Source organism: Pogona vitticeps, chromosome 3 (assembly GCF_051106095.1).
Source record: "Pogona vitticeps strain Pit_001003342236 chromosome 3, PviZW2.1, whole genome shotgun sequence".
NCBI lineage: Eukaryota > Metazoa > Chordata > Lepidosauria > Squamata > Agamidae > Pogona > Pogona vitticeps.
Window position 1 is genome coordinate 54510571 of NC_135785.1, and position 262774 is coordinate 54773344.

A 262774-nucleotide genomic window follows, 5' to 3' on the forward strand; every position below is an offset into this window, starting at 1 on the left:
AGATAGATGATGTCCAGGTTAATTTTTCCTCTTCATCCATTACCAGGGAAGCAGCTGAATTAGTGTCTCAAAGGGAAAAATGGACTGAATAAGGACTCAGAAATTCAAGCTGAATCTTCAAAAGATTGTTAATGTTCCTGGTCAGGAGATAAATGGATTCTGGAATAGAAATGCAAATTGTTTTGGATGTACTGTACAGTGTTAAGCCCCTTGAAGAAGGAAGTTTGCATTTTGGACATGTCTCAGGATGTGGCATTGCACTTAGAAGATCAGGTACTAGCTATAACCAAGAGCATATTTGCCCAGCCTAGATCAAAGCATGGCTTAGTTATACCTATATCCGATGGCTGGTGTGTACTCCAGATGAAACTACCTTTGATCCACAATACAGAAACAACAATTTTAGTGCTCTGTCACCTAACAGAATCACATTGCTGCTGTTGTGCAGTGTTTGGAAACTTAAATTAAGGCTTGTTCCTTTGTAATGTGAAAACTTTCATTCATGTTCAGGTAGGTCTTCATGGCTTTTCTGATGTCACCAGTGAGGAGGTGGTAACTGCCAAAGAAATGTATGAGAAAATATTAGGAGCGGCAGCACCCAGTTCCTCAAAGTTAAGGAATGACTAATCACAAGATAACCACAAACAGAAAGTCCCTTTGTGCAAGAAGGACAATGGACTAGACTACGGATGGACCAAGGGCATAAACAATATTGTATGGGGCTTATAGAATATTGTATCAAGATAATACTTTTTACCTTTGCCATACAGGAGAACATTTGACTCCTGTTGCTCTGTATTTCTGTGTTAGAGGAGCATTTTCTTTCTTTTTTTTTCTTCGAAACCATTTTTGCACAAATGGTGGCATGGATCAGAAGAAGCTTCAGAGTGGGGGAATCATTAAATGCATTTTTTAAAAATGCATCTTATGCTTATTGATTATACTTAGAATTAGGTGAGCGACAGTGATAATTTGCTATTACCATAATAATGTTATAATAATATATGCCAAAAGAGATAAAGATATCAGAATCATATATATTTGGTAAACTTTAGCTGCTCTCGATATATAAAGCAAAAGAAAACAATGTAGGAAAGAGGAAAATAGCTGAAAACTGGCATGTTTCAAAGAAAGGGTTTCCCCTGAGATGAGGCTCTGAAAAAAACATTTTGATTAGCCATATCTAGAGATAAACAAATCTGTTAACTTTTATCTCTCTTTTTCTAATCTTCAGTTCATCTCAAATTTTGAGAATTTTTCAGTTGTAAATTGAATTAATCTGAACATTGAGAATAAGTTTCTAAACCTCCTATGGAAATTTGTAAACATTTGTGCATTTCATAGAATGACAAAATAATGGAGTTGGAAGGGGTCTATAAGACCATCAAGTCCAACTTCCTGCTCAGTGCTTTAATCCAAATTAAACTATATCTGACAGATGGCTGTCTAATTTTCACTTGAATGCCTCCAGTGTTGGAGCGTTCACTATTTCCCAAGATAATTGGTTCAATTGCCGTACTGCTCTAACAGTAAGAAACTTTTTCCTGATATTCAACCAAAATCCAGTTTTCTGTAACTTGAGCCCTGTATTACATGTCCTACAGTCTGGGATGATTGAAAACAGATCCTGCCCCTTCTTTATATAATAACCATTCAAGTACGTGATGAGTGCTATCATATTTCCCCTCAGGGGGTTAGATTTAAATGAGCATGAGCAGAGGCTCTGGGCCCTTTTCTTGAAGAGGAATCTGAGGCAAGAGGTAAGCTCTGTTTTGGGAGCACATTTTATTTGGGGAGGGTTTTTTTCTAGGCTGACCTTTGCTCTCACTGACCGCATAGTCTGAGATTTAAATGAGCGTGAGCAGAAGCACGCGTCTAATGGCGTGCGAAATTCCTTGACTCAATTTTTTACTCTAATCTGGTAAATAGGAAAGCGAAATAGCATTGCATACACCTGGGGGGCAGGAAAGTCTTAGGGGGCAGACCATATGTCTGCACTATTAGGGAGCAGGTTGGGTAGGTGAGGCCCGTCAGCCTTGGAAGGCAGCCCATCTAGGAAAAGGAAAACTCTGATTTCAAACCTCCACTGCCTTGTGGCTATATCCACTGATGGAAAAGGCTTCAGGAGTTAACCTCGAGGCAAAATCCGTACCCGGAGTCCCAGAGGCAGTTCGTGTCATTCTGGCAACTCCTGCAACGTCTCTGGTACCAGTTGTATTGGCTCTTGCTTTTCCATTGGACTATTTCAGTGATGTGGAGAGGGGGGATTTGCTGCTTGGGTAACAGCCTATCCTCCATATTACTTTACCCAGGCTTCATGCTCTGGAGAGGACAATCCAGCTTCACATACAGCATCAAAACAACACAGGAAGTAGCAATTACCAGTTATAAATCTTTGCTCAATTGGCACAGAGCATGACGGCAGGAGCTACTTCTGACAGTTGGAGAGGTCATTGCATCTCATTAGGTAGCTACCGCCCGCCTTAAGCTGGGCAGCCCCCAGCCAGTAAGGTGCTACCTCGTCACAGTCTGTTAACCTCACGGGGTCGGTGGGGTTTAGGGAGAAAGCTGACAATCAGATCGATAACCCTGCACCATGCAATAATCATAAAGAAAACTTCTGCTCTAAAGCTGGGCACCTGGAATGTATGGACAATGACCCCTGGCTTTTCTGACTTTCTTTTCTGACGACCTGCAGGAAATAGATGACATTCGCAAGACAGCTATCATTGACATGGAACTGAGTAGACTGCATATGGACATCATTGCCCTGCAAGAGACAAGATTGCCAGACTCAGGATTTGTCAAAGAAAAAAACTTCTCTTTCTTCTGGCAGGGAAAACCATTGAATGAGACCTGGGAATATGGCGCTGGCTTTGCAGTCTGAAATACTCTGCTGAGATCCATTGTTCACCTACTATGGGGAGTGAAAGAATCCTGTCTCTGCAGCTCCACTCATCAGTGGGACCGGTCACCCTCATTAGTGCATATGCAACAACACTGTCATCCACAAAAGAAATGAAAGACAAATTCCACGACGATCTGGCAGGTACTATCAAAAAAAGTCCCTGAAAGAGAGGCACTGTTCATTCTTGGAGACTTTAACGCTAGAGTTGGTGACAACCCCAGACCTACTGGAGTGTGCCACACTTTAACTATGCTGCCACCAACCATTCCCTATAAGGAGTCACACAGACCAGGAATGGATTTAACAAACAAAAGAACAAGGTTTATTGAAATAACAAACAGGGTAAATAAAAAGATCAGGTAAACAGGATAATGTAACGTGGCATAGTCCCAACCATATACATATAATAGTTTGGTTCACACAGAACACTTTAAAGTAAAGCACAGACCCTGAACCTATCAGTTCTGGCTACCTATAAAGAAACCTGAACCTATCAGGTATGTACTAACTGACACACAGTTGTACTCAGTCTGACACACAGACTCCAACTCCTCACTCCTCACACCAGCTCCAAATATATATACAGTACAGCTCCTCCCCCCTGATGTCCCGCCTTCCACTCCCCATAGGATGGAACTTTCCCTCCAAACCCATGACAGACAGGTACCATCAGTGCTGTATGTAACACCTCCCCTCTTTATAAGTTGTTTTGCAGGGGAAAAGCTAAAGTGCTTTTCTCCAAAAAACAACCAGGATCAAACACATAAAATAGTTATACATTATAACACACAATCCCATACTTACACTCTAGGTTAAACATAACACTTCTGCATTTAAACATTAACATTTACCATACATTAAGTTACCTTTATTAATACAACCCAAGCCTGTTCAACAAACAGGTACATTTAACTTTTGGTCACCAAAATATACATAGTCCATGGTTTCTTCGCCGTCTTCACTCGTCGGGTCTTCTTGACAAGGCGTCAGCGACACAGTTCATTGACCCTCTGACCACCTTCACTTCAAAGTCATAATCTTGCAGGTTTAAAGCCCACCTCATAAGTTTACTATTATGGGTTTTCATTGTCTTTAACCACTGCAGTGGTGAGTGGTCAGTGCACAGAACAAAATGTCTTCCCCAGATGTAAGGTTTGGCCTTCTGAATTGCGTATACAATGGCCAGGCACTCCTTTTCCACGGTTGCCAAATGTCTCTCACCTTTCTGGAGTTTCCTACTCAGGTAGGACACTGGATGCTGGTCACCATTTTCATCCTCCTGGCAAAGTACTGCTCCTACCCCGCTGTTAGACGCATCGGTGTAGATGATGAACTCCCGGTCGAAGTCTGGAGCACGCAGCACTGGATAATTGATGAGCGCCTCCTTCAACCTCCGGAACGCCTCCTCACAGTCGCTGGTCCACGGGATGCGGTCATCAGTCTTCTTCCGCGTCACATCGGTCAGCGGAGCCGCCATCTCGCTAAACCTCGGGATGAACTTTCTGTAGTAGCCCACCAACCCAAGAAATGATTTGACTTTTTTCTTGGTGTTGGGTCTGGGCCAATCACAAACGGCTTCTATCTTGGCCTCTAGGGGTTTGATCACTCCTCCCCCTACTATGTGACCCAAGTATTTTATTTCTGGGCTACCCAGCTGCAGTTTGTTCTCTTTGCAGGGCCTAGGCCAAAGCACTTCCTCCCCTGGGTTAAAGTGCCTCTCCCTGGCTTTCTGGTCATACCAGGTTTTCCGTCTAACCTTCTGAGCTTGCAGGTTCTCTGCTGCTAGCTCTAGGTTTCTCTTTAGGTCATTCATTAAAGAGTCTATATATGTCACAACGTCTTGTGGGTCATCCTGGGTGATCTGCTCCCAATTTTGTTTGATTAAATCAAGTGGACCTTTCACTTTTCTCCCAAACAAAAGTTCAAACGGACTGAACCCGGTACTGGCTTGTGGCACTGATCGATAAGCAAACAAAAGGTATTGCAGCTTCTGGTCCCAATTGTTTGGATTCTCTGCCAAGTAAGCCCTAATCATGCGCATCAGAGTCCCATTGAACTTCTCCGTTAACCCATTACTTTCGGGGTGATAGGCAGTGGTTTCCTTGTGTTTAATTCCACAGATTTGCCATAACCGTTTCATGAGCTTCGATGTAAACGATGCGCCCAAATCTGTGATTATTTCTGAGGCAAATCCCATCCTGGACATATACCCCACCAAGGCATCTGCCACTGTGTTAGTTTCGATGTTAGTCAAGGGAATGGCTTCGGGGTACCTCGTGGCATGGTCCACAATGGTGAGGATGAACCGGTTCCCCCTCTTTGTGGCCTTGGGCAAAGGTCCCACAATATCCACTCCTATACATTTGAACGGGGTGTCAATCACAGGCAAAGGGCACAACTTCACTTTGGTCCTGTCACGGTTATTCCCCTGCCTCTGACACACATCACATTGTTTACAGAACTCCTTGATCTGCTTCCCTATTTCAGGCCAGTAAAAATTCTGTGTGATTCTCTGCTGTGTTTTGTTCACCCCTAAGTGCGCAGCAAACATGTCAGAGTGCCCCCTTTGTAAGATCATGGGGCGATACTTTTCAGGTACCACCAGCTGACTTCTGATCCCATCTCCCCCTTTTGAGATATTCCTCAGGGTCTCTCTATATAAAATTCCCTTTTCCTCGCGAAATCTCGCTGGGGTTTCAGGTGTTAACTGGGTGTCTGTCACCTTTTCAAAACACTTTCGGAGAGTGGCGTCTGCCTTTTGCTCTTGGCCAAATTTGCTGTCTGTGGTTAAGGTTTCTACCACAGCTTCGGAACTACCCTCATCTGCTTCAGCCTCGGGCTCTTCAGTACCCCCCTGAACTGTCCCCGTGGTGGCTTGTGAGCGTGTAATCACTAGCACCCATTTCACATGTTCAGCCAGGTCATTTCCCACGAGCACGGCTGCTGGCAGAGTCGATGAAATCGCTAGCCGCCAAACTCCCCTCCAGCCTTGAAAGCTCACAGGTACCTCAGCCACTGGCAGTGAGATCACCTGCCCCTCAATCCCTGCCACCTTCAAGCTCTCATTTGGGATTATATACTTCCTAGGAATAATATCTGGATGGCACAGGGTCACCTGGGAACAAGTATCCCTTAGCCCCCTATACTGATGGTCAAGTATTCCTACATCCACCCCTGCGGTCTCAAACAATTGTGAATCTGTTCTCACTAGTAAGCAGCGCTTGACCTCCACAAGAGGACCATTTCCCCCAGCCTGATCAGCAGATGTAACTGTTCCAGATTGAGTAGCCATGGCAACAGGCTCCCTCAGTGGCAAGGAGCTTTGCTCTGTCTGGATACAGAACACAGCTTTTGGCTTGGTTCCACTCAAATCATGAGGCAAATTTCCCTTTAGCTGCTTTAATTTCTCACACTCTGAGATTAGATGGCCCTTTCCTTGACAGAAATAACATTTTCTGCTGTACTTGGAGTCTTTCTCATCTGATTTTGGTTTTCCCTCCAAAATCTGAGGTCTTGGTGGTTTCATGTCTGAGGGCTTCCCTTCAACATGGGCCCCTCCCCCTTGCTGGTTTTTCCCTGGTCCCTGAGAATACTTGCTGTAGGTTTCTTTGGGTTTACCTACAGATTTCCCCTCAGCACCTAAGGGCTTTCTTATTTGGTAAATAAAATCTGCGATCTCTGCCGCTTCTGCCACAGATTTAGGTTTCCTTTCCCTCACATGGAACTTTAGTTCCCCATGCAGGACTGAATAAAATTGTTCCAGCGCTATCAGGTCTTTGAGCTGCTGGAAGGTCTCTGTCCCCTCCTGAGACAGCCATCTCTCTAGCAGCCTCACCAGTTGGGCCCCCACTTGGGTAAAAGTCTGCTCTGGTTTTTTGTGAGTGACCTGAATCTTTGCCTCAGCTGTTCCGCATTTATCCCATGTCGGGCAAACACCAGTTTTTTAAACTCAGCGAAGTCTTTCAGCAGTTCCACTGGCATCTCTGCATAGACTTCTGCCAGGCTGCCACTGATCAACGATCGCATAATAGTCATCTTCTCAGTTTCCCTTACTGAGAAGTCCACAAACGCTCTTTCCACGAGGGAAAAGAACACCTCAGGGCAATCTCCCTTGTTGTACACAGGGAATTTCTTCAGGTCAGTTTTAGACAATTGGCCCACCTCAGAATCTCTATTGTTATTATTGTTCTGGTTCATCATTTCCAATTTTCTTAACTCAAATGCCATCCTCTCTCTCTCCAATCTTTCTTCTCTTTCCATTCTCTCTCTCTCTAATTCGAATTGTCTCTGTTTCTCCCTTTCCCTTTCCCTTTCCTCCATCTCCCTCACCCTCAGTTCATGCCGTTGGGCTAGGAGCATTTTTCTGAGTTCTGGGTTCTGTTCTCCCGTGCTCTCATCCTGCACTGAGCCAAATTCCTCCTCAGAACCTTGGTCTACCTGTGGGTCTCTTACTTCCCCCATTTCTGCCATTTGGCTTCGAGTCAAGGGCATAATCCCCCCCAGAACAGGCTGCCTTCAAAAGTCAAGCCTCAAAATAAAACGACGACTTTTTCCCTTTTGCCTCAGAACAGCCTTCTATAGATTGCTGCTGTTCCTTCAGCACTAACTTGCAACTGTTGCCAGGCAGAATCCACCCCCTCTGCTAGGCCTCTCAGCAGACAGGCTAGATCACTGTTACTTTACACAGCTTTGCCTCAGCCCTTTCCCGCCAAAACGGGTTGCCTCAGAGCTCCCTAATCTAGTCTCCCCAATCTGAGTTGGCACGTTCTTCCACTAGCGTACCTCCCCGTGAGGTAAGCCTAGAAGATTACCTACGTGCTCTCAGATTGTCCCTGACTAGACCCCCCTTGCTCTGGGCACACTTGCCAAGGCTTTGCTGGACCACTGGACAACTGGACCAGTCGTATCCCACACGCTGGACACCAATCAATGTGACAACCCCAGACCTACTGGAGTGTGCCACACTTTAACTATGCTGCCACCAACCATTCCCTATAAGGAGTCACACAGACCAGGAATGGATTTAACAAACAAAAGAACAAGGTTTATTGAAATAACAAACAGGGTAAATAAAAAGATCAGGTAAACAGGATAATGTAACGTGGCATAGTCCCAACCATATACATATAATAGTTTGGTTCACACAGAACACTTTAAAGTAAAGCACAGACCCTGAACCTATCAGTTCTGGCTACCTATAAAGAAACCTGAACCTATCAGGTATGTACTAACTGACACACAGTTGTACTCAGTCTGACACACAGACTCCAACTCCTCACTCCTCACACCAGCTCCAAATATATATACAGTACAGCTCCTCCCCCCTGATGTCCCGCCTTCCACTCCCCATAGGATGGAACTTTCCCTCCAAACCCATGACAGACAGGTACCATCAGTGCTGTATGTAACAGATGACATTCGCAAGACAGCTATCATTGACATGGAACTGAGTAGACTGCATATGGACATCATTGCCCTGCAAGAGACAAGATTGCCAGACTCAGGATTTGTCAAAGAAAAAAACTTCTCTTTCTTCTGGCAGGGAAAACCATTGAATGAGACCTGGGAATATGGCGCTGGCTTTGCAGTCTGAAATACTCTGCTGAGATCCATTGTTCACCTACTATGGGGAGTGAAAGAATCCTGTCTCTGCAGCTCCACTCATCAGTGGGACCGGTCACCCTCATTAGTGCATATGCAACAACACTGTCATCCACAAAAGAAATGAAAGACAAATTCCACGACGATCTGGCAGGTACTATCAAAAAAAGTCCCTGAAAGAGAGGCACTGTTCATTCTTGGAGACTTTAACGCTAGAGTTGGTGCTGATCACAATTCTTGGCCCACTTGTCTAGGCCGTTTTGGCATTGGAAAGATGAATGAAAATGGCCAACGCTTGCTGGAGTTTTGCTGTTATTATGGTCTTTGTGTCAGCAACATGTTCTTCAATATGAAGCTTCAACACAGAGTTTCCTGGAGACATCCAAGATCCAAGCATTGGCATCAGCTCAATTTGATCCTCACTAGACGTTCTAGCCTTCCTAGTATTATGACCAAACGCAGTTACCAGAGTGCTGATTGAGATACTGATCACTCCCTGGTGTGTAGTAGAGTAAAATTGCAAAAAAAAAAAAAAAAAGAGATTGTCACATGAAAAAGGAAGGAAGACCACGTATTGACATCAGCAAGACTCGTGATCAAAGAAAAGTGGAGGAATTTGCCCAAGTGCTTGAGGAAACCCTTCCAAGCCCGGCTGATGCAAATGCACCTGAACAATGGGAATATTTCAAGAACGCTGTGTATAACACCACCTTATCCACATTTGGCAAGAAGACCAAAAAGACAGCTGACTGGTTCGAAGCCCATTCGGAGGAGCTGATTCCAGTCATCGATGATAAGAGGAGAGCTCTGCAGCATACAAAGCCTGTCCTAGTGAGTACAACTTGCAATCCCTTCGTGCTGCTCGTAGCCAAGTCCAACAGGCTACCAGGAGATGTTCCAACAATTATTGGCTTCAGCTCTGCTCTCAGATACAGATAACAGCAGACACAGGTAACATCAAAGGAATGTATGACGGTATCAAGCAGGCTTTAGGTCCAATACAGAAGAAATCTGCTCCCTTGAAGTGTGCTACAGGCGTGATCATCCAGGACCGAGCACAACAGATGGAATGCTGGGTGCAGCACTACTCTGAGCTATATTCCAGAAAGGGAAGCATTAAATAACATTGAGTGCTTGCCTGTCTTGGAAGAGTTGGACAGCAAACCAACCTTAGCAGAAATAAAAGCGGCCTTGGATTCCCTCGCCTCCGGCAAGGCACCTAGAAAGGATAACATCCCTGTTGAAGTGCTGAAATGCTGTAAAGAGACCATCACCACTGAACTGTATGAAGTATTTCATCTTTGCTGGAACGAAGGTGGAATACCACAGGACATGTAGGATGCAAACATCATCACATTGTACAAGAACAAAGGAGACAGATGCGACTGCAATAACTACCGTGGCATCTCTCTTCTCAGTGTTGTAGGGAAGCTGCTTGCCCATGTTGTGCTGAAGAAGCTCCAGGTGCTTGCAGACAGAGTCTATCCAGAATTACAGTGTGGATTTCAAGCTAATAGAGCCACAGTATTCTCCCTCAGACAGTTGCAGGAGAAATGCAGGGAATAACAACAGCCACTCTTTGTGGCCTTCATAGACCTTACAAAAGCATTTGACTTAGTTAGCAGGGATGGCTTTTTTTAAAATATTTCCCAAGATTGGATGTCCACCTCGGCTCCTTAATATCATCAGGATCTTTCATGAGGGAATGAAGAGCACTGTAGTTTTTGATGGCTCAACATCAGATCCCTTTGACATCTGAAGCAGAGTGAAACAGGGCTGTGTCCTCACGCTGACCCTGTTTGGGATGTTTTTTGCTGTCATGCTGAAATACGCCTTTGGAACTCCAACAGAAGGTGTCTATCTCCGGACTAGATCAGACGGAAACCTCTTTAATCTCTCTAGATTGAGAGCAAAGACCAAAGTCCAACTGAAATGCATAAGGGACTTCCTCTTCGTCGATGCAGCCATTGTTGCCCACTCTGCTGAAGACCTCCAACAACTCACGAATCATTTTAGCAAGGTCTGCCAAGACTTTGGACTAACAATCAGCATGAAGAAAACACAAGTCATGGGCCAGGGCATGGACTCACCTCCCTCTATTACCATCTCCACGCAAGAATTGGAGGTTGTTCATGAATTTGTTTAGCTTGACTCAACGATCTCTGACATTCTCGGCCTAGATGTCGAGCTGGATAAACGCATTGGCAAAGCAGCTACCATGTTCTCTAGACTCACGAAGAGAGTATGGCTCAGTAAGAAGCTGACAACATATACCAAGATTCAGGTCTATAGAGCCTGTGTTCTGAGCATGCTCCTGTACTGCAGTGAGTCCTGGACCCTTTGTGCACGGCAGGAGAGGAAGCTGAACACCTTCCATAAGCGTTGTTTCTGACAGATTTTTGGTATCACCTGGCAGGACAAATTTCCAAATAGAGTAGTCCTAGATCAAGCTGGAATTTTTAGCATGTATACATTACTGAAACAGCGACATCTAGGTTGGCTTGGGCATGTTGTGAGAATGGCTGATGGTTGGATTCCAAAAGATCTCCTGGATGGAGAATTAGTGCAGGGAAATCGCCCCAGAGGGAGACCACAGCTGTATACAAGGTAATCTGCAAGCAGGATCTGAAGTCCTTGGAAATGGACCTCAACAGATGGGAAACTTTGACATCTGAGCGTTCAGCCTGGAGGCATGCGGTGCATCATGGCCTCTTCCAATTTGAAGAGAGCCTTGTCCAGCAGGCCGAGGCAAAGAGGCAGTCACAAAAGCAGCAAAATCAGGGAGCTAGACAGGGTACAGATTGTTTTTGTCTTCAGTGTGGAAGGGATGGTCACTCTCGAATTGGCCTTCTCAGCCACACTAGACGCTGTTCCAAGTCCTCCATACAGAGCACAATACCATAGTCTCTCAAGACTGAGGGATGCCTAATCTAACACTTTTGCAAGTTATTCCTCTTATACAAGTGCATTTTAATGGCAGTTACATGAATATGCACAGTTTTGTTTATGTGTTTTCCAAATAGTCACATTTGCCTATCCTTTTTTGGTTGAAAGACTCCACTAGCAAGTTGACAGAAGTGCATTTTCACTCTTTGTATTGGATTGGCAGTGCAAATGTATAGACATCCACATTAAAATGTGAGCCAAACAATTATCTTCTCTATCCCATCCCTAAAAATGAGATAGCTGAGTAACAGGAAATGCTGAGAAGTCTCTTTTCTCTGGGGTCCACACAAGATGGAACAACAGTTGAACCTCTTCAAAGGTTAGCTAGATGATATGATTAGGATGAGATGTGGTGCTTCCTAAATTGCTAAAAGATATCTGATCGTTATAGCACATGCTTTCAATCAGCTATTGCATGCCAGCAAACTTTGTTTTGTGATTAGTAACTGGAAAATAAAGATGTTTCATTTTCAAGTTTCCTTGTGAGAAAAGCATGCTGAGGGAAAAGATACAGACTAATTGAAGGTAATAGGTACTTTGTTTAATGCCTAATTTGGCCCTCACGCTTAATTCTCTTGTGTAGATATCTTTTGCTCAAGCTCAGGATGGTCCCTGCTGTTCTCAGAACATCATTGCCTCTTGCCAACAAGAACCAGGCTGAGTGATTGCTCTCATCTCACTTAGCAACACATTTTCCTCATCTGTACTCTCTGCAGAAGCTGCAAGCAAGAGGCCTTTGGCTTGCTGCCTTTCTCTGGGTACTCTCTGAGCCGACTTCCCAGTGAAAATTCCCCTCTCAGCAAATTCTTTCAGAAACCATTCTGCCTGCTGCCGCCAACCACACCAAATTTCCCAGGCTTCCTGTCAGAGGAGTAAGGAGAGCTGCCAATATTCAAAAGCTGGTTAGGATTGGCCAGCCTTAATCCTTCACAATTCCACCCTTTTTCATACCAAGAAACCTGCGTTTCAGACATTTTCCATTTCCAAGCTAATGCCTGATTTTTATCCAGGTCAATATATTTTCATCAGCCTCTTACGCCATCAGTGCAGGAGACAATGTACTTTGCATCAAAGGTAACCAAGCTAACATTGGCAGCAGCCTCCCCTCAGCCTTTCTGTGTGTTTGAAGGGCCTCTATTCTATGGAAACTCTATTTTATTTCCCAATGTTTGCAATTGTGGGATTAACAGAGACTCTGTTCTAGGTGAAGAGGAGTTGAGAACATCACAGGGAGCACTGAGCAATCCAAGCCACTGCATCCTGCTGCGAACTGCGACTTCAGTGGCACCTGTCTCAGGACATACCAGGGCACAAGAAGAAAGGGTACTGCGGGGGACGGCCTGTTTTTTGTTCTTACACACAGAAAACAGGGAGCCCTAAAGTCCTGTATACATCTCTGTGTGTAAGAGGACTGGAGGCAGAATCATACTTGAAAATGCAGGCCTGTGCTGAACACCACTGGAAGGAAAGGCATATCTCATGTTACCTCTGTGGGAGTCTGCACTGGCAAAAACACAAGGTAATCAAGACATAACTTAGAGACCCTCCATCCATACCTTAAATTCTACTATGCCACAAAAGCAAAAGAAATTAGATTATTCATGTAACTTGAATAAAGCTGGTCTGCCTTGAGAAAAATAACTCTTTCTAATACTCAGTGGGAGAGAAGGTGTACACAGGCAGACAAACCCATGTGCATTTATTTCCCATTTCTTATTCTGTCTACAAAACTTTCCTTAAGGAAGAGTGGGAACATTAGGCCCACAATGAGATGTAGTCTATGGAGGTGTTAGGTACGATACAATCTCCCCTCTTTCATTACACCACAATTAAAGTAACCCCACAAAAGCTCTCACTCAATTGAACATGCAGGTCCGTCCTCCAGTGGGCAGGATAAGACAAGCAATGGCCAGCACTGATCCCTCCATGCTGCTGAGCATTCCGAATTTGAATGTATGCATCTGAAAGTGGGAGACCAAGACAGAATAAGGATTCTGTTGATGTACTGCCCATCCCATGAGTCCAGTCTCCCTTCCTGAGCTAACTGAGCTGGTCTCAGGGGTGGTGTTGGAGTCCCCTCAACTTGTTGTGCAGGGGGATGTCCAAGGTAGCTCTGGCAGGAGTGGCTCAGGACTTCATGTCTTCCAGGGCAACTATGGGCCTCGCCCAAATGGTATCTGCCCCTACCCAGGCTGCAGGGTACACTATAGACCTGTTTTTGTGCACTGGAGTAGATGCTGGTGATCTGGGTGTGCAGGAACTTTCTGCAGTGCCATTGTCACAGACTGACCATTATCTGTTGAGTTTAGACTCACAGGAGATCAGAGTCTTTGCAAGCACAGAGGACAGACTAAGATGGTCCATCCCAGAAGGCTGATGGATCCAAATGGTTTCTTGACAGCTCTTGGAGAATTGGCAGGGGTTTCTGTTGAAGTCCTGGGTGATCTCTGGAATAGGAAAATAGCAAACCCCATTGATACGGTTACTCCTAAACATTTCCTCCCACAAAGGGGAACCAAACTGACTGCCTGGTTTACCAGGTGCAAGAGCCTTCTCTGCTGCTGCTGCTCCCAGACTCTGGATCTCCCTCCCATAGGAGGCTAGACTAGCCTCATCTTTGCAGTCCTTCCACAAGCAGGCAAAGACCTTTCTCTTCTGGCACATTCTCCTTGAGTAAATGGATATCAAGTGGTTTTTTAAAAAATGGATTGTTGTACCTTATTGCATTTAATGTATTTTGGTGTCGCTTATATTTTCTGGCACTGTATCCATTGATCCTGATAGTATTATATCCTCATTGTTACTAACTTAAGTACTGTCTCTTAATTGCTGTAAACTGCCTTGGGTCGTTTTTAAGGAGAAATGTGGGTTGAAAATATTTTAAATCAATCAATCTGCTACCTGAGATAACTGCCCCACTCTGCCCAAAGGTTAGATTGGCCCTGTTTGGATGTAGCAAAGAAACCTGTTGCCAAAATTACAAGAGCCTTTCATATATTGCTTCGAAAGCAGAGATGAGGAGTAGAAAGGGGGTCATTCCTGCTCTCCTCGATATAAACCATATCCAGCAGTCACAAAAACAACTATTACCATTTCAGAGGTAGAGAACTATGACAAAATTGTACTGCTTTCCCTGAATCTGTAAATTGAGTTGACATATTTCAAAATAAGGTTTCATGTCCAGCTGCCCCACTCCACCCCATAGACCCTCATTTCATTGTTCCCTCACCCACTGACACTTTCCTTCTCTTTCTCCTTCTATTCCCTGTCCTGGAAGCTTCCATATTGTAGCAACCACTTTCTTCATACTGTACATGTAGTGAAGTTGGCCTGATACACTAGATCTTGTTCCAGTAACGTTATGTTATTCTTCACTTTGAGTTAAATCAGAGGAAGTGGGAATCTGAAGGCTCCAGACTAAACAGGGGAGCACCTGGTGTTTTACTTCCCCCTCCTCACACAACTTTCCAAGGTTCCCTGAGGCATCCAGTTACAATACATGTTTTCTCCATTATACATCCTGTTTGAGTAGTATTCTCACCTTCGAGAAGCAGCTCCAAAAGCATTAAGGGAAATGGAGGGAGCTCAGCTTCACGTAATGTCTGGCTGGGAAAGGCAGCCTGGCCTTGATTGTAAATGCTATAGGCAGCTGAGGCATTGCTGACACACAGATGCTGTTTGAAATGAACAGACCACATCAGGAACTGTTTGTGAGCATGGAAAAACAATGAGAAGGTTTGCCATGCATTTCTACCCTGGTGACTACCTCTGCAGCATACAGAGTAGGCAGGGGGCCTGCAAGCAAATGTGGTCGGATCCATGTCCCACTGCTATTTTCAGTATAAAGAGAGAACACATGGAGGCCCCAAGAACCCTCTCAGGGTAGACAGTAAATGTGCACATACTGAGAGGCCCCTCTTTGCCAAAGGGTGTACAACTGAATTAGATGCCTGAACAGAGAGACAGGGAGGTTTAGGCACATCAAGTGATTTAGTCATGGGACAAACCTAAAGTAAAAAGGTGCAAAGCCTGGGAAAGTGACTCTTATGAACTATATTTCCCATAATCCTAAGCAATTGGCCTTGCTGACTGGACATTATAGGAGTTGTATTCCAAACAAAAAGCAACTTTTGTAAGCTATAAATGGATATCAGTACCAGAATTCATTTTATTTGAATTTCTGGCTAGCGTCCTCAGCCACAGTTAGTGGCAGTGGAATAAATGGGATCATACGGCTTATCATCCAAGAGCACTGACAAGAAGTACTGATATGATGGTAGCTCGTATAATATTCCTTCATGAACAGCCTTCATGAGTAGTGAACATGCAAACTGTTGATAACATCAACATTGTGGCAACTCTGTCAATAGGACGTTAAATGACGTGAGGTTTCAGGGCTAACATTTTAGGACTTAAGTTTTCAGGAAGAGCAGATTGTGTCAAATTCAGGAGAATCCCAATGTTCACCACCTGTATTTACAAGAGAACTGCTGAGTGGTTTAGGTCTCTGGCTGCAGCGGTTAGGAGACTCTGTGCCTCCTTGACAAGATGATCTGGACTTGGTGATCCATAGGGTCCCTTTCAGCCTTGCAAGTTCTAAGATGATGATGACTGTTACCTTGGAAACTCATTACCTGATATTATTGTCATTCCATCTGATCCCAGAATTGTCAAGGGGAACCTTTAAGCACTATTATTTGTATTTTTGTATTTATTTTCTGTTTTAAAAATAATAAAAACATAAATTTAAACAAAAACAAAGGAGAGGGAGTCGTCATTCAGTCATGCCTCTTAGAGAGACAGATCCTATATGTTACTTGCAAATACTTACTTGAATATTCTGATGTATATCTGTCACGTTTAAGTGCTGTACCATGACCCATAGGGTTGCAAACAGTTGGAATGCTGCTCAGAGCTTTTCTCCAATAAATACATTCTACAATCAGATATGTTGCATCAAAAGCTAGTGCTACCCAAGGAAGGAGTTAGAAAACCACAACCCACACCCCAAAATTGTGAGATTACATGATCCATGAGGATAAATGGCACAAGTAGAGCTGTCAGGTTTTGAGTAGGTATGAGTAGAATTGGAGCATCAATAGTTAATAGCTTTAATAGGAAGGATGCCAAGAGGAAATTCAGGATAATGCCAATATTCACCACCTATGTTTACACATTATTCCCACCATTCATTTCTGTGAGAGAGAGATAACACATAAAAGAATCTCTTATCAACCATAATTACCCAATGCCCAGAGCCACACAATAATATGTATATTATTTGTACGAATAAAATACTTGGTAAGCTGAACTACACAAGAAATACTTGCAAGAATAGTGCATCTTTAACACCAGGAAGGAAGAGTTTTCCATGTGGTAGGTGCCACCATGCTAAATACTCTACCCCCAAACTACTGCAGTAGACTTCCAGAGCATGTGGCACCATCTGTCCTGATGACATAAAGGAATTAACGAGTCTACATAGGAGCAGGCTGCTGTTCAGTTATGGTACAATGATATCCTTACAAAAACTGGAGGTCTTCGAAGGATTTGCTCTGCATGAATTCTGATGCAAACTATCCTGGACAACAATTCCCAGCCTAATGTGTGGCTCAGAATCCTTTGGATTTCATACATCTCTGGATTTTACCCTGCAGCTCTTAGCTCAGTTAGTGTACTAAGTCCAAAATACGATACACTTTAAAAGAAATACAGTCATACACATGTCGTTTACTGACAAAGCATGTATTTATACATTAATTTTCCTAAAGATGGATAAAAAAAATAAGGCAAACGGATTTATGTGTATACACACATGAAACTGACAAAGACAGGAAACAGATCCATCTACTCATCCCTACCCCAAGTCCACTGACAGTAGATAAAGCTGAACGTAGGTAAGCACCTTTGTCTTGAAAGAGTTTAGAACAGTTCTTTTTTCACAACTCCAAGAATCCCATGGCCATTGGCTGGAAAGTTAACACATCTACTACTACTCCAATCATTGATGGACCATAGACTGTTGAAGAAAAGCCTTTGGGGCTGGAGGAGGAGTGACTTGGAACTGGACAGTTTCTTCCTTCCGCAAGCCTTGGAATGGCTTCATGTTCTCAGCCCTATCATCTTCCATGTGCAGTTTCCATATCTCAGGTGCCTTTTATCTCATTTCCACCTTCTCATTAAAGATGTGAAAATGTCTCAGTTTCACTGTGTTTCTCCAAATCCCACTAGCATTACCTCCTTTATCTGGTTTTGCATTGGGCTGCAAGGCTTTTGAGTTTTTTCCCTTCCTCCACTAAAATTCTGATGCAGTGTGGACATCCAGGAATGTTTTGAGTATATAATAAGTGGACCATAACCAGAGCTTTGAATGTTACATTTTAAAATGGAATTCTCTACTTATTACCATTTAACTCATGACATCTCTTACCATATTCATTGCTCTGATCATCCAAGTAATTCATGCCAGTACATATTCTGAGTGTGTTGCACCATCAATGATTATAATACTTATGTACCCTCAAGTCAGTTATGACTTATGGCAACTCAAGGCAAGATTTCCTGTGTCTTAAGTACAGTAGTCAGAGATGTTTTATCAGTTCCTTCTTCTGGCATCACTCTAGGACTCTTCAGCATGCCCAAAGCGACACTGGCTGGCTGTAGGGAAGGTACATTGAGGAATTAAACTCCCACCACCAAGTAGTTCCACTCACTGAGATGTCCATCCCAGAAAAATATAGAGAAATGCTCTCTCGTTCTCTCTACCACAGAAGGACAAAATCAAAAGGATTCTTCCCTTGTTATTTAGGATTAATAAGTGATTGGCATAAAAGTGGGGGGGAGAGATGTGCAAAATGCCCTTTAAAATAACTTTGGAAAGTAACAAAAAGGTACTCATTTCATCTTAGTAATTTAGATGTTAACATGTTACACCTAAAAAAGGAACTAAGGGACTAGTTATATTACTTATTATCCAAAATGTAACTGGATAGATTACATTAGTTACTTCCAAGCTTTCCATAGGACCACGTATTGCAGCTCCACAAATAGGGCAAAAGAAGTTGATTAAATTGCCAGCAGAAGTTTTTCTCTTTAAATGGCTCATCTTTTTTTTCAATATCCTTGATAAATGTAGGATGTATTCATAATATCTTGGGAATTCTTGTGGCCTCTTCCTGTCCCTACTGCTCTGCAGTTCTATAAAAGTTTATTGAAAACCCAGCCATCTGAGCCGCAGCTTCATCTAAGAGCTGGGAAAGTCCAGTCTGCTGGGATGAATGAGTTAAACCTGTTCCACTTGTGAAATGACTGAATGGAACTTTGTTTTCATTGCAAGGGCTTTTTGCTGAGAAGGGAATGTCATTGAAGTGGAGGAGGCAGGGAGGGAAGAGACAGAGGCAGCAAACCCCTGAGGGAAGGGCATTAATCCATCCAGTGCAACGGGCTGGGAATTGTGCACAACAGGAAAGCTATTGAGATATGAGGAATGTATTCACAGTGGAGCTTTGCAGACTTTCACCACACGCTGCTGAGGAGAGGTATGCTCTTTCTCTAGGCAGGGTCTAGACAAAACATCCGTGCAGTGCCCTGTGCAGTCCTACAGCTCAGTTCTCCAATGGGCTGCCTGCTTTGATTTTATTTAAAGAAATCATACAGTCATACAAACATCAATACATGTGGACTGCCTGTTAACTCGCTTGCAGGATCCCACACCCACCTTGTAAAATTAAAGCATGGACCACACTGTTGCTCCATTTGTGGCCTAGAGAACTAGCCTTTACTTTTTGTTCCCTGGTTTTGGTGGCTTCCAGCATCTTCTTCATAAGAACACATTTCCATTATTTCAATGTTTCTCTTGGCACAATTTCATTATTTGTCTATTACGATGTTCACTCATTGGTCACTTATTTCATCTTTCAGGCTCAAAGAATTTTTTTAAATCCAAAACAAACAAACAAACAAACCAGATACAAATGACAGCTAACAAGTGCGCAACAACAACACATTATACAAATTCCTTTGTTGTTATTTTGAAAGTCCACTTCAGTTTTGTTGGTTTTTTTTTTTAAAAAAAAGACAGACTGGCATTTCATCTTTTTTGAACTCTAGACTTCTAAAAAAAACCTGTCATATGTGGGGGTGGTTGGGTGTTCTGTTATCTTGTTTGCTGTTTTTGTTTGCAGCAGTCAGACCTGTCCAAAAACATCAAGCCTCTTTCCTCTGTTGCTGTCTAAGGCAATGCCCTCCCTTGCCCACCCCAAAAGCTGGCCTTGTATCAACCTTTTTTGGCATCTGGGCTCTTCAGGAGACTTGCTGACGGATGGGGAACTGAACCCAGCATTTCCATTTCCTTGGCTTACACTTTTTGCCCTGGACCATCCTTCTTGCTTCATAAAGGGCAATGCACCCCAAGGGTATAACTGATCCTTAAGTGGCACATGGTCTCTTGAAGAACATATTGGCTTCTTTGGGGCTGTCAGAGCTGTAGGTTCCCTTGAGAATGGAACAGAAAGCTAGGACAGAGATGCAGAAAATTCTGGGTTGTGTATCCTGCTACTTTTTAAGTAGTATGCCTATTTTTAGCACTTGCATAATTGCTGGTTTAAAGCCACATTCTGCATATGGACATCCTTGAGTGGAGTCTTACTCTGTCATTATGAAGGAAGCCTATTCCTGACTTTTTTTTCCCTTTGCCAGCTGAATAAGAGTCCTACTCTCATTTGTTTATTTATATTGTAGTGCTTTCAGTGTGACATTTCCCTCAGAATCCTTGCCTATTCAATTTCCCTCACAGTCTTGGGAGAATAATAATTTTTTTCTTCCCATTTCACAGCCTAGGCATTGATTTAGGCCAGGCTTCTGCCCTCCAGAATTTTTTAACTATAATTCCCATCATCCTGCCATGCCAATGGAGGATAAGAGGAGTTGTAGCCCAATGCATCTGGAAGGCATCAGCTTGTAGAAGGCTGAATGAGGGATGCTAAAAGATTGGGATGTCCAAGGCTAAAGGATATAGACACCTGAAGGACCGCCTCCTTCCATACGAACCTACCCACCTACCTGGCAACTGAGATCTAGCCAGAAGGCCTTCCTGAAAGAGCCATCCCTCAGTGAGTTGAGAGGGATGGCCTGTAGGCGGAGGGCCTTTTCAGCAGCTGCATTCTTTGGAAAACCCTCCTAAAGGACATCCGACTGGCACTGACGTTGCTGACATTTCGGTGCCAGGTTAAAAGCTTCCTGCTCCGGAAGTTTTTTAATTCAAGTATTTTAACTGAAGGTTTTAATTTTAATTGATAGAGTCATGGATCTAGATTGTTTTTTAATAGATTGTTTTTGTTTTTGCTTTTGTAGCATTATGTGGCCACATTTGGTTTTTAGTGTCTGTTTTTAACTGAACTGTTTTAATTGATGTTGGAAGCCGCCCGGAGTATCTTGCAGAGTGTGGGTGGCATACAAGTCAAATAAATAAATAAATAAATAAATAAATAAATAAATAAATAAATAAATAAATAAATAAACAAACAAGCAAGCAAGCAAGCAAGCAAGCAAACAAGCAAGCAAACAAGCAAACAAGCAAACAAACAGAGATTCAAATTTCCAGATCCAGAACATGCCTGCCACTGGGCTGTCTTTTCTCCAAATGAACTTGATATCAAGAAACAAACAAAAAGAACTCTAGCAATAAATAAATAAATCATAACCTATGTAACAGTAAGAAGAGTTGTTAAAAGCAAAAGCATCCTACACATTTGAATTGCCAGATGTTCCTAATTTGAATGATTCCTTATTATTATAGAATATTACAGCCCTACAGAACATTAAGTTCAGGAAAAAAATATTAGTGGCATATGCTGTTCAGTGCCCCCTGGAGGTGACTTGATTGCTTACTTATGAAAGAAGCAATCAAGTGCCAAAGGGCACTTCTAAGTCCCAACCATTTGTTTCTATCCTTAGCCTCATCCTGCTAATAAAAGTAGATTCTGTTTGTTTTAAAATGCTTCTCCTCCACCAACTCTTCATTCTTTAGTTTTACATCTTTTTAGAGACTAACTATTACATTCTGCACTTAATTACACTGTATTTCCTTTAACCAGTTTACGAGATGGTTAATTATGATATTTTTTTAACCAGAACAAATAGATATGTTTCAAACTGCAAAATCCAGTGGTAACCAGAAAAGCTCATTTATATGGTTGTAACAGCAGCTGGGGTAGAGTGCTCAGATTCTGTTTTTCTACTGAAACTCTTCCTTAAAAGGTAGTCACCATTAAAATGAGGAATTTTTTAAAAAAAAATTGAAGTCATGAAAACTAGCTATGAAAGACAAAAAGGCCCGTCCACTTTCCAGTGTTGGCAGGGTGTGTGTCTATAAGCAACCTAGCCATTTAAAAAAATTACTACTATTGATTTAAACTCCACATGATATTCCACTGCCAGAGCCTGGATTTTTCCACAGGCTCTTTCCAAAAGCATTCACATAAAACTTGTACAGGAAGTGAAAAAAGAGTGGTGCTGAGAAATATGCTGTTTGAGCAGAGACATATTTTTGCAAATTCTAAAAAGAAGAGGTCCTGGTGATCTCATCAGATTTCCATTTTTTAACATGAACTCCCACACTCTATCCTATCCTGACATGTCATTATAACACACTGTATTAAAATGTTTTAAATAAGAACTACAGTACTTCCTTTTGGCACCACCACTATTTTTTGAACCAATATTATTTTGATTTGACCACAGAATACTAAAAAAAAATTTTTCCTCAGATTTGTGGCACCAGGGGTGTTGGACTCCCAGAAGCCCCGAGAACTGGCTGTATTACTTAGAGCTTTTAGGAGGAGTCGTCCAACAAAATCTGCAGTCCAAAATCTGGGATTCACAAAAATATCCTGTATAGGGCCTGCAATGCGTTCTATCGCCAACAGAAAGGGAGTTTTGTTTGTTTCTTTGCTTGCTTGCTTGCTTGCTTGCTTGCTTGCTTGCTTGCTTGCTTGCTTGCTTGCTTGTTTGTTTGTTTGTTTGTTTGTTTGTTTGTTTGTTAAGCTTCTAGACTGCCACACTTGATGAAATAACATTCAGGGTGGTTTACATCATTAAGCAAAACATGTTGTTGTTTAGTCATTAAGTCATGTCCAACTCTTCATGACCGCATGGACCAGAGCATGCCAGGCCCTCCTGTCGTCCACTGCTTCCCGGAGTTAGGTCAAATTCATATTGGTTGCTTCAGTGACACTGTCCAACCATCTCGTCCTCTGTCATTCCTTCTCCTCTTGCCTTCACACTTTCCTAACATCAGAGTCTTTTCCAGGGAGCCTTCTCTCCTCATGAGATGGCCAAAGTACTGGAGCCTCAGCTTCAGGATCTGTCCTTCCAGTGAGCACTCAGGGTTGATTTCCTTCAAAATGGATAGGTTTGTTCTCTTTGCAGTCCAGGGGACTCTCAGGAGTCTCCTCCAGCACCACAATTCAAAAGCATCAATTCTTCAGCAATCAGCTTTCTTTATGGTCCAGCTCTCGCTTCCATACATCACTACAGGAAAAACCATAGCTTTTACTATTCGGACTTTTGTTGCCAAGGTGATGTCTCTGCTTTTTAAGATGCTGTCAAGGTTTGTCATCGCTTTCCTCCCAAGAAGCAGGCGTCTTTTAATTTCGGGGCTGCTGTCACCATCTGCAGTGATCACGGAGCCCAGGAAAGCAAAATCTGTCACTGCCTCCATATTTTCCCCTTCTATTTGCCAGGAGGTGATAGGACCAGTGGCCATGATCTTCTAAAGGTCTGTAGGGTAGAGCCCTGTCTAATTTTTGGTGGAGGTGTATTCCACAGTGAGAGTGCCACTACAGAAAAAGCCTGCAGACTAGTATTGTTTTGGCTTATTTGCCCTGGCATAGGAGCCTTCAATAGTGTAGCCTGAGAAGAGTGGGTTGGATGGGTTGGCAGGAACAAGGGAAAGAGACTTCTCCTTGGCAGTATCAATATTATTGAATACATTCCCTTTCCCTAAGAGGTTCACCTGACTCCTTCTCAAATGTATTTCACCGCCAGTGAGGACTATTCAGATATTTGAGCCTAGCTGGTTCTTGATTTATCCCCAGCTTGTATTAAATATCTAGTTTTGCAGGGATAGTTAGAACAGGTTCATTAAAACTCAAGTTCGTATTCTCATTTGGCTGTGAAACTAATGGTTTACTCCCAAGGCTAGGCAACCTTACAAGGTTCTTGTGACTGTACAAAACTGAGAAGGACAATGTATGCTGCCTGGCAATTGCCAGAGGAAAAGTGTAATGTAAATATTATTAATAAATATTAATATAAATAAATCTCACAAATCTAGTATAAAATCTGGGGATGAATCCTTCTGAACTCACTATTAAATGGGATAGTCACCACAGTGACTGTGAAGAAACTGAGAAATTAGACTGGGAACATTTCTGGAAAATACAGGCTTTCTCAGTGCCTGGGAGCAGCTGGCTGAGAGAAAGGTGGGGGCAGCTTTGCCCACATAAGAATGGAAGTACCACCTATGGGTTATCTTTTGGGCAAAGACTTCAAAACCAACTCAGCTTGTTTCCTGGTACTGTGATAATTAGGATATTATTTCAGCTATGTATGAAGGGAGGTATGCTGATACTACTTTTCTTCTCAGAACATTTGAGAAAACTTGAAGCCTGATTGGCAAATCATCTTGAAAGGTCTAGAAGCCAATGAAGAGTATAAAAAGAAGTTCAGAAGTTACTTTAGTTGGCTTAGTTATCTCTTTTGAGACACTATGCTCAGTTGCTGTCCTGCAGGGAAGGATGCACTCTGCATGCTCTGAGACTATGCTGATGCAACACTAGTGTGTAATTAAAGAGTTTAGTTAGCTTATTTTCTTGTGGTTTTGCTCTGTATTGCTCCTGCCTTAGACTTTAATTGATTGGTTGCTACAGAATAGTTTGATGCCTTTTCGAAACCCTTCAAAATGTTTGCCTTTTCCACTGTCTTTAATAAAATATTGTTTGTTTGTTTGTTTGTTAGTTAGTTTGTTCGATCGATTTATATCCCACCCATCTGGAAATTCTACCACTCTGGGCGGCTTACAGCATAAAATAATACAAGAACATTTCCGTACAAAAATAACAAAAATAACAAATTGTGTGCAGAAATATAGTAAATAATAGATAGAAAGGAAAAGAAAGAGTCAGTACAGTTTACTGGATTTTTGGCTCAGAGGGCTTGTGGTGCTTGAAAGCAGGTCTTGTCTCACCCAACTGTTAGAGGAAAGCAGCAACTGCCCTAGGGGTACCCCTCAAATTTGCAGAATGCCATTTAGGGTGTTGGGGAGAACCTCTCAATAATGATTTAAGTATGCTCAGTGGCCCAATAGATACTAGCTCCCCTACTAGTGAAAGGAGAGGAACCAGAAAGGAAGGCTGAATGGGATGACATTTTTTGACAATAGCATTGCTGACTGAGTGAAACACTGAACAGTAATGTTTCTCTCTGTCATCCACTTGTTTCGAGTAGAGGTCATTGTTAATCCCTCACAGACATTAAACATTAAATGGCCTGATTCTAATACATTCATACTCTATCTTGAATGCTGGGGTTGGGCGAGCCATGAATGCGCAAATCTAAACCCCTTCACATGTGCTATGAGCCTCATGTAAGTCATGGAGGCCTAGTTTCGGAGACATGCATATGATTATATTGCAAGTGCCACAAATATTGTACACAAATACACTTATATAACACACATTATCATTTACAAGAGGGAAACTGAAATCATTTTGGGCCTCTTGCTTACTATATATACACGATACATGTTTTTGACACAGTTAGCAGAGCACAGCAGACACGCTGATTCCCCAGCAGACTACAGCAGTGATGCTGATTCCTCAGTCCCACCATGGCTGCTGTTAAAAACATTATCACTTGGGGGCCAGGGGCCAGACAGGGGAGCTGCCATAAGGTCCTCTTTCCCCTCTTTAGCCCCTACATCTCCATCAGAATAAAATGAGTAACAAAAATATTGAAAAGGCACTGTTTCTAAACATTGAAGAGCTAAAAACCCTGGGAGAATTTTCATCTCACACTGAAAAGACCATTGCATAGATGTCAGGACTTGGTCAACACCAGTGAAAAGTCATTCCCACCCCAGTAGATCCCTTCAACACCTCTTTCAGTGGGGTCCTTAGAGAAGAAGTTTAAAAGATGACCTGAGAATCGAAGGTCCAGGTAGTAATTACTCCAATCATAGACTTATCAACCTAAAAAATTAGCTTGATCTACCCAGAGCATCTTGTAACTTTTACTATCAGTGGCCTAGAATACCACAGAGGCTGAATTTGTCATATGCTCCCAAAGCCCTTACACTACTTCTTTTTAAAAGCATCTGGATCTTTCTAACAGCATAAAGAGGAATTAGCTGCATCTAGCTCTGGATTAGGAAGCAACACTGCACAGGTGGACATTCTTCGGCGACCAGTGGACCAACCCCAATTTGGCCCTCACTACAGCAGCTAAGGATGCGGTGGTGCTGCAGGTTAAACCACAGAAGCCTCTGTGCTGTAAGGTCTGTAGATCTTCAGCTGTAAGATCGAATCCACGTGACAGAGTGAGCGCCCATCGCTTGTCCCAGCTCCCGCCAACCTAGCGGTTCGAAAGCATGCAAATGCGAGTAGATAAATAGGGACCACCTCGGTGGGAAGGTAACAACGTTCCCTGTCTTAGTCACGCTGGCCATGTGACCATGGAAGATTGTCTTCGGACAAACGCTGACTCTATGGCTTGGAAACGGGGATGAGCACACACACACCCCTAGAGTCGAATGCGACTGCACAAAAATTGTCAAGAGGAACCTTTACCTTACAGCAGCATGGCAAGAGTGGTGATAACACCAGCCTTGGGACCAACTTCAGTTGTCTTGGTCTCCCATATGCAGCCTGTAGGAATTTGGGAATAAGAGTTACAGAAGGATAGGCTAATGGTGCCAGAAAATGGAGGACCATGGCTTCTGCCCATAGGGGTCAGCATCATCACCTTCAGGCTGGGAGGGGGGGAAGAGGCAAGAGTACAATAGCCATATGTTCTAGTCAGAGCTTAGAGAAGTTACTTTTTGAACTATAATGCCCAGGGTAAATGGGAGCTGAAATCCAGAGAGCAACTTTTCCAAGTTCTGGTCCCAGCTTATGTTGTGAAAATATTTTAATGCTGTTTTTCCTCTGTCACCTTCCAGACAACCAAATGTCTCTTTAAAAAAGAAGAAATTAGGGGAGAACATTGACCCAACACACAAAATAATTTGGTAAATATGGAAAACAAGTTGATTAAAGAAATAGAGCACCTCGCAAGACAGAGAGCCTGGGATCCAACCCTGATCAAAGAATCTCAAAGGATACAGAGATACATGCATATGCTTTACAGGAATTAACTCACAATAAAACTAAACAATAGTGCTTTGTTCCCTGCATTTCTCCTGCAACTGTCAGCAGAACAATGAATAGGCAACTTGACCTGCAAGCCACACACATGTCCTGATGTTAGTATTTCCATGATACTTTAAAGTTAGCCTTGATGCATTTTAGTCACCTTCCAGACAATGATGACCAGATAGAGACAAAAAGCATATTGTATAAACATGATCATATAGCTCTCACATGATGCATTTAATGTTGCAATCCATATAGGGCAACGTTCAGGATGGGATGCTGACAAGGTGTTAGCTTGTTTATCCTTTGTGTATTCCACTTCAGCTGGACAGACTCTAATGTAAGGGGATTTCGATGTGAGCTATGGCCCTTATCTGCTGTGGAGGTGAAAAGGGGGACTTTCCAAAGCAACTGTGTCCCATGAAGGTTGACCTTCTGTAATGTTAGCTTCAGGCCTTATGCTCTGAAGGTGGTGATGAGAAATAAAGTGAAAATTGTACATTGAATACATGTTGGAATGAAAGGGGGGGGGTCAATGTATTTTTCTAACCCTTACACAAGACAGTCCTCTATTTGAAAGACTGTCAGGGCAATCCTCTGATTGAAGGAGTCCTCAATTTGCAGGGCTATTTGTCCATTCCAAGCCTAGTTTTAAATTTGAAGAAGGAAGTAGAGATACTGTGAGGTTGCCCATGAATGGGACTGAGATAACAGGCAAAGGAAACACATGTCATCGTTTTTAGCACAAGGAGATGTATTGCAGGTCTACATGGATTATAGAAGCTATTTCTATATCTGCACCAAGAGATATAAAACTATATTTGCTTTTTGTTGTTGTTGTTGTTGTTGCAAATCATGTCCTCTTTTAGTTTTTAGTGTGACAGGTTTTCTTTCTTTTGGGCAACCACAGGCAGGAGAGAATCAGAACTTTTTGGATGACCATCTACCACTGACTGGCATGAAAAACAAACCCAGGCTAACACACACACACGAGTTCAATAGTAACTATAGCTGTTATCTCCCCTTGCCTCATTCTACCTGGAATTCTCTTTAATCTGTCACTGTAATATGTGATAATAGGTTACTTTGAAATCAGGGTTTTGTCAACTATGGCAGCTGCAACAGCAAATGGTTGATGGTCAAGAAGCAAGGATGTTGCAGACGAACAACGTCCATAGGGCCACAGTTTACTCATGCATTAAAATATCTCTAGTTTTAAACAGCTTTGTTACCTAAATCAAAGCAAAGATAGTTTGGTGAGTGGAAATATCAGAGGGGCCTCAAACAGGCAGGAGCAGCTCTGGAATCTCATTTCCTGCCCCTCTTGGTCCCTTAAATGCCTGGAACTGAGTATAAGGGATGAAGAGCTATCCTTGTTTTGCATCTGCTGTGCATATTAGCAGCTTCTCCAGAGTTACAAAATACCTACTTAGTGAAAAGAGAGACATGAAAAGCTCATAAAAAAGCTTGAGCCCAGATTCTCTCCTGAGATATGTGGTTGCATTGTGGTTAGTGCTTTTCCATCCTGCTCAGCAGTGTCTGGGAAGAAATTGCCAAGAGCAATACATAGGATCTTGTGAGGTCCATCATTCTTACACAGCCAGAGCACCTGAATATCCTGGAAAGCAACAGCACTTCTGCTGACCCAGGCTTCCTCCTAGGACCTGCAAAACTGTTTGGGGTTCGCCTGATTTTGTGGGAAACATGTTTAGACAGCAGGGAAGTTCATCTGTGCTTTACTCTGTTCAAAGAAGGTAGCTCTGTTGCAATGAGCAGTAGCTCTGCCCTTGACAATCCATATCTTCACTGATATTCAGCGTCAGCATCCTGTCCTGTATTAGCACCACATCCACAAGCAGGCTAGTCCAAATGTTACTATCCCCTGTCTAATTCTAAGATTAAATGTTAAATAATTACATAAACAAGTGGGGAGACCCCTCTCAAAGAGATGTTTCAACCTGATAGGAGACAGCACAGCTTGCAAAGTTGCTTTTTAAAGATAAAGAGTTATAATTATAGTTCCCCAGAAGTAGTTAATTACTATTATGAATATCATTGTTAATCTATGTTGTGGTTCTCAAAAGCGACTATTTTGAATGCTTCAAGTCACAGGCCGGTAGTACAGAATGAATTCCCTTCCCATCCATCCATCCAGTTGCTACATCAATACTCACAATGGAGCGTGAGGGAATAGCATGAGGTAATAACAGGCCAGTAGTTGAGCCATGTGATTTCCTCCTCTACCATCTAATGAGCAACACCCTCATAATTAAACAGTAACTAAAAACTAGTTTATGCCACCAAAAGAGTGACATTATCTTTCCTCAAGTTATGATTATAATATAATTTAGTTCTACCTTTGTTATTAGGCAGGGATGTGGTGGCGCTGCGGGTTAAACCACGGAAGCCTCTGTGCTGCAAGGTCAGAAGACCAGCCATCGTAAGATCAAATCCACGTGATGGAGTGAGCTCCCGTCACTTGTTCCAGCTCCTGCCAACTTAGCAGTTCGAAAGCATGTAAAAATGCAAATAGATAGATAGGTACCACCATGGTGGGAAGGTAACAGCATTCCATGTCTAGTCGTGCTGGCCACGTGACCACAGAAACTGTCTTCAGACAAATGCTGGCTCTACGGCTTGGAGACGGGGATGAGCACCGCACCCTAGAGGCGGACACGACTGGACTAAATGTCAAGGGGAACCTTTACCTTTGTTCTTAGGAAAGGAAAATCATAATCATCATCATAACAACAGAAATAAAAACACACTTCGGTGGTTCCTATGGTTCTTGGGGCTTTCGGAACAATATCAAGAAATTTCACACAGTACTACAAGCAGTGGCAGATCTCAGAAATCACACCATCAGAGCTACAAAAACAGCAATATTAGGGACAGCATACATACTGAATTGATATTCAACAGATACTTGGGGTTTTGGTTAAAACTTGTATCTGTTACATGATACCAGTCAATGTTTTTATAATTTTGATTGACTGTATCTGGTTGTTGTTGTTGAAGGAGGAGGAGGCGGAGGAAAAGAAGGAGAAGAAATTTTAGAACTGCAAAACTGGAAGGGGCCCTATGAATCATTGAGTCCAGCTTCTTTCAGGGAGGCACAGTGGAGAATCAAACTCCCAACTTCTCCTAAGCCAGTTCAGATAATAAACAATTATAATAATTAGTCACATCTAAGCTTCAGGTCATCCCTATTTCCGAGCAGTTTAGCTGATCAGAGGCTGTCACAGAGCTTCACCAGACACTTATTTCACTGCAAAAAAAGAAAAACAGAAACAGAAACAGAAAACAACAACCAAAAAACCTCAATGATTAACCAGATCAGAAATGCACCCGCCAGAATCATCCAGAACATAAAGCCATCAGACTTGGACTCAGCCCCAGCATCTGGTAGAGCTGTGTGCTTGACTCCCATGGAAAACTGCTGCAGGGTCTCTGATAATCAAACATCTGGTTTCCAAACACGAACAAGGACGCAAAGCCTACTCTGTAGCTTAGTGGAAGAAGGACGGGGTGTGAGGAGGAGGTCCCTCACTATTCCTGTTGTTAATTATTTCTCTGAAATGCTAGTTGCACTGAGGTAGAAACAGCCCACTCTGACAAAGGAGAGGAGGCGATGCACTCTTGTACTCTGGCCTCAAAGACCAGTCAGGAAACCTGACTGGTCTTTGAGTCAACTGGTCTTTGACTCAACTCAGCTAACTTCAAGGCAACTATTCCTGCAATAATGTTGCTTTAGGACTTGCATATTTGTCCTGTGAAATCCGCTTTAATTCTAGTTCTTTGGGGTCAGGCTTACATATTGACTCTGAGATGTTACAGTGGGGTCTTGACTTAAGAACGGCTTGAGTTAAGAACATTTTGACTTAAGAACCGCTCTCATAGGAAAATATTGACTTGACTTACATACTTAGATTTGAGTTAAGAACTGAAAAAAAACCACGTGGGAGGCAGGGAAAGTGCAAAATTTGAACTTTCAGTTAACTGTTGGCCAGTGAAAAGGGTGCCTGTCTGCTTCCTCACTCCTCCCAGCGTTTAGAGAGTGGATTGGGAAACAGTCTTCGGACTGCCTGGTACTGTACTGCCTGGACTGTATTTTCCCTGCCTTCCCTGAACCTTTCTTGACCTAAGAAAAAAAGAAACAAAATATCCCCCTCCAGTGGTCGAAGGTGGAATAGCAGCTTCCCATTAGTTTCTATGGACGGAAAAAAGCAGATACGGATCAAATGGTTTTCAATGCATTCCTATGGGAAATGCAGATTTGACTTGAGAACATTTTGACTTGAGAACCGCCTTCCAATACGGATTAAGTTCTCGAGTCAAGACCCCACTGTATGAGTCTCTAATGAAATTCATTTGATTCATCCTCCTGTACAAGCACATTTGTTACAGACCAAAGCCTGGAAGTGTTAAAAGTAGCACTATTATTCATTAATTGGTACCTCTTTTTTAGTAACATCCAAAGTCATTACTTTTAATTGTTCTAACAATATTATGCATAACAACATTATTGTCAGAATTTTTGCACAATGAGTAAGATTTATTCAGTCATTTTTAAAAACTTTTTGGGACTTCTTTAGTGATCTGGGGAGTTAAAACACATTTTAGAAATGTGTTATGCTACTCACTACATATGAGTAAGAAATAATGGATTACTCTTGGAAAATCAATGACTAATGAGCATTGCAATTTGGGTGGGGTGGGGAGCAATGACTCCAAGGCCCATTACATCTGCCAGAATGCTTTTGGTTATTTGTTGACATAATTGCAATGGCATCAATCACAGTGGCAAATTGTTCATGAGTCGCTGCTTGCATTTTTTGTTTTTGTTTTTGTTTTTGGTATTCTGCCATTGGAAAGGGTTGTGCTGCAGTTTCATTTAAGAATGTGGAAACACTGGGTTCTTGGCTCCAGTCACAAACTTCCGTGGAGGCAAAAGCTCCACTTGATTTTTCAAGGATCCTCCATTGTTTTGGTTTTCCCACTGCATGTAGAAATTTCAAAGATGAGGAGGGGCTGATTATATATTTATTTAAAATATTTTTACCCCACCTTTCTCCTCAAAAAGGACCCCACGTGACTTATATCATTTTTTAAAAAGCAATATTTAAAAGCTAAAAACAGTAAGTGTATAAAAATATTTTAAAAGGATAAAACAAATATATACCTTGAATTCTGAAATGACAACATTAACAACCCCTTCCAATTTGGTACTATCTGTGGATGTAACCAGCATTCCCTCTACTCCTTCATCCATGCCATTTCTAAAGACATTGAAGAACACCAGATCTGGGACAGAATCTTGAGGTACCCCCACTTCTCACTTCTTCCTAGAACGCTGGGAAACTGTTGGTGAGCTTTCTGTAATATAAACATCATAAACACTTCCCAAGTGGGCATGCAGAAGATTGTAGTACTTTGCAGACTGGGAAATAGGCATGAAGGTTGCTACAACTGTTTCCTGTTCATCAAGGATTCTAGGAAATGTAATGGTTTCAGAAGACCTTAGTACTCCTCAATATAAATAACATAAACCCTGGAAATTACATATCCCAGAATTTCTTGAACTTGAGAAAGTGATAACGCATACAGGTACGAGATCAACCAAATCCAATACTGGAAACACAAACAGGAAAGAATTCAAGCCAATCTTTACATAGCTTTAGAAGTATAATGTATAAGTCTTCTGCTTAAATATTAATTGAATATTTATATCTAGAATCAACTATTTGCAAGCTGATAAGTTACTTCTTTAATTTAAAGAGAGGAAGTATAATAAAAATCCAAAAAATAAAATGCAGGGACCCCTAAATTCTCTTTCAATCTTCGCATAACTCTCAGCATCATTCTCTAAAGTATGTGATATGATGGCCCCCATGGTGGCTAAAGCCTTTTCTGTCATAACTGGAGGGGTTTGAAATTCCATTTTATTCAATCCACTTCACATCAGATTAACGAAAGCCATCACGGAAGTTCAGTATTTGAAGCAATCATGAAAACACGTACCCTCTACTGCCATCTAGAGGACAAATGTTCCTTTTCTCATTTATCTCCTGACCTATGGGATATCAATTCTGACTTTAGATTAAGCAAGTCTAAACAATAAAATATTGGAAAAAGGAGAGTTGTTTGGCTTTAAAAGCATAGTGAAAGGTTTAGATGCAACATAATATCACTGTGAAATGTGTCAAACCATAATATCAGGTTTTTTTAAGGGCAAGTCCCCAATTCAAGGCAACGGGAAAGCAGGAAAATCAAATATGATTTGGATTGACTCCATAAAGGACAACACAGACAAGAGCTGAGCAGGACTGTTGAGGACAAGGCATTATGGAGATCCCTTATTCATTGAGTCACCATAAGCCAGAGGTGACTTGACAGTGCAGAACAACAATACCTGTTCAAGCCACTGTAAGCGTTTTAAAGGAGGGCTGGGTCTGAAGTGTACCAAATGAACTAACAAAATGTTTCAGAGTTTTGAATTTCTGATAAAATTCCTTTTTGTTATGGAGTAAAAGTACAGAGACCCACAGAGGAGAACAGCTACAAGTTCTCCAGAATCCACCACTTTCCCATTAACTGGCACAAAGTCTCAATAAGTCACTCTGAGATGTTTGCAGAAGAGAGAATTAAAAAAACATTTCTTTACTTACAGTTCCTTGAAGTTACAGAGTTGTGTGTGCTGCTTCTTTAGTGCATACATACTTAGCAACCAACTGAGCAGATCAACAGCAAAAGAAAAAAAAACAATTGCCACCAAACAAGGAAAGAGAGGGAAAGGAACACGCAGCAGAGAGGCAGGGCTTTCTCTGAATTCAGAGGCAGGGAGGAAATATTGGTTAATGCTAGATAGACAATCACTCCAGTCCAATCACTCAATCCAGTCACTCAAACCACAGATTACATACAATGGTCTCCTTATTGGGAGAAAGGTGGTCTATAAATGAAACAAATAAAACAAAATAAAATAGTTACAACACAAAATGTGCACATCATCATTGTGCCATTTTCATCAAGGTATTCTAAATAAATTGCAGTTTGAGGGTGTTTTGCGTGACCCCAACTGAAAGATCCTTACAGATTTCAGCACCAATGGCTCACAGGAACCAAAAGTAAGCTACACAAGGTGGGGTTGCCAGGTCTCAAACTTTGGACCTGAGATACAGGTTTTATAGTCTATTCTCCAGCTCACAAGGTCTGGGCTATAATTTTCAGGGAATGGAATGATGCTCGCACAGCAGCCCTAAATTTAGGGTTTCATTCTCCTGTTCAGACATGCTATTTAGGCATGCTCAAAAGCAATCTTGCCTTTTTCATTATCTCACACGACCTATCGCTGCTGCTGATAGGATTCACACACAGGCTTTTAAATTCATCATAAAGTCTCTACATTTTTGCATGGAGACACATATATAGCATTTTCCTTATCCCATGTTGCATCACAAGGACCATCCACTGTATGACTCACAAAGACTTGCTCTCAGATCTCCAGCTTTGGCTTTGAAACTTTCGGGAATGGCATGCTGCTGAACTGCCAGCAATCAACTAAGATTATGTCTTGCCTGGATGGGGCACAAGCTTTACTTGCTAGGGCAGCATTTGCTGAATCAAAGAAGCAGATCAGGTCAGATTCTTTATTTAGTGATGTGTGGTCTACAAGGCTTGGAAATCATGGGGATACACAGAAGAAACTCATGTTGGCTTATGACATAAAGTCCAAACCCAGCTAATCATCCACCATCCAGTAGAGTATCTCTTCAGCCAAAGACAGGAGGAGATGAAAGGCAAGAGAGAAAACACATCAGCTCCCAGTGCTGGCAAGGGACCCTACTGCCTTCTTTTGATTATAACTGGGGGTGGGGCGGATAGGAGAATTTACCTTCCTCCCATGACAACTTTAACCCAAACCATCTCCCCCCCCCATGCACTCACAGGAGACTGGCCATTATCAGGCGTCGTTAAAGAGCAATTAGATGGAAATTAAGCTGAGAACAAGTATTGATTAGCTCATTAAGGGCGGCGGAGCCGACTCTGTCGATAGGAATTACCAGAGCTAACCCCATTATCTGCAAGGTTAAAGTCTGCGGTTGGGGGCTCCTCATTAAATATCCTAGAGATTAATCGATCCATGCCCCTCCCCTTCCTGGCCCATGGGGTCTTTCAGTAATTGAGCTAAAACGTTAGAATGGGAGAGTTTTCTTGGCTCTCTCTTTGCTTTCCCTCCACCCAACCAGCTGCCACCAGGTTTATGGTTGTGCAAAACTCCGCAAGACTCCACTAGGAGAAGCCACAGCTTCTTCCACATGGGAAACAAAGCAGTCCCTCAAAGTGGTTCCTCCGCCAGCTCAAATTTTGACCATGTCCTGATCTGCTCTGAAGTGAGTCAATCGATGCATAGGGTCCAGCGCTGGATACAAACCATGGTTATCTGAAAGCTGAAGCTGATTCTAAGTCTAATCTATATCCCACCCAATATACATTTTATGACAGCAAATGAAACTCCACCCTCATGTTATAGGGATCTATACAACCCAGGCTCAACTTTTAATAGGAATTTAGTCTCAAATCCGACTCTATTTTATAAATATTATGTGGATTTATGTACCCATACTAATTGTATTGTGCAATATGCTCTTTGATTTCAAAATGGATGCTATTGAAAGCTACAATTAGCTTCCACTTGCTTCTGTTACTGAGAGTATATAGATACATATTGTCAAACTGATCTTTTGATTTTTACTGAATGTGATGATTTTAATATTTTGATTAATTATGCCCAATTTTTTCTTTTCCAATTTCATTTTTAATTATGGTTGTTATGTTCCATGAGCACTATTCTCAAAGCATGATAGATACAATATTATAAATGTATTACAGTAATACAACAATAATAAAAGAACTGAGAATTACGCTTATTTTCTTTAATCAGTCAGCAGTGCCTATATTACCTATATGATTATGTCAAAGTTTATTTAGAGCCAATTACATATATTTTAGTGGATTTGAGGGGAAATCATTTTATATATGTCTCTACTCCATTTTTTGTGGCAGACATTATGAGCTAAATTTAGTTATTTGTCCCACCCATTGAATCAATGAAACATACATAAGTACTGGCTTAACCAAGTTCAGTTTACTCAGTCAGTCAACTTCTGTTGGTTATAAGAATTCAATTTAATTCTGTATGTTTCCCCATATCTAAAAACATAATAAGATAGCCTTCACTCAGTTTGGTGTCTGTTGGACTAGAAGCTACGGGTATTGTACAAATCACTGTATCTTTGGGTAAAATGATAGAGTATTTCTATTTAACTATTAAGATGAGAACCAGGTTTGCCCCTTGTACACACACACACACACACACACACACACACACACACACACACACTCCACAGAGGGAAGATGACAGAGGGGCAAAGTACTTCCAACTGCTGTTTGCAGGTATTAGCAACACTAGGTTAAGAAAAGGGGAAATGAAGTGGTCTCAGGCAGTACTTCATGAAGCCAACTGAGCCCTGACAGAGTTTCTGCTGGCTCCTGGAAGTGTCCACTCTGAGAGGGAAAGGTAGTTTTGGCTGTCACTAGTCACTGATCAGAGACAACAGATGTTTGTCTCCCTCTGCTGGCCAGAAAAGGAACAGAATATTCTGTTTGCTGATTATGGAGCCTTTTGTTGGCTGGATTCACCCTGGAACCTGGAGGTCCCTCCTGCTTGCCGGTCCTACGTGATTTACTATGTTTACAACATTTATTTAATTTTATCACTGTTTCAGGAGCTTATGTGAATAATAGTAAGATACCAGAAGAGGGCATGACATATCTGAAAAATCTGCACTATACCTTAGTACCATATGGATTCATGTAAGACCAGTAGAGCTACAAACAATGTATGATTCTTTTTTTTTTTTAACATAGCTACCTTGGTTGCCAGTTGTTTATTGGATCAGTTCATGTTGTGATAAGCAAAGGCCTAAATGGTCCAGATCCAGTTTATCTTAGGGATATTCTTCCTGGTGCATCCATGGGACCAGCATTACACAGGGGAGTCCTCTGTTTTATGACATCCTGTCTTTGAAGAGTTGTCTATCCAAGTTTGTTTTACAAATAAAGAACTGAAAGAAGAGAAGTCTCAAAGCTTCTCAGCAGTGAATGATATTGAACAGGTCCATAGGCTACCCAGTTACAATCTCCTTCTCTATGACAAGTGTAGTATTTCTATTTAAATCATAACTGTTATTTCTACTTCCCTACACATAAAGCATGAATGTACAGTGTGCAAATTTTGCACAAATTTGTAATCCTTTTTGCCCAAGAGGTAGCTGGTCACCCACCTTCTCCTATATGAACCAGAACTGTCGTAGCTCTGAGGTCAGTCAAAGAGGCTTCTCAGTCACTTGAGCAGAAGCCTATAGAGTGCCTTTTCTGTGGAAGCCCATGATTTTTAAAATACTCTTCAACAGAGCTGACCCTACCGCTAGGTACAATAAATCAGTTCCTTCAGGCAGTACTTGCTGAGAAATGGCAACAAGGTATTGGAGAGGAAAACTTTGTGCCACAAAGAGCCTCCCCTTTTGCCCATTAAGTTACACTGCTTCCTCCAGGAGGGAAAGATGCTGCCCCCTTGTTAGGGCTGAATCAAAATCCACCTGCTAGTTCAGATGTCTTTTATACAAGGAACTGTGTGTCGTCCTCTTTTTTACCTCAGAGGTAGTGGAATGTCTCAGGCCAGGCAAGCTCATTTAGCTCACTTTTTTAAATGTTACATCAGGCATAGAATTGGAGGTTAATAAGCAGCTTCCTCTTAGTGCGTTTTCATAGAGTTAAGGCGGATTGGGGTGGAAGGAATGCTTACTAAATTCCTCTTTCTCACCCGATTAGGCTGCCTCAACAGGGCCAGACACCTTGACAAGGAATTTTAAAGGCAGGCAAAAGCAAGACAAAGAGCAATTTTCCTCCCTCAAGGTCCATATGATTTGTGTAAAGCATCTCTTGTTCTTTCAGTTTGGGACACAAAGCATTTATACACATACAGCAAGCACAGAAGGACTCCCACCTAGTTAAGAAAGATGGGCACCACCCATCTAAGGCTTAACATTCATCCCAATTTGGGGCAGTTTGTACAATTCACTGAATTTATGAATTTTGCCAACCACACAGTTTTAGGGGGGAATTGGACAACTTTTGCACAAAATACTATTTTTGCTGTTGCTAGAATTCTACTGAATGTGCAAGGAAATTCCACGCTTTCCTGACCTCATTGAGGATACATCAAATGAGGATTTATGTCCCTGGAGACGGTAAATACAGTTTCCCTCATGTCTTAGTTGTAATTCAATCTTTTTAATGATATTCTTCAAGGTACAATAAATCTTTGTATGGTTTTTCCACCCTAGCCTGAAATGGAGGTTTAGCTGGGTTAGCTTTTTAAAATAAAAGAAATAGCATAATATTCATAAACAGATTTGTTTGATTGTTTGTTTGTTTGTTTATGTGGAAATCTTCCCCCAGCAAGGGAATATCAGTTGGCTCAAATTCCTAGAAGTTGTTTTCCCTTCCTGATTGTTCTCTACTCTCAAATGTTCATCTCCCATAAACCAAGAAGTTCTTGGGCCCTTTCTGCACTGATTCTAGCTTGCCAAACCTGAACCCTTTGCTCATTCTGGCAGGTGCTTACTTCCATGCTAGCCATATTTCTGCCAGTTGCAACTCGCCTTTCCCAGTCTTCATTTACCCTGTCCTGGAGCAATGCAACTATTAATCTTGGTTGACGTTTTCCAAAATACTAATTGAGAAATAAGATAACAGACAATCCAGCCCTAAAGGTAAAAACACTCTTCACTTAATGGCCTGCTTAATCATAACCATGTGCTGGGATTCCTGAGAGATGTGAGGAAAAGGAGGTAATAGATTACAGCAGGTGAGAGAGATAACCCACTAATGAGGCTAGAAAATGGGGAAAACAGAAAATGGTAATATGTTAGTCAGAGGGTGGGGTGGTGGGGCAAGCAGGAAGAAAAGATTGGTATGTTTTTCCCCCTGCAGTAACACTAGGTGTACACAAGAAGAATTTTGGGTGATTCCTAGGGAATTTGTGGAATTCTCACCTTCAAAATATACTTAGGGTGCTTGTGGAACTACCCTACACTGTCTTTAAACTCCTTAGCATGTAAATATGCTGGGTGTGCTGTGCCACTTAATTTCATGTGTGTGTGTTTGACTTAAGCATTCTTTTAGTCTCTGAACATGTGGTTTCTTGTTTTTCTTCACAGATGTTCCTCGTGGGCTCATACAGTTGCAGTATTGTATGCTTCCATTTGGTGCACTTTAATTCATCTCTTGAGCTTTGGTTTAAGTTTTTCACTTTACAGTAATAATATTGTGTTTATGTCTTGTCTGATTGGACAGTTGAAACTCTTCTTCCTTAGAATCCACTTGCCCAGTTTGATTTAATAACAAAAGAGGAAGAGAGGAAGGCTGAGTCATGTCTAGCGCCATTCAGCTGGACAATGTTCTCCCCTTATTAGAAGCATTTAGTTTTTGTGACTTCTGAGAAATCATAGTGTTACCTTTTATAAAATATTCAAATATTATAATACTTTGAAACTGTATTTATGACTACTTTAAAACAGTGTCCATCTCTCTCCTTTTGGGGGACATGGAAGAAGACTCCCTGAAGGGTGGGAAAGCATTGAGAGTACATTGGGGCATCCCCAGGACCATGGTAAACTTGCTTCTGATAAGAATAAAGGAAGGAAGGAAGCTCTCCTCCTAAGCAGGCGCAGTGTATCAGACCTTCTTCCTAGGACAGCTTTATCAGCTTCATACTTCAGAGAGGCTTTCCAAATTCTCCCAAAAGAAAACAGGTCTGAATACCAGTTGCTTCAAAAAGGATTCTTCAGGAACATCTTGAATGCGATAAGCATCCCAGATGCAAGTTCTCTCACCTTCTTAGGTGGAAGAAGCAGCAGCAGCAGCAGCACTGCCCTCACCTGTCATCTCGTGCCTTTGCCACCAACACCCTGGTTTTTGAGAGCCAGCCCTTAGGCAAACAACTGGCCATGCAGTGGCCATGCTCTCAATGTGACCATTCAAAACAACTTGCCACTGCGGGCACTGACCTCTTCTTCTTCTTCACCCTGCCTCCCCAATAACTGTTCCTGAATCACAGGGAGGGGGGCTTTAGCAGCAGGGGACCCAGCCAAGGTGACAGGATGACAGTAACATTTAAAGTGCTCAAAGTGACCATCTTACTCTAGCAAATAGTCCATCTGATGCTGCATAGCAGAACACCGGAGATGGATCTTTGTGTCCAAAAGGGACATATTGAAACCTTTGCTTCTTTCAATGCAGGCAACTATCCTGTTCATAAAGGATGGAGGAAGAGATGTGCAACAACAAAGAAGAAAAGGCTTCCTTTAGCATTGGGAAGAAATGTCTAAGGCGAGGGAGTAAGCAGGCATATTTTACTAGAACATTGGGCATTACAATTGCTCACTGGGTGCAAGGCACCTTCAGTGTTAATTATCAGTTATTACAAAAAGTTTTATTCATAATGTGCAATGCATCTTCTTCAGATTTTTTTAAAATCTGAATGCTCTAAGTTGCAATGGGTTTTGCAACTCACTGCAACCATGGGTTTGCTCTCGCCTCCCAGAGCAGGTTTCCCTATTTCTGAACCTTCCGCACCATACACTCTGATAGTTAATGCGCAGAAGAAAATCTATGTGTGTATTTCTCCCTCTGCTCAGCTGCATTAGAAATGCATTGCACTCTCCACTAATCCTGTTCATTACAGCATAATAAAACATATAATAAAAAAGTAATTCATTTTTCCTGTATATTCCATCTTGCAACATCTTGGCAAGCTATTAAAAACTTGTCTTTGTTTTTCTGGCAAGAGTCTTGTTCTTTTTCATCTTTAATGTATGAAGGCAGAATTGCAAGTGACAAGTCTTATTGCACCGTGGACTCCTACATTATTTATCAGCCATTGATTGATGGTGAATCCCGGATCCCTCCATGAAATATGCTAAGCTGGAGACGCTGGGAGAGGATGCTCGCATGGCAAGCAGATGGGGACAACAAGCACACTTGGGCACCACCTTCTCTCTCTGCCCTTAATTGTGGGCTTGGTTCTTTTTCCACTCAAGCCACAGTACATTGCCTATGAATTAAAGTTTTATTCGCCAGATAAACTATTAAGCTACTTTAACAATTAAAGCTTCAGTTTCTTTGAATAACAACAGAAACTTAAGGAAGAGAAACTTTTGGGAAACTCCAAGAAAAAGTGCAATGGAGGTTTCCGCATTTCAAAAGGAAATGGCAACATTTTATTATTATTTTTTGTAGAGGTGACCATGGTGGATGCTGGGAGACACTGAGTGCCACAAAAGGGCTTGGAGCTGCATGCCATGCATGAGCCACACTGTACCGATGCCAAGAGGAAGCCCATTGGAATCAATGTGACTGACAAGTCATGAGTCACCAAGGCTGCATTGACCTCAACAGGTCACTAAATATTATGGAACCTCAATCCTTTATATTTAGTTTAACATTTCTACAGCACCAGTTGCTGTACAACATGTTTCACAATAATGCATCTTATCAGAAGAGAACTTCAATGCAGAAGCAGAAATAACAGAAGGTGACATTGAATAACCTATTAGACAAGGAAGGGTGTTAACCAGTTTTGCCCATGCATTTTGCAATTTTTGGCAAAAGAACAATCAAGGGGGACAGCTTCCTCTTATTCCTGACTTATTACTCTGTAAGCCAAGAAAACAAAACACACTACAAATGTTTCTATTCCGATATACAGTATTTGTGAATGTAAATGTGAATGAGCACCTCAATAGCTTCAGTGGGATAGTGTGGGATATCACCCATTTCTTTAGCAAAAACCTGTTAACAACTCCATTTGTGAAGATCACCAGAGGCACAGCCATGCAGCCAAAGTAACAGACTCAGTTCTGCCATAAGCTTTCAGGACCACAGCTCGCTTCATCAGAAGTAGGACATCATGGGCTACAATTCATAAAAGCTTAGGTGTAATAAAACCTTAAGGTGCTACAAGTGTCTTTGTTCCACTTAACAAATATTAGACTGGGGTGGGGGTGGGGAGTAGCGGTAAAACAGACCCAGGTACAGAAAATACTTGGGTTCCCAGAATGCCACAAACAACATAGCCAATAGCAATGTTAGTTATGCCTTCTTAGAGTTGTAGTCCAAACCCAAATATACCCAATATCTAGGTAGGCCAGAAAAGGTGAACCCTTTCCTAATCCTTCCTTGAAAATACTTACCTTCTTATGGCTGCTCCCATTCCTCCCCAACACACACACCTATGGCCTACTTTTTAAAGACCGTGATGGTCTGGTTGTACACCTCTTTGTGTAGCCTCTTCTCAAACAGAGATGGTTCCTTACAGTATATTATGGGTTGGGTTGAAAATATATGCATAAAAGAAGAGAATCTTCATACAACAGGTTAAACTGCATTCTCAAACAAACAAAAAACAAAAGCATTTAAAAGAAATGAACCTCTGAAAAATACCTGTGGGATACATGGGACACCCAACAGGATGTATCTTCCAACGCCTTTTGCCATTACCACCTGCAAGGAAGTGATCTGCCACAAGGCACATTTGTTCAAGACATCAGGAGAGCCTGTCAGTTTTACCAGAGGAATGTGCAGAAATCACTATCCAAAGTGCTAGACAAAGCTCTAATCTCAGAGGCTGACCCAGCCACCCCATCCAGCCACCTTCTTAGCTACCATGGAGATTCCACCATGGTCACCTCTACAAAACCAGAACTTCAAACTCATAAAAGGAGGGACAGGTGTCTTGGGGTGTGTGGCAGTGAGTGGGAAAGGAGAGGTGCTCAGTCCTGAGCCCTCTTCCAGTTTCCCCACACAAACCTCGGGGTAGGGGAAGACAAGAGATTTAGACCAGTTTTATATCTCCAATTTAGGCCAACCATGAAATTGTGGCTCTTCAGATTTTTTCTGAACTGCAGCCCCCATAATCTCAAATCACAGATGCTGGGCAGGATTGTTGGGAGTTGCAGGCCAAAAATCTCAGCAGGGCCGGTCACCTACCACAATCTAAAAGAATTCTCTTCCATTATTTGAGAAGCAGAAAAGACCAAGAAACAATTTCATCATTACTTCCACCTTGCTACCAAAAGCATGAGCCTGTGAATAGGTTGGAGGCACTGTTATCTGCTCCAGTATTATGGCTCCTTCCCTTTAAGGCTTGCCACCTAAAGGAAGATTTAAGCCTGCTGTATTTGAAGAAGCAACATGGAAATAAATTCATTGGCTCTATCCAGTTCTATCACCCCAAGAAAGCAGCAAGAGACAGAGAGTATATTCTTTATTTCAAAACAGTCGTCTTATTTAAAGCTATACAGGAGGCAAGACACAAATCCATATGGAACAATAATTGTTTCAGGTTTGGTAAAACAAGCTTCAAACATGAACCAGAATAATAAAAGAAAAAGCATGATCCAACAATTCTTTGCATGATTATATGAGGTTTCATTAGGAGTACACACAATAAAAAGCACAAAGCAACCTCAGACAGAAGAACCTCCAGCAGCAATGACATTTATAAAGAGCCAAATAAACAACCCCTGGCTATTCTGTTCAGATTAAAATAAGTGATTTGCTCCACGAATGAAAAGAGCAGAAAACTGGATTATGCCACTGACCTTCAAGCACTTTGGCTGACGGTCTGTGGCAATTCCAGCCATTTACATTCTTTATCCCACCGTGCAAGCAAAAAGTGTGTCACTACACACATCACTTCCAATTTCATCTTTTCTGTGTGATGCTAAAACTAACTAATTCCTTTAGACTCTGATGATGATGAAGTCAATGGCAAACATGGCCTTCAATGAAAGGTTCTGGTCTTTAGCAACAATTAAGTCATTTGATGCTAGTCTGTACAGAACACAGAACTGAATGAATCAAAGAAATAGGTATGGCTTTAGCTTAAGAGATTTATCCCACTGAGCCATCAGCAGAGGGGATTCTTTGTCTACCCTCTTTTGATTTTTCAAAACCCCTAAAGTACATGCTGTGAGACACATCCACCCAAAGATTCTAACAGGGTAAAGATGCACTGATTCAGTGCATCCGATCACCACATGCAGATCTCCTGACCCTTCCATTCACTCATTAAAGTCTACACAGCAGACAGAAAGAACTGGGGGTTATAATGCAATTGTTTAATCAATGCAGAGATTTTTTTCCACCAAAACCAAACAAAAAAACTTTTTGTGTGCATATTATCTCCTTTAGTAAGTACTTACTGCTGGTTTTGCAGTAAGGCTTCAAACCAGTTCCAAATCAGATACGCTATTCCCTTCCTAGCAGAGATGTCTCAGCAGTGCAGACACCACGAGTTGACTGCAACTACATGTATCAAAGCTTGTCCTTTACAGTACACTCTAAGCTAGAAGTGAAACACATTGCACATGATATACAGATATCTGGGATCAGGTTTGCCCCAGGAAATTTTGACTTTGGATTAGAAAAGGATCTATGATCAGAAAGATTAGGGGCAATGAAAGGGGAAGGAAACATGATGTAGAACACAGGGTTTTTTGTTGTCATTTTGAGAGGAGGGCACTGTGCAGTCTGGCCTTTTGGGGGCTGCCATCATAAGACTTGCCTCATCAAATGAAAAGGCAAAGGAACATGGTAAGCCAACAGCAGAGATCCTGCCACCCCTGCTACCTGTCCCTTGACCTTCCCCCCCCTTTTAAAAAAAGCATCACTAACCTAGTATACAAATGATGCCACAAATATGCAAATATAGCTAAGCAGAAGAGGTGGGAATGAGACCATAATATAGTGCTAGGACAACATGCTGTGCATAGAGAAGGTCCGAAATTCAATCAGGGCTGAAAGATCTCATGCCTCAAAAGTGCTGCCAGCCAGAATTGACAACATTGAACTAGATGGACCAGTAGTCTGACTGAATACAAAGTAGTTTCATGTGTTCTTATGAGGCTGTTACAAAGCTAGACTAGATCCTTTCCTGCTTGACATCTTGAAATGTTACAGTCTCCAAGAGGCAGATTCAGTGTATATTTACAACTACTGATATCCATGTGCTTTTGTGATGCCCACATGTAGGGGAGAGGCAAAGCAAGGCAGCCACCTCAGACAGCAGGTTTTCAGGTGTCATGAAAGGGCAGCAAATTGATCATTATTTAATTTAAGAGCATTGTTTTTCATCACCAAGGATAGGAAGACTGCTTAGCTGGCTTTGAATACTCTGCCTTGGCCAACGACATGATTTGGTTTGGTTCTGCCTACAGAACAGAATTATGCAAATTTCAAACTTTTCTTCCTCTTCTAAGCAACCCTAAAGAGCAGATCTGGTGGAAAACCCAGACTTCTTCAACTGTTTACTTTTAACTGCTTTTCTATTTGCACAGACATTCTCACAATACGGTCAATTACTTGCTTCCATTAAAGGCTTTGGATATTCTCTTCTCTGCATATCAGGCTGATGATGATTGATTTTGTAGTTTTAAGGCTGCATAAACTGTCACTGTTTTTTCTTTCTCACTTTTCTTCCAAAATAACAAACACAGCAAGAGAATACAGACATTCTTATGCAAATATGTTTTGCTTGCAAAAATAGACATTTTACTATCTCAATAACATAGATACTGCAAAAAAAATTACACATAGTTCACTCACGAAAGCATAGTATTTCTCCTTAGCACTAAATTCATGAAACGTAAACTGAAACGCAAAGCAAGAGGCCTTCCTCAATGGAATTGAAAGGATTCAAGGTGTTTGTTTCTCCTGTTCTCCAAATGATCCCAAGATTACTATCGTTTTTTAACAACATTTCACAGGGATTATACACATACATCAACACATCACACACACACACACATACCACTGTGGAATTATGCCTAATACATGGAGTCAGGCTCGCTTAAGGAAGCTTGAATCCTTTGGTTCCGACATATAACTGCGCCCAGAATGGAATGTTTCTACTTTGTTCACACATTACAATCTAACCCAAGGGTTCAACTGATTCAGGAAGGTTTTTTTTTAATAAATGTAAAACTGCCAAAACTTGGCAGCCAATAAGAAAGCAGCATTTAAAAGGGATTTATACTATTACAAAATGTAACTTCCTCCTTGTGAGCACCAGATCCCTGGTTCCTCTTCTGTCCATTCCACCACACACCAGGGTCAGCACGAGGAAATCTCTCTTTCTTTCTCGCTCTCTCTCAAAGCCCCTTATTAAAATAGACAACCTCAACGTTGGGGTTCTTCTCTCTGATCGCAGCTTGGACCTCAGATTCCAGGCGACTCACTCGCATTGAGCTGTAGAGGTAGATAACATGTTTAAAAAAACAAAGCAAAACCCTAAGGCTCGTCAGCAGCACAATTTTTGCAGAAGCAGCCTTGAGGGGACGGTAGAAAATTTGGGTTCAGATTGCCAGGAGGAAGAGGAAGGGAAGGATTGTCAGTCATAGTGTGTGATGTGAAGGCTTACTGGATAATGACCTTATAGGACCGGGATCGTTTAGAGTAGCTTCCCCCAACCCAATGCCCACTAAATGTTCTGGGATAGCACTTCCGCCATTGGGTATGCTTGCTGGGGATGGTGACAGGAGGCTGGTTTAAAGTTTTCTACCAAACATCTGCATCAGTAGCAGTCTGATCCTAAGCACACCCCACCAGCACCACCATTATCATTTTCCCCTCACTTGTTCTGTTTTACAGATTTCCACCCCCCAGGTGCTTACAGTCTAAAATGTGAGGTCGAAAGAGAACAGACCGAAGAAAAAGATAGAAGACTAAAGGCTAACAAAGCACAGGTGAATAAATACCATTATATATAATCAAGTCAAAATCAAGAGAAATGATTTGGATCCCATTGGTACCACTTTTTACAGAATTCATACAGCCCAGATTTGGGCTTCACCTTCTAAGCATATTTACAGCCCTGAATAGATCTGATAAAAATACACACACCTACTGCCCATCCTCACAGTAGATCAAAATCTACTTGAAACCCTCACATGACATAAGAACACAACTGAATGACACAGTAGCACTTACCTTTTCTGTGGGAACAATGCACAGCACAAGGGTGTAGCAAACACCAAGCTGCGGGAGGAAAGACAGAGACAACAGAGGTGATTCCAGTTATTATGTCTATCTTCAGTGGCTCATGATTCTCTCAAGGAAAGTGTCAAGCCTTCCCACAAATCAAGAGAGAAACAAATCCAAGGTATACACCATATATATCTGTGCTTTTCTGAATATAGGGCTGCTTTCTTGTATTCACTCAGAATGCTGAGTGAGCAGCAATGGAACCAATTACCTCAGGAGGTGGTGAGCATGCCAGCACTGGAAGCATTCAAGAGAAATTTGGACAACCATCTGTCAGATTTGCTTTGATTTGGATTCCTGCACTAAGCAAGGAGTTGGGTTCAATGGCTTTATAGGCCCCTTCCAACAAAATTATTCTATGATTCTATAATAACACATCCTGGATACATATCTCATTCACAAGTATACAACTGTGGAGGGGCTGGCTGCCCTGCCCTGTTCCATTTCCCACCAAATTCAAGGCTACGGATAGGCGTGAACCTCAGTTTGGAAGTTTGTGCCAGTTCATAAGTGCAGCAAGTTCCTTTCTCCCACCTCCCTGGCTAGATTCCCCCACTCAACAGCCAACACACACTCCTCTCCTTCTCCTCTTTGGCTAGTGGACCAGACCCTGGCAGGAGCACGGGCTTCCCTGCTCCTCCTCCTTGGCTGGTTGCATATTCAGCTAAGGAGGCAGAACAGGCAAGCCTGTGCTCCTGCCAGGGTCTGGTCGAACAGCCAAAGAGGAGGAGGAGGAGGAGAGGAAAGCACTCCCAACTGGTGAGTGGGACATTGCCTGGGAAGACAGGGGAACAGAATATGTGGGACCTGTCGTGCTACGTGTACGAACCTTCACAAACCTCCAAACTGAGGTTCATGCCCATTTCCACTCCAGACCAAGAAGGGTGGCACCAATCCTTTTTTTAAAAAAAACCAAGTGGCCAGAAGGCAACCTCTGGCTGGCAGGATGCAGGGGGAGGAGGTTATTTAGGGCCCAAAAAGTTGCAGCAGGGAAAGAACATTAAAATGGAGTGTTGTACCCCAAGAGGCTTCGGGGTGCCTAACACCCTGTTTTAAGGCCTAATTCTTTTTATTAATGATGGAGAGGGGTTGGAGCAATTAAATGGCTGCAGAATTCCCATCACTCCAATTTCTTTAAAAGGGAACGGATAAAATTCATATAGCATGGAAAACTGCACCCATCCTTCTCCAAACTGGTGCTCTCTAGATGTTTCTGACTACGTCCCAGCAACATCACTGGTATTACCAAAGGTTATACAGTGGTGCCTCGCTTAACGAGCGCACCGTATAACGATTAAATCGCATAGCGATCCGTTTTTTCGGATCGCTAATGCGATCGCACAACGTTGTTCCCATAGGGAAAAATTCGCTTTGCGAAGACCGGTAAGCGTTTCGCTTACCGATCTTCGCAAAACGACCCCCGCCGATCAGCTGTTCGGTGGCCAAAATGGCCGCCGGAAGCCGGGAAATGGCCTAAAATGGCCGCGCGCAGCGTTTTCGCGCCCTCGTTAAGCGAGGCGAGGACGCGAAAATGGCTGCCGGCCATCCTGAAGCTTCGCTGAACGGTGAGTATTTGGCCTATTTGGAACGCATTAAACGATGTTTAATGCGTTCCAATGGAAATCGCTGCCCCGTTCAGCGATGCTTCAGCATAGCGAAGGTTAATCCGGAACAGATTAACCTCGCTATGCGAGGCACCACTGTAGTTCAAAACATCTGGAGGGCTTCAGACTGGAGAAGCACTGGTGCAGTTACCCCTAGCTGACATAATGCTATTCTGTCTCTCCCATTAAAAAAGGCTGGGGTGGGAATTCCATGACCTGCCAAAGCCCCATTCCTCCAGTCAAAGAAAGAAAGAAAAAGGGCCCAGAAATGGAAGGGTATAGAAACAGTATGTCATTTTAATTACAATAAGTCATTTGGGATCATCACATAAAATGCATTTGGCTGATCATACAGAAGAGCTGTATGCCAAGGTATAAAAAAATGGAACAGGCAAGATCAGAATGCAACATGACAAATCCAGTGTCTCCAAACGAGACAGACAGATGTAGCCTCTTTTGTTAAAAATCGGTGCCAGTTTTAAAGGTCAACTCAAAGTACTGCAGTCTCAGTACAGAAATTCCAGAATCTCTGCAGAATATGTGCATCTTCATGTGTGTATGCATCCTGGCGTGTAGGATGATTCCCACATTCTTTCCACCACTACAGAATATCATTTTGTCAGCTTCCGCAAGCTGAGTATTATTTGGTGCTACTCAAAAAAAAACCTCAATCCATGCTGAATTATTACTCATATCCTGCCTTTTCTCCAACATGTTCATTTTTTTTTAAATTTTATTTTAATTAAAAAGTACAAAAAATAATTAAAAAAAAAACAAAAAATACAAAATACCTACTACAACAAAAAAACAAACTGTAAATTACGAGACTATAAATTACAAAACATAACAGTGAACCCATCACCCTCAGGACTAGCATTACACTTCTTTCCATCCATTTTCATTCCAAAATTTCAATGTTTCTTCATTCGGTATATACCCCCTCCCTCTCCGAAATACATGTTCTAAAAATACGTTCCATATTTTTTTAAAGTCATTATTTTTCATTTGGCCCCTGCTTATTTTCATATCGCATGCCAGTTTATCATTAATAGCCATATCCCACAATTCTCTATACCATTCCTCAAGGTTAAATTGATTTTCATTTCTCCAATTCCTTGCCATAATTATCCTTGCAGCCGCAATCATTATTATTATTAAATCCTTATTTTCATTCACCAATTGCTCTTTACTCAAATTCAATAAGGCTGTTATTGGGGACATTGAAATATTCAACCCCATAATTTCAGTTATTTCCCTAAATATTACTTTCCATTCTTTCTTTCTTTTTTCACATAGCCACCACATATGTAAATACGTCCCCTTCTCTTTTTTACAACTCCAACATAATGATGACACAGTTTTATCCATCATATTCATTTTGACCTCTCCAACATGTTCAAAATGGTGTACATGTTCATGGTTCTTTCCTTTTTTGCATTTCACCCTCCTAACAACCCTGCAAGAGAGAGAGAGAGAGGAACTGGCCCTCAGTTACTTATTAAAATTTTCATGGCTGAGGTGGAACTGTACCTGCATTTTGCCAGCTCTGGTCTACCGCTAACTGTACCACACTGCTCTGTAGTGGCCAGGGCTTTGAAACGTGCCTTTTTTGGACACGAACTTCCTGAAATCTCCACTGAGCAGGCCAATGGTTGGCTGGGTGATTCTGAGAACTATACCGCGCGCCCCACCCCCAGTAACCTCTGATATTGGTAGTCTTCTCAGTCAACTGTAGGTGCTATGGAGAGAAACACTAACAGCCTCTTCTTTCTGTGTGACAAAGAGCCAACAGTTCTATCTACACAAAGCTCACTTACCACAGGCCTACCAGTCCAACCTGCAGAGGGGCATTCATCCAGGGGTACCGCTGAAGAGAGGAGAAAAAAGGATATTATGCTCAGTTACCTTCATTATTGTTCAAGTAACTGTTCTCATTTGCAATTTACAAAGAGGCCCTTCTCTTCTCAGAAAGAGTTCTGTGGGATATTACCTAAGCCTCATCTATAGCACAGGTCAACAAAGGGACAGCAGCCAGAATTCTGTTAGTATCCCTGCAAGTTTTGCAAAACTTACTGCAGCAAATTGCAGCTGGTAAGGCATGTCCTGATTGTGTGCCAGGCCATATAGCCAACTGGATCACCAAGATGTGACCTGGTACCTTATCAATTAACTGGAAACATTTGTGTCAAGTTACACAAATCCTATCAGTAGGATTCTAGCCAATGTGAATCATCAACCAGAGGCTGGGTCTTCTCAGCAGTGGCCACTCCAGTCTGGAACTCCCTCCCTGTGGAGGTACGATTGGCCTCCACCCTCCTGCGCTTCCATAAGCAACTGAAAACCTAATTTTTTACCCAGGCCTTTACAAACCTCACCCCTTTGTACCATTAATTTTGTACTGTGTTTATGCTGGCCCTTGTTGTATTGTACACTTTTCTTATTTCCTGGAAGCCGCCCTTGTCCACTAAAGGGGCAAGGTATACGTTTAAACCAATAAAATTAAAAATAATAGCCTCAGGGTTTGAGATCAAGTGATATGAGTTCAGTTCCCTCATCCGCCACAGACAAACTGCATGATGGAATCACCTATTCTTGCATTTGGAATTACATTTGCATGATAAGGGGAAATCTTGCCAGTTCTAAACTTATACACCAGATAGGGGGAAATAGCACCTATGGGCTTCATGCAGCCCACAAGCCTTTCTTTGCAACTCCTCACCATCTCAGGAAAAAAAAATCATGTAAACATTCACAGCACCCAAAATCACTGGCAAATAATTAGTCTCACTCCAAGCTCCTTTTTTTGTACAATGAAAACTTTTACTGTTAGCTGTAAAAATGAAGACCCTTGTTCTAATCATTGTCAGCATGTTCTAGTGTCCTGCTGCTTGTATAGCTTCCTGGTAGACCTTCCTAAGGGACCCTGTACACGGTGTCCTCCCTGCCTTTATGATTCTGGAGACCATCAGTCCTCAAGGAAGCCCTGAATTCCATCCCCTGCAACTGCCTGGCTAAGAGACTGCACAAAACTTTTCATGCTGGAACTGCAAATTAATCCTAAGTGAAGCCCTAATAAATTAATCCAAATAAAAACTGATGTACTTGAATATACATGTTTTTTAAATTATTGGGTGAAATTAAAGAAAATGAACAACAATTAATGTTTATGCATAATGAATTTTAAATAAAATTTAAAATTCGATTGAACTCTTTCCAAGTTCTAATTAACTGACTGTGATGAGATGATTTTTACAACAACAAAGGTAAATTTAAAATATGAAATGAAATAATACAGACAGACACACAGACACACAAGCAAGACAGTGGAGAAATGGATTCGGCCATTTTTTTCTTTTGAAATTTTTATAATCTGCTTTCCTTCAAGCATGCAGTCAGCCAACTTGAGAAACTGCTCCACCAAACACCTCTTCTGTACACACTTAAACTAGATGTAGGTTTTGCTGAAGCAGAAATAAATCACTTCCCAGTCAACACTCATAGGCCTTTAGGACTGAAGAATTACATATTTTCAGATGTCACTGATGTGGCAAACTACATACTCTTAAATTGCCTTATGTTATTCCCAAAACCTATGTGTCCTTTGTTTAGTTGCTCAGATGTTCTTTAATTAGGGGGTCCATGTTGCAGTGCTGTGCTATTTCAGATGATTTTGTTAGTCAGCTTTCTCCAACCTGGTGCTCTCCAGTACTGGTGGACCACAACCCACCTATCAGTTTCAACCAGTGTGCTATTTTGGCTGAGAATGATGGGGATTCCGATCCTACAGTTCTGGAGAGCAGTAGGTTGGGAAAACCTGCCTACAGAGGAGGAGAGTAAATGATGAAGACCAATGGCTAGAACCCAGGAAAGGTTAAAGGGCATTACAAGTTCATACATGAAGTACTGGAATCTGAGGAAGATATGCCCCACTAGTGGTCCACAGGAAACTGAAATGTAATGGAAGACTGTTCACGAAAATATTTCTCAGGGTGAAAATCACAATGACAAAATGATAAAATAATGGCCAGAATCCTATGGGTTATTTGTGCGCCTGTAAGGGCAATGGTAGAAATCACAGCAGCAAATCATGCTAGTTAACAAGTAACCACTTCTATTCCTCACTGCATGCCCGCCACCTTCTGTATAACACATTTTTTCAAATGTGGGAGTGGGGTGTTCCCATGTAAAGAAATGAAGCACATCCTTCTCCACATGGAGACCTGTGAAATCAAGCAAGATACACAAAAACTTACCTTTAAAAATGCTCTCTTCTCTAGTGCATTCATGATCACAGGAGGAATCGCTATGATGAGAAAAAACAAAATAGAAAGATGGAAGTTACACCTACCCAACTGGAAGTCTCCCAAAGGAAGGAATGCAGGGAACTCTTCCAAATGGTTGGCTTACTCCAACAGCCTTCCCCAAGTTGGTACCCTCCAGATGTTTTGGACAACACCCTCCATTAGTCCCAAACAGCACAGACAATTGTAAAGGATACTAAGAGTTGTAGTCCAAAATACATTGAGGACACCATGTTGGGGAAAGTTGTTCTAAGATCTCCTAGAATTGGCTGAAGTTAATCTGACCTAATATTACAGTGAGATTTGCAGCTCTCTTTTAGCTAGCAAAGAGTAACCTAGAATTTCCAGGACACAATGACAAAAGTTTCTATTGTTTCAGGTTCAAAAGCAGAGCTGAAGTAAGCACATTCCTCAAAATTCTGCTTTGCAAACTCTGATACTAAATAAACTCCGTGTTCTCCCAGCATGCAGATCTTCCCTAAGTATTGAGACCACAAATAAAAGAAAAATAAAAAATAAAGACAAAACTATATCCAAAATATAGACACAATACCTGACACAGTCAAATCGCATTTCACCATCTACCTGTAATTTTTTCAAAAATTACAGGATTTGGCATGCTATAATAACCCAACAATGCTCGGCTAACAAGATTTCACATCAAAACCTCCCAGACACAAAACAGCTGAAAAGCACCAAGCCTAAAGCACTGTGATTCCCAATACCAAGTTAACACATTAATACTGAGTTATCATTCCCTCCCCACAGCAGCCACAAATATTTCACAGCCACAAAAACAAAACAAAGACACAATTGGTGGAACTGCATTTCAGATGTTTCTTCCCATCCTTGAAACAAATAGCTATCCATGGAGTACTACTTACCCATAGCAGGTGCAGCCATGCCAATGCGAGACACCACCACCTGAGCGATTGCTTGCTCAGCTGCCTTTTTTGACTCACCCAGCCGATTCCCTTTCTCGTCTGTAATGGGGATACCAAACTTGAGCTCCCTGCAGAGAAAAAAAATATGTGTACAATGTATAGCAATTTGCAATCTTTCTGTTGCCATCAGAAGTGCTGTGATTCTGCTATGTACACCCACCCTTCCCACATTAGGGACAGAAATAGTAGATGATGTCTGCCCTTTCGGTTCTCAGGAAGAAGATAACTGAGAATGAAGTGGCATAGGATGACCTGACAAGGTAGTGCAGCTTCGTTCCATTTCACCTTCTCCACACTTCCCTATCCTGTTTTTCTCCCCGCTACCCACTTGATTAGTGCTAGAAACAATTACGAGAAACTACAAGAGTGCCAGAATGAGATGCAATGTGTGTGTGGTACAGGGAGGAAGGAGTGGCGTGTGATGGGGGTTGCACGTGAATCATGGTTTCATCCAAAACTGGCATACAGTGCTCTGCCTGCTCCCCATCACTACCTGCAATCCTTGGGTCATGACCCTCACACATTGACCTTAGCTTCTGATCTGAGGACAAATGGTGCAGCAATCTTGCTGAACCTAAGCAGGCCTAGTTCTGGTCACTATCTGGGTGGGAGACTGTATGGTCACCTGAAATATGTTGCCTTGATGGCTGTGGGAAAACAAAGGCAAAATATAAGCAAACTAACTTTTTAAAAAATTACTATTACAAAAGCATCAAAGAAAGCAGAAGTATCTCTATTTAAAGAGTTTGAATAAGAAGTGATCTTTTATTCCCACTCACCCCACCCCCGTTCTATACTTATTCGCTCTTGGCAGCTCTGGAATGCTAAAGTGTTTTCCAAGGTTGTTAACTAAGCACCTATTATTACAGATCATTTGGATTGTGTCTGCTACACTGACAAGGACAGGAGGGTAAAGAAAGACACCCAACAGTACGGGTGATTGGAATACACAAAGGCTGTAATAAATGACCAGGAGTTGGACTTCAAAAACAATACCCCCAGTATCCTCTCCACTTAACACACACCAGACCATCTTACCTTTGTCTCATTAATGGGATGTTGATGCAGTTTGCAGCCGCCACAGCCGCAAAAGGCACATAGCGTCCGATGATGGGTGGCAAATGCTACCAAAGAGAAGAGACAAGATTGATTAATTTTGTAACAGGATAAATATTCCACAACACAAAGGCCCAGGTCATGAAAAATGAAGTTTTATCTTTGCCACTAATTCCCTGTGTATCCCTGGATGGGTCTCATCACCGTTTTTTGACTATAGTTTCCCCCACAGGCATAACGAAATGCCGCGGCCCTGTGTCAATGGGTTCATCCGTGCAAAAGCTTAGATGCAGGACAAAAGGGTAGACAGCCTGGATTGTGAAAATACACAACTCACCTTTTTTAAAAAAACCACAGCATGATTCTATATGGTATCTGCACACACTGACTGTTCAAAAATAAAATGTGTTCAATAGGCTCCATCTATGCCTATTGAAACTCGCAGATTGTGCACTAATCAAAGAGAAAGAGAAGCTCCCTATAATGGAGGCCATATTAGTAATATACAAGTTTGACAACCTAAGCTAGGTTTCTCCAGCCTAATACCTAATACCTTGCAGAGGTACTGGATGACAGCTACTGTCATTTCCCACCAGCAGAAGCTTGGGTTAATGTCAGAGAGCAGGAATTCCCTCCCAGCTATAAGGAGTTCCTCTCTAGCCTGCAGTGGGATCTTCCTCTGGGAGCAACTCCCCTCTGTGGCAAGACAGACAAAACCAGCTCCTTCCTTACCTTAGTCAGAGACTTGAGTCCCAGTGCCGTCACTACAGCTCCAGTGGTGGCACTGATGTAGGCTGCACCCAGCTGGCTGCAAAGGAAGGAAGCAACCTCTGTGAGGTGGAGAAACTCTCAATTTCTTCCTGTTTAATCACAGTTGTGACTGTTAACATAAGGAACAGCACTTGGTAAGTGAGGCATGGAGGAAGCATGCCTGTCACTCAGATCTGCCACAATAAAGGAAATGAGGAACAATATCTAGATCTCTTCTCACCATTCCTAGGCCAGCCAACAGTTGCTCTTTCCTCTTTGCTTCCTGCTTCTATACATCGGGTCTCAGCTGCAGCCCTGCTGCTGCCGCACCTCTCCCTCCCTTGCTTCCCCTCTAGGATGCCCAACAACTTCTGCAATTCTCTACTATCCACCATGCCATTTACAGGCAAGGCTAAGCCATTCCTTCTTTGACCACGCTCTTAAAATATCATCTTTGTTTAGGACTCAGATCTGGAAACCATTACCTTGTTGGCTTATCAAGCATCTTGCTATAGCAAGAATCTATTTTCAGTACCATGATTTGGCCTTGTAATATTTCATCCTCTGTTTGAATTAGAGGCCGCAACGTTCCTCTGTAAGTCCTACTAGGAACACCATTGTTAAGATGCCCCTCAGCCTATCAGGAATATTTGCAGCTCACATTCATAGCCTTCTAAAAACAGAACTTTCTAGGTCTGAATGGCAGGTTTGAATCCTAAAACATGACTTCTTAGAAACTGCTGAGGCTTTCTGCTGGGGTGACACCAGCCAAACACGTGGACTCTGCTGCAGTTCATCAGAGTGGATCACACGGTGCCTCCTTACTTGACGGTGATGGGAGCGTCCCCACTGCGGTTGGTGTAGTTGACAATGGCATTGAATGACTGGTTCACCCACTGCCAGAATAGCACGGCAGGGGTTGTCCTGCAGGAAGAGAGACTGTCAGAATTCCAACAGACCACTGAGCAGACAAAATAAAAAGCAAACATCATGGAAACCAGAGTGCCATGGTAATTCTCAAAGGGGTAGCAAGAGACACCTATTCGTCCACTCACTGTGCACACATTCACTCAATGAGGCATTCTTGTGATTTCCCCAGATTCACTTCAGTTACAGACACTCTTAACCACATCCTTTCAGGCACGCTGCCATGTACAGTCTTGCCTATACTTGCATGTGGTCATTGTCCCACACATAATTCATGCACTCAGTTTAGAGGATTTTGCATGCTCTATAGGTGACATTCGTGTACTTAAAAATATGCAAGCAGCTTCACATGCATGCTTATTGTTACAGACACTCAGAACTTTGTTGACTTTTGCACAGACATATATCCGCAGTTTTGAATATATGCAGCAATTCACATTCAAAAATGCCATATTACAATTCTGCATATGAAGAATCATTGTTCATGTCACTGTTGGCCACAATTCTACTCCTGTGCTTGCAAATACCATACACACAAAGTCACTGCTCCATAGTTTACACAATAATCCAGACCTAATTACATAGACGTGCACCCAAAGGGAATGTGGCAACATAGACGTGCACCCAAAGGGAATGTGGCAACATTTAAAATCCTACAACCTAAGCAGGCTTTTCCATGGATGCCAAGGTAAATGACCAGATACCACCCAGCTTCCCAGGAGGAACAACAGGGAAGTTTGGCCTTGGAGTTCAGAACGAAGCAGGACAAAGGCTAATAGAGTTTTGTCAAGAGAATAAACTGGTCATCACAAACACTCTTTTCCAACAACACAAGAGGCGACTCTATACATGGAAATCACCAGATGGGCAATATCGAAATCAGATTGATTATATTCTCTGCACCCAAAGATGGAGAAGCTCTATACAGTCAGCAAAAACAAGACCTGGAGCTGACTGCAGTTCTGATCATCAGCTTCTCATAGAAAAATTCAAGCTTAGACTGAAGAGATTAGGAAAAACCACTGGGCCACTCAGGTATAATCTAAACCAAATCCCTTATGAATACACAGTGGAAGTAAAGAACAGATTTAAGGAACTAGATTTGGTGGACAGAGTGCCTGAAGAACTTTGGATAGAGGCTCGTAACATTGTCCAGGAGGCAGCAACGAAAACCATCCCAAAGAAAAGGAAATGCAAGAAAGCAAAGTGGCTGTCCAACGAGGCCTTAGAAATAGCAGAGAGGAGAAGGGAAGCAAAATGCAAGGGAGATAGGGAAAGTTACAGAAACTTGAATTCAGACTTCCAAAGAATAGCAAGGAGAGACAAGAGGGCCTTCTTAAATGAACAATGCAAAGAAATAGAGGAAGATAACAGAAAAGGAAAGACCAGAGATCTGTTCAGGAAAATTGGACATATTAGAGGAACATTTTGCGCAAAGATGAACATGATAAAAGACAAAAATGGGAGGGACCTAACAGAAGCAGAAGACGTCAAGAAGAGGTGGCAAGAATACACAGAGGAATTATATCAGAAAGATGTGGATATCCCGGACAACCCAGACAATGTAGTTGCTGACCTTGAGCCACACATCCTGGAGAGCGAAGTCAAGTGGGCCTTAGAAAGCCTGGCTAACAACAAGGCCAGTGGAGGTGATGGCATTCCAGTTGAACTATTTAAAATCTTGAAAGATGATGCTGTTAAGGTGCTACATTCAATATGCCAGCAAGTTTGGAAAACTCAACAGTGGCCAGAGGATTGGAAAAGATCAGTCTACATCCCAATCCCAAAGAAAGGCAGTGCCAAAGAATGCTCCAACTACCGTACAATTGCACTCATTTCGCACGCTAGCAAGGTTATGCTCAAAATCCTACAAGGTAGGCTTCAGCAGTATGTGGACCGAGAACTCCCAGAAGTACAAGCTGGATTCCGAAGAGGCAGAGGAACTCGAGACCAAATTGCTAACTTGCGCTGGATTATGGAGAAAGCCAGAGAGTTCCAGAAAAATATCTACTTCTGCTTCATTGACTATGCGAAAGCCTTTGACTGTGTGGACCACAGCAAACTATGGCAAGTTCTTAAAGAAATGGGAGTGCCTGACCACTTTATCTGTCTCCTGAGAAACCTATATGTGGGACAGGAAGCAACGGTTAGAACTGGTCATGGAACAACTGAGTGGTTCAAAATTGGGAAAGGAGTACGGCAAGGCTGTATATTGTCCCCCAGCTTATTTAACTTATATGCAGAATACATCATGCGGAAGGCTGGACTGGAAGAAACCCAAGCCGGAATTAAGATTGCCGGAAGAAATATCAACAACCTCCGATATGCAGATGATACCACTCTGATGGCAGAAAGTGAGGAGGAATTAAAGAACCTTGTAATGAGAGTGAAAGAGGAGAGTGCAAAAAACGGTCTGAAACTCAACATCAAAAAAACTAAGATCATGGCCACTGGTCCCATCACCTCCTGGGAAATAGAAGGGGAAGATATGGAGGCAGTGTCAAATTTTATCTTCCTGGGCTCCATGATCACTGCAGATGGAGACAGCAGCCCTGAAATTAAAAGGCGCCTTCTTCTTGGGAGGAAAGCGATGACAAATCTGGACAGCATCTTGAAAAGCAGAGACATCACCTTGCCAACAAAAGTCCGAATAGTCAAAGCTATGGTTTTTCCTGTCGTGATGTATGGAAGTGAGAGCTGGACCATAAAGAAAGCAGACCGCCGAAGAATTGATGCCTTTGAATTGTGGTGCTGGAGGAGGCTCTTGAGAATCCCCTGGACTGCAAGGAGAACAAACCTATCAGTTCTAAAGGAAATCAACCCTGAGTGCTCACTGGAAGGACAGATCCTGAAGCTGAGGCTCCAGTACTTTGGCCATCTAATGAGAAGAAAAGACTCCCTGGAAAAGACCCTGATGTTGGGAAAGTGTGATGGCAAGAGGAGAAGGGGACGACCGAGGATGAGATGGCTGGACAGTGTCTGCGAAGCAACCAACATGAACCTGACACAACTCCGGGAGGCAGTAGAAGACAGGAGGGCCTGGCGTGCTCTGGTCCATGGGGTCACGAAGAGTCGGACACGACTAAACGACTAAACACACTCCCACCCACTATAGAGCAATCTTCTGCATCTCTCGACATAGAGAGAACTGGTCTTCCAACATATATTTTCCCTCTCTTTAAAACTAGCCATGCTTCAGGAGTGGAAATCTGGGTCAGATTTATGGGTCTTTTCATTACCCACATAGTTTATCTGACTTAAAATCAACTCTGAAGTCATTATGTTGCTCAGAGTGGGACAGGTATCCATATAGTATTTATTATGTATTTCCCTACCACTGCTTTATCTCATAGCATCTTGGACATGCCACAGGGGAGGCAGACAGAATGTTATCCACCATCCTCCAGCACTGCTGTCTGATCAAAATCAGATCAAAATTTGTAACAGCCTTTTTTTTCTCTCATTAAAGAAAAAGAAAAGAATGCCTAAAAATCCATGAATAAAACTGATGCATGTATGTGAGTCCCCCAGGAATCAGCTGTCTCACCTGCCTGACCCTCCCCATGCAAGACAGCCCTTGCAACAGAGTGCAACTTCAGAGTTCTGTGCATACCTGTAGAAGGTGAGCATGCATCCGGTGATGGTCATATTCATAGGCACCTGAGCAGACATTCGCCCAATCAGAATCATCTTCTCACCAGTATCTGGATGAAAAGCTGAGTCATAGATGTATTTTGCTTGCCATAGCTTGTCCTCAGTCAATCCTGGTGACACCTTTCCCATCCTGGAATGAGTACCAAGAGAAACAAAAATTGGAAGCAGCTCCAGGAAAAGAACTATGAAGTTGTGAAGCTCACCAGAGGAGAAGGATCAAATCATTGCACCAAAGAATACAGTCTGGAAGACAGGGTGACTTGCATTTACAGCTTCCTCAGATACAGAGAGGAACAAGATAACCCAAAAGCTGGACAGCTTGGGCCGCAGCCACATTGTCAGGAGAACCAGACTGAATATGCAGCAACTCCTGTCATTGTGCATGACGTCCAGCCCTTCTGGAGTTCAAAACAGCACTCAATAGCACTCAGAAACGAAAACATTCCTTTCTGTTCCAGACAAATATTCTGTAGTTCCAGGCAGGCCAAGACTGCCCTTTTCCTGCCAGACACCTGATCACCCCTTCCCCATATCTCCCATTTGCAGCCCTTTCGCTCATGTCTGTTTTTTTTGGGGGGGGGGGGTATTTTTAATGTGGGTGGTTCCTTAAGATAAAACAGAAGGAGCCCTTTGCTGTTTGGGAGGCAGCCTGCAGACATTCCAGGGACCTCAGATCCAAGGTTATGAATTTACCCATAAATGCCCCTTCCCCATCTCCCCTGTTTGCTACCACTGCATTCTTTTTTTAAAATCTGTAATTAAATTGCACATCTGAAGATGGACATAAAAATATTTTTCTTTAAAAAATAAAAAGGGCTGGGAGTGGGGCATGACATCCACATCACGTGATGTCACACCCAGCCCCTGGCCATGTTCACAGCAGCAAAGCACCTCCCCACTCAGGCCAGATTAAAGGTGTGCACCTGTTAAAGGTGACAGCACACCTGTTTGCAGCTAACCCAGAGCAGATACCGTTTTATCCAGATCTTGGTGAAGGTGTAGTTCCAGCCTTTGTGTGCTTCATTGCTCTTTAAATACACATATTCATCGACTGTCCTGAGGCTCTGTTATGGACAGAATAGGTTCCTTGTGCATGTCCTGATTAAATCAAAGCATCTGATTTGGAACCAGATGTGCAACACTCTTGAGCTATGCCCAAACTCACATTGGAAGAATTCAGCCTTCCTCCAGCCTTCTGCAAGCTTCAGTTTCCCAGCTTATCTGAATGACCAACTTCCTCTAGGAATTGATTTCCCCACCCTACTGGCTTCAGTGTGAATATTCCAAATAACACAGCAACTATACCAGAAAACCATTTTTAAAAAGCCCAGAGAACCAATAAAGACAAGGATTTTTCTCTTCCAGAAATTGGGCAAGAGATGTGATACTTGGGGAGTCACAGTTATACCAGATGCCTGAAATATTTCACCATGATAAATTATCTCTTTTGGGGTCAGCTACGGCTAAATCTCCCTCAGCATTGCCACTACCCCCTCCCTGAAGGACCAACGCAATCCCCAGACTAACAAGAGAACCTGTAATCCTCAATCACCCTCCGTGCATCTTCCAGAGTCTTGCTTGAGAGCAGAAGGTTGCGAGGATCTGTCACTGTGAAGAAATGCTTTGCTCTCCCCATAAAGGTGCCCTGATCCCATCGTGGCTCCTTGATGTTGATGTGCAAGGGCACTTCCCCTGACATTCTCTGAAACATATGGAGAGAAAGCAAAACAATCAAGGCACTGAAAGCGAGTGCAAGAATGCATACCTCTATCTGTGACTGAGAAGGATGCTGAAATGCCATGTTCCCTTGCCCATCAGCTACAAATCTGGATTCTCATGCAGGTCTAGAGATTTCCAAGGAAAGCAACAAATAGCCCTGCCTCTAACACAACAAAAGGAAAACGTATTTTTCTAATTTTCTCTAGGTGAAGCAGATGGTAACATTGTACTTACCATGCAACTTAGATCAGTTGATACATAGAAAAAGAGAGAGACAACAAAGTGCCTGTGGAAAATACAGTGGTGCCTCGCTAGACAATTGCCTCGTGGGACGAAAAACCCACAAGACGATTGTTTTTTTGTGATCACTATGGTGCCTCGCAAGACTTTTTTACTATGACCGTGTTTCACAAGACTTTTTTTTTTGAGACCAATGCTTCACAAGAGGTTTTTTTTTTTTAGACCGATGCTTCGCAAGACTTTTTTTTTTGAGACCAATGCATAGGGAACCTCGCAAGACAATTTTTTCACAAGATGACAATTTTCGCAGAACAAATTAAAATCGTCTTGTGAGGCACCACTGTATACTGTATGTCCTTCATCATTAGATCCGGCAGAATTTACTAGGTGACCCAAAGGCTGAATGTAGCTCAAGACAGCTTTGCTTGTAGCCCTCTCCACCTCCTTAAGTCAGCAGGACAGGATGTTTGGCTTTCCAGATTGTTTGCAATTCAATTCCTAGAAGCCCTGGCCTGGCATGGCCAATGGCCAGAGATCACAGAGTTGTTCTGCATCCCTATCCTTAGGTCTACCAGTGTCCAACCAGCCAACCTCTGACTTACGTGAAGCAGCATCACTCAAGTATGTTATGATGTTCTCACGACAGCTGTGGAAACTCATGGGATGATAGTGGGACTGGTGAAACCAAGCTTGAACATTTTGCTTACCTCAAAAATTGTTAGACTCGCCAGATGTCAAAAAGTGACTTAATAGCACATAATAACAGCAATGCAAAACAACTGTGTCTGTGTATAACAATGGCTACAGCATTTAATAAAACTAACAAAACTAAGCTTTATTTCCTTCTTGCGCTGAATTCTGCCCTTTCAGCAATTTTCCATATCTTAGCTAACTGTGGGAGTTGCCCATTGCCAGCCATGTGCATGAGAAATTAATTTTTGCTGCTGCGGAGACTCCAAATTAGATTTTAATATTCTTATTAGAGCTTATTTCTTTTCAAATGATTAAGACCGACAAGGATTATATTGGCATGAAAGAACATTTCCTTCAGTGGTCTTTTCACTTTCTAGAGAAGCATTGCTTGCCCTTTAAATCCCATTTTCCATGTCCAGACCGTTACCCTGGCAATAAGAAAAAATATATAAACATCCTCCTTCCTGCACTGAAGTAAAATGCCAACCGCCAATATGCCTCCAAACCAAAACCCTGAGAGAATCAGCAAAAAAAGGAAGGAAGAAACAAAAAGAAGAAACAAAAAGCCAATAAAGATTTTATCTGCAGTATTATTAGAACAAATACTCAGAGGCTTTCCTCTAGAGAAGCTATGTAGAGATAAAGAGTGAAACTAATGAAATTCTGAATATTTAAATTTCTTCTCATTAGTGAACAGAAATAGTATGAACTGGGAAATTAGTCAGTTTATGGTAAGAGGAGGGAAGAAAAGTTCAGCAAGGCACTAAAAAGTGACCTCCTCTATCCTTGATGGATCATTTCTACACCTTTTCCTGATCCAGACTAAAGGAACAGACTGGGGGAGAGGAAAGAGATTGAGTTCCATGTAAAAATGCAGTATGTTAGAACTTTGCCACTATATTAGTGGCAAATTTCAGAGTGAGAAGTCTATACATTCTGTACTTCTTCCCTAGAACTTCTGGGCCTAAGGTGACGGAGCTGCTTAAATGAATTTAATTTAATCATGTGTTACAATTTAATCATGTGTTACAGTCATAGCTTGACTTTCTTCTTTAGAACTCAAGACAATATAATATGCCTGCTTCTCCTCCCTCTTTTATCTTCACAACAAGCTTGTGAGGAAGGTCAAGCTGAGAGTGTGATTGGCGCAGGCTCACCCAATTATGTTCATGACAGACTGGAAGTTTGAACCTACATCTTCTAGGTCCAAGTCCAGCACTTTATCCGCTACACCACACCAGCTTAGACAATCACCACAGTTTCTGAATTAGGACCATGCATGTTAATTTGGATTGGAGTAAGAATCTACAGCTGCTTCCATGTCAATATTATTGAGATATCCTTTTAGTAACTTCCCAACCTGGCACTGCACAACTGAAGTATATGAGGTCTATTTCACCAGCAGCTACTTTTCTCCACGGACTTGGTGAGACTTTGGCGATCTCTACAATTCTACTAGCTCTATCCAACATGGCCACTAAGAAGGAATAGGAATGTGGACAAATGTGTGAAAAGGGATCCTATCAAGAATAGGTGTGAAATTTGGGGCTGGAACAAGTAGACCTCCACTACCCACTCCCACCCCATGGACTGTTCATGTTTAACCCAGCATCTGTGGGACTAATTTTCAGTTATGAAGAAGCTGTGCAGAGATTCCAAGCAAAGAAGGGGAAATTAGAAGCAATAACAAGGTATCCAAGAAAACTCAGTCCAAAGGAGGAGAGTGACAGTTGAACCCACAATAAAGTCTGAGATCTCTCCTGGCCACTCTTGCTACTGAAGCACTTAGAGAGGGCTAAGTGAGGTCACCAAGTAGTAAGTATCACTGTGCAAGGGCTACCCATTTACTATAGTGAGGATTTGAACCCTAGAATTTTCTCTCTTTTTTCTTTTTTAAAAAATTTACACTACTAGCCGCCTAGAGTGGCCTTATAGGCCAGATGGGCAGGGTATAAATCAAATAAATAAAATAAATAAATACTAGGATTGGGAGTGTGTGTGAGTGTCTATGGATGAATACCTACTTTCTTCCTATATAGGCTTTGAGTGGCTAGATCAGAATCAGTGCATTAGGTTCTGTCTTTCTCTTCCCTCCCTCCTTTTTTTAACAACAAAAATCCCTTCTTTTTATATGATGGTGCAAACAGACTGTCTGATAGCCTTTACACCATTGCCAGAAGGTTGGCTTGGGGGGGTGCAGAAGTACAATCCTCCTACATACCTCTTCCCACATATTTATGGTCCACCTTATCCTCAACACTGAAGGCACTGAGCAACCCCACTTCCACTCCAGGTTACAGCTATCTGCATTTCCCCATTAGTGGGAATGGGTTTTTAAATCTGGGAATGCACAAATACCACCATGGGTGGCAAGTTGGATAACCGTCTGCTTGCCCTTGTTCAGGCATGGGACAGCATGCATATCCCTTCCAAGCAACCACAGGACTAAAACATCGGAACAACCTGAGAATTCAGTTAGCCAATAGTGGTCTAGGATGGACAGCGAGCAGCATCCACCGTGAGTATAAGGCATGTAGCAAGCATCACGTGAACTCCCATAAATGCATCAGAAGGTTGGGATATGAATGTAAGAAATAAAATTAAAACATATCTCATAGGATTGTTGTGAAAATAAAAAAAAGTTTGGTGATCCCCTTTGAGTGAGGGCAGGGGAAAGCCTAACACATACATACATTGTTTCAATAACTAGAAGACCTGAAATCTACACGGACCTGGAAAGAAGATTAACATCTCTTCCCAAAAATGTACAACGGATCTTTGCTGAAAGAACAGCACCTGTTTTATGGATCTGTTGTGGTACAGGTCACAGCCTTCAAACAAAGCAGGGACCTCTCTTAAATAAACAGGGCTTACCAAAATCGAACTGGCATTCTGTTTGGCATCTCTTACAACCAACCCTTCATTCTGTGGGGAGGAAAGAATTAAAAGGAAAGGCAGGGCCATATGCCTCATTCTAATTTAATCTGTCGCCTTGTATAGCACACCTCTCTCCCAGGAGCTCCAGGTGGCATGCGTTGCCCTATTCATCCCCCTCACAACAACCTAGCGAAGTAGGCCAACTATAGAGACCTAGCGCCATCCCTAGGAGGCTCTGGGCATCATGAACGGGCATCCAATACATCCTAAGCCACCATCTTCCCCATCCACAAGTTATGAGGACAAGACAACTGCCACAAACTCAGGCAGGTCAAGAATGGGGGTCGGGGGTGGGGATCCCGTTATGTGCTGCCGCGACTACAGCTGATGGGGCACCTCGCACCTGCTTCCTCTTCCCCCCCCCCTCCCGGCGCCTCGGAGGACTCGAACCCGGGGCTCGAGAGCACCACGCGCTTGGAAGTGGCTCGCGGGCAAAGGGAGGCCCCCGCCGGCGCATGCCGAAGCTCGTGACGCGCGATTGGCCCCTACCCAAAAGCACTGACTCAGACGAGAAAGGATGAAGAATGTCAGCGGGCGGGCGAGCGGGCGGGATGGATCGGGACGAAGACTGAGGAACCCCCAAGCAAGCAAGCAGGGCGGGCAGTGGCGAAACCGCGCGGAGGTCGCGGGATCCCCTACGAAGCACGCTGTCACGTGAAGGAGGGAGGGGGGGGAGAGACGGGATCGCGGGATCCGCGGGTGCCTCCATCCGTTCCCGCCTTTGGGAAGGGAAAAGCGGGCGCGATCCCTCCGGAGTTCGCGACTCACTTGTCTGGAGGAGGAGCGGCGGCGGCGGCGGCGGCGGCAGGACCCACCCGATCGATCGCCCGGCAGCGGCTGTCGGCAGTCCCGCTCCGTTCCCCTACTCGGTCCCGGCAAGCGAGCGCACCGGCCTGTGGCCCAGCGGGAGCCAATCCGAGGGAGCGGGAGCCGATCGGCCGAGGCAGGGCGGCGGCCTAGCAAGTTGCTGTGAGCGGTGGGAGGAGGGCGGGCGGCTCGGCGCTGGGTGGAGCCTCGGCGGTGATGGGCCGCCTGTCCTCAGCAGCCCTTGGCCGGCGGCTGCCGCCCGCGCTCCCCTCCGGGGCCGGCCTGGATCCGATTAAGCTGGCCTCCGGGCAGGCCTCCTCCTCCTCCGCGGGGGGCTTACGGGCGCCGCTCCTCTCGTGGCCAGGCCCAGAAGGGCGCTCCTCCCGTAACCATCAGCCGGGCTACGTGCCGGCAGACACACAGAGCGAGCGGGCAGGCGAGTGGGCGAGCCCCGATGATGCTCCGGCCGCGATAATCCGCCGCAGCGATTCGGAGCCTGCGGTAGAAGCTCTTCGGCTACAGGGCTGGGCTTTCACGCCGTGGTTTCAGCCCGGCCGAGATGTATTTGCCTGTAGGTCAGCAGCAGCTTCTGCTTGGGATGCGCGAGATCCTTAGGAAAAAGTCCTGTTGAGCATGCATAGAGTGCCCCACGCTGCTCAGTCTGATCAGGAAGAGCGCCCGTAGCCAGAGAATGCAGAGTTCTCCCAGCAGCAGAGTTTGGAAAGGTTAACCTTTGGGACGACAACTCCCAGAATCCCCAACTGGCACGTCCAGTGGCTTTTTAAAACGAGAGTTAGATGCCACTACGGACATTGCAGCAGAAGGAATGAGAACAAAGCTCCGGCTTCGGGAACTCAAGCATCTTCTCCCCCACCCCAGAGGAAGGAAAGCAGGGAGGTGATCATTATGAAGCCATTCTGGCTGGTGGATTCTGCGAGTTGCAGTCCGGAGTTGTAACTTTTTCAAGCTCTGGTCAGCTGTAGAATGCAGCCCTTAGAATCTAGTCAGTTACATTCAATCAATTGTAATGGTACTGTACTTCTGTTGTGCTTTTAATAGCATATGCAGTTTAAAGGACACTGAAAAGATGCCAACAAGCCCTTGTTCTAGAATCCTGGGAGAGCTTTCTTAAGTGATGGACTGATCTCTGGAAAAATAATCCTACATGCACATAGAAATGAAATGGTTTCATATAGAAAGTATTTTGTTGGGGTGACCCAGTGGAACAAAATGCGGGCTGCCAGCTCTTGCTGTCTACTTAAATGTGTGTAATGCTGGAGCATTTCTTCTATGTTCTTCTTGAACTGATTCAGTGCTTTCTACCCATTTGGGAAAATATCTCATTTCATGCTATATTATGACAATAAATTTATGAAAACATTTGTACTTAAATGCAGAGCTTAAAGATGTTATGTGACAAAAAATGTATGCATTTGTTATATTTGCCTGTTAATTTTTTTGTATTTATCAGAATGTTTTGTGAGAGTGAAACTCTGTACACATCTACCCAAGAATACTTCATGCTTTACTTCTGAACAGAAATTTGAATGTCACTGTTGGTATCTGAAATATGAATTACTTTAAAACATAAGATAGTGATTGTATGGATTATTATTGCATTTAAAGTAGAGCACATTTTTATTAACATTTCATTTTAGTAAATGGTTTATTTTTCTGCAGATATTATAGTCTAATATGATTGAGAATGCAGTCCTGAATAACATGTTGGATAATTACATTATTTTTGGAATATTACTTTTGTTTTAAAAATCAGTTAAAATGTTTACATTTTTTCCTCTTGAGTGTTAATAAGTAAATGTTTTAAATGCAACATTTCTTTCTTGAGGCATAGTCACCACACCTCCCAGAAATTGCTTACATGTTCAAAAAACATTCAGTCGCTAGTCCCTAAAGTAAGCACACTGAATCAATTGCTGAATGGTAAGTTAACAATATGTAAATTCCATTGATTCAGTGGATCTCCTCTAGTTGGAACCAACAGTTGTATTTAGTCCCTTTCTATAAAACAAGTGCACCAATTTCTAGTCTTGGGAGATATGCATTATTAAAGCTCCAGTAATGCCCTATAGCAGCGGTGTTGCCAGAATCCCATCATTTCTGAAGGAGACTCTTGAGAACTAGGCAGGGTGTAGGAAAGGTTGAGAAAAGGTATGTGTGGAGGTCCTGCTCTCTCTCCCTCCCCCCCAATTTTGGTGGTGGGAGTGGTCATGAGTTGGCTCCCTGGGGCCATTAGCCTTGCTATATTAATCCCTCATTCTGCCATTTCCAAGAGAGAGAGGGGGGCCACCACTGCCTCTGCTCAGAACGACTGTGAGAAATGGAGTTTCAGCAATAGCAGTGTGACAGCACCAGGTGAGTGTGTTTTTGCAAGTACTTGGAGCAACAGAGTGTAGGCTTCGAGATCCAGTCTTATTATAAGTACTGTATGTAATTTACAAGGACTATGGAGTGATCAGTGTTATTCTGCTCAATGAAAGACACTGGCACTGTGTCCCAAAATTTACATGGGGTGATTGTGACTTTCCCAGCGTTTCTCTCCAGGGTCTTATTCAGAATTTTTTTTTACTCCAGGAATATCTGTATAGTAGTTCAAAATATATTTTTGGAAGTTGAGTGGCAAGCAGCATTTGTGACGTTATAGCATCACTTACCTATTCCTACTGCAGTTTGGGTTTCTACCATCAGCCTAAATAAAATAAAATAAATTCTAAATAAAAACAGTCTTTTGAATCTATTATTAGTAGATCTAGATCAGTAGACTAGATTGCTTGGAACTGTGTGACTCACACTAGACTTTGAACATGCTCCCCAAAATAAACTAGTGTGGTAGGATGCAAGGTTTTTGGATCATGAGGCTCCACTGTAATTTTGAAATACCAGTTCCCCCACCTCTTTGATCCAGCTCTTGCAGGTAACCAGTGTGTTCTGCAGCATTTTCTGTTCCTTGTCCCAAATGCAGAAACGAGCTTGCTGCTTTGTGCATAGAATGTGTGGATAAGAAAATCCCATACAGACTGGAAATACAAAGGAGATCAGTCTTCTAGGGAGCAGGAGATTTGAACCCCGTAACATGCCATGAAGGAAAGCAGAGGGGACACATGGAAGGATTGAAAAAAAGAAGAAAACTGTCCTCCCAGTATTTACTAATAGTTGTGTGCTTCTCATTCTGCATTTTGGACATATATAAGACTATAAGGGTGAAGCTGGGGGAGAGTAGTGGCTGATAATGCAACAAATGCCCTCTTCTTTATATATAACTGTATAGATATCATCAGTTCCTTATACTGTAATTATTTCTATGAAATAATGCATGCTTAGAAATTGACTTTTTCTACAGAAAATTACAGTGGAAAGTACATTTTCTGTCAAGTTTTTTGCCCCAGTTTTACCAGTGGGAAAAGACATTGACTGAAATGTTGAGTGAGATCAGACAGCATTTGTCCCGCTGGTTTATCCACTGTGGGGACAGGCTGGTTCCCTCCTTTTTCTGGTGATCAGATGGTGTAATTGCTAGAGCAAACCAGCATGTCCCCACAGTGTTCCTATCTGCAAATTTCTAATCGGGAGCCACTAGTTTTGGGTTTTGGGGTTTTTTGTTTTGTTTGTTTTTGATTTTGTGTGTGTGTGCAGGTAGGACTACTCTGTTTTGGTTAATTTTCAACATATGTGATCATTGAATAAGAACCGAAGTGCAGCTTGTGGCTTTAAATTTGCCTTCCGCTTTCAGTTTTCCGATAATTATTGTTAAGTGGCTTACGACAACAGCTTAGCTTTCATAGAGAGGTTCATAGCTTCATAGAGAGGCAGGTAGCAAAAAAAAAGTTTTTAAGTCTACAACAGTGTTGATACAACTTAGAAAAAAATTTAAAAGTTTCCCAAAAGCAAGGAGAGTGGGGAGGGGACAAGGAGGGGGGGTTGTTGTTTTGTTTTCAACAGGGAGGTGGACCAAGTAAGGTCACTTGAGTTGCATATGCCCTTTGAATGCAAGGATAGCCGCAACTGGCATACTGGACCTCTACCCAGCCTTAAGTGACCCTAGTCAGCCCGCTCCAACTGCGCCCATATAGACAAGCCTCCTATTGCTCAATTGGGGTAAGTTGCAACTTGAGTAGGCCCATTAAATCAGTGGGAATTTGGTGAGTAATTTCTGCTGTAAATTCCATTGATTCAATGGGCCTACTCTAGTTGTGACTTACTGTGCTAAAGTGCAACTTATTAAATGGCTACCATAAGGATGGTGACTTATAGAAACATCTACGTCAGACCTGGGCAAAGTGCAGCCCGAGGGCCACATACGGCCCGCGAGCTGCTCCTGTCCGGCCTGCAGACAGTTTTGAATATCAAAACCATTTATAGCTTTTTGTCTAAAGTTGATCAGTTGCTTATCTTTAACATACCACCAAAAAAACTCTTTAGTATTTGTGAAGATTAACAAGTTTAAAATAAAAGCAATCATAACATCACTGTTTCATTTTATTTTTAAGTAAAGTTGGTTCGGCCGCCAAACACAGTTCAGATTTTTCATGTGGCCCCCCTATAGAAATTAATTGCCCACCCCAATCTACGTGTTCAATATGGAATAAGAAGCAGGTAATATTTTCTCCCCTGTGTGTGTGTGTGTGTGTGTGTATCCACTTCTTCAATGTGTTGTACATTCTGTCTCATATATATATGAGACACTCACATTGAAGAAGTGGATTTTGACCCATGAGAGCTCACACTGAAATAAATATGTTAGTCTTTGAGATGCCACAATATTTTGCCTCTCCATCTCTCCGTCTCTTTCTGTTCTGTTCTTTTCTTTTCCCCATTTCATTTTGCAAAGGTGCTGAGACAGACTAACATGGCCACTTCTTTAAACTTAACATTACATGGTGTAAACTTTTTCAGAACTGGGTAAGGTGGTTTGTTTGGGGCCCCCAGATTCCCCCAACCAGCATGGTCGTTGGAAGCTGGATGGGGGGACCTGGGGGGGGGGTTTGGAGTCTAAACACTGGAAGCCAAAATAAAAGTTTCTTTTCAAAGCTCTGGGATTATATAAACAGCAGCTGACACGTGCCCACATAGCTGATCTTCTGCTGCCTGGCTGCTTCTGTCCACAGAGCTGAACGTTACCAGACTGCATATGCCTAAGAGACAGCTCGTGCACGCTCATGGCATCCACCACACGGTCCAGTTCACTACTCTCCCTGCTCTATCTGGCCCTGCTGACATTTGTGGGCAGTGCTGTGCTCCTCGCTGAGATGCCCCAACACAACTTGCTGAATTACAACATCCATGCTTTCCTGGCAGTGCTCATGATTTCTTCCTGCATCTGGATGCTCTGGTTTAGCTGGCGGTCTGCTGGCAACAAGCAGCTGAAAACGCATCAGGATCACCAGGCAGGAGCAAGCTGGCTCAAAGGTTAAAAAATGAATTTATTTATTTATTTGATGTGTTTTTTAACTCCTATTAGAAGTGGGTCCCAAAGTGGATGACAATATTGGAACTAATGTACCAAATTAAAAAATTGAAAATATGGTTAGATCAGATAGAACATTAAAATGCAGAGACTTGAGAGAGAGAGACTATACATGATGTGTTGCAATACATGGGAGGGAAATCTGGTTACCCAGGTATTAAGGAACTGTAATTCCCATCATGCCTCACAATTGACCAGGATGGTTAGGACTGATCAAAATTGGAGTTCAACAACATGTGAGAAGCTGTAGATTCCCCATACTTGCAATATAATGATGTTTTGGTTCTCACACTGAAGAATGTCACTAACCATAACAACCTTCTCTTCTTCCAAAATCCAAGCATTTTTATAAATGGGAAATCAGAGAGAGAGAGAGAGAGGTTAAATGGGCTTTAACAGACCATACAATATTCCAGTTCAATTGTGCAGAGAAAATGTTGGGCTCTGATCTATCAGATTCAGTGCAAAGATGTTTGGTCATTTTAAGCTTGAGCCCTCCAGGTCTACTAAAATGGCTCCCACTTCTGCACACATGACCTGAGAGCCTGTTATGTAAGTCCAACCAACAGATGACTAGTATTTGATGGTGTTGTATATTCTGCAAGTAGACTAGAGCTGCAGGTATGCATGAATCAAAACTTACACAGAGTATGTCAAATGGGCTTCCAGAGCTCCCTTTGAATTACTTATCAACCATATTAAGTCTATTTCTGTCAAAAGGTCTAAGGCAGAAGTAAAGCCAGCCTTGAAGTTAACAAACAAAACCAGAACAAGTCCAGATTCCAGGAGTTGAAAACCCAAGCTGAAAGAAGTTCAGAAGTGAATTGCTTTTAAAGTCAAAGTAAGCAAGAATATATTATAACAAATTTATCAAAATCACAGAAGCTGGTTACAGACATCAGAGAAGGATGAGGCCTGTGCCTTTAGTTTCCTGTAGCATAAACAGGGAAATTCAAACTGACCCATCAATAGCTTAGGAAGATTTGAAGCTGCAACCTCTGGGTGATATCTGTAAGAGTGCATGAGCCTACAATGTGCCATGAAATGCAAATTCAGATCACCAGCTGCACACTTGTTCTTCAGGGAGGTAAAGAAAGGGACTCAGCTGTGCTCTCACCAGCCTGTTGTCCTCCAGTTGCCTCAACAGACCTCAACTCCAGCAATGGATGATGACTGGAGGAACACATCAGGAGTACAACATACTGGGGAAGACAGTCTGGGGAAGGTTAGATTTCACTTGGATGGGTATCAGGAGGCAACCTCTTCTTCTGCAAAAATGTTGTGTCCACTTCTGTTTTAGAAAACAGCTACTCTCCAGATGGATGGTAGCCTGGGGCTACACCCCGACAAAATATATAAGAAAAGGAATCAAGTGACTTTGACTTGTGCAAGGTTTGGGCTGACCATGCTCTCTTCTTGTGACAGGTGGTCTGTCTCTCTTTGCACTAGCCACACTGGTTCTCGACTGCCTCTCCTTGGGGTATTACTATGAGCTGCAGCACTGTGTCTCCATGCTCATCACCACCTTCCCTGTTGTGCAAGCTGTTTTCACCATCATACAGGTGAGGTTATATTGGTTTCTGATATGTAGGGGGGACCCATGGAAACCTCCTGTACTGCCTGACTCTGCCTCAGAGAAATTAGTGTTTCTGTATTTCCTTCTGCCTGCCTCTACTCCATGTTTGAGCCCACTCTGCTTCCCTCTACTATGTGATTCCTTCTGGAATTCTGAAAGGCTACTTTTTAGCTCTACAGCTACCAGAATCCCGCAGCTAACATGGCCACTGCTCGTATGAGTTCAGAGAGTCCGTTCCAGAAAGACTGAAAAAAGATTTGACAATGGTGTGTAAAAACAGGAGGCTTGGATACAGTAAAAGGCCTCCTTGCCTGGCCCACAGACTCCATCTTCTTGCAGAAAGAACCTAGAATGTGCACTGGAAATATTTATTCAAGTCCAATAGCAGGTTGAAATAATAATAAGGGTTGTAGCTGAGAGAGAAAACGTTAGCCCTTTATGAGTGTATTGAACCCCTCCTTAAACTCCCCCCTGCTACCACTGGGGCCATAAAGAAGCTTTTGAAAAAAAATTATTGTGGAGGAAGACAAATATGGGTCACAGCTACAGGAGGGTCTGTTAACCCTCCCTAAGTACTGCAAACCCTTATCATACAGAGAGAGAGAGAGAGAGAGAGAGATTATTAGGCTTGAAAAAGCTTCCTGCTGACTTAAATGTATATGATGAATGGTAAACAGTGATGTAGTATTACTTTTAATTTCAAATCTGCCTCTTCACTTTCCCTTCTTACAGGTCTCTTTGCTGTTGTTTAATGCTAAGGTTTGCATCCAGGAATACCAACATCTAAACAGGTAGGACTATTCAACTGAGTCATGCAATGAAGACAAATCAGCCATCTGTTGGGAATGCACAGTGGCTTAATATCAAGTCCTGAAAGCAGTGCAATTTCCTGTAATGCAAATAATGAACAAATTTTCTTTTTTTCTTCAAGCTTCCCTCCAAAAGCACACACCTCTGTCCTGTAAAAGAGGGGGAATGTGAGGATGTCCAGCAGGAACAGCCTGACGGCCATCACTGCTGCAGTCCATTATTTGCTCCCTGAGACAATTACCTTCTTTTGCCTTGTGGCAGAACTGCCATTGCTAACAGGATGGCAGTGCATGTAAAGGACATGAAAATCCTCAGAATAGCTAAGAGAATAGTAATATAGCTGAGCTGGTTGATTGGAAGTGGAAAACAGCAAACTGTAATGATCTCACAAATGATTCCAGGAACTCTTTCATCTTCTTTTTAGGTTTGGGCTGATGCACACACTGGCAACTAATGTGCTTCTGTGGATGAGTGTGGTGCTGGATGAGTCCATGAAGCAGCTGGAGGAATTTTATGATGCTCACAGGGGAGAGAGCACCCAGACTCCACATGGTACAAATGTTGCCTTTGGACATGGGGTGGGGTCAGAGGTAACAAACAAAGTGAGGATCTCTGTAAATGACTTGGATACAACCATAAGGCTGGATGAGTTTTTTAAAAATGACTAAAGCCAGGAATCAAACCCAATGTCCAGCATGCATACAATATGTCCAGCAGGCATGCTCCCTATCAGCCATCTAATTAGCTGCGCTACTTAGCCACCCTGCTTACGTTCCTGACATTGGGTGAAAAGGATTAATTGCTGAATCTTACACCAGGTTTCCTGCTAGAAGTTTATAGGAAACAGTTTTACTCTGCACACCAGGAAGAAACATGGCCTTACACCTATGACAATACACACTCCAGTTACAGTAGGCATTGCCCCTTGCCTGCATCCCCTTCATGTTGTTAGTCTCTGATATACTACTGCTTCTGCACTGCCCCTGAATTTAACCTGCTTTCCACTCTTGCTTTATGCACACATATTCCTTCTCACACATGCAAACTGATCGTCATCAGGCCTCTTGCCCCTTCTGTGCCCTTTCTTATCATTCCTCTGTCCCCAACTTTCAAAAATGGTAATTTGAAGTTCATCACATCTCCAGCTTTGCAACTACACTTGGCATGCAGTTCCCTCTCTCATCAATTTTAAAAAGTAAAAAAAAAAATATTTAAAGGCACAGGGAGAGTGCTTAGAAGCAGAAGCCAAAAAGAACTGGGTGCACCCTACAAAGTTAATACGATAAAATTAATAGGATTTTGAGCTAGATGTCTAGAAGCCATGTTGCTGTTTTTGCTACTGTTGTTATTGTGCCAAAAGCCAGCACACCGGCCAACACACTGTTCTTGCTTTTCCTACAGGTAGTTCATACACTAACAGCTGCAGTTGCATGACCAGTCTTTGCCACATCTTTTCAGAAGGTGCTGCATACCTGCATCCTTTCAATATTGAGTTCAGTCTCTTCTCCTCCACAATGTTATATATCATCTGGAAGAATACTGGGCGGGAAGGTGATCACCAGAAGCCTCACTTCACTCACAGGGCACACTTCCACCTCAGTGGAGCATTTGTAGGTCTGGTACTAGGATCGTTGGCCATTTCAGCAACTTTTGGGGTGATGATTTCCTTTGGAGTGCTTGCCAAGTTGCCTGAAACTATTCCTGAAGCCCTTAGAACATATTACATCTTTAACTCTGTTTTATTATCTGTGATGTTCTTGGCAACTTTGATTGGCGTTGCCACCTATAGGATGAAGAAGAAGAAAACAGCAATTTTTTCTTCTGGCAAAAGTGTGGTAAGAAGTTTAGATGTTACTTTGCTGCTGGGCAGCTCCTGTGGTCCCCTCATGGTATCCATCTTCTCCTTGGTTGCCATCTTCTTTCTTCATGCCAGTGGCAGTCTCCACCTCCTGGACTTCTGCTTCTCCCTTTGTAAGACCATCCAAATTCTGGGCCAGAATCTGTTTATTACAGAAGCATTGTACTCCAGCTCTTCTCATAAGGCAAATGCTCACAATAGTATGAACCTTGCTGGTTCCAGCTGGGTCTTTTCAATTTCCAGAGGTCCTGTGGAGCAAGGTAGCAACAGATCTTTCTCCAAAACCCACACATTGAACAATGTCATGGCCAATCTAGAGAATCAGACACCTAGACAATTGGCAGACTACGGCAGTGACCCATCCCTCTTCCATGAAACTCATGAAGAACCTAAAAGACCAAGCATTAGAAGAAAGATCCTACAGAACGTCTCGATTCTCCTTATCTTCTACAACATCTCGGTGAGTGAACTGAGTTGCACTCAGGTATAGAAAGAATATCAAGATGTGGAAATGGGTTCCATTCACTTCAGAGGACAGCACTTTGTGCTCTGGTGTAGTTGGCTTGGGAGTGCAGTATTTATGGTTGTGAGATAGGCTTTTGTCTTTTTCAACAAAACTTGGCTCCCAGCTCTCAAAAATACAGCGTGCAAAAGGTCAATGAACTCTACTCAGCCACAAGGACTGGGGATCACTACACACAAAAGACCAGCTAATGACACCCATCAATCACAGTGACATATAATCTCTCCTCCTTATCACAACAATACACCCACAACAAGACACACTAATCACCCATCTACAGAAAAAGACAAAAGCCTATCTCACAGCCATAAATACTGCATTTCCAAGCCAACTACACCAGAGAACAGAGTGCTGTCCTCTGAAGATGCTGGCCACAGAGACTGGCAAAACATTAGGAAGAACAACCTTCAGAACACAGCCAAAGAGCCCCAAAAACCCACGACAACCAGTGGTCAGGACTGTTGAGGACAGTTCATTTTGGAGAACTCTCATTCATAGGGATGCCATAAGCCAAAGGCAATACGATAGCATGCAACAACATCTGCAAAAGTATGTTCCAACAGAGGAAAAACTAGTGACCAGTAGAGGGCGGAAGTGACCCAATGGTAGGAAGTAGCCAATTTTATATTTTATTTTGTTACTTAAGTTTTGACATTACTTACCTTATAAAGTACAGTTGGTACTTTGAGATACAGTACTGAGAATCTCAGTATCTACTTTTCACTTTAGTCCCAGCTACATTAGACTCACTCAGGTCTTCACTAAATTATCCCATTTATTTTAATACCCAAAGGCGAGCTTTGTTGTGACTAAATGCTCTTTTTTCCTGGATCTGATTAGTGGCAAATGTGCTACGTATGAGACTTCTATCATGCTGTTGGCCTAATTCATTCACTAAATTTTTCGGCCACTGTAGCCTTAGTGTAACTCTCTTATTTTTCCCCTAGTTTTTCCATCATTTTCCTTCCAATGGATAACTTAAAAGATATAATAGCTATATAGCACCTTCTAAATGCTTACATGAGGAAGCACTTTGTCTAAATTGGTCTCCACTCCCCACACACACACTCTGTTTGTTGCCCTGGATTCACACAGTTGTGTCCATTTTGGAACTCTGCTGGCTGGACATAGTTATCAGGATTATTGATGCTTGCCTGCTAACCACACAAAGTGAACAAATGAAGCTTCCCTTTCTCTTAAAGCAGTGGTCCCCAACCTTGGGTCTCCAGATGTTCTTGGACTTCAACTCCCAAAATCATAGCCAGCAGAAGTGGTGGTGAAGGCTTCTGGGAGCTGTAGTCCAGAAACATCTGGAGGCCCAAGATTGGGGACCTCTGTCTTAAAGAACATATCAGCAGTTGTAGAATGAGTATTATAAAATGTAAAACAATTGACTTAAAGCAATTGGAGATTGTTTGATTCCATTACTCTGACTCCTTTGTTTGTGTAGGTATGGATTCTGTACGCCTATGGGACTCGCCCACACCTGGTCAGTCAGATCGAGCAGTCTTTCTACGGCTTCACACTCTGGGCCATCGTAGTCAAGATCTCCCTGCCACTGGGCATCTTTTACCGCATGCACTCAGTGGCCAGTCTCTTTGAAGTCTATTGTAAGACTTGCTGAATGAGCATGGCCCTTGGGGCAACTGAGAAACCACAGCACCCTAGAGAGGAGAGCATGAGTGGACCTATAAGGGAAACCCAAAGGACCTCTTCTTTCTAAAGAGAAACCTGCTTTAGTATTTAACTGTACACCAGCAAATCAAGCAAAGAGTATATTGTCTAACCCATACCTCTATGAGAACGCAGTGTTGCTTATGGGGTACTTTTGAAATATGCTATTTGGGAAGATCAACTTGAACAGCACTGATTGAACCTGCCCCCCCCCCAAATATACCTCTCATGTCTGAGAGGTATCGGTGTCATCAACTGTGAAAGCCCATTCTGTCACAGCTGGCAACTAGCAATCTACACGCAAGATATATGGCACATGAACTAATTTTATCTGGCCTGTCATAGCCCTGGCAGACCTTAGTCAATCATTTATAAAATTTGTTTTTAAGAACTCTCAAATTGCTGCTCTATACTCGGGGGTTGCTTCTCTTTTTTAATCTTGTATTGACTATCCTACCCGGTAGCTAGTAGGGCAAAGGTAGGAAAACCTCCAAATTCTGTCACAGGAGTTCTTGAGGACCACATACCAGGGATGGGAGGGTCCAAAGAGAAAGGGTAGGATATAAAATGCCAATGCATTTTAACTTAAAGATTTCATTGCCAATAATTAAGCTTTAGAAGATCCACTGCAACCATTTATAAGGGGAAACCTAACAAATGCTGGCAAACTACACTATGTCATGAGAAAGGGAGGATAGCCATCTGGGGAAACCTAGAAGGCCAGATTCAACCCCTCAGGAGAGCTGGATTCAACCCCAAAGCCTCAAGGGATTCGTGCCATAATAGGGGAAGCAATGAAGCTTTATATGTTCATCCAGTTCTAGGTTTATCTACAGGCTAAGTAAACCACAGTGGAGAGTCTCAGATGATGAAACCACCCTCAACACCAGAACTATTTATCTCAACACTGACAGTATGGAAGCCATTTTACTGAACAAGTAGAGGCCGAATCATTAAGCCAAGTGCAGCACAACCCCACATCAGGCTCACGGCTAACTCCAGCGAGTACGCTCCCACCTCCCCCCTACTAGAGGCAACAAGTCCCTTCCTGCTCAATTCTGTGAAAATTTATTTATGTCTGTGTGTAGGGAAAATAAGAGCTGCAGTTGGGATCGTTTTTTTATTCAAGGCTATATTTTTCTGCTCCGTAGCTGAATTGCAGCATGAGTGAATGGGTTGCAGCACATCTGAGTGAACAGCTGCCTGTGTGAGGGAGTAAATTCCTGCATGTGTGAATGCTCACTTTTATTCCAGGCTTTGTCCGTCACTCTTTGTGCCAACCTGTACTGGTTCCTTTGCTTCCTTCTCTACCAAACACAAAAGGAGCCAGCAAGTGCGGCTCTTAAGGCAAAAACAACATAAGGCCAGAACCTAATTATTAGGCACATTTGTTAATTATTGGTACAAGTTGCAGTGCTTTAGGGTGTTGGGTGCAGAGCTGTGATTACCATCTCCTGCTTTCTGCTCTGGCGTTCTTTGTCTTCAGTATTCCTGGATCTGCTCTGCTTCATCCAAGAATGAGCTGTGTGATTCTTAACTTTTCCAGTCATTTAGAGCCAGAGTGTCTCAATTTTCTTAAATCTTTGATTTTACAGCTTCTCTTTATTAAAGATTTTTCCTAGTCTTTAAGAGGTGCTGAGGCCTGTAAAGAAAATTATGGATCTGTTCAAGAATTAAGAGAATGTAATGCTAGCATGTTCACTGTAGAATTACACGATCTATAAATGTTACCACTAACGAGCAGCACGTCATGTGGGATCACCAATGTCTATAACTTGGTGGTTTTTTAAATTTCCACTTTTTAAAAAATAGTGTTGATTGGCCTTGAGTTCCAGTTTTGAGGGAAAAGCTGGACATAAATCTAATAAATAAGCTAGCATAAGAATTCCAGCTTTCACTTACCTTACCAGATCACTGATTCCCCCATGTAGTGACTGGTTCTTTTTTATAAAGTGGAATATGCTCTGACTGACAAAAGCTTTGAAAGTGCTAAGTACAGAAAGTATGGTAAAGTCTAGAATTTGTAATTATATGTTACTTGTGTTTGTGTATGCATACACTCTCCTTATCCATGCATAGATTTGAGATTATTTTGCTGAACCTTTGAACCAAATAATATAGCTCTTTTTAAATTTTTCATAAATATATAATACATATGAGTGGGATACAATGTCAGCAATATGATCAAAATATAGAAAATAATCTCAGTCAAGTATTTTGATATTTAAATAAGGAGTTCAAGGAATTAACAAAAATAGCCATGGCATATGAACACACATACCGTTTGGCTCATAGTGCCTTTGCCTGCTGTATTTGACTTCAGAACATATATGACTAAACAAGTGATCCAACTTTAAGAGTAAACAGCACATAAAATTACCTGTGTTCATCTCAATATTATCTGCTTGCTAGAATTTCCACTTCAAACACTCACCTGCCAGGCTGTCTTCCTTTCATGTACAACAGATACAATGAGGAAGTACTAAGAATAACTGACATCCATTCTGACCTATGAGGATTCTTGTTCCTGCTTTGCCCAGCCAATTCATGTGACATGAATTGACTGGTGGGAGATGCCTTCTGCAACCACCAGGTTTGCAGGCACAATTGTGTGTCTGTCCAGGTGAGGAAGTTTGCAGAGCAACATGGAGACAGGTGAGAGGGCTTGGAAGGGGTTGACAAATTAAGGATTATGTAAGGTTCTTTGATGGTTCATCCTACCCTTTCTCTCTCTCTCTCTCTCTCTCTCTTAAGTACCTGTAGATTTCTTTGTGCTTTATCATGAAAAATTGTCAGGTTTAACAGGAGAGCAACGCAAGAGAAAGTTTACCTGCAATTTTATTCAGGTGCTTTCCGGAGAGCTCTCCAGGGTGCTGAAAATTCCTGCTTTTCTAAGACGGGACAATTGCTAAGTTCTCTACCAATGGCCTCCCATCTTTCAGTGGGACATGCTACATATCTCGTCCTCAGTCACAAGTGTTTGTAAGTTCTCCGCCCCCGTGCTGTATCTCTAATGGAACGGATGACATCACTTATTTATTAAGGTCAGGTCACTCAGTAAGCAGGCTGCATTCCAGCTAATGTGCAAGAAAGGAGACAGAGGAGGGGAAATGAGGATTGCGTATCATTGATGCTGAATAGCTTGGAAAATCCCCCATGTCTCCCCCCCTGCTTCACTGTGTGATTACACAGCAGAACAAGAGAGCTCTCCAGGACTTTCCAGAGCTCTCCAGATTCTCATATGCAGCACCCTTGTCAATTTTATCACGCAGAAGGAAGCAACATCGATGCTCCTTGTTTAGAATATAATAGCACTTAAAATTGTCATTGCATTTTGTAGTAGCTATTGTTTATACTGCCAGCCCAGATCATCTGGAATTTAATGGAAGATGAGACAATGGAAAATATTGAGAGATCACAGTGTATTCTCTATTATTCAAAAGCAGGAATGCAAATAAATCCTAGATTGATACAGAGTGAGATCCAACTGGAAAATAAACTTGCAGAGAAATCAGTGGAAGTAAGATCAGACTCATTTCTCAGTATTTCTTGGGTAAATGAGAAGTAACTACTGTACTGAATATAATAACTTTAAAGAGACATTTCAAAAGTGAGACTCATTCTATTAAGTATGCTGCATTTAGGGAGTTGTTATGTTCTCATTGTATGCCTGCAAGTTCTATTGTTATGTTTTTGTAGGTTTCTGACTCCGAGTTGCTTAGTGTCTATGTGCCCCTGTCAGATGTTCAGAGTTTTAGAAGAGCTATAGTCCAATAAAAGAGTTGTGTAGGAGAGATTTTCTTGCCAGCCATATTTCTAGATTATCTCATGTAAAATAATATCTTAGGATAAACTCACTATTGTATATATTCTATCATAAGATAGCACAACTGCATGGATTTATATAAACTGAACAATTTTTAAAATATGTAACTTTTATTTTATCCTTTGTTATCTGTAATCTATCTCCTAGTATGATATAAATAGATAAATCTGTATTATTTATCTATTTTACCCTATTTTCATTATCTATATTGGTGTATAGAAGTGCAACCTTAACCACTGCAGCAGCCATTCTCAACCTTTCTTCTCTTTTTCTGCCATGAACATGTGTGCAATACAAAAGAAACATAGGCCGAATCAGAATTTTGTAAGTCACATAACAAATATTATAAACTGGTGTGTGAAGGATTGTATCCAGTCTGTGGCCCCCTTCAGATGTTCCAGGGCCCGCAAGGGAGTCATATGGCCCCTGTTGGGAATGGCTGCTCTGAAGTGCTTAATTTCACTGAACCACACACAGCCTTTGTATTGTTTTGTTTTGCTGTTTCCACAAAGTATTATCATTTTTTTAAAAATATATTCCTGATGTCTAGTGTCTATGTATATCCTGGAGTATAATTTCCAAATAAAAAAGGAAGACTAGAGAACAGCCCTTTTCTTATTGTTTCTACATCCTTTCACCATGGCACTGAACATAGTAAACTAACATAGACAACTGAAGCCAATATAATGCAATTCTTGAGAAATTCAAGCATTTCACTTTAGAATTTGCTTCTTGTTTCAGTGTATTCTATCCTATCATTCTGTACAAAGCAGAAAAACTTGACCGTACAGCTATAAGCCTTGAGATAGGCCACTAAATTCAATAGATGTTTCGAGCCATAAACTCCTCATACATACTCACACTGTGACATTAGAAAGTCAGACCCACTCTCAGTGTACCTTCTTATTTTGCTAAGTCAGCTAATTCAAAGTAAAAAAAAAAGAAAAGAAAAGAAATCTGCTTTTTGTTCCATATAAATTCCATGGTGTTTTATAGTTCCACCAAGGTGATAATGCCTGCCTGTCAAATACATTTACTCCTAACAGTGTGAAAATATAGTCTCTCATCATATTGCTTAAGATAACAGAAAATGCCCCAAGGTCTAAAACTACTGGATTAGACATTAGATCCCCTAACATCAAAGAAGGACCCAACAAACAGTGTGGCAGGTGTTAGTCATTTTGTTAAAATTCTGACAGGCACAATTTTCATTTTCGCAAGCTTGTGAATGGAAAAATACAGTTTAGAATATTAATGCAGGATTTATTTTTAGCTGAAGTTTCATTTTCACTGCCAAGGCCACATTCATATACCCAGGCCCTGTTTCAGATGGCTTCCTGCAGCCCCCATCCCACAGGGAAACACCAGACTCATGGTTTCCTACCATTCACACAATTAACTGCCACCAGAGATACCTTACAGCTAGAAATGCATTTGGTTTACTCAGATGACATAAAGAAAAATGTAAACAATAGCTACTATGACTTTGTGGCAAAATGCAAAACAGAAACAGAAATAAGACATCCACATTTAAGAGAAGAACTCATAGATTCTACAAATAGAAGGTTAGGACCCGTAGAATCGCCCACACTCAGGGTGACTGATGCTCCAAACGGTCCTGTGAAAACTAGTACCAATTTTGGTTATTTCAGAAATTCTGGGTCCTTGATGGACAGCCTCCCTTAGTAGGTTTCATTTTTGCACCTGCTGTCCACTTTTTTTTTTACAAGCGATTCTTGTGCTTCTTAACTGCCTTGGCACTGCCTGGCCAGAGAAAACCTGACATTTCCATCTTCCAGTGTTCATAGGTATCATGTACCTTCCATTTTAATCTCCATCCCTCTTATCTATGTTTCTTGCCATAGAGTCACAATTCTTATTTTCATATCTCTGCTATTATGGTGCATGTACTTGAGACTTTTCTTTTTGTAAAGACCTCAAACTACTGTCAAGCTAAATTTGCCTCTTAGACCAGACTATTTTAATATGGAATTGAATCTCTCTACTATATAAATGTAAATGTTTTCATGCATATAAACATTCTGTATTATGACTTTCCTAGCAGTTCAAAATCAGAGGAAGGAGCGGCAAGAGATTTCAGGAGTTGTATAAGAAGAAAGTAAATTTGTGTTCTACCACAAACTCAGAAGGGATTTGTCATCCAACATCTTGTGCTCATAGAACTCTGACTGAAGGCTGCATGGTTTAATTTGGGAATAGTATTTATTGTCATTGTTATTGTTGTTGATCTAGCACACCATTCTGGATGTAAGAGAAAGAATATGCATCTGATTCCATGAAAAGTAAGATGTTTTCACCAAGTTCTGCATTTTAGACACAGGGGTGTTTTGCTGATTTTCCTGAGGATAAACCTCAGTGCTAATATCATGAACAAAATCAGTCCACAAAAGGTTACACTATGATACATTGGAATATGTCCAGCAACTCTTTCCATTGGTGGGAAGCAACCTAAGGGGCCAAAATGTAACACACTTCGCCAATCTTCCTGAAAGGAACTGGACATCTCCACCGTCCAGAACAGAATACTCCAAACGATCTATAGACACCATCCATCTGTGGAAGTCTCTCCATGAGCAGCCAGCATCCTCACCTGCCATGGCCCACGCTCCTGATTCATTCCCAAAAGATGCTGTTTACCCTACTCACTCTCGGGGCTCCAGCAGTGAAATCAGCACTGCTAACCGTTTCCTACTAAGTAGACAGAACCGGCTGATGAATGGAAATCATCGAGGCTTTCGTACTTCATCCCCTATGGGAAGAGTTATCCTCATCAACACACCACTTGAAGGTACAGTTGGGGTGAAAAGGGACAGCATAGAGTATCCCATTCTCCATACAAAAGTTGATTGGAATGGCAGTTCAGTCTTAAGCACTCACGACAGAGAATCATCCTCCAATGTCTGGGATGGGTTGCAGGACAAGTTGCAGGGAACAGACAAATTTGTTCTCTAACATCTTGTTGCTGCCACCTAGCATTTGCAATCTGAAGTACAGAATCTGGAAAGGTATTTTTTAAGAAAAATCATGATGATCTGTTAAAGTCCTCCATAAAAGAGTTTTGGAAAGATGATGGTCTGAAGCCCTAAATGTCACTGAACAACCATTCAATTGTGAGGGACTTCAGCATCTCATTATATTCACTTTTCTTGAAAGTTGACTTGCCAAGCTGTGCTAGGTGGCATACTCTGCCTGTTGACGCTGCTTGCCCTAGATGTATTTGCATGATGTGCAATCTTAGCTGATTTTTATTAATTAACAATGTAATTAGGAGGGGTAGTGATTTTCATGAAGACTGCAAGAGGAAGATTTAAACGTAACCTTCCAACAAATTCCACAATTCCAACAAAAACCTTTGCATGCACACACACACACAAGCACAATGCTTCAATTAACATTAAAGGAGAGGAATTCTGTTGGCATCAGTCCTTTCACTTTATTATGATTGCTACCGCAGACCATCATTATATGGTGGTTTTTAACCAGGCATTGAAGATAATGTCTAGTTTGGTCCTGAGAACAAAAGCCTGCCTGGTGCCTCTGTATCCCACTAGTGCCTCATTTGTCTTCAGCTGCATCTGACATTACTTTTTTCACTCTAAATTCAACATGGCTGCTTCAAGCCTGCTCCTAGATTTAGCAGCTGTATTGTGAATAAAGCCCTTTGCCTTTCCCATATTGTTGAAGACACCATTGTTTTCATTCAAGATTTGCGCCAGGGCTTGAAGCAAGGCTGCCATATACCTTTTGTTATGAGAATATTTGCTAGCATTTTTGGCAGAGGGAGTAATGACGCAAGAGCCAGTATAATCTGCCTGACAGCCCAGCAGTGTTGACATTCCAGTAAAGCAGGCTTAAAACATTCTACAATAAGAAATCATTGGCTTTCTTCATTTGTAACCTGTAAAACTTCAGTAGGCAGCAGTTGTTTTATCAAATTAAAAATAGATTAGGGGGGATATGGAAGTGATTGGTGAAAAAAATTGAGATTCTAGGGCAGAAACAAGAAAATAAGGGCAAAGGTGGCTGAAAAAACTCTTGGCATTTCTTACCACCATAGAATCTGAAGAGTCTCAAAAAAAATTCTGGTCAGAAGCTACAGCCAACTTCAAGCATGGGATCTATAGAAACAAAAATTTTGCACTTCTTGAAAAAATCCATTTAATTTCATAGTTCTCAGCTTTGCTGTATCTCTGTCATAGCTAACAGCGATGAAAGCGATGCGATCCATGCCATTACGGTGGAAAAGAGCACAGCTGGTAAGCTGGGCTTCAGCGTACGCGGGGGGTCAGAGCATGGCCTTGGTATCTTTGTCAGCAAGGTGGAGGAAGGCAGCAGTGCAGGTAAGAAAAAAAAACATTATTCCTGTCCCCACAACCTGAAGAACAAACAAGTTCCTCATAATTTCTAGGCATAAGACATTCTACTAGATGTGGCATTCACAGGATCTTCCAGATTTACTCTTTTCTTGTAAAGGGGCATCTAGAACCATTACTTATCTCTTTCCCTGCAAAATATAGCCAATGTCTTGGGGAAATAATATGATCAAAACTTTTCTGTATGCATGCTGTTTTGTTCAATAGCTTTGGGAAAAATATCAATGAACTGTGTCACAAAATGCCAGATGCTCAGAGAACTTTTCATGTGTTTACTTAGTGCTGCAGTGAAGAAGCAGCATTTTAATCATGGCCTTAGAAATCACTATGCATCATCCTGAAAGATTTTCAGAAACTCTTGACTTACCAGATGCACACACGTATATGAACATCAAACACTTTGATATTTCACCTGCCTTGACGGTAACAAATAGAGATGGAAGGTGTTCCGTTAGCCAAATGTTGCTGCCTTGCGTTGTCAAGTCACCTGATTTATGGGAATTACAGATGGGCAAGAAATGCACTTGGATGGTGTGTCTGCACAGCTGTTCTGTGCAGCTTCCCTTGCCCCCAGCAACTCCAGCATTTTTTTCCTTGTTGGGTTTTTTCTCGGCTTCTTGTTCAATGAATCCAGAGTTTTGACAGTTTCAATATTACTAATAAATACATAAGTGTGCCTGTAAAAGTCAAGGGCTTCCAAAACAACATTTTATTGTAATAAAAAATGATAAGGCAAAGGAAAAGCTCACTGGTCTCTAGAGCACGTTAAGGTATCTATATTTTATACCAACAGAACAGGCTGGGCTGTGTGTTGGAGACAAAATCACAGAAGTGAACAGTGTGAGCTTGGAGAACATTACAATGGGAAGTGCAGTCAAAGTCCTGACAGGGAATAACCGGCTACGGATGGTCGTGAGACGCATGGGCAAAGTGCCAGGGATAAAGTTCTCCAAAGAAAAGACCACATGGTAAGCGGAACTGCCTACTACGGTGACACCCTATTGTCAGCAGGCCTTGGGTAACCAAAAATCACAATGTGTTGTTTGTATGGACCCAAGGCAATGTGCTGGGCTCAGTGGAGCAGAGACAGGATGATCAGGTTTCGTGAGATGCAAGGCGATGGTATCAGAGTGAACTCTGACCAGGGAACAGGGGAGGGAGGAGGGAGGGCAACATGGGGTTACTGGGCTAAACTCTTTTCTCCAACTTAAATTATATGGGAACTCTGATTGGAAACAGGCTTCATTTACATAATATGCTGATTGAACATGAATAGTGGTAAGCAACAGGAATAAACATCTGTTTTGATAAAATGAAGGGCAGGAAGGAGGAGGTCTAAAAGGGAACAAACAGGGCTCATTAGGGGTCCCAGAGCAAATTTAAAAAAAAAACATACACAGCTGATTTGTATCCCACTTGCCTCCCTCAGGAAACTCAAGACTGCATGCATGAAGCTTCATATAGTCACCCAGCTAGGCATTCACCAGCTCCAGTAGTTAGCAATATCATGTTCCTAAAGACCACACTCCAAGAAATTATAAGATTCTGTTGAGGAACCCATAGCTGAACTAGGGAGTGACACAGCAAAAATTCCAAGCCAGAGAGAACATACTGTGCTGTCAATGTAAAGATGAAATGAAGTTACTTCCACAAACACACCTCAGTATGAATAGGAGCATGAATATTCCTCAGTATTTGACATCAAGACATGGTACACCATGGCCAAACTACTATTGTTTAGCATAGTAAATTGCACAAGAGTAGGCCCATTGAACCAATGGAGAATCGGTGGGTCAACTCCTCTGTAACTTCAGTTGCTTCAATTGGCCTACTCTAGTGCAGTTTACTATGCTAAGCAACAGGATTTGGGCCCATAGTTTCAATGTCTGATAGCTGACTATCTTTGCCATTGTTCGATAGCTGATCATAATAGTGTCAATGCAGAAATCAAATAAAAATTATCACCCAGTTTTCAGATTTCTTATCTTCTGGTGATACTTTCTTTTATCAATACTTATAGCTGCAATTAGACATGGGGTGTTCGTATTCATATTTTGGCACCACAGGTGCTGTGGAAATCCAGTCCCTCCCCCCCCTCCAAACCAGCCAGTCCACTCATGGTCATGTGTGGCACATGTGGCCATTGTCCTTGGCATCATGCCAATTGCAGAAGCAAACCAGAAGTTCTTCCCTGCCTCCCTGTGCAGCCAACCACTCCAGTGGGGAATCTCCTCACTCAGTTCTTGAGCAGTTGGCTGCATAGGGAGGTGGGGAAGAGCCAGCGAGGGTACTTCTGCAATTGATGCAATGATGAGGACACCGTGTGGCAACCCATGAGTGGACTGGTCAGTTTGGGGGACGGAACTGGATTTCCGCAGCATCTGTGATGCCAATATTCATATTACTATCCACAGGGATACAAATACCAATATCCCATGTCTACCTGCAAGCTATGTAAATTACATAGTGTTCTGGATCATGTAATCTAGATTCTAGATTACAGACTCAGCTTGCAAAATGGTAACTGGGCAACCCTTTTTCCCACTGTAAACTCAGAGTATGCCTTAAATTCAAATATATAACATGACTGTACTGTGTCACAATGCTTTTTGTGAGACTGCTCTTGACAGATATTTAGTATGCAGCAGCATTTCATAGGTAACATGGTATGAAACATGGAATGATCTTCAATATCTGACTGTTCACAATTTCTGAAATTGCATACCTGAAGTTTTCAAACAATGAAGAAATCTAAAGCATATATAAAAACTAGAATTTAAGATCTGAGGGGGAAATTGTATTAAAGATGTGAACTCACACTTGAATTCAAAAAAATTTTATTTGCAATTTGACTGACAATGTGAGAAAAATGTCTGAAAATTGAAAATTTACATACATTCATTTGTACTGGACTGAAATAATTTAAACTTTAATCACTTTACACTTGGATTACTTAATACATTATATGTGGAGCTGGATCTTGAGAGTTCGATTCCGCACTACGCCTTCTCTGATAAAAGCAGTCTGTGTAGTCATTAGGCAAGCTTCACAGTCCCACGGTGCCCCACAGAAGACGGGAATGGTAAACCCCTTCTGTGTATTCTGTCTCTCGAAAAGCCTGGAAAGGGTCACTATAAATCAAAATCAATTTGTTGGCACATAGTACACACATAATACATAAATATGTAGGGACAGTCCTTAAGGATAGTTGAACATTTTCAGTTAGCATATTTAGATAACTCCTTGGGACTGGGCATCCAGAACATTACTTATGAGAACTGCAAAGCTCTTCTTCTGTTTCCAGGCTCAGTTCCAAGTGCTTCCTTTAACTCTCAACACCATGAAATATTTGGGGTCAGGGTAGTTTAAGCAACATCTTCTCCCACAAAAAAAATCTGTTCATTTACCTGAATTGGCTTCAGAGATCTTTATGTTCCTTAGCTTCGGAGGTGAGGCAAATGATGACCTACAACAGTGTGATCATCATTCATAGTATGATCCCCAGATTTTGCAATGCAAAATCTGCAGGAAGATCTGTCTTTCTGGCACTAGGTGAAGATCTTTGTGTTTGCCAAGCAAATTATTTTTCTTATTTTTGCTACAAAGGAAAGACACTCATAGGACTTTGTGCTCAGGGGCCAGATTAACAGGATAGCTACATTTGGCTCACTGTCTGTTTCATCCAATGCAAGGATGGGCTGTTTCACTATTTTTGCTTATTTGCTAGAGCAAACCAGCCCGCGCCCAAAGTGCTCCTACTCACATCATTCTGGGTCCCTGTCATGGGCTACTCTTTTAAAAGTGCTGGTAGGATCACTCCATTTTGGTTCCTCTCCAGTGTGTGCAATCACAGAGATCAAACCAATTTGCCAGCTAGTTTCAATTTCCCCAAATCAAAAGTGGCTTAAATAGACAGCTTAACCAGCTAATGATTTGAGGACATTGGAAAATTAAAAATTCTACTCTGTAGAAAATTCCTCTTCAGAGGAGAGTTATAAAGCAAAAAATAATAATAATTTTAAGCCAATTTAGGGCAGTCCGGATATGCCATAGTTTTTAAAGAATTTAAAAAAAAAACAGAAATCTTCCTCTTAGGAACAGGAGGATACAGGAAGAGGCAAGCAAGGTCAGGACTGGAGGCTACAGGAAGAGGCTGGAACAGCAATTCAGGAAGGAAAGGAGAAAAACAAAAGATGTGACACAGAGACTGGCCTGACAGTCCCCTCAATTTGCAGTGTCTACAGAGTCTAACAGCGCTAGCAGCTCTGTAGTATAGTTCACTTTGCTTTGCTTTGCTTTGTTTTGCCAAGGAGGACCAAGTAAGGTCGCTTGAGGTGTATGTGGATGCAAATATAGCCCCAAATGGCATATACTGGATCTCTACCTGACCGTAAATGACAATATTTAGCCTGCACCAGCCTCCTCTAGCCAGCCTACATAGCCAAGCCCTATGTTTCTGGCATACTTTAAAGAACCCTAATAGGTGTATACATAAGCTATTAAAGAAGGCACTAGCATCCAAAAAACCAAGGAATTTATAGTGGACTATAGGAAAAAAAGAGCAGACATTCAGCCACTGTATATAGATGGAGTTTGTGTGGAACAGGTGGTTGAATGTAAGTTTCTTGGGACCATCATAACAAATGACCTGACTTGGAGTGCAAACACCGCTGCGTTAATCAGGAAGGCGCAACAACGGTTGTATTTTCTAAGGATTCTTAGAAAACAACAAATGACTGAGAGTTTGTTAACCACCTTCTATCAGAGTTTGATTGAGAGCATATTATCCTACTGTCTCTGTGTATGGTTCACGAGCTGCATAGTAGCAGAGAAAAAGGCAATTCAAAGGGTGATTAAGACGGCTCAAAACATCATTGGCTGTTCACTCCTCTCTTTGGAAGAATTGTATAAGAACAGATGTAAGAGGAAGGTATCTAACATACTGAAAGACTCCTCTCATCCGGGACATCAGCTCTTTAAACTATTACCATCGAGAAGGAGATTCAGGGTATTGAAAGCAAGGACAAGCAAATTCAAGAACAGCTTTTACCCAAGTGCAGTATTGAGTTTAAATGCGGGGTCATAAGTTTTTGGTAGAATTTTAATTGCTGGGAGAAACGGGGTATCTATATCTGTATGGTGAGTGTTGTGTATATTTTAACTTTTTTTTGTAGTGGTGTTGTCCAGTTTTACCTTGGGGAAGAGCACCTCATTTCGTTGCACCCACTTGTGAGTGCAATGACAAATAAATTTCTTATGTCTTATGTCTTATGTCATTTGCTTTCCCACCATAGGTAACAAAATACTGTATCTTGGGTTGACTATTTTTGGAGCAGGGATATCATATATGACTGGAAGTGTCTGGTTTTAAAGCATAATATCACATGTAGACAGCTGGGTTGTGATAACATAAAGTTGAGGAGAAGAAAGACCACATTTTCAACCAATCTTTTATAAGCAAGTTCTGAGGCTATGTTATGTGATGACTATCTGTTGCCTTCAGTATCTGAAGAACAGATACTGCTTTTGCACTCCTGTCCAGCTTGTGGGCTTCCTGTAGGCAATGGGTTAGCCACTGTGGGAATGGAAAACTGGACTAGATAGACCTTCAGTCTGATCTAGCAGGTCACTTTTTATAATGTCTCAGCCCCAGTGATGAGTTTGGACTCAATGAGCTCTATTACTGCAAGCCAGCCTGCAAAACATGGCTGTCCATGATATTCCACTATTCTTGAGGCAGACTGGAGACCCATTGAAAAATATAGCAGCCATTTTTCAGCGATAGATGGATGGACCGGATGAGATTCTTAATTAATTTTGTCCCAGGGTTGATGTGGTCAACAGACGCCTGGTTGTGGAGAAGAGTGGTTCTACTCCATCAGACACCAGTTCTGAGATAGGAAGACGGCGGATAGTCCACCTCTACACCACATCTGATGACTACTGCTTGGGTTTCAATATCCGGGGTGGAAAGGAGTATGGCCTTGGGATCTATGTCTCCAAGTAAGTCTTGCTCAGCCTAAAGCTCTGTGCTCTTCCCTAATTTGGACATGATGGCACATCAGCCTAGGGTCAAACCAAATGTGTTGTTACTCATATAGTTTTCTCCCGATGCAAATTTTTTATTTCACAAAAAGACCAACATAGTCGACCAGATACAACTCAGGGCCATGATGGGAGGGGCCTGAGGGTATTAATCCTTTACTCCAGGGGTCCCCAGCCTTGGGCCTCCAGATGTTCTTGGACCACAATTCCCAGAAGCCTTCACCATCACTTCTGCTGGCCAGGATTTCTGGGAGTTGAAGTCCAAAAACATCTGGAGGCCCATGGTTGGGGACCCCTGCTTTACTCTATGGAGGAGGGGGAGTACCTACCGTGTTTCCCCAAAAATAAGACAACGTCTTATATTAATTTTCACTCCAAAAAATGCATTAGGCCTTATTTTCAGGGGATTTTTTTTACAGTCATGTCATCTTCTTCTGGTTGCTGCATAATGCTGCACAGTGGTGGAGAGCGGGGTTTAACTTAACTAGGGCTTACTTGCAGACTAGGGTGTATATTACGAGCATCCTGAAAAATCATACTAGGGCTTATTTTCAGGTTAGGTCTTATTTTCGGGAAAACGGTACTATTTGCCTTAGGTGAGGGTTCTCATTAGCTTCAGTGGGAGCTCTTTTCCCATGCATACAGCAACCATGAAGGAAGGGAGTCAGCCACTTGCAGTCACAGTGGGAGCAAAGCATTAAAAAAATCCTGCCCCACACAGTATGGACCTAATTCGGATCAGGTCACTCAGGGCTAAACTACATGCAAGCATGCTGCTAAGCCTTATTTTCTTTCTTGCACCCAAGGCATGTGAAGTCCAGGTCTAGGCAGTACCACTGTGAGCAGGTAGCAAACACTAAAATTTGCCCTCTGAAGCCTTCCCCCCCCCTTTAAATATACCTCCCAACTTGCAGGGGCTGAAAACAAAAACAAAATCTCCATTGGAGCAAATGGAAGAAAAATTTGAGAAACTAATGTGGGAAGATTAGGGGGGGCAGATATCTATAATTAGAGCTTCTGTCTGAAATGGGGACTCTGAATCATAATACCCTCAGAGCCAATTTGTGCTCTTAATTTGATGAAATCTGAAATATGGAACGCCTGAAAGCAAAGGAATGTTGGTGGGAAAAGAATATGACAACCCCAAAAAGAGAGTAAGCAACAACAGAATATACCAGTAACTGTCAGCTAACTATGCCAAATTCAACTTATGCACCATTTTGTGACCAGCTCCACCCCTGATTGGAGATGGGCACCAACTGAACTATGAACTGGGGGGGGGGGGAATACGAACTAGGCTGGTTCATGGCTCGGTTTGTGCAAACTATTTTGCTGAAACAAAATGAAGTGCTGAACTTTTTTTCTGCTCAGCATTTCATTTTGATTCGGCAAAATGGATGCCTGCCCACTTCCTGCATGCTGCCCTCATCATCTCCCTTCCTAGTCCCTGCCACCTCCACCATGTCCATTGCCACCTTCAGAGACATCAGCCCAACCTCCCTTGCAGGTCTGTGCTGAGACAGTAGGCCTGGAAAGGAGGCCAGGCCGCTGTCTCTGAAGATGGCGGTGGCACAGGAGGAGGGGGGGGTGGCAGAGGCAACAGGACCAGGGAGGGGGGGGATGGGGGCAGTGGGGAGGGGGGGACAGGCTGCAGAGGGGGCAGAGGTGGTAGGTTCCCCTCCCCCCAGGACAAACCAGAAAAACAAATTGCGAATTAGTTCATTTTTCTGGCAGTTCGTGATGGTTTGTGGTTCGTTCTTAGCCACAAACCATGAACCAACTCAATTGGTCAATTTGTGCCCATCTCTAATCTTGATCCTTCTTTGAAGTATTAGAGTAAAATTGTATTATTTTTCATCACAATATAGCATTACATTCCCCTTTTATTTATTTGGGGCTGTTTCAACTATACTAGTCTCCCATGGGAGGAGCTTCTTTCAATCCCATCTGTTCTATCCAAAACTACCAACTCAGAAAAGACAAATGCCCACTGGGAGATGCTGTCTATGCCTTTTGTAGATTGACTATATTCTTTTCAAGGTTGTGAGGGTGTATATTTGTACCTAGGCATAAGACATTTGCATTTCTTTGACTTTAACCCCCCAAAATTCCTCCAGTCAGAATTCTTGGGGCTTTAATCAAGAAATTAAAGTCCTAACAGGTATTTTCAAGTTCTTACAGCTGGTGAATTGACCCTCCAGCAGGCATGTTCATCCTGTGAAGAAGATAGAAGAAATGGCTAAGCTCCATAGAAGCTACAAAGAATTAGGGGTCTGGTAGTCTCTTCCTATTAGCCTATGTAAATAGTTCCTCTCAAAAACCTATTAGACCCCTAATTCCTTGTGGCTCCCATGGAGCTTTGCCCCACCCACCTACCATCTCCACAGGTATATACCGTATTTTTCCGTTTATAAGATGCCCTCGTTTATAAGACGCCCTCCCCCCACTTCTCTAAATCAAAAATTAAGAAATCTTAACTTAGCTTTGAGTATTCAGCCTCTGGGCTCAGAACACTCAGACATTACGCGTCCCTGTTGTATCTGAGCCTACAGGCTCCACCTCCAATGAGGTGTGTTCCAACTGGTTTGTTCAGCATCAGCTGACATCAATTCCATAAGGCTCATGATTGGAGGGAACTAAGTCTCCTGACCGTAGGAAACTAAGCCTAAACTAAACTGAAGGAAGCCTGTTTGCAGAGGCAAGGTATGGGCTGTTTTTTTCTCTCCTTGGTTTACTTCCGTGTATAAGATGCCCCTCAATTTTTAATGTAATGATTTTAGGGAAAAAGTACTGTCTCATACATGGAAAAAGACAGTAGTTGCCAAAGCCTTAATTCACCAGCTGTAAAAACTGGAAAACACCTGTCAAGACTTTGACTTCTTGATTAAAGCTCCAAGAATTCTGCCTGTTAAAACTTCTGGAGAATTGTGTGGGGTGAAGTTCAAGAAATATAAAAGTCCCACTACAACATATTTTGCCCAAGAAAACAGATTTTCTGATCCTCCTTCACTTGTTCTAGAAAGCCAGTTTCTCTGCTAAAGCTCCATATTATGCTAGTTTGGAAAAAAAATGCCCTTGTTATATCATTTCCAGAGTAGATCGTGGTGGGCTGGCTGAGCAACATGGGATCAAGGTTGGCGACCAAGTCCTTGCAGCCAATGGAGTCCAGTTTGATGACATCAGCCATAGCAAGGCAGTCGAAGTGCTAAAAGGGCAAACCCATATCATGCTGACCATCAAGGTGAGGCATGTGCACCTTGCCAAGTATGGGGCAGAGACAGAGAAAGGAACTGTTGTTTACTGTGGGAGAGAATGATATAATAGCCCCATCATGACAGGAGGTTAGAGCCATGAGAGGCACTGATATGCAGACTGCAGAATCTTTTCAGGCCATCAGAATTCTTTCAACTTCCCATAATCAGCCTTATTATAGGTCCAATCCATTTCCCTAATGCCTCCCTCCATGTAAAATCCTATCTACAACTGGGCAGAGCAAGACACATTGGTCTGAGAAAGTGAGACTTTATCAATGAAAAGGCACAGCACGGAAATCTTACCTTTTTAGACAACCTGAGGCCAGCATGGCCAGTGCTCTTGACAGCTGGAGGATTCTGATATAGTCTGAGAAAAATTACTTTTCTCTCCATCATCCAAGTGCCCAGTAATTTCATTCCCCCAAGATACCATGGGACCTAGACTCTTGAGACTTAGGAGATACAGTTTCAGCTGGGAAGAGACCTGGCGGTGGGGGATGCATTATTTATCAAAGTGTTTCTCCGCCTGGGATCAGATTAGTCTCTGAAGACACAGCACAATACTGGGTAGGCAGCAAACAATCCTTGACATGTTGTCTCTTCTGTCACCTTCCGTCTAGGAAACAGGGAGGTTCCCAGCTTACAAGGAAATGGTGGCCGAGTACTGCTGGCTCAACAGAAGTAAGACGCTCCTGAATATTTTTCATCTTCTGCTGGTATGCTAGATACCGCTTTACTGAAGAGCAATCAGAAATACTAGAGCATGATTCTAAAGCAAGCATCTTATCATCAAAGGCATGTATGACCTTTGATGCTAATGAGTCCACTCTGGGCTTTACTTCAAACTTTGCAGGAGGTATCCAAGGATCTGTACCCTTTCTCCGAAACAGATTTACACTTTGGATAGCTTTCATAAAGTTTCAACCAAAACCCACAGCAGATTCACTGTCCTACTGATACAGGATCCAAAACATGTATGTTCACAAATACACACAGTAGCTTGAGAGCAGATGCTATGCTACACAGACAAATATTGATGGAACGTGGACTCTTGTGTACAATAGATCAAACCACTACATTCCCCGGTGGGTGATCAGATGCCTCTGGGAAGCTCACAAGGATGACATGAATGTGGTGGCATTTTTTCACTTGTGTTGCCCAACCACTAATACTTAGAAGCAAACTGCGTCTGATAGTGGAGGTTGTATGGGGTCATCCTCACTAGCAGCCATTGATAACCACATCCTCCATCAATTAGTCTAATTGTCTTTTAATGTTTTCCAATTTGATAGGTATCAATACACTGGTCTGTAGCAAAGCTCAATAGTGTGTTAAGATCTATTTCCTTTTGTTATTTAGAATCTCCCAGTATTTGGCTTTATTAGATGGTTATAAGTACTAATTAGGGCCATGTACCAGATTCAGACAAATTTCAAATGCTGAACTGAATAGGCCTGATACAGAGTGACTTATATGGCCACATTCCTTTCTGGGACACAGCAAATATACATGCTGATTTAGATCCAGGGTGCAAATCACTTTAGCCTGCTGGATTTTTAAGAGCAAACTTTAAAGGTGACTATTGTGCAAACCGATAAAGCTTGCTCTCTGAAATCCTAAGGTTTACTCCCCTCTTTAGGAGGGGAGTATCAAGTATCCAAATTCCATGTCCACCACCACAAAACTAAAACCAGTGTAGCCAATTCAGTTTTCCAATGCATTGACTTCATAAGTTTACAATTGACTCAAATCAAGGGCATAAATCTAATCAAATGAAGCACAAAGAACTCCAGACCAAACTGGGATACATTCTGAAGCCTCCATATCTTCCCTTTCTATTTGCCAGGAGGTGATGGGACCAGCAGCCATAATCTTGTGTTTTTTTTTAAGTTGAACTTCAGACCATTTTTGCACTCTCCTCTTTCACCTTCATTAAGAGGTTCTTTAATTCCTCCTCACTTTCTGCCATCAAAGTGGTATCATCTGCATATCAGAGGTTGTTGAAATTTCTTCCGGCATTCTTAATTCCATTTTGGGATTCTTCCAATCTGGCCTTTCGCATGATGTATTCTGCATATAAATAAGCAGGGGGACAATATACAGTCTTGTCGTACTCCTTCCCCAGTTTTGAACCAATCAATTGTTCCATATCCAGTTCTAACCGTTGCTTCCTGTCCCATGTATAGATTTCTCAGGAGATAGATAAGGTGGTGAGGCACTCCCATTTCTTTAAGGATTTGCCATAGTTTGCTGTGGTCCACACAGTCGAAGGATTTTGCATAGTCAATGAAGCAGAAGTACATGTTTTTCTGGAACTCTCTGGTTTTCTCCATAATGCAACGCAAGTTAGCAATTTGGTCTATAGTTCCTCTGCCCCTTCGAAATCCAGCTTGTACTTCTGGGAGATCTTGGTCCACATATTCCTGAAGCCTACCTTGTAGGATTTTGAGCATAACCTTGCTAGCGTGTGAAATGAGTGCAATTGTACAGTAGTTGGAGCATTCTTTGGCACTGCCTTTCTTTGGGATTGGGATGTAGACTGATCTTTTCCAGTCCTCTGGCCACTGTTGAGTTTTCCAGACTTGCTGGCATATTGAATGTAGCACCTTAACAGCATCATCTTTCAAGATTTTAAATAGTTCAACTGGAATGCCATCACCTCCACTGGCCTTGTTGTTAGCCAGGCTTTCTAAGGCCCACTTGACTTCACTCTCCAGGATGTCTGGCTCAAAGTCAGCAACCACACTATCTGGGTTGTCCGGGATATCCAAATCTTTCTGGTATAATTCCTCTGTGTATTCTTGCCACCTGTTCTTGATGTCTTCTGTTTCTGTGAGGTCCCTACCAATTTTGTCTTTTATCATGTCTATGTTTGCACAAAATGTTCCTTTAATATCTCCAATTTTCTTGAACAGATCTCTAATTTTCCCTTTCTATTATTTTCCTCTATACCTTTGCACTGTTCATTTAAGAAGGCCCTCTTGTCTCTCCTTGCTATTCTTTAGAAGTTTGCATTAAATTTTCTGTAACTTTCCCTATCTCCCTTGCATTTTGTTTCTCTTCTGTTCTCTGCTATTTTTAAGGCTTTGTTGGACAGCCACTTTGCTTTCTTACATTTCCTTTTCTTTGGAATGGTTTTTGTTGCTGCCTCCTGTACAATGTTACGAGTCATCCCTAGTTCTTCAGGCAATCTGTCCATGAAATCCAGTTCCCTAAATCTGTTCTTCACTTCCACTGTGTATTTATAAGGGATTTTGTTTAGATTATACCTGACAAGCCCAGTGGATTTTCCTACTTTCTTTAGTTTGAGCTTGAGTTTTGCTAAAAGAAGCTGATGATCAGAGCCACAATCAGCTCCAGGTCTTGTTTTTGCTGACTGTATAGAGCTTCATCTTTGGCTGCAGAGAAAATATTCAATCTGATTTTGGTATTGCCCATCTGGTGATGTCCATGTGTAAAGTCGCCTCCTGTTTTGTTGGAAAAGAATGTTTGTGATAACCAGCTTGTTCTCTTCACAAAACGCTATTAGCCTTTGCCCTGCTTCATTTTGAACTCCAAGGCCAAATGTACCTGTTTTTCCTTGACTCCCTACTTTAGCATTCCAGTCCCCTAAAATGAGAAGAACATCTTTCTTTGGTGTCAGTTCTAGAAGGTGTTGTAAGTCTTCATAGAACTGGTCACTTTCAGCCTCTTCACCATCTGTGGTTGGTGCATAAATGGATTACTTTGATGTTGAAAGGTCTGCCTTGGATTCGTATTGAAATCATTCTATCATTTTTGAGATTGTATCCCAGTACAGCTTTTCCCACTCTTTTGTTGACTCTGAGGGCTACTCCATTCCTTCTGTGGGATTCTTGCCCACAATAGTAGATATGATAATCCTCTGAATTGAATTCACCCATTCCTGTCCATTTTAGTTCACTGACACCCAGTATGTCAATGTTTATTCTTGCCATCCAATATCGCTGTTATCTATAAAGGAAATAGCCCAATAAGCAGGTAGCATCTAAAAATGCAGAGCAAATAGAATAAATCACACACATAAAATGCTTTCCGATATCATACAGATGTTCATGCCATATACACAGCCTCATTAAACAAAGCAAAACCTGTACTAGCTGAGACAGCTGTGGAAGATATTTGGTCTTCCAGCTGTTTTGACCTACAACTCCCAGAACCGCTTGGCTTATTGGGGTTGTCGGTCCAAACATTTGTTTTTATTTATTTATTTAAACTATTTTTAATGTACACTCCTCCTTAAAAAGGACCCTGGGTGGCTTACAACAATTAAAAGAAAGTATTTAAGCTAATAACAGCATGTATACAATACTAAAAGGATCAATGAATACATACCAAAATACAATACCAACATCTGGAGGACCAAACATTTCCCATATCAGCTCTTTTCTTACTTGCAGGCAGCACATGGAAGGGTTAGGTTTTTTTGTTTGTTTGTTTTACTGCAACTCTCACAATCCCTCAGTCATCATGGCTGTTGAGCCATACTGACTAGGAGATTTTAAGGGTTTTTGTTCAAAAAAGTACATTTTACAAGCTCTGGTTACAAAATATAACACACTGAGCACTGGGAAAATTCAATGACCTCAGAACAAAAGTAGAGTCCAGGGAAGACATCTGGACAGTGCAGCAATGAACAGCCTTTGTGCATTTATGGTGCTAATGGTCTGGAAATTCCTAAAAGGCTGTTTTTCTCTTTCTGTGCAGTGACCAATGGCCAGTTGCAGCAGCTGTCTCAAAACTCTGAATCCAGCTCTTCCTCCGTGTCATCCTACTCCTCAGGGACCCCCTACAGTTCCATGAATGGTCTGTTCATGGCTCCAATCCCCAGCTTACCTTCAAGTGGCATGGTAGATGTTGGCATTTCCACTGAGATGCCAGTCCGGAGTCACCCCTTAGAGAAAGCAGAGGCTGCTATGCAGACTGATCCTTTGCCTGACGGAGCCTCCTTTTCAGGGAGCCTGGTAACGGAGACCCTTCGAATTGTGCGACCTATGGAAATCCTAAAAGACACAGCCATACGCACTGAGAGCTTCAAAGACTCATTCCACCTGAGGAAGAGCCAGCCATCAGCTACCAAGGAAACAACAGGGCCCTCCCCCAAAACTGCTCTCCTTCTGGCACTCAGCCGACCACGACAGCCCATCAAAAGATCACAAAGTTATCTGACCATCTGTGGTAAGTTCTGAGACATTACTAGAGTTAGTATTATCCGCTCATATCTCATAAAGTTACAATTGTGGTACAATGTAGTAAAATCTTAATTATAAGCAGCTACCTTGCTTCTAGGCTCTTGATAAATCTTCTTTGCAAGAACACTTGCTTCGCAAAGTGAAAGCTATTATCTGTCCCCATACAAAACCATGTGTACTCCTAGGCTAAAAGAGAACCTGTACATCTGTGATGACTCCTACTGACTAAATACTGTAATCTCAGCTTTTTGTATACAGTACTTTGATTAATACGCCATCCTTATTTTCCCCATCCATGAAAATAGTTCTGGCCTCTCTTGCCCAGGGCTCATATAGCATTCAACCCTCAAGAATGCTCTGCTGTCGCTGGAGCTTTTAAACACAACAGGTCCTAGCAAAGAAAGGGACCAAGGGGTGCTCTCCACCGATAAGCAAAATGAGGATGCATACAGTGAAAGAGGACATTTTCCTACTAGATGGGACTACCTTATTTCAGAACAACCATAATATCATTGTGGACACCTGGTTCAGGCAAAATCTTATGATTTTCTATTAATAATAATTATGAGCTGTCAAGTCACTTATGGCAACCCTTTTCAGGGTTTTCCAGTAAGACAATACTCATAAGTGGTTTACCATTCCCTTCTTCTGGGGGCGCCCTGGACTGTACAGCTTGCCCAAGGCCACACAAGCTGACTATATATACTCAAAAGAGACGCAGTGGGGAATTAAACTCCCAACCTCTGACTGCAAAGCCAGATACCTAAACCACTGGGCTATTCAGTCAGCTCACATAACTTTCTATCAGATATTATTATTTCATTTCAAGAAATACAGAACTTTCTCTTGCCTTCCTCCATCCCCTTCCCCCACTTGCCTTTATTTGTACTTCATGCAGAGGACTTTCAGCCCTCATTTGAAAGATAGAATCAAAGAGCTGTAACCAAAGACCTTCCTGCTCCCTTTTCTAGGCAGAGTGACATAACTACCTCAGGTGGCAGATGCTGAGGGGCAGCAGTGGTAGCCTGCAGCCATTCCCCTTCCTAGGCAGACAGAGGTGTGTATGCCACATAGCCTAACCCAGTGGTTCTTAACCTTTGTTACTCAGATGCTTTCGAACTGCAACTCCCAGAAACCCCAGTCAACACAGCTTGTGGTGAAGGCTTCTGGGAGTTGCAGTCCAAAACTCCTGAGTAACCCAAGGTTAAGAACCAGTGGCCTAACCTACACTTCCTAAACCAGCCCATTGCTCTCAGGTGTACTAAAGGCCGACATTCTGTTGCCAGCTGTGAAATAAGATTCAGATGCTAGCCCAGTCATTTCTAGGTGCAGTCCTTTGCCCTGGGCAGGAATACATCTTGGACCAACTCTATACTTTCTAAAATGGTATCCACAACCAGTTCAGGAACAGTAGCTTTGCAGAAAAGACCATGTTATCCTGTAATTGTGATCTCTTGACATGACTTCTTGAATTCTTGCTCCAGAAGAGAAAAAGCAGAGGAAGAAGGAGAAGCCAATATCCTCAGAGAAGAAGGTCACTCTCCAGCGTTCCAAAACTCTCATGAATCTGTTTTTCAAGAGTTCCCGATCAGGGAAGCCGAGCTCAGCCGTGGGGTCACCAGAGACACAGAAGCGGTCCAAGTCACCAGCACATTCTGAGGGGGAGAAAGGTATCCAGACATGACTTCTTTCCGGCACCTGTAGAACAGGGCTAGGTGGCTTTGGAGAAGAGGAATGTTCCACTACCCAGACCCACCTATATTCTGACACTCATCATCAGAGACCCTCTTCCCAATGAAATTAGAAGCAGCCAAAAGTCCACTTCCAGTTCCAAAATACCTCATTTATTATTTATTTTATTTTATTTGTATCCAGCTTATCTCCCAAAACAGCCCAAAATTAAACAAACTTAATTTTTTTTAAATTAAATTAAGCTTCTTTGTAAATGTTTATTTCAATCCAAAGCACATGGGAGCCATGCGCTTTAAGATAAGTGTGCTTCCTTATTTTCTGTCTTTTCCTATTAAAACTTGGGAATGGGAGTAGGGATTAGAGATGGGCATAAACCAATGGTTTGGTGGTTTGTGCCAGTTTTTTAATCAGCTGAACAAGTGTTTGGAACCTCAAAGCCCCACCTCCTCTGACTAGCACCCACTCAGAGACAGCATCCAGAGGAGGCGGGTCAGTGAAGCCGGGCCACTGCCTCTGAGTGGGTCCCTACCAGAAGAGGTTGGACTTTGAAGTGTCAAACACCTGTTTGGCCACTAAATGAACTGGCATAAACCACTGTACTGGCAGTGCATGCTGATCTCTAGTAGGGATCTAAGGGGCCCAAATATTTAAAAACAAGTAGACTATAAATTGTATGTTGCCAGTCTTGCATCTAGATCTAGAACCAGGTGTGGCAACAGGCTGGTAGTCAGATTCCAGGGGTTTGAAGAATGGGGCAAACTAAGCGTAGGATACACACACCCCTATTTTTGGCAGTAACACAGAGAAGACAAATTGTGCTTTCATGGTCAATGGCACTGCAGCAAATTTAGAGGGGTGGGAAGGAAGCCTTAAAACACTGGGTCCCTGATGTGGAGTGTCAGAAACAAATGTTTTAGATTTGCAGGAGTTATGTCCATAAAGAGACGCTTGCCAAAAAAGGCTAATGGCAGGTACGCCTTTTTCCTTTTGTACTTTTCCACCAGAGTGAACAACCAGCCTAGAGGCCAGTCTAAAATGGCTGCCATTTTCCTCTCATCCATCCTGCTTCACAGCAGATTCCTAATTATTTCATCTTTGTGCTGTCTCCCCTCCCCACCCCCCATATCTGCAGTCAATGTTGTACAGAGGTTTGTCAGCCGGACTCTGAAATGGGGTAACTGAGTTGGAATGTAGGCTGGGCCTTTCCCAGCAGAGTGTAGCTTGACGTGAGCCTGTTTCAGACATTGTGCATGTCTGGCATGTCTGTGTGTATAGTTGTATCATAATGCCAATGACTACTTCTTCCAAACATTGCCTTCTTTTCTGTGAACTTAGAACATTCTAGAAGGAAAAGTTGTCTAGCATGCCTCCAATTATGTTGAACAACCACTGTAGTAAAAGACATAACATGAAAGATGGATTTGGACTACAAGTCCCATCAGTCTTAGGCAGCATAGTAAACAGAATCATGGGAGTTGCCCATGGCTGGATAAAGCAGGGCAGGAAAGGATGTTATTCCAAACCTAAACCCCACTTAATCATCATACTTACTGTTGATGCCAGGGAAAAGTCAGTGACTCACATTTCTAACCACCAAGCCAACTTGCTGTGATTTTATTGGAATGCACCCTGGTGTAGAGTACAATATAAATTGTTGTTGTTGTTGTTGTTAAGGCGGAATGAACTGTGAGGTAATTTTGCCACAGAAGCCTGATCCTCACTCTCCTGGGGACCAATGCAGGCCTTGTGACTCATGAGGGGAAAAGGAGAATGGGGGAACCCTCTCTTAGACCATAGCAGCCAATTTTGACTACTGGTGTAACATTAAAAGAAGGGCCCACTTTGGACAACCAGCACTGCATCTTCCATGAGCCCTAGGCAGTGTTGTTTACACTGAAAAAGGATAGGAACTGAAAGGAAAGTAACATCTAGAGGACCATATGTTATACCCAACTTGTTCTACACAATTGAATCCCGGCTCAGTTGATGCCTAGTATTTAAGCTGGGGCAGGTTTCTTAAAGTAACATAGCTTAGGAAAGTGAAATGAGGCAGGTAACAGGGTTATACTCTTCCACAAGTTCTCCTCCCCTTCAAGTAAATACAGACACATGCATGCATTGTAGGTTAGTGGACTGGGCAGACACACAGATATCTGCTCTGTTGTGTCCAGCCTAGCCTGACTCAATGTGAGAAGCTGAATACTCCATGCCATGGTGTTCAAGAGGAGGACATGTACCAACATGTATTGTTGTAACCTAATGTTCAAGGAGGTTCATTGAACAAAAACGTCCATATGCCAAAGACTCTCCTGTCCCCTTAAGACTAGCACATTGATTGTGCCACAACAAGTGTGACTGCAGTTCACTTAAAGGTTTGTGCCATGGTAAATATATTCGTCTTTAAGATGCCACAAGTCTGTTGGCTGGTTTTGTGGTAACAAGTTTTCATAAAAGGCTGCCCCTTCAGATATTTGATGATTATCAGGGTTTGGAAAGGTTATTCTTTGGGGTTAAAATTCCTAGAAATCCCAGAGTTTTATAGTACAAAAATGTAACTTCCCCAAGCTTTATTTATTATATTTGTGATTTCTTGAATACAAGGAATGTGGCCTTCTTTTCCTGAATTATGAGCCAAATAAGGTGATTCATGCAGATGAAGTGGTCACTGTACCAAGACAGTCTCCACAGGAATTTGGAGGGAGGAGCTCAAAGCTAGCACAGTAATATGTTAAGACAGTTTGCCTACAATGTGCCTTCCATTAAAAGGCAATGTGTCTGTCTTTGTACCTCAAAACAATAAACATATTTGGGATTTGGGGGAGCAACTCCCTACTTGCTCCCCCAAGGATATCAATAGATTGTGCAATCACTTTGCTTCCTTTATTCATTGAATTTTGCTAAAGGGACAGATAGGCCATCTGAAGTCCCCCCCCCACCAATTGCTGCTTCTTTTCTTTAATCAGAAAAATACGTTGGAAGGAAGAACAAAACACTCTGCATTAGGCTGTGCAAAGGGTGCCTTTCTCACCCTTCTCCAAACTGTGTGAGAGAATTCTCCACATCTTACCACTGTGCCATATTGGATTTCTCAGGGCTCAAAGGACCTACTAGTAATTGTGGTCCAAAAAAGTACCTTTTCCAAACTCAGACTGTATTTTTGTTTTTAAAAAATTGTGAGAGGAACATTTGTAGATAGAGAATGTTTGTGCGTACAATTCTGGGAGCAGGGCTCAGGTGTGTATTACTGCATGTGCATGTGTTGCAGAATTGTGGTTCTGGGTTGCAGATGCTCTCCTCCTCACTTTGTTACTCCGTGATGTAAGTTGTGTGTGCTGACTTTCTTTGGTGGTTGTTCCCCAGAAAAAGGCCGCCCATTCACCTCCCTAAGCTCGAAGGCTTCTGTACTCTCGTCTCCACAGCACAATGGTAGTGAACATAGCAAAGTCCTTGAGAGTCATCTGTTGCTGATTGAGGACATGGCCAGGAAGCTCTTGATGGAGGATGAAGTAGCTGCAGTGCTGAGACACTGCAACCGGGTAAGTAGACTACTTCTGCCTGCCACCAAGTCTTAATAAGTTGACTTTTCTCCAAGCAACGTCTTTAAAAAAATTAAAATTGCCTCCATTCTCTCATAAGTTCTATTTGCACACCTCTGCACCACTTTTGTGGTCTAAACTTTTCTCTCCCCTCCCGCAACGAGGAATTTGATAGGCCACCGTGTGAGATGGGGAGCCCACAGCCTTGCAGGTGTCATTGAAATACAACTCCCATCATCTCTAAGTGCTGACCATGGTTTTCCTTATTTTGTTTCTTGCTAGCTTTTTGGTTTGATAAAAACAAAGCGCCTGCAGCTCCCTTAAAGACGAAAAATTACATTAATATGTATGCCTAACCTGATTACATTTTATATATGTTAATATATACTGAATGCTTTGCTCTTGCTTTTATATACTTCCTGATTCTTTTCTTTTTCTTTTTTGTTCTTCCTGCACATTTTTTGCTTTTGTCCTTCTCTGGACACGGGGGATTATAGTACCTAGTAGTTTACAGTATAATACATTTATTAGTTTTTAGCCACAGAATTCTGTGTTGGTTTTGCTCTAATCTGACTTCCCCTTTGGAAACTGGTTTGGTAAATCTCTATAACCATGTCTGATACGCTCTGTATATTTTCTTAACAGCAAAGTATTGGTCTGTTGGCTTGCCTTTATTTGCAGTATGCCCTTATACCAGTGGTTTAAGGTAGCAGAAAATAGGGTAGTGTAGAGCAATGATTTGCCTCAGACTAGTTTAGACCAGCATGCCCCACAGTCTGACAGTCATTGCAGCATTGTTATTTATCCCCACTCCCTCCCCTTTAAGCTGCCTCTTCTCGCCATGAATGCCACTTTTTAGTGCCTCCCTACTGCCCACCAGAGGGTGCTCTGAACCAACACTTGACTGGACCACCAGCCATCATTGCCAAGAATGCTACTGAGAAGAACAGAGAGGGGGCACTAATCTTGAGATGCTTTTACTAGTGAATGAGAGGGAGGGTTTTGTGGATAGTCAAATAAAACTAGGACATAGGGAGGGTGACACTACCAGGAGCCCAGAGTCTGGTTCCTTTTCATTTAAAGCGTTTCATTTTCTATGAGAGCTGGATTTAACCATCTTTGTGCTCATATGCCTGGAATTTAAAATCATCATGTACCCTAATATAAGAGTTCCCCTTGTAAATTCACAATGTATGTCTTATATGTATAATTACATATAATTAAGTCCTATTGTGGAGCAGTGCAGCATACTCTCTGGGAAGTAAATGGTTTAGAATCGGTACTTTTAAATCCTTGCTTGAATTTTCTTTTAGTTTTCATGCATAATATTCCAAATTTAATTTCTCAGCCTTTGATGGAGTCACAATAACTCATTGTCTCCATCTCATTAACTAAACCTTCCCCCCACCTGTTTCCCTCAGGTTTAGTTGGACTACAACCCCCATCATTCCATAACTGGCCATTTGAGCATGGCCAAATTGTAGTCCAACATATTTGGAGAGAAACAGATGTTCTCCAGTTCTTGAGGAAGGCTGCCTTAGATTCTGAAGCCAAAGCCACACTGCTGAAAGATGGCAAGACTTGAGCAGCAAGAGATATAGCAACTGTGCTCATAAGTGACTGTTTGGGCACAGTAATAGTAGCAGTATAGTAATGGGAGTCAAGGCCAGCCCTACCATTATATAAAATGAGGCAGAATGAGATATAGAGTTCTCAGATGTTTCTCCTCAGTCCACCAGACAGGCCCCTCTCCTAGATGAAGGAGCAGTGTGTGCTCTAGATACTGTCTAGTTAGTTGCCCTTAAATATGCTAATGTTGAAGGAAGGTTCTACAGCCAGTTCACTTGGCCTCTGTATGCGAAACATACCCTTGCCCTTTGCCTCAGGTAACATGTTTTCGGTTGGGTAGGAATTCAATAGGCAAGCTGTCCAAACTGGATAACAGAATGTGGCTCCCATTTGATATCTGCTGATGATTACTTTCCCCTGCCGACAGTACATCCAAGAAGGTGGTGTGGAAGATTTGGTGAGACCATTGCTGGCAATTCTCGACCGCCCTGAGAAGTTACTTCTTCTCAGAGATGTCAGGTAGGAACAAGAAGCAAGAGAAATGATATGTGTATTTGGGACAGAAGCATTACTGGGACTCTGTGTGGTATAGTATAGCTTTATCCCACTAGGGAAATGCTACTGTAGACTAGGAAGCTGTCACACATGGCTCATGATCACAGAAGGACGTTTACTGTTTCTGCTGGAGTAAGATATTTATTTATTTATTTATTTATTCTATTTGTACCCCGCCTATCTGGTCAAAACGACCACTCTAGGCAGACCACTCTATTCTTCCTGTTCAGTCCATGAATCAGCAATGTTTGGAAACTCTACCCAAAAGTGTGGCCATTGTCACTTGTTCATTTTGCCATCTTTCTTATGAGGGGAAAATGAAGAAGGAAAGCCAGTAAATGAATCCATTCTATCTTCAATCAGTCATTAGGAATATTGGGAACTTCTTTCAGGGTTGTCTTCAGGGTCAGGTAGGGCAAATTTTGTGTCCTAGGATGACGGTTCTCTAAACATATGTTGTCTGCATTTTTTGCCATTAGCTGAATATTTAGCTTTATAAAATCCCAATTTCCTAAGTGCCACCATACTGAAACTTACAAATGCTTTTATCAAAGTATAGGCACACAATAAGATATACAAAGAGCCTTGTGTCCCCTTATTGGGAGAAAGCCAGCCTTTAAATCAAACAAACAAACAAACAAATGAATCAATCAATCAATCTAAGACCAGGCTTAGCTTTGTTTCTTTACTATAAAATGTTTTGCAAAATAGAGCAAGAGTCAAAAGGTTCTCATTTCCTAGTATATATTGGCTGATCTTGAGTAGCAGAATTTCTGCTACCTAAGGTTTATGATGTCATCAACTGCAGTGGCTTTTAATAAATTCAAATTTCCATTCCTTCCTCCCACTCGCTTCATCCTGAGGCTCCCAAAGGATCCCTTTTGTCAAAGTGAAGCAACTGCAGGCTGCAGGGCAAAGGGGAGTCTTCAATTTTCAAAAACTGCTACCACCAGGATGATTTTACTGCCATCAGTGATTTTCAGACATTAAAAATTCACCACCACCCCCAATGGCCTTCTTGATTAAAGAGATCTCAAGGAGCCTCAGGACTTTTGGGGGTGCAATTGGAAGTTTTTAATTTATGAAAAGTTGCCATGGCTGACATGTACTATTACATTATAGGACCAGTTAAGTGGCACTGATCATATCCTCTTACACTTTTTGTAGGAGTGTGATTGCCTCCACAGATCTAGGCCGATTTGACAGTATGGTTGTGCCTGTGGAACTAGAAGCCTATGATGCACTGAAAAGCAGAACAGGTAAGAAAGGAATCAGTACCAATTGCAGATGAAGGGCAATTCTATGTTCCATTACCTAGCCTACAGTTTCCTTATGGATTTGCAGATCTTGTCAATAACCTCTTTCTTTAAAACTAGATGTTCTATACAGCTGAGAGGGAACAAATCCTATCCAAAGGAATCACCATCAAGAAAAGAATATTTCTATCAGTTCCTTATCCAGAAAAGAAAAATCTGGACAAATTTCAAAAAAAAAAAAATCAGCTAAATCAATATTTATTATCAAATGTTGGAATATCGACATTGAAGTGAAACACGTAAATTACATGTTTATATTTATATTTGGTGCTTGCTAGCAGACAAATTAAGGCCCTAACTATACAAACTAGACATGATTAATTGTGAGAACAAGTGTAAGGATTTCATTCAGTATTGTCTTGATCTAGAAGGCCTGGGAAATGGAAGTATAGAAACGCAAGGTGGCTTCTGTGGGGATAGGATTTCAGCAGGGAAGGAGGCATATGGTGATCATGTCGCCTTGCCTCTCAGGAACTGTTTTTTGCTCAAGAAATGAAGCAAAGCTTGGATACGTTTTGTGAGGTGCTGTCCAGAAATAACAATTGTAAGACCTACAATTGAACACTGAAAGGAAAAGGTTGTTGTAGGACTGCCGCAAATCAGTGCATAAATGACAATGTAGGATAGATACCACTTACTGTTCCCCTTGTTCACAGTGAGGTCACCTGCTCTCCGCCCAGCACAGCATGACACACCTCCAAAGAGACATCTTATCACCCCCGTGCCTGGTGAGTCATTGTATCTGAATGGGATTTACCACCGCCACACTTTAATCTAGCAAGCTCTGCCTTTTTTAAAAAAATTGAAACATTTTTAGCATTTTGGGGCAGATGTCACAGAAGACTTTGAATTTCTGTTCTGAGGTTAGTTATACTGATTCTGGAATACTTTGCTGAGCAAACCTGTTCAGGACTAAAGGAGAAAGGTAGACCTGTGTAAGTCTAGTACTTCCAGGTGAAAGAACTGTGTTGGTAGGACAGTATTGTAGAGCAGTGGTCTCCAACCTTGGGCCTCCAGATGTTCTTGGACTACAACTCCCAGAAGCCTACACCACCACCTCTGCTGGCCAGGAATTCTGGGAGTTGAAGTCCAAGAACATCCGGAGGCCCAAGGTTGAGGACCACTGCTGTATAAGATCTCTGCTTAACGTCCTGGAAAGCCACCATTCTTGAAGGGAGTCATGCTGAGTAGAGGACCACTGGGCTGACTTGCAGGAAGTGGCTCCTCCTGATATTAGAGACCAAGAACAGCACAGACTACTAATGACTGGTGGCCAGTGGAGAAGGATGTATGGGCAGAATGAATAAACATACCCACACATGCCATAGCCATATTAGCTGTAGGATTCTGGCAGCTGTAACCCAAAAAAATAACTATTCCAATCTCTGCAAAACCTTACATGTTCAGCCATTACTTCAAGTTAAGGGTACAAACATTTTGGGCATATTTTTAATGGTTAGTTTCCCCCACTTCTGAGGAGAGCTAGGACAGGTCTGGGGAGAAGAGGGTAGGATGATAACCCTCAAATCCTGTGGACTTTGGTTACAGATTTTAGAGGCAGCTTCCTTCTCAAGCCGGTGACCAATGAGAAGGGGGAGCAAGAGGAGGCAGAGACGGCGCTGAAGGATGGGATGAAAGGGCTGCAGGTCTCTGCCAGCCCCAGGCGGACTCACCCCAGAAACTACACTCCTCTCCCTGATGTGCCAGTGGATGCCTACATGACCTCCCCCAGCATCTCCTCCCCAGCTGCTGATGGCAGGGAACCCCGCTGGTTTCTCAGTAAGCCCACAAGAATGTCTGGGAGTTCCCAACATACTGCAGGCACTCTGGAAGCCTCAGGGAAACCAACAAAGCAAGGGGATGGACAATCTGGCAGAGGGAGGCCACGTACACCCAAGTCAACCCACAGCAAAGCCACTGCATGGAGTCCGGATGGAGAAGCCCACACAGCCAAGAATACCTTGTACTCTGTCATCAATAGGCCTCGCAGGGCTAGGCCCCAGCTCTCCCAGCTCTTCCAGGAGGTCCCAGGGACTAGCAGGACTGCACAAGGAGAGACAGGGGATGGAGTCTTGGATGGTCTGCTCCCCAATGGTCCCAGTGATGTGAAGAAAGAGGAATATGAGCTGTTGACTGTCAGTCTGCCTAAGAATAAACAGTCTTTAGGTAAGTACAGGTTGCAACAGGACTTTGACCCGAGTAGGAATATGCATGCACTGAAAATTGGAGGGAGGGCCTCTCCTTATATTATTAAGACTGGGGTGGGTGAGTATGCAGTATGTGGTATCATATTGCTTTGAATGTGTTTTGGTGTTGATTATGATTTTTGTATGGTATTTGTTTGATCCTTTTAAATTATTTGTATACATACTGTGAGCTTTTATACTGTGTTTTATTAATGTAAACTGCCTTGGGTCCTTTTAAGGAGAAAAGTGAGGTAAACATATTTTAAATAATTAAACGAGGAGAGAAGCAGAAGGCAGCTTTCTGTGATGCAGCACCCAGTTATGGAAGGCCTTTCCCTTGGAGATCTAACTTTCTGCTGATATTGTTCTTATTTAGGTGGCAACTAAAAGCCTGGTTATTTACGCTAGTATCTGAGATCTGTTGAAGTCAGTCAAGGCTTGCTTTCTGATCTGTTGGTTTGCAAGTTTTATTCTGTTTAAGTTGTTCCAAATTATTTTAATTGTTTAACATTATTTAAATGGTTTCAGATTGTTTAAAGTGACCTCACTAATTGTACTGTGCCTTGAGACCAGCAGATATAAGATGGGTTAGAAACTTTTTAATATACAGTAAATAAAAACATATTTGTGAATGACATCAAATATCTTGAAAATGGAGACAATGACAATGATTACACCGGCTTCACTATTTTTCCTACTGGTTTGCAAGCAGTCACAATAAGAATGGAGGCCAAATTATTTTGCTCAGCATTTTAGTATGAAATAACTAATCCATGCTTCATAGACTAACAGGCAAAATGAAATACACTTGCCCTTTTATCTTTAGATTCTCCAATCCTTATCATCCCAATATGTGCAAATTAACAAATTAATGTAAAAAGGTATATATTAGAAAGTACCTACAAATATATATTTATCAAAAAAGCATACATAATTGCATATAAATGCTTTCCCATTCGTTACAAAATGCTGATGCAGAAATTGGAAAGGATAAAACATGCACCTAAAAAGAGTGCCAAGTGTGGTTTGTGTGTGTGTTTTTAGCCTTATGTAAGTGAAAGCAAAGCCAATAGATTTGTCCATCACAGTACCATTTTGTTTTCCAGGGATCAGTATTTCAGGTGGAATAGAATCCAAACTGCAGCCAATGGTGAAGATTGAGAAGATCTTTCCGGGGGGAGCAGCATCTCTAAGTGGAAAGCTGGAGGTAGTTGCAGCAGCACAGAGGGGAAGCAGGACAATGTTCACCAGTAACTGCCCCATACTGTTAGTGAAGATGCGAAATCAGGGTTTCTCCATGAGACTGAAATACACACACACACACACACACACACACACACACACACACACACATTCTTTCTATGTTGATGCCCCTTTCCTTTCTGAGTGCACACAATAGCAGAGGGTAGGGAAAGCTTGTGAAATTCAGGGCAGCTGCAGTTGCTGAGCCTTTCCTTTTTCCCTCCCCCTCTTCTATCCCACCCACCCCCTCCTTCCAAGCTCTGCAAAACACATACACACAAGGGGAGTTGGGTGAGAGAGAAGGAGAAGTGGCTTTTCCAAGCAGCCCAACCAGGCAGTTGCAGAATGGCTCCTTGCATACACATAGAGTCAAAGACTGGGGCACAGCAAGCCAAGCAGCACTCAAGCCATCCGAAGCAGGCAGCCAGGCAAGGAAAAGGATGAGCTGGCTCCCTCCACCTTGGACAGAGCACAAGACTCCTCCCCTACCCAGAGAGGAAATTGGGGGGCGGGAGACGGAGAGACTCCTATGAGACCCAAAGGCAGACAGCGGCTGCTTGAGGGGAGGGGATACAGGGAGAGAACCAACAAAGCCAATAGGAAGAGACCCTGCAAGATCCTGAGTTCAGGAGACATGCTGGTGCTTCAAGCCCTTAGCAGGGTTGCAGGACTACATCAGTGGCTGCCATAGGGGCCAAACCCTCCTCCCCACCCAACATTTTTTCTCCCAGTTCAGCCTTTGAAGGAAAAGACAGTCTGAAATTAAATGGTCCATATTATATTTATATTTTCATTTTTGCATAATAATGCTGTCTCGTTTCTCAATTTGCTTGCAGCTGCCTACAAAGCTTTTGCAGAAGAAAGCAAACAATATTGCACCATTTGCTCTATCCTCTTTCAGAAGGATTTGTGACAGCTAAAGCATAAAGCAATTGCTTCTGAAGGACCATTGGGATTTGCACAGCTGGATCCACACATACGCACACATACACACACTAGAATAGGGCAGCATCCTAAAACCTTTTCCCCATCCTGGCAGGAAAGCAACTTGTCCAAGGTCACACGGGGAGCTTGCATTAGAGCAGACAACAATCCTTCTGCTCTCTCCTAATCCCCTCATTCTTGTTTGGCTTTCCAGAGCCTGCTCCTCCCCTCTCCTCCTGTCAAAACAATCTGGTTCTGTGCACCACTGTTTGAGTGGCCTAATCCTGTACAAGTGTACATAGAAGGGAGCCCTACTTAATTAGTGGGAGCTCCCACTCAGATAACACATGCGCAAGATTCCAGCCCACACTTGAAATTATGCAACAGAACGTTATTGTCCACTAAATCTCCAATTGCATTCCCGTCACCATAACATACAGCCTTCATTGCACTTGTGATTTTACTACACAAATTAAAATTTAATCACATGAAACTGTTGCAATTTGAAGGATATTCCTTTATCTTTACACATATAAGTAAGAGATACTGGTTTTCCTTGGGGAAGAAAAATTGTTTTATTTTGGAGCAAAGAGAATGAAGAGGGAAAGGGAGACTTCAGCTGGTTAAATCTGTGCTCAGGAAAGTACCATGTTAACCCTGCAAGCATATGACGATTTCTCCTTCTACCTAGAGGACAGGGCTTCACTAGCACAGTCTGAATCTGCTTATTCATTTCAAAACATTTTCCTTCTGCCTGCCAGCCTGCCCATTTATTTGCTCACAATATTAGCCATCCTAAAATGCTGTTAAGTACTATCAAGTCAGTTCTGATGTCCGTGATCCTATGAATTACTTTCTTCTAAAAGGGCCTGGCATTAACAGCCCTGCTCAAGTCTTGCAAACTTTATTGGGTCAACCCATATCATGCTCCATCTTCCTCTTTTCTTGCTGCCTTTACCTTTTCCTAGCACTATTGTCCTTTCCATTACCGTGGTGCCTCGCTTGAGCGCACCGTATAACGACGAAATCGCATAGCGATCCTTTTTTTGGATCGCTAATGCGATCGCTCAACGTTTTTTTAACAGGGCAAAATTCGCTTTGCGAAGACCGGTAAGCATTTCACTTACCGATCTTCGCAAAACGAAGCCCGACGATCAGCTGTTTGGCAGCCAAAATGGGCGCCGGAAGCCCGGAAATGGCCCAAAATGGACGCGGGCTATGCGAGGCACCACTGTATTAAATGGAGACCCAGAGTATTTGGGGCAATTTTTGAGAAGACAAAATACAGTGGTGCCTCCAGATTAACCTTCGCTGTGCTGAAGCATTGTTGAACGGGGCAGGGAATTCCATTGGAACGCATTAAACATGGTTTAATGCGTTCCAAATGGGCCGAATACTCACTGCTCAGCGATGCTTCTTAATGGCCGGCAGCCATTTTCGCGCCCTCCCCTCGCTTAACGAGGGCACGAAAACGCTGTGCGCGTCCATTTTGGGCCATTTCCGGGCTTCCGGCGGCCATTTTGGCCACTGAACAGCTGATCGTCAGGCTTCATTTTGCGAAGATCGGTAAGCGAAACGCTTACCGGTCTTCGCAAAGCGAATTTTGCCCTGTTAAAAAAAGTTGAGCGATCGCATTAGCAATCCAAAAAAACGGATCGCTATGCGATTTCGTCGTTATATGGTGTGCTCGTTAAGCGAGGCACCACTGTATTTAGAAGCTCAATTGTAGTTGTGTTTTAAAGGATGGGTAAGGAAAGTGTGCCCTTCAAATACTGTTGAACTCTGGCTCCCATCAGTCCTCAACCTTGTCTCTGCTCGCCAGGGCATCTGGGTATTGGACACTTTGTACACTTTGCCCATCCCTTTTTTAGAAAGGAAAGTAACCTTTTCTTCCATTTTGGAATATGAGTGGTAGCAATGCCAGATGGAATGATTATTGCACTTTTGAGCAACTCTACATGCAGGCAGAAATTAATGCAACTCTACAATACACAGCTATTTGGTTTGCTACTTCTCATACTACGTTGTGAGAAAGGGGGGTCACTAGACTAGCATGAGGACATGGTGCAGGATTACTCACACTGATCATCACACTTACAAATCAGCAATCAGAATGTTCTACACAATCACAGAGACACAAAAAGCAAGCTAACACAGCAGGCGCCAAGTCAGGAATCCTTTCTCCTTTCCTTTCTGAATGGGATAAGCACAGCTGCATCATTTCTGCCACTATGGAAATGTCACATCGCCCATTTGACACCAGACAAGCCTCCCTCTGTAGTGCTACTCTTTTAAAATGATTGCACATACTCCCATCACAAACACACATACACATACAACCAATCTTATTGTGCTATAATGAGGCCATACAGAGAGAGAGAGAGAGAGAGAGAGAGATCATGCCATTCAGGATCCCCCATGGCTTGGGGCACTGTGCAGCATTTCACAAAGGCTCTGTAATGAGGCTGGGCATTGACAAAGAGCCATTGTAGGCCTTGGCCAGCCTGCCTGCTCACCATGCAACTTTTCATCTGTCCCCAGGAGCAGCTGTAATTAGATTTCCCCTTTGGTGGCCTCTTCCTGTAGGAGGCTGCATGGGCCCATTTTGCCAGGTGGCTCAATTTAAAAAAAACAACAACCCCACATAATTGTCCCATGTTGGAGTGGCTGAAAGAAATGAGACAGGGATGGTTCAAGCTACAGGTGAGGGAAAACCTCTCCTCTCACATCAGCAAAGAAAGGCCTGGCCTAAAGGCTACTCCATGCCCAGTAGCTATGACAAAGGGAAAGGATGGATCAGGGGAAAAATGGAGATGGGAAATATTTTAATGCTTGGGCTTTTTACTACAATTCCCCGAATCCCAGCTGGATGAGGAACTCTAGGAGATGGAGCCCAAAAACCAAATATTTCCCATGCCTGTTCTTGCCATCTCCTTCATGTCAGAACCTGGAACATCATTTGCTAAAAGTAATTTGTTACTTGCTATCTCTTGGTTCACCAGTATTCCATTAGCATTATTTTAGAAACATGTTTTAGCTATTTTGCTTTTCTAAAAGAAAGAAAAATTCACCCATTGGCCCTAAGGAATACAGTAGGAATAAACCTTATGTTTTACACCCCCACCCCCAAAACCAGTTGTTGGTACATTGTTTGGGGTTTTGTTTTGTTTTAAATCTTGATGTGATCTCTTTATGCCCAAATATACACAACTCATTACTTACAAGTTCCATACTCTCTCCCCCTCATTTGGCTTTTGCTTTACTCTGGTTTAAAACCAGTTAGAAGTTCGGTGTCTTTTGTGCTCATGAAAGATGCCTCTGCTTGATTTTTAAGGATCCACCTACACACCACAGCTGACCCCTGCCTTCACACTCACAGCTGTATAGTATTTTCAAGAGGCCAAAAGGGCTGTTGAGAGGGAGAAGCCTGCTTCCATAGGTCAGCTGTATATCTAGATGCAAACTACTGTGCATAGCAATTCTATGACTGGAAAATACTCACATGGAGAATGGGCCTAAGCTGAGCAACGGCCACGGCTCGTATGGAACAAAGGAGTCCATTGCCAGCCACTGGAAAACGTTAAGAGCTATAAGCATCTACCAAGGGGCTAATATCATTTGAGGAAAATATACTATGACAGTGTAAAATTGCTTGTTGTCAGTATTGTACACTTGGTATACCTGGCTACAGCTTCCTAACTCATAATTTTCTTGGTCTCTGCTAGGCTGGCTATGAGCTAGTTGCTGTGGAGGGAGAAAGCCTACAGAATGTAACACACCAGCGAGCCGTGGACATAATCCGCCAGGCCTACCGCAACAAAGCCAAGGAGCCCATGGAAATTGTGGTGAAAGTGCCGAAGAAAACCAAGTAAATGCTGCAGATGAAGCAACCTGGCCTGAAGAACATGACCTGCTGAGACATGAGAAGAAGCTCCAGGGGGTCAGCAAAGGGCCCACTTACTATGCCTACTTATCACTCAGAAAGGTAGTAGTGTACCATGAAGCAAACCGCTGGCTAGGTTGATAAAATGACAGCCACCCAGCAAGCTGGGGGCTCCGTGGAGGAAGTTGCAGCTTCCCAGTTTTAGGAAGGTATGTTTGAGGCAGCCATGAGAAAGTGCAGGCCAATGTGCCGTAGCCCAAGTATCACGTGTTGTCTTCAGAAAGCACAACAGATATGAATGAAAAGCTAGCTGTACATGGTCAGCTGTTACCAAGACCAGCTGTTTCACAACAGACTGCCAAGGTGAGCATGTCCGTAAACACAGCAGAGAGAAAAACATTGTTCTTGACATGTTGTTCTTGAAATGACTCTCCTATTAATGGAAGTTTTGGTAGTAACAAGGTCACCTCCAACTGTAAGGAGCCAGAAGGAAAGGGTAGCTCAGAGGTATCAGTACATAGAACTGGCACGTGGCCAGGTTTAAACTAGCCTGATCACTTTTTTGACATATGATTAACTCAGGTTCTGTGGCAGGCACCAGCACGTTTTTAAAAGTTTAAAGCACAAAACGAGAAGTGGCATGGTTTCAGACTCAAAGATACACATCTGCAAATGGGTCTCTTTCCAAGAGACAATAATCCAAAGTCTCAGAAGATCATAAATGCAGGAAACTGGGCTTAATATTTTCACAACACTTTCTTTGACTGAAACTCTTGAATGATAAATCCAGTCCATGACGAACAAACTGGCAGCAATCCTGGAAGTGACATACAGAAAAACAAAGCAGGCTTTTTCCATCCAGCCTCAGGAGCCACTTCACTATGTTCATGATGATACAAGTCATGAGGGAGCATAGCTAGAACAGAAGGACGGGCCTGCAATGTGGTCTTCTCTGAACTCAAGCTGATGATGGATCTGTTACCTGGCACCACCAGTGTGTTAGTAATTGCTTCCAAGCATGTGTCAGCTCTCACTTAAAAAGAGAAGCTCTGCTTAAGGAAAGAAACCATTCTGTCTTGAACTGCAGCAGTTTTGGACCAGAAGTCATCCATTTCCTAAAGGGCAATTCAATATCTTCACCTCCGAAACCATTCATAGGCATTGTACAAGATGCTACCTGTGGGTGAAGGAGGCAGCATGGATATAAGATGCATCTGGACACTTTTCATACAGCATTGAGAAGTGGGGGTGGGGTGGCGTTTAAATGCAAAGGGTCCTTCATTGTGGAGCAGGCACTGAGCCTCCCTGCCTCTCATCATCCACCATCAATTCCACCTCTCTTCCACTCTCTGCTGTCCCCACCCGTCAAACCTCCATGTGGCTTTTCTTAAAAACACAGACGTGTCTTCATGTTTTTTTTTATTCACACTTTTCTTTTAGTCTGTACAAGAAATTTACACAGCTTGGAAAATATATCATTTCAGAAATAAAAGTAAAAAAGAAAATAAAATAAAAACACAAAGCAGTGCTAAGGGAGAGAAGGGTAAAGAAAGAGGGGCTGGTTAGCAACAGTCAAGAAAATGACATGCACCAAGTTTTCCTTTGGTTTAGTGATGTACGTCCCTCATCCCACCCATCCCATCCACTCCCACAGCCAGGAGCAGTATGGCAACTAAGAATGATTACAGGTGGGTGGACAATCCTTCTTTTCTTGGGACACAGAATCTCAAAAGTGAGAATGGAAACGATAAACTCCCTGCTGCCAGCTAGACAGTTGGAATGCATCTTGAACCAGAATATCAAATCCAAACTTTTTTTGCATGCTGAAAAATAGGAGAAACTGATGCTAAGGTTAGTCGAGACTGGTAAGTGATGCCGATTCTAGCAACGGAGCAGTCATTCCCCGAGTGGCCTAAACAGGATGTCAGAGTGTATTGGACTTCGGCTACAACTTGAGATGTTTCCTTGTTCTGAGCTTACACAGCCAGGGGGAATGGGCATCTACCCTCGTGGCACAGTGGGTGCATCATGTTGTAACTATACATTGGGAAATGGGTGGTGGTGCACAGTAAGATCGCATGGACAACAAAGCTAAGACTGCTGAGTGAGTAAGTTTATCTTGCATTAGCTGGATTAAAAACTCAATTCTGCAGCCCCATAGTTTATCCATTTGTGACTCAGGGCAACTCTGCCCTTAGCCTTTTGGCAACCACAGGAATATGCATGCACTCTCCTCATTTAAAGCCCAGATAGAATAGAATTGTAGCAGTTTGATACTGCTTAATGACTCCATCCTATAAAATTGTGGGATTTGTAGTTTGGTGAGGCAATTTAGAAATTTCTGCTAGAGATGGAAGAGATGCATAAGGGCTTTCAGAATTCTAAATACCTCAATAAGCTGCAAATCTCAGGATTCCATAGGACGGAGCTGTGACAAATCATGTAGTAGCAAAACAGCTGTATTGTGCAGGCTGAACAGAAGGGCCACATCTCTTCAAAAGATAATGCTTTCCTCCTTTGAAGGGAGATGGCTGGTTATCCAGCCAATAAGGTTTCTCTGGAGCTGGCTATTCTGCTCTCCAGAAAACTACTACTAGAAAGACCTTTGGCTTGCTCACCTTTTCTCTCCTTAGGCACAGACTGTGCAGCAGAAAGAGGAATACTGGCATGGATGCTCTTATTTGAGATACATCAGCTCTGACATGCATCAGGAAGCTAATGGGCACCATAGGCCATCATCATTCCCACAGCAAGAGAGAAGGCAGAACAGAAAAATTACCTTTTTGGACTACAGTTCTCAGTCAGCATGTCTGCTGAACTCTGAGAGGAGGGCAAAGATTAGCACCATTCTCCTGCCCTTTGGAGAGGAGCCTTCTGGATAGGAGCCCATCTGCAGAGCGCTTTAATGGCCACTTGAAGGTGAGGGAAGGAGATGAGTCATTGGACTGAACCAGGAACCTCCTGGGTTTTTCTCACTTCTGAAATGAGACGTAAAGCCTCCTCAGAAATGGCCTGCTTTTAAGCAGGTAGGGTTATGGCGAGTGCACGGGATGAGAGGACTCTGGTGTTAAACTATCTCTGAGCCAATAACACACAGGCAAAGGTATACAGTGAGGCATGGTGACCTCTAAAGCTGGATTGAAAAGAAGGAGATGCTATTCAAAAGCATGACGTTTCAAACTAAATCTAATCTGGCAAGGAATTTATTGGAGGGAATGGGGGGAAAGTGCCTGGAGAATGAGGATTCCTAGAGTTAATGAACAAAAACTATGGGAGAAGGAAGGCCACACCCCCACTTGGCAGAGGCTTTCACTAGACAGGCCTGAAAGGAATACAATGGGGAGATCAATGGCTGAGGGTGCTGCAAGCAAACCTGAAGTGAGATACACCATGTCACCGGTAGGAGATGGATACCGTTGGGCCAAAAAGCACATCCTGGTGGAGAAACCATCAGACCCAGGCATTAAAGCCAAGGAAAAGGCACTCTCAATTCAGAAGGGTCCCCACCAGGAGTGGTCAAGGCAAGTAAGGAAGGTGCATCCCAGATCCTCTTGTAACAGGGCATCCTCAGGGTAGGGGCAGAGGTGGGGCTGGCCCTCAGACCCCTGCTACTGATTCAGCAATCTCTATAGCAAGGATTGGGTAACCTTTGGACTGCCAAATGTTTCAGCATAAACTCTCTTATGAGCCCCACCAGCCTGGCCAATGGTAAGGGGCTGCAGGCCTTGTGATCCAAAACATCTGGAGAGCCAAAGGTTCCCACCACCTGCCTTAATGAATAGGTAGGTCCTGGCAGTTTCCCAAGGTCAAAGATTCTTCAGACTCTAGGAAAATAAGGGGAATGTGTGGGAAGACCCTATAACAATGACCACTGAGGTATCATGGAAATTAGTGGGGGGCCAGATCCCAAGCACCCCATGTATGCAGAGATGCTATCGAACAGTTGCCACTGGACACAACCTCTTCAGCAGGATGTGTAGGGCCCTTAAAATAAGAATACTTCACAATGATATCCTACAGTCAACACAGATGCCTGGACAGGTTTACTTCTGTAAGACTAGATTGGAAAAAGTTGCTTTAGAGGGTTTAGCATACCACCCCCTCACAACATTTTAGGTGAGACTGAGCCAGGACTGCACATACTCTGTAATTCCACACAAGCACAACAACAAGAAAAAACACCACAGAATTTGGGGACTAGCCGTATCCTGAGAATTAATTTTGGTCTTGTTACTATATATTATTATATCTTGCCCTTTCTTGGCCACAAAAAATAAATGGCTATGCCAAAGGTCAAACATCTCTTCTGTCAGGCATAGTGCAGGGAAGCGCCTGACTATGGGAAACAGTAATATTATTCAAAGTAAGCAAACATATGCCCATTTATTTTTTTCCACAATTTAGTTTTTCTTGGTACCATAGACTAGATATATGTTATTTTAAAAAGATATACTTAATGCAGAGTACACACGGCACAGGACTCTGATAAAGGTCAGAGAAGAGCATCCCAAATCTTTTTTTAAAGCTTCTCCAGACAGCCTATAAACAGGTGGTGCTGATGCCCTCCCACTGTCTAAGTGGATCAGCAGCTAACTGGCTGTAAATGTAGCCAGCTCAACCTAATTTCCACCTAATAGTGGCCGAGAGCCAATCAGGTCACTTTGCAAAGGTAGTGACAGAAAACAGTACTAACACAAGCTCCCCTAAAGGCCAGAGCTTAGGAAAACAAAAAATCCATTTTGGGACTACAACTCCCACAATCTCTCAGCCAATAGAGCCACTGGCTAGGCTGGCTGGGCACCTCTGGAAGCTGTAGTCTAAAGTTTAGACTCTAAACAAGAAACTTTCCAAGCTCTGGCAGAACAAAGCAGCAGCTGCTGCTGCAGACTTTCCAAATAAAGGTTTAGGAGAGGTTGGCTCCTCCTTCCTCTAAGGCAGGTTTGGGAGGCATTGGTGGAAATCCTCAGTAGCTCTTACACCCCCCCCCCAAGAAACAAACTCCACTTCAGGTCCTTATCTAATCTCAATGGCAGTGAAATCTGTTGAGCTGGTGGCACTGGAATCCTCCCCCCTCCCGGGTCTCCAGTCATATTAATGGGAGATGCAAGTGCTACCCGCTGGGATTCATGAGTTTGCTCTACAGTAGGTGGCTCCTTTCATCACCGGTCCAGGGCTCACTCCATTTGCATCCCTTGAAGTCAGAGGGAGTCCTGAGTGCGCATGCACCAGCCACTGTGCCCACAACATCTTTTAAGTGGCAGTGTGGCCCATTCATCGGACATGCTCAGATCTCAGTGGCTGCTATCTCCTCAAAGCAGATGCCTTCCCCACCATGCATCTCATAGTCATCTATGTCCCGGGCCTCGAGTTCAAGGCTGAGGTGGCGCGGCTGGCACTCCAAGTCACGATTGTGCCGGTACATTTGGATATAATTGTGCTGCAGCTGCTTCTGGTAACGGATGACTCTGTCCTTCTCACTCTGCCAGGTGATACGTTCAGCATGGAAGGCCTCCCGCTGCTCTTCACCACGGCGCCGCTCACACAGAAGCTCCGCACGCAGCCTTTCCGCCTGGGCCCGCAAGCCCTGCAGAGTATCGGCCGCCTGGCGCTGGGCTTTTGCCTCATCGCACTCAGCCAGGAGGGGGCAGAAATCCTCACTTGTGCTACGCAGTCCTTCTAACTCACGCTCCAAGCGCCCCACCTTCTCACGCAGCAGCTCTGCTTCACTCTTGCGTCTGGCCAACTCATTGGCACACACTTCTAGCTCCAAGGCCTTAGTACGAGCCACTTCCTGCAAGCTCAGGGCCTGCTCTTCACTGCCTTGCAGCTCAGCCCGGGCTTCCCTCAACTGGGCCCTCAACAGGACCAGCTCATTCCCCCGCTGAACCACCTCTGCCTGGGACTCCTTCAGCTGCTGTTTTAGTAGCGAGATCTCACCGGACTTCTGGCACACCTGACAGGAAAAAAAAACAGATGCATCAGTTGAGTGGGAAGGTGCCAGGGAGGTCCATTTCTAATCTGGCAGCGCTAAGACCCAGATATCTTACAAGACACATGGTATTGCTGTTCACTATTGTCTAGGCCAGGGAAAAGGGGGGGATGCAGGACTGGAGCCAGAGAAATCACAACAGACAAGCGCAAGGTAAAGGTGGACAAGTCTGAAATGGGCATTTAGACGTCCCAAAATCTCAGCAAGATGAGTCCTGATCCCACTGTATACTACACAGATTTATGGGGCACCAAAGAAAGATCGCCCCCTCTTTTAAAAAGACCACAATACCCTTCTAGCCTTACCATCATTCCCCCATAAAACATTCTAACGCACAAGCATGTATTTCAAAGATTTTCAATAAGTTTAGAACAGCCTGGCAGAGATCTGGAAAAATACAGTTCCACCCAATAAACCAGCCTCTCCCTGCCCTGGGATTGAGCCCACCCACACACTACTACATTTTGGGCTACAACTTCCACTAACTTCAACCATCATTCCCAATGGGTGGAGTGATGGGAGACATCATCCAAAACATGGGAAGGGGCAAGTTAGAGAAGACTATTTTAGACTGCCGACCGGTATATCCAGAAAACAGATAGATCATAATGGAGACAGACAAAGTGCTAGAGGCAGATTAAGGTCATGTGTAAGATACACTCACAAATACTCAAAGGGGGAAAAACGCAAAAGGGAAAAGACAAGACGAGTGATAACACCCCAGTCTAACTATGTGACTTTTAAACCTGAGGGAAGGAAGGAGGGGAGTCCACAAGCTGCTGCATTCCTGGGTCAGACTCACCTCCCACTTGGTCTCCTCCAGCCGGGGCCCCAACTCCGTGTGCTCCCGCTCGAAGGAGGCACAGCGCTTCTCCAGAAGCTCACGCTCAGCCAGCAGCTGTGCAAAATCCTCCTGTAGTTTCTTCTTCTCCTGTTGCAGCTGGAAGATCTGGAGTTGCAGCACCTGTTGGCTGCGCTGGGCCTTCTGTGCTGACTGCTGCAGCTTGGCCGTATAGCCCTGTCGCAGCCCTTCCATCTCCTCCTCACAGCGCCGCTGCTTCTCCTCATACACCTGAAGGGAGCAGAAAACAACCTGTTGGGAAACATCTCCCCAGACCTCTGGTCGTTAGTGACCATTATACAGCTGGTTGCAGAGACCCTGTGAGCCGTCTGAGCCCGACACGGGCGCTCTGACCCAGAACTGTGCTTTCTGCCTTGCAGAGGAGAGGCACGGAAGATGTCAACCTTCTTCCCTCCAGGATGCTTCATTTCAGGAAGCTGCCTTAAGATGGGAGGGCAACCCCATCTTTCTGTGACCCAGGGTGTTTCTGCTCCTAGGTTTCCACAGCATGGCATTTGGAAAAGATAAGGAGCCACAAGAAAACTCTCAGAAGAAAAGCTAGAGGGTGGGCTTGGGGGGGAGTGGGGGAGCTAAAGCAGGAGCAGGAGGCAAAGAGCTCATTTCTGAAAGTGCGACACTTCCCGGGGATGACAGATGGCATATGTGGAGAAGCTGAATGGCACAAGCTGCAGCTGGAAAAGGTGCAGAGTGGGGTAAAACCATATTGAGTCGGAGGAAGGAACACCTGTGCTACAAAGACCATGTTTTAGGTTATTTCAGTTTAGAAGAAAAATAAAAGAGGAGTAACACGACAAAGATGTATAGAGAAAACCAGAAACTAGGGCCATCTGATGAAACAATGGTAGGAGATTCGGAATGAGTGGAAGGAAAACGTTTCTTTATGCAGCACATAGTTTAGCCTACGTAACTGACTTCTATTGCCTACCAACTCAGATGAGTTTAAATGAGGATAAAACAAATTAACAGAGGAGAAAACTACTAAAGACTTCTAGTATGGAAAATTATATAGTACCTCCAGACCATGCCCTAGTCTTTAGGAGAAAGCTATAGCACACATGTCCTGCTTGTGGTTTTTTCCGAGGAATCTTACCAGGCCATTGTGTGAAACAGGATGCCAGATTACAAAGACTTTTGACTGGATCCACCCAGGGTATTCTAAGCAGCAACAGATTTATTAGTCAGAGTGGCTGGGGATATAAGCTGCTATATCAAGCCTCAAAAGGACAATTCTAATGATAGTAATTTCTGAGTATCCAAACTGTTGCTACATCACTGAGATTCCATGCGTGCGTCACTATTCTGAGGGAAGAGCAAGGCAACAGGCTGGAAACATTCATGTAATGATAGCTATGGTGACAACATGTGCAACAATGCTCTTTTATTAGCTCTGTGTAATTTCTAATTATTATTCCTTTTTATACAAGACGGCAGGTAATAGAGGGAAGTTGAATGAAGCAGTTGTGAGATTTATGAGTAATAAGTAAAACATGGATGCTGCCAAAAACAGAATAGCCAATATGAAGAATAGCCAATATGAAAACTAAATACAGTACAAAGTTAATGATGCTAATGTTTACAAGAACTATGGTTCTCAGCATGCAGTGTCATCAGCCTAATCAACATCCACAGTATACTTTGGATAAGCAGTTCACTCCTTTCTGCCCTGATGGGATGGGGCACAGAGAAGAATGACAATGTGTCTTAGAACAATGGTTCCCACCCTTGGGTAACACAGGTAGTGGTGTTGGACTGGAACGTCCAGAAAACTTGGCCAACGCAGCTGGTGATGAATTGCAGTCCCAGAACACCTGGGTTGGAAACCACTATTTTAGAACATGGAAGAGTTATATTTCAGATTACAGCTTTCAGAATTTCCCCGCTCCAACTTTAGCCTACCTGGGCCTAAAAGGAGATCAGAGTTGTGGTATGTTATCAGTCATCAATCTACCAAATTCTGTCCCACAACACCCGCCATGGAAAACTAGCTAGCGAGTGGAACAAAAAGCTACTGCTGCCTTAAGCATCAAAAGTGTGGTGACAAAGACCAGAAACACCACAAAAGAGACAGAAACACAAGTGTCTTCCATGCTCTGCTCAACCCTCCTGCGTTCAGAGCCCAAAAAGCCTCCCCATGCTTCTCACCTGGCAAATGGCCACCTCGTTCTCATCCAAGCTCTCCCTCAGGTGCTGCAGCTCAGCTTCTCGCTCCCGCAGCTTCTCCTCCAGTTCGTGAACAAGCAAGGCTTCCTCAGCGCCGCCACCATGGACAGGTGAGTGCCCACCGCAGGAGCCACTGTCAGAGGAATGATGCCCACGGCCGCTCAGGGAGCCTGTGCTCTTGCTCGATGACGAGCGCCCGCTATCAGAGTTGGAAGGGCCCGTGAGGCCCCGGGAACTGCTACTGCCATGGCTGTCAAGGTTGATGTGGCCCATGGAGATGCTGACTGGCTCCATCTGCTGGCTGCAACCTGTACTGTACGTGGGTAGACTGGAGAGGGAGTTGCGCCCCGAATCAGACATTGTTCCCGAGTGAGAACTGGTACGGCAGCTCATGGAATTGTGCTTCTCTGGGTTGCCTGCAGGAGTGCCGCCAAAAAGCTGGGCAAGACTAGCTTGGCTTTCAGAAAGCACAGAGGTACCTGGACGCAGTGCCAAGTGCCCCTGCAGTGGGGGGTTACGATTCTTGGGCATGACGGGTTTGAAGGCTGTGGGGCGGATTAACGTCTTCTCCACGTTCTAAAAAACAACACAGAGGAACTAGATTGTAGGAGCAGGTTTGAACAGCAGAGAAAGAAATCAGAGAAGCAGAAACCCCTTTAATACACATTTGATTATATTCCAGCTAACACATTTTCTATGGTCAACAGATGAGGAACTGGGGGGTTTCCATCCCAGAACTTGGAATTAACAAGTTAAAAGCAATGTATTTGTTTGACAGGTAGATGAGAAGGGCATAATGAACTGACATTTCAAAATAACAGAATGAATGGTGTGTGTGTTAAATCCCTCTTTGAACTGTTGAATATCTCTGACCTTCCCTACAGAACACAGCCCGCCCAAGCTCACCCTCCCTGATCAGGGTGCAAAATTTCATGAGCAACCGTGGATCCAATTTTAATACTGTTCACTACTGTTGAAGAAAGCAACAGGCATGGTCCCTACTCTCTACAGTCCTTTTCTCTTAATTGACTACTTCCTTTATCCACCAGCATAAACTAGCAAGGCAGCATCATTCAACACCAAGTGAAATAACATTTCTCAGGAGAGATTCATCCCAACTCAAACTGCTGGAGACTTTTACCTCTCCCCCCAACCCTACCATCAAGAAATATTTAGCAATACCTGCACTTGGCATGGCCCTCGCTGGACAAATTCTGCCATGCCTTGCCACCCTGGATGCTTAAGGATCCAGGAGTCTGAACCCCTAGATGACTGCATTTCTGTGTCCAATCCTGGAGACTGGATCCCTGGATGAAGGTGGGTCTGCAATGAAGGAAGAGGCTGGGCCCCTCCTAGACTATGAGAATGCTGCAAAATAAGGGCACAAGCCCAGCTAAAATCCCTCATGTGAAATATTCAACTGCAGAAAAAGATGCCTCGGAAGAAGAGACTTCCTCAGGAGTTGGTGGTCTTCCTGTCAAAAAGCTCTTCCTCTCAGTGAGAGCAGTAGGCCAAACCCTACAGCTGAGCTCGAAGAAATCATAGAGGAGTACAGCTGGAAGGAACTAGAGAGGTCACTGAGTTCAGCCCCCTGCCAAAGCAGGAAACCCTCACATAAGGCTTCCCTGACAGATGGTTATCCAACAACAGTTCAAACATCCTTAGTGTTGAAGAATTCACCACCCTCATAGTCAGTCCATTCCACCGTCAAACAGCTTTCACTGTTAGAACACTTTTTCCTAACACGGAGTCCAAATCAACTTTCCTATAAATTTAAATCCTACCCTCTGTAGTTGCAGAAAACAAGCTAGTCCCTTCTTCCAAACTGAAGACAATCAAATATTTGAAGCTGGCTATCATATTGACTCTTAGTCCTCTTCTCCAGACTAAACATGCCCAACGCCTTCAACTGTTCCTTGAAGTTTGATTCCCAAATCTTTTACCATTCTCGTTTCTCTGTCCATGTTCCAGCTTTTCAACGTCCTTCTTAGACTGTGATGCCCAGAAGTGGATACAGTTTATCTGACTCTCTAGGACTCTGTTTGTCAGACTTACACTTTATACCTATCAGTCCTGATTCTGCACTTCCAAGGCACAGTATGCCACTGGTATGTGTTAATCTGCTCCTAGGAAGAGCCCTCCTTAAAGCAGAACCCCTATATATATATATCTCTACAGACAGAATGAAGAATTTGAGCTCTAAAGTCAATCTAAAGTATAATCAGGAAACAGCTGAACAACAGGGCAACCAAGTTACTGGTGAAGGAAGGAGTGGTGTTCTTTGCATTCCTTGTCTATATCACTTGTAACTCTCAAGATGTTACTAGAATGCAACTCAGTTTGTTCCTAGCAAGTCCAGTGAATACTGAGATAATAAGAAGAATAGTAACCCAACAACATCCAGCAAGTCATAAGTGGCCCATCTAAACAGATGAATATACAGTGGTGCCCTGCATAGCGACGTTAATCCATTCCAGGATTAACGTCGCTATCCGGATTCGTCGCTATGCGGGGGGGGACCTCATAGGAATGCATTAAACTCTGTTTAATGCGTTCCTATGGGGGGAAACTCACCGGTAAGCGAAGATTCCCCCATCCGGCCGCCATTTTCACTGCCCTGTAAGCGAGGGCAGGGCGCGAAAACACTGTGGGCGGCCATTTTGCTGATCCGGCGGCCATTTTGGAACCGCCGATCAGCTGTTTTCTAAACATCGCAATGCGGAGATCGGTAAGCTAAACATCGCAATGCAATCGCATTAGCGATCGCAAAAAACGCGTCGCTATGCGGATTCATCATTAAACGGTGCACTTGTTATGCGAGGCACCACTGTATGTGCAAGTCGTTCTGTACAGGTACCACCTCTTCTTACCTTCTCAAGTTTTCCCGAGACAGGAACCAACTTGGGGGGTGGCCCACGGATAGTGCCAACACGGGGCTTGTCATCTTGCAGCTCCTCTGTATCACTGCAGGGGCTGATGGGAGATACAGCTTCAGCCCAGTCTTCTTCTCTAGCATAAGCGTAGCTATTCTTCTTGGTGGGAAGTCCGTGGCACAGGGGCTCTTGGGAACCTGCCCCACCTGGCAGACGGAAAGGGCCGAACTCAGTTGTGGCCTTGTGGCAAGGCCGGCCTGAAATGAGACTGCTGACACTGCCCATGGTTGCAGGGGAGGAGCAGGCACTGTTGTGAAGCTGAGCAGCTCCTTCCGAGGCAGACTCAATGGAAACTGGTAGGGTCTGCACTATGGCCATGATGTTCCCAGTAGAAGTGCTGCAAATGGTCTGGAAAAGAGAAAGGATAACAACTGAAAATCTGAAGGCAAATCCTGACTTTTGTTTGGGGGCTACATTTATGTACTGCATGCAACTTTCTATTCCAGTGAAGTAAAATCAAGATGCCAAGTTCTGGAATGCTTATGTGGGACAGATTATTCACAGCTTTGCAATGAGGTGCCACCAATAAGCTAATGACACCCAGCTCTTAATGCTCCTTGTCCTCCAACACTGAGAAAGCAGTCAGGACTCCTGAACGTTGCCTGAGCTTGATGATGGGATTGATGATGGTAAACAAGCTGAAACTAGATCCTGACAAGACAGAGGTGCTGGTCAGTACAAAGTCAGGTTCAGGAATTAAAATCCAACTTGTTCTAGAAGGAGTTTCACTGCCCCTAACATTTCAGGTTTGTAGTCCGGGAGTGCTCCCTGACTTTGCACTGTTGCCGGATTCCCAGGTGGCAGTGGTGATGAAGTGGGCCTTTGCACAACTCCACCTAGCATGCCAGCTATGACCTTTCCTGAGTCATCTTGTCTTAGCTACAATCATCCATGCCTTCGTTACATGCTCTGCTTGGGGGACCCTTGAAGAAGGGCTGGGATCTTCAGTCGGTACAACATGCAGCAGCTAGGCTGCTAATTTGTACACTCCCGTAGTTGTAGTTTTAGAAGAGGTAGCAGTGTTAGTCTGTGCTAGCATAGAAGGAAAAAACAAAACAAAATAAAATAAAGGAGACAAAAATGTGGCATCTTAAAGACTTACTGCTACCTACACAAGTTACCAGACCTGCCTTCAGTGCTATTTTTGTAATGGAAAGGCATTTTATTCCATCCCTAATAAATAAATATATCAAAATATATTTGAGACAGGCAATGTCAACTGTGGTACTGTTTATCTTGCTGAAAGGTGCTCTGGAACTAGTGAAGACACAAATGTTTAATTCATTAAGTCTAGTAAGAGGTCAGACTGCAGCTCAACAAAAAAAATGCTAACTGTGACTGAAACCAGCACCCTTACTTTTCTTGTCAATTTTATTTCTCATGAAAAAAAAAACCTGTAGACTGATACCTAAAGTACTGCTATAGAAAAAGGAGGAGCAAAAGGCTAAACTCACTGAATATATTTTTTACTATCTGGTGTATAAACTTTACATTGCTATGCGTTTAGGAGAAATTGATCTGGTAAATCACGTTTTCCAAGTTTAATGCTGCAATCCTATGAGCAAGAAATTTATTCAAGAAGAAATAGGGAACATCAGACTTGTCTTGCTAACTACTGCAATTGGGCAACTTCTCTCTCTCTCTCTCTCACACACACACACACACACACACACACACACACACGCAAACACACAAACACACACACACACAAATTACTTAGCAGAAACCAACTGTTTCCATATCCGTTCACATAACTAATTCAGTTCCATGCCTAATAAACAGTACATGACTCACAAACACACATTTTCTTTTAAGAGACATGGTGACTGCAGAGAGAGGTGTCCTATTTGCAAAGACCCACACTAGGGCTCTCCTGCAGAAAAATGGGACGTTCAGACAGCAAGGCCTTGGCCAACCCAACTACAATAGACAACATAAGCAGCCTTTCTCTTGTATTAATAATATCCAAACCTCAAAGACAAGTCTTTCATGAGATAACAGAATCCTGGTCTTGGCGTGATACTGCTGACTAACAAAGGAGCCCACCAGTTCCGAACTCCATCCTCTACCAGGCCAGAGGTCAAAAGAAGGGTGTTGTGATGTTCTCAGTGGAGGCAATGAACACAAGCAGCTTAGAGAGACAGAGATGCCTCAGCAGTGCAAAGGGGTAAGCAGAAAACAAGCAAGGAAGCAAAAGGCTGGTCTTCCACATTTATGCTAGAAAAGCTAAACAAGTCTCTTGCTTTCTCCCTTTTGACAGAGAAATAATAGTTTCCAACCACAGAATCCCTGTCTAAGCTCCCAATTAATAGAGCAAAGGAATGAGATTGGAACTTAGTGTTTTCCAACCACAGAAGCGGGAAGATCTCTCTAGAAGAGCATGAGCAGAGTTTGTCTTCCATTTGTTATATAAAGCAGAGAAGGTTTTGTTCCATTGAATCCACCAACCTGGGCAGGCACACTAAATAAGGCAGTGGGAACAAGAACAGTGTTTACAAATCCTCACATGCCTCTCTCAACAGTAACTTGAACAGTGCATTTGCACGGAGAGCTTCAGTTGATTTTATTGCAGAGTTTTCTGCTGGGAATGCTCCCAAGGTCCTTGTGTTTGGCCATATGTCTAGACTGATATTGGACAGAATCCTGTTGGCCTAGTTCTGTGTGCATAAGCCTGATGATGTTGTCAGCCATTGACCTTTTACCTTTAATTAAAAGTTTCCTACTACTCCACCCTTAGGTTCTAAGGCTCACAAGAGATCCCTTTTGACCTTGTGAAGCCTAAGGACCAGCACCAGCAATTTTTAAACATTAAAGGCTCATTCCCCCATCCCAAGGCCCCAAAGAGCTTAGCGATAAAAGGCCATAGCTGAGCCATCAGGATTCCAGGCAGTTCACTAACTACTAGTTCTGGAAGAGTCATTACTACAACCTCCTTATTGCTATTATGTGCCATCAACCCACACCTGACTTATGTCAACCCTAACAAGGTTTTCAAGGTATGTGCAATATTTAATAGAACAACTCCTCAATGAATTTCTATGGCTGTGCAAGGATTTGAACCCAGGTCTCCCAAATTCTAGTCTGCCATTCTATCCAATACACCACACTGGCTCTCACATTAGCATCTTACTCACCCCAAGTACTTGCATACAACCAAACAAGTTTAATACATGTGAGGCAAGAACCAACATATCCCATATTTTAGAACAGGGCTTCTACTCTGTGAATCAGCATTTGCTATGATGGCTTAGAGATTCTGGGTGTTGTCATCTCGACAAATAATTTTCTGAACTCTGGCTTACAGTTCCCCCTCAAGATACCTAACCCCATAGAAATAGGAATTTTTCCCTGCTTGTGAGTTCATATGCCCAATGGGAGGAGGAAATTGGCTAAAGCAGGGAGAGACCCTCCCCCTGCCCAGCACAGCTTGCCTCCTTTCCTTTCCTATGGAGCATGTGAAACCCAGAATTAATTAATGCTGAAAGGAGCTAACAAACGACAGAAGTGATCAGAGTTCTGGGAACATCCCTGACACACGGCCTTCTCATGTCACAGCAATGTGAAAATAACCACATCCATTTGAAAGGCATTATCGGGCTGTGTTCAGAGTCTCTCACGGAGCCATAAATCTGGGAGGGAACTTGAGGGAGCACCAACTATTTCCTTAGGCATTCGTACTCCCAGGCTTTATTTCAGAGGTGCAATGTGTTCGGTCCTCCATGGAAGTCACAAGGGCCAAGGACATGCTCCTGCTCTTGCACAGCTGGAAAGAGGTAGTCTCGGAAGGGTACTTGGGATGACTTTAACTCCCATCAGGAGGGATATCCTGGCTACTTTCCTTTGCTTTAAAAAGGCAGGACGGGAAGCTGGGACAATGGTTAGCGATGCCCCCACAACACTCTTTTAAGAGGCCTGTTGTCCAGCTTGTTTTGACATATGGCAAGCCCTTTTCCTTTCTGCAGCTGCAGCCCAGAACTCGAAGCAAACAAGAAACCATATTATGCTGTGCGAACAGAAATGATTGCCCTGTCTTTATTATACACTGCTTCTGCTAATCCCCTCTTGGAATGGCTGCTTCCTCCTTCTGAAGAGCATCACACTGTTAATTCCTGTTCAGATTAGGAAGCTCTCAAACCACAGAGGAGCTGCTGATACTGGGCTACGGGTGGGAAGCCAAAATGTTCCAGGAGGCTTTTTTTTTCTCTGCCCTGCCACCAACAGAGAAAACAATGGGGGAGGGGAGGCCCAAACAGCAGCAAAATTCCCCCACCCACCCCATCCTGAAGCTTGCTTCCCTCTCCATTTACTGCTGTCCACAGAGCAGATTTCCTTTTTATAACCTGCCCTCTGTGCTGTGCTTTAAATAGAAAATGCCTGTGTCTCCCGCTCCTGCCAGCAGTTCAGGATCACTGAGTGGAACTAACTTGCATTTTATTCCATCCCTAAGCATTAGAACCAGTCTCTGCTCAGCTTCCATCTTGGCCAGTGCAAAATGCAACAAGGAGAGCACAAAACAGAGGTGGGGATTCACACAGGCCCTGGCTATGCAACAGGGTGCCAGCTATGGGGCAGAGAGAGCTGGGGAGATTAACATTTAGAGTCTCGGAAGTAATGTCCTGGATCTGCTTCTTTCATCTTGAAAACAAGTTTCCCTTGTACCAGTGCTTGTGTGTCTAATGAAACATACAGTAGCTCCCCTGTTACTTCTTAGAGTCAAGGGGATTTACACTTCATTGAACTGTTTCTAAGACTATCGAAGTGAGAGAAACCCTTGGTTCATGAATTTAGAAGGGACTGCTGAGAAGAACCCCTAGGTTGGGATTCTAAATCTAAAATCTGCAAATACATTGAAAATACCAAAAGGCCAAAAAACAATCATGAACAGCTGGGGGGAAGAGTAGGACACATACTTCCACTGAAGCATATCTGACATAGAAAAACTTCTGAAATGGTTAAGTTGGGTATGAAAGGGGACAGAGAGTGCCCTGGAAGCAGTGTTGTAACTTTTGTTCTCCTTGAATACTGCTAACACAAGAAAAAGGAGAGAGAATGAATGAATGGTGGCTGCAGGTGCTCTTGACTGACAAGTGAAAACCACACCGTCATGTTACTCATAGTTCCTCACAACAGAAAACAACAAGAAATTGCCATGACAATATCCAGAATATGATTTATTTAGGACTCTGATGCAGTATGGAATCGTATCAGATTAATGGTCTCTAACTTTAAAAAGAATCAAATAAATACTACACTAAAAACAGTAAACAAAATCAAGACTCAAAAAATAACAACACACATTCAAAGCAACAAAACACAACAATCCCTTTTTTAAAAAGCCTCCTAGACAGCCAGACTGGCCTCTCATGGAAGGGAATTCCAGAGTCTTCATACTACTATGATTTAAGTTATTTGTTAACTAGAGATGGGCATGAACTGAGCGAGGGCCAGGCACTCATGTCAGTTCACAAGCACGGCGCCTGTGCATTCCGTTCCCCCACTGGAATCCCCCACTCAGCAGCTGGCACACGCTCCTCTCCTCCTCCTCCTCTTTGGCTGTTCAGCCAGTCTCTGGCAAGAACAAGGGGTTCGCTGCTCCTCTTTCTTGGCTGATTGCCCACTCAGACAAGGAGGTGGGAAAGGCAAGCCCATGCTCTTACCAGGGACTGGCTGAACAGTTGAAGAGGAGCGCACTCCAGCTGGTGAGTGGGGCATTGGCCAGGGAGGTGTAGGAAGGGAGGTTTGTGCTCATTTCAGGTGACTTGGGACAGGTCTGCTGCGGAAAAACAGTGGTGACATAAATAATAGTGAGATCAAAGCAGGAGAATGGCCATTCTCATAAAATCTTTCCAAAGAGCAAACTTCATTTCTAGTATGTGTCATTCAAGTGAGCTTCCTAACCATTTCTATGATTGTAAAAGACATTATACTGAATCATGAGATGTTACTTTGATTCTCAAACTACAAATTCCAGATCCAGTTTCTGCCGACAATGTGAACATGAAATGGATTATATAAGACTTTAGCATTCAGAGAATGTGGATGTTTGGACAAAAGCAAAGATACGGGAAACAGAGGTCAGAAATACAGAATTTATATTACTCAACATTTTTCCATAACAATGAAGTCTGGAAACATGTTCAGGGAGGGAGGGAGGGAGCAAGGGAGTGAGAGAGAGAAAGAGATTGAGAGAGAGAGAGAGAGAGAGAGAAGGAGGGAGGGAGGGAGAGGGAGAGAAAGAAAGACCCTTGAAATGATGACCAAAAAAACTCAACAACCCCCCCTCCAAAAAAAAAAAAAACTCTTCTCAAAACCAAGGACAAGTTTGAAATTCAGCAATTTTATTGTTTCAGAGCACACATATTTCTAAAAACAAGATTTATAGTTTTGAAAATGGAAATGCAAAATAGACCGAGACTGAAAACAAGATAAAACAAAACTGAGATTGGCTAGTTCCCTTACACCAAATAGGAAATTATATCAATGAAAAAAACTGCACTCGAGGCCTACACTATATTATTAAGAGGCTAAGTCTCAATGATTTCATGTAATCTTTTCCCTGTGAAGGGGAGAATCCTATTAGTTTTTTAAGCACGCAGAAGACAAACTGCAGAAGTCATTGAGACTAACTGACAAGTTGTCAAATATGAGTTGGGCATGTAACCAGGTGTGTGACGAAGTACACAACTGACAGGAGACTGGTACCTTGTTAATTAATAGCTGCAGCTTCTGTGACTCCTCTTGTGTGCATGTGAAAACTCAGCAGTGCTGTGCCCTATATAAGCTCAATACTGTAATATTAAACAATCAAGTTGTAATCCTGTGCTCACTACTTGGAACTAAATTCTATTTAGTAGGGCATTTCCAAGCAAAAAGGCATCAGCTCAGGCTGTGAACTGTACTGTTATTGACAGTGAAAATGAGAGGGCTTCATACTTAAATCCAACGAATAACAAATCCCTGTGATGCAACCCTAGTTAATTCCTGACATGGTTGGTCCAGCATCCTCTCATGCAGCACACATACATACCGTCCTGGAATTCCCAGGATTTTACTGAAGGCTAGGAGAAATAAGTCATAAGGGAACATAAAGAGAATATTTTACAGACAGAACAGGTTATTTAAATACATGAAAAATCATATTTTCTATAAGAGTAGGTTACACAGTGTATAATTAACAGTCTGAGGTTAAAAAGTTGACATTTTGCTTCTAACCTATACAGTATTAAGATAGGTTGTACATGTAGCTTACATTTGGCATACAGCTAAAAACAGCATCGCTGATAGAACTTCTATGAAAAGAGAAGTACTTATAGCCTTAAGATTTATATTAATGCTATTCTGACAACAGAAACCCCCCTGCTTTTATAATGAACAATGAAATTCAAAAAGGTCAAGAAGCAAAGGTTAGGTATTGATGGAACATTCACTCCTCAATCTATCTGCATTCATCAACTTTTGAAGCTTGCTAGGCCAATGGACTGGAGGTTTGCTAAAGACTAACATGTGATTGGATGGAGAGTAAAGATGGGCATGAGCCATCAGTTTGTGCTGATTCATTTAGCAGTATTTGGCATTTCAAAGCCCTGCCTCCACTGGCAGGCGCCCACTCAGAGCAGCATCCAGAAGAGGCAGGGCAGGAAAGCCAGACTGCTATCTCCTAGTGGGTACCTGGCTGAGGAGGTGGGGCTTTGAAGTGCCAAACATCTAACCAACATCTCTAATGGAGAGTTCTGCCTGGAGGAAATAGAAGGCCAGTCTCGGTCTTAGCAGAATAGATCTGAAGTTAGGTGTACTGGGGCCAGAAACAGCTGGGAAAAGATGGTGAAAACTGAAAGAAGCTAGAGCTAAAATGTCAGACACAGCAGCAGCAAACACTGGCTTTCCAAGGGAAGAAAGCACACAAAGAAAAACAAATCTGAAGGTAGAGGTTAAGCAGTCCTACCAAAGGACTGAAAACAGTTTCACCAGATAAACATTTGAGCAGCTTGTGAGTCATCAGGTAGTAAAAACTCACAACCTTCTCTAATGAAGACTAGTAAGACAAAGATCCTTCCATTCTGCACCCTTGCCACTGATTCTTGAATGAGACAGAAGACTTCACAATTAAAACTCTTGACACAATCTATGAGTGCTAAGTGGAAATAAGTTAGGATCAGAGTAGTTTTATAACAAGATTGGTTTGGGAAGGGAATTAATCTTTGTAGGTGGTTATATCTTTAAAATACAGTGGTGCCTCACATAGCGAGGTTAATCCGTTCCGGATTAACCTTCACTATAGCGAAACATCGCTGAACGGGACAGGGAAAGCCATTGGAATGCATTAAACATCGTTTAATGCGTTCCAAAAGGCTCCTCTACTCACCGTTCAGCGAGGTTTCCTATGGCCGGCAGCCATTTTCGTGCCCTCGTTAAGCGAGGGGAGGGCGCGAAAACGGTCCGCGCGGCCATTTTGAGGCTTCCAGCGGCCATTTTGTCCGCCAAACAGCTGATCGTCGGAGCTTCGTTTTGCGAAGATCGGTAAGCCAAACGCTTACCGATCTTCGCAAAGCGAAATTCTCCCTATCTGAAGCTCGTTGAGCGATCGCATTAGCAATCCAAAAAAACGGATCACTATGCTATTTCATCGTTATACGGTGCGCTCGTTAAGCGAGGCACCACTGTACAGCAATAATTTTAAGCCAGCACTCAAAAGGGACGTGGTGGCACTGTGGGCTAAACTGCAGAAGCCTGTGCTGCAGGGTCAGAAGACCAGCAGTCGTAAGATCGAATCCACACGATGGAGTGAGCTCCCGTCGCTTTGTCCCAGCTCCTCGCCAACCTAGCAGTTCAAAACCATGCAAATGCGAGTAGATAAATAGGTATCATCTAAGTGGGAAGGTAAAATGGTGTTCCCTAGTCACGCTGGCCACGTGGCAATGGAAACTGTCTTCGGACAAGCGCTGGCTCTACGGCTTGAAAACGGGATGAGCACCGCCCCCTAGAGTTGGACACGACTGGACTAAAAATGTCAAGGGGAACCTTTATCTTTACCTTAAAAAGTACTGAGTTTTAACATCCAATCTGCTAAGTAATTTATATTATCTTGTAAAATGGTTTTAAATAAATCCTACTTTTTTTGTTTGAATTCAAAAAAAATTTTTGTCTGTGCCTTACCTTACCTTCAGTCTAATCCAGTTACTGTATAATAAAGGATTGTACCAGAAATCTTTGGTGACAGGGAAAAACAGGGTATAAGGTAAGCAATTGCTTTCAAAACACAGGGTCATATACTGGTAAACACCTTCTTTAAAAGTACAGTACAACTCCTAATTTCAGTTGCAAGAAAGCAGTCAGGAACTCTGAAGTTTTTGGACTACAATTCCCAGAATTCCCCAGCCATTATGACCATGGCAGGATTCAGGTAACTATAATCAAAAAGTAATACTGACCAAATACCTGTCAAAATGAATTGGCAAAGCTCAGAGGATGGCAGAAACCTGATCAGTCATCAGGAGAAGTTAACTGCCCCAGGAATCACAGTTTTTATGTTAAAATAGGCAAATTCACACCTATTTCAGTGTACTCTCTCCCCCTCAATGTGAATAAAGGAATATTGAGGGGTACAGAGTACACTGACATGTGAAAATGCCTGTTCTTCTCCACACTCATCAAGGATTATATTGGAGAAAAACCAGTATTCTCCTAGGTCAGTGATGGCGAACCTATGGCACACATGCCACATCTGGCACGCAAGGCCCTTTCTATGGGCACACGCTATAAGTCGCCATCGAGAAATACTTATCTGTCCTCCAATCCTGGATGCTGGCATTCCCCTCTGCTAGTGCAGTGGTCCAGTGGAGAGGTGCAATGTCTACCATTACCGGTCTAGCCCAATGGGGGACTGGAGGACCGGTAAGTATTTCTTTGTTGATACTGCCCATAGGAAAAACACAAGCATTTAACCCTTTCAGTGCAGGGGCAGTTGTTTTTTTCTAAACGAAAACCTCAGTATTCAATTTTAATTGCAGTTTTGGCACTTTGAAACAAATAAGTTGGGTTATTCCAAGTACAGTGGTGCCTCGCATAGCGAGGTTAATCCGTTCCGGATTAACCTTCGCTATGCTGAAGCATTGTTGAACGGGGCAGGGATTTCAATTGGAACGCATTAAACATGGTTTAATGCGTTCCAAATGAGCCAAATACTCACCGTTCAACGAAGCTTTCTAATGGCCGGCAGCCATTTTCGCGCCCTCGCCTCGCTTAACGAGGGCGCGAAAACGCTGCGCGCGGCCATTTTAGGCCATTTCCCGGCTTCCGGCGGCCATTTTGGCCGCCGAACAGCTGATCGGCGGGGGTCGTTTTGCGAAGATCATAAAGGTGCAAGGCAGCATGCTGTTCCATTCTGGGAGTTCATTCCTCTCATCAAATTTGCAATTGCTGTCTTTATTTATTTATTATTTCAACTTATCAGCACAAAACAGTAAACCAGAGAATCACAACCATGAATCTAGACTATAGTCACTTATCACATGTCCCCATCAGCTGCTGAAATCATCATGACCCACAAAGGCAAACTGCAGAACAGCTGTTGTTGTTTAGTCATTAAGTCGTGTCCGACTCTTTGTGACCCCCACGGACCAGAGCATGCCAGGCTCTCCTCTCTTCCACTGCCTCCTGGAGTTTGGTCAAATTCATGTTGGTAGCTTCAATGACACTGTCCAACCATCTTGTCCTCTGTCATCCCCTTCTCCTCTTGCCCTCACACTTTCCCAACATCAGGGTCTTTTCCAGGGAGTCTTCTCTTCTCATGAGATGGCCAAAATATTGGAGCTCAGCTTCAGAATCTGTCCTTCCAGTGAGCACTCAGGGTTGATTTCCTTCAAAATGGATAGGTTTGTTCTCTTTGCAGTCCAGAGGACTCTCAAGAGTCTCCTCCAGCACCACAATTCAAAAGCATCAATTCTTTGGCGGTCAGCTTTCTTTATGGTCCAGCTCTCACTTCCATACAACACTACTGGAAAAACCATAGCTTTGGCTATGCAGACCCTTGTCAGCAAGGTGATTTCTCTGCTTTTTAAGATGCTGTCATCGCTTTCCTCGCAAGAAGCAGGTGTCTTATAATTTCGTGGCTGCTGCCACCATCTGCAGTGATCAGGGAGCCCAAGAAAGTAAAATCTGTCACTACCTCCATATCCTCCTCTTCTATTTGCCAGAGGTGATGGGACCAGTGGCCATAATCTTAGTTTTTTGATGTTGAGTTTCGGACCATTTTTTGCACTCTCCTCTTTCACCCTCATTACAAGGTTCCTTAATTCCTCCTCACTTTCTGCCATCAGAGTGGTATCATCTGCATATCTGAGGTTGTTGATATTTCCTCCGGCAATCTTAATTCCAGCTTCGGATTCCATTACCAGTTCTAACTGTTGCTTCCTGTCCCACATATAGATTTCTCAGGAGATAGATAAAGTGGTCAGGCACCCCCAGTTCTTTAAGAACTTGCCATGGTTTGCTATGGTCCACACAGTCAAAGGTTTTTGCATAGTGAATGAAGCAGAAGTATATGTTTTTCTGGAACTCTCTGGCTTTCTCCATAACCTCCATGTTAGCAATTTGGTCTCTAGTTCCTCTGCCCCATCGAAATCCAGCTTGTATCTCTGGGAGGTCTTGTTCCACATACTGCTGAAGCCTACCTTGTAGGATTTTGAGCATAACCTTGCTAGCGTGTGAAATGAGTGCAATTGTACGGTAGTTGGAGCATTCTTTGGCACTGCCCTTCTTTGGGATTGGGATGTAGACTGATCTTTTATTTATTTTATTTATTTATTTATTCAATTTATATGCCGCCCACACTACCCAGAGGTCTCTGGGTGGCTTACAATCCTCTGGCCACTGTGGATCTCTTTTGTGATCGCAAAAACTCCGTCGCTAAGCGACTTCGTCGCTCAACAGAGCGATCGCTATACGAGGCACCACTGTAGTTCCACTGGAATACCATCACCTCCATTGGTCTTATTGTTAGCCATGCTTTCTAAGGCCCACTTGACTTTACTCTCCAGGATATCTGGTTCAAGGTCAGCAGCATTGAAATCATTCTATCATTTTTGAGATTGTATGCCAGTACAGCTTTTCCCACTCTTTTGTTGACTATGAGAGCTACTCCATTTCTTCTACAAGATTCTTGCTCACAATAGTAGATATGATAATCGTCTGAATTGAATTTGCCTATTCCCATCCACATTTTAGTTCACTGATGCCCAGGATGTCAATGTTCATTCTTGCCATCTCCTCTTTGACCACATCCAGCTTCCCAAGGTTCATAGATCTTACATTCCAGGTTCCTATGCAGTACTTTTCTTTGCAGCATTGGACTTTCCTTTCACTTCCAGGCACATCCGCAGTTGAGCGTTCTTTTGACATTGGCCCAACCACTTCATGAGCTCTGGAGCTATTTGTACTTGTCCTCCATTCTTCCTCAATAGCATATTGGACACCTTCCGACCTGAGGAGCTCATCTTCCAGAGTCATATCTTTAAGCTTTTTGTTTCTGTCCATGGAATTTTCTTGGCAAAGATATTGGAGTGGCTTTCCTGTTCCTGCTCCAGGTGGTTCGCGTTTAGTCAGAACTGTCCACTATGACCTGTCCGTCTTGTGTGTCCCTGCATGGCATAGTGTGGGGAAAATTTATGCTGTTATGCTGTTACAATGTATATGTCTGTGGCAGTAGCAAATGTATATCTATGACAATGGCAGGCCTCATGCTAAAACTGCAAGTCACTAGTTTCCAGTAAGGATGATCATTAACCTGCTGTCTATTGTCTCTGGATAATGTAGTTAAAGTGTTCGTGTATTCAGGAACTTGTCTGTGTATTTGGATGGTATCTGTGCCTGTTTACTATTAACTGTTTACCAGCCTGTCTGTTTGCTAATCACTCTGTTTACTGATGCCTGTGTATTCAGGAAATTAGTTACCTCTGTATTGATTAACTAGAGCAAATGTAGTAGGGGGATACAATAAAAGAAGAGGAGGCGGGGGAACGAGAGATTCCGCCTCTGAACAGCTGCCATACACTCGAGTGTCCCGTCTTTTCTTTTCCTGTCTCCTTGCTGGTTGAGGAGAAAGATCCCTGCCCTGAGGCTTCATCTGCAAGATCCCTACTTCCTCTCATCTTGCAGATCCCGACAAAATGGTGCCCTCTCTGAGGAAATTCACCTCTCTGAGGTCCATTCTTGAAGACCACCTACTCATCACGCCCGGTATGGAAGGGCTACAGCGCGCGCACGCATCCTCTGGATCCCGATGAGTAGGACTGAGGTCAATTTTCGACAATTCGCACTCATCTCGCCTGGCACAGGCCCCAAGACGCGTCAATCATCCGCAAGGATCCCTCGGGTGAGTGGAATTTGTCAAGTAAGACACCTACACTTCTAAGAAATATGGGGACTTTGTTATCAAGTCTTCAGGAACAATTTGTAGTGTGTACTTGCCTTCAAGACACACGTAACATCCTTTCCGATCCAGAATTCGAGGCTAATCTAATCAAACAACTCCCTCAAATTCTGCCTCCCCTCCCTTCAGCCTCTTTGGCTTCCCTGCTGCACCCTTCGTCTCATTCTGACCAGCCTGATGAATTAAAAGCACTGCCACCTCAAGCAACTGAGATTGATAACCATCCTTCAATGGATACAACAGATGCTTGTGCAGAAACTGGTGTCATTTCTGCCCCTCCTGTCATTGAGGGAGCAGCAGAAACACAGAGAGATGTGCCAGCTGTTTCTGCTAGTTGTGAATTGTTCCCATCTCAAGGCATCCGCAAACTGCAAAGCAGTAACCAGGACAATGGGATGGACTCTTTATCTGCCCCATGGCTTAATGACTGCAAGGCCTTGACAAAAGATTCCTTTCCTCCAGCAGAGGTACTCACTTGCCTTCAAGAATGGCAGGATTTAGCATTTAAGCGAGCAAAAATTAATGCTGGTGCATCCCCTGATGGTCCTCTAATGTTTATGGGAGGAGCTGCATTTGCTACTGCTGTTCAGCAAAGCTTCATGACAACAGCTTTAACTCAAGCAGCAGAAGTATCTATAAACGCATTCCAATCAGCAAATCAAACTGCATGCCTGACTCCCTTCCTTGCTGGTCTGAAAGAATCAGCAGCTACCTCAGTATCTCCGCCGGTTCAGCCAAAGTTGCATTATGTCCCAGCGAATTGGGACCCAGGCCCAGATTTCTTTGATATCATAGACTGGGGGTACAAAAGCAGCTTTACAAGCATTTGATGGATCATATAAGGAAGGGGAGGAAGAAGAGAATCTAAGGGGGGTAACTGCTACACCCCAACATGAAGCTTGTTTTGGACTTCTTTTTCCATATGCTAGTCCTGTTTGGGTGAAAAATCTTACTCAGCCGGACATGGCAATTATATAGATCACCAAAGAATGCCTCCCACCTGGACAGTAGAGAGACTAATGCTGCATATTGGGGTGGGAGGAGGCGAACCAGAAAGTTTTCCCCCATCACCTTCCAATCTGGAAAAGCATTGTTTACACTCAACCCACTTGTAAGGATCCAAATGATGTCCTGCACACTCTAGGTTCTATGTTCTTAGAACTACAAATCCTATCATACTTTGCATTGCTGTGAGCATATGGGACTTCATACAAGCCTGCATTCCTGTCTCTGCCTTCCAGGAGTAACAGTGTCACATCCCTAAGAAAATGTTTGTTCCAAATGCTGTAAATTGTCAAAAATGTATGTTTTTCTTTCTGCAGGATAAGAGTGCGTGACTTGTGTTTCCTCTGTTAGCCAGATCTTAAAGTATTGAATTTTAGAGAAGCAATTCTTAGTTTTATACTCAGAATTAACTGCAGTTTTAGCCTTTGAGCTTTTCTCTAATGCTGAATTTAATTTTGTTGTAGACACTGTATGTTTATTCTTTTACATGTCACAGTTTTCCTTGAAAATTATTTTCTAATGTAATATGAAAACTTTGTCTGTTTATCCCTGAGACAGAGAAGCATATTATTCCCTACAAGTAGGCCCCACAGTAGGCAATTTTGTACACTGTGATGTATCCATCTGACATGCTTGCCTGTAGAAACGCATTTTCAGTCCAGGGGAAATTTAAGGGCACTAGCAGGCAACTTTTTAAGTCAGTCAGTTGTACAGTTTAAGAACTTTGCCCCGGAGCCAGGCAGATGCATACAAGCACCATTTTTTACTACTCATCCCTCAAAATAAGTTGCTGTTCTTTTGCCAAGCTCTATATGTATCTCTCCAGTCAAGTGTCATACAAGAAATCCATGGTGTGTGTGTCTTCAGTGGGGAAGTTGTCTGTGTCACATATTTCTATGCAAAAGTTCTGTATACCTTAAAACTTTTTGCTTTTTTCTATTAGCAGTATGTTGTGCTTATATATCTGAATAATATGTTTTCAATATGTTTTCTTTTCCTGAAAATTGTTAAGTACTATTATTATGCAAACATTATTGTAATTGTAATTTTAGTTATCCAATATTGTGTTTTCTTTAATGTACACTGTAATGTTGATGTCATCAGACTATGCCATCTAATTCTCTTGCCAGATTCCAGGTTTCATTCCATCTGAACAATGTTTTAAAGTTGTAAAGAATGAGTTTTGCCTCTCAGTGCAACAAGGAAGCAGGTTTGGCTATTTGAATGCTTATTGCAGTGGCCTGGAACATGCTATTCCGCCCTCTGCTGAAGATGAGCCTGACTTCATGCCATCATACCTGCACCGGAACCCCCTGGATTAAGAATTTTCAAGAGTCTACAACAGCCTTTGTCTTCAACAAAATAAATAAAAAACGGTTGGGATGTGGGGAAAATTTATGCTGTTATGCTGTTACAATGTATATGTCTGTGGCAGTAGCAAATGTATATCTATGACAATGGCAGGCCTCATGCTAAAACTGCAAGTCACTAGTTTCCAGTAAGGATGATCATTAACCTGCTGTCTATTGTCTCTGGATAATGTAGTTAAAGTGTTCGTGTATTCAGGAACTTGTCTGTGTATTTGGATGGTATCTGTGCCTGTTTACTATTAACTGTTTACCAGCCTGTCTGTTTGCTAATCACTCTGTTTACTGATGCCTGTGTATTCAGGAAATTAGTTACCTCTGTATTGATTAACTAGAGCAAATGTAGTAGGGGGATACAATAAAAGAAGAGGAGGCGGGGGAACGAGAGATTCCGCCTCTGAACAGCTGCCATACACTCGAGTGTCCCGTCTTTTCTTTTCCTGTCTCCTTGCTGGTTGAGGAGAAAGATCCCTGCCCTGAGGCTTCATCTGCAAGATCCCTACTTCCTCTCATCTTGCAGATCCCGACAGCATAGCCCATAGCTTCTCTGAATTACTCATGCCCCTTCGCCACAACAAGGCAGCAATCAGTGAAGGGAAACAGTACTATATACCATATTGTAATAGACTCAGCACAGATGTATGTTAATATAGAAATATATTTTCAAGAACAAAAACAGTCAAGCTATTGACTGTTCCACAGCTTGGGCCCTGAATACCTGAAGGACCGCCTCCTTCCATACGAACCTACCCAGCAACTGAGATCTAGCCAGAAGGCCCTCCTGAAAGAGCTGTCCCTCAGTGAGGTGAGAGGGATGGCCTGTAGGCAAAGGGCCTTTTTGGCAGCAGTCTTTGGAATGCCCTCACAAACGACATCCGACTGGCGTCGACATTACTGACATTTTGGTGCCAGGTTAAAACCTTCCTGTTCTTGAATTTTTTAATTGAAGTTTTTAATAGAAGGTTTTGATTTTAATTGGTAGAGTCATGGATCTAGATTGTTTTTATAGATCGTTTTTTGTTTTGCTTTTGTAGAGGAGATGTAACTGCTTTTGTTTTTAGTGTCTGTATTTAACTGAACTGTTTTAATTGATGTTGGAAGCCACCCAGAGACTCTTCAGAGTGTGGGCGGCATAGAAGTTGAATGAATGAATGAATGAATGAATGAATGAATGAATGAATGAATGAACAAACAAACAAACATTATACAGTCTGTTACACACTGCAGTCTAGTTGAGAAACTTTATTAGAGAAATGTCAAGTTTTAGGTTCATGTACAGGGAGTTTGAACCAATGTAAATCAAACTGTACACAGAGTTTGAACAAAGCTTAAAATCAGACTATATATGTTGTTCCTATCAAAGTGTATTAATAGTAATCACTTACAGTATTCACTTTATTTAAATCTCCACAAGAAGTTTTTTGGTCAGTCTAGAACTTGTCAACACAACACACAAACCCTCAACAATCAGCAACACTCCCAATTTTTCCCACCCAGATACCTCTCATTTTCATTTATTAAGTTTTATAAACTGTCTTTCACAAGGAAATTAACAAAATAATAATTATGCAGAAAAGTATCAATCAAAACAAAAGCAGCAAGTATAAATCCTCATTACATCTCTTAATGTGAGCAGTGAGCAATGAAATTTAATCAAAACATATACATTAAAAAGCAAGTTAAAAACATTTGAAGAGTTTGTTTCAAAATCACCAGCTTTAAGACCATATATGCTTCCTAGGGAGGACATTCCACAAAGGGAGAGTCACCATCAAGGCAGGATCCACCTCTAGTGTCCATCAACATGGCATCTTTTGTCACCAGAGTCAGAAATCAAGGCCCAGAGGGTGACTGAAGACTTGGAGATTCATACCTTTGCAGGTGGTTCCTGGAACAGTTTTGTTTCAATCCATCTAATGCTTTGAATTGAGCCAAAGGCAAATAAGCAGCCCAACATTTAAGACGAAATATATTCTAGTCATTTGGTTTCCACAACATTCTTGCCACCACGTTCTGTCCCAACTGAAGTTTCTAAACAGTCTCTAAGGATAGGTCCAGGCAGATAAAACCAGCATTAATAGCTACATGTTAGAGACTGACACATACAGTACATCCAAAAAAAGGGACCACAATTTCCAGCACTCATCCTTCTGGGAGAACCCTGCCTTCATTGCCCTCTCACATTTGCTGCTCCTCTTTATCCAGGATAGGCATCTGCCTGGAAACCCGATCTTTGTTTCCAAGCAAGTTCCTGCTGCTTTAGGCCCTGTTTGATGTCATGGTCCTCTTGTCTGTAGTATAATCAACCTCTCCCAGCAACTGACAGGCAAAGGGATTATGGGAGAAATAATCCACCAGCAGTAGAAATTGATGCAGGGAGAACAAAAGCTCCCATTTTAATGCAAATATAGGCCTGAACCAATGAGCTTGGAACTCCAGGGAGGTCCTGAGTTTGACCTCACAGCTGGGCCATTCTTACAGACCACAGCCTCTGAAAGTTGCAGATTGTGCCACTCAGGCCTGACACCTGGGAAACCCATTATCCAAGAAAGAAAAGCACCACAAGCAGTTAATTCAGAGGAAACAAGGATTTTGAGGGAGTATTTCTCTCTCTCTCTCTCTCTCTCTTTTTTTTTTTTTTGCCATGGAGGGAGTCAGTAATATTTCAGTGAGCAAACTTCAAAATGTTACAAAAACAAACCTGAAACCCAAAAACTGACAATCCAGAAGAGGCATGTTTCTAGTTTAGAAACCATAGCTAAAGACATGGCCTGGGTTGCATTTCATCATGAGAGATACAAATATTACCTTATAAATAAAGTCAATTCCAAGTGTTTGGTGGCCTTTGCAGTCACTATGCTATATTGTATGTGGTTCTACTTTATATAATTCATCCTTTTAGAAAATGACATAATCTTTCCACTTCAATTTCTCATCCAAAAAAAAAAGCAAGTAACTAAAAGTAACGAAGTGTTGTCATTTATTGTGACTTCCACTTCCAGCCAGATTTCTAAAAGTTTAATTTCAATCATCTTATTAAGTCAAAATGCCCATCTGGGTCTTATTCCAAACTAAGTAATCAGGTATATTAGCAAATGTCAGACTAGACTCCTTAGTAATTATTTATTTATTGTATTTACATATTGCTTTATGCAATGATGTTCTGTAGATTCAGCACCCTTAGAATGGTAAAGCTGGATGCACAGTTAGCTAAAATACCTTTAAAGGCTATTAACAAGGCCACACAGATTCTAAAACACCAACCACCAGGACAACCTTTGTTCTGAACATTAGGAACAATCACAAGCAGAAAGAATCTGCAAGACCATAATCTTATCACCTCTCCTGTACTTTTAGAAAATTCAGCAGATAAATGCACCTAATTGACTGCAACATTTATGCCACCCAAGGCACCCTGATAATTTGCTGAAGAGCATGGGATGATTTGCTGATTTTTGTTTTCTTTATAGTTTGAAAAATGTACCTTTTTTGGACTAGAATTCCCCAACCCCAACCAGTATGGCCAGCAGCCTTACTGACAGCTATTATCAAAAAAGAAGTAACTTCTTCAAGTTCTGCTTTATTTAGAGTAGACACAGGCACTTTGTACAGTATTCATATCTCAACTATTTCACAGTTGAGGCAGGACAGGAAATCTCCCCACTCAGCTGATGAGTGGTCCACTGAGCAGGGGAGCCGGGAAGGGCCAACCAGGCTCCTACTGGGATTGCTGTACCGCTGCCAAAGACAAATCCCAGCACGGCACAGAGCCTGGTGAGCAGCCCAGCCGGTTCCAGGAGTAGGAACTGGGTCTCCACTGCATCTGTGGTGCCGTGGGTCATATTTCATATCCCAAGATACAAATACAAAGTGCCCATGTCTAATTTAGAACCACTTGCCGTCTTTAGCAAAGAGGATGTGCTCCTCTTACTTCTCAAAGAAGTTTAAAAAATAGGGCAGCACATAGACAGTGGCCCTACTGTCATGATGGGATGCTAGTGCATAAAGGAAAATAAGGCAACGAAGAAGGTCACAAAGAGCACACAAAACCTTAAATCCCCAAGACTGAATCAAGTTGCAGGACTACATCCTATCCCTTTAAAGGCAGCTTCACTTTCCACATCATACACGCTGGCCATGTGATAGCTGCACACACGCTGAGTTCATGTTATCATCACTGTGAACCACTGAGTGCTGGATTGATACAGAGCGACAGGCCACCCAGAAGAGCAGCCTGGCGCGCCTATCAGGAGCCACTCCCAGAAGAGGCCAGTTCAATCCACAAGTCAACCTCCAGACATACTCCAGGTAAGCTATGGGAACAACCAACTTCGCCATCTTAACTGAGCCTGCCTGCTGGGGATTTAACCCCCATGATGACTTGTATTAACACTAGAGAGCCAGCAGCTGCTGGCCAATCTCCCAGCACCAGGAAAATTAACATAAGCACAGATATCCCTTAGACAAGATTGAGGGGGCTAAGCATGTGGCTTTGTTAGCATACTTAAAGGCTAACCACCCCACCTTCTATATCACAATTTTGCAGCATAAGCAGATCTTTAGACACACCGAAAAACAAGACACAAGAACAACCCAGCTACCTAGTCCTCTGGAATTTCAGCATGTTCATATCAGATCCAAAAAGCCAGCAACTGGCAATAATCATAGTGCTACCACACAGCACCTGGTCTAGACAAACCAGAGTGGCAAAAGAGGCAACCATCTGAGGTGCCAGAATTCCAGAGGCACCTGTCTTAGCTATGTAAAGACAAAGAATTAGAAATATGTCTGCATTTCTTGAAGGAAGCAGTGCAATGCCAACTTGGCAGCTCATGAACTGGGCACTGCTTTCGGTATTTCAAGGGGCACAATATAATCATCAACCTGTGTTTGCGACACAGATGTTGTTGTTGTTAAGGGGAAGAACATAAAAAATGATCTGGAAAAAAAAACCTGAAAATGTTTTCATCATGTAAAGTGTTCATTATGCACCACCAGCAGATGGTAAGACATGGGGTAAATTTTAGCAAGCTGAAGGCAGGGTGGATTTCATTTAAATCAAGTTGATTTAAATCACAATTTAAAGTACAGTATTATTTACGTTTTTAAAATCTGGTATTTTTTTAGGATTTAAATTAAAAATGATTGTTTTATTTAAATCAATTTAATTTTTAAAAAATCAATTGAATCAATTATTTTTATCCACCCTGCCCAAACACACACACACACACACACACACAAAAGCGTAGGCTACCCTGCTCACTATTGCACAGATTTAAAGAGCAAGCAGTCAAAAGATGGACTGGCTGATAAAGAAACTAAAGAAGTCTGGTCACTCTAAAGTTGCTTCCAGAAAGCAAGGTTGGCCTCATTACACCAATACTGGAAAATGGAAAATTAGGGTTTGAGAGTGTCATACCTTGCCTGCAGGACACTTGCAGCATAAAAAACACAGGCTTCCATATGCTAGCAAGCTTCCAGAATTATTCCCTTCATAACATCAGGGTCATGCATACACTTTTAAAGGCCCCACCACAGTGCCTCAGTTCCAGCCTGTTTCCCTCATGTATCAATCTTAATATTCAGAAGCTTGTACAGTATTCCCATAATGCCTTGGAGATAAAGTATATACCTATATGTAATACTTGAGTGAAGGTTTAGCAGAGAAAGAAGGAGGGAGAGGGCGAGAAAGACTGACTTTTGCCTTCACTTCTTCACACCAATTTTACACCCCGTGCCTGCACAATAACAGTCCTGGTGGCAAGGCACTGCAAGAAAGGGAAGAAGAGGCGAGCTGGGTGACGGATCTGTCCACCCTTCCCCCAACAGATTCAGTTCAAAGCAGAGGGGGGGAGGCATCTGCTGAAGCAATCAAGCCTGCCCTGCTTGAAAGCAAGGGAACAAAGAACTAGATTAGAGCAGGCAGACCAGCACCCTTCTGCAACCCTTCTGCTCCTCTCAGCACTGCTAGCAGAGTGTGTACCCAAGGAACAGGTCTGCTTTGCTCTTTGCATGCACGGATGCACCAATCACCAATGTTTCCCTACATCTCAACCCTGGCAGTTTGAGCAGTGTAGAGCCTTCCTAGCTTTTCAATGTTTTTTTTGCTCCCGCAGTCCTTAGCTGACCGGCATATGGCCTCAGGAGGAAGTTACAAATGGCACAGCTTTCTCAGTCTCCTCTGATTCCTGCAGGACCAAACCGCCAACAGCAAGAATCTTTCTACTGTTACTGCAGTGTATTCAGAAAATAAAGCACTGATTTACAAACACATTCCACAGGGCAGCAAGCTGACCGTCACAACACGGCTTCTGCCAAATAATTCTAAGACTTGGGCAGGATCATGAGAGCTGTGCACAACCTTCAGACAGAAAATACACTGGAGTCAAGAACCCAAACTCTGTGAGTTGAGATGTCCATTTCTTGTTCTCAGTCCTCTTGATCCCTGCCTCCTAACTGCTCTTAGCAAGCTAATTAACTCCCCAGCTCACATTATATATACCCTGAATTGAGAAGCATATACAGGTAGGAGAAGCAGCCATAGAATAATAGAAAGTGGCTCATGGCACTCAACTGAGGAGACTGGAGTCCATATTCCTCAACAACTAACTGTGAAGCTACCAGCCAGGATTGACCCAACTAATAGGTAGGATGAAGCACTGCCTCAGGAAGCAGATTCTTGGTGTCATGAAAAGGCATAAAATTGCTAGTTACTGTATTTTGTTGCCCAGAATGAAAATAAGTTATTGCGGTATTTTCTGCTTCAGGTGCCAAAATAACTTTGTTGGAGTTGGGTTGTATGCATTTCAATGTAGGGGGAGGTGTGTTCAGCTCACCTCAAGCAGTCAGGTTCTTGGAAAAGACTTGCTTACAGGGCACCAATAAAAACGTAATAATAAAAATTATAGTAATAATTTACAGTTATACTGTGCTTTTACCGACAAGGATCTCAAAATAATGTAACGAGGTAAACAAGTATCCCTGCCTAAACTCCCTCAAATTGCTGTTGCATAGATAAAATGTGGGTGATGGTCATGTATGTTACTTTGAGATCCTTAGAGATAAAGTACAGTATAACTGTACATATTACTATAATTACTTCAAATTATTACTATATTTTCATGTTTTTATTACTGTTTTAAGAGAACATTTTCATATCGCAGTCATTGCTACTGAAAATTAGCCCATAATGCCCACTAGCCTAGACCTCCTCAATCTGAAAACCTCCTGACATTCTGAAGTCGTTGTTGTTTAGTTGTGTCCGAATCTTTGTGACCCCATGGGCCAGAGCACACCAGGCCCTCCTGTCTTCCACTGCCTCCCAGAGTTATGTCAAATTCATGTTGGTCGCTTCGATAACACTGTCCAACCATCTCATCCTCTGTCACCCCCTTCTCCTCTTGCCTTCACACTTTCCTAACATCAAGGTATTTTTCAAGTAATCTTCTCATGAGATGGCCAAAGTATTACACCTCCCCCCAAATTTTAACTACTGGTCCTGATGCCAGGGGCTGCTGGAAGTGGAAGGCCAGAACACTGAACAGCCATGAGGCTGGAGAAAAGTACATTATCGCATATTCCACTATCTCTGGCCCCACTGCAGACACCAGAGCTAAACAGAGAAAGAGCAACTAGTAAAATCTGTCTATAAGGGGAAACAATGAGAATATAAGGGTAAGCAAATAAAGTTTGACATGGTCTGTGTCAGTTTTGTGTAAATTTCTCATTGACCTCCTCATATACTTGTATACACTATTTCTCTTCTGCATAACTTTAAATCATATTCATTCATAATTCCTGCAACTGCCTCTTTTTTCAATACATCATTCACCCGTCTCTCCTCCTTGGGCCATACATGAGGGTAGCTCATGCCCTTCTACTACATCATGAGGAACTTGACTCTGGTTGATTTACTACATTCATAGCTGTTGATGCTGATGGTGGGCATGTACACCACTTGGCAAAGATAACCAAGAGGTCAAACACAATCAAGGCCAAAAGCACCTCTTTATAAGACCAGCTCCACAGGCAGCAAGCACCTCCCCTCCCCTCCTCCTTCATGTGGGACTGTGGAGCAGCCTAAGTGCCCCTCTGGTGCCAAGGGAAGGCTCTGGCGCAGCGTCTGCTGGGCCTTCCATTAAACCATCCACCTGGCACATCTCTCCAGCACCAAGGATACACACGACACCATTTCCAAACTTTCACCCCGAGGAAGCCCACTAGGCCGGAATGGCGAGGTCACCGGCTGGCAAGCGGCCGGGAGGCCCAGGGGAAAAGAGGGCACCGTTCGCGCCTCCGAAAGAGAGAACAGCTCAGAGCATGATGAGGGGAAGCGACTCTCCTTTTCTGCTGGAGGGGAGAGCGGGGGCGAGGGAGAAATCGGTCAACAGCGTCCCGGACCGGGAGGGAGGGAGGGGGACGGGCGGGACTCGGAGCAGTGGCGGAAGAGACGGGGAATCCCGCGCAGAACAAGGCGCGCGCGGAGCGGGACACCGGGCGGGGGGGAGGATCCCCCCCAACGTTTCGGGGAAGGGAGGCTGTGTAAACAACGAGTTGGAGTTGTGGAAGGCGAGCCCTCCGAAAGGGCACCGGCGACCCCTCCCCTCCACGCAGGACGCCCCAAAGAAGCTTCCTAGGGGCCAACTCCAACTCTGCGCCCTGCAAAAGACTCCGTTCACCGCTCCGAGCTGGCGAGCGAGATAAATGGGGTGTGGGTGTGGGGAAGTTGCTCTCCGGCGGCCAAAGTCGAGGAGAGGGGGTGCTCTTCCTGGGCCCAGAGCCTAGTTGCTGCCCATCCACCCTTCCCCCCAGAAAGCGAATCGCGACCGGAGCCCCCCCCCTCCATGCCCTCCAGCCCCGCACCTGGCCTGCCCTCCTCCTCCATGGTGCCCGTCCACACGGCTCCACCGCTCGGGAAGGGGCCAGTCCGGGCCGCCGGCCGGCTCCGCGCGTCGCCGCGTCTGGACAAGTTTGACCAAGCTCCGCCCTCTCCACAACCCGGGACTCGGCCGTCTCGGACCCGCCTCCCCAGTTCGCTTGCCCGGCCCCACTTTCTTTCCTTCCTCCGCCTCCGTTTCCCCGGGGAAAGGTTTGGGCTCAGATAAACACAACAACTCAGGCGCCGTAACTCCGTGGCGCAGCACGTCCCAGGCCCGCTTTGGGCACATCCCTGCTTCCCTGCCTACGGGCGAAGCTGAGACTATACCGCGCGGTGAAAACGCAGGGTAACGATTTGTCCCTCCGCAATACACAGACCTCTCTCTCACGCACGTAAACATGGAGAGAGAGAGAAATCCAGCGCGAGAGCGCTATTCAATACTATTTGACTTCAAAGGGCCATCAGTGTATTTCAGCCAACGGAGCAAAAGCGTGCAGAAGATAGATCTTGATCTACATCTGCTGGTAAATCTCTGAATGACTTGCAGATCGGGAAGGATTGCTGATTCCCCATTATTTAACAAGGGGAGAAATAAAATGATTCTTCGCCCTTAAAACTGAAGTCGTGCTAAAATTAAGGAAGGTTAGGATAACCAGGAATAGATCTGTGTGTGGAAGGACAGAAAGCTCTGTTCAATTCTGCTGTTCACAACATATCCCCAAGACAGAATTCTTGCATCTAAGTTTTTGCACCAGGTTCAGTTGATAGTTCTCTGAGTTGTCATTTAAAACAATCCTGCAAGCCTGAAGTCAGCCCATCCCTGCTGTGCAGGGCAAGACACAGGAGCCTCCTTTGCTCACGCACCAGTTTCTCTCTCCAAGACAGAGACACCCCTACCTCACAATTAATTAGATGTGCAAAATACAATACTGATGGATGGTGCCCAAGGAAGGACTCTACAGGAAGATCTGGAAGTACAGGAAATCTGTCCTCCCTTTCAATCTCATCACCCTAGGGACCAAAATCATGCTAGCAGAGCAATTCTGGGAACTGTCCAAAAAAGTGGCAGATAGGAGTTCTCAGAAGTAAATGTATATCTACCTGCAACCTTTGTGTATACCCACTCTCCGTAATCCTCCCTGTTCTCTCTCCAATGCCAAAGAACAACTCTGATACTCTGCCTCGTCCATCACAGACCTTTACTATGTTAATTCAGTGACTTCTTTCATTTGCAGCCTCTGTTTTCCATCTGTAAAATGGGGATAAGCTTGCCCTCCTTGCAATACTGTTCTCAAAGCCACACTGGATGTCCTAACTACTATATAAAATTGTAACCATTAATGTGTATGTTGTGTATTGATTAATTTGGCAGGATGGAGTAGGGTGTTGTGTTTTTTGCATTTTTTTAAATAAAAAAAATCAGGAATTGGAATAGTGTCTGAGGGAGAAAAATCTTTGAAGCATCTTAGGGGTTGGCCATGTATGAAGATAGCACACCCCTAGCTGCAGAAAGCCCCACCCCCAGCCCCAGTACTTACATCTTTGAGCAGAATTTTTGGACACAGCCTACCTATTCTCCTTGAAGCTACAAATGTGGTTTGAAGCCAAGAAGCACAAAGGTTACCAGAATCATGTGTTTACACCATGACTTAGAAAATGTACAACCATAGTGGCTATGAATAGCCATACAGGACTCCTAGAGAGCTTAGTCCATGTACCAGTGTGAAGGAGAGAAAGAGAGTGAGCCGTCCTCTGCAGTCAAAGGAGCGGAAGGAGGAACAGAGCGTGTAGAAGGGATATTAGTGGAGGTGGAGCAGGATGACAGGGAGGTACAACAGCACAGGGAAGTGTGTTTGGCTGACGAGAGAGAGGGGAGGAGCTAGATTTGATTGTATGGGAAGATATAAATGAGGGTGAAAAGGCAGGAAGTTTCAGAGTGGTAAAAAGTGAACCAGCTGACAAGAGAGATAAATCAGCACAGACGGAATGGAGCATGGGCCAAGAGAGTTTCTACTTAAAGAATTCACGAATTTACAAGTGGATGGAGGATTATTGCTGGGACCTCCAGATTTCTTCGCGCGCGGACAAGAGGTAGACCCCCTGGAATGGACTGTGGTGGTTTACCCACGCAATCAGCGTGGGGGGAGGTGGGTGATCCGTCCCAGTCCCTCTTTACTCCAGAGTCAGCGGGAGGGGGACTGGGCGAGACACCCATGTTGTGGGACGATCTGTGCGGTACGGACCACACTGATCCGCCTTATGACTGACCGGGAGCGATTTGGGCCAGCCCCCCAGTGAGAAGAAAGGACAGAGAAATGACCACTCGAGTTCGAAGTTACAAGTTGTTACCAGAGTTGAGTTTAATGGATCCTTTTGAGCCAGCCGAGTTAAGTTTGTTTACCAATAAAACCGATTCTGTTAGAAAAGATGAACAGCCTCCTAACCTTTTTCCCGCGCCGTCAACGGAACCGCCCCTGGCAGAACCAACCCGTATTCACAACCAGTAAAGAAAACTACCATGTTTCCCTGAAAATAAGACAGGTCTTATACTAATTTTTGCTCAAAAAAAAAACAACAAATTAGGGCTTATTTTCAGGGGATATTTTATTTTTTTCATGTACGTACAACAATCTGTTGTTGTTTTTTAGTCGTTAAGTCGTGTCCGACTCTTCATGACCCCATGGGACCAGAGCACGCCAGGCCCTCCTGTCTTTCACTGCCTCCCAGAGTTTGGTCAAATTCATGTTGGTAGCTTTGGTGACACTGTCCAACCATCTTGTCCTCTGTCGTCCCCATCTCCTTTTGCCTTCACACTTTTCCAACATCAGGGTCTTTTCCAGGGAGTCTTTTCTTCTCATCATATAGCCAAAGTATTGGAGCCTCAGCTTCAGGTCTGTCCCTCCAGTGAGCACTCAGGGTTGATTTCCTTCAAAATGGATAGGTTTGTTTTTTTTTTTTTTCTCTTTGCAGTCCAGGGGACTCTCAAGAGTCTCCTCCAGCACCACAATTCAAAAGCATCAATTCTTTGGCGGTCATCCTTCTTTATGGTCCAGCTCTCGCTTCCATACATCTCTACTGAAAAAAGCATAACTTTGACTATGTGGACCTTTGTCGGCAAGGTGATGCTTTTTAGATGCTGTCTAGGTTTGTCATCGCTTTCCTCGCAAGAAGCAGGCGTCTTTTAATTTTGTGGCTGCTGTCACCAACTGCAGTGATCATGGAGCCCAAGAAAGTAAAATCTGTCCCTGCCTCCATATCTTCCCCTTCTATTTGTCATGAGGTGATGGGACCAGTGGACGTGATCTTAATTTTTTTTTTTATGTAGAGCTTCAGACCATTTTTTGCACTCTCCTCTTTCAACCTCATTAAGGGATTCTTTCATTCCTCCTCACTTTTTTCCAAAAGAGTGGTATCATCTGCATATCGGAGGTTGTTGATATTTCTTCACGCAATCTTGATTCTGGCTTGGGCTTCATCCAGTCCAGCCATTCGCATGATGTACTGTATTCTGCATATGTTAAATACACAGGGAAACAATATACAGCCTTGTTGTACTCCTTTCCCAATTTTGAACCAACCAGTTAGCGTGTGAAATGAATGCAATTGTATGGTAGTTGGAGCATTCTTTGGCACTGCCCTTCTTTGGGATTGGGATGTAGACTCATATTTTCCAATCCTCTGAGCACTGCTGAGTTTTCCAAACTTGCTGGCATATTGAGTGTCATCTTTTAAGAATTTAAATCGTTCCACTGTAATGCCATCACCTCCACTGGCCATGCTTTCTAAGGCCCACTTGACTTCACTCTCCAGGATATCTGGCTGAAGGTCAGCAACCACACTATCTGGGTTGTCCAGGACATCCAGATCTTTCTGATATAATTCCTCTGTGTTCTTGCCACCTCTTCTTGTTGTCTTCTGCTTCTGTGAGTTCCCTACCTTTTTGTCCTTTATCAGGTCCATCTTTGCACAAAATGTTCCGTTAATATCTCCAATTTTCTTGAACAGATCTCTGGTTTTTCCCTTTATATTCTTTTCCTCTATTTCTTTGCACTGTTCATTTAAGAAGGCCCTCTTGTCTCTCCTTGCTATTCTTTGAAAGTCTGCATTCCATTTTCTGTAACTTTCCCTATCTCCCTTGCATTTTGTTTCCCTTCTCTTGTCTGCTATTTGTAAGGCCTCGTTGGACAGCCACTTTGCTTTCTTGCATTTCCTTTTCTTTGGGATGGTTTTTGTTGCTGCCTCTTGTACAACCATAGTTGTTTTGTTAGAAAAGAGTGATGACCAGCTTATTCTCGTGACAAAACTCTATTAGCCTTTGCCCTGCTTCGTTTTGAACTCCAAGGCCAAACTTACCTCTTGCTGTTCCTTTTAGCTCTTGACTCCCTACTTTAGCATTCCAGTCCCCTAAAATGAGAAGAACATATTTCCTTCATGCCAGTTCTAGAAAGTGTTGTAAGTTTTCATAAAATTGGTCAATTTCAGCCTCTTCAGCATCTGTGGTTGGTGCATAAACCTGGATTACCGTGATGTTGAAAGGTCTACCTTGGATTCGTATTTCTGTCATTTTTGAGATTGTATCCCAGTACAGCTTTTCCCACTCTTTTGTTGACTATTGAAGGCCACTCTATTTCTTCTACAGGATTCCTGCCCACAGTAGTAGATATGATAATCGTCTGAATTGAATTTGCCCATTCCCGTCCATTTTAGTTCATTGACGCCCAGGATGTCAATGTTTATTCTTGCCAACTCCTCCTTGACCACATCCAGCTTACCAAGGTTCATAGATCTTACGTTCCAGGTTCCTATGCAGTATTTTTCTTTGCAGCATCGGACTTTCCTTTCACTTCCAGGTGCATCTGCAGCTGAGCATCCTTTCAGCTTTGGCCCAACCACTTCATTAGCTTTGGAGCTACTTGTACTTGTCCTCTGCTCTTCCTCAGTAGCATATTGGACAACATCCAACCTGAGGAGCTCATCTTCCAGCATCATATCTTTTAGCCTTTTGTTTCTGTCCATGGAGTTTTCTTGGCAAAGATACTGGAGTGGCTTGCCAGTTCCCTCTTCAGGTGGATCACTCTCCATTATGATCTGTCCATTCTGGGTGTCCCTGCACCGCATAGCCCATAGCTTCTCTGAATTACTCAAGCCCCTTCGCCACGACAAGGCAGAAATCCGTGAAGGGGGTACAGCAATCTACATTTATTCAAATACAGTCATGTCATCTTCTTCTGGTTGCTGCACAATTGTGGAGGGTGGGGCTTCACTTAACTGGGGCTTATTTTTGGGGTAGGGCTTATATTATGAGCATCCTGAAAAATCATACTAGGGCTTATTTTCAGGTTAGGTCTTATTTTTGGGGAAACGGTATATATGCCTACTCAGTGAATGTGCTGGCTATGATTCTAGGAGTCTTAATACTAAAATATAACTTTTCCAAGCACTGGAGTGTGTTATTAAATGCTCCGAGTCATAGCAGAGAGCAAGAGAGGCAGGGGAAGGGAAGAGGGCAGATTTCAAGAAACAAGAATGCTTCTCTTCCCAAAGCTGGTATTTTAGCAGAGCTACATCTGCTCTGCCTTTCCCAAGTACCCCAGGCCCGACTACTGCTTTCACCCCTCTGCCTAATCTCATTTTGTACAAGCACAACAGAGGTGCCCATGGCACTGGGTGCATTAAGGAAGAACCTGGAAAAATGGCCACTTGCAATATCAACTGCTATCCATCTGAAGACAAACTAGAACTCTCATAGGCGACAAGCAGATGGTGATCCTCCCCACAACTGTCCCCATCCTTAACTCCTATTGAATCACTCTGAACACACAATCTTGTTCATTCAAAAGGGATGGCCTGTGATACTGCATTTAACTCCCATGTATCTCTTCCCCCTTCTGCCACTATGGGGCAGCATTAACTCAATATTTTCTCAGTAGACTGTACCTGTCCCAGCCATTCTAGGAAGAGTGGATTCTTAACTTGTCTTAAACCTAGTATTTTAGAACAAATAATATTTAAGGTCCTTTAGAGGGCCCATTGTGTTAATAAATAATATTTAAAGTATTTTAAATACCCATGGCTAATATTTTACCAGAGCTTGGAGAAATTTTAGACTGCTCTAGAATCCAGATGTTGGAGTTGGGAGTCCAAAAAATTGTTTTTTTCCAAGCTTTGGTTGAAATTCCACTGATAACCTCAACTACAGTGGATCCACTGAATCAATTACAGAATGGTAAGTCAACATTTAAATAAATCCCATTTACTGAGCTGGGACTAGCAATTTCCTTTATGTGACTATATTCAACAAACATTATACCTGTAGGCGAGACAATCTCACATTCCTCATTATCTGTCTAGCCATGCTGGAAGACAAGACCTCTTATGTTAATTAATTTTAAATATTTTAAGTACTTTACTAAGCATGTGGAGGTGTACACTATAATGCTTTAGTACTAAGTCACTGTGAATATAAATCAGTTTTATAAAGCCATGTGTTTTTTTTTTACCCTTCCTTGAATCTCCCAACATAAGGTTAACCCACTGGCAAAATATTCCATTACTAAGCTGACTTCAATAATTAGAAAAATATTCTTCACCTATAATTTAAGTCTACCATCAAGAAAGTTCGGCTCAGCTCAACAGAAAACTGTTCTCTCTCTTATTTCTGGCATCTTCTTCAATGTTTGGCAGCTGTCAAAACTTCTCTTCATTTCCTTTTCCCTGAGCTGAACTCTATCCAGTTCTTTCCCTCTTGTCTCATAGAACTCTTTGGCTATCCTTGAAGCTCACTAGTAAACATTCTCTCATCTTTTCAAGCTTTCTTGAACAGTCAGAAGTAGGTCTAGAGGAGGCAAGCAGTTCTGCATGCAGTTCCCAGGGGCATTTTTCTAACCCCTGAGGGACCCCAAGAGCTCCCACATATACCTATCCAAGTTTTTAAAACCCCAAACAGTAATTCTTCTGCTTTTGAGGGCATCCAAGTTCATTGTATGGTTTTGTGAGGAAACTTGTATCCCTCCACCAAATTAAAAAAGTAAATCAGTCTAGAAATGCTCAACCAGATACTTTCTATAAGTTTCCTTTTCTTTCTTTCTTTTTAATGGCCCCAAAGTGTCTTTTGCTTCCTATGGAGGAGACCAGGACCACGAATTGGGCTCCCAACCTCCTGAAGCTTTCCATCTATGAGGTAGAAAACCCCAAAGCTTTAGGATCCTTACTAAGCGGACTGCTTAGTAAAGGAGTTGGCCTGCATGAGTGGCCTTACAGGTGGTCCCCTGTAAGCCTGCAAACATAGAAGGAAACTAAACAATTTAACCACCAGCATAACAGGAATTTAACATGCAAGGAAGGGGGCTTTCTTATATAAAGCAGCCCTGGGGGCACCTCAGCATTGGAATTTGTCCATGGGATACAGAATTAAGTTTTCCTCTTCCTCTATGAGCCCAATGAAGGTCACTTTCCCATCACCCACCCAAACAGCTCTTTGCATTGAACATGATACATTGGGAATACAGGGGTTTTTCTTGTGGTGGTGGTGCCACATGGTAGTAATGCCAAACATCACTCTTTTTACTTGAGTTAGGGGTTAGGCATCCTTCAGTCTCGAAAGACTATGGTAACGTGGTCTGTATGGAGGACTTGGAACAGCTTCTAGTGTGGCTGAGAAGGCCAATTCGAGAGTGACAATCCCTTCCACACTGAAGACAAATCCAATCTGTCCCTGTCCAGCTCCCTGGTTTTGCTGCTTTTGTGACTTCCTCTTTGCCTCAGCCTGCTGGGCAAGGGTCACTTCAAACTGGGAGAGGCCATGATGCAGTGCCTGCCTCCAGGCTGAATGCTCAGATGTCAGGGTTTCCCATCTGTTGAGGTCCATTCCTAAGACCTTAAGATCCCGCTTGCAGATATCCTTGTAGCGCAGCTGTGGTCTCCCTCTGGGGCACTTTCCCTGCACTAATTCTCCATACAGGAGATCCTTTGGAATCCGACCATCAGCCATTCTCACAACATGCCCAAGCCAACGTAGACGTCGCTGTTTCAGCAATGTATTCATGCTGAAAATTCCAGCTCGTTCTAGGACTGCTCTGTTTGGAACTTTGTCCTGCCAGGTGATACCAAAAATCTGTCAGAGGCAGCGCACTCTTTTCACTTACTGTGGTCCTAAAACTGCTCATTCAGCCAAACTACATTCACACAGTTATAGTCACAGCTAGTAGGGTGTTCGGTGGGGGTTCAGCAAAAGGTATAATTTGGGCATACAATTCTCCTGTTGCACTTCAGCCTCTTGATTGTTGGTGGGGCAACGGGTGATTTAACACAACCTTGGAAGGTACTGTAACTCTAAACATTGGTAGATAATCAGATGGAGATGGGTTTTCCCCCCTCTTATTAGTCATCAGAATAAGCTTTTCCACGAACAAGGCCCTCACAGAAAGAAAAACTTTACCACTCTGTATATCCAGAGATGACTAGATAGTCTCAAACTTTCCCTCCAACTCTATGGCTCTGTGATGATATGCCCATTGTCAAAACACTTTAGGACCTGTTGTGACCCTCTGTGGCATCCCATATATAAACTGCTTTGATTCCCTCCCCTCTCATGGCAAGAGGTGCAAAATTCTCTCCTTACCACAGTATCTCCTGCTCATCCGCTCCAGGCAGGCTAAAATAGTCCACGCTTCTCTGATAATGCGCAAGGGAAAGCCTCCTGCAAATAAAGAAGGGAGATGAATAAAATTATTAAGGTCATACTGTAGTACACCAAAGTTTATGCCAAAAAGCTAAGCAGCAATGCTACTTTTTGAAGCTGTCTTTCTGAGAGAGATTTCCACCTGTTTCCTAAGGCAGAGGTGGGCAGTTATGACCTTCCATTTGTTTTGTTGCCTTCAGGTCCCATCATATCTGGTCAGCATTGCCAGTGGTGAGGAGTTAAAAGATCTGCAAACCAAAACAGGAGAAACATGGAAGGCCACCATTGCCCAGTCCTGTTCTACAGCATGCTTCTTACTGTAGCAGTGTGCCTGGGTTGTGATTTCATCACTTCAGTCTGAGGTGGGGGCTCAGGTTAGTGAATGTCATCATTGTTAAGGAACAACCGTTATTTCTACCCCCAGAAAATGAAGATAAGTGGGGTCTCGACTTACGAACTTAATCCGTATTGGAAGGCAGTTCTCAGGTCGAAAAGTTCTTAAGTCGAATCTGCATTTCCCATAGGAATGCATTGAAAACCATTTAATCCGTATCTGCTCTTTTCGGCCATAGAAACTAATGGGAAACTAATGGGAAGCTGCGATTCCGCCTTCTGCCACTAGAGGGGGATATTTTTCTTTTTTCCTTTTAACCTAAGATGACTTAGCTTTAAAAAAAAGGGAAAAAAGAGTTCGTAACTCGAATCTAAGTTCGTAAGTCGAGTCCATATATTCCCATGGGGGCTGTTCGTAAGTCGAAACGTTCGTATGTTGAGCCGTTCGTAAGTCGAGACCCCACTGTATCAGAGGAAAGGTTAGTCAAGAAATGTTCCATTTGTAGCCTCCTAGACAGAAACCTAGACAGGCTGGCATTTTTTTTTAAATCCTATTAACGTTATTTATTTATTTCAAATGTTTTTAACATGCCTTTCTCCTTAAAAAGGACCCAAGGCGGCTTACAACAATTGAAAGGCAGCATTTAACTTAGTAACAGTACTAAAAGGATCAGTGAATACAATATCAAAAAAACATAAGCAACACCAAAACACATTCAATGCAGCAAGGTTTTTAAAAAACCCACTCGGCCGCCATTCACTCAGGGAACGCTTGTCTGAAGAGAAAGGTCATTATATGTTTGTGGAAAGACTGTAAAGGTGGGGCCAGCCTGGCTTCCTGTGGGAGGGAGTTCCAAAATCTGGGAGCAGCAACAGGGAAGGCTCTCTTTCACCTCCCCACCTGTGAAGGTGGCAGGACTGAGAAGAAGGCCTCCTCTGATGATCTTAACACTGGAGCAGTCTCATAAAGGGAGATGCAGTCCTTCAGAGGGCTTGGGCCCAAGCCCATTTAGGGCTGTATAGGTTAGAACCAGCACTTTGAATTCTCCCCGAAAATGGATCTGCAGCCCACTGCAGCTGCTGTAACACGGGGGTGGGTGATCCCTGTAACCAGCCCCCATTAGCAATCTGGTCGCTGCGTTTTGGACCACTGAATTTTTCTGACAGTTTCCATAGGCAGCCTTACTTAGAGTGTGTTACAGTAATCCAGCTGGTACTGTTTTAACTGTGTAATTGCACTCCTAGCTACAGTCAAACTCTGGGTATCCAGACTCAGACAAATCCAGGAGTACCTCCAGGCTGCACACCTGGGTTTTCAGGGGAAGTGTAACCCATCCAAAACATACAAATATTTTAAAAGCATTATATTGAAAACAAATAAAATCAATACTAAAAATGCAAGAGAGCACAACAATCCATTAAAAAAACCCATAGGTATTGTCTTTTTGTAACTTAATGCATGGCCTAAAATTAATTTCCAGCTATACTAACACAGACAGTGTCATGTCTGTTTCTTCTTTTGTTCCCTGCCAATCAAGGAAGCTATTTGTTTCACTTAGGTAGTAAATAATTTTGGATACCTACTAGGTTTTATGTTTTAAAAATGGGGAAGCAGCTGTTGCATATGTTGCTGTGTGTCGGCATCCCCAGCTGTAAGCTGAAGTTTGTATTATCACTGCAGAGTCTAAACTAACTACATTTTTAGTCTTTCCAACACTTTGTGTTAAGACAGTGACCAATGCAGACCCTAAACCATTTTCTAAAACAATTCGCTCACTCTTCTTCATGTCACAGCAGCAGCCTGACAAAGAATTCTGGAGAACATGAATGCTTTGCCACTATTTTGTGATGAAGAATTCTGGTTTCCTTCTAATGAATGTAATGGCCTACTGTGGGTCCTGCATGGCTATCTGTGCTTTTTCAGAAATTAGTCAGGTGGGTGAATAAAGCCTCTAAGGCCATTGCTTCCAAATGTTTAAACTTGGGAATATAGTCCAGTAAGAACCATCAGCACTTAACAATACCTTGGAGGAATCACATTTTTCACTGACACCCATCTCTAGGCAGATACAGGAGTGACCAGGCTCCTTGTCTGAGTGTAACGGAGGTGCCAGAGTATAATGGAGGTGTCTAGCACATTTACATAAAAAGTAGGTGAGCCACAATACATTGAATTGCACTACATCCTGATGACACAGTTAGCTCCACATCCTCCATCAGGAAATAAATATGCCTAAAAGCAGGGCAAGTCCAGCTTGATGAATCAATGGCCACCCTGGGAGGAGAGGACACATGGAACTTTGGATTAACTGACTCATCATGCTTCCTGTATGGTCAGGGGCTTATTCGACCTTCATCAGGGACGGCACTGTCGATCACATTTTTAATTATTTGCAGTCTCTTTCCAATTTTGGTGACCAATCATTTAATTTGATAATGGCATTGATGATACTCGTTCTAAAGGACTGTCCTCTGATTTTGCCACGGTACCCCTCTACCCAATAAAACTGTATGTGGTAAGCACATGCTGCTCCTGGATTCAGTTTGAAAACAAGGTGTTCACACTCTCTGCCTTGCTAGGCTTTGTGGCATAGCAGTAAATTTGGAGGTCCAGCAGTATGGGTAGCGTGCCGTTCCCAAATGGGAAACCCACAGAAATTCCTTACTACTTTTATATATTGTGCGTGTAACACATGACCCAGCTATAGGGAAGCCATTTTCTGTGGCTGGGGCTACTCCAGTACAACATAAATGAACCTTAATCTGTTTCTATGCAAACCTTTTGCCATTTGACAGCCAGATAATGTTATTTATTCACCCTACCTTTTCTCCAAGAAACTCAAGGTGGCACTCTTCCCCTCATTTTTTCCTCCTTCCTCTTTATCCTCACAGTCTTTTTCTACTGAGAGCAACCCTGTGAGGAAGATTAGGCAGAGTCTACCAACTCCAAGCACTGCAGACATAAACAGACTGGATATTTGAGTGTGTTTGTGATGGACATAAGTTCTTAAACCCAGTCCTGCATTCTAAGAACTAGGCTATACTAAGCTATCTCCCCGACATCTTTGGCTTGATCTGGAAGAACAGAAGATAGAAAGCCAGCCATTTTCTGAAACCGTGGTAATCATCAGATTATGACCTGGCCGTACTGTCTCCATCCCATCTTTTCAGCCTAGTACTGTAAAACCAGAGTACATACAGTGGTGCCTCGCACAACGAGTGCCTCACACAATGATAAATTCACACAACGATGGCTTTTCCTGAAAAATTTGCCACCTCACACAACGATGTTTCCTATGGGGAATTTTCGCACAACGATGTCCCTTTTCGCTCCTGTAAAAGTGCCTTAAACTGTTTGAAACCTGTTTTAAATGCTTGGCATCGATAGTCCAGCTTGTGAAACGTAAGCAAAATTAATTTGGTGTTGTTCTGAGGCGTCGTTAATTTTTGGTGATTTTTTGTTTTCTCCATTGAAAGCCATTGGACGGTCCATCCAATGGCTTTCAATGGAGAAAACAAAATATCACCAAAAATTAACGACGCCTCAGAACAACACCAAATTAAGTTTGCTTAGGTTTCAGGAGGTGGGTTAACGATTGCAAGCATTTAAAACACTTTTCAAACAGTTTAAGGCACTTTTACAGGAGCGAAAAGGGACTTCGCAAACCCATTCAAATGCATTGAGTCGGCTTCAATGCATTTCAATTGGGGAACCGCGTTTCCCTCAACGATGTTTCCTATGGGGATTTTCGCTTAAGGACGGCAATCCGTTCCAATTGGAACGGATTAACCGGTTTTCAATACATTCCTATGGGAAATGGTGTTTCACAGAACGATGTTTCACAGAACGGGGGTTTTTTTGGAACCAATTAACATCGTTGTGCGAGGCACCACTGTTACAGTACTGGGCTTCATTCTCTACACCACTAAGATATGGCATCAGTGTCTTAATTTTCTCCTGAAAAACTAGACCGAAAGTGTAGTTCCCTCGGAAAACAGATCTATAAGGACTCTTGGAAAGAGCGGACCATGCACACAGACAATCAGATATATTAGAAGCAGAACATTAAAAAGTTAGGTTTTTGCATTACAAAATCAATAGAAAGTGATGCTGTAGCCATGCTGAATGGTGGATTTTGAGACTTGTAGCTGAAAATATTTCCAAGCTCTAATAAGAAGAGTACATCCACAACCAACTAAAAATCCTAGGCATGATTAGCAGTCAAAGACAGATCAGATCCTATTTCCCAGACAGTAGCTGTAAATATAACACCAATGAGAGGATAGTGAATGAGAAGGGAAGCCGGTAGGCTCATCATCCTGTCATCACAGGGCACACAAGCAAAGGCCAAGGAGATCAAAGAAAGAACTCTGGTGTAGTGGAAGGCTGTGGTTCAGAAAAGGGCTATGGGCAGAGACAGAAGTTCACTGGAAGATCAAAAGCCCTTTGGGTGTTCTTTGTTCCTGAACACACCCACACTGACTGCGAACAACATTCTGGCACCACTAGATGGTTTGCAGTGAGTCCCCGATGCTGCCACCCCCTCACCCCCTCAGGAATGCTAAGCTGTTTCTGATGCTGGCTCTCAAAGAAGACATTTCTGTGGCCTGCTTGCCAATCTGAGAAGACAGGCCTGCCCACCCCTTCTGTCACGAGGCTGCTCCAGGCCTTGGCTGTTTATTATAGCTGCACAATAGTGCAACTCTGTTATTGTGCAGCAGAGTACTGTAAATCTAAAAGGCAATTCTAAAACTGAGAGCAGTGCAAACAAAAATCTATAATTTGGAAACTGAAGTTCGGATTAGCACTACATTTGGCACAAGTGTAGTACACAATCTGCCCATTTTCTGTGCCAAATTGGGGACGTTTGGGCAAAGGGTTTTTTCAGTAAGTGCAGAAATAGATGGCCCTAAACATCTCCAGATTTAAATGCAGGAATAGGTGACACCTTTATTAGACCACTTAAATAAACCATATAATCTGCTAGCTTTTCCCATGGAGGACTCTGGGTTTTTTGTGCTGCCCTGTCCCCCAGTTGAACAGAAACTTGTAGTTTCAAAAGAAGGCGATGTGAGAAGGTATACGCATAATGTCTGAGCTTCTTTGTTTGAGGAGCTGGGGTGTTATATTCATTCAAGTCCCAAAATCCCCCAGCCAGCAGACATAAAGGGACAATGCTCAACAATCCTCCAGCACACACATACAGTATATGCACTAGTTAGGCCTGTTCTGGGGAAAATAGCCTACAAGATAAGCATGTTCTTCCCCCTCCTTCATGGATCTCACATTTTGAATTCATTATTTCAAGCCCTACCCTCTGCAACTACATAAAAGAAGTTTTCTTCCACATGACAACCCTTCAAATATTTGAAGATGGCTATCATATTCACGTCTTTGGCTTCTCTTCCCCAACCTAAAAAACAGTTCAGACGTTACTCATTGGGCTTTGTTTCCAGACCATTAACTGTCCTGAATGCCTTCCTTAGGACACATTCCAGCTTGTCAATATCCTTCTTAAATGGTGGTGTCAGAACTGGAGGCTGGATTTCAGCTGAGGTCTGACCAAAGCAGAATAGAGTGGTATCATTATTGTTCTTGATCTGGACACTATATTTCTGTTGATGCAACCAAGCATCAACTTCTTATTTGCCACTGCTGCATCGCACGGCAGACTCATGTTGAGCCTGGAATTTATAAAGACCCCTAAATCCTTTTTCATATATACTATTGCCAAGTCAACTGTCACCCATTTTACATAGGTGCATCTGGTTTTTCTGCCTAAATGCTGACGTTTGTATTTTTCCCTCTTGAAACTTCTTCTGTTTGTTTTGTCCCATCTCTCCAATACAGTACTTTTTAGATCGTCTTGAACTCTAGTTCTATCTTCTGGAGTGTTTGTTACTCCTCCCCATTTGGGGTCATGTACACATTTGATGAGCATCCCCTCAAAACCCTCATCCAAGTCATTTACAAAAATGTTGAACAACACTGAGCCCAAGACAAAAACATTGTGGCATACCATTTATCAATCCTCTCCAGGATGAGGAGGAACCATTGGTGAGCCCCCTTTTGATACCACCTGTCACCCTGCCACCCAACCGCAAACCCACCTAAACAGTAGCATCTCTTGGTCTACTTTTTATCTGCTTGGCTGCTAAAATAGCATGAAGGGCTTTGTCAACAGCCTAGCTGAAATAAAAATGCACTATATTGCACCATATGGATAACATTCATGCCCTTTGCGACACAGTCAGCAAGCAAGAGTTGCACTAATGTCCCCTGAGGCAGGACTGGATGGAGCAGAGGAAGTGCCTGGCTTAAGACTTGCTGCTTCCAGAAAGGTGCATTCCTTCATTCCATGTTGTCCGTCTGGGATAAAAAAGAGGAAAGGAAGCAAGCAAGCTCTCTTGGCAGGCAGGAGGCTGCCAGATGCGGTGGGAGGAGGTAAAATATTTTTGCTGAAACCTAAGTGCTGCAATTTTTGCCAGCCAGACAAAAAGGTTTGGAATCTCAGCTAAGAAGCTCAGCTAACAAGTATTATACATCTGACTTCACAGAAGGCTGTTTCTTAGGTCCAAACCCGCGTGTAATACTTTCACTTTCCTCAAAGGGGGAACCTTCTTAAGGAAGAGACATGTTGCTGTTGGGGAAAGTGGGTAATAAATAGCAACCACATGTCAAGAGCTGAGCAAAATCTAGAATGCAGCACAGTCACTAGCTGGAGAGACAAGCAAGGAAAGGACTAGTTCAAAACATTGACAAACACTCCTATGAAGTCTTTAGCTGCTCACTCTCACTCTTTCTGTCTCAAGAACAAGACAAGATCACTTAAAATGAATTGCTTGTTTCTTAAGTGCCCTCTTTTGTCCTCTCCATTTTCTTGAAAAACAGAAAGCTTCAAGGCAGCTCTATAAGTCAATTTCTTTACAGAGAACAAGATATTACAGTTATTTCTGTTAAAAGCCATTCATTTAGAGATATACAGATTGAGCAGATGGGAAGCAAACAGGAACATATTCAAAGTAGTGTTGGCAAAAGAAAAGAAAGAAAGATAGAATTTTCTCTCTTTTTTTCCCATGTTGGTAATTTTATTTCACTCTAGGTTTTTGAAGGCAGGAGGAGAAGGGGACGACAGAGGCTGGAGGAGAAAGGGACAACAGAGGACGAGATGGTTGGACAGTGTCATTGAAGCAACCAACATGAATTTGACCAAAATTCAGGAGGCAGTGGAAGACAGGAGGGCCTGGCGTGCTCTGGTCCATGGGGTCATGAAGAGTCGGACACGACTTAACGACTGAACAACAGCAATGTTTTTGAAGAAGATTTTGATCCATTAAAGTTTATAGTTTACAGTACAGTATGTTGGGGGGGTTCACCCTCCACTCCCTTTTTCTTCTCTTTTACCAACAAGGAGGAATAAAAGCAGCACTAATTCCAAAGTATCAACAATTGATGACCCAACAGTCCTAAAAACCCAGCACTCTCAGCCAGAGACTTCAAAGCAACTCTTCCTCACCAGCTCCCAAAGTCATCCTGTCTCTTTCTTTGGTCAAAATATACTAATCTCAAACTGAACCCTAAAGTTAGGCATTGTGGTCCGAGCAGGAGCTTCTCCCCAAAGTTTTGAGATGAGCACTTTCCTGCAATCAGATCATGGGATACCTAAGGCATGGTTTCAGATACCTTCAATACCAGATATGTAGATGGAGACTAGCTCAACAAGTCATTAATACAGAGTAAGAAGTCTCCTAAGAACCGGGAAAAGGAGAAAAGTCCAGCCCTATTCTCACCTTCAGAAATGGGAGGAAAGGGCTTTTTCCATTTCCTTTCTTTACTCCAAGCGTCATATCTTCATTATAATAATAATAATGGCCTCAGGAGTGGTTTACCAGTTCCTCCTGGGACCATGCAGCTTGTCCAAAGCTGCACTAGTGGTAGGGCACATACCCCATCATCCACACTTACAGTATATATGTCTCTCTCTCTCTCTCTCTCTCTCTCACACACACACACACACACACACACACACACACCCCTACCTATAGATTTGAGGATAAAATTTCATATGCTTGACCCAGAAAACTCTAGCAGATGTAAGCTTATGCCATAATAAATTTGCTTTATGTACAGTGCTCCTGGACGCTGTCATTTTTTCCTGCAACAGGCTAATATGACTATATTTCTGGAAGTTTCAGCTTAGGTTCCTTGTTCTCTGATTATACACTGGTGGGATGGCTTTCATCAGTCTTAACCACTTGGACCAGGGAGGCGGGTGCCTCAGGAAGCGAGTATGGCTGCAATGACAAGCTAATGAATTATTTTTCCATTCATTATTATTATATTTTTACTGCTAAGAATGTGGACAAAGACTTGTGAGTTTTTTAGGGTCAGCAGCCAAAATAACGATTGGCCTTGCATGCCATGTGCCTTGACTTTGGAACAAGGAAGCCTCTTAAATGATCTTCATAATGCAGTCCAAACTATGGAGCCAACAGCTGTGGGAATATAGCCAAGAACAAAAAAACATGTCTGCAATCTTATGTCTGTCTGGAAGCAAGGTTCGTTACAAACGGCGGGACCTATTTCTTAGTAAGTAAAAGTTACACGCATAGTGGTGGCAGTGCTTTGTTACTGTCCCATATACTAACCATAGTCTCTCAGATTCCTGTGAATTCACACCTGAATACAGGTGTAGGTTCCTCACAACAGAAGACTATGAAGAAAGAAACACAGCCACTTCTTAGCTTTATTCTGATACTGAAGAATCTTCTGGTCATACAATTAGAATCTTTGGAGTCATAAACTCTTATATTGTCTGATGCGGCATGAGATTTTCTAGGCACAAACCACAACTGTCTAACACAGGATTATCTATCAAGATCTTGAATGTCCACTGTCAGTTCAAATGCCCGATCATGGGGGGCTATTACTAAGAAAGGGGATCCTCCGACTCAACTCCCTGTAGCCACATGCTCTGTAGTCTCCCCCATGTGATGGTGAAGGAAAATGCATTTTCTGCAACCTCAGAAGCACCAACCTAATTCCATCTTCATACTCTTGAGGCCTGGCTAGAAACCATCTCTAGAACTGAGAAAGGATGAGCCTTGCCAAAAATTTCTCAGGTTAAAACACTTCTACAGTATCTAAACCAAACATAAAATCTTGCTGTTTTGACCTCTTTTCTCCTTGTGGCTACCAAATGAAAGATTACAGAAGTACTGCTTGCCGGGTAGGTGGGACTCTTCAGCCCTGGAAGGCAGCCCATCTAGGAGAAGGAAAACTCCAAATTTAAACCTCCACTGCCTTGTGGCTATATCCACTTATGGAAAGGGCTTCAGGAGATAACCTCGAGGCAAAATCCGGAGCCGGAGTCCCGGAGGCATTTTCTTTCATTCTGCCAACTCCTGCGACGTTGCTGGAACCAGTTGTATTGGCTCTTGCCTTTCCACTGGACCATTTCAGCGATGTGGAGAGGGGGGATTTGCTGCTTGGGTAACAGCCTATCCTCCATACTATTTTACCCAGGCTTCGTGCTCTGGAGAGGACACTCCAGCTTCGCATACAGCGTCGAAACAACACGGGAAGTAGCAGTTACCGGTTATAAGTCTCTGCTCAATTGGCGTAGAGCAGGACGCCAGGGGCTACTTCTGACGGTGGGAGAGGTCATTGCACCTCACTAGGTAGATACCGCCCGCCTTAAGCTGGGCAGCCCCCAGCCAGTAAGGTGCTACCTCGCCACAGTCTGTTAACCTCACGGGGTGCGTGGGGTTTAGGGTGAAACCCGACAAGCAGATCGACAACCGTGCACCATGCAACAATCATAAGAAAACTTCTGCCCTAAAGCTGGGCACCTGGAATGTACGGACAATGACCCCTGGCTTTCCTGACTACGGCTTTCCTAACGACCTGCAAGAAATAGACGATGTGCGCAAGACAGCTGTCATTGACATGGAACTGAGTAGACTGCAGATGGACATTGTTGCCCTACAAGAGACAAGACTGCCAGACTCGGGATCTGTCAAAGAAAAAAACTTCTCATTCTTCTGGCAGGGAAAACCATCGAATGAGACCAGGGAATATGGTGTGGGCTTTGCAGTCAGAAACACTCTCCTGAGATGCATTGTTCCACCCACTGTGGGGAGTGAAAGAATCCTGTCTCTGCAGCTCCACTCATCAGCAGGACCAGTAACCCTCATTAGTCCATATGCACCAACACTGTCATCCACTACAGAAGTGAAAGACAAATTCTACGACGATCTGGCAGCTACTATCAAAAAAGTCCCTGAAAGAGAGTCACTGTTCATTCTTGGAGACTTTAATGCTAGAGTTGGTGCTGATCACAATTCTTGGCCCACTTGTCTAGGCCGTTTTGGCATTGGAAAGATGAACGAAAATGGCCAATGCTTACTGGAGTTTTGCTGTTACTATGGTCTCTGTGTCAGCAACACATTCTTTAATACGAAGCTGCAACACAGAGTTTCCTGGAGACATCCAAGATCCAAGCATTGGCATCAGCTCGATTTGATCCTCACTAGACGTTCTAGCCTTCCTAGTGTTACGATCACACGCAGCTACCAGAGTGCTGATTGCGATACTGATCACTCCCTGGTGTGTAGTAGAGTAAAACTGCGAACAAAGAAATTGTATCACATGAAAAAGGAAGGAAGACCACGTATTGACATCAACAAGACTCGCGATCAAAGAAAAGTGAAGGAATTTGCCCAAGCACTCGAGGAAACCCTTCCAGGTCCAGCTAATGTAAATGCACCTGAACGATGCGAACACTTCAAGAACACGGTCTACAACACCGCTTTGTCCACCTTCGGCAAGAAGACCAGAAAGATGGCTGACTGGTTCGAAGCCCATTCGGAGGAGTTAATGCCAGCCATTGAGGATAAGAGAAGAGCTCTAGCAGCATACAAAGCCTGTCCTAGCGAGTACAACCTGCAAGCTCTTCGAGCCGCTCGTAGCCAAGTCCAACAGGCTGCCAGGAGATGCTCCAATGACTATTGGCTTCAGCTTTGCTCTCAGATACAGATAGCAGCAGACACAGGTAACATCAAAGGAATGTATGATGGTATCAAGCAGGCCTTAGGTCCATTACAGAAGAAATCTGCTCCCTTGAAGTCTACTACAGGTGTGATCATCCAGGACCGAGCACAGCAGATGGAACGCTGGGTGCAGCACTACTCCGAGCTATATTCCAGAAAGAATGTAGTAACCGAAGAAGCATTAAATAACATTGAGTGCCTGCCTGTCTTGGAAGAGCTGGACAGCGAACCAACCCTAGCAGAAATAAATGCGGCCTTGGATTCCCTCACCTCTGGCAAGGCACCTGGAAGGGACAACATCCCTGTTGAAGTGCTGAAATGCGGTAAGGAGATCATCATCACCGAACTGTATGAAATCTTTTGTCTCTGCTGGAGGGAAGGTGGAGTACCACAGGACATGAAGGATGCAAACATTGTCACGTTGTACAAGAACAAAGGTGACAGGGGTGACTGCAATAACTACCGTGGTATCTCTCTTCTTAGCGTTGTAGGGAAGCTGCTTGCCCGTGTTGTGCTGAAGAGGCTCCAGGTGCTGGCAGACAGAGTCTATCCGGAATCACAGTGTGGATTTCGAGCAAATAGATCCACCACTGACATGGTATTCTCCCTCCGACAGTTGCAGGAGAAATGCAGGGAACAACAACAGCCACTCTTAGTGGCCTTCATAGACCTTACAAAAGCATTTGACTTGGTTAGCAGGGATGGCCTTTTCAAAATACTTCCCAAGATTGGATGTCCACCTCGTCTCCTTAACATCATCAGGATCTTTCATGAGGGAATGAAGAGCACTGTAGTTTTTGATGGCTCAACATCAGATCCCTTTGACATCTGAAGCGGAGTGAAACAGGGCTGTGTCCTCGCACCAACACTTTTTGGGATCTTTTTTGCTGTCATGCTGAAGCATGCCTTTGGAACTGCAACAGAAGGTGTCTATCTCCGGACTAGATCAGATGGAAAGCTCTTTAATCTCTCTAGATTGAGAGCGAAGACCAAAGTCCAACTGAAATGCATGCGGGACTTCCTCTTTGCAGATGATGCAGCCATTGTTGCCCACTCTGCTGAAGACCTCCAACAGCTCATGAATCATTTCAGCAAGGCCTGCCAAGACTTTGGACTAACAATCAGCCTGAAGAAAACACAAGTCATGGGCCAGGGTGTGGACTCACCTCCCTCTATTACCATCTCCACACAAGAATTGGAGGTTGTTCATGACTTTGAGTACCTTGGCTCAACCATCTCTGACACCCTCTCTCTAGATGTCAAGCTGGATAAACGCATTGGGAAAGCAGCCACCATGTTCTCTAGACTCACAAAGAGAGTATGGCTCAATAAGAAACTGACAACACATACCAAGATCCAGGTCTATAGAGCCTGTGTCCTGAGCACACTCCTGTACTGCAGCGAGTCCTGGACCCTTTGTGCCCGGCAGGAGAGGAAGCTGAACACCTTCCATATGCGTTGCCTACGACGGATTTTTGGTATCACCTGGCAGGACAGAGTTCCAAATAGAGTAGTCCTAGAACGAGCTGGAATTTTCAGCATGCATGTGTGTGTGTTTAGTCGTTTAGTCGTGTCCGACTCTTCGTGACCCCATGGACCAGAGCACGCCAGGCCCTCCTGTCTTCTACTGCCTCCCGGAGTTGTGTCAGGTTCATGTTGGTTGCTTCGCAGACACTGTCCAGCCATCTCATCCTCGGTCGTCCCCTTCTCCTCTTGCCATCACACCTTCCTAACATCAAGGTTTTTTCCAAGGACTCTTTTCTTCTCATGAGATGGCCAAAGTACTGGAGCCTCAGCTTCAGGATCTGTCCTTCCAGTGAGCATTCAGGGTTGATTTCCTTTAGAATTGATAGGTTTGTTCTCTTTGCAGTCCAGGGGATTCTCAAGAGCCTCCTCCAGCACCACAATTCAAAGGCATCAATTCTTCGGCGGTCTGCTTTCTTTATGGTCCAGCTCTCACTTCCATACATCACGACAGGAAAAACCATAGCTTTGACGATTCGGACTTTTGTTGGCAAGGTGATGTCTCTGCTTTTCAAGATGCTGTCAAGATTTGTCAAGATGCATGCATACATTACTGAAACAGCGACGTCTACGCTGGCTTGGGCACGTTGTGAGAATGGCTGATGGTCGGATTCCAAAGGATCTCCTATATGGAGAATTAGTGCAGGGAAATCGCCCCAGAGGGAGACCACAGCTGCGATACAAGGATATCTGCAAGCGGGATCTGAAGGCCTTAGGAATAGACCTCAACAGATGGGAAACTCTGACATCTGAGCATTCAGCCTGGAGGCAGGCACTGCATCATGGCCTCTCCCAGTTTGAAGTGACCCTTGCCCAGCAGGCTGAGGCAAAGAGGAAGTCACAAAGGAAGCAAAACCAGGGAGCTGGACAGGGGACAGATTGGATTTGTCTCCAGTGTGGAAGGGATTGTCACTCTCGAATTGGCCTCCTCAGCCACACTAGACGCTGTTCCAAGTCCTCCATACAGAGCACGATACCATAGTCTTTCGAGACTGAAGGATGCCTACATTCTCGCTTGCTGACATTATTCCAAAATTGGTAATCATCCTATCCTGCAGCCGTTCAGGTTTGCCAGGATTCAACTAGCCTGTTTTCCCTTGAGGTTGTTGCTGTTGCTGCTGCTGCTTCTCCCCTATATAAGAGTTCCTTTTTCTCTATATAACAAGTTAATCCTGAGGTTTCCTTGAGAAAGACTTCAGAAATCTTTATGTGCTTGCGCTGCTTCTTGCACAAATCTATACATTTTGGCCTTTTTAAAATGTAACTTCACAGGTGTGAATCAAGCTTTACTGAGTACAGAATTCCTTCTACACCTTTAATCACCTTTTTAATTCTCTTCAGTCCAGTTTACAAATGGTGAAACATAATAATGCACACTGGACATATTCTTCTAGGGATTCTATGCCATTCAAAATATTAACTTTCGCATCTTGTAACACATGCACGTTTGTTTGTTTTTGCCTCTAGCATGACATCATTGTCAAAGCACAAGTGAATTACTTGGTACACCATGAATAACAATTTCATTCCCTGAAAAGCCACTGGTCTGTCAAATAATGTATAGAAAACATATATCAGTGTTATTGTATCACTTGACAGGGAGGAAAAAAGGCAGCAAAAAGTAAGGCCTACATGCTGACTTGTATTTCACTTTAATAATGGGGTCCTATTATCTGGGTTGTACCATTTTAAACCCTAAGTAGAAGCTCACATCTGTAAACATTCCAACACACAAAGGATCCTTCAGCTTGAAGAAAAATTACTTTAGCTTTCTCTGTGACATGTGTTTTCCGTGTGGAGAGATTTTCCCTCAGTGGATCACTACTGAAGTGCATCAGCACTTTCACGTACCAAGTGAATAGGGACAATTAGACATAGATTTATTGTCTCACAGAAGACAAGGCCAGAGTACTGTAGACAGTAATAGGTGGAGGCTGTTTATTTCCATAAATGTTGTATATGAAGGGATCTGATTGTTTGGAAATAGCAAACATGGGAGGGACCCAATAGGACAAGGAAAGTTTGTCTGAGATACAGTATGAGGTATTTCTCGCTTGAAAAAGAGTGAACTAGATAGCCTGAGACAACGAATAAGTAGGGTATCCACATAGACGATGGTCCTCTGTCCAAACAGTTGTCCAATCCAAGTCTGATTTCACAATGAAGAACCATAAGGAGGGAGATTGAGGACCGTGAAGTTACCCACCCACAGATAGCACCTGAAGAGCAGTCTCAGCAAACACAAAGGTTGATTGTATCACAGGTTTGAGAAAGATGTACTGCAATTCTAATTAAAATTCATTGATCTTTTTTTTATTTTGCATCTCTGCACTTAAATTAGTACATAGTTTTATCTAGTTTGTTGTTTTCTTTCATGGTTATGCATGGCCTCTCTCTCTCTCTCTCTCTCTCTTTGTGATATGGAAGTGCCCACCTATCCATAACTCCACAGCCCACAAGTGGGTGAAACAGTGGTAGGGGGAGGATTCCTATGATATGTCATATTTTTTCTGCAACCTATATTTGAGTTTATGGGTAGGTTTGAACATGTTTATGTGTAATCTGGTGAGAAAGGCCAGACTACTCATAAACATGTCTGAACTTGCTTATGGGTTCAAATGTAGGTTGCAGAGAAAATATGAAATGTCATAGAAATCCTTCCCCTAAATATGGATTCCAAGGTGGAATCTAAATTTGAAATGATCAGCCCATTCATAGAACACTGATAATTACAGAAATGTGTGTTGAGGGAATGCTTGGTGAAGTGGTTATGAAAAGTAAGACTGCAGTGGCATTGGGGGGGGGGGGGAAGAAGCAAGCCACATTAGTTATGCAAAGGAACTGTATTCAGACTTGCCAAGATACATGCTGTGGTAACTGGTGGTGGTGAAAAACAGATTAATAAGATCCCTTGTGATGAAGCTGAGACTGCTGGGGAGCCAGTGCTATCTTCCCATCTGCTATCTTGTCCATGGAATTTTCTGCATTAGCTTCCTCAACTGGGCACTCTCCATCTGTGTCCAACTACAGCTCCCATCATCCTCCAGCCACACAGAAGCATCTCTGTCTTGAGAGACTGCTCCAGGTTTAGGTGTGTTCACCTTTTTAAAAACTGGTCATGTTGGCAAGGGATTATGAGAGTTATGACCCACACCTGGAGGCAACTAGGTTAGGGAAGTTTTTCTACACCAGAGATGGGTTACTATGGCTCCCCATTTGTTTTAGGATAACATCTCCCATAATTCCCCTAATCATTGCCAATGGTGACTTCGGCTGCTGGGATTCGTAGGCCAAGAACATTTGGAAGGCCACAATTGATTATGCCTGTGCTACATGAAGTTTCTGTCTCAGTTTGTAAATGTTTTTAAGAAACCTTCAAAACCAAGTTTGTTCATGCTGCACGTGGACCTTATTCATGCACAGTAACTGCTCTTTTTGTCCTCTGCTTAGCAGCCCCAAAGTATAGTGTCTTCTTTTCCAAATGACAATCCCAAAGACCACAACCTCCCACAGTGACAGCACGCCTACAGTCACGGAGCTGATTTCATAGAATCAAGCAGCTGGAAGAGATTTAAAGGTCACTTCATCCAAATACTCTTTCATTCCCTTCACTATTACCAGTTCACACAACGTTCCATTTACTCCAGCTTCTCTGCATGTAGAAATGTATTATGCCACTTGTTACATTGCTCAGTAAAGACTCTGCTTGTCTGCATTTCCATTCCTTCCAGTTCAAAATATTGGAGAGCAAAATGCTGCACCATCCATACTTTCTGGACTGTCCTGTGACACTTAGCCAGTCCAGAAAGTCTCACTACTCCATTACCTGCTGTTTTCCCCATAGTGTGAATTAGAGATGGGAGTATTCATAATCGTATATGAATATGAATCTCCGCACAGGTGGAGATAGCAAGGGTCCAGCCCCATGGGGCCGGACCATCCACTCACCAATGCACTAATATGCTGCCGTCCTATCGCTCTGGAGATTGCAATTGCTGAGCCACTCTTTGACCTGGCAGAGAGGTCATCCTGCCTCGTGCCAGGAATGGCTCAGCGATTGTGATGTCTGGAGTGACAGGACGGCAGTGTGGACCCTGCGGCATCAGTGCACTGGTGAATCGACCATCCAGCCCCATGAGGCCGGACCATCATCTCCACCTGTGCAGGTGGATTCATATTCATATACAAATACGAATACCCCCATCTCTAGTGTGAATTGATACAATAGCAGCGATAGGGAGGAACAGGGTTGTGTAGCACTTGACCCGCCTTTAAAGCTTAAAAGTAGATAAATCACCTATGCGACCACATCACAAGATTAAAGGAAGATGTAAGAGCCCTCACTAAAAGGCAGCACTTCACAAGTATATGAATAATGCCTAAAATTTCAGTCACACTCAAAGTAATGGTGATTTAATGTAAACTTGGTTGTGCGATTTTGAACAGATTGCCACAGATATTGCAAAAGGCCAACATTTTGCTATTATTTTCTAATTGGTAAAGGAAAATTTGGAAGGATGGAGGTGTCAGGTCAGAGACAGGAACAAGGAGGATAGGTGGAAAGTTTCACCATCTGCAAGATAGAATCTACTATGTGCATGGCATGCAGGTGTTTTAATAGAACCTTGACATCCATCAACCGGAGTTTGGTTCAAAAACTTGAAGACTCCAAACTAAAGAATATTGAGCTCAGAAATTTGTTTCAAATACCATGGCTGATAGAGAACTCACAGTCCTTCTGTTTCGATATTCCTTCTGGGTTGCCCCAAGTTTTCTCCATTTCAGCTAAACTATTAGAGAGAGGGGGCAATAACTTCACTTCTGGTGCTGTTAAACAGCTCGAAGTCAACAGTCTTTGCCAAACTAGTACAGATTACACACAGAGAGACCAGTAGGTCATGATCTACATTCTGCCTGTTACACTTGTTCTCTGCTGATCTTGCATAAGTTTGTAACTTTAAACACAGAAGTGATTAATCTTTGTACCTCCAGATATTTTGGACTATGATTGCCACAGTCGGTCATACTGGGTGGATCTATTGAAATGTATGAGCTAAAACATCTGGAAGACCAAATGTTCTTCCATCCTTGCTTAACCTTGAGATTCTCAATTAGGTGGTGAATTTTTTTCATTTCTAGCTATGCCTTGACTCTTTGGGTGCAAACTATCCTAGCAGATTAATGAAGAAATATAGTTCTTATCTCCTTGTTTCTACAATAGCCACAAAGATCCGTCTTCCAAATATACTCTCTGTGTTTTCACTTTCAAACTGAGTCTTTATTCAGTTGATTTCTGACCCACTTCATAGGGTTGTTGTGTGGATAAAGTGGGGAGAGGAGACCCATGTATGCTATCTCCAGATAATTGAAGGAAAAGAAAGATAGTTGTTGTGGGTTTTTCGGGCTCTTTGGCCATGTTCTGAACGTTGTTCTTCCTAACGTTTCGCTAGTCTCTGTGGCCAACATCTTCAGAGGACAGCACTCTGTGCTCTGGTGTAGTTGCCACCTGACTTTTATGTGACCCCACTGCCTTGTTTTACATACAACTTCAACTACTGTTTAGGCTCCCAAAGCCAACTATACCAGAGCACAGAGTGCTGTCCTCTGAAGATGCCGGCCACAGAGACTAGCGAAACATTAGGAAGAACTACCTTCAGAACACGGCCAAAGAGTCCGAAAAACCCACAACAACCATTAGATCCCGGCCGTGAAAACCTTCACAAATAAAAAGATACATATTTTGAAGCTGGCATTTAAATATCCACCTGACTTTTATGTGACCCCATTGCCTTGTTTTACATACAACTTCAGCTACTGTTTAGGTCTTCTGCTGTAATCATGAGTGACACCAAGTGTTTTTAATCACATAGTTTAGCCTATGTTTACAACTGTACATAAGCTGTTTCCCGAGGGAGTTGTTCCTCTCCTTTTCTGTTGCAGCTGAAGAAAAGCAGAGAGGTGACTTCTGCTGAGACTAACAGCATTCCTTTTGCAGTCTCTGTTATTATTTGTTTTGTTTTGTTTTAATAACCTGTTAAAAAAAAGCACCCAACTGTAATAACAGTTGCAGACAAAATACCAGAACATACAATTACAATATGCAGGGATAACAAAAAAGAAACTAACCCGGCTTTCACTTCCAACAGGAAACTGCTATAGCATGATATAAATAGTCATGACATACAAAGCAAGAATCAGAAGCCAAAGCATGCATGTTGCCAGAAACAGAAGAAGATGTTTTCAGCTTTTAATGTCCCAAAGTCATTCAAAGCATTACATTTCAAAACCAGCAACTTGAGAGTCAGTGTGGTATAGTGGTTTGGGTACTGGATTGGGACTTCTGAAATCTAGATCCTAGGTGCCACTAAAATATAAAAATCAATGGGTAAACTTGACCCAATTCTGCTCTTTTAGCCTGGTCTACCTCACATGGTAGTCATACAGATTAACTGGCAAATAAGCCACCTACACTGTCTTGGAAGACAGGTGAGGTAAACATGTAACCAATAAATAAAGTGAAATACACTTTATTGTATACATAATAAGCAAGTGGTGAAGATCAGAGTGATATACTGTAATGATCTAGCGCTAACCAAAAATCTGTCAGTGGTACTTGGCATTATTAGTTGTAATTTGTGCTTTCAATGTCAGCCCTGTACAGAGGGCTTGACAGATATCTAACCTGCTAAAAAGTCTGAGGAGCAAAGAGTGAGTTGTGTGATTAAGTTCCATTCATCCTCCAGAAAAGTGAGGGAGCTGAACAAGCAAGCTTGGTTTTTTTCATCCTGAAGATTGTTCACAGACACAAGAAGTTGCCCCTGGATTCAAAACTCGATGACTTTCACACCAAAGTACAACCCATACTGCCTAAAGAAAGAAGACAACCTAAACATCCATCGTCTCTGGATTTTGGGAAGATCTGACAGTTCTACATGTCAAGTTACCATTATAAAAGTTAGTTAGCATATCTGCAACCATTTGCTTCCATACGTGTTCTCCTCCATTTTACCAGTGGTATAAAGCAACTTTGCAACTCAGCATGGAAAGAAATCTAAGTTGTTGGACAAATGACATTTGGTTGCAGACCTGGTACATTTACACTTAGGGGAGCATAGAATGAATGCATGTTCCTGTTTATACTGAGGTGCAGATCTCATTTTCATTTGAATGACCTTCAAAATATATGCAGGCTTTATGGATAGCACATTGCACTAGAGAAAAATACATTTAGTGCAAATTGGCATGCAATTTTAATGGCTTTTTTAGAACTTTGAAGCAGACCAAAAAATAAGACAGAGGAGAGATGAATTTGTTGTCCTTCCACTAATCGAAATTCAACAAAATGGGAATCTCAAGTAGACCACCAAGAATAAGACAGGGGCAGCAGCAGAAAGAAAAATGAGAAGACAACCAGTATTTATCTTCTCTTGCTAGTCTATGTAATTGTTAGGGTTCCCCATCACTGAAAACTGTAACAGAGATTTAAGTAACCTTTACAAAACCTCTATAAACCAGTATGAAAGAAAAAACATTAATCATCCTTCTTCACGTGGATCAAGACATGCCCTTACTGACTTGGTACTGGAGGTGGTCGTTTCTATAGAATTGGTCCATTGATATCATAGAGTACAATAACAGCTAACCACAACAAAGTACAACAAACCTGAAGTACATCCACTACCAAATGTAAAGCAAAGCAAAGTGTACTGCTTATATACTGCCTATAGCACTTATAGCACTCTCTGGTAGCTATACCATTTAACTATGAATGCTACACATTGCCCCCGCCTCAAGCAAGCTGGATATTCAATTTACCAACCACAGAAGGATGCAAAGTTGAATCAGCCTTCAGGTGACTAGCTGAGCTTGTTGGGATCAAACTCAGATCATGAGCAGAGTCTGGACCGCAGCACTGCAGTTTAACCATTGCACCACAAGGCTGCTTTGATAAATCCTCAATTGTTCTCATCCTCCAGCAAAAAGAGCACAACAGTAAACCTTCTCACCCCCCATGCTCTTCTGAAATCAACCATACTGGGAGAATATTAAGTATACCATTTCGAGTAGTACTCACAAACATAAGCAGGCAGCAAAACAGAAAAAAAAGAGTCTTCTTCTTATCCATGCCAGCCAGAAGGTGTGGTGTCTCCACTAGATTCCCCTGATGATTACGGAAACATCTTACGGAAGCACATCCTGCCAAGTCTAGTTTCTGTTAGTCAGAAAAGCTTCTCAGCTTTCACAAGATCCACTTCTCTGCACCCAAGAACAGACTTTCTCTGCTTTCCTCTGGAAAATGTCAGATTAAAGGATGAGCAAAGCAAGCTACAGAGTAAGCAAACCTGCACCATTGTCAACATTTTACCTTCTCATAAAGCAGGAAAGCAGTTGAGCCTGTTTCTGCCCAGCAGACAAGGGAGTGGGGCCATGTCTGACTCCATCTGGAGTTTTGCACAGACCACGTGCATGCTTGGGCTTGCACTAAAATAGCTGCCAGACATGAAGGAAAACAAGCCTCTTTTAAAGGGGAAAGTAGCAGCATTTTCCATAGAGTTACACAAACAAGTGAAGGGTGGAAATGTAGACTGCAAAGTTCCTCCTGGCTACCCCAGAGGACACCAGCAGATAACCTGGGGCGTGCTATTTCTAGACACATGTGAGGCAGCAAAAACCAATAAAGAATCTGGTAGTACATGAAAGACTAACAAATGTGATTTGCCATCAGTTGCCATGGGCTGCAGCTTTGAAAAGGTTATGCCAAAAACAAACAAAAAATGCTATAATGACTAATTTTTAATTTTTTTTTGTTAGCTTTGATGCAAGCAGCTACCAGGACTGCCCCCCCTCCAGAAAACAACAACAACAAAATTCCAATCATGCCTTCAGGATCCATAAGATAATAAACACATCCTTCAAAATAGAATATCCTGCCTTAAATCCTATGAATTTATTTACCTAGTTCAGATTGTTAGAAGTTACTTGTTTGGACTACATCTCCCAGATTCCCCCCCAGTGGCCACACGGGCTCTGACCCAGCTCACATGTACACACATAGAACACCTGTTAAGGCTTGCCGCCCATGGTGGCAACAGCTTGAAGGCTAGTTTACAACCAACTTCAAACCTCATGTTGTCCACAAAACACTTGAGAAAAACCTGGCCACCGTGGCATTCAGGGTGAGCCCATAGATAGTCTGGCTGTGGCTTCCTGCCTAAGCAACTTTCAAATGTAGCTGAGAAAAATGCAGCCTTGAAGTGTGGGAGGGCCATGTCAGGGCCATGAGGGCTGGCCAGAGATTAGACACCAACTCAGAATTCCTGACCAAGGTTTAAAAAAACAAAACAATTCAAGGGCTTAGAAGGAACAATGCCAAGCATGCTGACCTCAGCAGTGGCAGCAAGAGTTGAAGAGGGGGACTGGACTTCCCATGTACAGAAATGCCCATCACTCCCAGTATGTCCTGGGGTAAATTTGGAGGACGACACAAAATACATGAAATGCCCCAGTGAACCACAGAGAAAAGCTGGGAAACTTGGATTGTTAATGTTGCATTGAGCACAGCATAGAAGACTCCCACAGGCAGCATGGCCACTGTGGTCTAGGGATTCTGGGATTCTGGGATTTGTAGTCCCCCCAAAAAGTAGCACTTCCATGCTCTGATAGTTAACAAAAGCTGAGTTTCGTAAGAAAGAGGCTCTCACATGTTGGGCCCCTATATCCTGTTCCCACCCATAAAGAAATAATTAGTTCCAGCAGACAACTTCTCCCAGACACAATAACCTAAGAGGCAGGCTCCAGTGACACAGCTGATACATTACTAAATGTGAAAGGACACAGGGACTAACCATCAGACTGCTTTAATGGAAGGAAATTCCATAGGATGCAACAGAAACTGATTAACCTAGATCCCTTTAACAAGAAACAGAGCAGGCAGTATCCCCAGGGCCAGAAAACTGACTTCTGCCTTAGCTTACCATATGGTGAGCTCTTCCGCTCTTCTGCAAGTAGATCAGCCACACTGCAGCTCGTACCAGGCTTATGCGGCCAAAAGCAAAGCACATCAAGCAGGATGCAAGCCGGAGCAGTTGACTGATCCACCTCTTCCCTCCTCCTATAATCCCTGCCCTACCACCCAGCCCTACTGTTAGTTCAGGTATCTTAGCACTGAGCCATCTGTACAGCCTGTCTCCATCAAGAGGTGTGGTTACATCTGATTGCCATCTATTTATATTTGGGAGGAAACCACAATTAACCTGATAGGCTTGTTGTTCTGTTTGCAGAGACTGTATTGACATGCAAGGCCCACCCACACGGAAAGGCCATTGACATAAGAAAGGCAAGGTATACATCACTTCCAGCCAATCCATGAAATCAGGACTAGCTTTCCACTAAAAGGGGATGACACATTTAAATGCCCTAAAATGTAAATACGTAATCTTCTGCAGCAGTGGTTCCCAACCTTCGGTCACCCAAGTGTTCTTGGACTGCAATTCCCAGAAGCCTTCCCCACCAGCTATGCTGCCCATGGTTTCTGTGAGATGCAGTCCAAGAACACTCGGGTGACCCAAGGTTGGGGACCACTGTTCTAGAGCACCAGATTTTCCTAACACAGCAGTTTACAAAAGCACTACAAGAGCAGGGATGGACAACCTCCAACAGTCCAGGGTCTAAACCAGACTTCCCAGTGTAACACATAACCTGCAGGCGCCCACCAGGCGCCCCCTTCATTAAAGACATTTGCTCAAAAAAGTTCCCTTTTTTGCTTTGACAGGATGGGGGCAATTTTGCCATGCTTCAGGATTTGACTTGAGTTGTTTTAGGCTGCTCACCCACCAAAAACAGCTTCTAGGAGAACATGTGAACTTGCAGCCCTTTTGATACTGATAAATGCTACTTCCTTCTTACCAGACCACAGGCCAACCTGCCTAGGGCAGATGGCATCCAGAGTTCAATGTCTGAAAAACCATAGGTTTCCCAGCCCTGGCTCATGACTACTTTGAATTCAACATACACATTCTATTACACTTAATAGGGTTAAAGTTTGTCCTGCTGAATTCAGTAGAACTGAACTGGTGTGCAAGTATTCCTTATTACAATAATTAATTGTATAATTAATCTCCCATTATTCAAGGCCTCAGAGCCCAAGGAAGGCAGAAGGTGCGTATGCAGGTGGGAAGGTGGAATCATTTAATTTGGAATACCTTACCACCTTGAATGAGTGCAGATCTCCAAGGCCGGATGAACTGCATCCGGGAGTACTGAAAGAACTGGCTGAAGAACTCTCAGAACCACTATCCATTATTTTCTTGAAATCATGGGAAACAGGTGAGATGCCAGAGGACTGGAGGAGGGCTAATATTGTCCCTATCTTCAAAAAGAGCAAAAAAGAGGAACCTGGGAACTACAGGCCAGTCAGCCTGACATCAGTCCCAGGCAAAATTCTGGAACAGATCGTAAAGTGGTCATGGTGCAAGCACCTAGAAAACAATGCAGTAATAACAAGAAGCCAACACGAATTTGTCAAGAACAAATCCTGCCAAACTAATTTGATCTCGTTTTTTGATCCGGTCGCCTCCATGATAGACAGAGGGAATGCTGTAGACATAGTATATCTTGACTTCAGCAAAGTTTTTGACAAAGTGCCCCATGATATCCTGATTATCAAGCTAACTAGGTGTGGACTGTATAGATCAAATTTTAGGTGGATACACATTGGCTACAGTATTGTACTCAGAGGGTGAGATTAATGGGTCCTTCTCTAACTGGGAGGAAGTAACAAGTGGAGTACCCCAAGGCTCAGTCCTGGGCCCGGTGCTCTTCAATATTTTTTATTAATGACCAGGATGAAGGAGTGCAGGGAATGCTTCTCAAATCTGCAGATGATACAAAATTGGGTGGAATAGCTAATACACTAGAAGACAGAAACAAAAGACAGACCTTGATAGGATGGAGCACTGGGCCGAAAGCAACAGAATGAAATTCAACAGGGATGTGCAAAGTACTGCACCTCAGAAAAAGAAACCAATTGCACAATTACAAGATGGAGGATACCTGGCTCAGCAAAACAATGAGTGAGAAGGATCATGGAATTGTTGTAGATCACAAACTAAATATAAGCCAACAGTGTGATGTGGCTACAAAAAAGGCAAATGCTCTTTTAGGCTGCATTAATAGAAGTATAGTTTCCAAATCCCATGAGATGCTAGTCCCCATCTATTCCATTAGGCCTCACCTTGAGTACTGTGTCAGTTCTGGACACCACACTTCAAAAAGGATGCTAAGAAATTGTAACAAGTTCAGAGGAGGGCGACAAGGATAATCAAGGGGAAACCAAGCCCTATGAGGAAAGGCTGAAAGGATTATTGGGCACGTTTAGCCTTGAGAAAAGAAGACTGAGAGGTGATATGATAGCACTTTTCAAATATTTGAAAGACTGTCCTACAGAGGAAGGGCAAGATTTGTTCTCGATCATCCCAGAGTGCAGGACATGCAACAATGGGTTCAAGTTAAAGGAAGCCAGATTTCAGTTGAATATCAGGAAAAACATCCTATCTGTTAGAGCAGTACGACAGTGGAACCAGTTACCTCAGGAGTTGGTGAGTGCTCCAACAGTGGAGGCATACAGGCCAGATGGGTGGGGTATAAATTAATTAATGGAAGGAGAAAGCCCCCCTTTTGCCTCATATTAAGAAAAATTGAAAAATAGAAATGACCATCCAGTCGCTTGCTGTTTTGTCAAGCGGAGGCAAGTATAGTTGGTCCAGTCCAAGGAAATGGGAGGGTGCCTGGACCTTCCAAAGTTGCCAACCCTTAAACTACACCAAAGGCTATTACAAATGTTGCACAAGTAAACACCAAGGCTAGATTACCCAGTGTAGTTTGATGAACAGACTAGGACTCAGGACACTTCTGAGTCCCAGCTTGACCATAGAAACACATGGAGGGGCAGCGGTGGAACTGATAAAACCACTTGCTTACCTTGAAAGCCCTGTTAAGGTCATTAAAAGCTGGCTCTGACATGAGGGCCCATAACAACAAAAACATCAAGGCCACTTGGTAAACAAAAACCTCAATTCAAAGTGGGAGGATCCTATTTCATATCCCATCATTTCCAGTTCTTCCCCTGAAATCTGGAAGAATAGAGGTATACATACATCTGTTTTTTTCAAATAAAATAAACTAAAATCTATGTTGTGCCTACCCTGCGTGGAACACAGAAAGTTGAATTATCCTAAGTTAGGTCCCACAGTACTCAATTAGGTGGCAAACTTCTGCAGATTTCATTTAGAAGTAAATCCTTCTAAAATCAGCAAGGTTTTTATATAAATATGAATATATTCATGAACTGAAGATCCAGCAGGCTCTTTAAACATCTTTCAACCCTGGAGCAATGATGAGTTTTAGGTTATGATTTACATACTCCATTCGGAATCAAAGGATAGCTACATCCTCAAGAAGAAGAGCAAGGGCTCACAGAAATGCAAGTGTTAATCTTGCTCTTCAGAACCACTGAGATTAAACACAACAAGCAAAGCATCTCACATGTATTGCAGGGGACCCTCCAACAAAGGAGCACAAAAATAAAAATCCCAGGACCTATTTCAAAAGCAGAGCTAAATTCCCAGATATGTGAAGTTATAACGATACAGTTCCTTTCAGAGTGCTCCATGTGCCTTCCCCATAAGATTGGAGTCCCTACAACCAGTTCACAATTTATATGGATCTGTAAGCAGAGCTAAGAAAAGTTACTTTTTTCCTACTCCAGCTTTTAGAATCTTCTGGCCAGAATGGCAATGCAAGCACAAAGTTTTGGAAGAGTGACATTGTCAAGGTGACTAAGGAACTGTTACCTCAAACTTATACTGTATGAACATTTTCTAAAACATTAGAGCTTTTTTGTCCGCTTCCCATCTGAGATTTGTCCTGGTTGAGCACAAAATACTCGAGAGGAGCATTACACAATCCTAGCACCCATTAATAGATTGTAAGTCTATTATTGCTTAAGGTAATAACACGCAGCAAAAAGAGGCTCACGGTTGTCCTTTATTGACAAATGTCATTTTAAAAACTTTTTAAAAATTAAGTTTTAATATAACAAATTGAAAAATAAAATAAAGCACATAACTGATGCTGTCAGCATTAGAAACATTCCCAAAAAATGATCTACAAATGTTCTGAATACAAAGTAACATTTAGCATCACTACTTCACATGGCCTTGAAATGGGAACTGCAAGCCCATAACTGAAAGGTCATCTGGTCAGATGGGCGCCTTTGTCTCAATTGCTTTGTGGCCTCCATAGAAAAAGACCTTTCTGTAACTTAATAACTAAGGCATCCCTCTCTAGAAAGTCAGAGTAGCTATCCCAGTGATTCTCCTTGCCAAAAAGATACCAATGTCACTTTTTTGCCCCCCCCCCCAATAAGCAGGCAAATTAAACCACCAACTAGAACTTGAAAAATTTACGGACTTGCACCTACACTCCAGTATCCCCCAACCAGCACATTCAATAGGTATTCTGGGTGGCGTATTCAGGGAGCTGCAGTCCAAAAAAGGCTAGAGAAGAACAAAAATAGAAGGAAATGGCCTTAGGACTGGGTTCAGGTAGCTAACAGGGATAGGAGGTATGGATTGGTGAGAAGAACAAGGCATGCTTCATTTGGAAAATATGAGCAAACAGGTTTTATTCAGTGAATTATATGTTTTCATCATGTGCACAATTGTGCTGAAGGCTACCAAACATGTAAGTATGGTTGTCAAGGGGAGTGTGGGAAAGTAAGACCCAGGTTGTTTGGTTTTAAAAAAATTATTTTTTCAGTTTTTACAAATTCTCCAAAATTAGCATGGACTGAAACCATCCCCACTATTAGTCCGACAAGAAACATAAATCTAAGGAGCATCAAGAACAAAGAGAAACTCAAAGATAAGTGAGCTCAAAAAAAGGGATGACTCTTATAGTAGCAACTTTTTGCACTGCAATTCCCAGAATCTCCTGCCAGCAGAGCCAGTGACTTTTCTGGCTGGGAGATTCGGGGAGCTGTAATCCAAACACAAGTTTTCTAAACTCTCTTCTTCATCTACTGTGAGGTTCATGCTCTGCGTCCAGCAAAATCTGCTGTTCATTTTCTAATCATAAATTTCTTCTTATCTATCAGAATGAACAAAATAATGACACTTTAAACCAAACCAGTTTGTGCAAACAGAAAGTGCTCCTAAATTAATCAAAACTCTACCTCGAGGCAGTTCAGCTCAACCTACAACACAAATCCTATGTTGAATGCAAACCCTGTACACCTTAATCAGTGAAAAGCACTTTTCTCATGTACCATACCTGCCCCAAATCTTGACAATGATCTAGGCTCTTCTGACATCAGCTTCGTCCTGAAACACAGGAAAAAATAATGTGTGGTTTAGAAGTTCCCATATTACACACTAAATCTTAGACATAATTAGCCATTGAACAAGTTCCCATAATAATCTAACCATTCTGACTTAATGTTACTATTAATTCCTTAGCTATATACAAAATAAAAACCATTACAGATTATATATCAAAAGTGATACAACTGCAAAATAAAGCACTCCCCTTTGATTAAAATAAGCCAAGCCCTTTCAGCTTTTACGCTTTTGTGTTGTGCCCAACACAAAACCAAAAGATAATTCTTAAGTTTCTTTTTTCATCATTCTGATTAAACAGTGCATTTTCTTGCTTCATTTTTTTTACACTAGACATTTAACAGCTTCATCCACAGTGGACTTCCCCTCCCACAGAGACAGCTTGGGCATCCAAATTACAGACACAAGCAATTAAGTTAGAATGAGCTGAACAGAGGCGATCCTTTTCCCTTCTCTCCAGAAATTCATCAGCTGAAGACAAGGAGGGGTACATACTTTGAAACATTACATTTTGAACTGTGTCAGAAAAAAAAAAGAACAATACCATCAACTCAGCTCTGTATCCCATATAAGAGCAGTAGAAAGGTAGGAAGAAAAAGAGACAGAGACAGAGAGAGACTAACCAAAAAGATACAGCCAAGTCAACAACATCCACTCATCTAAACTAAAGGATGATGCCCTGGAACAGCTTGTCCATGCAGGAAAATGGCAGATGAGGCTGGCTTCCACATCCTCAAAGAGTTAAACCACTTGCAGTTTCAAGTTTACTCCTGCTGCTTGCCCTCTTCTCACAATCATTTCAACTCTCCAAAAATGAAAGAGGAGGAAATAACTGGCCAACGTCACAGCCAAACGTTCCTCCCCAGCTAATCAGAGAGCAGGAGGGGAGGGCCACCTATCACTTCACATTTCTTCCACGCTAACAACGGAGTTTGTATGTGCATGTTCCAACATGTGCAACGCACGTCACGTTCTCCTGTTTTTATGCAGTTCCTTTCTTGTCATCCTGACCAGCTCAAAGACATAACCTAGGGCAACTTATAGTTAAGGCATAGGAGCCACCCAATTTAGGATTAGGCCTAGAAGGCAGTAATTTGTAAAGCTTTGCTTCTTTCTTGCGCCTGGCACAAGAGTGCATAAAATGTTGTTGATCTGGGCCAAAGGAAAGCCCTAGAGAATTGTCTCTTTCCAGCTGGCATAATCAGCAAATCACACACAACTTACAAAACCCCACTCTTTCCTCCCCTCCTTCCAACTCTCCAGCCTTAAAAGTCTAAGCATCATGTTACAAATCCTTTCATGCTACAAACACCAAGCAGAGACCAAGGCATTACGTAGTACCCAGTGAACTACTCACTGAGCAGCTGCTGTCGGCTGGAATCTACCACTGGCTGCTATGCAAGCAAAACCACAAGAGCTCAAGAACAGTGTTGTGAGCCTTGAAAACCTAGCATATATTTGTCAATACATTTTGCATCAATACAAATTGCAATGTTAACCATTTCTATCTTGCAAAGTTTTGGATATAAGACCAGATTTAGAAGAGATGAAAATAATCAGTTTATCACACTACTGACTCCTCTTCCAAAATACCTAGGCAAAAGAAATATCATCCAAAACATAAGATTTTTTTCAAGTTCTTTGACTCTTGCTATCAGTTTTACATTGGGAAAATAAGGTTCTTCCCCCAAAAAAGGGTGAAAGTAAATATATTCTATGTCCCTCACATTTAAGAAGCATGCCTGCTAACTGACAAATTCCTCCATCCTACTATAAGGCTGCAGATCTATATAGACTTTGTTGTTGTTTAGTCCTTACGTTGTGCTAACTCTTCGTGACCACATGGACCAGAGCATGCCAGGCCCTCCTGTCTTCCACTGCCTCCCAGAGTTATGTCAAATTCATGTTGGTTGCTTCAATGATACTGTCCAACCATCTCGTCCTCTGTCATCCCCTTCTCCTCTTGCCTCCACACTGTCCCAACATCAGGGTCTTTTCCAAGGAGTCTTCTCATGAGATGGCCAAAGTACTGAAGCCTCAGCTTCAGTATCTGTCCTTCCAGTGAGCACTCAGGGTTGATTTCCTTCAGAATGGATAGGTTTGTTCTTCTTGCAATCCAGGGAACTCTCAAGAGTCTCCTCCAGCACCACAATTCAAAAGCATCAATTCTTCAGCAGTCCACCTTCTTTATGGTGCAGCTCTCACTTCCATACATCACTACAGGAAAAACTATAGCTTTGACTATGCAGACCTTTATCGGCAAGGTGATGTCTCCACTTTATAAGATGCTATCTAGGTTTGTCATTGCTTTCCTCCCAGGAAGCAGGCGTCTTTTAATTTTGTGGCTGCTGTCCCCATCTGCAGTGATCATGGAGCCCAAGAAGGTAAAATCTGTCACTGCCTCCATATCTTCCCCTTCTATTTGCCAGGACCAGTGGCCATGATCTTAGTTTTTTAATGCTGAGCTTCAGACTGTTTTTTGCACTCTCCTCTTTCACCCTCATTAAGACTTTCTTTTGTTCCTCCTCGTTTTCTGCCATCAGAGTGGTATCATCTGCATATCTGAGGTTGCTGATATTTCTTCCGGCAATCTTAATTACGGTTTGGGATTCCTCCAGTCCAGCCTTTCGCATGATGTATTCTGCATATAAGTTAAATAAACTGGGAGACAATATGCAGCCTTGTCGGACTCCGTTCCCAATTTTGAACCAATCACTTGTTCCATATCCAGTTCTAACTGTTGCTTCCTGTCCCACATATAGATTTCTCAGGAAATATATAAGGTGATCAAACACTCCCATTTCTTTAAGAACTTGCCATAGTTTGTTGAGGTCCACACAGTCAAAGGCTTTTGTGCAGTCAATGAAGCAGAAGTAGATCTTTTTCTGGAACTCTCTGGCTTTCCCCATAATCCAGCACATGTTAGCAATTTGGTCTCTAGTTCCTCTGCCCTTTTGAAATCCAGCTTGTACTTCTGGGAGTTCTCGGTCCAAATACTGCTGAAGCCTACCTTGGAGGATTTTGAGCATAACCTCGCTAGTGTGTGAAATGAGTGCAATTGTACAGTAGTTGGAGCATTCTTTGGCACTGCCCTTCTTTGGCAATGGGATGTAGACTGATCTTTTCCAATCCTCTGGCCACTGCTGAGTTTTCCAAACTTGCTGGCATATTGAGTGTAGCACCTTAACAGCTTCATCTTTAAAAATTTTAAATAGTTCCACTAGAATGTCATTACCTCCACTGGCCTTGTTGTTAGCCATGCTTTCGAAGGCATGATTTCACTCTCCTGGATGCCTGGCTCAAGGTCAACAACCACACTATCTGGGTTCTCCAAGACATCCAGATCTTTCTGGGATAATTCCTTCGTGTATTCTTGCCACCTCTTCTTGATGTCTTCTGCTTCTGTGAGGTCCCTACCATTTTTGTCCTTTATCATGTCCATCTTTGCACAAAATGTTCCTTTAATATCTCAAATTTTCGTGAACAGATCTCTGGTTTTTCTCTTTCTATTACTTTCCTCTATTTCTTTGCACTGTTCATTTAAGAAGGCCCTCTTGTCTCTTCTTGCTATTCTTTGGAAGTCAGCATTCCATTTTCTGAAACTTTCCCTTTCTCCCTTGCATTTTGTTGCCCTTCTCTTTTCTGTTATTTGTAAGGCCTCGTTGGACAGCCACTTTGCGTTCTTGCATTTCCTTTTCTTTGGAATGGTTTTTGTTGCTGCCTCCTGTTCAATGTTACAAGCCTTCAACCATAGTTCTTCAGGCATGCTGTCCACCTAATCTAGTTCCTTAAATCTGTTCTTCACTTCCACTGTGTATTCATTCACAAGGGATTTCATTTAGATTATATCTGACTAGCTGTGACATGTGGGTACGGTAGCCGGGGGGGGCTGAGTGGTAAAGGCGGGAAACAGGCGCGGAGGCGAGTCTTCTTCAAAATTAACAAGTTTATTGGAACGAACATGTAACTCAACAGGATCAAATGGGTCCTTTAGAACATCATCAGACAACACGTGATAACGCTTAGGGGGCCGCGGATCCCCACTCCCGCTGAAGTCTACCAGGGGGCTGGGCCAAAACGCTCCTGATCCGTCATCTGTCGTAACGGGGCACTTCTTACCGCGCACACCGTCCCGCAACAGGGGTGGCGGGCCCAATCTCCCTCCAATGGCCTCTGCTGGAACTCGGGCCCCGGCCTGATCACCTTCCGGCCACCAAGGAAATTCCGTGGGTAGACCGATACTATCCATTCCAGTGGGTCGTATACGCGGCCGCTACGTCCAGGTGGTAATGGCTCGGGCGATATGCCTCGTCCTTGTCCCCAATTAGGAAGGTCGCGCGCAAAGTCTCCAAAACCCTCAGCCCCAAGCATGGGCTCCGTCTGAACCCCTCGGGTTACGTATCCTGCTAGCGCTCCTTCCCCCAGCCAACTGAATTCCCGCGCCTTTCCCCCCCCCTTTTATGTCCTCCCACATGATTAAATCAAACTCCACCCCTTCTTCATCTGCCAAGCAGACTTCCGTGGGCTTCCTCTTCACTCCCTCGTCCTGCTCTACCTCAACCAGGACGCCCTCCATGCAGCCACTCTCCTCTGACTGTTCCTTTCTCTTGGAGGACGGCACACTCAGACTCACTCCTTCACACTAGCCCAGTGTTTTTTTCTACTTTCTTCAGTTTGAGCTTGAGTTTTGCTATAAAAAGCTGATGATCAGAGCCACAATCAGCTCCAGGTCTAGTTTTTGATGACTGTATAGAGCTTCTCCATCTTTGCCTGCAGAGAACATATTCAATCTGATTTTGGTATTGCCCATCTGGTGATGTGCATGTGTAGAGTCGCCTCCTGTTTTGTTGGAAAAGAGTGTTTGTGATGACCAGCTTGTTCTCTTGACAAAATTCTATTAGCCTTTGTCCTGCTTCGTTTTGAACTCCAAGGCCAAACTTCCCTGTTGTTCCTTTTAGCTCTTGACTCCCTACTTTAGCATTCCAGTCCCTTAAAATGAGAAGAACATCTTTCCTTCGTGCCAGTTCTAGAAGGTGTTGTAAATCTTCATAGAACTGGTCAATTTCAGCCTCTTCAGCATCCGTGATTGGTGCATAAACCTGGATTACTGTGACGTTGAAAGGTCTGCCTTGGATTCGTATTGAAATCATTCTATCATTTTTGAGACTGTGTCCCAGTACAGCTTTTCCCACTCTTTTGTTGACTATGAGGGCTACTCCATTTCTTCTATAGGATTCTTGCCCACAGCAGTAGATATGATAATCGCCTGAGTTGAATTCGCTCATTCCCATCCATTTTAGTTCACTGACGCCCAGGATGTCAATGTTTATTCTTGCCATCTCCTGTTTGACCAATCCAGCTTACCAAGGTTCATAGATTTTACATTCCAGGTTTCTATGCAGTATTTTTCTTTGCAGGATCGGACTTTCCTTTCACTTCCAGGCATGTCCGCAGCTGAGCATCCTTTTGGCTTTGGCTCAAGCACTTCATGAGCTCTGGAGCTACTCCGCTCTTCCTCAGTAGCATGTTGAATGCACTCCGACCTGAGGGGCTCATCTTCCAGCGTCATATCTTTTAGCCTTTTGTTTCTGTCCGTGGAGTTTTCTTGGCAAAGATACTGGAGTGGCTTGCCAGTTCCTGCTCCAGATGGATCGCGTTTAGTCAGAACTCTCCACTATGACCAGTTCGTCTTGGGTGTCCCTGCACGGCATCGCCCATAGCTTCTCTGAATTACTCAAGCCCCTTCACCACGACAAGGCAGCACTCCATGAAGGGGCTATATAGACTTACTGGAAAGTAAATAAGCAACTCGATGGCGATTCCTGATGAGTAAGCATGCATACAAGTGAGTTCAAATAACTATGGAATATGAAATAGAAAAATTCTAGTTCTATTTTACAGAAGGGAAATATGAGTTTCAAAGTTGTAGCAGGTCTGTAACATCAAACAGAGAAATGATGCTCAAACCTCATTCATCCTAAGAGATCCACAGCCTACAAGCAAAAAGTAGAACACGTTATCCAAACCACAGCGGCTGTACTCCCCAAACCAGTTAAGCAGGAGTACTTAAGTTTTTAAGCCATTTGCAGTAAGCAAGAAAGCTAACACCCAGGAGGAAGGGACAGTCTCCCTAGTACAAAGAGGACTAGCCTTCCATGCCTCCAGCAATTGTCACTGCAGACACCAAAGTCCCAGTTTCTATCCTGGTGAGTCAACGTTGGAATGGCAAAAGGGGGATGTAATGGGGTGGGGGGGAGAAGATATGGGTAAAGAGGTCTGAATACTTCTAGCCAGAAGTCGCCTACCCCCATGTATCAGACTGCAATGGAGCGATTCTTCCCAGTTGGCTGTGAAATGGAAAGATGTAAGGAAAAGGTTAGGCTGCCAGGGCAAGCTGGTCACTGCATGTACTGGAATGAAGCCTTAGCAAAAAATTGTTCTGGAGGCGAGACAGAGATACAAAGCCACAAACACCTTGGAGTTGGTGCCAACTTTCAGGCTCTGAATATGCACTTTAGAACACTTCCTCCATGTGCTCCTTTCAATGTGTCCTATTGAGGACAACCACACGCTCCATTATACATGCGTATTCATTATATATGCTCATTAAACCCCACTGAACTCCATCATTTTTACCCCTCAGCACTCAAACGAGGCCCTCTGAGTTCCCCTTTCTGGCTCCCAGCTCTGCTCAGCTGGCTGCTGGACTACAACCCCCATCATCCCAGGCAGCATTTTAGTCCAACACATGTGGACGGCGCCAGGTTTGGGAACCCCACCAGTCCCTTCCTACTCCTTAGCGCTCCTCTGATTTTTTTTAACCCCTGCCCCACAGCTGTAGCCCAAGTGAACGATACCCACATTTCATTACAGCCAGATCCTCTTGCTCCACTGAGTACAACTCTCTTCCCAAACACCTTCAGACGACAACCCATAAGTCTCCTGAAACTTTATCAGCTAAATACATGCATTCCCTCCAACACATCCTTTTCCCCTAGATATCATATCCCACATCCCTTATACAGATTCCAAGCCCCTACAACATACACGCTTTTATGTATTCACTATTAAACAAGGCAAAAACAACAACAACACGTATTTAAACTGAGGGGACCACAAAAATATATTACACACGGGGGGAGGGAAGCAGCAAAATTATTTTGTATTCTCGAGGTTTTCACAGCCGAGATCCGATGGTTGTTGTAGGTTTTGTTGTAGGTTTTTCGGGCAGTTTGGCCGTGCTCTGGTTTATTCTACTTGTATTTAAAGGCATGTTCGCACCTATTGCTTTCTCGCGGGACCTCCCTTAATTCCTCGCCTTCCTTACCCCTCTATTTGTCCTTGTTTAACTTAATGCTTGTTTTAACTACCGTGCCCACTTTAAACCCCCTTCCCCCCCCCCCCCGCTGTCTCCTTATCTATCCCTCGCAGATCCGCACAACCCCACTCACCCTCGTCCGGACGAGCAGTAGGGCAGACCACTCCGAGCCGCCAGCTCCCACCGCCCCCCTACTCAAGCCACAGCAGCGCCAGCTTCGCCATGCCTGATCCCAGTACAAGTATCAGGCTCCGCCCGGCCGTCACCCCCCTGAAGCTCCCCCCTCAATAGCTGCCGGTCCAAGAAACCGGCGGCGGGAAGGGGCCAAGCTCGGGGGAGTCCCGACAAGCGGCCAGAGTCGGGCCCAGAAGATCAATCCAGAGAGTGAGCAAAAGAGCGCCGCAGGAACAGGGAACTTCATCCTTACCTCGAAAAAGGTGAGTGTTCAAGGAAGACAGTGGGCGATATCTCACTTCGCCGTGGATGGAACTATCTTCCTCCCCACCAGCTTCAGCAAAACGACGACTGAATCACTTGTTTCTGGTCATGGTAATTATCATCGCAATTATCCTGTCCAAAACAGATTGTTTTCCCTGTGTCATGCTCTCTTCAGTTTTAAACTAGAACAATGGGGAGGGAACAATTGTGCTGTGACCTGTAAACGCAGATTTCTGCACTTCTCCCTCGTTGGACTACTTTTCCCATCATTCCAGGTAGAACTGGACTACAATTCACATCAATCCAGATAGCACTGACAAGAGTTTGGGATGATGGGGGCTATAGCCCAACAATATCTGGAGAACGAATGGTTCCACAGTCCAGACCCAACAAAAAAACAGCATAATATTTGACAAATTGCAGTCCTCAGGTGAAGTATATATGAATATATATGGGGATGGTTGTAGAGGTCAAAGGGAGAAGAAATGGAAAATTTATAGATAGTACTGGGAAAGTAGCCTGAAATGTCTGCCTCAGTTCCAGCATATTGTTTCTGCACTGTATTCGTTGTTCAAACAAAGACATGAAGCTTGGCTGTTTCTTTAGTGAGGATATTTGAAATGCCTTTTACTTACTCCCTATATCAGGAGAGAAAGAGTGGGCAACTTGTGACCTTAGGGATGTTGCTGGACTGTAACTCATCGTCCTTCCTCAGCATAAAATAGTGAGGGATAATAGGAACAGCATAGCATCTGGAGGATCAGATGTTAGTTGCTCACCCCTGCAAGAGAGTAGTGCCTCTATCAGTAACAATTAAAATGTCACAACATTTCCAAAGGGATAGTAATCACTGAAGGGATGACTGTGTTAGTTCTGTTGCTGCAAAATTTGGTAGCAAACCGAAAGATTAACAAAAAGCATTTTGTGTATTCAATACATAAACAGCAGCATCAGTGTTTATAAATGAGCATACACTTTGTTAACCTAAACTTTATGGTGGTGCCTTAATGCAGACTTCCTAGGCTGTCCTCCCCCATGTCATTTTATCTTGTTTTGTTTTTGTTTCACATATTTGAAGATCTTAAATTGTCCAGATCTCTTCTTGAGGCTGGTTATATTAGTCAAAACAGGCAGGAGAGGAGAGATAGAAATTTAAGTACAGTGCTAAAAGTCCCCAAGTCTGAAGTCTATTAACAGCACTAAGATGGAGTACAAAGGATTGTGTAGCCAGGTTGCCACAAACCTGGTGATCTCCAGATCTATTAATTTTTTTCATCATCATGATAAAAACTAGTCCAACATCCCAAGGGCCAGTGGTGTAGAGGGAAATCTGGAAGTGAAGGTGCACATCCTGATATTTCTAGTAGCCTTTCCCCCCAAGAAGAGCCTTAAAAGGGAGGTAAGCTCGGTAATTAATTCATTAATCCATCCATATCAACAATCCAGCACTTTTGATCAACATCAAGATGTCAGTCTTGCAAAAATCTAAGAATTGCCTATGCATGATCAAACCACCTCCAGATACTTTCATTATAACAGGGAGAGCTCAGAACTGCTTCTCCCAACCCCACCACAGGTACGGTCAAGACTGCAGGTCACAGAGGATGACACTGTCCCACAAATGTTGGAGTGGGGTGATGGAACTGACTCCAAGACACTACTTACTGCATAAGTTAGTAGCTGTGGAGGGCTATGTGAGGCACTGACTTGAATTGTTCTGTCTCTGGTAAGTGCAAACAGAGATCAGATTACACGGAAGGCTGCTGGCACAAGCCAAGAATGGCTGTACCCATTTGGAAGAAGATGTAATTCAGAGTGAGGGGTGGCTGTTGTTGCTAAATTATGTGCAACTTAATGGTGCCTCCCACTAAAGGGGCAGTAAATAAATGAATTTAATTAATTAATTAATTAAAATCTGATGTGCAAATAAAGTCTAATGTGATTAAGTCTGCCTAACACCTCCTGCACGCAAGGCTGTTAACAAAGGGCAGACCTTCCTGATTTAAAAGTATCTTCTCTATGTGTATGTTTCTCTTCATATCCAGTGCAAAAAAGAATACAGTGAATTATTTTGCAACATTTCCATCAGTGCAGTCTTTAGGAAGTCATGGCCTTTCATCTGCAAGGGTCAGGGTAGGGTTGCCAATGATAGGACCTTTTGGGCGTCATTATTTCATATGGTCACCAGCTAGGGTGAGGGAACCGGGCCTTTGCTCCAGGGCCATAGAATTTAGAGGGCACTGAAACCTAAAGGTGAATGTACTCATGGGTGTTAGGAAAATGAACAGGACCACCCATCCCCGCCTGATCCACTTTCCTTTTTTTTTTTTAATTTATTTTTGGAAGCATAAACTTTATCTTTGTTTTGGGAGGAGACCACATTCTCATCCTCCTTTTTCACACAGGGAGATTGCACTTAATGTCTCAAGGGAGGGTGGGTGGGAGATGCTGTCATCTTCCACTGGAGCTAAAATGCCTTGTCATAGCTCTCATCAGCAGTGTAACAACAACGACAGTTAGTATTCCCCCTTCTATAGGTTTGCTTCCCCAAAAATTATTCCCTAATTATTGTATTCGTGTGTGGTTCATATATAATTTATATATAGGTGTTTATTTCCCATTTTTAAAAAAACGTTAGGAGACTCATTGTGGTCAAGCATTGTGTTGTTACTGTCACTGAATTCTCTTCCACTCAGCTGCCTATTGTGGACACACAGGCCGGGCCATACTGAACAAACAGGTATGTGAATATCTGTATACTTTGATACATTTGACAAGAATGAAAGAGTTCAAGAATGGATATTGTGTTCTAAGAAATAAAGAAATGAGGGTGTTTTCAGCACTGTGAGTATAAAGTGTAACTGCTAACATACCTATTGTTTTCACTTTGCTTACAAAGTACAGTAGAGAGAAAGGCCTTGGACATATTATTATTTTCTGGACTACAGCACACATACACCAGCCAGCATCACCACTGGCCATGCTGTCTGTAAGAGTTTTGGAGGTGTCATCCAAAAACGAATGTTTTTCCCCAAATGCTGAGACTGGACACAAGTACTTTCTTCCCTTAAAAACATTATGCAACCAGTTGTAGTGCATCCAACGTGGATGCCAGACAGAAGGTGGGGTGGGGAGCAAAGTTATGAACTGTGTACTTTGCAGTTCCACTGAGCTGCTGCATTTTGAAAAGAATAAGCCATTGCGTTCCATGCTGCTTTGACCTTCTAGAAAAAGAAGGGACATCTGGTAAAGTGTGCAGTGGAACAAGGAAGTAAACATAACTCTGCAAACAGGGGAGGCACCTCAGACTGCCTGAGCTCACTTTAAGTTTCCTGAGCAAGGCACACCAGAGTAAAACCTTATGTAATTAATTAACCATTATTTCCAATGGAATTATCATGTAGAAGCTGTCACAGAGCATGCATTATTTGACATCAGCTATGCAGATGTCTCAAGGCAAGCGACTTTTCTGTGTTGCCTGTGAGACAGGAGTTAACTTCCCTTACTCTCAAGGGCAGGGAGCAGAAGCCTGTTTTTCCACTCCATTACATTCCTTTTAACCCTCACATACAGTATCTCCACTTGAAGAATGACTTTATCATCCATTGCTGAAGAGAGATGCAACTTTTCAGGAGAAAAAAATAGCAATGACTGTTCCAAAATAGGTGGATCACAAAAATCACACACTTTAAAAAATATTTTTAAAATGTTTATTTATTTTTATTAATTCCCATCACACATTTTGAGCCATAAAGTTATAGGGTTGTATGACAAACATATAGAGCAGGGATGGAGACCATGTACCCTTGCCCCCCATATTGTGAACTCTAAAGTCCTAGTCACCAAAGAGACAACGTGAAGGGTGGTATGAGTTGCAATCTGACAGTATCTGAATGGCTGTGTGATCTTGAGTCAGAGCAACTTCTTCCAGATAAAGACAGAAACTTCTCCTTAGGACCCTCCTGGTAGAATATGCTTTGTGGGAGGGGGGGGGGACACTGATGCAGTTCAATATATATATAGTTTGTATAGCATGAACAATATATATAGTCTGTATAATATGCACATATGATCTCAGAGATTGCACTAGAGTAAGTGGTGTATACATTGTTTTACAGCACATAGGCAGTCCTCTTCCTATTTTGCTCTCACAGCTAGGGTGTTGTGTTTTGTTTCATTTTGTGTGTGTATTACTATTATTTTTTAATCAGGCTGCAATTTTACTAATCTCTGTTATTAAACTTAAACCATGTATCCACCCACTCAGAGAAGTTTATTCACTCAAATACTTTGAATATTTTCTCTTATGCAACTAATATACAAACACAGTAGCTTCATAATCATGTTATCTATCTTTTAATTTACTGGATGGATTTTTATTTTATGTATAAAATGCCTAATCAACTCAGTACTAAATGTGATGCTTACCCTGTTTTACTACACACAAACACACCTCACCACATAGCGTTTATACCACTCAATATTAAATTATTATTTAACATTTTTTAAAATGTCAATATTAACTTGTAACATGAATGTTGTATTAACCGATATTCCCAAATATGCCCAAGTGTCCTTAGCTTTGCAGGTTTTCAGAATCTTTTTAAATGTACTTGCATGAATTCAGAATTTTAAGTAATTGCTCTCTAGTGCAATGTGTTTTAGATCAGATTCTAAATTCTCATTTACAGTATATAAAAACACACACAGTAGACTATTAGCTTTCATCAGAGGCTTATGCAAAACAGCTAAAGATTCTCTGCACAACTGTTAAAAAAACCCTAATATCCATTAGACCAGGCTACAAATAAATGTACAAACATATTTACTTATTTAAAATATATATTACCCCCCTTTCTCCTTAAAAAGGCCCAAAGTGGCATACATCACTAAAAAAAGATTTTAAACCTAAAAACAGTAAGTATACACATATTTTAAAAGATCAAACATATTCCACACTAAGAATTTTAAACAAAACCAAGACCAAAAACAAATTCAAAGCAACGAGGCATACCCCTGCATTTACAACCCCTCTCAGATAACCAATTGTTAAGGGAAAGGCCGTCTGAAGAGAAAAGCCTTTGTCTGCTTATGGAAGGATGTGACAGGAAGATGTGCAATAGTGGCCTTTCCCATGCGGACTGGAACCACATATAATGAACATCCAAAGGAAAGGATACTTACATATGGTTTCCCTCTTCTGCTGTCTACATATTCCTTTAATTATCTTATTATGTACATTTCATCTGTGCCTTTTCCATACATGGCTGTCCTCTTCACCCAATAATCTCACAACAAACCAGAAAACTAGGATGGCTCATGGACTAAGTCGAGGAAATTGTGCATCACATCCAGATTTCAAGGGGATGAACCATCAATGCCTAGGAAAGGCTGGACTACAATGGTAAGTCAAATCAGAGCAATTCAGCTTTGCATCGGCTTGATTTGCAGTGTCTTTTATGACAACATTCGGTTGAATGTTGAAGACCCCAGATTGTTTCAGTGCCAGCGTCCAAAGGGGAGGACAGAGTGGCATCGCTAGGGGTTGGAAAGGGAAAGTAGTAAGTGGACAAAAGGATAAACATCACCCTCCCATTCTTGCCTGAAAATCAACACACAGTCATAGGTTTCAAAACTCCATGCTGATCTGAAAACATTTTCTGATATTAGGGATCTTCTGGGTATGACATTTGTTCCATCTTAAAGATCAAGATGTGCATTGATCTTTTTTTGAAATGATCACTACATCCAAATGATATTCCCCTTATTTTGCTTTCTCCTATGTTTTCTCTGCAAGTTCCTATCCTGTTTTGTTCTTCCCACACCAAGGTTTATCTTTTGTACCGTTTTATGTTGGAAATAAGATTTAGCACTATCATGCTTCCCAAAGCAACAAAGTATACAGAAACACAACAATGGTGGAAGCTTGCTGGACAACTGGGATAATACAGTATAAGCTTGTGAAGTTGGTGAAACCACATATCTTCAAGTCACATGTTTAGCGCTAGACAGTTAAAAGGATGCAAGTCATGATAAATCCCATGATCTGCCACCATCAACTGATTAAAAAAAGGTGGAAGAATACTCAGTCTGGTAGACCCGTCGATTTTGTTTCTAAACAGCACAATCCTTTTACAATTTGCCTACATCAGAGGTGGGCAACACCAGAGATTGCGAATAATTTGTTAGTTTTTGTTCATTAAAAGGTGAAGAAAGGGGGGAAAGTACTTAACAGATTTTTTTTAAATCTGAAGCCTAGAATTAACTTAGTTGGCTTGGAGCAAATGAAACAGCATGGGGTAGGGTGCAGCAGGACACTTGCAGCAAAGCCACTCCACTTTTATCTGATTTATTTGTTGCACCCTATTTCATAGTTTTAAAAGTTTTAAGGTTGACTTTTAATCTAGACAAATTAACAAAGCACTTGAGAAGGAGGAGCTGCTGCTGTATTCCCCTGCTTGGAGGCATGCTTTTAGCCTTGACACAGCAAAACTGAGATAATGACTGCTGGAGTTGCTGAGAAATATTTAGAAATATCCAGGCCTATCCTGCAGTCTCTGTACCACACAACCAAAGGCTAGAGAAGAAAACAGAAAAGATAATTCCATAATATCACTATTGTATCTCCTGGAGATGATGTCCTTGAACACAGAGAGGAGGAGTCTTGGCACGTGTGTAGGATAATGGTATTAACCAGAAGGGGATATAAAACTCTTGGACTCTCCCCCTTAATTGCAAATTGTCTTTAAGGAGGCAGAGAGTGCCAACAAAAGTTATTACATTTTACCCTTGAAGGAGGAATTAAATGAGGGTGGAAGATAGTTAGTTGCACCCTATTGGTTCCAGCTTGGACTAGTCCCTGGATCTTAAACAGAACCTCAGTAGCTACAGAGAGAACTCTGATTCTGTTAATTTGGCTACTGAACTTTTTCTTGCTGAGAATCCAACACTCAAAGTGTTAACAAAGTATTTTGATAAGACTAACTCCTCTGAAGAGTCAAAGATGAAGGAGCCTTTAGTGCTGACCCCAGGCAAAGGAGATGTAACTAAGGAAATAGTTCCAAACTGGATTTTAACATCAAGTGAAGGCGATTTGACATTGGAAAGCTGGCTACTCTATTCAACGGATGATATCCAGCATATAAAATTGTTCTTAAAGGAAACTAACAAACTTCTAACTACTTTGGTAGATATCTGCAAAAAGTTGTAGCCAATATCTGATAAAGAGGACACTAACAGCAGTCCCAGTACAATCAGAGCAGCTACTATGACAGTTAATAAAATATGTAAGGGAAAAGCTACTAAAGGAGGAAACGCTAACAAGAAGGAAAGTAAAAACTTTAAAACTTTCAAGCCAGATCACTACAAAGAAATGGAATCCAGAAAACTTTTTAAATTATTGGAAAATAGTCCAGTAGAGAAAAGCACTAATGGTACTGAGAAACCAATTGCTAATAAGAAAGTAAACTTGAAGAAACATAACCACCTGTCCTTCAATACAGAGGGTCTGTTCACCCAAACGTCTGTAGCATCATCAGCCCAAGTGCAGAAACATGTTATTCAGAACTCACATGGTCATGACTTGCCCCAAACTAGATCCTCACAGGGCACGATTACAGCAGATTAGTTGGCTTAGGTACTCTGCGCCTTGACTTGTGGGGTGTGGAGTCTACTTGCTACTCTGCCTCAGTCAGCAAAAGGCTTTGGAATGACCCTAACTGCTAAATAAACTGGAAAAGTGTCCAGAAATATATGTTTTCAGAAGCTGCTAGGCATGCTCGTCTCTTTCTTTCATGGGGCAAAAACATGCCATCAGTTATGTTCAGAAAATAGTCTGAGTAGGCAGAATGCTCTTTAGAATTTGTCCGCTAAATTAGTTGCATTCTATTCAGTCCAGAGCTCCAGTTCAAACAATTTTAAACATCCTAAAGGAAAACTAGGTACCAAGTGCCAGAAACAAACAAAGAACATGTGCAGGTCTAACATCACATGGGTTTCCAAAAACATTTATAGAGATATTGACAAAAATCTGTTGCACAATTACACAATATAACTTTTAGATGTGAATTGCCATAAATTAATAATTCATAGGCTTTATGTGTTTATCCATAGTCCAAAGGAATTATCTGTTGCACATTGAGTCTACAAAGATTTCTTATATCAGTTTGCTTCCATTTTATGCCATTTGTGTAACTGTGCAACAATATTTCAGCCACTGTATTAGTAAATAAGCTGCAGTTTGAAGCAGCTTCAAATGATCTGCTAAAAATGTTGGTAGGTGCCTGTAAGCAACATAGGCTAGGCTATCCAGCAGTTAGGTCATGATATCTAGATGGGGCACAGGCAGCCTTGCTGTAAAAGAGAATCACATGAGATCTGACCCTTAGCCAAAGGCTATGTGGTTTATAAGGCTGGGAGATCATGGTATGGCACAAAACATAAAATCAGCACATGGCCAGCAAGCAACCTATGCTTTGAGTGCTTGAACCTCTAACCCCACATGGTTCAGGGATCTTCAGTTAGGCATCTTTTAATTCCTTTTCTATAGCAAGTATGTACAGCCACTGAAATTGGCAGCCAAGCCTGCTGCCAAAAATATGGAGCTGTATATCTCAAAATTCTGGAGCCCTGTGAGATGTTCTGCGCTGCCATTCCATAGAGTTCTATACGGGAGCAGGATGTGCTGGCACTTTCCTGCAACATAAATAGCTGCTAAAATTGTTGACAAATGTCAAGAGCAAGTAACTGAAGTGGTGGTAGTGTGGCCCCTAATGACTTCCAGGGGTCCAATGTGCTCCTGTCACCAGGGAAATTGCCCTCCTCAACCTAGGTAGCACTTTCATCAGAAGGACATGTTATACTTGAAAACAATTCAATGCATTGCCCAGATATTTATACCTCTGAATTGCAGTTTGCATTGTTGCTCCCCAGGACTTCTGGAAACACTTTAAAGGGAAAGGCACAAAAGTTGCCCCTCCACCCTTATTCATCACATCCCATTCTAACTTGTTCATTGTACAATAATATCAATTTATGCTGTTTGGAAGTTGCAGACTCCCTCACCCATCCCCCCCTTCAAATTTGTTGAGATAATTTCAGTGTTTTGTACAAATGCATATGCTTTGAGTGCTTGAACCTCTAACCCCATACAGTTCAGGTGTCTTCAGTTAGATATGCTTCTTCATTGTCATCTTTTACAATGCCAAAATGCATTTTTTTACATTTGCAGTTCTACCCAATGTATTTAGGGGTTTACTTCTGAATTCTAGTATATATAGGAGACATTTGTACATATCTCATGATGAGACATCTCAAATGGAAGATGGAGGACAAGAAGAGCAAGACTGTCTGCCAGCTGAAAGGAAACAATCCATTTATTCTGCTTGTATTACAGCACAAGTAATATGCATTTGTAGCAGAAAGATAACTTCCAGATGTAGGTGCATGAGAATTGCACAGTGATAAACTGTGCTTGTGATATTCATTTGGCAGTTACACAGCAGAGATCTACACATCTATAAAGATGTATGAACAAAGATGTAAGATCAAAGGGGATTTAAGTACACCAAGAATATGTCAGCAATGCAATTAGCTTCTCTCATTTGATCACAGTTAATACTGGAAGTATGCTGAAAGTATGGAATGCCTCTAATAATAACTGTGATCAGACAAGACCAAGTCACACTAGTGTATTCAGTTACAACAGTGTTATTTAGTTGTACAGACAAGGTCTTGGAGAGATGCCAAAGAAAAGAACAATTTTCATGCAGGAGATTATGATCACTGTATGAAAATCAAAACCACACAGATTTGAAACTGGAGAATACACTACAAAGGTTATTGACTGAAAAAACATATGGAATAATGATACATTCCATCATTTCACCAGGAAGTTATATGAGGTCTATATGGAATAGGAAAGTTAAAATTTTAAATAAAAGTTCTCTTTTTTTGCCTCCCATAGAAATATTCTGTTAACTGCACAGTCTTAATTTACAGTCTTTCCTTACATGATTTAGAACTAACTCTCCAAGTGTCTGAATTTCTCAAAATCATGAAGTGATAGGTATTTGATTTATTTGATTTATTTTAAACACATGTTGCTGTGTTTTGTAAAAAGCTGCTTTTGCTTTGCTGAAATAAAAGCATATATTCAGCTGTTCAGGAAAGATTCCCCAGGAAAGAGGACAGCTGAGGACTCCTCTGCAGTCAATCTGTTTTCGTTTATTAGGATTTAAGAAGAAAGAGGAACAATAAGAGAATGAAATAGCTCTCCAGTATATCAAATCCAGGCTTAGCGAACAATAAGAATATCCACAGCCAACCCTTTATTATGATTTGCTGCAGATCTGCAAAACTTGCAGATCCAGAAACCAATGCTACTCTAAGCGTCTTCCAAGGATCCAGGCAGAAAGCACAACTGATAACAGTAGTCAGGTGACCTCAGATAAAACCATTTAAGAAACCATTATTGCCATGAGGAAAACATTTGGTCCAGTTACAAAGCTGATCATGTTGAAACTTTGGCATAAGACTTTCAGCTGGTGTAGCAACCAAAACAAAGAGTCCATGAGTCAGCGAGTTTCCTCTTTTAAATTTTTACTCTGGGAGCATTTAAGGCTGCAAAAAGTGCTGCGTATGGCTTATATAAAATCAAATACACACATAAAAAGTGAATAAAACAGAGAGGGAAAAAAACAAATACCAATTTGGGGTTATTAGCTAGCTAGCTCTGGGAAATGTTATACTGTACCTGCCTAATGCGATTAGCCTACAGGATGCAAGAAACAAGATGCAGAAATTATTTAAAATATTTTTACTCTGTCTTTCTTCTTAAAAGGACCCAAGGTGGCTTGCATCATTAAAAGGGCAATATTTAACAATTAAAAATAGCAAATATATAAATATTTAGAAAGAATTAAACAAATATAACAGTAAATAAAATTGATACAAACACATTTAAAAGCAACAAGGCACAACAATGTAGTAAAGAATCCTTCTCAGATGGCTGGACCTTCTCACATGTCCTGATCAGACACACCTGTGAGGGTGGTGGGATCAAGAGTTTTGGAGTTTTTGTTGCTGCTTTTAATGTTTCTATTTTTATTTTTGTTTTCTATTACAGTACGTGTGTTGTAACCCACCCAGAGTAGTGCCTCAACACTAATGGGAGCAGGACAGATAATCATTAAATCAATCAATCAATCAATCAATCAATCAATTAATTAATTAGAGACCTTTCCTGATGATCTTAACACATGAACCAGCTCACAGTGGGAGACATGGTCTTTGAGACAGCTTGGACCTTTTCCATTTAGAGTTTTATAGGTTAAAACCAGGACTTCAACTTTTACCCGGAAATGGATTGTAAGCCAGTGGAACTGCTGTGGGGGGGGGGTATATGACCCCGGTAACGAACTCTAGTGAGCATCTGGCTGCAGCATTTTCGATCCACTAAAGTTTCCAAAAACGTTTGAAAAGCAGCCTCACATAGAGTGCATTAGAGTAATCCAGCCAGGATGTAACTATGCCATGTGTCACTTTGGCCAGATCAGCCCTCTCCAGGAACAGGCGCAGCTAGTGAGTTTTACCTATGCAAACGCACTCCTGGCCACTGCCAAAAACTGGACATTTAAGCTCATAGACAAATTCAGGAGCACTCCCAAGTTGCAGACCTGTGTTTTCAGAGAAAGTGTAACCTCAATCAGGACAGGCTGAATCCCTATTCCTTGCTCTGCCTTTCAACTGACCAGGAGCACCTTTATCTTGTCTGGATTACATTTCAGTTTATTCACCCTCACTCAGTCTATCATTGACACCAGACACTAATCTAAAGCTGGAAAAGCTTCCTTGGATCTAGATTTAAAAGAAAGAGTTTTGTATCATCTGCATACTGGTGACACGGAACTCCCAAACCCCAGAAATATCTCCCAGCAGTTTCATGCCGATGTTAAATAGCATAGATGACAAAACAGAACCCTGAGGGACCCCAAAGGCCAACAGCCAGGGACAATCCTTGTATACAGGTCTCCATCAAACCAATGGTGAAACTGGCAGGCAATTAATCACTTCTCAATCCGACCTAGTAATCAACTACAGCCACCTCTTCTTCCTGTCTCTAACTTCCACCTCCCCACCACCACCACAAACATTTTCAGGGCAGCCTGGCTGACCTTTCTTTGCTTTCCCTAGTGCTCAGCACTTCTAGAATATCGAACTTTGCCTGAACTTTCCTGAAGCAAATGGCAGGTGCTGTGTCTTGAGAAATTAGCAATTAAAGCTTTTCACAAAACTGCTCTCTAGCTATCTATTATGTCTCATTCAGAAGCCATTGGGCAAATTCATAACAATGTATGAACTCGATGTGTGTGTAGTTGTCTTTTTTTTAATATATAGCCTTCCTCAAAACAGCAGCAGGTTTTTTTTAGTGAACCAGTGGTGATTACGTATGACAACAATTTCATATGGGTTTCAAGAAACCTTCTCAGAGGCCTTCCAGTTTATTAAAATATTGGGTTTTTCCCCTTTAGTGCTATAGTTTTATTATCCCATGTGGTACCCTGTGCCCTCCATGGGTGGGGGTGTGTGGAAAAGCCTTTGGGAAAGTAGCACAGTTGAATTTACAACTGATGGGATCTCAACTTATTCCTTCCCAACTGTTGTAGAGTGTTCAAGGGTCCCAGATGTTCTTCAACTGCAACTCCCAGATATCCCAGCCAGCACAGCTGGTGGTAAAGGCTTCTGGGAATTGCAATTCAAGAACACCTGGATTAACCATGATTGTAAACTGTTGCTCTCTACAACTTCCTAGTCCTGCTCGGCCTGTTGCCCCTGCCTTGGGTCCTTCCCAGTCTTTGCGGGTAGGCCCACAAGTGGTTCCATTCACCTTCCTCAGGCTCTGCTCAGTCCTTGTTGCTGGCAGGTGTTTCCAGTTGCACCTGTGCAATTTGCTCCCAACCCTAGTCCCCCAAAAGTTGGCCTTCCTCAGTTCTCAGGGTAATGGATTTGCCATGCCTGGTGCTTATGCTTCCAATACTGCTTCTGTGTTGGGGTGGGTCAGCCCTTCTCCAGTGGTAACAGAGCCAATATGTAGTTCAGTACAGTTCATGAAGCCTGGTAGCTAGGCATATCAGCAAAGGCAAAGTCCAGTTCCCATGAGGGTCTTGCCAGTATGCCTAGTTCAGTCTCTTCATCCCTCTGCCCTGCTCCTCATTGTCTTCCATGTCCTCCTCTGGATCCACCCCCACCTTTTATATCTACAGCCCTACATTTCTTTGGTTCTTCTTTCACTGGCAGGCAAGTTTCACATGTCAGTCACATGTCTCCTTCAACGCCTCCACATGCCCCTCATGCACTCTATGTCTATTGAGCGGGGCCCCACCAAGCCACTTCCCTTGAGCAGGCTACACAGAGTACTTCAGCTCAACTGACTCACCAGTAGGTGTGTTGGGAGGTGCAGTGGTGGACTCAACCTGGACAATTCTACCAGTTCTGCCACGCCCAGGTAGAGTACTAGTCTTAGGAGGGGGTCTGCCCTTCCTAGCAAGTGGTCTTAGACTTGCTCACACTGTTGAGCTAGTTAACTGTTGCCTACTCTAAGCAGCTGAGAAATCCTGTTACCTTTTATCTGGCACTCACAATATTAAAGGAACTGCTCCTGGGAAAAATACTTACATTTCCCAGAAAAATGCCATACTTTAAATACTGAGGAAGATTCAGACTTCAAACAACAAAAATTTTAACATGAGGGAAGATGCTCAATATAAAAAAAAATTAAGATCATGGCCACTGGTCCCATCACCTCTTGGCAAATAGAAGGGGAAGATATGGAGGCAGTGACAGATTTTACTTTCTTGGGCTCTCTGATCACTGCAGATGATGACAGCAGCCATGAAATTAAAAGATGCCTGCTTCTTGTGAGGAAAGCAATGACAAACCTAGACAACATCTTAAAATGCAGAGACATCACCTTGCCAACAAAGGTCTGCATAGTCAAATAATTGTGGTCATTAAGATATGCAAGATTATAGGAATCCTTGTTCTGTTTAACTAAAGTGGTAATATGTCAATGACATCCTTCTGCATCTTCAGCAAAGAGCAACATATGTCCAGTCCAAGAAAGGGTTGAAGGAGGATGTAAGAAGGAAGGAAAAGTATCATCAGCAATCCTACTATCAGTCCAGGTTGAAAAAAGACCAGCATACATTTGAGCAGATGATAATCTTAGAAACCTGAGAAGGCCACTCTCTGCCCACCTGCTTTTCCTCATCCAAACACATTGCATTTTCCATGTAATTTGGTCATACCCTCTTACCACCAACACTCCTCTAATCTTTCAGAGTTCTCTCAAAGCCCTGATCAGCTGTTCTGGAAGGAGGAGGTTGAGAAGGCATAAATGAGCCTTAAGCTTCTCTCACCACAGCAGAAAAAAGATCCATTGATCCGATTCCAAAATCTATTGCATTGATACCCCCTCCAGTCTTGCCTAAGTATATCACCTGGATTGCATACGTTTTCACACAACTATCAGAAAACCAGTCCCAAGTGGTCACTTGGACTGCTGCTTGTATAAATTTGCAGTACAAAGTTGCAGAACCTCCTGTTACTGAATGGATAGATAGTTGTTCTTCTTGGCAGTAATAGTTAAGAATCAATATTTTAAATGGGCTGAATACTCATTCTGAACCTACTTTAAAAATACTTGCATCCTCCTCGTCCAATCCTCCTTAGGGTAGGGCTTCAACCCCAACCCCAACCCCACCCCCATTGGTAAGTGTACAAAAGAGCCAGGCAGTTCTCTCATGGCACCTGGCACAATGCCTTGTCTCCACTCTCTTTGTGTCCAGGCTAGTAGTCAGTGTTGGAAAGTCAGAATGTTTAATATTTCAGTCTGGATGTTTAATATTTAAACAGTGTACTGCTTTTTTGGGAATGCTGAGGCAGCACCAGTGCAGGGGAGGGCATGCTGTCAGGCTCCTTCCAGTGCCTTTGTCATTTCCCTCCGTGAATTTAAAGTGAAGAACTCCTTCTAAAACAGGGTGGTCTGAACAATTGTGAAATGCCTGCAGTCTGTAAAGCAACAGACCTGGGCACTGGACCCAAGTCTCCCAGGCAGTATCTCCACTTTAAGAGGGAGTATAATCTGTGCATTCATTCCCATAAACCTCTGAATCGGTCTTTTTTTCCACTTCTTTTGGGCGGTACCCAAAAATGCAATGAACAAAATCTACAGGCCATCCTAAAATGGGTGGCTTATGCTTTGTATATTTGTAGCCTGCTGGTCCTCTGAGGAAGTAAGCAAAGCATATAAATTATTCCATTTTATTCTCACTTTGACCCTTTGAAGAATGTTAGCTGAGCAGCAGGGGCAGCCCCACCATCAGCCAACATGAGATGACGGCTTCATTCTGAGCCTCCCAGCAATTTCCCTCAGCTGGTAGACAGAGCTATGCATGTCACACAGCCTGCTCTGTGGTCTCCAGTGCAGTGAAGAACGGTATCCCATCACTTGTGCTGAAGATTGAACCTGTTTTTTAGGAAGTGGTTGCCATATTGTCCTTTGCCTCGGGCGGCAAAATCTCTTGAGATAGCCCTATGACAAGTAAAAAAGTGGCACAGAGCCCAAGTGAATTTTCTGCCTGAGTAATTATGGTTCTTTCTATTTTTAAATTATATTGTACTTCTTAAAATAGATAGAAGTGCAGAATACACCTGGGATGTAAAATCCTTCAGCGCAAATGTTGCACATGACTTGTTGAAATTGATTATTTAAAAAACAGTAATGGTCCTTTTTCTATCCTGTAGTGCAGGATGAGTAGAAAATAGATCCAGATCTGCTGTTAGATTATGGTGATTTGCAGTAGATTGGCAAGGATTTCAGACTTCCACCTTTTTAACAAGAAGGAGGAGGAGGAGGAGAATTTTATATAAAAAGAATGCTGAGCTTCATTCTCATACTGAATTCTTGGTTTCAACTACATATCTGCAATGTATTAAACATTTATCTGTCATCTGAAAAATTCTCTTTCAACCATTCTCTTTCAATCTCAGCAAAAATTAATTCCTTTACAAAAGAACTGGAAAGGAAGAGAAATATCAGAGAACTTTTAATGGGTGAATTTCTGTATTCTTGTGTTTACTATGAGGTGGCTGAGGACATACCTAGATGTAAATGTCCTGTCTTTCCCTGGACAATCATCTCTCAGGCAGTTGGCAGCCTTCCCAGGTTCCCACAGTTCAGTTAAAGCCCATGGAAAGATACCATCAGGTAATGCTGCCCACAGGACCTTCTCAGATCAGAATGGACGGGCAGGTAGTAAAGCTGTAGACGGATGAAGAAATTCAATAGAAAGAGAAAAAACAAAGACAAATGCAGTGCCCTTAGTTATGCAGGTTAGAGTAAATTAAAAAATATCACCACAAGAAATTCAAAAGGACCCTGAGAATTAGATGGAAAAACAGCATGTTTTTAAAAGAAGAAATAAAACTTGTGGGAAATTGAAGGATAAATGATGCCACAGAACTAGCTTCATTCCCCCCCCCCCGGGTAACTGGACCTCTCTCATACCTAGTACAGTGTTCATACTACAGGAAGGAGTTGTTATAAGGATGGCCTGCAATTGAAGCAAAATATATCTATAATAGAGGTGTGCATATTTATGTTTTTAGGTACATCTCCAGACCTCCCAAGTTCTACATCTCCAGAACTCCCCAGGGAGCTTACACAACACCAGTCTTCCTTAACTTGGTGCCTTCTGAATGTTTCTTATTACAGCTTCTATCATCCACAACCTATTAATAGGAGTAAAGGAACTGTAATTTGGCACATCTGGAGAGTGTCAGGCTGAGGAAAGTTGCACCACAGCATCTGATGCTACTGCTCACTACAGAGCCTAAAACCTGAAAGAGGCCAACAACATGGTTGGTATTTAGTATGTCCTCATATAATTACTCTCCTAAACAGTGGACATATGATACCCAGAAAACAGGAAGAAAAATTTCTATATTTATTCTTCAGAGGGCCTGGACAATTTCATGCTGCCCTCCCTACCAAATGACCAAGCCAGAAGATAGCTTCTGATTTATGTTTCTGTTCCTCCAAATAAATCTAAGGATGTAGCAGGAAATTTAGTAGACAATACATGTCTAAGAAGAAATAGAAGCCTTGGTTCCCTAAAGTGATTCATGTCACTGGTTAAGGACATCTATAGTGAAAGGCCTTTTAGCTGAAAGCAAAACTCTTCCATTGTACAAGACCTGATCCATCATCCCTTAGACGCACTTATCCTGTTAAAAATTCATGGAGTAGTAACTACAGAACAATCACATTGTATAGTTCCAGGAATACCTCGGGTGTTCCATAAGCATGTTTAATGCGAGGTACTGTGATAATTATGAACTCTGTAAAACGTATTGAGGAAAGATGATTTACTTTACAGGATGCATTCACACGTGGAAACTGAAAGTAGCTGAGCCAGCTGTGATGGTACTCTTATCTTTTTTTTCTTTTCTTTTCTTTTTCTTTTTTTTGGTCATTCATGTTGGCATACGGTAACAGGGATACATAAGGAGGATCAGCCTCCTTAGATTGGTTTCAACAATCACGTGTGCTGGAACTGATCCAAACAAAGTGATGCTACCCACACCAAAAAAGTAGAAATTAAATTGGATAGATCTTTGTAGAATTTGTCAGATGCTAAAGCAAATATGTTAATAGATTATGCTATTATCCTATTTTAAGCCCTTCAGGGAATCCACAGCAGGTATAAAGTGCTCTGTTCTGCCATTTTATACTTACCACAACTCTTGCAATATGATAAGCACTAAGGAATAGTGACTGGCATAAGAGAACTTAATGATATTTGTGACTCAGTGGGGACTTGAAATAAATACAGTAATTGGGAAAACAAAATGGTGGCAGCCAAAATCCATTTTGTGCCATTATCAATGGAACAAAATGTAATATATGAAGAAGAAGAAGCAAAAGACAACTCCCCGCTCCCCACAGTTCCTGAATGGGATTCTCAGTCATGCCCAGTTGTTGCCCACTGCCACCCAGCACCTGCTTGGGTATTGAGCTGAAACAACCCATTCAGTGGATTTCAGTAATCAGACATGCCATTTTTGTTCTGAAATGAATGCATACCTCCTATTTCCTGCCTTATTGATGGACAGCTGAGATTAATCAGATCAAGATTAATGACATGGATAGCAGGAGACAAGAAAGTGGAATGAGTATGTGATATTTCACAAAATTTAAACCAGAAAGTTGGTGTGATCTCTCCCAAATAATCACAAAGCAGCGTGTTCATATGGTTGTGTTGTTATTTCTTCTGGTTCACTGCTACAAATCATTCTCTGTATTATGTGCCCTCAAATTGTCAGGTATGACTTGCAAAATTATTCAGTCTTCCTGAACCAGCCCTAGTCAGCCAGCACCAACCAACCGAGACTATGCATTATATGTGAGGTCCTTTGGAGACTACTCGGAAACTTCAATTACTGCAGATGACGCAGATGTTTCCACATGAGTGCTGATTTTTCCATATGAGCAGGGCAGTCACACTGCTTCATTGATGGATGTTTACTAAAGATCTACAGACTAACAGCTTCAATTTGTAGCCCCTCTTGCAGAGTCCCTTCCATATTTTCCCTAAATTTCATCTGTGTTTCTTTCTTACCAGTGAACATGTTTTGAGGAAGAAAAAGGTTTAAGTAACTGCACAACGTCATTCAACTGTGAGTGGTAGGAGCCCTCTGTCTGGAAACACCCTCTGGCATTAGAACTTGTGCAATTTCCCCCCCCCCCACAACACAAATAAAAGTACTGGTTTGAACTTCTGAAGCTGTTTACAGTGTGTGTTCTAAGTATCTGAAGGATCATATGTTCCCACATAAGGGAACCCATAAAGGCCTCACAATCATCATCAGAGGACTTTTTCTGAGTGTTCCTGCCTTCTGAAGTTAATTTAGTAGGATGGGGACCTTTTAGGTGGTGACATCCCACTGAAAGAATATCCTGGAAAGATCCAGTCGGGCCGTCTGTTATGCTTCTGAAGCAAACCTAAGATTTTATAGTCACCTGAGATCTTAATGGACAATTATGGTGATTTACCCTCTTAAGATGTACTGTTCCACATTGAACCCATTACTGGAAGCAGAGCTCCCTTAAGAGGTTAATTTGTTAACATGGGATCAATTTGCAAACGGAATTGTGTAAATATGGCAGTCCTGGGAGTGAAAACATGGTATCACTTTCTAACTGCAATGCTTGGTCTTTTCTAATTGCCGTTTTGTTTTTTAGTTGCCTAGTTTCATTCATAGTTCCCCACCCCACCCCATTCTCTGCAGTGATTCCACACGGCATTTTCTCTGTTGCTGTATTATAGATGTTCCTGATTGCATTCATATTAGTTGTGTACCATTTTGGGAATGTAATCTATTTCAAAGCAGGAAAAACTTCATCAAAATAAAAAGAGAAAAACTGTCTGTTAGATGAGTGCACAGCAAGCTCAGCGGGTAACTGCTTAGGGAAGGACAAGGTAAAGAAATACTTTGTAGAGACAATAATTTTTCTTTCCAGCAAGTGATTTTGAAATCCATCTTAATGGCTGGCAAAAGGAAGAAGAGAAACTAGCTGATTGGCACTGACAAAGAATGCCTGCAAAGGGGTTAGAAATTGCCACTTGAATAGCCTGGCTTGAAGTTGGAGGAGCCTCAGGCAGGCCCATTTTCTGTGATCAGGAGGAAGAAGAGAGGTTACAAATATGGACATGGAGAATGACTAACTGCTCTAGACCAGCCTTTCCCAGTCTGGTGCCTTCTAGAGGAGGTTTTGGGCTATAATTGTAAGCATTCCTACTTGTTGACCTTTCAGGCTAGGCCTGATGGGAACTGAAGTCCAAGATATCTGGCAGGCACCAGCTTCTGGAAGGCTGCTCTAGGCATAGCCTGAGAGGTAGCATGAAACAGCACTATCTCTCTGTAACAGAGACAGAACCAGTGGCATGTGGTGTTGAAGGAAAAGAATCCAAGCGATGCTATCCCACTCCAGAATAGTATTTCAGAGGGGCTCAGGATTTGAGCATGGATACCACAGTACATAACACACACAGCCACCCCATCAACTGAGAACAGCACAGATGTGTTTTAATTGCTGCTTTTTTCAGCTAACTAATGGAGCGAGGGGCACCATCTCCAGATAAACAGCTCAGTAAGTTTTGACAAGAAAGGTAGTTGCTTATATCTATGTATGTGGTCCTCAGTTAGTCACAGTCACATGTACTCTGTGCTTGCATATTCATAAAAGTGCTAAACGTGAAGTGAAAATCAGAGTGGGGCAGGGAAGAGGTTGCACTCGGGATGAAATGATCGTACACCACAGTTGGCAGCAGTGGATGTTTCCCAAGTCCCAATACTTGCAACTCCTCCTCCAATGTTTTGCCCACCCAGGGGACGGGGAGGAATCTGACTGACCAACAGTTTGGAAACTCTGGAAACTTTCACACTCCAACTATATTTGGCATTGAGCAGATGGGAACCCAAGATGCAACTGGACTTAAATGACTACACGACTGACAGGAGGATAACATAACTTGTAACACCACTCACACCTAATGTACAAACAACAAACTGATCTGGTTTCCAAATCAGAAATATAACATTGTGGCAATGGAGCTCCAGCTAAATATGACCATCTGGGATAGAAAGCAGCAGGCAGGAGGAACCAGTCAACAGGACAGCCAGACTATCCATAGCTTCCTTAAGTGGTAACCACCTGGTGCTCTAAACTAGATTAGCTCTGACCAGCAAGCCAGATGTACAGGAGTGATGGAGGTAATAATCAAAACAAAGGAAATCTCAAAAGAAAGGAGGGCATCTTTCGAAAAGCTATGAAGAGGAGGCAGAACCTCTCCTATTTTTCTTATAGGTTCACAAACAGAAACCTGCTTTCATGATTTTAAAATGTGATTCATGATTTAGTGATGTTCTCTCTAGAAGAAGAGAGGCAAGGAGAACTAAGAGAGGAATGTATACAGGCCACAGCCTGAAAAAGTAACTGTTCCAAGTTCTGAAATAGATCCACTTACACCAACATAATGTTTTATTGCAGCCAATGATGACAGTTTGTTCATCTAAAATATTTTAAATTATTAGTGGACTGACCAAGGAATTCAAAGTGAGTTTGGCAGAGGGATTTGAGAAGAGAGAGGAGCGGAAGCATCGTGCAGATTTTCTGCAAGGCTTATGAGCAAAGCTTGCTTCCTATGTACAAAGAGGACATTTAGTATGGTGGAGCTGGCAGGTATGCCTCACAAATAGAATCCATCCAGTGCTACAATCTCCATTACATCACAACTGCACATAAAACTGCTTTTAAAACCAACAAAAACCACTGAATTGCATATCTGTCTGCTCCAATATTTAGTGCCTGGGCTAGTTTTTTGGATCAATACTTTCTTCTTTCATTCTATCGAGTGGCAGATTTTCATGCAGTCTTTTACGTTACCTTAAGGTCAGGAAAACTAGTAAGAACAAAATGAATCACCAAGAACAGGCAAAAATGGCTCGGGGTTTGATCACATGGGGAAATAGACTGCCTTTTGGATGACTTGTGAAGCAGTCTAGCGTAATGTATTTCCTGGTGATCACACAATCAAATACAGGGAATTGCAGTCTGTCCCAACCTTGATCTGTGCCCAACCTGGACCTTTTTGTCTCAGCTGTAGAGCTACTCCTTTTTGGAGCTGGACTGGAGCAATGCCCTGACAGATGGAAGGACCACTTAAAGAGAAATTGCACCCTGCAAAACAACCATTTCTGGTGTAATGGGACACATGCCTTTCCAGCTGACTGACTGCACCCTCAGAGATGATGTGGTACCTCCAGAGAAGCAGCAATATTACTCTGTCTTAGCATATTGGTAAAACTAAAAAGAAAGGGGGGGGGCTGGCAAAGACACATAACAAAAGTTCAACATCTGTCAGAAGTTAAAATGCTACATTTCCCTCCTTTCTTCTCCTCCTTTTTCTCTTTAATTGTGCCACCTTGATGTGGTGAAACCGAGAAAATAATTTGGACCAGGTGTCATAAGTTAGTAACTTACTGGATGTGCTGGGAAGTCAAAATGGAGGCATCAGCTTCCTCTTTGTTGCTGGCCTTTTTCACACTTGGCAGTTTGGCTTTGCTGGCACAGTTTCTTGTGTAGAAAACAGTGAGCAGCCTCTCTTTGTTGCTGTTTCTACCATCCATTCACACAGTACTTTCCACAAAGGCCAAACATGCTTTCCCTCCCTGCTCCAAACTTGCACACGGGTTGGTTTGGTGAGAGAAGCTCCTCCGCCTGTGAGGCTGGTTTCAAGTAAAGGAAGACCATGCTGACTTTAAATCAGCGCTTCCCAAACCTTTCAGTCAGAAAGAAAGAGAGCGAGGGAGAAAGAGAATGTCAGTGATGTGGGAATTTGGATGAGAAGGGATGAGAGTAGGGAAAGGAAGGGGGAAGGGGGGAAAAAAGCCAGGCCCAGCTGCTGGAAATATGATCTTCCTAAGTTTGCCTCCCTCTTTTGCCTGCCCAGAAACACACTATTTCAAACTCAACTGCCAATTTTCTATGAGAACGGTCCCTATGTCTGTGGCGTGGACAAGTGAGCCAAGAGGCAGCTGTTGATTCCCCTGGTGCATCTTTGTATTTGCTTCTCTCTGGTTCTTGCAAAGTTTCCTTAGGAGAAAGGGAGGGCAAGGGGAGTGTTCAAAGGGATTCCTCATTTGCCATGGGGGAAGGGAGGGCAAAGATCAAAACCTTTTGATACAACCCTACTACCATATTTTGTTCCATTATTCAAATCTATGTCTGAAGTTATTTCACTGTAGCACTGTCAAAGAGCATAACAGGTCAGATTTTTGTCCCGATAAACTTCCAGTCTATATTTCAACACAGGTAGTGAAGAAAAAAATAAACAGGGAAAGAATATGCAAATATGTTGAGAATTACATTTCTTTAGGTACGGCTACAAGCTTAGTCACAATAGAGGCAGTGCTCAGAAATATTCCTCCTTTTTTTTTTTTTTTTGAACTCCAGTTCCCACTGGCTATGTTGATTGCTAGGTCAAGGAAAATGAAATCCAAAAAGTAGCTTTTTCAACTTTCAAGAAACATACAGGGACTAGTTGAACCCAAGGCATTACAGCAGAAGTGGGCAACATTGGTGGGTCTGGGGTCGGTTTTCTCTCTACTGGAGCTTCTCAGACTGCAAGCAAGCAAGTAATAAATATATAAATAAAAATAAAAACATCCTCAGCGGTAAGTAGATGTCCCCATTCTTGAACACTAATGAATGAATTTGTGGGAATTAGAAATACTGTAAGCCCATTTCTAGTAAAGTCCTTCTGAATGCTTTTCAGATGCCAGAAACAGATTCAGTGGAAGTAACAATATTTCAGTCTTATATTCTGCACTCATTCTATCTTGAGAAGAGGATGGATACCTTCCCAGTACTGCTATGAAACTTGCCAAACAGCTTAAACAAATATATTTACTCGGCACCCATGATTTCCATTATGAATCACTTGGAAATTCATTCATCCATTTATTTTATTTATACCACCTTTCTCCCAATAAGGATGTGGTAGGAACTGAAAAGCCTCTCCTGAAGGTCCATCTCTAGACAAGATGATAAAGAGAGAGACGGGTGGATCTAATCTGCATTGGGCTTTATAAACCATGAACTGTGTCCAGAAACAGACTGGTTTCACAGTAAATAACAATTCTGCAGTAACAACCTGACCACAGCATTTTAGACCTTCTAGAGATCCTGAACACTTTCCAAAGGCAACATCCATATGACACATTATATAAATATATCTCATTAAAAGAAATTGATTTATTTATGTGGGTATATGTTTGGGTCAAGCTAGACAATTACTACATACTTTTGTTTAAATCATTGATAGGTGTTTTGTCATCTCTCGGGTATTGCTGTATTGCAACTCCCATCATTCCTCCCATTGAGTATCCTGGCTAAGGTTGCTAGGATCTGTAGTTCTGCAATATCTGGAGGGGCACAAGATACCTTCTACTAGTTGAAATATATTTTGCAGGGTTTTCTTTTTCATATTCCATGCACATTAGAAAATAAATCCTATTAAATTCAATAGCAGATACTTCTGAAGAATAAAATTAGGCTATACAGTGCTTTAAGAAGAGGATATATTTGGTTTGTACTAGATGTTCTACTCCAAGGGCTAAGGAGAGTTGAATCACATCTGACCTCTTGCAAAATAAGTATTGCTTATACCCATGAAGAGGATTTGAGCTCTTTTGCAAGGAATTCTTGCTTATGGTTGTTGTGGGTTTTCTGGGCTGTTTGGCCGTGTTCTGAAGGTTGTTCTTCCTAACGTTTCACCAGTCTCTGTGGCCAGTATCTTCAGAGGACAGCACTCTGTCCTCTGAATTCTTGCTTATTCTGTTGCTCAGCTTTTGCAAGACTTACTTTAATTGCCAAAGATACGGTTCAGAAAAATCTCATTAAATTGTGTATTTTGTAGAATGTTTTGTTACGATTGCAAGCAAACCAAAAGAAGATAAACATTACCCAAAATGGAAACAAGAAAGAACTTCTGTTGCAAGGGTGGCCAAACTAAATTCTCAGCCTCATTTCCAAAGGCCTTTGCAAGCCATGGGTTCCTCAGACACCTAGTAAGAACAGACTATTTTTTTCCTGCAACAGCCTGAAGTAGAGGGCACCTTTGATTTAAGAATAAATTGGGATTTAAAATGTTGTCTCTCTTCCCAAAGCATTGATTCTCATGCATCTGGTGCCGACATTAGAGACCCACCAAAACAAGGAAGCAAAAAAGGCCTCAGGAAAGAGTTTCAAGCATATGAGACAGAACAATTACCTTTGTGGCTCTGGAGCGAGGTACAGGAGAGGTATTGTCCAGGGCAAGAATGTGGAACCTTGGCGAACCAGATATTTTGGCCTGCAGTCAACATCAGTCCCACAGTATAGCCAGTGGCAAGAGATTATAGCTGGAAGAATTTGATCTAGAAGCCCACAGGTGTCCACCTTTGGTCTAAGGCACTGGTTCTTAACCTTGGGTTACTCAGGAGTTTTGGACTGCAACTCCCAGAAGCCTTCACCACCAGCTGTCCTAACTGGGGTTTCTGGGAGTTGCAGTTCAAAACCATCTGAGTAACAAAGGTTAAGAACCACTGGTCTAAGGCACAGTGGAAAATGGTAAAGAAAAGTAGTGAATTAATATCAGAGGATGGGAAAAGGGGTGCTGGGCCAGAGTTAGCTCAATTTTTTTCCCTGAGGTGAAGAACAAGACATTTGCTCCCTAGCTCACATACTGATGGCCTGTAGTTGAATTTTACTCCAACATTAGCAATAGAATAGTATCCTCCATCACACTAGGAAACTAGTTTGGAGGCAGGATACCTCGTGTGACATCCAATGGAGGAACAAAGCATAAGGAACAAGAGGCTGCCACTGCTTACCTCAGAATCTCTCACTTCATTCCACCTAATGGTAGGGCTGGTGCTTTCTTGTGGGAACAAGGATCACACAAAGGATGCTCTGTAACACTAGATCTAACAACTCGCTGATATAAGCTAATTATTTTTTAGTTAATTACACTAGTATTTAAAATTTTGCCCCAACAAGGGCCAAATGTATTTAGAAGGTGATTTAATTTAATTAGATACTAATTGATCCAAAATGTACCACAACTTTAATAGGTTTAAACATTTAAGTTAATTAAGCACAAAAAGATTTTACATAGTCAGATTGACGAGAAGGATTGAAGTGAAATATCTGGTAGCCATCAGGCTGGGGAAACCAATTTAATCTTTAAAACTATTGTGAAGGAATAAATTCCGGAATGCTACTAAGAGCATCAACTACTGTGACATATACTATTTTCTCCTAGGATCTCTTTTAAAGCTAAAAACTCAATGTTAATTCAATATTTAAATTAATTCAAGGTTTTGCCCTCTAATATTAATCTAAATTGAACTAAGTTCCTGGGTACTCTGATTAAAATCCTAACCAGTTAGGCCTCTGGGTAGTAACATTCCAATTTCTGGACCTAACACTGAGTCAGTCAGTGTGGATGGGAGACCAGCCTGGCTTCTCCAACGTCTGTGTAGAAGCAAAAAATCTAATATAGTCTAGTATAAAATATCAAAATATCCAAGGCCAGTTCTGCTCATGCAAAATCAAATGCAAAATCCGCCATATTTCAAACAATTCTATATAATCAAGGTATAAATGGGCAAACAACCAATACAGTACTTGAGTCTATATTAAAGACGTTGGACATGCAAATGCACTGTGTGCCTTCATATGCTCCTGCTTCTCTAATTTTATTTTCTAAAAGGTCCTATGACCTTTACACACACACATACCCCATCTCATGACTGCAACAGAATTCTAAAAATGCCAGCCTCAAAGCTAACATTGCTTTAAGGAAACAAGCCCCCTACTTAGCAAGTCAGTTGGGGGAATACTTAATGTAATCCTCTTGGGATCAAAGGGACTCAAGCAGCTTTAATCCAAAGACCCCAGTTTAGCTGGTTTGCAGATCAAGCTGATGTCTTCTAGTGAGCTAACACCCATTGTGTGCAGATCTTTTGAGGTTCTGGAGTTCTCCCCAAACATTCTTGAAGAAAAAAAAAATCAAGAAACTGGTTGTCCTTGGGCTCTGCTCATATGGCCAAACTTACCAAACTTTCTGTGAGGGTAAAAGACAGGATAAAAATGTAATACATGAATCCCACTGCAATTACGTGGTTCCCAAATAATTTCTTTCCCTGCAGGTACAAGTACAGTACTTATTTTGTTTTCCTCTTAAGAGGATGGAAACTGACAATTGAATCATGCATCAGTTACAGCAGCTAGCCATAGAAATGGAAACAGCTTCCAGGCATGGCACAGCTTCTGATAAGCACTGTTTTAGTTCAGGACTCGAGACTCGATTCCAACTCATCCCACAGATAGAGATTTGGACCCGTCTCAAAACACCCTCGGAACATGTTACGCTATTTGGTACAGAGATTGTAGCAATAGTCTGAAGTTGAGACACAAAATCTCGCACAAAGCCAAATTCAAGGCTAAGTAGACTCAGAGTATCGGGTTATCCTCTCATGTGAGCAGCCTGCAGCTCAGGCTCCATTCTCTGATCCAGTTCAGAGTGTGATCTTCTCTTGTTCCATCAGCTCCTCATTCGTCCTTCTGCTTCCTGGCCCCATCACGCAATGCCCAGTTTCTTCTTATCCAGTCTAGACATTCAAAGAGGTTGCCCGGGACCTTCTCTTTCTCATCCTTGTAGCAGAACCGGGATAGTTGCTAAACTACTATCATCCCCTGTGTCATTTTCTGTGTCATCACCTGTTCCACTGATTTTCCTGCAGTTTCACTCTCCTTGCCAGTTAGGTGTTTTATCTTGCCTGTTTTTGTATGGTTGTAAACATGAATGACCTGTACAGCATAAAATTGTAACTGTACATGTATCAGGCTGCCAAGAAGAGACAGGGAGGGAAATGCTGGGGACACACTGATGGCCTGGAATCAAAGGATGACATGGGCTTTGTTGCATCTTAGAAAACAACAATACTGTAATAAACTTTACATGAATGAATGAATGAATCCGAATGAATGAACCCTAATGAATGAATGAACCATCATCATAGAACACGTTCCTCACCTAGTAGAGTAGGGAAGAGGGGGATAAAGCAGTCTCTGACACATAATAAAGCTAAGGACTGCCACAACACAATCTACAAACCCTTGTTCAACCCGCAACTTTTAGACAACCATACTGTAGCCCTTCCATAATTTTCATAAAACAACGAAAGCCATGAAAATTGGCAGAGGGGAAGCTAGTATTTCTTAAATGTTTGAGCAGTGACTGGAGCACAGCTCACTTCATCAGATGCGTGAAGGGTTGTGATGCTTTATATGTTTTTTTGCCACCGTGTTACTTCTAATCTATGGCAACTCCATGAATCATTACTGTTCAGAGCTAACAAACTAAAAGCTTTGGCTTCCTTTGCTAAGTCAATACACCTTCTTTTGCTAAGTCATGTTCCACCTTCCTTTTCCTCCTGTTGCCTTCCACTTTTCCTGACATTACTGTGTTTTCCAATGAGTCTTCTCTTCTTAGAATATGTCCAAAGTATGATAGTAAAGCAAAAAGTAAAATGTGCTGCTTATATAACACCCCATAGCACTTAAAGCACTCTCTGGTGGTTTACGATTTTTAATTATGCAGGCTGCACATTGCACACACTCCCCAGCAAGCTATGCACTCAGAACTGATAGCTTCAGCTTAGTCATTTTTATTGAGAGTTGAGGTTTGATTTACCGTAATCTAGATAGAACCCACTTATTTGTCTTTCTGGTGGTCCATGGTACTATCTGTGAAGTTCTCTTCCAACTCCACATTGCAAATGAGTTGATTTTATTTCCTGTCACCTTTGTTCACAGGCCAGCTTTCATATCTATAAAAAAATAATAGGGAATACCATGGCATGGAGGATTTTGGCCTTGGTCTCCAGTGGCACATCCTTAGATCTAAGGATCGTTTCTAGTTCCTTCATAGTTGCCAATCCAAGCCTGCATATTCTTCTGATTTCTTGACTCTAGCCTCCATTTGAATTGATGATTGGATCTAGATAAAGGAATGTAGGGTTTTTAAAATTTGTTTCTTCATTTGTTGTTGTTATTTAGTTGTTAAGTCGTGTCCACCTATTCGTGACCCCATGGACCAGAGCATGCCAGGTCCTCCTGCCTTCCACTGCCTCCTGGAGTCTGGTCAAAGTCATGTTGGTCACTTCGATGACACTATCCAACCATCTCATCCTCTGTCGTCCCCTTCTACTCTTGCCCTCACATTTTACTAACATCAGGGTCTTTTCCAGGGAGTCTTCTCTCCTCATGGCCAAAGTATTGCAGCCTCTGCTTCAGGATCTGTCCTTCCAATGAGCACTCAGGGTTGATTTCCTTCAAAATGGATAGGTTTGTTCTCCCAGCAGTCCAGGGGACTCTTAAGAGTCTCCTCCAGCACCACAATTCAAAAGCATCAGTTCTTTGGTGGTCAGCCTTTTTTATGGTCTAGCTCTCATTTCCATACATCGCTACTGGAAAAACCATAGCTTTGACTATGCGGACCTTTATCGGAAAGGTGATGTCTCTGCATTTTAAAATGCTGTCTAGGTTTGTCATCACTTTCCTCCCAAGAAGCAGGTGTCTTTTAATTTCGTGGGTGCTGTCACCATCTGCAGTGATCATGGAGCCCAAGAAAGTAACATCTGTCACTGCCTCCATATCTTCCTCTTCTATTTGCCAGGAGGTGATGGGACCAGTGGACATGATGTAGTTTTTTTGATGTTGAGCTTCAGACCATTTTCGGTGCACTCCTCTTTCACCTTCATTAAGAGGTTCTTTCATTCCTCCTCACTTTCTGCCATCAGAGTGGTATCATCTGCATATCTGAGGTTGTTATTTCTTCCAGCAATCTTAATTCTGGTTTGGGATTCATCCAGTCCTACCTATCACATGATGCATTCTGCATATAAGTTAAATAAGCTGGGAGACAATATGCAGCCTTGTCGGACTCCGTTCCCAATTTTGAACCAATCACTTGTTCCATATCCAGTTCAAACTGTTGCTTCCTGTCCTACATATAGGTTTCTCAGTAGATAGATAAGGTGGTCAGGCACTCCCATTTCTTTAAGAACTTGCCATAGTTTGCTGTGGTCCACACAGTCAAAGGCTTTTGCATGGTCAATGAAGCAGAAGTAGATGTTTTTCTGGAACTCTCTGGCTTTCTCCATAATCCAGCGCATGTTGGCAATTTGGTCTCGAGTTCCTCTGCCCCTTCGGAATCCCGCTTGTACTTCTGGGAGTTCTCAGTCCACATACTGCTGAAGCCTACCTTGTATGATTTTGAGCATAACCTCGCTAGTGTGTGAAATGAGTGCTATTGTACACTGCCCACATATAATTCTTTGTTCTTTTGTGAACGTTGTTAAAAAGTCGCACGTAGGATTCTCTTTCACTTTTGTTTCTCATCTGTCATTGGCAATTTCAGGATCCCTCCGTTGTCCATCATGGCTTTTCTTTCAGCTACAGAATGAAGTCTTTTTGCATTTGCCCATGGTAATATCTCTGGTTTCAATCTACAGTTCTTCTGGTTTCTGGTTAACGGAGTTAAATAATGCAAATCTCAATTATTTTTTAGAACCTCAGTCTCGTTGTTTCATTTAATGACGTACCTAGAGACTGCCATTCCACATCCCAGGTCTGGCTAGCATTTAAGCAACCAGATTAACAGAGATAACTTCACAACCTCCAAAGTCATTTAGTTTATAAATACTGTTTCTTAGAGTCACTATCAGTGGCAAACATCAACCGGCACCTTCCAAGGCCCATCTTGAAGCAAGGTCCCCCTGCTGACTCCCAGCCCTGCTGCTCTTCTTTATTCTCAGTCCTGCTTTTACCTGCACTCTCTCAGCAAGCAAGCAGAAGACAACACAGTAATTTCTTTCTACATCATTCTCTGTATCTGCAAGGTTGCAGAGACTGGTCCAAAGGAAGAGGCATGCAAATAGGCAAGCCACAGGAAAGCCTGCTGAAGAATAAAGTCAATGAGCAAATGTATTAGCTGGTCTCTGAGTGCTCAACATTATATACTACTGCCAGTAAACTGTTTGTGAGACTCCTGCTCTTTTGTCTCCTATCACCATTGATTCAAATTATCATCTTCAATTAATCCTTGATTTAAAGTCTATGCTCCAATGAAAAGGTTAAGTTCCCGTCTCGTCAAAGCTTTTGCTCCCACAACCCACTTGAACTATTTTACAGGTCCTTTCATTCTACTGAATATAGATAATTCCACACTGTCTAATTACAAGGTGAGGTTCTGAAGAGGAAAATATGTGTCTATAAGGATGAAGAAAATATTGTCATCTCTACAAAGGATTTACAAGCTGAGATGGATATATATTAATACTTTTAAGTATCTTAAACATTGCTCTAAACCAAAAAGAGAAAAGCTGCTTATCAGAGGCACTGAGGACAAGCAGAGAAGAGGCTCAAGATGCCTTAATGTACATATGAAGGGAGAAAAAAGCCCCTATTGATTATAATAACACGCCCTGGAAGGTTATGTAAGCTCTTCTGCTGGACCCATTTAAAAAAGGGGGGGAGAGGCTATGCATCTACCCAGAAGTTCAAATCTAGGCAACCTGCAGGTAGTTTCACTAAACATGGTCTGTCTTAATGTCTACTATAGCCTGCAGTTTCTGAGCTTTTAGAATTACGTGTCAGGGCTTGGCACTCAGTGAAAGAACTGCAGGTTAGCACATAAATTGATAGAAGTACAGTACAGTACAGTATCATTATGCAAACCCTTGCATTTGAAGAGATGGGTGAAACCTAAACAAAGGCTGACCTCTTGTGGACCATATGAAGCACAGCACACAGGAAGTATGGGATGAAAATTTGAAATTAATGACACATCTGAAAAGTACAAAGTAACACATTTCCAAAGCCTGCACAAACTCTTTCAAATACTCAAAAAAAGATGGAGGCTCTTCCTCCTGGGCCACACCAAAATACAGTCAGTGGAAATTTCGATTCCCCCTCCACCTGCCCAAGCTGAAGGCTGAGGGAATCCACTTGATTTCTGCATCAGAGCTTTGCGGCTTGTGCATATCTCAACATCATGTTTGAGAGCAGTTTTCCAAGAACAGCATTTCCTATACAGTACTGAATATACTTTCAAGACTCTCATTTCCACTTTCTTTCAAGACAGGAGTGCGGAACCTCTGGCTTTCCAAATAGCTTGGCCTACAATTCCCATCAGCCCCACTTATCATGACCAATGGCAAAGGGGTACAGGAGGTGCAGTCCAAGACAGCTGGTGGGCCAAGGTTCTCTACCAGTGCCCTAAACATATCTACTCAGGATTTTCACAGTTGCAGCACTTGAACAGGCAGAGAGTGGTGGGAAAAGGTTAGGGGAAGCAATCCAAAGCTTTAGTTTAGCCTGGAAAGGCTTTTTCAATGAAATGGCATCACTTTACTGAGAGGCATTTTTTTCTCAACCTCCTCTTGAATATGAGTGCTATAACCTTTTCATTCAAGTAGACATCTCAACAGAATCCACACTGGGACTTAGTGTTCAGCCTAGAGACAGTATCAAACAGACATGTAATAAAGAAATAATTTAAAACTGTAGAATTTAAGTTTATTGCCTTTGTGCTAATGATTTTCTCCAGCCCCACAGTCCGGTGTCTCAGCTTTCTCAATACCTAACCTCAGTTCCAGACCCTGCTGACTCCTCTTCAGCTGAAACTATAATTCTGTCATTCAAACTCTGGATCAGGAGGAAAAGCAAAGCTCCTCTCACAATTTTAGTTTTAGCCAGTGGTTTTGCAATACAAACATGTATAACAGTGACCAAATGGAATCATTAACCCAGTGCCAAAGACTTTACATGTTTGCATCAGACCTTTATATTTGATTCACCAATTAATGCAATAATCATACAAAGGAGTTCACATTCCCACTGTGCTCCTTTTTGATATATTCTCCATTGTTTGCAGCAACTGCACTTTAAAGAGGCCCAGCCTAAAACGAAACTGAAGGGCATAAGTCCCATGGACTTACACCTACCCCAACATATACTAAATTCCTTCTTATGGTGCATGAGCACGCCCACGAGCCTCCTTGTGGATAAAATGGGAGAGGGGTAGGAACCCAAGCATTTTCTCCAGGTAGCTGCTTGGATATGAAGAACCCTGATATTGTTACAGATGCATTCATGATTTCTAACACTTGATACCAACAGGAAACAGACACAACGAAACAGGACAGATCCAGCCAATGTCTCTGTTTACATTCTAATTAATGCTGCAATGATAGGATGGCAGGCAGTGATTTTTGCTGGCTTCCAATCCTTGCTAAACAATATTTCAACACTCCTCATGATGTGACAGGCTCATTAGGAAAGGTCCCTGGAGCAGGTGCTGTGTTTTTCAGTGACTGGGTCTGCTTCTTCTTTGAAGCTTCATCATCATTTGCTGCAGCTTTCTTAGAGGGTACACCATTGTCATTGTCTTTTACCTTCTTCAGCTTGGCTGCTTTGCTTTTGACAGGGTTAGAAAACGTGAGCGAGGTTTTGCTGAACACCAAGGGGAAGATTCCTACATCTCCATCAAAGCGATTCTTGGCGAGCTGTAAATAGCGCTTTCCTGGGCCTGTTACCAACTTCCTGTCCTGCAGGATCAGCACATTGTCAGCTTCTTGACTGGCCTGCAAAAGAGACATGGGAGGATGAACATCTTTTGGCTTAAGCAGGGCTGATTGTTCTGTATCTGCTCACTTCCTTGCAGATTTTTAAATACTCACCTTTGCAGACCCAAAAATTGAAGCGGTCTGCAGCTCTTTTTCTTCATCTTCCTTCCGGGGGTGAATGACAAGAGTCACATGGCAGCTGTTATCTGTTGCAAACTTTCGGAAGGCACCCACAATGTAGTCTTGGACAGCAAGTCTGAAATGGCCATATATATGGTGGAATGAATACATATTGCTGCAAAAAAGCTTGGGCAACAAGCACATTAGGAAAGAAGTTAAGAAGAAAGAAAAATCATCCAAGAAAGATTGAATGTTCTTTTCTGATTAAAAAGGGGAAAAAGCTGGCTAACTAAAGAAGGCGGACCTGAATAATTCCAGCACCGAACATGCCCATCCCAGCACCCGGTTTTACTTAAAGCAAGCTGGGGCACAATGCTCCCAACTGATTGCATAACCATGGCTAGCTGACTGGAAGGAGGCTGCTGGATTGCATATATTTGTCCTATTTTCCCTCCTTACTGCAGTATCAATTTCACAACTTCTTTAACCGTAGCTAAACGTTATGTCAGCAGTGACATTAATTGTATATAAAGCTATCCAGAATTAAGATGCCAATGTCTCCTTTATATGGTGTTGTAAGAAAATTAAACCAATTTGGCTAGCAATTATGCCAAAAACAAGAGGTTTCCCAAGTTCTACCTTCCAGAACAGTAAATGATGCCATTTAACAAGGAAATACTGGGAAGCATAGAAAATTCCACCTGCACAGGAACAATGTCACAGAATAGGCTGTGTAAAATTTCAGCTAAGAGTCATTCTCCAATGTGTAATTAAAAGGCAATTCAAACAGATATATGTAAGCTTAGAAGTTTTTTGTAAGATGCTAGAAACTCAATTCATGGTAAAATACATGAAAAAGTTTGGCAACATGCTTTCAAAAATCTATTATCAGTCTTCTCCAACCTGGTGCTCAGTCTACCATTATTTGGACAGAATAAGGTTAATGGGGGGGGGGGACACAAGTACTTATGGTAAATTATTTTGGGATAGCACAGATTTCAATCTTAATATATATGATGAAAATAATGTCATGCTGGCAAATAGACTACAAAAGTTATTTGAATATAGTAGTCCTTTTAATGACTCAAGTAAAGACCTTTCTCTTCACGCAAGCTTTCCCTCAGTGACTAGCTACCTGAGTGGTTTTAAATGGACGGTTGTAATTTACTGCTTTGAATGTGTTTCAGTGTTGTTTTTGTTTACAGTTTTTAGCATGCCATTTGTTTGCTCCTTTTTAGGATTTGTATATTTACTGTTTTTAGTTTCAAATACTGTTTTCTAATGATGTAAACTGCCTTAGGTGTTTTTTTAAAAGAAAGGTAGAATACCATATTTTTCCATGTATAAGACGATACTTTTGTCTAAAATCTTAAGATTAAAAATTGAGGGTCGTCTTATACATGGAAGTATGGAGGGGAAAGGGATCAAAGCGCTTTGATGATTCCTGCCTTCCCCCTCCACTTTCTTGCAAAGAAAGAAATGTTGTCTTAGAAAAGTGGGGGAGGCATCTTATACATGGAAAAATATGGTAACTATTTCAAATAAATAAGACAGAATTTGCAATGTGTGATTTATTAAACAATCTAAAAGGAAAAGCTAACTGGAATGTGAAACCAGCCTGAAACCAGGTTAGGCAAGAACTCATTTAGCTGAACTGCAGTTACTGCCACAGCTAAATGCTTAAATCACAAATTCATGCTCAAGAACTGAAGCTGTCAGGGAAGGAAGTTCAGCTAAATGAGTTCTTGCCTAACCTGGTTTCAGGCTGGTTTCACATTCCAGTTAGCTTTTCCTTTTAGATAACCCCATGGCCTGCTTCCAATTGTTTAACTGTGCTTAAGCATCTGAGAGCATGATGTCAAATGTGGCCCTCAGAAGCTTGATGTAGGTTGGACTCTTAAGTCCGAAAGATGAACAAAAGTTATTTCAGAACAATGTACCAAGGAATATCCATTCAGGTTCTTCTGCTGATAGAACTACTTCTGTCAGTGAACAATGAGGACGTCAATTCCCTCTCTCCCTCTGCACAATCCCCACCATTTCCATAAGATTGAGGGCAGGGAGGCAGAGAGAGGGAGGTTGTCAATTGCGCAAGCAGACTTCTGTTTCCATGACGCTGGATTCCACCCTTTCCTTCTAGATCAAAGGTAGTCAGAAGGGCAATGACTTACCTGTCCACAGTGAGCTGCTCCTGACCCATCATGAACTGGAGATTGTCAATGATGACATGGGTAATATCATACATGTATACAGCATGCTGCATGGTATCGATCACCATCCTGCACAGAAGAACAGGATACCAAAGTTACACATAAACAACAGCCAAATTTCATGATCAGTCCAACTGAACATGGAAGAAACTAAACCATAAATAAGGAAACTCATACTGTTTTGTATTAAAATTCCATACAGTATTCTGTTCCTCATGAAAGTGTCAACAACATGAATAGCCTCCAAATAATTCAATGCCATAAAGACATCTATTAAACTAACGATTATGCCAGAAGATCCAGAATATTAGAGGTAGCTGTATGTGGAGAAATGAAACCAGAATGATCAAAAAGGTTCTTCAAACTTGCCTGTCCATTCATCCCTCAAAATGATCATTCACATATTATGCTACATACTCCTGTATCCTACCACAAGGTAACCATAGGATCGTGCACAACAAAGCATTAAAAAGATATGTGAGAAGCCAATCACCTTATCCTACAACATTCAATTCATTGTTTATTTAACATTCCCCAAACACTTCATAGGACAACAGTCCAAATATTGCTACTATTTAAGGCTATTCAGTATTTCTCAGATTTCAAAGCTGCAAAAGGCTAGAAATGACAGACGATACATGCTAGAAGTGGCCTGTAGCTTTCCATCATGCTGCCTTAATACAAATGGAGAGAGAACCAATAGGGTGTTGGAATGGGAGATGCTATGCTGCAAGCAAGGCAAAAACTCCTTGGTTCACATTTAGCACCAGTCCCAATTCTAATGGAAGAGATTTCTTTTCCCAAGGTACTCATGCCTCTGCACAAATCATATCTACTTTAAAAGAGCTCTTGTGGTTTCAACGTGCCTTACTTCCAAACATACATACATAGGATTACAACCTTAGTATCACTGCTAACTAAGACACCATTCCTACTACTTCACCATATCAAGAGCATTTAACATATGGCTTTTAAGAGAGAAGCTGACAAATTAAACCTTACTTGATATTTTGCTGGCCATGGAAAGTCATGAAGTAGAGTGGAAGGTCCTCAAACTTGTCTGCCCATTCATCAAACTTGTCCAATTGTTCTTCCAGCTTCCCCATGGCAAATTGGGTAAGCATGATCTTGGCCAACCGCACATTGCTGATTTCAAAGCTACCCCACAAAGTATTCACCCCTTGTAAACAAAGGTCTAAGGCATATTCACTTATGAAGGTTGTCTTCCCACTGCCAGTTGGACCTGTTCCACAGAAACAAGGGCAAAATTAATAGTGACAAGCCTTTCAAACCTACACCACCAACTCTCAGGTTCCATACAGGCTACAAGGCCCTTTTCGCAGCCTGCATGGAACCTAGATGGCTAAAAAGCATACACTGCAGAGATGTATGGTTAAATAATGCAAGGCTATTTAAAGCAGCACAACACATAACATTTTCCTATTCACAGGGAATTCTTACCATATGCATCTGTACCTTTATGTGTGCTTATGTTCTATATGGTTTGAAGCTCATATTCACTAATATAATAGACACCAGACTTAGAAGAACATGAGGTAGAAGGTAGAATCCAAAATTTAGCTTATAAGGTAGGCTAGAAGTGCCAAACTCATGAGGAAAGCACTACAGAAAAGTACCACCTCTTCTTATCCCACGAGTGTCCACCTCCTTAGAGCTGCTGTTCCAGCAACCAACTGTGTTTTTGCAATTCTGGAGGTAAGAAGTGGCTTTGAGAGGAAAAAAACACCTAAGTGTGATTGAAAAACTAATTACTTCTCAGCATATGCATAGCTGTATAGGGATGGATGTGCACCTGTGCATAGAAGCATATGTGTGTTCTTTGTTCGCCCTACTAGATATCTCAACATAGGCAAATCTCTAACTGATACAAAATTCATGTGTTTCAAGTGGAAATAATGAACATAACTCACCATTTTAGTATGGCAACTGATAAACATAATACATGGCAACAAACAATGATGCAGAAAAGATCCAAAACAGGGAAGAGTGAAATGTGAGGTAAATAATACTTTAATACCTTAATACTCCTATGTTCCTCTTTAGTAAACATTTGTCTACTTAGAAGTAACAAATCCTTGGGCTGGCAAACTAAACAAGAATTACAGAGTGCTGCAAAGTAATTTAGCAATTCTTAACAACGGCATAACAAATCATTAGCATTTACTGTAAGAACTATAGTGACAGGCTACTAGGCTATTAAGCAGTATGCTTTGTGAGCAGCACACTATGAGATTACATGAAATAATGATTCTATATTACAAGGGACAAGTGATCCAAGGATTTGCAGCAACAGAAAACCCAAGAACACTAGGCCAGATAAGAGTTGAACGCTCTCACACTCTCTCACACATATGCAAAAATATATACAGTGTATATTATACACAAAGCAGATCCTGTGATCTTCCAAATATTGTACCAGCCAGCATGGCTAACAAGTACCAATAATGGGAATTATGGTCCAACAGTATCTAGAAAGAGAAGGTTCCTAACACCCTGCAGCAGTGATACAGAAAGCACCACACAAAGTGCTAAGTCATCGGTTCAGGCCTCTGGCTGTGGAGCAAGAGGCTGGGAGTTCAATTCTCCACTAGCCTCCCTGAAGGTCTGGAGTTGATGATCCATAGGGTCTCTTCCGCCTCTATTGTTCTATGGTATTTGTTATTGTTATTGTTGTTATTGTTATTATTATTATTAAAAAATTAGATACCTGTGAAGACTGTGAGCTCTCCTTTGCGATGGCCCTTAAGAAGCTTGTTTAGTTCTGGGAAACGAGTCCATTTGACTCCAGCTACCTGTTCTGCGTTGGCCAACTCTCCAAAGACCTCTTCGCGCAGCTGACGAAATGAAATGATGGACTTGTGGCCAGCTGGTAGGGCTGAGCGCAGAATCTTAAAGACATTCTTGCCACGTGTGAAAGCTTCTAAGGGACAGAGTTGCTGGTCGCTTGGTTGCACCAAAGAACAACGCTTAGGATTTAGTTTGCGGGCAAAACGTTTTGCAGCTTCCCATGAGCGGAGATCCTCTCCTAACCACAAAGTGATCCGCTTGAACTGTTCTAGGTAGGGAAGAAGAGCTGGAGGGAGACAGGATATGCCACGGGGCAAAGCCAGAGTGGGTAACCCCGTCGCTTGGTGCACTACCAGGGCATCCAGCTCCCTACCAGTCAGCACCACCTCTGTATCTCGCTGGTTGATCAGCGGCAACCCAAAAAGGTTATGATAGGCACTTGGGCGAGGTAACGTATTTTCCACATAGTGCACTGCTTCTCCTTGGCGCTCCACTCCCAGAAGTTTTAACCCTTTCAGGCTGGTGCCACTGGGACTGAACCATGGAAAGACCAAGGCTCGAGCAGCCCGCAGGTAACGTACACAAAATCGTTTGAGAGTGGTGTTTGATACACTGGAAATGCCAAAAAGAGCCTTGGCCTCCAGTGTCTCTTGCTCATCCAGCAGTTCCCAAAGAGGGAGGGCCCGTTCCCAGATGTGCCTAGCATCCTCTGCAGCATGGTCTCTTGGCATATCGGTCCTTTCCAGGTCACTTACAACTACCCCTTTATGTCGCAACTCTACACTGGCCTGGAAGTCCTGCCAATTCCCTTCAACAAATGTGGCTGTACAGAGAAAGAAACCTGTGGTTTTGTCAATAAAGAGACTATAGTTATGGCGAACCCGCTGCGGCTCTTCAGCAAATATACTGGGCACATGAATACAACTATAGCCATCGTGAAAGGGAATGTTCTGTGCCTTAAGATACTGGCGGATCTCTGTAACTGAAGCAGGTGAGGCTGGACCCTCTGGCAATGGAACCGAATCCTTCTTATACTGTCTGCAAGCATGGTTTCCTGCAATGATCCACCGACGCCCAAAGCACCGGGCAAGAAGAATGCGCGTAGTGAACCACATTGGTTCAATACAAGTGGCACAAAGATGCCCTCTATACTAATCCTTTAACTTCACAGATTTAAAAAATCTTACTCCCGATCTTTCCAACTCTGTAAACCCCTCCAATCTGAGACCACCTCTTCCTGCTTTGCAAAAAAAACTCCTCCTTCACAGCCACCCCTCTCTTTCTCAAACATCTTCCCCTACTCTGCCGGCTAAGTCCTTCATTTATTGGGGACCTGCCCAATCTTAGCCACCTTGTCCCTTCTTTGCGAACCAGGCTCTCCCAAAGTAAAAGCCCCTTGCGAGGGAGGAACAAGGTCGCCGCGCGAGGTCGCGGCGTCCCAAAGTCAGCCTCTTTCGCGGGGAGGAACTTCAGATCCTTCCGATATTTAGTACCTGCCGAAAAAATCAGCCACCTCAGCCGCTTCGGCTTCACCTTTACTCCTGTTCTAGCATAATTCCCTCCACGTGCAGTTGCAAGGATAGCGCCATGCCAGTAACCCAGGAATTACGAGAACGTCACTTCCGGAAATAGCTGGCGCGTGTGCGCGTCTGGCAACGTCTATTGAACAAGAGAGCGGGGCGCTGGGGGGGGGGGAGCCGCAAGCCGTAGATATAGAAAAATAGAGTGGTACGTGCCTTGTGATCAGTTGATGGTTGGTTGGAAGAGAGAGTATTCTAATTAGCACTCATACCTAGCCACAAAAGAAAGCCCCACTAAAGCTTCACCCTTGGTAATATTGAAATAAAAAGGGTGAGCCTCGGGGCCGTTACAAAATACAAATGCAAGAATAGGCGATACCCTCATAAGTCGCCACTAATAAAAAATTCTACACTATGCGAGCGGAGCTTTCGTGGGTAAATCCTACTTCTTCTAAGCGAGTATCAAACGTCCCTTATTAAGTCAGCGACGGAGATCTTCGAGTGACTGAAACAGCAGAATATAGTAAAAAAAAATCAATCTATTATGTTTTTAATAGCTTTTTAAAACCTGGAAATTCAGAGCAGCCTCCGCCGGCATGTGAATGTAATGATTGAATTCACAAGCTCCACTGCACAATTTTGAAACACAGCGTCCAAATGATGACCGTTCTTCAAAAGACATTCTTAAATACACAACAGTGCTGGTCTGCGTCCGCAAAACGGGGACGGAGTTGTTGTGTCGGACCTGTCATACAGTAACACGCAAAGGCTGAAACAGCGGCTTTGTTGGCTGGCGCAACTCCGGACAGCTCCCGACCCATCCTGGCCCCACGTAACGAGGCAAGCGATCATACTCGCGGACCTACTTTTAAAATTATAAACTCCAAAAACATTTAAAGGGAGCCAATCCCTCCTTTCTGCCTTAAGGGAGAAGGACCAACTTGCAACGCGACCGCTGCCCCTCGAAAACTCTAACCCGCGAGTAGATCTACGGTGTCAGTAAAAGGGAAATGGAAATGGCGCCCGACACAACCTTCTGGCGTCACGTCGCGCCCCCTTTGCGTCACTTCCGGTTCAGCTTTCATTCCGGGGTTAGAGGAGGAGCGTCGTAGTTCGACCCGCTTCCGCCGTGCTGCGGGCAGCCATGACCGGACGGGGGACAACGAGCCGTTTCCTGGCCAGCGTCCTGAGGAACGGCGTGGGCCGTTACGTGTGTCAGCTCCAGCGCCTCACCTTGACTGTCAGTCGGGACGCGCAGAGCTCGCGGGGCGTCAGGTGGGCTCCTCCTCCTCCTCCCGCGAGGGAAGGGCCCGGGGCGCAGGGAGTTTCCCTGGGAGGCTTTCCACTTTCTTGTCCTCCTACAGTCGCGGGCCTTTGGGTATGAAAGGACCTCGATACATGGCGGAACGGCTCCTCCCTCCTAGATCTACCCGAGTCACCCGTTTTAGCCAGGAAAGATGGCTGAGGGGCCTAACGCCGAGAGAGGCCGAGAAAGAAAGAACAAGGAACCGGGCCTTCCCGGCAGTGGCCCCTCGACTATGGAAGACCTTGCCGCCAGAGATCACCCTGGCACCCTCGCTGGGTGCTTTTAAGAGTCATTTAAAGACTTGGCTCTTTAGGCAGGCCTTCCATCCAGTCAGCACTTGATTTTCTTTTCTTTTTAATTTTTTTTCTTCTTCTCCATCTTGAACTTCTAATTTGTTGACTTAATCATGTGATTATTTTATGACATATTTTGATAATTATAATGACGGTTTTATATGCTTACATTTTATGATGTTTTATATCTGTAAGCCGCCCCGAGTAGACTCTGTCTAGAGGGGTGGGGTAGAAGGAGCCGCCCAGAGACCTTTGGGTAGAGCGGGCGGCATATAAATTAAATAAATAAATAAATAAATAAATAAATAAATAAATAAACAGAAGTCAAATAATAAATAAATAAATGGTGGGGTTTCAGTGATTAAGACCACGCACATCAGAGCTTCTAAATATGCATTCCATGATTGCAGCTTTTGGTTCTTTATTTTTATTTATAAGTTGGAGCAAAGTAGCCAAATTTCAACCGAAGCCTAGTTCTCCACCCTCCAGCAGAAATTTGTAGTCATTGTTTTTCCTTTTCCACAAGTGCCTTAGAAGGGGCGGGGTGTGCAACGTGATCCAGTGTTTGTTACTGCATCCAGGCGGATCAGTCATCAGGAAGGGTAACAGTGCAATCTCAACCTAATTGTTTCTGGGCAGAAGAGTTACTGAGTTCTCTGTCTTGAAGCCTTAACTTCTCTTTGAAGTTCTCACATATGGGGGAATACATGCAGACGGGTGAGCAGATTTTGGTTAGGGTTCACATAGACTGGAAACGGAATATGAAGCCCTCCAGATGTTGGACCTTAGCTTCTATCAGCCTCAGTCGTTAAAGCTAGTGGTGAAGGATTATGCAAATTGTTGTAAACAAAATAAAAAGGATCACAGTCCTTCTGACTTATTAAGATGTGTTATATATATATATATATATTGCTTGGTGTTTTCTTGTCTCTTGAACACTAGCCATATGTTGTATTACTTTTTATAAGGGAGCTATTTGTTTAGGCTACGAAATCTGAGAAATCTACTTGTATATATAGAATTTCTTTGGCTTTTACTGATGCTCCTCTAAATTGCCTTAATCAAATCAAATGTATTTTGTTGGAGTTTTGTAGTACTTTGTGAACCACTTAAATTATATTGCATTAAGTGGAATACATTGAGAGGAATAAAATAAGACCTATGGACATTGCGGTATCATAGATCAGAATCAAATTATGTGATAAATGCCAGTGTTTCCTTGAGTTTTATGGGAAGAACACACAACAATTCAAAACAGTAATTCATTCACAGAAGAACTCTCTAAACGAGATTGCTTGTATCTAGGTGGGAATCTTGATTACTTTTATCAGTAATATCCAGGAGCCAAAATGACTGAACTAGTAATGAGCTACATTTTTTTAGCTTCATCTGTAATAGGACATGTGACAAACTCTTCTGTGCATTGATGAAGGATTTGGCATTTAGATAACATCTGGGCATAGAAACTGCTGTTCAGGCCTTAACTGAAGTTATTGTAACATCAAAGCATGCAAATTTAAAATTTGTTAATTTATTCAATGTGGTGATTTCATGGAAAAATAGTCAAATTTAGAATCAGATAAATAATAGTTGGAGATTATTTTTTCCTGCTTTTTACTCTTACTCGTGCAGATTGAAGGGTTTATAAAACATACCGTTTGGTGCTTGCTTTTTGTTCTGATTTAGATAGGAATGAGGAATATGTGTCCTTTCAGACTTTTTGAGCTGCATCTCTGTCCTTTACATTTAGCTGTGTTAAGGCTGATAGAAAATGCAGTCCAATAATATCTGGAAAGCCACACATTCCCCAGCACCAGTTTAAATCTTGTTAGATGCAAGATTTAGGATGGAGGGAAAAAAGCTGCACATTACACATTATGAAAGTAGCCTGCAATTCTGTATCTTCTTCCCTGGAAATAAGCCAAATTGAACTCAATAGTTTCTTTTTTTATTAATGAAAAATTGTATACAATATATAGCTAACCAACAATATCACAGCTTATAAACCAGAAACTATATAATATAAATTCACAGATCAGGAAAATCTATGCTCAATATAATTGATAGTATTATATTAACACATTACATTTTTCCACAGTTCCACATGATTTTGTGGTGGCTTTGGCACTGAATTGTTTGTGTTATTATAGGTAATCAAAGACAACTGTATTGCAAAAAACTGAGCAGTTGTTCTCAAGTTTCAGGGCTTGCATGTCCTTTGCCAGTTTCTCCATAAGTGCCACCTGTCAAACTTTACCATGCCATTGCATGCATGAAAGATTCATAGACGACTTCCACTGAGACGATCAAAACTTTAGCTGCTTGACAAAGAATTAATATTGACAATCTAAGCAATGTTGCATTCTCAGTTATAAACAGCAATCATAAACCCAACACCAGGCATATGTGATTGCAGTAGAACTAAATGGCATTGGTGGCAAGGAGCAAGCTTGGGGAAAAATTACTTCATTGGACTATAACTTCCAGAATCCACTGGCCATGCTGTCTGAGTTCTTTCAGGAAAACTCATAAATGGGGAAACTCCATGGCTTGAGATTGTATACTTGTGAACTCCCATTGGAAAAAACTACCTTGGTGCATGCGCTCGTAATCTCAAGATTAGACCACTGTAATGCGCTCTACGTGGGGCTACCTTTGAGGCTGATGCGGAAACTCAAGTGGTGCAGAATGCGGCGGCCAGACTCCTTAGTGGAGTGAGAAAATTCCATCATATGTCTCCTATTCTGGCCACATTGCATTGGCTGCCCATTCGGTTCCACATTGACTTCAAAGTGTTGATGCTTACATATAAAGCCCTGAACGGTTTAGGGCCTCGATATCTGATGGAACGCCTTCTCCCACCAAGATCTACCTGTGTCACTCAATTGAGTCAGGAGGTGAGGCTGAGGAGCCTGATGCCAAGGGAGGCCCGAAAGGAAAAAACAAGAAATCAGGCCTTCTCGGCAGTGCTCCTCGCCTCTGGAACAATCTCCCTCCAGAGATTCATGCGGGCCCCCTTGCTGGGTATTTTTAAGACCCAATTAAAAACCTGGATGTTTAAGCAGGCCTTCCCTCCAGTTAATACTTATTTCTTCTTTCTTTACTTACTGTTTGTTATTTTTCCAACTTGAAGAATGTTTATTGCTTATTGTTAGATATATATTTTTATTTTGTTATAAGTATATGGTATTCTTTTTATTTGTCTGGAAGCTGCCTAGAGTGATCACAATGACCAGATAGGAGGGGTATAAATGAAATAAATAAAATAGAAGCCACCTTCATATCCTGCCTACAAGATTTTGCAGTACTGTTAGTTGAGAAAATGGATTAGGTCCACCCATAAATATTCCAAGCAATAAGTCAATAACCCTTCTTAAATACTGGAGTTGGGGCGGGGGAGTATTATTATTATTAGTTATTTCTTCAGCTCTTTTAAGTTTGTTTTCAAAAACACCTGAGTGGGGCATCCTTTGTTCTGTTCTAGAGAATACATTGAAGAAAAGGTGGTGGACTTTGCAAGGCAAAACCCTGGGATTGTGGTTTACGTGACCCCAAAGAAGTGCCGGGTCCCTACAGTGGTTGCTGAATACTGTGAGTATGGGAAATGCTACCATTTAATAGAGCCAGGTAGAGAGATAGATACTGGTAGCAGACATTATCGATAGTACCTATAAAATGTACACCCCATAATCAACTCTTGTTTTCTCAGTGAGACTGTAGAAACACAGAAAGTCTGGGATATGTGACTCTGATGATGTTGTTTGATTGCCACTATCTGTTAGCTTCAGCCAGTATGGCCAGGCATGATGGGAGTTCTGCTTCAGTAACTTCCAGAGGTATACATGTTCTACAGCCCTGAAGTACAGGGTCCATTATTAGTGGTGATAAGGGGTCCATTATCTACTAGAAAAATTACAGAGTTCTAAACTTGGCCTTAAATCATCAGCTAAAAATCATAGGGAGTTAGTTCACAGCAGTAAGCAGGTCTAGAATGGGTTTATAGAGATTTAGCAACTGAAAATCTTGGGTGTGGGATAAACATAGATGAAATGAAAATGTGTCCAACTTTCATTTAGTTTATTCTCTTTCTAGTGAATGGAACCGTAAAAGAGGAAACGTTAACTAGCAAAACACCTGAGGAAATTGCAAAGATCATCGAGAAGCTGACCAACCAATCTGGCCTAGAGATAATCCGTATTAGAAAGCCATTCCATACAGATAACCCCAGTGTACAAGGCCAGTGGCACCCATTCACAAACAAACCCAGTGCACTCAATGCGAAAGCTGTGGGACAGCAGTGTCTTCCATCCTCAGACAAAAAAATCTCCTCTGGTGGAAAAAAACTTATTTGTGAACATGGAGAATTCATAGACCCAGGACAAGCTCATTTGCCTGCATAAGATCACTTATCTGTCATTCATTTGCAATGGCGACAACTGCTGCTCTATGAAAAGGCACTGAAGGGAGCTTGCTGTGTTGGGCAACAAGTATCTGATATTGGTGTGGAACAGTCCTGTAATTTGATTTCTGTATTTATCACCTACAATAACTTTGAGCAAGGTCTCGAACTACGTGGATCTGCTTTTATTCCCAGGTTTGGGTATGATTGATAGATGGGAACTAATGGGGGAATAGTTATCTGAGCTTTTGTTAGCTATATTTTGTAATGAGTGCCTTATGCCACTCTTGGTGGAAATGAAAATAAATTGAGTAACACTACTTGTAAAATTCTTATAGATTTCCTTATAGAGTATGTGTGATGATGTACAAATGATGCAGCTCAGTGGAGGATTAGTAATGTGTATCTGTCTTTGCTGGAAGGAGTGAAGCAAGTTATTGGTGGCCAGAATGTTAATATTCATGCTTGTGTCTGCCATTACAGAGGTATTGCACATGACCAGAAATACAAGAGCTGACTTCTTAATTTGTGGCAATTCATCATTGAGATTTACATTGTTGAACTTAACACTGGCAAGCATGAGTAGTAGGATTCTGTCCACTTTTACTACCCAAGTTGCTCAACAGTTTCTGAGGAGATATCTTCCCCTTGGCTGCTCTCCAGAGTGTGTCGAAGGCACAATGCAGCACAGCATGACTTTCCCATCCAGATTACACATGTGCAGTAATGAGGCTTGAAAAAGAAGGCTCCCATCACACCAGGTGTGGTGAGCAAGGGGTGTTTTGAAGGATTGCTTTTGGAAAGAAGGCCTAACCCTCACTTCTCTACACTCTGTTAGACACTGAGCCACTATTGTAGCCCCCATTGGGATTAATGTAAATTTTAAAAGCATAATTACTGGGATTGAATGCAGTTTGGAAAGTCAGAACTGGAAGGGATAAGGGTTTGTGCTGTAACATTGTGGGTGATCACGTAACAAAGGAAGGGTAATTGCCTTAGATAAAGAACAAAGGAGTCTACAGCTGATGTCCAAGTCAGCAGAGCTTGCTGACAGTGCCCCGAGAGCTCTTTTATTTACTTAGCATGATTACATAGTATGTTATGAGAGAGACAGATCGGATACTAATTTGTTGTTGCTTAGTCATTAAGTCATGTCCTACTCTGCATGACCCCATGGACCAGAGCACGCCAGGCCCTCCTGTCTTCCACTGCCTCCCGGAGGTGGGTCAAATTCATGTTGGTAGCTTCGATGACACTGTCCATTCATCTTTATTTATTTATTTATTTATTTATTCAATTTATATGCCGCCCAAACTACCCAGAGGTCTCTGGGCGGCTTACAATAATTAAAATTCAATACAGCAAAAGATAAAATAATTAAAATACAATTAAAATACAATTAAAATTGCCATCAGACCCACAGCTAATATTATTTCAGTTAAAAGCCTTCTGGAACAGGAAGGTTTTGACCTGGCGCCGAAATGTCATCAGCGTCGGCGCCAGACGAATCTCAGTCGGGAGGGCATTCCATAGTCTGGGGGCAGCTGCCGAAAAGGCCCTTTGTCTACAAGCCGTCCCTCTTACCTCCTTAAGGGACGGCTCTTTCAAAAGGGCCCCCTGGCTAGATCTTAACTGCCGGGTAGGTTCATATGGAAGGAGGCGGTCCTTCAGGTATCCAGGGCCCAAGCCGTTTAGGGCTTTATATGTCAAAACAAGCACTTTGAATTGGGCCCGGGCAGCAACTGGTAGCCAATGTAACTTATACAGAATCGGCTTGATATGTTCCGTGGCAGCTGCACCACTCACCAGCCGCGCAGCTCGATTCTGGACCAGTTGCAGTCGCCGGACCGTCTTCAAAGGCAGCCCCACGTAAAGCGCATTGCAGTAATCTATGCGGGATGTTACCAGTGCATGTGTGACTGTCATGAGACTCCGCTCGTCCAGGTAGGGCCGTAGCTGGTATAATTTCCGCAGCTGAAGGAAGGCGCCCCTGGCCACCGAGTCCACCTGGGCTTCCAGTGTTAGACTGGGGTCCAGGAGCACCCCCAAGCTGCGGACCATGTCCCTTAGGGGGAGTGTAACCCCATTCAGGGCAGGGAAATGGCCCTCCAGCCTGTCCGGCGAAGCACCCACTAACAGCACTTCCGTCTTGTCTGGATTGAGTTTCAATTTATTAACCCTCATCCAGTCCATTATCAGGTCCAGACACGAGTTCAGCACAGAAACTGCCTCACCTGGATTGGTGGAAAACGAGAGGTAGAGCTGAGTATCGTCAGCATATTGCTGACTCCTCAGCCCAAACCTCCTGATGACCTCTCCCAGCGGTTTCATGTAGATGTTGAACAGCATGGGGGACAGTATTGAGCCCTGAGGAACCCCATGACATAAATGCCATGGGGCAGAGCAACTGTCCCCCAGCACCACCCTCTGGACACGGTCAGCCAGGAAGGAGCGGAACCACTGTAAAACAGTGCCCCCAACTCCCAACCCAGCCAGCCTATCCAGAAGGACACCATGGTCGATGGTGTCGAAAGCCGCTGAGAGGTCCAGGAGTATCAACAGGGTCACACTCCCCCTGTCTCTCTCCCGGCAAAGGTCATCGTACAGGGCGACCAAGGCAGTCTCTGTACCAAAACCCGGCCTGAAACCCGATTGAAATGGATCCAGAAAATCCGTTTCATCCAGCAGCGCCTGGAGTTGCCCGGCCACAACCCGCTCCAACACCTTGCCCAAATAAGGGAGGTTCGCCACTGGTCGGCAGTTGACCACCAGCCTTGGGTCCAGGTTAGGCTTTTTAAGGAGTGGTCGAATCACCGCCTCTTTCAAGGCGGTAGGGACCACTCCCTCTCTCAGAGAGGCATTCACGGCCTCCTGGACCCAGGTGCGAACCCCCCTGGCTGATCTTCCAATTAGCCAGGATGGGCAAGGGTCGAGCGGAGTGGTGGTAGAACGGACAGATCCAAGCACCCTGTCCACATCATCAGGTCTCAACAATTGAAACTCTTGTCCTCTGTCGTCCCCTTCTCCTCTTGCCTTTACACTTTCCTAACATCAGGGTCTTTTCCAGGGAGTCTTCTCTTCTCATGAGATAGCCAAAGTATTGGAGCCTCAGCTTCAGGATCTGTCCTTCCACTGAGCACTCAGGGTTGATTTCCTTCAAAATAGATAGGTTTGATCTCCTTGCAGTCCAGGGGGCTTTCAAGAGCCTCCTCCAGCACCACAATTCAAAGGCATCAATTCTTCGGCGGTCTGCTTTCTTTATGGTCCAGCTCTGACTTCCATACATCACTACAGGAAAAACCATAGCTTTGACAATGCGGACTTTAGTTGGCAAGGTGATGTCTCTGCTTTTTAAGATGCTGTCGAGGTTTGTCATCATTTTCCTCCCAAGAAGCAGGTGTCTTTTAATTTCATGGCTGCTGTCACCATCCACAGTGATCACGAAGCCCAAGAAAGTAAAATCTGTCACTGCCTCCAGATCTTATCCTTCTATTTGCCAGGAGGTGATGGGACCAATGGCCATGATCTTAGTTTTTTTTTAGGTTGAGCTTCAGACCGTTTTTTGCACTCTCCTCTTTCACCCTCATTAAGAGGTTCTTGAATTCCTCCTCACTTTCTGCCATCAGAGTCGTACAGTATCTGCATATCAGAGGTTGTTGATATTTCTTCCGGCAGTCTTAATTCTGGCTTGGGATTCATCCAGTCTTGCTTTTTACATGATGTATTCTGCATATAAGTTAAATAAGCAGGGGGACAATATGTAGCCTTGTAGTAGTCCTTTCTCAATCAGTTGTTCCATATCCAGTTCTAACTGTTGCTTCCTGTCTCACATATAGATTTCTCAGGAGATAGATAATGTGGTCAGGCACTCCCATTTCTTTAAGAACTTGCTATAGTTTGCTGTGGTCCACACAGTCAAAGGCTTTTGCGTGGTCACTGAAGCAGAAGTAGATGTTTGTCTCTGGCTTTTTCCATAATCCAGCACATGTTAAAAATTTGGTCTCTAGTTCCTCTGCCCCTTCGAAATCCAGTTTGTACTTCTGGGAGTTCTCAGTCCACATACTGGTGAAGCCTACCTTGGAGGATTTTGAGCATAACCTTGCTAGCGTATGAAATGAGTGCAATTATACAATAGTTGGAGCATTCTTTGGCACTGCCCTACTTTGGAATTGGGATGTAGAATGATCTTTTCCATAAATACTAGTCACCTAATCATAAGTAGGATTGGCTAAAATAACCCTTTGACCTTATGCTCTACCTAAGCAAAAGGGCAGAATAAGGGGTTACCCCACCTGCTGGCAGCTGCCAGGAGTGTATGACAGAAGTGTATGCACGTCACTGGAACAGAAGGTAGCTACAACCTTTAAGCAGAAGTTTCCCACATTTCCCCCTCTTTTTTTCTTTTTCTTTTTCTTTTGTTTGTTTGTTAAGCAAAGGCACACATTCTTTCATATATTTGCGAACTACATAAAAGTCTTTTTGGCCAAGGCCTGAGGTTGAATTTTTGAGACAGGTAGTTATCAGGGAAAAGAAGGTTGGTATACATTGAATAAAGCAACAGGAACGTATAAGGAGTATGAGGAGCATAATTCCAAAAATGAGAACACAACAGTGTCACGGAGTTGGCATTCACCTGTGAGATAATGGCTGCTAGAAAAATTTCAGGGGTTTCTGAGATCATCTGCTGATTTGCAGTCATCTGGTCCTGCTCCAGAGCCATCGCTGGGTTGAATTCTGGAATCGTGTTCAGCAGGTTGCGATGCTAACTCATTCTTCCCACGATATGGCCTCACACACTGAGCTAGGAACCACAAAGGACCTGTGGGAGTAAGCACAGCAGCATAGCTACAACCCCATGTTAGTAAAGGGCCTGATCCTCCCACTGAGGTTATGGAGGTTGCTTATAAGTCACCAGCGGCCTTCTCATGGGGATTTCTTTACAAAAGTGTTTCTCTACTGGGTACAGTTAAATGATTTAATGTGAATAATGCTATTGATACTACATCTTGAACATCTTGGGGCTTAATCCCTCTGTTTTTTGCTTGTTTTGAAAGGAGAAATTTGAAAGAGTGGTGTGCTCATTCTACAATAGCCTGTCCTGTGCAGTTAAAGTTGAATGTTCCATTCGTTGCAGAAAGTGGTAAAGGCGTGAGAGGTATAGACAGGGCAGTAGGCATCCTTCAGTCTCGAGAGACTATGGTATCGTGCTCTGTATGGAGGTCTTGGAACAGCATCTGGTGTGGCTGAGAAGACCAATTCGAGAGTGACAGTCTCTTCCACACTGAAGACAAATCCAATCTGTCTGTTTTTAAGGGCAGGTAAAGGTAAAGGTTCCCCTTGACATTTTAGTCGTGTTCGACTCTAGGGGGCGGTGCTCATTCCCGTTTCCAAGCCGTAGAGCCAGCGTTTGTCCAAAGGCAGTTTCCGTTGTCACATGGCCAGTGCGGCTATACACGGAACGCTGTTTACCTTTCCACCGAGGTGGTACCTATTTATCTACTCGCATTTACATGCTTTCGAACTGGTCCAGGGAGCCATGTTAAAGGCAAAGCTGCATAGAGGCCTGTATTATAAATTTGTCTGCGATTTTGCATCAACCTTTTTCAAGAGATCCCGACTCCAGATGGAAAAGGGAATAGGCAGAATGTAAGGAGTGATTGTGACTTGTCTAGGAGAGTTACCTAGACTTTCCAAAACAATGAGCTGAAGGCTTTTCTGGGCTTGCTCATAGCCTCCAACTCCCCAAATGCACTGGCTGGGTGGGATAGCTTTCTGGTCAGTCTTTCTTTGCAGTAATGGTAATGTCAGCTCCTGTATCAATCAGGCCATTAAGAACAAGTGATCCCATTTAAGAGGGAGTCGGGGCTGTGAGTGCGCAATGGTAGTTAAAGCAGCAACTTGAGTAGAACCAAAATCCCCACTACGAGGGTTGTTAGAAGGACCCATCTGTGTTAATGGAAACAACTACTACTGAGCAATAGATTCACCTGCAGGAAGGACTTGTGGTATATTAGACCAGGTTTGAATAATTAGGGTTTCCTCATAATCCCCATCAATGACGCCTGGTACAACAAATAAACCCTGTACAGAGATGCTAGAGCGGGGGAGAATGAGACCCAGAGTGTCTTGGGGTATTGGACCATGATGTACTGTTTTGACTTTATAGACAGCTAGAGGGAATTGATAGTTGACTTATTCGGCTGTGATCAGATCATGACTGGTATTTTTAATAGTAGCAGGTTGGATTTCTTGAACTGGGGTAGTATTCACTGAGTTTCCCCCACTTGACCCGGGGCTGGAGGTCCACCTGACTTGGAGTTTCCTGGTGTTGGAACAGATCGGCATTGATTGGCCCAGTGATAACCTTTCTGACACAGGGGGAATTCTTTAGAAAGGTGTTTATTATTTTTGGGGGGTTGATCTGCATTCCCATCTGAAGTGCCCTTCCTTGCCACAGGAAAAACATTTATGATCTCGGGTGGGGTTCAAGGAAGGTAGTCATGGCTGTGGCCAAAAGCTATGTCTTGTGAGTTTCTGTCCCAATATTCTGACATAATTTTAGCATGGCAGCAATGTCAGACTGGTTTATTGTAAACAGCCTGAAGGACCATTTTACAATCCATGTTAGCATTTTCAAATGCCAGCTGTTTCATCAAAATATCAGCAGCCTCAGTATTCCCCCACCTGCCATTCAATCGCTCTTTGCAATTTGTTAATGAAAGACAGAGTCCTCTGTAGGACCCTGGTGCAAATTGGCAAAAGACCCTAAAGGAGTATCTTTGTCAAGGATTTTTAACCAGGCTGCTTTAACAATGTCACCCACTTGTGCCAATCCCCTGTTAGGGATGGTCATCTGCTCTGCTATGGTGATAAAGTCAATCTCCATTTAACACATATGCAGACACAGCAATATTGTTTTGTAAATTATCCATGGCCAGAATCACAGCGGGAGCTTTCCATTCCTGCATAAACAATACATATTGCACAGGAATGAGCATAGCTTTAACCAAGGCTTTCCAGTCAGCTGGAATAAGATTTCCATTTCCTTGTAGCTCATCAACCAGGCCAAGAGTAAAACTGCTATGGAGACTGTTTTCAACTACACTTTTTTTCAACTCTTTAAACGTGGCAAGGGGAGGACCTGATTGCTGTCCCTGATTGTTGTGAACCATGGGACAAACAGACATAAGGGGGGAGGGCAGCAGCAACATCCTCCGGGCTTCCTTGGGCCATAACATCAGATAACATTGCTGCACTGCTGAACGAGGAGGGGAGAAGGAGCAAGGGGAGAAGGGGCTGTTGGAGGAGCGGCAGGAGGAGCTGCGTAGGAAGGATTTTTTCTGTTTTCATGGAGATCTGGTGGCTTAGAGGGTGGCAAAATCTGAGGGGCTGTTGGAAGGTTAGCTAAGGATTGGGCTAACAAAGGGTTCGCAATCTTTGAAATCGCATCCCAACAAAGATGCCATATATGGAGGACTTTAACTGGAGCAACAGGGTCTTTGTACAGTTTATTCCCAATTTTATCCCAATCTGAAAGTGTAAAGCTGCCCTCTTCCTGATACCAAGCACAGTACGTACCTATTTCTCTCATTAAATCCTATACTGAGGCAGATACACCATGGACTTATGGTAAATCAGGTCTTTCATACAGGTATGTTGATTTTGAAGTGCTCTGAGAGTGTTTCCCATCTTGAACTAATAAGGACACATCTGGAGCCCGTGCCTGGCGAGGTGAGCTGTTTTGATTGCCTCAGGCAATGTCCCTGTTTGGGTGCCAATTGTGGGTGATCACAGAACAAAGGAAGGCTAAATGACAAAGGAGTCAACAGCAGATGTCCCAAGCCAGTGGAGCCTGCTGACAACGCCGGAGAGCTCTTTTATTTACTTAGCATGATTACATAGTATGTTATGAGAGAGACAGGTAGGATACTAGTTACCTAATTGTAACTAGGATTGGCTAAAATAACCCTTTGATCTTATGCTCTACCTCTAAACGAAAGAGCAGAAGAAGGGGTTACCCTGCCTGCTGGCAGCTGCCGCATCCTGCCAGGAGTGTATGCACATCACTGGAACAGAATGTAGCTACATCCTTTAGGTAGGAGTTTCTCACATAACATCTTCCCACATATGCAGAAAATTAAACCTTAAAATCCTTCTAGTGCCAGCAGGAGCCCAGCCTAAAGTGCCATGTGTGCAGCAGGGACAGGAAGGGAAAGGTAAAAGTACAAAGTGTGAGAGAAATTGGGAGAGGCAGACCAAAGTGCACGCTTGAGAGAACAAAAAGAGAATTTGCTGGAAGTGTGTAGGTGGGAAGTAGTGACAGTGGATCTAGCCCTTCCCATTCCTGGCAAGGAGGCCCTGAAAGATTGCCCATGAAAAAATGCAGTTCAAAGTCTGTAAAAGTGTTTTCACCTCTGCCTTAGAATATGTGAAAATAAAATAATGGGAGAGCTGAAAATTGCCATGTGCATCTGGGGACATTTTTCAGTGCTGCTTACAGACATTTGAAATGCTGTCCAGGAGGAGGAGGATTTACCTACTGCCAATGAATTATCCTCCGTGCCCTAAAGGTTCCCTTGACAATTCGTCCAGTTGTGTCCAACTCTAGGTGGCGGTCATCTCCGTTTCCATCCCACAGAGCTAGCGTTTTGTTGGCAGACAATCCTCTGTGGTCACGTGGCCAGCGTGACTGGACACGGAACGCCGTGCCCTAGAATTCAGTATATAGCAATGGTGTCAGGTATCATAGGTCAGCAAAGAAAGAAGCAAGAGACTGGACAAGCTTCTGAAAAATCTGTCATCTCTGAGTAGACTGCTGGAATTTCATAGATTAAGCACTCCAGTGCCTTAGCAGTCTTGCAAACCTGTGCTGTTTCCTCATCATTGGAGATGTTAGAAATGCTAGGATATTAGGTGAGTAGGCAACATACACATTAGCTAGGGCATATGCATTTCATTCCTCTGAATTGTTCATAGGACTGTCTTAAAAACATGCCCTGAAGGTTCAAGCCAGAATAATTAGACTGACACACAGTCATTTGCATTCAGTTGTTCTTTTCCACAGCCTTCACATCTCCCCCTCATCAGATACAGTTGAAGATAACTCTTCTGTTCTGTGGTTCCTCTACTGTCTCTATATGAGAAACACTGGGTAATCTACATCAATTAATTGGCACTACTAGCAGCAGAAAAAAAGCTTACATTCAGCGTCTTGGCACAAGCAAGTTTTCCTCTAGCTCCTGGGAGAGTAGGTGTTTCATAGATTACTGACAGTTGCCAGATTCTCCATGGCAGCATCTCTGAATGTGAAACAGCATTTTATTGCTATAGGGTGAGACTGTACAAAGTTGTCACGTCATTAATATGTTTAACACTGTGCTGTCTCTTGTGACTTGGAGTAGCTCTCTAGCCAGAGGAAGATACTTTATCTTTGCTTCTTGAGATGTTTCTAACAGGAGATACTATAGATTCAACTTATGACTGCTTATGTGCACATGTGTTCAGTTGTTACAACCCCTCTCATAATTGCCACACTACCAAAAAGTAGTGACCTTAGACTTCAGCTCAAAATATAAAATACAGTGGTGCCTCTAATATGACCAGATAGGCGGGGTATAAATGGAATAAATAAATAAATAATAGCGATGTTAATGCATTCCACAAAAAACATTGCTATTGGATTTAATCGCTATTCGAAATGCGATTTCCCATTGAAATGCATTGAAAGCTGGCTAATCCGTTCCAATTGGAACGAATTGCTGTCGCTATTCAAAAGTCTCCATGGGAAACATCGCTATTCAAAACGTGGTTCCCCCACTGAAATGCATCTCAACGGGGGGGGGGGATTCAACAACAACTTAATAAAGAGTCAGAACAAAGTCAGATTGGGTTAACAAAGACTTCGTAACTGGTGGGCCAAACGCAAGCCAGCTTTTCCTTGTTTGGAAAAGCAAGCTCGCTGGCCAGGGAGAGATCGGCTCCCTCCTTGGGAACTCAGTGTCGGATGAAAAGAGGGAGCCAATCTATCCCTGGCCAGCAAGCTTGCTTTTCCAAACGAGAAGCAAGCTCGCTGGCCAGAAAGAGATCAGTTCCCTCCTTGCACCGATGGCGAGTTCCCTTTGCGCGGGGGGGGGGAGCTCAGCCCAGCGCGAAGGGAACTCAGTGTCGGGTGAAAAGAGGGAGCCGATCTCTCCCTGGCCAGCAAGCTTGCTTTTCCCGACGATCGCTATTCGATAATCGCCCAAAGGAAACATTGCTATTCAAAGCGAAAAAATGCCCCGAAAACCTCATCGCTATTCAGTTTTTTCGTTAATAGAGGCGCTCGCTATTCGAGGCACCACTGTAGCTCACTATCCATTGTTCAGAACCAGCAAACCCACCAGCCCCAATACTGTATTTTAGGCTCCACCACCCTGCCTGGCCATATTGCTCTTATTTTCATTCCATTCCCATCCTTTATGGTTGATTACCATAGAAGAAACTTTGGGGGTTGATTGTGACGTTTGCATATTCTGCAGTATACCAGATTGTGTAGTGACGGTACATGCATGATGCTATTTCAGTTTGGTGGAAGTAATGACCATTTATGTCACGCTTTTCCAAGTTGGTGCCCTGCAAGTATTGGAGTACATACCTTATGATCACCAGCAAGCATAAAGGCTTTATATAGTAGTTGTGTGTGTGTTTAGTCGTTTAGTCGTGTCCGACTCTTCGTGACCCCATGGACCAGAGCACGCCAGGCCCTCCTGTCTTCTACTGCCTCCCGGAGTTGTGTCAGGTTCATGTTGGTTGCTTCGCAGACACTGTCCAGCCATCTCATCCTTGGTCGTCCCCTTCTCCTCTTGCCATCACACTTTCCCAACATCAGGGTCTTTTCCAGGGAGTCTTTTCTTCTCATTAGATGGCCAAAGTACTGGAGCCTCAGCTTCAGGATCTGTCCTTCCAGTGAGCACTCAGGGTTGATTTCCTTTAGAACTGATAGGTTTGTTCTCCTTGCAGTCCAGGGGATTCTCAAGAGCCTCCTCCAGCACCACAATTCAAAGGCATCAATTCTTCGGCGGTCTGCTTTCTTTATGGTCCAGCTCTCACTTCCATACATCACGACAGGAAAAACCATAGCTTTGACTATTCGGACTTTTGTTGGCAAGGTGATGTCTCTGCTTTTCAAGATGCTGTCCAGATTTGTCATCGCTTTCCTCCCAAGAAGAAGGCGCCTTTTAATTTCAGGGCTGCTGTCTCCATCTGCAGTGATCATGGAGCCCAGGAAGATAAAATTTGACACTGCCTCCATATCTTCCCCTTCTATTTCCCAGGAGGTGATGGGACCAGTGGCCATGATCTTAGTTTTTTTGATGTTGAGTTTCAGACCGTTTTTTGCACTCTCCTCTTTCACTCTCATTACAAGGTTCTTTAATTCCTCCTCACTTTCTGCCATCAGAGTGGTATCATCTGCATATCGGAGGTTGTTGATATTTCTTCCGGCAATCTTAATTCCGGCTTGGGTTTCTTCCAGTCCAGCCTTCCGCATGATGTATTCTGCATATAAGTTAAATAAGCTGGGGGACAATATACAGCCTTGCCGTACTCCTTTCCCAATTTTGAACCACTCAGTTGTTCCATGACCAGTTCTAACTGTTGCTTCCTGTCCCACATATAGGTTTCTCAGGAGACAGATAAAGTGGTCAGGCACTCCCATTTCTTTAAGAACTTGCCATAGTTTGCTGTGGTCCACACAGTCAAAGGCTTTCGCATAGTCAATGAAGCAGAAGTAGATATTTTTCTGGAACTCTCTGGCTTTCTCCATAATCCAGCGCAAGTTAGCAATTTGGTCTCGAGTTCCTCTGCCTCTTCGGAATCCAGCTTGTACTTCTGGGAGTTCTCGGTCCACATACTGCTGAAGCCTACCTTGTAGGATTTTGAGCATAACCTTGCTAGCGTGCGAAATGAGTGCAATTGTACGGTAGTTGGAGCATTCTTTGGCACTGCCTTTCTTTGGGATTGGGATGTAGACTGATCTTTTCCAATCCTCTGGCCACTGTTGAGTTTTCCAAACTTGCTGGCATATTGAATGTAGCACCTTAACAGCATCATCTTTCAAGATTTTAAATAGTTCAACTGGAATGCCATCACCTCCACTGGCCTTGTTGTTAGCCAGGCTTTCTAAGGCCCACTTGACTTCGCTCTCCAGGATGTCTGGCTCAAGGTCAGCAACTACATTGTCTGGGTTGTCCGGGATATCCAAATCTTTCTGATATAATTCCTCTGTGTATTCTTGCCACCTCTTCTTGACGTCTTCTGCTTCTGTTAGGTCCCTCCCATTTTTGTCTTTTATCATGTTCATCTTTGCGCAAAATGTTCCTCTAATATCTCCAATTTTCCTGAACAGATCTCTGGTCTTTCCTTTTCTGTTCTCTTCCTCTATTTCTTTGCATTGTTCATTTAAGAAGGCCCTCTTGTCTCTCCTTGCTATTCTTTGGAAGTCTGAATTCAAGTTTCTGTAACTTTCCCTATCTCCCTTGCATTTTGCTTCCCTTCTCCTCTCTGCTATTTCTAAGGCCTCGTTGGACAGCCACTTTGCTTTCTTGCATTTCCTTTTCTTTGGGATGGTTTTCGTTGCTGCCTCCTGGACAATGTTACGAGCCTCTGTCCAAAGTTCTTCAGGCACTCTGTCCACCAAATCTAGTTCCTTAAATCTGTTCTTTACTTCCACTGTGTATTCATAAGGGATTTGGTTTAGATTATACCTGAGTGGCCCAGTGGTTTTTCCTAATCTCTTCAGTCTAAGCTTGAATTTTGCTATGAGAAGCTGATGATCAGAACCGCAGTCAGCTCCAGGTCTTGTTTTTGCTGACTGTATAGAGCTTCTCCATCTTTGGTTGCAGAGAATATAATCAATCTGATTTCGATATTGCCCATCTGGTGATTTCCATGTATAGAGTCGCCTCTTGTGTTGTTGGAAAAGAGTGTTTGTGATGACCAGCTTATTCTCTTGACAAAACTCTATTAGCCTTTGTCCTGCTTCGTTCTGCACTCCAAGGCCAAACTTCCCTGTTGTTCCTTTTATCTCTTGGCTCCCTACTTTAGCATTCCAGTCCCCTAGAATGAGAAGAACATCTTTCTTTGGTGTCAGTTCTAGAAGGTGTTGTAAATCTTCATAGAATTGTTCAATTTCAGTCTCCTCAGCAATGCTGGTTGGTGCATAAACTTGGATTATTGTGATGTTGAATGGTCTGCCTTGGATTCGTATTGACATCATTCTATCATTTTTGAGATTGTATCCCATTACAGCTTTTCCCACTCTTTTGTTGACTATGAGGGCTACTCCATTCCTTCTACGGGATTCTTGTCCACAATAGTAGATATGATAATCATCTGAGCTGAATTCGCCCATTCCTGTCCATTTTAGTTCACTGATGCCCAGGATGTCGATGTTTATTCTTGCCATCTCCTGTTTGACCACCTCCAGCTTCCCAATGTTCATAGATCTTACATTCCAGGTTCCTATGCAGTATTTTTCTTTGCAGCATTGGATTTTCCTTTCACTTCCAGGCACGTCCACAGCTGAGCGTCCTTTCGGCTTTGGCCCAACCACTTCATTAGCTCTGGAGCTACTTGTACTTGTCCTCCGCTCTTCCTCAGTAGCATGTTGGACGCCTTCCGACCTGAGGGGCCCATCTTCCAGCGTCATATCTTTTAGCCTTTTGTTTCTGATCATGGGGCGTTCTTGGCAAAGATACTGGAGTGGCTTGCCATTTCCTACTCCAGGTGGATTGCGTTTAGTCGGAACTCTCCACTATGTCCTGTCCGTCTTGGGTGTCCCTGCACGGCATAGCCCATAGTTTCTCTGAGTTACTCAAGCCCCTTCGCCACGACAAGGCAGCAATCCATGAAGAAGTTATATAGTAGTTTCCAGACTTAAATATTGGACTTCTAGAGTTCCTAAACATTAGCTCTGCAGGTGGGGACTTAAGAGTTTAAAGTTCAAGAACACCTGGAGCCCATGTGTTGTTATGGCTTTGGGAGAAAATAAATCTTTTGTGGCACCTTAAAAACTACAGCTAGATTCCTACTGTTCCTTTTCTTGTGTGGAATTGAAATCATGAGAGTTGGCATGGGAAACTTATGAGGTGCTGGTTGTGAGATCAACATATGACCAGCACCTTGCCAGTCAGCCACAGGAGCTTCCACGGGTGGGGAAAACTGACAAGTTGCATTAGGTTTCATGGGCTGCAATCTTATACCCAATAAAGATTGCTAGTCCTCAAGGTGTCACTATTTTATTTTGTTTAAAATGTATACCCCACCTTTCTTCTCCAGAAAATCTGTGACTATAGTTTTCGTAGGTATAAATTGCTCTCCTTTAGGGCTAAAACCTCCTAGCTTACATAAACAGACTGGGGTTTGTACTGGTGTTGACCAGAAAAGAAAAGTAGGGAAAGGGTGCTTAAGGTTGTGGTGAAGAGCTCAGTGAAAATGTTGACTCTGCACAGCAACACTGGAAGTGTCAGGTTTAGTCATATTAACAGGTCCTCTGTACAGTTTGGTTGCATCATATCAAAAGGCATATTTTAGAGCTGGGAAAGGGCAAACCCAAAGATCAGTGGCAGCAGAGGGGAAATTTAGTTTGGAAAACAAGATGTGATCAAGGGGGAAATGATAGAGGTTATGCATGGTATATAAAAAAAGGTTCTTTCCCCTTTTATAATGTTAAAATGCTGGATCGTCCAATAAAACTAATTGCCAGTAGATTCAGGGAAGTCAAAAGGAAGTAGTTGACATAGCACAAAATTATTTTTAGAGATGCTTCTGCCCATGTATTCATGAAGGCTAATCTGACTTTAAAAATAAGATCAGACATTCACAAGGAATAGATCTATCGGTCTACAGACATGTTGAGCTTGGAAAAGTTCCCTTCTTTCTTTCTTTCTTTCTTTCTTCCAATCTCCTATTCACCACTATCAAAGGATTCAATTTCAAAAGCTAACTTTTCCGAAGTCTGGTTCAGAAGCGGTATGTCACTATCACTTTATAGGATGCAAAAACAAGAGAGGACACTTGCCTTTTCATTCTACCTGTGGGATGCTGAAGGCAGTTGATTGGCTTCTGAGAAGCAAGATGCTGCATAAGATGGACTTAAGTGGTCCAGTCCTGTTCTTCAAAGGGCTTACTTCCTGGTATTGTCTCTTGGTGCAGTGCTTAAATTAAGACTTAAGACTCTGCTCACAACCTGGGTTTGATCCCGATGAGCTTAGGTAGCTAGCTAGCTTGAGGTTGATTCAGCCTTACATCCTTCAGAGGTCGGTACACTGAATACTCAGATCACCAGGGTGGGATGGGGAACAATGTGTAGCCGGCATAACTAAACTGTAAATTACTCAGAGTGTGCTTTAAGCACTGTGGGGCAGTATATAAGCAGCTTTTAGACTGACATGCTGCTGCCAACCCAGCCTTAGTGATTACAATGATAGAATGATGAGGTTTTGAAAGCTGGAATAGTTCTCAAAATGGTATATTTCCACTTATTTGTAGTTCCTATTGGATTGGATCTATTCTAGCATTCACAAGATTCATAAATGGAACGAGGTTTAGCCCTTACCAGAGAATGCAAGCTGTAGAAAAGTTGTGTGTTGGGTGGATATTTGGGGCTGAGATCAGTTGGGGGTCTCAAACTGTGGTTACTGATAGCATACCAGCTCTATTAAGTGTATACCACAAAAAATTTACAGAACTGTCAGGAATAGCTTTACTTTGTTCTGCAGTTGCATTGTACATGTGCTTAGAATTTTTAAAAAGTTGATTAAGTGGCATGCTAAAATCATTAACATTTTCAAGTGGCTGGCATGAAAAATGATTTGACATCTGTAACAAGAAATCCCAGATGTAGCTTCAGAAGATAGCCCTCTAAGCCTAAAATGTGTGAGAAGATAACTTCAGGTACTGGTGCAATGTAAAATGGAACATAAATTTGATTCCCTGAAGGCTCACAGAAGACCATGACAAAAGTGACGATAATTCAGTATTGGTACTGGACCTCTTGTTAAGTGGTCTATCTAGATTCTCATGAATCCTTTTTATATGTTAGGTTGACTAATATATGGCCAACTGACTGGGCTCTGAGACACCACCTCTCTTCCAGACTAGCCCTGGACACCTCCCTTGTAGGATTTTGCTTTCTACCACTGAGGCTGCTTTCCCATTGCAAAGCTATCATTCTTCACCTACAAGTCACTCTGAAAGGTGAATGCTGATGTTGGGTTTATACTGGTGCATTACTAGATGCTTCTACCCTCAAACCGCCGCCAGGAGGGGAATTTCTGAGCCCTCCGAGATAGATTTCTCAAGACACATTTCATCCTGCTTCTTTGCTGTGCCTTCTGACCTTTAGAAGACATTCAGTCTCACTCCTCCTCCCAGCATACGAAAGGAATTACAGTGCCACTTTGGAACAACCGTGTCACAGATTTCAACAAAAGGCTTGCAGGAAGGCCAGAAGCAAAACAACTACTCTTGTACACTGAGGCTTGCACGATATTTCTGCAAGTCTTTTCTGCCACGGTGTTTGTTGGTGGCCTCTTCCCATAGAGAGGGTATAAGGGAATGTATATCCCTCCAGCTGTTGCTGGTCACCATCTCTCATGAGCCCTAACCAAGAGAATCTGTGGTGAGGAATTACAGGAGAGCCAGTTAATTAGTATCTGGAGGGCCACGTTACCCCTCAGGCACAGCCTGGATAATCAGATTGCAACCGAAATTCTGTCACAGACAGAAATGTCACTAGGTTTTCAAAGACATAAAGGAGAATGGTTGAAGCAAACAGATGTTCATTCTCAACATCTCAAACTACACTTTTGCTTCACATTGGCATGATGTCATTGAAAAATTCACGGCCTGTAAACCATGCTTACAGTTTCAGAACTTATTCACGAATACAGTATATTCTCATGAATATAGGTCTGTTTAAAGTTGTTCACAGAAATTAGAATCTGCATTTTGCAGCAATCCATGCTATTATAGCTGACACTGAGGAATTATTGAAATTATAGTCCAGCAATACAGAACCATAGGATACTGCTTTATGTTTAATGAAGCCACTGATTCATCTAGCCCAGTATTGTCAGCTCTGCTCCGCAGTGGGTCTTCAAAGACAATTGTATACTAACTCCACCTGGAGGCCACTAGAGCTCAGTCTCCAATGAAATCCAAGCGTAACCCTAATTAGCTTCCCAAATCAGATGAAA

At 42.8% G+C, this 262774-nt stretch overlaps 6 protein-coding genes and 2 long non-coding RNA genes across 23 annotated transcripts; 4 read left to right on the forward strand and 4 right to left on the reverse strand.

Moving 5' to 3' along the window:
• Positions 1–43240: 43240 nt before the first annotated feature.
• SFXN3 (sideroflexin 3) lies at positions 43241–66806 on the reverse strand. 5 transcript variants are annotated; one of them, XM_072995647.2, is made up of 11 exons: positions 66675–66806; positions 61806–61972; positions 60230–60400; positions 56515–56613; positions 55672–55747; positions 54922–55007; positions 53824–53951; positions 52892–52941; positions 50456–50505; positions 46981–47028; positions 43241–46239 (listed from the first exon to the last, which is right to left on the reverse strand). In XM_072995647.2, exons 2-11 carry the CDS (start codon positions 61967–61969, stop codon positions 46143–46145), a joined length of 969 nt encoding a protein of 322 aa, XP_072851748.1. In that variant the 5' UTR covers positions 61970–61972; positions 66675–66806; the 3' UTR covers positions 43241–46142. The 5 variants fall into 5 exon arrangements, with proteins under 5 accessions (XP_072851748.1, XP_020646486.1, XP_020646487.2 ...); XM_020790827.3 differs by having other exon boundaries at positions 66628–66796; XM_020790828.3 differs by having other exon boundaries at positions 61823–61972; positions 66628–66795.
• Positions 66807–68772: 1966 nt separating this feature from the next.
• On the forward strand, positions 68773–83019 carry LOC110077585 (proton channel OTOP2). Its single transcript, XM_078389450.1, has 7 exons — positions 68773–69039; positions 71790–72090; positions 73574–73710; positions 74457–74515; positions 74959–75086; positions 75936–76852; positions 78366–83019. The coding sequence occupies exons 2-7, from the start codon at positions 71841–71843 to the stop codon at positions 78537–78539; spliced, it is 1665 nt and encodes a 554-aa protein (XP_078245576.1). The 5' UTR covers positions 68773–69039; positions 71790–71840; the 3' UTR covers positions 78540–83019.
• Positions 77536–81098, reverse strand: LOC144587892 (uncharacterized). The gene is made up of 2 exons (XR_013543124.1): positions 81024–81098; positions 77536–80231 (listed from the first exon to the last, which is right to left on the reverse strand). It is a non-coding gene; the product is annotated as an uncharacterized LOC144587892 (long non-coding RNA).
• A 2012-nt stretch (positions 83020–85031) lies between the features above and the next one.
• PDZD7 (PDZ domain containing 7) lies at positions 85032–119997 on the forward strand. Of its 2 annotated transcripts, XM_020790795.3 has the most exons (15): positions 85032–85224; positions 86636–86776; positions 87603–87777; positions 92636–92812; positions 95948–96095; positions 96729–96789; positions 100834–101304; positions 102803–102988; positions 106371–106546; positions 108543–108634; positions 109838–109929; positions 110643–110714; positions 111535–112152; positions 113279–113379; positions 118064–119997. In XM_020790795.3, the coding sequence occupies exons 1-15, from the start codon at positions 85032–85034 to the stop codon at positions 118208–118210; spliced, it is 2850 nt and encodes a 949-aa protein (XP_020646454.3). In that variant the 3' UTR covers positions 118211–119997. The 2 variants fall into 2 exon arrangements, with proteins under 2 accessions (XP_020646454.3, XP_078245575.1); XM_078389449.1 differs by lacking the exon at positions 118064–119997 and having other exon boundaries at positions 113279–114181.
• Positions 119624–199396, reverse strand: LZTS2 (leucine zipper tumor suppressor 2). 6 transcript variants are annotated; one of them, XM_020790800.3, is made up of 7 exons: positions 199277–199396; positions 191761–191810; positions 163462–163539; positions 130103–130513; positions 127215–127808; positions 125013–125282; positions 119624–124174 (listed from the first exon to the last, which is right to left on the reverse strand). In XM_020790800.3, exons 4-7 carry the CDS (start codon positions 130481–130483, stop codon positions 123506–123508), a joined length of 1914 nt encoding a protein of 637 aa, XP_020646459.3. In that variant the 5' UTR covers positions 130484–130513; positions 163462–163539; positions 191761–191810; positions 199277–199396; the 3' UTR covers positions 119624–123505. The 6 variants fall into 6 exon arrangements, with proteins under 6 accessions (XP_020646459.3, XP_020646458.3, XP_072851744.2 ...); XM_020790799.3 differs by lacking the exon at positions 199277–199396 and adding an exon at positions 192449–195714; XM_072995643.2 differs by lacking the exons at positions 191761–191810; positions 199277–199396 and adding an exon at positions 185491–185601.
• A 44-nt stretch (positions 199397–199440) lies between these two features.
• LOC110077582 (uncharacterized) lies at positions 199441–218421 on the forward strand. 5 transcript variants are annotated; one of them, XR_012085645.2, is made up of 6 exons: positions 199441–199580; positions 202278–202425; positions 204885–204985; positions 216250–216501; positions 217020–217066; positions 218265–218421. It is a non-coding gene; the product is annotated as an uncharacterized LOC110077582 (long non-coding RNA). The 5 variants fall into 5 exon arrangements; XR_013543122.1 differs by having other exon boundaries at positions 217020–218421; XR_002300309.3 differs by lacking the exon at positions 216250–216501.
• A 12650-nt stretch (positions 218422–231071) lies between these two features.
• TWNK (twinkle mtDNA helicase) lies at positions 231072–240503 on the reverse strand. 2 transcript variants are annotated; one of them, XM_020790849.3, is made up of 5 exons: positions 237940–240503; positions 236214–236454; positions 235173–235280; positions 232996–233137; positions 231072–232899 (listed from the first exon to the last, which is right to left on the reverse strand). In XM_020790849.3, the coding sequence occupies exons 1-5, from the start codon at positions 239132–239134 to the stop codon at positions 232570–232572; spliced, it is 2016 nt and encodes a 671-aa protein (XP_020646508.3). In that variant the 5' UTR covers positions 239135–240503; the 3' UTR covers positions 231072–232569. The 2 variants fall into 2 exon arrangements, with proteins under 2 accessions (XP_020646508.3, XP_072851739.2); XM_072995638.2 differs by having other exon boundaries at positions 239513–239656.
• A 120-nt stretch (positions 240504–240623) lies between these two features.
• Positions 240624–245857, forward strand: MRPL43 (mitochondrial ribosomal protein L43). The gene is made up of 3 exons (XM_020790902.3): positions 240624–240814; positions 244623–244729; positions 245231–245857. The coding sequence occupies exons 1-3, from the start codon at positions 240684–240686 to the stop codon at positions 245536–245538; spliced, it is 546 nt and encodes a 181-aa protein (XP_020646561.2). The 5' UTR covers positions 240624–240683; the 3' UTR covers positions 245539–245857.
• The last annotated feature ends 16917 nt before the right edge of the window (positions 245858–262774 follow it).

Excerpts from the sequence above, each read along its gene's own strand:
- PDZD7 (XM_078389449.1), top strand. The coding sequence starts at position 85,032 with ATGGCCCACGCTCCTGATTCATTCCCAAAAGATGCTGTTTACCCTACT. Across the intron at positions 92,813-95,947 it reads CTTGGGATCTATGTCTCCAA|AGTAGATCGTGGTGGGCTGG; the intron begins GTAAGTCTTGCT and ends TATCATTTCCAG. Across the intron at positions 106,547-108,542 it reads TGCTGAGACACTGCAACCGG|TACATCCAAGAAGGTGGTGT; the intron begins GTAAGTAGACTA and ends CCCTGCCGACAG.
- LOC110077585 (XM_078389450.1), top strand. The coding sequence starts at position 71,841 with ATGGCATCCACCACACGGTCCAGTTCACTACTCTCCCTGCTCTATCTG. Across the intron at positions 72,091-73,573 it reads AGGAGCAAGCTGGCTCAAAG|GTGGTCTGTCTCTCTTTGCA; the intron begins GTTAAAAAATGA and ends TTCTTGTGACAG. Across the intron at positions 76,853-78,365 it reads TTATCTTCTACAACATCTCG|GTATGGATTCTGTACGCCTA; the intron begins GTGAGTGAACTG and ends TTGTTTGTGTAG.
- SFXN3 (XM_020790826.3), bottom strand. The coding sequence starts at position 65,895 with ATGAGGCATATGGCCCTGCCTTTCCTTTTAATTCTTTCCTCCCCACAG. Across the intron at positions 53,952-54,921 it reads ATCCCATTAATGAGACAAAG|GGAGCTCAAGTTTGGTATCC; the intron begins GTAAGATGGTCT and ends TTTTCTCTGCAG. Across the intron at positions 50,506-52,891 it reads AGAAGAGAGCATTTTTAAAG|CGGTACCCCTGGATGAATGC; the intron begins GTAAGTTTTTGT and ends TCCTCTCTTCAG.
- MRPL43 (XM_020790902.3), top strand. The coding sequence starts at position 240,684 with ATGACCGGACGGGGGACAACGAGCCGTTTCCTGGCCAGCGTCCTGAGG. Across the intron at positions 240,815-244,622 it reads CAGAGCTCGCGGGGCGTCAG|AGAATACATTGAAGAAAAGG; the intron begins GTGGGCTCCTCC and ends GTTCTGTTCTAG. Across the intron at positions 244,730-245,230 it reads TACAGTGGTTGCTGAATACT|TGAATGGAACCGTAAAAGAG; the intron begins GTGAGTATGGGA and ends TTCTCTTTCTAG.
- TWNK (XM_020790849.3), bottom strand. The coding sequence starts at position 239,134 with ATGTGGTTCACTACGCGCATTCTTCTTGCCCGGTGCTTTGGGCGTCGG. Across the intron at positions 235,281-236,213 it reads CATGGCCAGCAAAATATCAA|GATGGTGATCGATACCATGC; the intron begins GTAAGGTTTAAT and ends TCTTCTGTGCAG. Across the intron at positions 233,138-235,172 it reads GAGCAGCTCACTGTGGACAG|ACTTGCTGTCCAAGACTACA; the intron begins GTAAGTCATTGC and ends TGGCCATTTCAG.
- LZTS2 (XM_020790800.3), bottom strand. The coding sequence starts at position 130,483 with ATGGCCATAGTGCAGACCCTACCAGTTTCCATTGAGTCTGCCTCGGAA. Across the intron at positions 127,809-130,102 it reads TCTCGGGAAAACTTGAGAAG|AACGTGGAGAAGACGTTAAT; the intron begins GTAAGAAGAGGT and ends GTTGTTTTTTAG. Across the intron at positions 124,175-125,012 it reads TGGAGGAGACCAAGTGGGAG|GTGTGCCAGAAGTCCGGTGA; the intron begins GTGAGTCTGACC and ends TTTTCCTGTCAG.